Genomic DNA, 288,358 nt, shown 5'->3' on the forward strand with positions numbered 1-288,358 from the left:
AGCGCCACCTTTTGCTGCGATTACAGCTGTAAGTCGCTTGGGGTATGTCTCTATCAGTTTTGCACATCGAGAGACTGAAATTTTTGCCCATTCCTCCTTGCAAAACAGCTCGAGCTCAGTGAGGTTGGATGGAGATCATTTGTGAACAGCAGTGTTCAGTTCTTTCCACAGATTCTCGATTGGATTCAGGTCTGGACTTTGACTTGGCCATTCTAACACCTGGATATGTTTATTTGTGAACCATTCCATTGTAGATTTTGCTTTATGTTTTGGATCATTGTCTTGTTGGAAGACAAATCTCCGTCCCAGTCTCAGGTCTTTTGCAGACTCCATCAGGTTTTCTTCCAGAATGGTCCTGTATTTGGCTCCATCCATCTTCCCATCAATTTTAACCATCTTCCCTGTCCCTGCTGAAGAAAAGCAGGCCCAAACCATGATGCTGCCACCACCATGTTTGACAGTGGGGATGGTGTGTTCAGGGTGATGAGCTGTGTTGCTTTTACGCCAAACATAACGTTTTGCATTGTTGCCAAAAAGTTCGATTTTGGTTTCATCTGACCAGAGCACCTTCTTCCACATGTTTGGTGTGTCTCCCAGGTGGCTTGTGGCAAACTGTAAACGACACTTTTTATGGATATCTTTAAGAAATGGCTTTCTTCTTGCCACTCTTCCATAAAGGCCAGATTTGTGCAGTATACGACTGATTGTTGTCCTATGGACAGAGTCTCCCACCTCAGCTGTAGATCTCTGCAGTTCATCCAGAGTGATCATGGGCCTCTTGGCTGCATCTCTGATCAGTCTTCTCCTTGTATGAGCTGAAAGTTTAGAGGGACGGCCAGGTCTTGGTAGATTTGCAGTGGTCTGATACTCCTTCCATTTCAATATTATCGCTTGCACAGTGCTCCTTGGGATGTTTAAAGCTTGGGAAATCTTTTTGTATCCAAATCCGGCTTTAAACTTCTCCACAACAGTATCTCGGACCTGCCTGGTGTGTTCCTTGTTCTTCATGATGCTCTCTGCGCTTTAAACGGACCTCTGAGACTATCACAGTGCAGGTGCATTTATACGGAGACTTGATTACACACAGGTGGATTCTATTTATCATCATTAGTCATTTAGGTCAACATTGGATCATTCAGAGATCCTCACTGAACTTCTGGAGAGAGTTTGCTGCACTGAAAGTAAAGGGGCTGAATAATTTTGCACGCCCAATTTTTCAGTTTTTTATTTGTTAAAAAAGTTTGAAATATCCAATAAATTTCGTTCCACTTCATGATTGTGTCCCACTTGTTGTTGATTCTTCACAAAAAATTACAGTTTCATATCTTTATGTTTGAAGCCTGAAATGTGGCAAAAGGTCGCAAAGTTCAAGGGAGCCGAATACTTTCGCAAGGCACTGTAACTTCGCTGTATTTCAGCTGGGCATTTAAAGGTAGGTAACATCTGCTAAATATTTTTGCTGAGAAATGTGACAAAATTCTGTTGTAGAAATATCCAAAACTGAAGGAAATGTGCACATTATTCTTATTTATTTTTAAATTTCTTGATTACAAAAATGATTGGTTACATTTAAAAGTGATATGCTCTATAAGTTATAAATGTAATATTTTCATATGACATATATCCATGTATATGCATATACTAAGTGTAAAGCAGTTATATTGGGGCAGTATGTGAGTTTGAAAAAAAAGGAATAAAACAACCAGTCCTCTTCCTTATAGCTGATTCATCAAAGAAGTACTGTATGTCTAGCTGGCTCCAGTCTGTATAAAACTGTTTTTTCTGTCCTATGTCCTTATTGTGATCCCACTAAATATTAAGCTGTCTTCTGGTCCTAGGCTGTGCAGCACTTGGAATTTGGGGAAAGAATTTCAGATAAGCTTGTTTACAATAAGATTGACTATAGGAATTCAAGAGGAATATACCTTGAGTCCCCTAAGACCTCAACCTGCTATAGTGCAACCTGGCAGTGGGGGTTTAAAGGAGGGCCTTCTCAACCATATCTCCTTTTCAATTAAAGAGAAAACTATACTTACATAACCAAAGAAAGGCAGGGTTGTGACAAGCAGCTCAGTTTGTAATTATAATATGTTTTAAATGCAACTGCTTTCATCCTAGAATAATGACTTGGTGTGCTAAAGCACTAGTCTTCAGAGTAAGAACTTTTATTTACACTGCTGTAAGTTATACATTATGGATAGAAGACAAAAAAGGCAAGTCACAAGACAATCTCTCCTAGAAAGCTAGAATGTCAGATATGTTGCTTTGACCACTTCACCAGCTACATGCTTGGATTTAAAAAAAGAATACCTGTCCTTTGTTTAAGAAGGATGAAAGAACATCTCAATAGCTTTCAAAGTATGAACAAAGCAGTAAAAGATATAGGAGGACCTATTTATGTAATACATACGTACAGAATTTTATTATTATTATTATTTGTTTATATAGCAGACGCCTTTATCCAAGGCGACTTACAGAGACTAGGGTGTGTGAACTATGCATCAGCTGCAGAGTCACTTACAACTACGTCTCACCTGAAAGATGGAGCACAAGGAGGTTAAGTGACTTGCTCAGGGTCACACAATGAGTCAGTGGCTGATGTGGGATTTGAACCGGGGACCTCCTGGTTACAAGCCGATTTCTTTAACCACTGGACCACACAGCCTCATGAACACAGAATGTTCATAGTATTACAGTCCCCTCTTTCTTTCATTTATTTTCCTATTTTCCATCTTGATTAAACAACACCCTACAGGCTACTGTAACTTCCAGAGCACTTCACTATGCTATTGCAGCTGGTTCAAAGAATACAATTGCATTGTAACAACGATACACACAATTTCAATGCAGGGAACTGGTTCACATGAACAGCAGCAGGTTGTCTGGTGAAAAAAGGGGTTTAGAGCAAAAGTTTGACTAAGATGTCCTTGATTAACATAAGGGCTGAAGAAATTGGAATATTTATGTGGTATTTGATTGGTCTTAAGTTTTGAGAAAGGGAAGTTTAAGTTAATTAAATATTTAAATGGAAGATATTCCAGTGCCAGCATATATATATATTATTGTTTTGGGGAAGAAGGGAGGTAGGGAAGAGGGGTAAGATGGGCATCCCATTTGATGGCCATGTCTCACAGCTGTCAGCCATGTTTGGTGCAACACTTCGTTCTGTGATCGCAAATATTGTGGAGGATGCAGCAGGCCCCAACAATATCAGGGATATTGAAAGTTTTTTGTTCCGTTCTCTTCAACAGGATCCGCCATCTGCCTTTCAGCTTCCTAGAGGATTGTTCAACAGTAACCCGCACCCGACCCATGGTGTTATTAAGGGCCTCTTTCTCTGGGGTGATGTTATATGTTCGGTAGGGTTTTATGAGCCATCGAAGGAGAGGGTAGGCAGCATCTCCCACAATAAATAGCGGAACCTCTTGATCCCTCACCAGCTGTTGTGCCTTAAAAATAAATTAATAAATAAATAATAATAAAAAGCAAATATTAAACTACTTGTATGTTAAACCATTATATAAAAATAAATAATTATTCAACATCCACGGTCATCTATTCCAGGCTGTAGAATTACTGAGGCACAAAATTTGCAGTTTATAAAGTCATTATAATACCTGTGTGGGGCAGTGATCGAAATGTGTGTAGCATCTATTGCCCCCTTTACCTAAGGCAGACCGTATCTGTCGTATACTCGGCGAGCTATCATTTGAGCCACTCTTTCATCTGTCATGCCAATATAGGTGGAAACGTGCCTGTGAACAAGAGAATGGCAGAACCTCTGTAAGAAGCAATGGACCGTAGAGACTTGTTTCCAACAACTCTGCACTCTACTGCAGAAGCAAGTTTTTAAAGAGCGATACTTCCACACAGGTATGGGGCACAGGTACGTGGACTTGTCTTTCTGACGGCTTCATATCTACTCTGACGAGTTCCAACAGAAGATCAAACATAGCTCTGGTGACCCCAAAAGTTTAAATCCACTGTTTATCAGAGAAAGACGGATGAAGCACAATCTCTTCTCACCAGAAAGAGGGACGATGTTGCGTCCATATTCATATTTCCTGTCTATGTACAGGCCACGAAGACCTGTATGTAAGGACAAACTGGTTGAGGGTGCTTGCAAAATGAAAAGCCCTTGACATGAATACAATAAATACACAATCCCTCTCCTGCAGATGCATCTAACGGGAGTGTAGAACTTGCTCCCACCTGAGACTAATGAGAGCCAGTCTATCATTCTACTCCCTTCATCCATGTTTATATGAGTAAACTAAAGACGAATAATGCTTTTAAATACTGCAGATAACTTTAATAGACTAGTTTGAAAAAAGTGCATGGTTAATGTTACTGTAAAACTTGTTCGAAATGTAAGCAGACAACAACTATGCTTTTTCTACACTCACGTTTGCTGCTGAAATCCTTGTGTACAAGGCCAAACTGGAACATTGACAGAAACTGCCCTTCCATATTTTAATATTAATTAGGTCATTTGCATTTGGAAGGAGAATTTATTTCTTTAAAAAAGAAACTACATGTCAACCCAAATTATCTGAAAGGTACTACCAAAATAACGTGCCAAAATCTTTGTATGTAAACTATACCATAGTAAAAGCCTATTTTTAAACAATGTATTTGTCTGCAGTGGAAACTTTCTTTCTTCCTCACTGATTTGCTGTAATAAAATATTTCATTTAAGTCTGGTAACTTTGGCAATGCCAGGGTATGTCTGAAGTCTTGAAATAAAGATACATCATTCTTATTCTCAAAAACCACGTCACCTAATGGCTTACAGAGGAGCGTGCGTTCTCTGACTGTCAAAATGACTACAGTGAGTGTCCTGAAATCAAAGCATCTGAGTCCCTGTCCTCACAGGAGCCTTTCCCAGGGGGGGATCATTATGAACCTCTTTGAACCTTTCAGACTTCAAACCCTGAAAAATGACAGCAATCGTTCTGAGCCATCCTTCTCTCACCTTCTGAACTTCAAACACTTCTGTAATCAAACCCAGAATTCAGTAAACAAACCAAATGAATTTTTGTTTGTTTATCTTTTTCACTACTGACAATCTGATTACTTCCATGTGAATGGAAAATACTTAAAAAAATATATAAGGGTATATTTTCAAGTTATATATATATAAATGCACTTTTCGTTAATTTATATATTGATTCACATGAAGAATTTATGAACACTATGAATAATTTAATTGTGCACGGATTAAATTCATGTTAGACTTTGTTTGTATCCCAGTTTATGCACTTACCCCAGTTATATAACTATGAACCTGCTTGTCGGACACAAGCACCATGCCTTGCTTGTTAATGAAAAGGCAAACAGTGGCCCAGATGCAACTTTCCATTTTAATAAATCTCTTTCATTGAAGTTATACACATCTTGTCCTTGGAATAAATGGACTTAATATATGCAGCATTATACATTATTCCCTTCTATAACAAAATGTATGTTGGCTTCCTTGTTATTAAAATTTTCAATTTAAAAAATAATAACTGTTTATAGATTTCAATATGAGGTTTAAAAATAAGTGTTATAATGAGCTTCTGTTGCTTCTTTCTATAAGGGATTACAGTTGCTAAACACAGAGAGTGTACATGTATCTTTGTAAGGTCTTCCATTTGCAATCTGCAGCACTAACCCATGAGCGGCATGGCTGGGCTTTGGAATTCCCACATGTCCTGTTATAGTTTGAAAGCATTGTGTTATGAATTTAGTTTAGCAGTGTCATACAAATGAAACAATCTAAAAAGGATTGTAGTTATTATAAGCTTTGGGACTGATGCACCTCTAAGCTGCACTAGTCAACACAGTATAGATTATGAGGGACATCGACTGCAGACTATGTCTTGATTGGTTTCATAACAAGGCAATCACTGTGTACATCAATGGAAGTGTTAGATCAGACCTGTCCGATGCTGTGACAAAATGAAAAAAATGACAGGGGTATTGTAGTCTGTCATTACTCTAGAAAATGAAATTGCCTTACGTGGCGGATATTGATATTGTTTTGAGCATTAACACAAGTGCCAATTTTAGCTTTGTAAATAAAGCCTTGTAGATATATATTGAGTGCATAGCACACATACAGGCTATTACAAGCATTGTAAGTCACAATTTGTGTCAATTCGTTATAAATAAAATATTAATAATAATAATGACTTATGAAAAATATATATATATATATATATATATACAGTATATATTGCACTTTTCGTTAATTTATATATTGATTCACATGAAGAATTTATGAACACTATGAATAATGTAACTGTGCACTGATTAAATTCACTTTAGACTTTGTTTGTATTCCAGTTTATGCACTTACCCCAATATAATTCCCTCATTCACATCTGACCTTTATATATCTCGAATTTGGTTTTGACCTTATTGGGTGTGTCATGCTGCTTCTTTTACTTCTCTTCATTTCCACGGGACCTCCTTAAATACGTTCTTAGAAGAATTACAAAAGGAGCAGCAGAGAGGAGTCAACCACAACCAAAGCCTGGTCAGTGGCACAGAGCAAGCAACATGACGACATATTGTGGAGAGTTTATTTGGTTTTAAGCACAGAACAGTTTTGCCTGAGAGTTTACTATAATCAAATGGTATAGTTGTTTTAAACCATGTTATTAAAAACTGGCACTATTTTATCAAAATCTGCAAAAACACGTGGCAATGTGGCTGGAGACGACAATTGAATAAATGATTAAATTATTAATTAGGCTTCAGCCAGAGGTGTATACCATAGATGTTCATGGGTGTTAGAGGGAATTAGTAGAGTTAATGTTGGTGTGAAGGTCCATGTTTTGTGTTTCTTGTTCCGTGTTTACACTCATGGGTTGTTGTGTAGACCTTTTATTTTGGCCTTTATGCCTTTTATTTTGTTAATGTGTTTTTGTTCGTGTCCGTTCCGTGTTTGTAAATAAAGTGCACATTTGCACTTAAACTGCAGCTTTCTGTGCTCTGAGTCTCGCTCTGAGTCTCTCTCTGCGCCGATAACATCCTGGGCTGTGACGCTACCCTGTCACAAGATATTAGAATAATTTGTGTTTGCTGCTATATTATTTTTACCTGAGAAAAGTAGGCGGGCAGATTTTTCCACTTTCCCTTTATTGATTCAACTGCAAACAGAAATGAGGAGTGTAAATAATGGTTACAGTATGTGCATAATAAATATGAATGGCGGAGTTTCCGTGCAGTTTAGAAACTCCAAATTATCTCTCCATTGTCGTGAGAAAGTGACATAGCCACACATACCACTTTCTCACGCTATAGGAATTGCACAGCCAGCCCATGGTATGGCTTAAAAAGGTAAGGTAAATCACCTCCTCATGTTAAGATCCCACGCAAACTGACAATTTTTTTAGCGTGGAAACATGTCCAAAAGCCATACCTTATGTTCACTGAATTCAGCAGTGGATTCATTGACTATCGTGAAGTTAGTACATGCCTATACACTGTAGGCAGCTCATGGGAGGGTGGGTTGATGAAGGCAGCAATCTATAAAGAACAAAGATTAGATTTTACAGGTATGTTGATTAAAGTAATGAGCCAATGCCTGGATTATTTATACAGGGAAATAGATTGTGGGTTAGGGTGATTAGTCATTGGTCCTGGAGCTTACCTCCTACGCCTATCCACCAGAGCCAACATCTCCCAGCCATGTACTGTACTCAGAGGACATGGATTGCTAGTCATTACCTATTTATAATCGAGTGTTCACTGTGAAGGTCGGAATGGGGGTGTATGCAGGGACTTATTACATTTGATTTGCTAGTATGAGGATTCCCAGCCCTATTACTCTGCACTGCGGTCATTAACTAGGAAACAATAATTTGTGCGAAAGCTAATTTCTACCAGTAGACAAGATGAATACAGTTGAACAGTTACTCGTGAAACCATTCTTGGGACTGAGTAATGAAGATAAACTTCAGGTGAAAAGATTAGGACCTCGTCAGCCTGATTTAATCTTGGAGCAGTCCTCAAAGGACAGGGGCTAGGAGTATGTTTGGAGGTTTACAACGGCCTGGTACGAAAAAAAGAAGTGGCTTGTGGCAGCGCTTCTAGAAAGTCGTTGTTCTGTTTTCCCTGCTTGCTGTTAGGCAGTGAAGTGGTTTGGATGCAAACGGGAGTGAATGACTTAAAACATCTTTCTAAAAAAATTAAGAAACACGAATCATGTAAATGCCACTTTGACAACGCAATAAAGCTGGCAATGTTAGGAAGTGTAAATATTGCAACATGATTGAACGAAATCTATCGTGTTGGGATAAGAAAGCATAACGAGGAAGTTGAAAGGAATCTGTACATTCTGTCTAAATTAATCGATTGTCACATTTTGTGGTGCTTTTGAATTGGCATTACGTGGTCATGATGAAACAGAGTCATTTTGAATCCAGGAGTGTTTAGGGGCCTAGTGGATTTTGTATCCAGTGCAATGGAGAAGCAGGTGAAAACTGCAGCAGTGTTTAAGGGCACTTCAAAAAACATTCCGAACAAACTGCATGCTAGACGTGACTAGGAAGCACATTGTCCAGCAGTTGAGAAGCACCGAATATCTGGCTATACAAGCTGACGATACCACTGATGTGTCGATAGTGTCAGTCAGTACTGGTTTATCGGTATATTGAAGGAAACGGTATATTAAAATTGTTGAAAGATTTCACAGTTTTACACATTTAAAAGACTCTTGTGCAGAATCAATTGCTACAGCTTTGCTTGATCAACTGAATTTGTTAATTGCTCAAGCTATGATGGTGCCAGTGTGATGCGTGGAGAAACTGGCGGGGTTCAAAGGTGAAGGACAGGTACCCTAATGCGTATTATGTTCATTGCTGTGCCCACCAGCTAAACCTAATCATGGAGCAAGCTGTATCTAAAATCTCTTAGAATTTCCTTTTGTGATTTGTCTGGCTTTCCAGCATTCGTTTCCCATTCTCAAAAGAGGAACGAGGTACTAAATACCATAGTAAACAGGAGGCCTAAGAGAGAGGGGCAGCAACGTAATGGAATTCGCTGCCCTGGAATTTGCTGCCCTGAAAGATCGTCTGGCAAAATTCTGAGTTATTTAACCGCTTTACATTATGTAATTAAACAGGGTGTTTACCACATCAACACACCATATCATTGGTGTGGTAAACTTACTTTCTAATCTCCCTGTACATATGATATTTCTACTATGGTTCAAAATATATTTGTATTAATATATATTTTACATAGAGCTAAGGTACATACATTTAACTGATTAAATTGCACAGTAAACAAACAAAAACAATATTTAAATTAACCAATTGCGAATATCTGTCAATGCACAATGCAATAGAGCAAAATCAAAAAGAAAAATGGGCAGGATTTTCAAAAGTTTGTAAATGATAACTCCAGTGTTAATCAACAAATTGTTATGTAGCATTGATTTTGGCATTTTCAAGGAGTCGTTATGCTTATCTCGTTATTAAATAATCATGCTAACGTGATTTTTCCGAAATTATGTTGATTTACAAAATAATGTTAATATCTTAACGACCAGTGCTTCTTGTGACTATTTATTTTGTTTGCATTAGAATTTAAAAGCAAATCAATGTTAATTGTCTTAATTTATCAGGAAATAATATGCACTTGGAAAAGGAGGGTTTTAATTAACAAAAGACTACAACTCACCTTGAAACAGAAATTTAACAGACGGTGGCTGTGACGCTGACGATACAGAGACCACCTAGATAATTCAATATTTGTAGTATGAAAATGTTTTAGACTTTTATATACTTGTGGTTATGAATGAGATTTGTTCACTTGTTTTAACAATTTGTAACCTTAAGCCCTGATCACGGGAAAGGATGCATGGATGCATAAAGTACAGTGGCAATGGGGTGAATCAATAGGCGAAAAGATAAGGCTATTGCTGTAATAAATATCTACAATTTTGGCTAGAACTTAATGCGACATGATCATGAAAACCACATATGACAGGAGACATGCATGTATTCTCTCTCTATTAAACACACACACACACACATACATACATTCCATTGGTTTGTATATAGTGTCCGAGCCGATGTTTTTTGAAAACAAGACATGACAGCCCCACATTGTACTTTTTAACTATTAGGCAAAATATTTACAGAATACTTAAAAACTGCTGCTATAATTATGATTCATTTATTATTAATAGCATTATCATTAAATTATACCAAATCATGTTTTTAATAGTTAAAAAGTACAATATGGGGCTTGCTTTCGAAAGATATTGTCACGGACATAAATGGAATACCTAATGTAATCGAGATCATTGACATGGATTTTATCTAACATATTTGTAATGTTGTCTGACAATTAAGATTTTTAACGAGAAATGCATTCATTAATTACCTCATCAACTCAATTTCAAAGCATTAACACATTTCGTTTGAAAATCACTTGCTACTAAAGCTCTCATTACTATAACACATTGCTGTAGTTCAATACAATAACACTGTTTTTTGAAAATCCTGCCCAATATGTTTTACAAGGCTCACTCTGAAATGATTAGCAATTAATTTTTTGGGGGGTTATAGTGCATCAATATAATTGGCCTGTGAAATTCTATAATGTCAAGTATGTTCAGAAATAAAAACACATTTTCTCACTTGAATGTTTATTTGTTTATTTTTCTTTGTTTATTTATTTATTTTGCACACTTTGTACATGGTGAAATACAATGACAAGGTAACTGGTTTGAGGGAAATAAAGATGGAAACTAAAACAGTATAATTAAAAGGACACTGACTTTGAAAAATAAAAACAAACAAATAATGTTGGCTTCCATCAACATAAAAAATTAAAAGATTTGTAAGTTCCCCTTAAGACTTGTATTGCTTATAACATGTCTTCCCATACAGAGTTTCAGAAAAGAGAATGCTTTGCTAGCTCGTGTCTATGTCATTACCAGAAAGACAATATTTCATTCGCAGGATGAGCGAGAAACATGTTTTGCTTGTCAAGAAGTGAAACAAAAAAAAAAAAAACATGGATCGTTTGCAGCATGACAAAAAGCCCTTGACAGTTTGCTGACATATACTTTGAAGAGAAAAGCGGCATATGATACCACTAGCACCAACAAAAATGATCTGGTGACAGTGTGTGTTTGTTTGTGTTATGTAACAGGGGCTAGGACTTGTTTTGTAACCACCAGCTTTTAGTGAGTCCCTATGTGGGTTGCCCCCAGAGACGGGCTCTAGGACAGGTTAAGTTTAACTGGAATACTGTCCCTTAAAGGACCATCATTTTTGCATGCCTTACACTTGTAGGTTCTACCACTGTGACTTACTTTGAATTAATGTCTGTGGTAATTTGAGGCACCTTAACCTTGCATGACTACAGAGCATACACTACACATTACTACCATCTTATCTTAAACACTAATGCACAACATTTTTTCAAACAAAACAAGGTTTTCTCTTTTAACCTGCCACACTTGTTTTGAATTTCGAATACAGGTATGGTCAGAGAATGACCTGAAATGCTTCCTCTGGATTGTGGTTAGGTTTATAATTAAATAAAATATAAAAAGTATTATTTTTTTATTAAAATGTACATCTGTCCTATAATCATATAACAAAACTGTGGAATCTGTAATTGTACTGATACTGTACTAAAAAGATGTTAAATATCTAATAAATTAGCTCGTCCTAAAGAAGTATCTTCAGATTGTACCCAAATTCAAAAGGCACTGAGAAAGAGTAATCTTAATGGTTAGCTAGTACAGTGTGTATCAGGTTAGAAAGAGGGATTTAACTGTGTCTCTCTCTCTATACCTGTTGTAATATTGCCTGTCTAAACAGACCATTTCAGTTCTTCAACTCAGTGAACTGACAAACGAATGGCACCAAAGCAGTCTTAATTATTGTTTGGAATTGCCTGAAGATTATTTTTCATGTTTGATGCCTAAAATCTAATTATTCATGGCAATGTGTAAAGTAGACATCCATGTGGACATTGGCAAAGACTGTGAATACCATCAGGAAAGGATTATAAATCCAAACAAACACAAACATGTTTCGGTCCTCATGGACCTCCATCAGTGTATGGCTATATATCTCTGTGACAGAGATCGAATGATTCTTGGTGTTGGATCTCCCTCCCGACCTATGAGGGCGCTGTATAAAGGGAACAGAGTACCCTGGACTAAATGCCAGGGTTAGGTGGAAGTCAGCCATCTAGAAAAGGGGCTAAGCTAAGGTACCCAAACTCAATGACCCGGACGGGAAACAGCGTTTGTTTGTTATTTTAGACTACAACTAACACGATCCGGAGCTGTCTCTATTCAGCCAGCATCAAACCCGGACACAAGCACTTTCCCTTTGTTCACGGAGAACTGTCTTTGCACCACAAGCACTTATTTCACTCACTGTAAACTGTGTTTGTGTTTTGTGTTTTGTGTGGGTGTAATACAACTGGACTTTTGGTTGCGGGTCAAACCCGGGGATTACAGACAAAGTGATACATGCTGCTGTATCACTTTTACAACATTATTATTTACAGGTGTTACATTGATTACTCAATAAACACCCTTGCACCTGGATATCGTTGTCTTTCTGTTTTATTCTGCACTGCTGCATTTCATTCACCTGCACTCACTTACCCACTTTGCCACACATGGTTGTCAGAAGAGGGATGGACTACGCAGCATTGTCAGCGCTGCTGGAGCAGCTGGACAGCAGACAGGAGGCAGAGGAAAGACAGAGAGAGGAGAGGTACACTAATCGAGAGGGTCGGGCTAGCGATACCAGCCACGGCATCAACATGACTCGTAATGACTCCATCACTCCAGCTCAATGGAGCAACCAAGTACCACCTCCTCTCTCTGCTACACCACCACCGGGACCAGGTCCACGACCTCCTAGACTGCCTGCCCCAATGGGCAACCTTGCCTCCCCTCCATTGAGACCAAGGTTGACCCCCAGCTGGGGTAGAGGTGCTGCCCCCGCCCTGTTGCCATACCAGCAACGGGACAGATATCTAACCCCTGTTCCCTCCTTCCCCCCTACTTCAGATGCCACCAGCCGGGACATCAGGCCAAGTCATGCCCATCTGGCAGCATGCAATCTGGCATCAGAAGCGGGTAAGCGAAGGGAAAATGGTCGGGAGGGGCCTTGTATTGTCAATGTGATTTGGGGAAATGTGAAAACCCATGTATTAGTGGACACAGGGTGTGGTCAGACCTTAATTTGAACATCTCTCTTGGGCAGTGTTTGTGGCAGCCACAAGGTCAAGTGGCTATCTATATCCATGGAGACATGGCAACATACCCCACAGTCAAAGTATATTTATCGGTCGGAACGATAAAACGTCATCTAGTAGTTGGGGTGGCGGAAAGGCTACCACACCCAGTAATTCTGGGTCGAGACTGGCCAAACTATAAAGAATTGGTGAAATTAATGGCAGTCCCAACCGCACACGTAAACGTAAAAATAATTTCATCCACTGTTTTTCTTGTTCAACAAGGGAAGGAACTGGGGGGGGGACTCGTCTCCATAAGCAAAAACAAACAAGAAACAAACATTCTGGTTCTTAAGACAATGATCCATACCTGAAATATATGATTCTGTGTCTAAGATATTCTCTACTAGTACGTCACAAAGTAACTTTTAAGATATCACATATAAGACATTCTCTAAAAATGACTTAGCCGTGGATACCTTAAGTTACAACAATTACAATGGTAACCCTTTCTTAGTTTCCCATTTAAGATACTTTCTATTTTCACAAAGATATTCTCTAAAATGACTTCACAATGAATACCATAAGTTATCAGAATTACAATTGGAACTCTTTCATAGTTTCCTAAGGACAAATCAATTTGCACTGGATGCAATTGGATTAACAGAAAAAAAATACCTTAATTATTTCTAGAACAACTTTTAAGCTAATATTTACACGATAATATATTTGTTATCTAATCACACACACACACAAGCGATTTTAACTCTGTATCATGGCTCGCCTTTCTTTTTAGGTAACACTAATAAGCATTAATCGTATGTAACACATGCGTGAAGTTTCCGTAGTGTAGTTAACATCTTCTAGGTAAAGCAGTAAGGACTTCTTAAAGCAGTAAGGGTAAGGACCGCTTGACAGACATTTTGTAGGCACATTTGTGTGGCTAAAGCTCTTGTTTTATGTGATTTTGGAACAAAGGAGGCTAGAGGAAGTTTCTGATTAACTCGTTCATATCAAAGATGACACGTCCTAATGTTAATGGTGTTAAGCACTATCTCCTTTGTGTCTGTATGAATTTCAGATCTGATTTCTTTAAATCAGTGCTTATAACTTTTTAAGGTAATAAAATTTGCTATATCACTCCTAATTTATAGTAAGTGTAATTTATATAAAATGTTTCTTTTGGTATGCATGTCAGAGTTCAATTCAGGGCTTTTATTTACTTAATTTTAGTTATTCCTAATGTTATCTTATTTATTACTGATTTTTTTATTTGATCTTTATTTAGTTTTGATGTTTTCTTAATTTCTATAGACTTTCCTTATTACTTATTTTGTTTGAACTCATTTAATATTCCTAAATATCTTTTCTATTTACTATGGTTAATTAGCCCTTCCAGGATCTTTGAGGGGCCATGCAGTCTGGATCACTATCAGGTTTGCAGAGAGACTTTCCTATGAAGCAAAAGTGTTATGGTTTACTGCTTTCACTGGTTTGGTTTTGTTCCTGAATAAATGATCTTGAATATGGAACATAAGGAGCATTTTGTTGGAAGACTAGTCAGCGTGTCTCTGGATGCATCATCTTAAAGGAACTACTTATCTGTCTGTATTGTTAAAATAAGGCAATATGACCTGCAGAGCATATTCCTGTATTCCGGTATGAGATGGATACATCACCAATGGCAACTTTTAGCTTCTTTAAAGTGTTCTGAGCAGTTCTGATAATACCCACAGCATTATTATTCCCCTTTTTAAAGACCTGAGAATTCTATAGTTGTATGTTAAAGTTCTGACTTTGGGCAGAATAGAGTCTGTCAATTCAAGGACCCTTTGGCAAAGCAATATGAAAGAAATGCAGTACTTTCACAGTGCTCAGGATGAGTAATCCTCTTGCTATTTCAAGTCTGAATACAAAACAACACAAAGTATTTAAATGTGATAGCTTGTTAAATTCATCCCACCATGAGGGGCAATTGATGATCACTAACATGGCAGCCATAAACTCAATATAGGCATTTGTAATCCTCCTCACTCTGATACACTTCTCCCAGCTTGATGTGGGGTTGCATATGCCAGTAGCAAATATATCTTAGGGGATCTGTCCAAGAACATCCTGCACTGCCTCCTTGACCTCTTTTTCACTTTTGAAACTAATCTTTCAGGGGACCTAATAAACTGAACTTGCTTGTGGCAGGGTCAGGCTTTTGTGGGGGCAGTCTAGCTTTGCAGTAGTTTGATGTGTTGCATGTACACTGTGTAGCCCAGTGTTGTCATGATGGAACAAAATACCATGCTGTTATTCATTCTTTTATTCCAAAGATGGGTAAAGATGTATTCCCTACATAACATTGTGTCTGGCAGGTGCTTTCGTATGAAGGGGGGTGATGTGTGGGGGGGTTGTAGGTAGATAAATTAAGTATCCTGCTGCTGCTCAGTTCCTTATTCTACCAACTGTATAAAATTAGTCCTCTATGAAAAACTATTGTATCAGTGTCTGCAACCTCGTATACAGTATTAATACTGTATAATATGGTATGTTTACCTACTTTGATACAGGAAAGCAGTGAATAACAATACAATTCTGTTCAGGTGTCGTATGAGAAAAAAGTGACAAAGGTGTCTTTCACATTGGCAAGCTGGCCCTTTCATTCACCTGTTTCCTTTCAATTCGAAGACAACCAACAACAATACTTTTGGGAAATGCCACTGGTAGGTATTCGCTGAGCATTTTATATCAGAGCTGTTGATAGGCAGGTGGCTGGGGTTGGATCTCCCGAAGTAGCCATTCCTCCACCGCACTCACCTCACCTCAACAGTAGACTTCATGTCAGAGGGGGTCTTGTTGTGGGCCCACGTCCCGCAGGTGCCCAAACTTCTCGCAAGCTCCGCACCACGGAGCCCTTTCTTTTTTAGCCACTGCTCCTCCACGCCTTCGTCCCTTTCCATCTTTTTTCTTTATTTTTCTCAAAATAACCTGCAGTTCTTGGTCTGTCTAGGGGTGCTATCCCATCTGACACCATATGTGGCGCAATAGTGTCACAGCCCAGATGGTTTTGGCAGGTAGAGAGACTCAGAAGGCTGCAAGATGGGACAGCACAGCCCGGAACACAAACATGGACCTCCACCTCTATCACCAACATTAATCTGACTAATTCTAAATTATCACCTGTGAAACACCTATTTTATAAACCTGTGGCTTCAATTGTCAGATCCGGCCACATTCCCATGTGTTTTGACAGGGAGGAATTTAACCCCCTCCCTGCCAACCCAATATTCCCCACACCAGCACATACATTAACATTCAATACAGGATTATATAATTTGAATGCTTGTTTTTGTGAAAAAGAAACCCTGTCAAGCTCTTAGTAGAAGACTTAAAAGATTTTTTTTTTTTTATGAGGATCATGACAGCTTCAACTCAACCAAAAGGTTAAAGCGATACATACCAACATACATTAACTTGTGGATTCAGGAAGTAATCTTTATTATTTATTAGACAGAAGTGATAAGGAATGTGAGATCCAAGATCTTGCCTTTGAGCTTGGTAGAAGCCATCCTTCTAAGAGGGATGTAACAGGGCGAGGAGCCCTGTACATTTATTTTGTTTATTTATTTTTAGAACAGGGTCTACCCCTCCACCCCTGTGCAGTTTATTATTTTGTATTTGTTTTGTTTTATTTGTTGTTGTTATTATTATTATTATTGTTATGGTTTATTGTTTTATAAATATAGCGGCAGAGCTGTGTTTTGTTATTGTTTTGACAGTGTAGCTGTGCTTTGTTTTGTTGTTGTATTGTTTAGTAGCGTGGATGGGAAGCCCCATCAACAGTAATTAAAAACCTTGTGCAGAAGGTGACCGTCTCCCGAGTTTAATTAGTTGTGTAATTGTTGCTAATCGGGAGATGGTCACCTGTATAAAAGCCTGCAGCTCTCTGCATTCCGGGTGGGTGTTCAGAGGAGGAACGAGAGTGAGCGAGGCGATTAGAAACTAAACTAAAAAAAACAAAACAGTATAGGATCAGTGAAGGCTGGGTTTTGTTGTATTGTTTGTGTTCGTGATTATTTTGTTTAAACTTTTATTTTGCTATGTGAGCAGTGTTTTTGTTCAAATATTTTATTTATTTTTTTGCTAAAAATAAATGGCGCACGGCGTGTTTGTTTTGCTACTGCAGTATTTTTTTAGTTTGTTTTCTTTCCTGCTTGTGGCCTGACATCACCACTCATCACCCTGTCACAAGGGACAATACATTTGAACTGCTTGCACACTCCATGAAAATCAACAAGCTTTGAAATAAAATGATAGCGATGATAAATTTCACAAAGAATGTGCTCTATCTGAAAGCTAATTGTGTTCCCCCTTACTTACAATTAGTATCAAAATAGTTAGCTAATAATTGCATTAATAATACTGTATATATGGAATAAGCAATTAGTTGTGCATATTGCACTCTACCTTTAGCAATAATATTAACGTTTTAATAAGGGCAGGTGTTGTGAGTTCAGTGGCAGTGCCACCACAGGGTTGAAGGTATTTTTGGTATTAAATTAATGTAATGATTGGCCAGTAGTACATAAAGTTCAGTACAAACCAAGATGTGTTGTGTCTGAGTAGGCTACTATACCTGCACTGGGCCACTGATCTCACAACCTCTGCTCTTTCTAAAAAAAAGAGAAAGAACTTTAAACCTTAACATTCAAAGCGTTGCATAAATGAGCAGCATTACCTGATTATAATTGACCGTTGCCATCATTCATCTTCATCTCGTGTTAAGTAATGCTGGTCATAAATATTCCCTCAGCACCCAGGTGCTGGTACTGGATTATTCTATATGTATTTTCTATGGGTGGTAGTGCACATCTCAAATAATATAATTCATTGTAAACATTTATTTATTTTTTGTTTGGATTCAGGGGAATCTTTAGCAATATCTGTTTTTCGTATTTTATGAAACCTCTACCACTCTTCCTGAATTGTTTTTATTTTCACATTTTTGAATTGTGTCATTTTACTCCACATTATAACATAGCTTGTAACATTATTAATAGTACAAACCTGGGGCATACTGTTCTTTTTAGGACACACATCAACTGTGTGAAAGGCCAACTTCAGAGGCACAAGTGTTTTTTTTTCTGACCTTTCTGGATCACATAGGGTCTTTCTGTTTGTTTTGTGTTCTCATTAATATTTTCCTCTATGATGGGAGAATAATGCTGTACATGATTTGTATTCAAAACTAAGAAACCTTTAAAGGGCAACTGATTCCTCTGTCATTATCTTCATTATTTTATCAGGTGCTTTTCTAAATGCATTAGCATATCATCAGTTTTCTGTGCTCAGCTTTGTAAGTGCTGAGCCAAACCAAATCTTTTACAGTCTGCTTACCTGCATATCAAGCCATTCTGTACTAAAGTAACCTAAATAACTTCTATCATCCAGAATTTAAAATGAGTTATTTTTATCTACAGAATGTATTTGTCCTTTTGGATTGTATTGGTCAACTCCATTGACACGTGGACAAGGGCAGCTAGCCTCCTTCTTTCCGAATGGGCACACCACACTAAACGGATATATCAGATATTTAGGGAACAATTAGGCAATTTTACATTAAGGACCCTTGACTACACTGTAATTACACTGTAGTAACACAGTCATTGTGCATATGGTTGTTTAGTTAAAATGCAACAACATGCTTAATTTCTAAATGAAAAATGTTTATAGTTGCTGTTAAACTACTAGCCTTAGCTAAAGCATTCTTACGAGTGCTTTGTGAGGACCTGGCCTTGAAAGGGTCTGTATAAATTAAATGCTGTTGATATGTAAGGCTAAGATGGGGTCCCTTATACCTGTACTGTGCAGGAAGTGCCAACTAATATTGTTGCTGCAGGGTCAAAGTGAAAATAATGTCTGGAAAACAAATAGGTCAATAGCACAACAATATAATAATGAGATGTAACAATATATATATATATATATATATAGGTATGTAAGGGCAGAACTGCTAACGGGACTCTGCCCTCTCACTGGGTTGTGACCAGAAGGGGGACTACAATTCGCTAAATAGCAACCCCAAAAGACTACAAGCCCCAACAGCCAGTGCAATGTGCCGAGGCGTGGCAGCCACACCCATAACAGTCATGGGGTGTGGCCAGCCAATATAAAAAGGGTCAACACAGATCAAGAAATGAAGAGGGAGAGGAGTAGAAGGTGGTGAGGTATTGGGGAGTGTGCTATTTATTTTTTGCTGATTCTGAATTGATTTACTGAGTATGACCTGGACCGACTGAGAACCCTACTGGCTGTGAACCCGATTTGTGAACTGACCCTTGATATCCCTGACCCTGCGGGTTGTGTGTCCAACATGGCACAAGCACCGTCCTGTTGGAAAGAACTTTATTTGTGATTGTACCTTCTTGTGTGTGTCTCCCATACCGATTTGTGTACAAGGTCGCTTACCAAGCAAGAGCTTTGTGACAATATATATATATATATATATATATATATATATATATATATATATATATATATATATATATATATATATATATATATATATATATATAAATGTATTATATATAGAAAGAGCAAAAAGAATAATATTGATAATCAATAAATCATTAGCACAACTGGTGAAAAATTGCTGCTGGGAGGCGATGAACTTGCTCTGAAATAGATTCAGTAAAGAACTCAGCTTATCATGTTCTTCTCTCAAATGCTGGTTGCTAGGTTTCATGCTCCTTTAGAGCTGTAAACATAAAGAAATCTGTTTTCTCTTGGAACATTCTCTAGGCGAGATACCTAATATGTAAATCCAATTATTTCCCACTCTGTAGCTGTGTAAGGTCAGGGCAAAAAAATGAGACCCCATTAATGAGCTTACTAACAACAGTTCTGGAAAATGGTACATGATGTTCTTTCAACAAGTTAAAAGAATTACCAGGTACACAAAACTTCCAACATCTGTGGTGCAGGTTTCCTATTTGCAATAAAGCTATCATTCCTTAACTTTATAAATGGGTATTTAAATAAATGTAAGGAATCGGATAGTACAGTACTTTACTAACTTTAAGAGCTTGAATGACTATAAGCTTTATAAGTGTGTCAGTAGTAGAACACTGAGCTTAAGAATATGTAATGGAAGAGAAATACTATATAGAATATCTAGTCTAAAACAGTAAGTACACTGTAAACCCCAACAAGTTGAGTTTACTTAAAACAAATTGATGCAACCGATTGCCTAAATAAAAGTAAGTAAAGCCACTCAACAAATACACGTTATCCCAAAAAAATACATCAGGAAAATAACAGCAAGCTCACACACATTTTGTTTTACCAGTTCATGTTTTTTATTGGCATTGTGTGTGTGTGTGTGTGTGAACAATTTATTGTAGAAGAATGATATTTCACATACAATACGCCAGCATTTTTTTTTTTCCAGAAACAATTCAATGGTCAACACCATCTTGCTAAAGTCCTTACAATAGGCCCATACCCAGACTCTGACTGCAGTCATTTAGGGTGGTTTTTCAGTCTCACATAAAGTTTGCATTAGGCCAACAAAAACTAGGGAGTCACCGTTAAGGAAATAGAATTAACAATAAGGATGCTTATACATGTTTAATTTGAACTTTTTTGTAAATGAAACAGGCAAAACAAGGCCTCAATGTGATCACTCCCTCTGACCTGCCAAAAAGAAAAAAAAAAAGTCCTGATAAAAAAAAAAGAAAAATCAAGCCTAAATCAGGAATATGCTCACTTAAAAAGCTGAAAACTGGAACATTTCGGTCACAAAGTCTAAATAATTTCAGTCTCCATTCTCCAACTGGCAAAAAAAAAAAAGGCGGAATGTCCAGAAACCTGTATACATCAGCAACAGGATTATTTAAACAGAAGAAACTGTCTGAATCTGAAAACGCTGTCCAAAAACACCTCTGACAGAAATTCGTTTTGAGAGCAATGGGAAACCAGGACTGCAGGAATGGAAATAAGACTCCCATTGCATAGCAGTTAGAGCCATTTCAGGTTTTATGAGCTGCAGACTCTTATGTTTTCTGCTGCGTTAGTACACTTTATACAAGGGCCTACAGTTAGTAAAACCTGAAATGGACCAAACTGCTATGCATTAGGAGTCTTATTTCTATCTCTGGTAATCTATACAGATATTTTAACACATCACAGTTTCAGAAACAGAGCATTTTTCAGAGCAGCTTTGGCTTAAGCTTGTCATCACCAAGATACAGAAATACTTTCTGGATTACCTCTAATTTGTATGACATACGTTTAGGGTAATTCAGATGTAAAGCATACAGCAGACCAAACAAAACAACCAAAGCCTCTGGCATGCAAGTAAATGTCCGACATGACAATTTTCCCCTCCAGTATGATTGAAATGTGCAATCTCATTTTCATTCACAAGTGTTAGAAGGCCCACAGGTATGTCATTGATTTGCTGGTCTCCTGAATCAATTTTCTGAAAAACAAAAAACAACGAATATAAATTAGTGAACACAGAGCAATAAAAAAAACAAAATTAGTAACACTTATGGTACATCATAAAATCCAATCTGATTATTTAGTATACCTCCCAGAAATAAATAATAATAAAATAAATAATAATAATAATCATTGATTGACCCTATAGAACCATTGTACACTTTGTATTAGCTTAATTCAGGAAGATCCAGTAAAATGATGAAACCTTTAACTATGGATAACATAGAATTATCATTTCTGATATTTTTGGGGGTTTATAGTATGTCTTGGACAATGAAACAAAGACTGCATTACACTGACCAACACATGTCTGGTTTCATAGATCCCAATCAGCACTAATCTAGGACTATCTAATTCTATTTCAGATATTGCAGTCCAAGATTACTGCTAATATGGGACTATGAAATTCAGTATGACCTACCACGCATGTTTTGAAGAAGCCTGTTGCATCCTCACCCAGAAACACTGGAAGCCCTCTAAGCACAGTGGTGCGATTAGCAGTTGTGTGTCTCCTCCCTGGAAAGAAGACAAAATGGAAAGAAGCACTCTGTATTTTTGTAATTTCTTTCAGTACCAGTGTATTTCTATGTTGACAATTATTCTTTATGTGTAAGCAGATGATAGCAGCAACAAATAAATCAGAATATGAAGAAATGGGAGCTGTTATTATGCTGGACATTGACAAAATGTTTTTGGTTTCTTTTTAATCACTCGATCATTCATCCTTGACCATGACACGCTTGAGTGACTATGACTGAAGCAGATGCACTTAATCACCTAATTAGTGAGACAATTGATTGGACACTGGATATGGAGAGATTTCAGCTGTTGAATTGCAAGCTTGAATAAAAGCAATAAAGAAAATCATAGAAAAAAAACACTAATATGCCACATCTGTCAAGAGAGCAGCGTCTTCGTGTAATCGGCATGTTGGAGGCTGGACTAGGGCAGCATACTGTGGCTCACCATCTTGGGTGCTCATAGCCAGCAATTTCAAACCTGGCGAGACGGTATAACCAGACACATTCTATCAATGACAGGCCACAAACTGGGAGATCAAGAGTCACAAAACCTGCCCAAGATCGACACATCATTTTGCAGCATCTTTGTGATGTCAGGTGTTAATCAGCACAATAAAAAGCCACTGCACCTGCTCTAAAACAGTTTGTCATTTTTCGATCACATCTATTGAATTTTATCCAAATATAAGTGATAAGTTTCTTTTGATGCTCAGTATAGATAATTATTAGATCATAATAATTAATAATTTGATTACTTAACTGTTGCTAAAAAAATAAGTTGTCTAAAAAATAAAAATGTATATATAAAGCTGCACTACAATGTGCATAAAGTGTTTTAGTTTTCATTTTAAAATCTGAGTAAAAAATGTCTAATATTAGCTTTCTGTATTACTTAACCAAGCAGTGTGGCGTAGTGGTTAGGGCTCTGGACTCTTGACCGGAGGGTTGTGGGTTCAATCCCTGGTATGGGACACTGCTGCTGTACCCTTGAGCAAGGTACTTTACCTAAATTGCTCCAGTAAAAACCCAACTGTATAAATGGGTAATTGTATGTAAAAATAATGTGATATCTTATAACAATTGTAAGTCGCCCTGGATAAGGGCGTCTGCTAAGAAATAAATAATAATAATAATACAAGGTACTCGAAAAATTAGACACTTTCCTTAAGATGCTATTTAATAGTGAATTGCATTTTAACATATTTATGCCGCGGTATGTATTATATTGTAAAAAATATACAGGTGTTTCATACTGTCAGCGACCTTCTCTCACGTCTTCTAATAATCTCTCGCTAATTATCTCTCCATAAGCCGAATTAAAACTTCAACCTGTGCATCGGCATTTTAAAACACAAACCCGGCAGTTAATGGCGCTATTCTGGCCTGCTTTATGTTTCAAAGAGCAAGCACCCTGAAGCAAACTATTTACCTCCTATACAAACCAAAAATGCAAGATAAAAAAACACAAAGTTATAATTTCCATAATTAATACTGAAACAGAGTATCATTTTACAAAATAAAGACTTGAATAGGAAACTGACCTCTCGCTCTAAAGAAATGGAAAGCTACTAAATCATTAAACAGACTTGCAGCCGAACTACATGTTAACGCTATTGTGTTTAATTTGTTTAGAAATTGAATTGCTAATTATATTCCATGATAATACTTACTTGTTTTCTAGCAACCTGAATACTGTACGCACACCGAATCAACCGAAGCGCCAAACCAATGTTTCAGCGCATGCACAAATTGGCAACTGGCCAAGCTGCTTAGACCAGTTACGTTAGAACAACTAAACTGAGTTCATGTACTTTTTTGCAGTGAAAGTTCAACTTAAAATGCATGACTTCTACTAACACAATTAGAATTGTAAGTTAACTTTACTCGATTTAATTGATTGAGAAAGGCTGTTAGGGTTTACAGTGTATAAATTGCTACAGATGGATATGTTGCCAACTACGCCCTACTTTACTTGTTACCATGTTACTTGTTAATAAATTGTATGAGTATATATTTTATAAAGAACATGTACAAATACCAGTTCTACATCTTCTTTGCTCCCAATACAACACAATTGTCACACATTGATAAAGAGGTCCAGTAAAGATCATGCAGGTGGCGTTTTTTCCAGGCAAAAGAGACAATTAGAGAGGCAAAATAAAACACCTGGAATGACTTGTACCCCATCCACACTGCCTAAATAATGCAGAATCATCATATGTTGAAAATGTGATTATGAATAAAATGTTGCCTCTACTGTTTATGGTGTAGCTGGCAGGAATGTGTGCCTGCAGGAGAGACAATGTTAAAAGCTATATAACTGCTTTTATACAATGGTTAAAAAACTAGTTTTTTTACTTATTATGTCTTTTACACCAATTAGATGTCTTACCAGATCCTGAAGTACTTAATCATGTAATTCAAGCTGTTAAACTTGTGAAATGGCCCTCCAGGACTGGAGCAGCCTCCCCCTGCTGTATTGGTTGTGTTCACATGCTAACTCCACTGCCGATCTACCAGGGCACTGGGACTACATGCCCAGCTTAGCATGCTGTGTCAGTACAGTTCTAATATTCATTGTTAAGCTCTAACCTTAGTTGAAAGGAAGGCATTAATTGTGAGCAATCAACATTTGCTGTGATCAAGGGCAATCAGAAGTCATGCACATGAATGGGTTTTTGGAACGAGCTGAAATGCATTACCTACTGTTTGGCACCCTGAGGGAGGAATTTGAATGACAAATGAACATGACATTTTCTAGTGTTGAAGCCAAGAACCTTTTTGACCTTTCCCTTCCATATGGCTATGAACTATCAAAGCACTTTCTAGATTATGACATTTTATTTTCAGTGCTTGAGTAAATACAGTAGCATCACATTGTGTGGATGCATTTTTAGCAGTCAGCCAAAACACAGGCTGGCACTTCATGCAATATATAGAGTAATGGAGGATGATGGTTAAAGCAAAGCAGCCACATGCTAAAGAAGTTTTAAACATACTGTCCATTATTATGGAAGTCAAGTAACTGAGGGGAAATGTTTTCTATGTGTTCATAGTTTTTAAGGAGTTTTTGTTTAATTATAAGAACAAATATACCTCACCAGATAACAATAGTTCTATTATTAGCAAGTTGTACAAACTACCTACAGCATTTTCCTCCCACAGAATTTAATTTAGGAGAAAACCACATTATTATTATTATTTATTTAGTTAGTTAGTTAGTTAACAGAAATTAATCAGGATTTAGATTGTTTTTCTAGTTTTTAGAATACATGGTTTGTAGTGATATATGTTAATGTGCATTGTGTACATTTTAGTACTTTTTTGGAGTTGCTGCCTGCCAATAGGTATAACAGGTTGCATTTCTGTAGGTAATTTCTGTATGAATATTTCAATAAACTTTGAATAACAGTTTTATATTTTCTAAAAAGCATTTATTCTTATGCATTAAAAAGTGAGTGCCAATAAATAGCTTTATTTGGCTCTTTCCTTTAACAGGTAAAGTAACACAAAATGAGTTTCTATAACGGTTGTGCACGGCAATTAAATATAATGGGTGTTTGCTGAGGCTTCTTTTATAACTAGTTGGGATATTTCCGTATTATTTTTATTTCATTCCATTTTTGTTTTTAAAGTTTTATTTTCACTCTTTGCAAGGTGTTGTGCATGGTCCTTCTGATTAATTTGTGATATTGTGCCAATTGAAATTAACCCTTGGTGTGCCGTAGGTGACACGAGTTGACAGGGCAAAATACGCTGCGCCTGACTGTGGGTGACATTTGTCCCCAGACTTGAATTTCCTGCACTTATTGCATGATGGGAGCAAAATAACCAGCCAAAAGGAATTAAGTGAGATTAGCAGAATGCAATATTCAGTTTGTCTTTTATCAGATGACTAATACGAACCCAGGAGCTGCCGCTTCAAGCCAGCACTAAAACCCGGACTGCACTGCACATGTACTTAAAACCATACTGTTAAATCACTGCACCTGCACCTAGAGCACTCACTGTCTGGAGACGTGCCTGTATCTGTGTTGTGTGTCTGTGTTTTGTATTATTATTTTGGGACTGAAACCCCTTGGTTTAAACACTGGCAATACCCATAGTTGGGTAGAGCCAGCATTATTATTTCAACGGTCAAGCTGACCAAAACGGAAATAAAAGAATTGTTTGAACACACAGTTGTATAAAATGTTTCTATGTAATACGTGTATGTGGGAAAGGTGAAATAAGGGGGGGGGTTATGGTTGGGGGATAAAATAGGAGTTGGTTGTCCGACATCCCACCCCTCTCAAAGTTCACCAGCCACCACTGATTATTATTAGTAGTAGTACCAGTAATTATTCTCAATTATTACTATCCAAATATCCGGCAGTTACATTTTTGTTGGACTCGACTCGGACTCCGTCCTATGAGGTCTCAGTCTTGACTTGGACTCTGACTTCAGGGACTCGGTCTTGGACTGTTTGTTAGAAACGTTGAAATTGTAAAAACTTCTTTGAATTCCTCAAGAAGCTATGATTCTTCTTTGAAAATGGCTGCTTGTATTTCATGGATGATTCGAGATCGGGCAGTAACATTTTGGTTCATCTTTACTCAGCAGCAAGTCATGTTGCTGCTTGTGTATTCGGGCCGTGACTTCTCCGTTCGTCTTTTCTTGGCAGTCAGTCACGTTGCTGTTTGTGTACTCCCGTAGTCAGGTCTTTTTTTAATGCATGCATCACTATACTGTACTCAAATTTAAGATGCAGGCTATTTTTGAGAAGCAAAAAATGGTTAAAAAAGTGCATCTTAAATTTGAAGTAATACGCTATGGTCAAAATGATAAATCATGAAATTAGAAGGAATAAATTAAGAAAGATAACTGAAGGCACAAGATGTTTTATTTATCAATCTACACATCTTTAACACACACACACACTAAATAAATAAATAAATAAATAAATAAATAAATAAATAAATAAACTATGAAAATCATAAGTTTAACAAATGCATCTTATATTCAGAAACAGTTAAAACTCTTAAAGCTGGTGGGGCTTATCCTGGAACTGGGATGGGAAATAGGATTGAATCTGAGGCTGGATGTGGTTTTGTAGCTGATGGGTCAGGAACAGATATGGCTGTTTCTGGTAGATCAGGTGCTGTGACTGTTTTTGTTGTTGTTGTTGCTCTTCCTCCCAAGTTCTCCAGATCTTCAATCACATTTAAAATGCAAATTCGAGCCTGCATCTGTTTCTGTGGCTTGAGTCTGCGCAGAGGTGGCCCTAAGCTCAGAAGGAAGTGGTCCATGCCATCACAAAAAACATTCTTGTTGTCTCCCAAACTAAAGTGTTCATTCACAAAAAGTAATGTGACGATAATATAAAGCCTGATTTAGTGTCATACAGGTGGGAGATTTTGGAAGAACCAGTGATGCTGGCCTTCATTCAAAATCTGTACTAGGGAGAGGGATGGAGGTCAAGACAATGGATCAGATGGTTCTGACAGCTATCTACCAGGTGCATAAGACCTTGGCAAAATGCCATATGTCATTGTGGGGGATGCAGCATTTCCTCTGAAGACTTATTTGATGAGACCATATCTGGGACGCAATCTCCCTCACATTAAGAAAATTTTCAACTGTCGCTTGCTAAGGGCTTGTAAGGTTACTGAAAATGCCTTTGGCATAGTGTGCCACCAGGCAGCAAGTATCTCCAGAAGCCAGGTGAAACGAATCAAATATGTTTCGATTAGGCAGAAGAGAACCAGCATGAAAATCTGCAATCGGTATCCAGGGCCAGATTAGCCTATACTCAAATTACGCTATAGCGTAGGGCCCCCGCAGAATTGGGCCCCCGCAAGGTCACCGTTTGTTTGGGACATTTTACAAAAACTGCATGTGGGTGGGCGGGTCCACACTCACAGGAAGAGAGGTGCACAGAAGCTTTTGGTTAATTTGTTCTTTTATGATGGCTATGCATTTCTTTCTCGATTACACCTAGTCTCTGAGTCTCTCACACAAGCAGCTTCAGATTGGTACTGAAAAAATGCGTAAATTGAATTAGAATTAAACGTATTAAAACACTGCTCATACTGCACCTGCCACCCCTCTTAATTTACATCACAGGCGCTCCAGTTGCTTTTGCAGCCTGCTAATTGAACTGGTCACTTCCTATATCACTCTCAGTGGTTCTCAGTGTCAAAGATGAATAAAAGAAACTGCTCCCTCTCGCACACACCGTCTGCCCTTTTCTGTGTTAGTAAAGTATAACAATTCCATTTGTCTGACTCACAAGGACCAACTCATACTGGATTTAAAAAATCTGGCAATTATGATAAATGTAATTAAATATTAGTCTCCTTGATAACACCATACCCTGCCATGGTAGCAAACAGATGCGTTTAGAAAAGCTATTGTTTAGATAAATGCAGGTGGCTCAGTTTCTAAGAATTAGAGCAAAATACTATGGCTTCTGATTCTGATTTTATTAGTAATCAAGAATGCATGCCTTTCAATTTAGCATTTAGTTCACAGAAGGACAGGTGTGTCACATACTGGAAAACTCATAAAACAACAACAACAAAAAAAACATAAATATAACATTCCCCAGTGCTGCAATGGCTGTTTCTCTTAATTATATTTACAGTGAGAAATAAATTTTAAAAAAAACACAGTATAGCATTGCTCGAACTGGGTGCAATTATGTGTTAAAAGTTGTATGTGTGCACATAACCTTTTATAAAAGTTTATTGTTTTTTCCGCCTATCCCACTGTTAAACATTACACCAAGGTGCCAAGTTCCACATTGTGAGTACGATATAACTGACATTTTGTGTACATTCTCCAAAGGCAGCTGAGTAACACTGATCATATCAGTGAAAACAAAAAACACAAGCTCTTTCACTGACAAGTGAATTCCAAAAGGGAACCAAATTGTAAGTGAATGCAAGTATGTTTTTATCACACATGTCTCCATAGTGCTGCTCATAAATTCAGGTAAAATTACTTTTGATATCCTGAGAGATAAACTTCAATACAAAACCAATCTGAATTTTGATTTGAACAGCTGTTGTGATCTAAGCAGCACCAGCACAAGCTTGTTATATTATATTAATGTGCACCAGTCAGTGCATCCAAAAGAAGAGCATGTTGCAGAAGAAGCAGAATGACTAAACATGGTGAAAACAACAAGCATCCCAAGTGGGCAGAAACTGTGTTATCATTTTTGTGCATCCTGTTGTTCCAGCACACATAATTTATTGCTTAACCTTACACAGCCATCTAGTGGTCATATGATATGCTTAATGGTCGGAGCACAGCATGAGGTTTAAATATTTATGAAGATGGGATCACTTTGTAAATTATACATGAAGTGAGACCCTGCTGTCTTGATGGGATGTACAAATTCTAATGGTGCTTCAACATAATCAAATTAAATAAAAACAACTACTCATTTTTTATTGCATAAATGGTAACCATTTTAATCAATTATGTGGATCATTTGGAGAGCTATCACGAGTAGTACTAACAGTCTTTGACTGCCACAATTCAGGTTGAGTTTGTTTAGTGATAAACCAGGGAAGCAGCTAAGATGGGACAGCTTCATTAGGAATGTGATTTACCAGTAACAAGAACCCACATCACCTGGCTCCTGTAGCTCTCAACTACTACCAGATTAGATTGTCTTCCAGTTTCAGCATTTGTCCACAAGAAAAGGCATAGTATACTTTGGGAAATATGTATATCTTATCCCTAAAAAAAAAGATTAAAAAGAAAAAAACTGTAAAAATCCTCTGACAACACCTTACTGACCTGCTACCTGGATAAGGGCGTCTGCTAAGAAATAAATAAATAAATAATAACATCAACTCCAGGCCCGGGCCCTAATCTCTTTGTAACCCCCTTGCATTGGTTGAAATCACTGGGACTGTAACAGGCTGCTGGCGTGTGAGTGCATGCATTCGCTGCTGAGAGACAGCCATGAGATCGAGACGGAGGTTGAAGTTGATACGCCCTGCAGTTGAACAGGATTTGTACGGCCAGCGTACAAAAAGCAAACTAAACACAGTACAAAAACGATCAAAATAAAGGTGCCGTGAAAACGGCGTGCGCTACTCCCAAAGGCATGGAGGTCCCACATATTCACCTCGCTAAACTTTTAAGGGAATCTAAAATCCATGAACTACTCTTCAATATTTTAACACACCCTGACTCCGACTACTAGCAGGGCCTCTTGCATATTGCTTTCTTTATCTTCTGATCCCGGGTCACTCTCACTGCGATCAGAGGATTACACTGCCAGGTCTCCAAGTCTGGGTAGCATGGACGATATTCAGCCCGTTTTCCTTGGCGTTGCAGCAGCCCTGAGGTGAATAAATGGGACCTTTTTATACCTGGCACCCTGCTGGAACACACCTATCTGCTGATTATACACAGATGGCAATCACAGACATCAGGCAGGCTCTCCCAGGAGTGTCAGGTACTTCATGAATTATTTACAATAATTACAGTAAACACACACTACTTACAATACATTTAGACAAAAACTCCTATTCATGTGCAGGGCTCCTGCCCTGCCACATACCTTGCCCCTTGTGCAAAGCACAGATGGCCACCACCGTCCACCTCCCTCCTTGAATGACGCCTCTCTGCGTGGGTGAGAATTAGGGAAGGTACGTTAGGTCTTTGTGTGGGCCGCTCTTTCCATCTCTGTGCCCCCTTAAAGGGACCGAGAACCGGTGACAGGGGACCAGGGTGGCGTAGATCGGGTGACCAGAGAGGTAGGCTGGTAACCGGGAAGCTGCAGCTGCAGGCAGAGGTGAGAGCCTCTGCAACAGTGTAGCGACGTCTGGTCTACCAAGGGGAGCAAAACAAGAGTCTGGGTGAACGACAGTGTCTGATGGTGCCGCAACCTGGGACCCAGACCCAGCAATGAGAGGTCCAGACACCACGGTGGGGTATCTGGGAGCATGGGCCAAGGGAGCTGACCCTTAGGCGCCGGATTGTTAGGGGCTGTGGTGGTGGTGCTGGTCTCGACTCCTCCGCCATAGAAACCTGTCGCTTCTTTCCTTCCTCGCTCTCTGGGACGGCAGCTCCTCCTCCTCCGGCTGTTGGGACAGTAGCTCCTTCTTTGGCCCTTCAGACAGGCAGGCAGCCACTCACTCCTACTCTGGCCTTTGAGGATGGTAGCTCCTCCTACTTTAGCCTTTGAGGATGGTAACTCCTGCACCTCCGGCTTTCAGTGCTCCAGCTTCTCCCTCTTTGGCTTTTCACCCATGTCTCCGTTGGCTCCCCTCTCTGGCTCCCTCAGCAGCATCTCCGGTGGTTGCTGAGCGTCACCTGCGGGCTTGCCATTGTCCCATCCAAAAAGTTTCAGGGGTTCAGGGTATCACCGCTTTCCCCAGGGGTCCTCCCCCCTGGATTCACGATCTCCTCCTGATCTCCTGCTTTGCCTCGGCAAAACACAGCAAATTCCACCATATGTGACAGGATAGCTGGGTGTCTAAACAAAAACACAGCTCACACAGCCAAAATAAAAAGGTTAAACAAAACAATCACAAACACAGAATGAAACAGAAAATCTCTTACCGAAGTCTCGTACTATTACGGTGAGTTTCTTAAATATATACAGAGAAGCATTTGTCTCTCCATGCAGCTCCGAAAACCTCTCTCCCAATGGAGTTTCTAGCTCCCATTTTATAGAATGTGGCTGTTCCCAAATTAGATAATTGGTGCTAATTGGTGCTAAGTGGGAACAGCCATATGATATGAAAAGGGAGCTAGAAGCTCCATTGGGAGAAAGGTTTTGAGAGCTGCATGGAGAGAGACAAACGCTCCTCTGTATCTATTTAAGAACCTCACCATGATAGTGCGACACTTGGGTGAGGGCAATTCTGTTTCATTTTGTGTTTGTGACTTTTTTTTTAACCTTTTGTTTAACCTTTTTATTTTGGCTCTGTGTTTTTGTTTGTCATTTTTATTTTGTGAAAAATAAACTTTGGCAGTTCTTGAGCTCTGAGTCTCCTTCCTGACTCCTGACCACCTTAGACATCCAGCTATCCTGTCACAGGGACCCATAGATTTTTTTCTATTCCTGTTAAAGACTCTCTTGTTCAAGATGGCTTTTAACTAATGAAGCTCTATACTAGTAACCTACTATATCTCTTTGTGTTGCTTTTCCAAGTATAACACATTTAAAACCGTACATACAACTGCTGAAAAAAAATGTTGCGGGTGTAATACATTATAGACAGGATATGACTCTGTATGTAGTTTATTTCTGAGCCTTGTATTAAAGCTTCCAAAGGGGGAAAAAATCAACAACTACACCTACTGTTCTGGTCTGGATTAAATGGTTAGGGATATACTAAAAAAACCTTACAATACTTTCACTGCTATAATACAGAGCCTGTTACAAGGACTAAAGTGACCCAGAAATGACAAGCGAGGGTAGACTTGACTATGAGTCATGTATGTCTGGACAGGAAAATCTGTTACAAACTTATTATAATGTTTTATTTTTGTGACAAACATTTGCCACAAGGTGATGGTCAAACACAACTGGAAGCAACAATCCTCTCAATGTCCGCATCAAGTCATCCCTTAGCAATGAGGTTGTCACATTCCATTTTCTTTGCATTTTGAGCTCCACATAAAAGCTAATTGATATTGTGTTCCTTAATAGCCTCCACGGCATAACCAAGTGTAGCCGTTTTTTTAAACAAATTAACAGCAAACACAATAGGATATGATGTCGTTACTAAGCTGTTGCTGGTGCCCAGTGATACTCTGCTGGAAGGATGAAAAACTTTTTGTGTTTGTGTTTGTGTTCAATACTGTAGCTGTGGGTGCAAGGATAAAATATATCTTGGAGGTCATTCCTTGTATTCCACAGAGAGATGTATTGAGCAGGGATGGACATGAAAATGTTTCACTATTTACAAAATACCTACTTTGACATGGAAACAGTATTTTCTATTTTAAAATACTTTTTTTAGAATGGAAAATGATTTTGTAAACATTGTAAATAGTTTTAAAAAAAGAAAATAGTTTGTTTATACCAATTTAACTTTTACATCTGAATACAAATATAACACGATTGTGCAAGTATGTTTACTTTCATTGGGGGGGGGGGCTCTGAACAGAAAACCAGTGCGAACCAATATGAGAGAAATAACTGGTTAATAATGGATCAAGTAGTAGCAATAATTCTTTGAATAGGTGTGTAGATAGAATGCAGAACATACTGTGAATAATGTAAGAGGGTTACAATTTACCGTGCTAATTCATTTGTGAAAACATAACAATATATATATATATATATATATTTTTGCTACAAATTCTGCTAGTTAAAAAAAAAAAAGTTAATCAGTGAGTAAACCTTAATGAAAAAATTCAGTATAGAAAAGGTTAAGCAATACATATTACATTGTCACAGATTTAAGGAGGACAAGAGGATTGTGGGATGATACAATTGTTTATATACAGCTGTACAATCGTTCACCATTATGTATACCCTCTCAGCCAACCAGAATGCAGAAATGATCCTTATTGTGTTCTGCTGTACCTGGGTTATGAAATCCTTGCTGACTTCTGTGTATACATGTGGAGTGACACTTTTCCAATTGTCATGAAATTCAGTAAGTTATTGAGTATCAGACAGTATGGAGGTGTCTGGCTGTCTGTCCATCAATCTGACTGATTGTCACACTAACATTCTTATTCTGTACATACAGTTGCTATATGTCATGGCCATCAACTTTTTCAGCATACTGATAATTTTGAGTAGTAACATACACCCGTGGCGAGGATGTATGTTACTAACATACTTGTTGAACGAGGCAGTGCTGACATTTTCGGTTCTTTATTAGCGGAACAAAAAAGAAAAAATTGAGTTGACACTATCTACAACCTGTAGATATATCAAATTTATATTTGCAAAATAGTATTTATTATTTTCTATTTAAAATACATTACTGGCAACCTATTTTTTATTTGTATTTGAAATAGATTTGTGAACCACTATTTTCTATTTTCTACTTAAAAATGTTTCCTTGACTATTTTGCCCCTCCCAGGTATTGAGAAGTTTGTGTTCTCATTTCAGTAGAAGTATCCAGTCATGTGAATGAACTGGTTATCCAGTTGTGGGCTGTTTTACTTAGTTAATTGGTTCACACAGATTGTACTTATTGTATTGTCAGGAGGGATAAACAGCTGAGAACTATATTAGAAAGCTTTTAAAGTTGTGCTATATTGTTCACGATTCAGTATCACCAGCCAATCTGCAATCTGCTTCCAGCTATAGCGGGCATTAATACACAGTAGATGCCCGCTGGAACGTCACTGCATCACCTGTGAATCAAATTGAAAATTAATCCATGCAAGTACCGGCTTTTTCATTTTGACTTACTGTATTTTTAAGCTTAGTTCACATCTATTGGACAGTATAGTAAATACTAAACAAAGACACAATTGGTCCAAATGTATTTTATTATCCACCAAAACCAGCCAATCAATACTTTGCGCCGACGAAAGCAACCAATCTCGTACCCGCAACTGCCGAGCCAGCCAATCACAGCCTGTCAGCTCGACTGGAGCTCACACAGCATCTTTCAAAAACAACAAACCGAGACCCGGACAGTTCAGTAATATTGTTCAATTCAGGAAGGTGGCACTGTTCAGATAAACTGTAAGCAGCTCTGACAAGTACAAAAGTTATTTATGAAGTAATATTTTTTTTCTATAAATATGATGTGTGATCCTTTATGAACACTATTTTCCTTAAACTACTCTCATCGGAAGGCTACCCGACAAATCATTACAAGTTCAAGGTAAATGTAGGTTTTAAAATGTTTTTTAATAGAAAATAATGAGAACAATTGTTTTCATTAGCACCCTCCAGTCACAGTCAACTACCACACGGTACAGCCTTCATCGACGGGCACTATCACTTAAATATATTACACAGCTTTCTTTAACCATACTTTATAATCTTCCCCAATGCAATAACATTCTTCTAAAACTTGTTTGGGACAGTAAACACCACGGTGACATTGAAATTGGAAGTCTTCCCTATAATGAGGCCAGCTATGTGAATCCCTCAAAAAGAAAAAATCAATTTAAAAGCAGATTCCACATTGAATTGACAGATAATTTAATTAAAAAAAGGAAAGGTGAGAACTTCTGTACTAAGTGAGCCTGAAATAGGCTGTTCGTCTCTGTTCCTATGGAGACCATTGTGTTTTGTATGCAGACTGCTGCCTCTCACAGCTTGTTGAATACTGCTGGATGACAGATTACTTACATGTATACATTAACTTCTTGTATAGATTTAAAGGTTGCAATTAGAATAAAGCTACAGTAGCTAAAATATTTTTTATAATAAGAATGAGTACAAGATTTACAGCTTTGTCTAGCCATTAGTATTCATGTACATATAGCTGCTTTCAAGACAACAGATAAGAGATTGCATTTTTCATGGTTAGCAGATAGAATTTGGAATGTACTGACACTGTTCATCTGTTGACCTTGTTAACCTTTTCTGTTGGCAGGTTACATAGAGCATTTCATGTTATCGGCTCTTTTGTACAGCGGTATTGGTGCTATGCTTTAGTGCGAGAGGTCCCGGGTTCGCGCCTGCCCTCCGCCTGTGTGTGGATCACCTTGCCCTGTGTGATGCGCCTGTCTGCGTTAACCAAGATTGCTACTATACATACATATATATATATATATATATATATATATATATATATATATATGTATATATATATTAATATTGGCTCTTTGAGCTAATATATATATATACTGTATATATACCGAGCATCAAAAGAAACTATTATAACACATTTATTCCTACTATAAAGGAAGTAAGTGTTTCAAAAAAATAACAGAATTTGCTAATAATCTAGATTATTTTTGCCATCAGGCTTGCAAAATCTACCTGGACCAAAATGAGATTAACCAACAACATTAATTTCATCAGGAGATGTTTGAAGGAAAACATTATTCCAAGAGGTTTCAGAATCAATTTCAACCCCAACCGTGATAACAGAAGATATTACAGGTCAGTGCAAGATAGTTTATCTTCAAACTGGGAACTTTAGAACCTCTGGGAATAAACATTCTATCATGACACCATCCACAGAATTTTTGTATAATTACAATTCTTGAATAACAACAAATAAATAAATAAATACGTCTCTTAAATGTGAAACCTACTTTTGCATACTACAGGCTCTACATGCATGACTGTAATGCTGCTGACACCTTCCTTCATTATTAGTAGTTAACAGTATTGTAGTCATAATGTAATTTTATTTTACTATTACAATATCCGTATAGGCAGCAGATGCTTCAAATATAGTGACGACATATATATATGTGTATATTATATGCAAACATTATTATTTCAGCAGAAATAAACTGCCAGTACATTCTGGGACTTTCACATGTCTTCCACTATTCCACTTAGTACGATACTAAAATTCTTAGTCCATAGCAAGAGTTAGACTAAGTTAGTCCCGTACTTAGTATCCTCTAGAGGGCAGCAGCAGTTATTTTTTGGGTTTGTTGCAATTGAGACCTTTTTTAGTACGCTGCTGGGGACTAACTTCAGCCGCCAAGTTCGTTGCAGTTGGTATTTAACTTGCGTACTATTTTAGTAAACAGGTGGAAACAGGTGAAGAAACTGGAGTAGAGCACACAAGAGAGGGTACACAGGTTGTGGATTTGTTGTTTTTCTTGATTTATAGCTATTGAATGTTTGAAATACATTTGTTAATCGGGTTCTTACAATATGTTAAAAAATCAAGAGAAGTTAAATTCTTCTGCTCTTTCTTACAAAAAGTCAATCCCCAAAATTCACCATAAATTAGTTGAAATGAGATGTTGTATTATCTGAGCAAATCTAGCCTGAATAAATTTCTCCAGATACAGTGCTGTTATTCCTGTGAATAGGGGAGCACAGGTTGAAATAGGAGGAGACATGATAGGAAACACACATCCGCAGCTCCAGGGCCACTGAGACATATACACACTTCTGACCTTTTATCCTTGAACTTCGAAAAATCTTCACAGACAATTACAGTTTCCAGCTACCTACTGCTATTACGTCCTGAAAAGGTTATGTTACAGTTAACCTTTACAGTTTAGAAAATAAAATATATTGTCATCACCATAGCAACACAATTACCTAACTACTGGAGAACTTCACTAAAATAAACAAATATACAGAAACTGCTCAAACAATGGGGTGTTATTTTTTTTTTTTTTGTTTACAAATTCAATTTAACCCTCTGCTTCTGCCCAATTATGAAATACGTTACCTGCAATTCCATACCAGAAGATCAATGGGCGAGAAGGTAACCAATGTCAAGCCAACTCTTTTAGTCACCAGCAACAGTTGTTGCTAAGCTACTGAACTTCAGAAGCAAGTGCCCAGACTGGGAAGTCTCTGCTTGGACTCGTGGGGTGTCTGACCAGCATGGGTGCGATTGGGACAAAAATGTGGGGGTATGTAAACATACGAAACATTGGGAAGTTGGCTCTTTTGAACAAAAATGTATTTATTTTCATATTTTTATCATTATTTCTATTATTAGAAAATGTTTTGTTTATAAAAATACATTTTAGAAAGCACCAAATTGTATCCTTCGCCACACACTAGCAATAAAGTCTGCCAACAACACAATAATGTTAATTAAAAAATGAAACAATACAAATATTCCATTTCATGTTTGTCCGTGGGTTGCCGTGCAGCTCATACATACAGTAATGATAAAAAAAAAAAACATTACTTGTAGTGTTGGTGCAAGGCCTTGATAGATAGAAGCGCAGAGATTTAATTACTGAAGGATCACGTAACTAAGTAAGCCCATCACTTGTCATTACATTGATTTAGATTATACAGTATTAGAGAAAGAAACTGACTGGAGGGGACTGAGGAAAGCCAGATGATGGGATTGCTCAGCTGGAAGAGTGCCTGAACAGGGACCAGAGGTCTAGTTACTTTCTCATAAAAAGTTAAACAGTGGTCATGTTCATCAGATTGGACATATACAGCTATGGCCAAAAGTTTTGCATTACCTATAATTTTTAGTATTGAGACATAAATAAATAAATAAATAAAAACTACATGAACATAATTTAGATTTTTTTTTAGCATCATGTAATCAAAGAAATTACAAAATGATATCGCAAAAGTCTACCGGAAGCCATAATAGTCTGTTTTTTGTTAAGTATATGGAAAATTACAATGTGGTATGTAATTCAATATGTTAACGTAATATTATTCAACAGGGTTCATTCGACTTTATGAAGCAAAATATGTTAATTCTATAGGGTGATGCAAAACGTTTGGCCATAGCTGTACCGTGTTTCCTGGTTTTTTAAATTAACATTTTGTATGACAATTGTATTTATCAAACTGTCATACAACTACTTTATAGTATAATCTATTATTGAGTGTTTTAAATATTTCAAATTGTATTCTCTCACATTTTAACAGTCAGTTTGGGAAGCATTTTTTCGCAACATAACACAACAACTATTTAAATACAGGACTCTTAGTCTTATAATTACTGACACTGTAGAAAAAAAAATGAAATATCCAACTGTGATCGCTGCCAGTTTGAGATCAAATCATGATGCAGTGGGAATCGCTCTGGTCACAAGAGTTTAAAATGCTAAAGTGTTTTAGTTGATATATGAGATAGGAAATTATTCTAATGTTATTAAAGCATGGACAGCTGCCATCTTCTAAATTAATTGTGACTCTCATTTACGGAAATGAAATCAAGGGCCAGAAATGGGATAAAAAGTATTTTATATAGTGAGAATACATTATTATTATTATTACATTTCTTAGCAGACACCCTTATCCAGGGCGACTTACAATTATTACAAGATGTCACATTATTTTTACATACAATTACCCATTTATACAGCTAGGGTTTTTACTGGAGCAATCTATGTAAAGTACCTTGCTCAAGGGTACAACAGCAGTGGCCTGTCAATATTGGTTATGATAAGGTAACTTAAATAGATAATTTCAGATATTGTAAAGCCGATTATGATATACAAAAGCAGTTGTTGGAAAGTATGTATTCTTAATGTAGCATGATAGAAAAAAATGAATGTTTAATATTGTCAACAGGTAAAAGACAATACAAAAAAACCTGAAAGACAAATAAACTTATTTTAAGACTGCTGTTGAAAACTACACAATTTAGGGGATCAGGTGACATGTAAGACAATCATGGATATTTGAAACTTTAGGCTGACCTTTATACTATGTATGCTTAATCATTTTAGTTGTGGTCACATATAATGAAAAATAATGCGTTTTTATTTCACACTTACTAGTAATCTCACAATAACAGTTTAGATTAGTATTTGGTATCTTTGTCCAAGACATAAAAAAACATATTTTGAATCTTTGAAAATCTCATCTTGTAAATGACAAACGGTTGGTTTCACATATAACGATTAGTTATACCTTAGGTAAGGCAGTACAAACCTAGTGCTATAGCAGTATGTGAAATCGGTCACCAATGTGTGAACACATCCTTTAAAAACACATTGACAGGCATTGCATGTGTGAAATGTAAAACCTCTGACTGGAATGCTTGACTCCTGTCTCTATTTCCTTCTATGCTTTTGTATCAAGTATCAGGTTGTGGTGAAGACACATTTTGAGTGCAGTGACTTCAGTAACATGAAGTTGAAACATAACTATTTTTAAAAAATATTTATTTTAAAAGGCTGTGTGTTTTATTTGGCCTATTTTTTGCATGACAGATATTGACAAAGTAATTTAAAACATACAACTGCTATGCAGCAAGTACTGAGGACATGCCATTTTGTCTCACAAAGTGAAATACAATTATGGGAAGCAGAGGGGATACAGCTTCTTTGGGGGATGTAAACAAATTGGATAATGCAGAGGATAAAAAACCCTAAGCTATGAGGAAGTGTTTCAAATGTGAAATAAATAAGCATTGCATTTAAGCTCCTAAATGAAGAATCAACTAAATGATGCATTTAAGCTGTACAACCTGATGACAAAATTTCAAGCATCTGACAATAACACAATGATTTAAAGGATATTTAGTATCGAATTAGTTTCATGGCAACCAGAGCCAAAAGTAATCATCTCATCCTGTTGTTCATGTTCTTATTCCATAGAGGGCAGTAGATATTTTAAAAAAAGGCAACAAAAAGAGTTTCAACTTCCATTAACTGTTAATGGCAATAATAAGTAATAGAAACATTTGGTAAAATAATATTTTAGCAGAAAAGACAATTTCTACATGATATCATTTGTAAACATTGTATAAGGATTGCTCAATATAAAAACGATCAGCCCTTCAAGGTTGAGCAAAACGTTAAATGCACTTTATTTACCAGGGTAACAGCTGCTGTGGTACCAGTGGTATGGAGAGTAATAACCGTTGTATTCAGCCTTTTGTGCATTGTAATTAAGTGCTTTCTGAAATTCCGCAGATTCATCAGAGGAAATAATGTTCCTGTTTTAGCTCGTGCTGATTTTGCTCCTTGGCCTCACCACCCAGCTAAACCCAGCAGGACAGTGGATGAGGATTTATTTATAGCAGCAGAAACAGGGAGACTGTGACTCATGTTTAAATACTGTCTGCATCCTGGCTCTGGGGGCTTTCTTGAAAAAAACTTTTACTACTTTACTCTCAAACACTACAAAACCACATTAATCCCTACCCCTCTGACCCTTTGAATCAACCTGCAATTACATTTTTTTGTACTGATAAACAAGTGTAAACAACAGTAGTTCCAAGGAGGATCCTGCGATGGTTCTTCCTCTTGTGAATTGGCAGAGACAACAAGAATCCTTGCCTTGTATTAGAGGTTTTTTTTGTGTTAACCAAACCACAAGCAGATTAACTACAGCATCTCATAGGTGCAGGATCAATGTAGTTCAAATGTTATTTTCCCAACAGGCACATTAGGCAATAGTTCACTAGTGCATTCACCATATAATGAATTGAGGGGAACGTGATAGCATTGTGTTTTTTTTGTGTGTTTTTTAAGGGACTTGCACACCTTTGGCATCTGACTTTAAAATGTAAGTCAGAATTAAACAAAGTCATTCTACTATTATTAACTGCCTTTTGGGGCCTTGTGAACAGGATGGCTTGTGGTGACGTCAGACCAGGAAGGATAATGACAACAGTTTTGGTGAGTGAAATGTGCTGGTGCGCAGATGTAATAAACAAACAAACAGCTTTCACAAAACAGAAACAAAACGGCAAGTTGTCCAAAATAAATAGACAAACTAACAAACATTGACTTTTAACATGTATAAGTAGCAATTGTTGTTATTATTATTATTTCTCCCATCTCTCCCGTTCTCCACTCTGAACGCCCAACCCTGTGTGTGTGAAACACTGACTCTTTCATGCAGCTGTGCCGAGACTCGCTTGCTAATCAATCATTCACTTGAATCTCGGCACAGTCTGCACGTGGACTAATTGTGCACTTTCCGTGCCCCCATACAAATACCCATTTTAATCTGCATGTGAAGTGATTGTGCAATCCCTGTGCCTAAATACAAATATACATTTTAAATCAGCTGTGCTACATAAACCACACTCCATGCACCAATACATACACACAACATAAAACATAAAACACAAAAATATGCACAGGGGTGGGACACCCCACATCAGGACTGAATTCAGTGTTAAATACCTCAACCCATCTCTTAGTGCAGACTTCTACAACAAGATACGTTGTCTATTAATCATCACCACCATTAATACCCTACACTTGTTCCTGTGTGTCTGTTTGAAGGGTGATAGGTCAGCAAGTTCTAACCACAAAAGAGCTTGCCTCCCTGACCAAGGTTTATAGAAAGCGGAAGTTAGCTAAATACACCTTGAACAAACTAAAAATTTTTGTTGTGCACCTTTTTTGGCTCAAATTCTGTACCGTGGTATGTAACTGTAAGGGCAAAATAAGTCCTACAAAAGCCCTTTGACATAACCTTCCTGTTCACCCTTCATCCTGATTTTGCTCCTGCCCTCATTGTTTAATCAAATGTGTAAATATACAGTAACTAGACTGTGACAGGTAGAAAGAATTACAATGTCTTAAGGCAAGGTTACATTTACAATGTTTGCCAAAGACAGTTTCCTATGAATAAAACTGGAAAATGTGAGGCACTGTTTTTCCAGAAACCCAAACAACTCAGGGAAAATGTAAGTATTGAAAATGAATTTATGTGTAAGAAAGGAATCAAGGAGCCAAGAATTATTGTTTTCATCATGTACAAAGTATCCAAGGCAACTTTCCAAATCACTCCATGAAACAATAGCTTCTGATAGCAATTTGCTTCTCATTCAATTGCTAAAAGTTTAGATTTCTTAGAGGATTTTGGCTACAGAAGTTTCTAGAGAATGGTACCCTGCCTCTGCTACTATAATATGTTTCAGTAACATGGCATTTTTAAAAGTAAGTTGAAATATTAAGCAGGTTTAATGGACAGCCTCCCTAAGCAGGGCTCTTTTGTTACAAGTTGTTGCTTTTTAAGCAAACACTGCTATTACCCACACAAATTCCTAAACCCAGTACTAATATTATACAAACAATCTGATCATTGATGTTGTTGAAAAGCATATTTTGAAATTTGTATATTACCTTTTGTAATGTATTTCCCATATTGTTGTAGCTTTTAAATAACAATTATCTTTGTTATTAATGGTATTTTGTAGATTGGTCTGTGTAAAGTGGTGTAGCTTTTAGCATTCTTTATGCAGCGGAGTGCTTGAAAAAGGAACATTTTTGGGGAATAGTAAGTACAGTAAGCAAAGTAAACAGTATACTTAGCAGATTGAAAACAGACAATAATAGAGAACACTCATAACAGGATATTAAACAGGTAATATATTACATATTATAAAAAGTGTGATGATATAATATATCCCTTTAAATTCATGTTGACTTGCCAAATGTCTGTGGTTTAGTTAATTGACTAAGTAACATGTGTTGTTCACACTGCACGCCAAACAAAGTGCACACTACCAAAGTCTGCAAAGAATAAAGAACAACAGTTCAATTACAATTTCTAATGCGGGAAACACATGGTTTAACATAAGGAACTGATGTTTTAACTAATGCCTTATGTCTTGATCTGTGGCATGACACGGAATGATAGGGTATTCCATCTGCTGAGTTTTGACTTGCAATCAGAAGGCATAAATACACAGACTGTAAAATAAGCTTAGAGATAAAATACATCATACAGTACAAATTGGAACCGGTATGAAAATAATCTCCTTCAATGATGAGTGTAGTTTGCCACAGATTATTCTGAATGCTTTAGGATTAAAACTGTAACATTGAGATATCATTCTAAATCACAGCAATGCCTGAGGGTGCTATTCCTTGAAGATTCTCCCTTTCAGGTAAATTATATCCTGGGGCTAAATCAGAACATGTAGACAATTTTGTGATTCCCCTTCCCTGAATGTGTAGGGCATTCCTAAATAACCCTTTATCTTCTGTACTGGTACAGTAGGCTCTTCTTATTCAAAGTATTAACACAAAAACAGAATGTTTCATTTCATAATATTAACATAACGATTGTAAGCCCAGTAGTGTATGATGAAGATCCCACATATCTATGCATTGAAACACATTATGCACTTAACTGGTAAAAAAGCATTTTAACTTTGCATCTACTGTATGCACATGCAAAGAACGTTTGAAATACACCCAGATTATGATACAAACAGTGCTGCCGTATACTCACACATTCTGAAATGTAAGAATGTCCTTTTCATGTTTCATCATAGCTGTTTTCTAAGTTTGCATCTGCACTGTAAAGGCTGATACAGAAAGGTAGGAGGAACTGCAAAGACATGATATTTTCTTGATTGCTAGCTGACTCATCTAAATACAGAAGATGATTAAGAGATGTCAATCCCAGTAAAAGACAGAACATTGAAATTGAAGTTTATAACCTGCTTCATCAAAACTTTCAAAAACAAAGTTACACTCTTACACTACGTTGCAAAGTAAGATACCACTGGAGTAATTAAACCACCATGGATTAGCATTATCAATGAGAAATGTGTGTTTGTCATACAAGGGGGCAGTCAGTCTATTAGTAATGACATCAGTTATGACATAGTTAAGCCAAATGTATATACAATTAGTGGTTTTCACAAAATCAAGAATCCATATAGCTAACCCATCTGAAGTAAATCAAACATTGTAAATTACACATTGTGAGACGTAAGTATTAATCTACCAAACAGAGTTTTTATGTTTTATTTCTGGCTTTATAAGCAACACAAAGAAAACAATTTCTTTAAGCTTACAAAAAGTTCACAATAAAACAAACAGTCTAGGCCTGGAGTTTGAAGCGGCGTTTCCTCTTTTGGTATTTTAGGTATATGAACTTTGGCAGTCTTTTTGACAGTTTGGACATTGAATAACAGTAAAGATAGAGCTACAGTATAATCACTCTGAATCTATGTTACTTGGTAGCTTTGCACTATTATACTAAATAATTGTCAACATTTTTAAAAGATTATAGTATAGTGATGGAGAGCTGTCCAACAATAAAGTTGCACATCATCTATATATTTAGGCAAGTCCTGTACAGTTCAATATTTTTATTCCTCCCTATAGATTGTAGGTAGTATGCATTGTACAATTTGAAAAGTGATTATACAGGGCTTCTTTAAAGCCCTTGGCATTATAAAGCAAAGTGTAATAAAGCCCAGTGAAAGCATAGGAAAGCACTGTAAAGCACAGAGAGCTAAAGCATATTAAAAAAATAAACCATGGTGATCTACTGTAAGGCAAATGCATAATATAACCATGGAAAAACTCCAAAAATGCTGTGGCAGACTTTCATAAGGGATTTGACCTACTGTGTGCCATTTATAAGTCAGTTTGTTGATGAAATCAATCAGTGTTGCACTGCAAATGTGTTGTTACACATTCAAGGGACCATAGGCAAATATTGGAATCAAATAGATCAGTGTATAGATTTGTGACTCAGATCCAAGGGGGTAGGTCCAAAGTTAACACTTAACCACAGGTACATATTCGAGATGGATAATTTATTATCCACTTATTAAAAAGTCAATGCTAATGCCATCCAACATTCAGCAATAAGATTGTTGTTCACTAATTATGACTGATATGACATTACTCCCTGTATAGGTACTGAAAATTGTACAGCAGCAAACAAGAACGGAAAATAGTGTGACCAGTAATACCTAATAACACATACATGTGCCAGCACCTCTTAGCCATTCAGAACATATCATTATTTTGTATACAATGTCTGTTAAGAAACATTCTTGCTAAACCAACTAGTATTACAGTGAGTAGTAGTCCTAAAGTTAATGGTACTGTATGTTTACTTATAATTGACCAGATTGAAATAATGGTATTTACAAGTTATGGGTTAAGGAATGTGTTGTGCATGCTTTGACAATGGTTTGCATTTTTGTATCTTGATACGAGACATGTATACTGTAACTTGTCCCCACTTGCCTGACAGGACCCAGTTGAAATGTTTTACAAGTTAACAACAAATAACTAAATACATGAATAAACGGATGCAGTAATTAAACAATAAATGCATTTACTTAAATAGATCGTATTAAGGCGCCATGTACCAAATATGTAAACGTATATACTTACTGCAATAAACTAAACACTTTACTAAAGCATATTAAATACTTAAAAAAAATAATGATTTTTTTTTTTTTTTTTGGCCTACTTTGTGTCTAAATACAAGTACAGTACTGTAATAACCCTATCCTGTTTTCAAAGGAACAATCAAAGCTTCAAAATATCCAGTACAATATTAAATTTACTTTTTTTATTCAGTTATTGATCAATCAACTGGAGTTAATGTGACTAGTGGAAAACGCAAGTACATGGATACTAATAGTTTTGACCAATGCCTTCTTTAATCACTCTTCTTTCCAGGAACTTTACCCACTCTGTCCATCTTCCCAAGCGGGACTCTCCCACACTTTGGAATGTGAGGAGCCACGTGACAGGCTTCTTACAACTTCATTGAGTTGGCTATTTCATCCAATCATTGCTTTCTTCCATAGAGGGTCTTCAGCCCTAAACCAATCCGCTTGAAAGTAGGGGCGGGATAGTTGTCGGCGATGACGTCCACACACTCCCCGTTAGATTCTTGGATCCTTGATATGGCGTAGTACTGGACACGGCTCAAGGAAAACGGAGTACCTTTTCTGCTATTAGGAGCAGGCTTTTACATTTCCATCCAGGAAATAATCAATTCCATCGTTTGATATTCATTTACTCTTTTAGGTAAGTAATGTTCGCTGTATAAACCAGTTACTCTTCTTAGGCTGTATAACTCCCGAGCAACCGAATCAGTATTTCAGATTTAGGAGTTTCATTTTAAAAGTTTATCGACATGCTTTTCCTACTATAAATCAAAACGATTCGTAGCGCGATATTGTGACGTTTAATTTCAAACCTGCGAAACTGTAAAGAGAAATGCAACTGACAAATGATGTAATGTGTAACCAGAGATGTTTGTAACTTTTATTTTAAGCGAGCATTGAGCCAGACGACCTTTCTTGGAAGATATGAAACGTAAAAATAAAAGGGTTCATACTATTATATTATCCCAAGTAGTCTACTATAACATTTACAGAAACTGCGATTCTGTTCTTGCTCTGACTGAGCCTGACTGTCTTTTTCTTTTTGTGATTTTGCTTTTGACTAAACACACTTGCATACAACGATGTACGTGTACTTTAACAATGTACGTCTTGATTTTTGATAGCTCTGTGTAAATGGCTTATCATCGGTTATGTTTCTAGAACGAGAAAATTAGGGAAAAAAGGAAGGTGTGATTTACAAAGGTTTTTGGGAGGGTAACTACTGTGAAGTGTACTTTTGATGAACCGTTTATTGTCAGTATTGTTGCAGTGTTCAATACTACATTCACCTGTAATGCAAACTGTAATGTAGACTTTTCATTCCAAATACTGTATTAAATCAACATTGTTCTATGTACAGTGCCAATATTATTTCAGATACATGTACGGAAGGTATGTGGGGGACACAGCATAACAGATGAGCGGTGAGTGTATGCTCAATTCAGCGGCCTGATGAACAATGTTGAACAAAATGTTTCTACAGTACCATTGACAGGCTGTTTTTGAAGAACCGCAATTTCTTGAGTACTGTACGACCGATTTAAAATAGCATTATCAGTATATGTACAATTATACTGTTTAGCTTTTGTTTCTGTATTAATTTGAATTGGTGGAAGCTTTGCCAATGTCCATTATACAGTACATAAGCTTCCTTCCAACTACAGCTCACTGTATAAACTTGACACAACATATTTTATTACCCTCACAAAATGTTAAGGGATGGGTTGCTGTACAGTCATGATGATTGTAAGAACCATTTTGTACCAATAGCAATGATTGCATGGAACCAAACAGTGACTCAGATGACCCAAAACCACAAATTACAGGTACACTATATTGTTTTATTTAAGCAGTGAACATCAAAGAGTATTATGTAGACTAATTACATCATAATACTAGTAAGAACACTTGAAAATATTTGGTTGGAAAGTATAGGAATTGCCTTATCAACCATCCACTCAAAATTCAATGTGGTACAACCTTCAATGTGGTACCCATCTTGGCGATGGCCACTGCTGCAACTGTGCTTTGGTGGTTGTGGGATGGATTGCTGATTTAAAATGTCATGTGTGTATTTGTTATGTGGATACTAGTTGTCTCTTGAGGGATACAAAGTGAGTAAGTGGGGTAAATGCCCACCCCTTGTAATTCTCAGTTTTTAGGTGGATAAGCTGTTCCAATGATGCTATTTTTAGAGTTTCAATAGGTTTGCCACATAGCAACATTTATTTTTTTCTTCCCATGAAATGATAAATGTCTCAGTGTTAATAGGGCTTGCAGTGCAAATCATTAACAGTGAGGTTTAACCTGAACGTCTGTCATATCTCCATCAGTAAAGTTATTACAGTACTTTTAATATAGCCTACAGTTTGTTGTTGTTACACACTATTCACCAGACGCTTTGATGGAAAGAAATATTAAACCTCTTCCATGATTTTAAACTGTAAAATGCATTTAATCAAAAAAAAAAGATTTACAAACAAAGGACAATCTCTTTGAAGTTCCCTGTCAGCAGATATTTGACCCCTGCAAACACTGAGGGCTCTCGCACGTAGTTACTGTATGTGCACTGAATAAATTATAAGTCATATTGGCTTAAGGCTATAACTGTAGATTCTTTATGATTCAAGAAACCTGATGAAAAGGCAGTCTGTTGAGTTTGGTGGCCTTAGAACCTTTACAAATGAGAGGAAATCATTTAGCCGATCAGGGCTTGCCGGTTCTGGCTCCTCGAAGCTGATTGATCCCAAAACTTTGTCTCTTAAAGGACCCCCAGTGCCCACTTAGGGAGCTGGTCTTAATTGGTACATATCACAAAAGCACCACATAATATGGTACCAAGAATGTATGGTAGAGTAGGGGGATGTTCAGGTCAAGCTTGAGGGGAAGCTTAACTTTAGCCAGCTCGAGATTTTAAAAGAAAGTTATATGGAATTGATACACTATAGCCTAAATAAAAACATCCGTCTTGGCCAGGAATCTCCTGACATTTCCTGGCAGTGGCTCTTATCAGTATGCCAGTTAGTAATACATACAGTTGGCCTACTTTATATTCAGCATTGATTGTTATGACGTAGCCTACCAACTATCCTGACGTCCACAAGTGTGATAATGTTGATTTATAACTGTCAAAGTTTAATGAGCGTGTAGAAAATAAATCGATTCAAAACATTACTACTTCTTCAGAGCTTCAGTGAAAATAGATAAAGGACTGCAAGGGTAGCGTAGCATTGAATTGAAGCGAGAGCAGGAAGCATGCATGAGGGTCTGCTATGTTTCATTAGAGATCCAGAAGAGGCCTTCACATCATCAACTGGAATAACCTCTACTCTTAAACCCCAAGGGATAAATGTAACTCCGGACCACATGCTTCTAATACAAGTGTTGTACTGTAATTGTTTAATGACACAGTGCTACTGTAGAGGACTTCTGAGTCCTTTGTTGATACAATAGCAAGCTGCTTGTGTATCTGCTTGGGTATTTAAATTGACTTCTGTCTTCACATTGAGAACTTTTTTTGCGTGTTTTTAGTATGTTAAACATTTATTTTGGCAACATACTTAGCCTTATCTTTTTTTTTCTTTTTGTAAATGTTTTACTTGTTTGTGTGGTCCCTGCTCAGTATTTCCATTTTAGTGGTGAAGCTGAGTACTTGCACAAGTCTGGAAATGCTTTTTTAAATGGCTAATTAATATATTTAGTAGGCCATTATTTTTATGCCAAATGAGTTAAGGTGTTATATTGTTTGTTCCCATATTATTGAGCATAACAAGATCCCACATACAGTATCTGGTAACAGAATACAAATACAAATGCAATTTATCCAAATAGTGAATGTTTGGAATAGTAATGTAATTGACACACATATAAATGTAGTGATTCACATAGACAGATACTGTATCCCTTTTCTATGTCTGTGAATATTCCAGCATGTGTGTCTGGTGCTGTTTTCTGTTTTGAAATGAATATGACAAGAAGTCTAGCTGGATTACCAGCATTCTATTTTAATCTTTGGCCTTTCTTCTGTATTTTAGGGTGTTCACTAAAGAGAATAATTACACTATTTTTTTGATTATAATCCAAAACTTCAATGCAACTTCAGTTCTGCTACAAGAATACATTGGAGGACATTAGTATGGGGTAACTTGGGCGAGCTTTTCTATAAAAGCAGCTTAGTGGGTTAGTGGCCATGCCTACTAGTTTAAATAATTTTACTTGCATTTACTAAAACTACAGGTAATGTCTGAGTAATTGCTCATCTTTGGTCATGTGGAAGACGTAGTTTTGTTGTTAGAGGTGCCAACTTTAAAGATTAAACCCAAACATGTTCAGTGTCGTGTTCCTAGTCCTTTATTCTCTTTCAACAGTTTTCATTCTGCATAATTGGAAGCAGTTCATCTGTGGTGTGTGCATACAGTAGGTGGTGACATCATCGGTTAAAAGATGCACAATTGCCTTTTTTAGAAGTTCATTCACACAAAGTACAGGATGTGTTCAAATGCATACAAAAGAGAATACGTTGCTGTATTTGCAATTTAGAGTCCTTGTTCTTCTTGTGACTGTCCTCTGTATTCCCATATGGAAAAAATATATATTTCATATATAATAAGAAATGTATGATACTTGTATTTTCCCAACATCATTCTTGAATTAAATAGAATATAATAAAAAATATATTATCAAGATATTTTATACATTTTTAATACACCAAAATTGGCCCCTTTTCTAGATATGAAAAATATGAGCTATATGGTAAATATATCGTTAACGCATTTAAAATATAAAGTAAATATATTGAATATAAAATTCATATGAGAAATGCATTATGTATACATTTGAAATATGATATTTAATATACAGTATGTACTCGTGTGGCACATAATAATAAAAAAAATAACAATATTGTAAGCAGCACACTTAAAATCACCTTCATGGATTAATAAAGGAAACAACTTGGCTCTTTGGCAGAGATTGCGAACAACAGTAACTCACCACTCACTAACACAAACACATGCACACAGGCACCTCCCCACCCTTACGGACGCATACACCTCTCAGGGTGATTTTCGCCAATTAATAACCAATCACAGAAATACTCCCAAATGAACCATAAACATGTAAAACAATAACTAGAACAATTATCACAAAAACAGTCAAATATTTACAATAATCAATAAATAATCTCAGTTTCCACACAATATCTGGCTCCGGCAATATCCATATATGACAAATACATATATAAAACTAGCAAGATGTTAAATTAAAATGAATTAGTAATGTATAAAAAATGCACTGAAAATATTTGGTGCATTTGGAATATATTTTAAATATAATTTAATCTGTGAGCCATATATTTATTTTATATGTTGAAAATATATGGTAAGGTTATAAATATATTATTCATATATTTAACATGTTTCTGTTTAGGAAGTAGGCTATTAGTGATTTTTATTTGCCAAATTAGGAATATTTTGTTACAGCTGTACACGGAGAGCATGACTATAAAGTTTAATATGCAAAACAAGTTCAGACTTCTGATTTCAGTACAGTTCAGCACAGTGCATCATATATAATTATTATTCTAATAAAATTGTTTATAACCCCAGGTAATGAAAAAAATCTCCAGGTTTATTGTGAACTACTGTAACAGTCAAATCAGGTTACAAAGCTGTTCTATGAAGTCTTTCCCTTTTTCCATACAGTACTTGACTGTTAATAGTGTTTGCATTACTGAACAATATAAGATTTAAAAAAAATAAGTTACTTTAATTTGAAATTGAACTAGATGACCTCATTCCCAACAAATGTAGGCATTAATGAACCGTTATTGGTCAATGAATATATAGGCGCTGTATGGTTTGATTTCTTTATACATTATGTCCATTCTTGCATTATATAGCTGTGTTGTTGCTTTTGTAAAGAATGTTTTTTTTTTCTTCCAATATGCACAATGTAATTTGTGGCTAAATTAGTGTGTGTGTGTAAAGGAAACCAAGTCTGCAATTATACTTGTGTGTGTCAATCTGTGATGTGGCACACAGTCACAATTCAGTATCAGCACCTTCTGTGTCGATTTTGTCCAAATGCAGTTCTTTACTTTGACATGTGGGTGACATGTATACGTGTATACACAGATGTACTGTATGAAGCAGGTAGAGTCTCTGCTGCTAAAACCAGAAACTAAGAAACCAATGCCTTTCACACGTGGTGTTTATATATAGCATTTACGTGAAAGAGAAACACACACTAATCTGTTTGTTTATTTTCAAGAATTTGGACAAATAATGTTACACAGTGTGAATTGTATTTATTTTTTTCTTCTGTTTTTAGGTTTGTCTTTTAGGTCGCATTTCCAAAATAGAAATCGTGCATCTAGAAATGTTTTTTGTTGCCTATAAAAAACAAAAAAGATAAGGTGCGTTTCTCATTCAGCTGCCAATTCGAAATATTTAATAATATGCTTTTCATAGCCCTTGGCAAATATACAAAACTAGTTTTTTTTTATTTTTTATAGCGGGCAGTAAAATGAAATTAGCAGTAATTCTATGAAGTTTGAAATGTAGCTCAAGATAAAAGAATATAAATGTGTTTGATGTACTGTAGGTCCCCTTTAAAATGTGTTTTTACCTAAGGTTTGTTCCAAGCGTTCCAGCAGTAGAAAGTGCAGACGGTAATGAGAGCAGGCTGTCTGTAGCTGATGGGCACCAGGTGCATTTATGAGAGAAATATGTCTGTGTTTTGCTGTTGGTGATTCACTGTGTGGTGTCTTTGATAGCGTTTTGTATGCATTCCTGTTGAAGTCCTTTTTTTTTTTTAGTTTTCTGTTCAGAGTTTGGTGTTGAATTTGAGCCTGAAGTTCCTGTTATTGCCCACAATGTACTTTAATAACTACAGCAGTCATTTTGAGAGGCAAAATGATAGTCACAGCAGCTGAAGTAAAGCGACCCAGGGAAATAGAAAAAGCAACAGAGGACGTGGCTTTTTGGATATGCCATTTAAGATTATTATTTCTACAATACCACACATTTTTCAACTTTAAAGCTAATGTTGGACTTGTGCATAAAAAGTACATAAAAAGAGCCCATGCTGATTATGAGAGAAACAAACAAACAAACAAACAAATAGTACTGTTGTAAGAGCAGTACTGTATACTGTACAGTATGAGCAGACATACAAGAAGGGTACCTATTTTGTTATCCTTAAGTTTAAACAGTACACTAGATTCATGACTGAAATGAACTTGGCATGTTTATGTTATAAATATTTAAGTGTTGTGTCTGGAATTGTTGACGACACCTCTAATTGTGTACAGTTGTATCATGGGAAATAACATGCTGCACCTCCCATGCTGTGTATTATTGAAGTTCTGATCTGGCAGCATGTAACACAGACAGCTCTTGTGATTACATGTTAATTTACTTTTCAGTAAACACAAGTTTAAAATGCAGTGAGTTGGTTCTGCTATTTACGATATTAAATACAACATTTGTACAACACTCGAACATGTTTGGTCACCGTCACAACTGTTGCATCAAACTGGGGTTACTGTATTCTGCTGGTGTTAATACAGCACCTATCTGCGCTTACAAGCATTTGTATTCAATGAAATAGTTGTTGTTGTTGTTGTGATTATTATTATTATTATTATTATTATTATTATTTATGAATTTATGTGTTACCGTCCTTCTCGTACTTCAGTTTATTAAAACATGTGATATGTATTTTTCCCCCCTTACAGACCTACGTCGTAGTGCATTCATAAATATTGACACATGCTTTTAAAAGGAGAGGCACCATTTTTGTGTTCAGGCGCCAATCCACCTAACCGCGCATTTGCAACCATTTCAGTCGCAGTGTGGAGCCCTGCAAATGCTGTAAATAATAATATTATTATTATTATTATTATTATTATTATTATTATTTATTTCTTAGCAGACGCCCTTATCCAGGGCGACTTACAATTGTTACAAGATATCACATTATACATTATTTCACATTATACAGATATCACATTATTTTTACATACAATTACCCATTAATACAGTTGGGTTTTTACTGGAGCAATCTATGTAAAGTACCTTGCTCAAGGGTACAACAGCAGTGTCCTCCACTGGGAATTGAACCCACAATCCTCTGGTCAAGAGTCCAGAGCCCTAACCACTACTCCACACTGCTGCCCAATAATAATAATAATAATAATAATAATAATAATAATAATAATAATAATAATAATAATAATAATAATAATAATAATAATAATAATAATAATAATAATAATAATAATAATAATAATAATAATAATAATGTGCACCGTTATTGGAAACCAAACTTTTTCAAAAGTTCTGAATCTGACAGAAAAGAAAAAAATCTGTTCCTAAGTGCAGATTATTTTTAAAACAAATAGAATTATTTTTTATTTTGAGTTTTCTTGAGGAACACTAAGTGATCTACTAGTTCTGGTTTGAGTGCACTTCTCTGTGCTGTTACCACATCTGTAGCAGTGGAAAACACTCCGTCAGCAGAGACTGGTCCCTGGGATGCACAGGCAATGTTTTGCTAACGTGCACAGATGTTGCAGATAGTTTTGAACGATTTAAAGTTTCTAGCGTAGCTTGTTGTGCACATCAAGTTATTATACCTTCACAATCTGACGGCGTCTGTAACTGTGATGGCGATGATGTGCAGTCGATCTGATGGTGTTATGGACGCTCAGATTGGTTGTATTCACTGAATACTTGATTCGAGCCTTACACATTTTACACACAGCATGACTGTTATCAAGCACAATAGGCAGGTCCACACTGGATTTTAAACCGGCCTGAGCAGGTTGAATTTTGCTGTCGCCCTGATGAGATTATCAACATTAATAACCCGCCTCCGCTCAGCTTCTGTTTCGCTCGGCTGCTGGCGGACTTGACAAAAACCCTTAAGACTGGTAGTGAGGCAGCTAGAGTACATGCTCATAAATAATCTCTAATTATCAGTGTAGACACGATTTAATGCATGCTCATGTTTCTTAGCAGATATAATTTTACTAAAACAAACAAACAAACAACAACAACAGTGTATCAATAATCGTATCGTCAAGAAAAATATCACGGTTCACCGTGTGAATCGATGAATCAGCAGGCCCCTAATGCTTTGTATTCTTTCCTTGTCTTTGTTATTGGGCTACTAAAATTAAGAAATCTAGATCTAGAATTTTCTGGGTTTACAGATAAATTTTATTATAGTACAATATATATATATATATATATATATATATATATATATATATATATATATATATATATTTAATTGATTATGATAAATGGGATTTTCAGAATAGTTTCCGAAGTTGATAAATAGATAATTCCATCAGACAGCCACTGTATTACATATTTAAAACACAAACCTACAGTACAATACACCATTGTTTTAAGAAGAGATACAATACAGTACCTTTTTCTAAACTTTTGGCAACAATCCATGTGTTCATTCCAGAATGGGACAATCTTTCAAACAGGCCCTGGCTGCCAGTAATTCAGTGTTCTCCACAAGTAACTTATACAGAAATACGCCCCATACTGTAGTGTCCAGTGATCTTTTTTTCAAATCAAAACTACTGTATGTGAATTTAAATGCTTAAGATTAATCATTACTAAACACTTTCAAGCTCAACTGGACCAAGGGGGATTGCTCGGCCACTTAAGGCAAACTTGATTATTATTTGTTGGATAGCCCTTGAAACAAGCTTTAAAAGGATACTACCTTCATGGAGAAAAGATAGGTCAAAGGTCATCAAAATGGGCCTTTTTACCACCAGAGACATTTCTCATCACTCCTGCTAAGAGATTCCAACACTGCACCTACTGTACAATTCACCACAAAAATCCTTCCAGTTTAAACAAACCTTTCTGACTTTAACGCAAGTGACCTGTGTGTGGGAATAATGCTCCTTAATGAGTATAATCATATTCGTCTATAAATGCCAACCAGTGTCTGATTTTAAAATAACATTTCAAGGGAATACATGTGTACTGTATATAGCTTTTTTCTTTAATACTTTGAATGAGGCTTGGCCTAATTTCCAAACCCTGCTCTGGGATTCTACGGATTACAGGGAACAATTTAGGACATGGTTGAACCAAAGACTTTTCCCATCTTTGCTATTACTGTATCTTTGAGTTTGTTGGTAGAGTAGTCTAATCACTCTCCTCTCTCTCTCTCTCTCTCTCTCTCTCTCTCTCCTCTCGTGGTTAGGAGGATGTGAGTCAACTTTTAATGTGACTACAATGTTTCTATTATTTACATGTAATTTAATTGCAAAATAATGCTGAAAAATAAACTGAAACAGAAAAGGAAACGTCACTCACATTGTCTTTTGCTAGTGGGGGATTGGTGTGCCTTGTTATCCTCTCTAGCCAATCAGTGGTCTTCTTTATTGTTGCTATAGTTAGCAACGGAAAAGAAGACTATCGGCCATGATGCAAGTACTGTACTTACTTACTGTTACATTTTGTGACTGAAGGTTTATTGCTGTTTTGCAAATACTGTAATGGCTGTTCAATTTTGTGAGGAGCTTTTACTGTTATGCAAGTACTTGCAATGAAACACAGTGTATAACGTTTTATTTCAAATGGTGATAAAGAGGGAGTCTTAAGAACTGCTGTTCTGGTTATCTATTTCTGTGTTTTTTTCTTATTGTTTTTGAACAAATTAACAAATATCCATCTTGAAAGCAAGTATACAGTATATACGTGCAAACTGTTTATATTTATGACTGCGCCGAAACCGCAACTTTAATACACAGTAACTGCAACTTCTTGATTTAAAAAAAAAAAATCACAATTTTCTTACAGCCTTATCTATGAGCCTATTGTTTTTTTTTTGATGATGAGATGACTAAAATGTGCAGCAGCACAGCAAGTCCTCTTAATGTTTTGGAAATGTGTTGGTAAGAGGAACACAACTTCAGTTGTTGTTTTTTTTTTTTTTTCTGTGCTTACTGTCTTTTGTTTTTTAGAAACCTAATCCCATTGCATTCTCATTCTACAGTAACACATTCAGTCCTAAGGCTTCTCATTACTCCAACATAATCACAAAAACACAAGCATGGTATTGGACGTTCTGTGGCATGTCTAAACTGAACCATGAAGTAAATGCAGTATTGTAGCTTTTGGCTTCCACCAAAAAAAGCAAATACGAAAGACACATTCTCAGCTTTTCAAAAAAAGGTTATCAGTTAGGCCAATGCCTTCATCAGTGAGAGCCCCGGTTTCTGGAAATGCATCCATTTCTTACTTTAAAAGGTGTTTGTTCACTAAACTACATAGTGTCCCTTACTGTAAATTCCTCTTCTCATGGTATGGCATAGTACAACTACTGTAAACCTGCTCTATTTTTAGTTGTTAAGCTACTGTTGGTTTATAATAAAGTGCATGAATCGATCACGACATTCAGAATTGAAATAAAGAAAATACAGGAATGAATTTGAATGATTTCTGCAAACAGTATTCTTGGCACAAAATGTGTGTTATTCCCACTAAATAGCCATGAATATATTTTTAATTGGTTTTCAGAGGGTTTAATGCAGCTAAAGTACATGTAAAATAATAATTACTTGAACACCTCTTATTTTAAAGGAAATAATATTGTTTGTATTCAATTAAGGATTTCAAATTGAATTTCCTTCAGTTCATTTCCAGTTAAAATGGCACTTTTACAATTAACATTTGTTGCATACAATACTGTATAACAACCTTAAAATACAATCATTCAAGATAACTAATACAAAAAACAAATTATAAACCCTATATATATTAATTAATGAGAAGTATAGTGCAATACAACCCAATGTTGAATTCTGATGTCTCAAAGAACTATGTCTGCAGTATGTAGAATATTTATATCTAGGCAACACTGTTCCTTTTGAAAATGCATTTTGGTATGCTTTTTGTACAGGAGGTACAGTACCATGCTGTATTTTGTTTATTTATGTATGTATGTATGTGTGTGTGTGTGTATTTAACAGGAAAAAAAAAAGTCAAGTTTTATCAGGTCTTGCATGAAAGGTTTGTTTTTCTTTTGAAGATTTCACTTTCAAAGTGTTGTTGTTCAGCTCCAGCATAAATAAACATTTGTGAGAAAAATCGGCTTTATTGCACTTTTTAATTAGAATGGAGAATTCCCAAAACTGTTCAAGGCGAAGTCGTATTTTGTTTACTGCATGTTGAATCAAAGAGCTTTTTTCCCCAGACAGTGGAATTAGAGGGTTGCATTAGAGCACATGAATGCTGAGAGAGAACCACGCCAAGAAAATGCTTTAAGACTGCAGATCATTAACACTCCTTGGAGAAAAGATGGAAGGAAAGCAGAGGAAATGTTACTGCTTCTTAGAACTGCCATGCAGATCAGTGCGTTTTAACTCTTTTTATATGCCACTGTGCAGTATATTGCATTAAAGTGAAAGTGAAAATCCCTTTAAAATTAATCTCTTTTAGAAAGCCTTTCCTTTGCCTGAGGGGGTTGTATATAAAATGTCTGGATCCTCTGGCATTGCTTCATGGAGCCAATTATTTGCTCCTGCTGAAGTACTTTTGCACACTACAGAACAAATGCCACTTGTACTTCGATGAAAAGTTTAAACAGCCCCAGTTATCTTAAGATTACCGGACAGAATTTTAAATTAACTCGACAACGTTCCATTCACATAAGAGATGCGCTGTTCTGAGGTCCAAGCATCTCCTCCAGTGCCATAGAACGTGCAACCAAAGCAGTGCAGGAAACCATTTGGGCTGTTTCTGATTGTAACTGATAACCCACAGTACCATGTAGCCTATTGTGGAAACATCTTGGAAACTTATACTAGGCCAGTCTTTTTTTGTATTTCTATTTGAAACAAAGGACATATGCTATTTTTATCATGTTTAGACAACTGCTTTCACTAAACCTACGCACACATTTTTTTTTTTATTAAACTGTTGTGAAGATGCCATCAACAATATTAAACATTTCGAATGGTACTGGATGTTATTCAAAAAACAAAGGCATTCTTTTAAAGTTAAACGTTTGTGAATAAGAATTTAATGAAATGATCAATTTTTTTTATACTAAATTTGTCATTAATATTAAACCAATGCCATCACAATATACTGTGTATGATCAGCGCTCCAGATAAGCTGTGTACTAGGTGTTTTTACACATTGAAAAAATATGAGTTACATGCGATATTTAAATTTAATACATAAAGAATACGCATAGTTGGTTGGTTCCCAGTGTCTCGGTGGTCAATTTTGAATATACTTCCCGGACTAAGATATTATTAAGGCAGGACTAAATGGCTGCAAAAAATATATATATATATATTTTTTTTTGAGGTGGTAAAATAAATAAAGGTTTTTCTTTTATTGCAAGTCCAAGTTTTTGTACAGTAGTTCAAAGTAACATTACAGTTAATGTAAGGCTGTAGTTACAGTAATGCATGCTCCACAAGTTAGCAAACTTAGCAGTATTTACAGACTTTCTTGGAACATAGTTTGATGAAAACAGTACTTTTTTTTGACAGGAAGTGCTGCATTATTGCTGAAATATTTTAAATTCCAAGAATATTTACTGTGTCCGCAAATGAAGTATAGAATAGTCTGTCTCTCGTTCTCAAGGAGAATGGCTGCATTATTATCATACTCCTATGGCTTTACTGTTCTCTGTTCATGGTTGTTCTGTCACAGAAAATGAACACTAATGCCTTTAAAATATTTGTCTGGGAGTTGAAGGATATTAATTTGTCTTGTTACAAAAAATCTTTTTTTTTTTTTTTTTTAATTTATTGATAATTTGTGGTTTGTAACCTTTGTAAGAAGGATTGTGCATAAAATACATAATATCCATCACAGTAAAAAAAAAGTTGTCTCACCAAAGTTTGGTTTAAAACTTAAACATTTCATGTACAACAGAAATACGACTTGTTTATCTGGGATACAACAGAAATGCTAGAAAATGACCTTGAATCCCCGATTTCCTTATCTCAAAGAACACTTTGTTCCTGAGCATCACAAAAAGACAAATAGGAGTAAATTGGTTACAGTTAACTTGGCAATACATTCTAGAATCTTTTAGGATTGGTTCATGTAAACATCCACAGACTCACAGTACTAAGCATATGCACATTTATCAAAATCTGTTTTATTTTGGGCAGAATGATGTGTACCCTAACACCCTTGACCTATAGTCTGTATTTCTCGAATATTGTTCATTAAAGTGATTTTTACACTGAAAAGTTTTGTTGGCAAATCCATTTCTTTCTTTGTTTAAAATGTTCCCTATGCTTGGAATTATTATTTATTTCTTAGCAGACGCCCTTCCTTATCCAAGGTGACGTACAGTCGTAAACAAAAAATACATTTCAAGAATGATATGCTACAGTACAGTGCGTGTAATCATTAGGTCATGCATTCTTTTGCACATTCTGTTTATAAGCCCATTCCCAGAGCTTGCTGTATTGTGCCTGGCAGAGGGTTTCACCTTGTTTCCAGTAGCCTACATGTGTTTCTCGCTGAATCCATTCAAACTTTTGTAAGGAAATACTGTATACAGTACATCTGCACACCTCTTTTCCAAATTTCTAAACTAACTTTATTTTACACATAAATCATATAGCTAATGTTTTACTTGTCTGAAAGCACAACGGCCTAATTTTTAAAATACATCTAATTTGCCTCAAATGCTTTTTAACAAAACAACTGTGCACTGTACCGCCTTATAATGCACCAGCTATATTGCAAATCAGTTGCCTTATAGTCTATCCCAGCTGATGCAATTTGTTCCACTAGATGAACAATTTCACTATTAAAGCAGGTTCATTTGGATGACATAAAAGAATATGGCTTATAGGTTTTATTGAATCAAAAGGTACTGCAGCGGCTGTTAGTGGCACATGTAATGGGTTTGTCTAAGTGCTTCAGCGTTAACATTGAGGTTCATGTAACAGATACTGTATGCCTTTTTCATGGCAGAAATAAATCTCCTTCACATCCTGCATTTCCATTATTATTTGTGCATTATGTAACCATTGTGCAAACACTGAAAACCAAAGGCTAATGGGCAGTTATGTAAAAGCACTTTCACTTGCTATATTACTTTTTTTTCCCAAAAGAAAAACATAAAATACAGGACGGGGCACCCCACCACTACTACCCACAAGGGTACATGTACCCCTGGTTGAAAGTCCCTGGGCTCAGGGAATAGTCATATGAGAAAAATATGAGAGAGCTTGGTCTGTGTCGCAAGTAGCTCTCTTTATTCCTCATACAGTACAGATGAGGAATCAAGATCCTATCTAATAGTTAATTGAAAGCAAAAGGCTATAGTGCAGTATAATACAAGAGGACTGCCTGTCTAGTAAATGTGTGGTGTGTGTGTGTGTGTTTGTTTGTTTTATTTTATTTTTTTTCTTTTAGTTAGGTATCTAATTTACAACGGTAAGGTTGTTGTGCCAGTGTCCCAATACATTTCCTAGCTGTAAGTACAGTACATACTGTATGGTGCACTTAAGTTATGAAATTACACATTTTTGAGAGAATCGCAACCAAAATTTATAAAGTATAAATTATTTTGGAATACTGTTACTCTAAGCCATAGTGTGCGTGAACAGTATACTGTATGTAATTGGTGTTAGCAGCAGCATGGTACTTCAGACATGATTCTTATAGCTCTTTTGAGGCCTCAGGAGTGCTTCAAACCTCTGAGTTTTTAAAAAGTTACCAAGATACGGGGGGGGAAATGTGATTCAAAACAAGAAGAAACATACATTACTGTAGTTAAATAAACTTATATAGCGATACCAAGTTGGTATTTAAAGGCAATAAACATTTGGCTCAATGTACTACTGTATATTGCTCTCTGTTAGGCTTTGCAGTGGTTACGTCTACGATTTCAAGATGATGTCCGATGCCAGTGACATGTTGGCTGCGGCTTTGGAGCAGATGGATGGAATCATAGCAGGTAGGTCATGCTGTACTGGCATCTACTGTAATTTGGAACTTGACCTTTTGCAGTATTTATTGAACACATCTAGAGCAGCCAGTACTTTACTAAGACTATTCTAGAAAGTCTGCATTACATTCCCGGGATATGTGATTATGAACTGTTTATTCAGGTTTTCAAAACACCAAAGTATTGATCGAGGAAATTTGTATGTAAAAGCTTTTTATAACATTTATTTTAACGCATCAGAAACTAGTATCAGGATTAAGCTTTGGTTTGTTAGGTGGAATATCGCATTTGTCATAAGTGGAGTGTAAGTTTGTTAGAGAACCTTAAAGGGTACTTCAGCACTACATGAAAAATAAAACATAAACTATCCCACATTGCTGTTCCGAATGTATTTGGTCATTGTATAATAATCTGTATGCGCCCAAACATCTGCATAATGCCACACTGGTATGTCCAAAATCACTGTTCTCGAGCATTTCTTCTGAGCCAAAAAACATGACTTCCACCTGTACCATCACATCTGCTCTGAAATGTACCGCCACATGCCCAATGAAGTGTTGTGTAAGCTATATTACCTCCATGTAGAAACGCACTCATCTGTGTGACGAACATGGTCCGTCTAATTTTCCATAAGGAAGGAAGACATCTTTCACACTGTACATGTTTCCTTCGTATGTTGTATTTTGATGTATTATTATGATTAATGTTGCATTCAATAAAAAAAAAAAACTGTGCTGTGCTGTGTAAGTGGTCAACACAGTCACACTGTGTTGCTGAGGAACATTTTAATTTAAACTCTTAATGACACAACTTCGATATGGCAGTAGAACGGTATGTTTTTCTTTCTGTTTGTAGATTTTTGCTTGCGGTTGTAACTGTCTGTTTGGGTGTTTTTGTTATCAGACACCTTGGGGTATACAGAAATTAAAAAAAAAAAAAAAAAAAACAGTTAGTTACAATGGCAAGCAAAAATCTACAAACGGAAAGAAAAACAGGCTGAATTGGAACCATGAATGTTATTATAATGAAACCTTACGCCGTATAGTAAATTATGCATCATGTGCGCTTTCGTTCTTAAATAGCGAAGTTGTGTCATTACTATTTCAATTCAAATTTTCCTCAGCAACACAGTGTGACTGTACACAGGGAACGTCTGAAATAATGCCAGACAGTATTTCAACATCAGGTTGTTCAGAAACTGATAGGGAGATGGAATTTGTGTCCGAATTCGACTTTCCCACTCAAAGTTGTGTAGATGACTGTGCGTGTGTTGTGTCAGGAAATGCAAATGAAAACCAAATACGAAGGATGAAAAAAAATGAAATACTTATTTTTTTAGGTCGGATCATCCTCAAAGACCTCATTCCGAAAGGAAATACAGTTACCAAATCTCATTTGTTAGTTTATTTGATACGTGTCCATTCTGCAAACATTCCAAATCAGCTGGAGCTATATCTAAGACTTTGGGAATGTATATTGAAATAACACAGTGCTGCTATAATTGTGGGTGGGTCCCTTCATTAGCTGGGAATGAGAACAACTCCATCTTGGTTTTCTTTTCCCCGCAACCACTTGCACAGCACAGATTTTTTTTTTTAATTGAATGCAACATTAATCATAATAGATCAAAATACAACATGCAAATGAAACATGTACAATGTAAAATATGTCTACTACACAAAACGAAAGCAGGTACAAGTTCCTTGGAAAATTAGACGGACCATGTTTGTCACACAGACTAGTGTGTTTCCACTAGGGATGGGACTTTTAAACGTATAAACTCTAAAGAAGTGGTTAAACGTTGAGTAATATGCTAGACGTAAAATCGGTCACATGACATTTCACCAAATGCATTTTTCTCTGTATTAATTTCAGTAATTTATCATCATATGCAGTAATCCAACGCTTATCCACCTTCTCTGGTGCCACAGTAAGGGCGGATATTATAAAAAAGATGTTGACTGACATTTATTTAGCCCATACATCCCTGTGAATACGTATAGCAGAAGTGTTTTTTTTTTGTTGTTGTTGTCAATATTCAAAGAACGCATACATTTGATAGATTCTGTAACATATGCAGCTGTATTATTATTATTATTATTATTATTATTGGTTTTGTTTTATTTTTTTATATGAATATAATGTAAACAAAGTTTTTTTTTTTTTTTTTTAAGTTTAGTTTATTTTATTCACTTTGTGCCCACAGGGCCAGCACAGACACATCTTAATAGTGCAGCACTAATATAAAGAGAGACATTTACCAAGGTAAAAATAATAATACAAATGCTTTCAAAAAGACCAAATTTCTGTTGGCTTATATAGGGTTTTTTTGCTTGGACAATACTAACTAGGGCTGTCTGTATATATCATAATGTAATATAAAGAGTGTGTGTGTGTATAGATATGGTTTAAACATTTAAATGCTGACACCTGCGTAGCATTTAAACATTCATAAAAATGTACCAAACGTACATGCCTAGTTTCCACGCGGAGGTAATATAGCTTACACAGCGCTTCATTGGGCATGCGCCGGTACATCTGACAGTACACACGGAAGTCAAGTTTTTTGACTCAGAAGAGATGCTTCAGAAGAATGATTTTGGACATTGGCAGAGCGGCATTATGCAAATGTTTGGACACATACGGATTATTATACAATGGCCAATTACATTCGGAACAGCAAGTTGGGATAGTTTGTTTTATTTTTCATGTAGAGCTGATGTACCCTTTAATTCTGTGCAGGGTTGGAAATGAGACTCCTATTGCAAAGCAGTTTCACCCATAAGGGGTTTACTACAAGCTTGATTAGCCACATTGTATAGGTAACAAGCTCAGATGTGTCTTTTTTCAACTCCTACTAAAACCAGGAATGTATAAAACTGCTATGCAATGGGAGTCTTATTTCCATCCCAAATACTTTTTTTGTGTAATTGGGATTAGAATATGCTTTAGGATGTAGTTGCAGTTGGCGCAGTTTAAAAAATTGTTTGTGGATTTAATGTAAAGAAAGAAAAGTACATATTGTTTGTTTGTTTGTTTTATCATACAGTACAGACTTCTTTTGGGGTTTTTGGGAGATATGGTGTAATTGACTTAAGTAAAATGACATTTGCTTCTTGTAGGTTCCAAGGCTTTAGAGTACTCAAATGGCATCTTCGACTGCCAGTCCCCTACCTCGCCCTTCATGGGCAGCCTGCGAGTACTACACCTGGTTGAAGACCTTCGTGGCTTGTTGGAACTGATGGAAGTAGAAGAAAAAGAAGGATTACGCTGTCAAATCCCAGACTCCACTGCAGAGACTGTGGTTGAATGGCTCCAGGGTCACATGGTACGTTAATCTTACTGGCACAGTAACATTAAGTGCCTCTATTGATTGATTATTTGTTAGTCAGTTTTATTGAAAAAAGTAGGCAAATGATATAGGCTACACTTTTATTGTTAAGCTACGCACTTAGTTCAGTGCCATTTTTTTTTTAACATTTGTGTCCTTAACCAACTGAGCTAATTTATTTTCAATGCTTCGCTGTCCGCTATTTCACATACATATGAATATCCTTCAAATAATGTAGACATATATTTAAAATTCCTTTTTTAATTTACAGCTTAGTTAGTAAAAATATATAGATAGATATTTTATTTTAAAAAGATCTTTATTATCATAAATAATCATACATTAAACAAACAATTTAATAACAATGCAAAGCATATACATATTTAAACAAACAATATTATACATTAAAAGTTATATTTTATTTATTTATTTATTAAAAATCACACCCTCATAATTAAAATTTCTTCTTCTACTACACACACCACATCACCAACAGCCCTGACTGTTTGGAACAACTCCAATTGATGTACTAATTTATGATACATAAAATCAATTTGCAGTCTGCAAGCCACCAGCACTTTAAACACCGATATTACATCAGCAGTACATTGCTCAGTTTGTTTTTTCTGCTTTTTAAAATGGCTAATTTAGCTTGACCAATAAGAAAATTAGCCAATTTAACTCTAGACTTATTCCCTTTAGAAAAATTAACCCCATATATGAAAACAACATGGGAGAAATTCATTCCTAAACGATTAAACAACTCATCTAGTAAATTCATCAGAGACTGCAGCCTTGGACAGAACAAAAAACAATGAAAAACAGTTTCTCTCTGCTGACAAAAAACACACTTATCTGCCTCTGACTGGATAATACTAAGAAACGAGTTCACGGCAACAATGGTGTGCAGAACTCTCCACTTGAGATCACCTACTCTTTTCTGGATTGGTGGTTTATACAGGTTGTTCCAGGCAGGGTTAACAGAAACTTCAACACCCAATCTCTCCCTCCTGTGCGTATCTGGGACATCTTTCAAAATGTTAAAGTTCCTAATCTTAACACATAGCCTGTACAATGCTTTCTTCTCTATTGCTCCAAATTGCAGGCTGTAGAATGCTCCAAACTGTAGAAGGTGTCCTGGGGAGTCAGCAATCTGATCAACAGCAGGTCTAACCTGAAGCTTAAAAACCTCTGGCTCTAAACCCTGAGAACTATCCCCTTTGAAAAACTGACTCGTAACCTTCATGCCCTCGCTAGACAAGGCTGCCCACACCTGTATTAAAAAACCTGTTATGATCCTCACTGATCTCACCCCCAACTCAGATGCTAGGACCTCAGGGCTTTTCCAGATCTACTAACTGTACAATTTTTTATCAATCCTTTAGTAGCTAGTAACTATTTGACTCTAAAATTGGGCATTTCAAATTAGGATTATATACCAACGGCTCTTCTAAGAGCCAATACAACCCCACACACCTAAAATCTCGTTGTACCCAGCAGTCCCCTATAAAAATCAGGTAAAACAGACAAGTCCAATTGTGCAGTATTCAATAAAAACACATACCTGTCTGTCTAAACCCAACTTCCCCACCCGTTGGAGGAAAAAAAAAAAGCCAGTGCTCTACAAGGGAGAGATTCACAAGCATAGAGCCGCCTCTGTAGAGAAAACAGCCTAAATGCTGCCACCCTACTCACAATATCAACCAAGCCCTGCCCTCCCTCTTCAACAGGCAGAAACAGCACACTCTGGTTTATCCAGTGCAATCCATCCCAGAAAAAATCTACTATCACTCTCTGGATCTCTTTTAATAACAACACTGGGGGTCTACACTGTGCCACAACATGGAGGTTACTAAGTTGTTAATCACTAAAACTCTACCTCTATAGGACAGTTTAGTCAGGAGCCATCGCCAGCTCTGCAGTCTACTTTTGACCTTATCTAACATCCCATCCCAGTTCTCTTTAGCCACCCCTTCCCCTCCCAAGAACACTCCCAGGTATCTAAAAAACTGCTTGACTCCACTGTAACCCTGGGGGAAAATCTGGAGGCCTGCTACAGTCCTAATCACCTAATAAAAAACACACTGCTTTTTAACCAGTTTGTCTTGGATAGATAGATAGATGGTTGTGTTTGTTTTTAAATTGGATATTTTTTATACCATTTTATTTTTACAATGGAAAAGTGACCTATATTTTTTTTATTTTTGTAACAATTAGTGTGTGAATCACTCAGAAAACATTGATGTGTGTTTGCTTGAATTAACATTTCATCATAATAGGCTCTCTGTATTTCTTTTTTGTTGTTTTATGAATGAGTATGAAATCACCTTAGTGCCCTTGGGTTGGATTTATATTTTGCATTTTTGCCCCCTAGAACTGCCTTGTTGCCCCTGAATTTTCATGCCCGACGAAGGCAACGTTGCATTGCCCTTCATGCTCTGTAGGTTGTATATTCATCATAGATTTTACAATTGTAGGAGCACTGCACCTTTAAAACCTGCTTTTAGGAAACAAAAGAACTACACATTTGACATTATCAAGATGCATAAGGCATCTTCACATCTGTTTTACTGTGCCAAGTATCCATAGCATCCAGACTGAAGCTGTATCTGTATGGTGTGCTAATACAGTTGCACCATACTCCATTTGGAGAACAGCATCTTCATTTATAAACCAAAACTTAGTATTGGGGTGCTGGTTTTTTATTATTCTATTCCACTAGAAGTCAAAATTATTGCTATAATATATAATCATAATTTGGAGGAATTACTGTTTTGAAAAACAGTACTGTTAAAAGGCTACTGTCTTCCTCGGGGAACGATATTGAGGATGGCAACATTTTGAAGGAGTTTATAAGAGGATTGAGCAAAGTATAAAGGCTTTCTTATCCTTTCCTTTGCATTTCTGTGCTGACAAATATGACCGTATTTCAGTGTGAAGGTCAGAAGGTTTTTTTTGTTTTTTTTATGGTAATACACCTGTAGCTTTTTGTTAGAATTTGGCATCTCTGAAAAAATGGATAAAACATTGGATATCTATAAACATTTTAAAAGGATGAGGAAGGTAAGGTGGTAGGTGATTAACAACAGTCCTGTACACATAGATTTTAGATTTGTTTTTGTTTTTTAGTTGAATAATCATAAAATGAGAATTTGTGATTTTATCGAATAGAAACTTTTAATTTTAGAAATGAAATGCTGGTACCTGATATTAATAGAGGAATACTGTATGTCCGAAGGCAGCCTTATTGAATTGCTGTTGTGTTTCATGTAAAGTGAATAAGTTAAAAACCATGAAGGTAAATAATAATGTAGCAGATAGTATTCATAATACTTTGTGTCGTCTATCATTATTGCTTCACCCATCCGTCACATATGTAATAATTTGGGATTTTGAAACTTATGCATTTTAAACATTACTGTTAAGAACAGCTTTATGAAATAAATACATATGCATTTTCTTTTTATCAAGAAATCCAAAAATAGAAAGGATATTGAATGCTATTGAGCACCATTCATTGAATACCACTTAACTGGCATTAAGAGAATCTGCATCATAATCTTCAACTTTGGACTACGGATGTTTTCAGTTTTTACCATTTTTACTTAAATATTTAACTAAGTATGACCTGTATGCTAACAGACACAACCAGTTTAGCTGTACAGTACTTTCACAGAGTCCTATGATGTAATTTGATACCTTGTTTGATAAACTCAGGGTTGCCAAGGGATACAATTGGTTCAGCTGCCATGGAGATGCTAAATCTGTTAGTCCTAACACAAGCAGCGTTGTGTAAAATTGTATAAACCTATTATCAATTCAGTGAACCTCAGAGACTGAAAAGAAAAAAAAAAAAAAAAATTGCTCCAAAGTTAAGCAGTAACCACTAGGTCCAAGTTGAAGTCAGTTCCTGTTTAAACTCTGCCTGCCAAAAACGGAACTGCTGCCTTTCAAGTCCTGCACTATATGTAGAATGAAAATTATCTGCCAATATAATGAGAAAGACTTAACATTCGAGAGCCATTACTCCTTTAGCATTTGAAAATGTTTAAACTACTACATTTACCCATAGAGATGGATGAGGTCTAACCCCACAATTTAATTTGACATAGAGAGAAGTACGTTAAGAGGGGAAAAAAGAAAAAGGGGGCAAGTCACATTTAATCAATTAAAACAAGATTGAAGATTGTTTTTGTTATAGATCAGCTAAGAATTCTGCAAACTGGGATTTTACTCTTTTTTTTTTTTTCTTCCGTTTAAAACAAGTGTCTGTAAATATTATAGATACAGCTATTGAAAAAAAAGGGATGGATTTCTTGGCTTTATTACCTAACTTTCCGACGGTTTCACTATAACTTCACTTTAATAAATTACATAACTGATATATGCGTGTTGGTATATAATAGGCCTTTGGAGTATTGGTGTTGGGTCACATTATCTATGCATCCTTAAAAGACTATACCAGGAAATGTTGTTGCAAAGCTGCTGTATTAACCCATGCTTATAATATGTGTTTCAGACCAATGGATACATCTCTGCGAGCGGTGATGTTTACCAGGAAAGACTGACTCGTCTTGAGAGTGATAAAGAATCCCTTGTTCTGCAAGTAAGTAGCACTGAGACTATGGTAGCGGGATCACAAGCAATGAAAAAAAACATGTCTACTACATAATAAATTATGAATGCATGCTTCTTATGTGATGTAATGCTTTTATTAGCCTTTTCTTATCACTACTCTATTGACAGTTGTTGTTCTCACAGGGATGTTTAATAACCCCACTCACCTACTGTGGAAATTTGTTTTGCTGCTCTGCAGTACATTGACTGTTAGTTTAAATAGTCCTTACTGATTTTTGAGGAATTTCACTGTCTCTAGTAGTAGAAATTATGAACTCTCCGTAAGTGTTTTTAGTTAGTGACTCGGTTTTCCTGTGGTTCATAAAACAAAATGCATAATATTTTCTTCTAATAACCAGTTTATGCTTTAATAATATTTTCTTATATTTAAAATGTGAGTTGTGTGAGACCTGCTGGACAGGGGTTAACAGCATGATGCTTCATATTTTCAAAGCGTCTCATTCACCCTTTGCTGTCTCAGAGTTTTTCTATATCGTCACTTGAATTGTATTTTCCAGGTGAGTGTGTTAACAGATCAAGTGGAAGCACAAGGAGAGAAGATCCGAGATCTTGACTTTTGCTTGGAGGAGCATAGAGAGAAACTAAATGCTACCGAGGAAATGCTGCAACAGGTAAACTGCTGTGCATTTGGTGTTTTCTTTCATTTTATGGACATTAGTAATTCTGCATACTTGTGCGAGAAATGCTTTCTTTACCAACACCTGTATTTTATCAACACCTGCAGAGTCTGCAGTACTGAAATCAGAGCCACATCAATACAGCCTTGATCAATTTGAATTAAACAATTCAGTAGAGGTTCAAAATTAAGATAAGGACAATATGGAACTGCAACATTTACCTAAAATGTATGATTAGTGCTTGTATTTTTAAAGTAAAAGAAATTGTAAATTGTTCGCAAACAGTAAAGTGTTCAAGTGCAGACTTTTATTATTTTAAAGTAATGCTTTAAGGCATACCCCTGTCCCACCCCAACCAAAGGTAAAACTCAGTTACAGAATGACTCGCCCCCCCCCCCCCTTTTTTTTTTTTTCCAAGCACACTACACACAAATCAACTGTTTCAAATAAAGATGGTTGTGTTCCAATGACCTCAGCAGCTACCAAACAGCATGGAATAATTTTTTTATTGTGAACTGCGCAGTAATGCTGCTGTTTTCCACAGGAACTTTTGAGCAGATCTGCCCTGGAGACTCAGAAATTGGATCTCATGGCTGAGATTTCCAACCTAAAACTAAAGCTGACCGCTCTGGAGAAAGACCGTCTGGATTTTGAGGAGAGGTTCAGGGACAGTGAGGTAGGAGGCAGTTCGAGCAGCTTAGATACATGTACCACTAACCTGTCTGAGTTGGTATTATTGTGCAACCGTTTGTTTTTCATACCGTAAATGCTTCTGGAAATGACGGTTTAACCTTTTAAATTACCCTTAGTCCACTAACTGCAGTGCTTCTTGACTTGGGTAGTTGCTGTTTTGTTTAAATCTCCTTCTGCATTTCAGCTTGAAGATGCTAAGAATCATTTGTGAGGTGGTAGAATTTCTTCATACACCATTGATTTAAAATAAAAATAATTCTGACGAGGCATTCATTTGGGGTTTTGACTTTTTTTTTTTTTAAATATGTTGAAATTTAAAAATGATTTGTATAAAACAATTTGCAAATAAAAAATAAAAATATCAACACTTCTACAAGTTGCAAACATAATTTCTATGTTTTTCCAAACAGATTGTATTGATAGCAGTTTTTGTGAACTCTACTGAAAGTGTGTAAATATCTTCTTGCCTGATTGACATAATGTTGGTTGAGATTAGTGCTTATTGGGCCAGCTTTGACTAGGTGTCGGGTGGATACCAAATAACTTCTTGGTCCTTCATGTACCCTATTGTTAAAACTTGTAAGCCATTTTGTATTTAGGAGGAATTTTGTTTTATTTAGATAGAATAGCATTACTTGTTTGTAGCAGTGGAATTTATTTAATTTCTGTGAGCGTTGCGAAAGGTTTTGTTGAATCAAAACGAAAAATGCTCCTGTTTACAAATTGCAACAGGCTTGTAATTATTGAACTGTGCCTTGGTTGCACGCAGCCAGGAGTTGTTTGCAAAGATGTTTGTATGGAAAGTTGATTTATATTCCATGACACAGTAATATGTGGGTGGTAAAGGATGGGGGACTACAGTAACACGTTGTTTTAACATTTCACAAGAATTTGCAGGTTATCCACTTTCTACTACTGCATGTACAGGATTACTTTTACAGTTCTGAATTCTTCCATATTACCTTTACTTACCCTGTCATAGACACAACATTGTCTTTCCATCTTTTCTTCGTGCTTTTCAATCTTTTGCTTGCTCCATACTCTGTAGTCACTGCATAACTTAATCTATGAGCTCCGAGACCAGATGGAAACACTGGAGCTGGAACTAGTACTTTTCCAGGAAAAGAGGTCACAGTATGGGGATCAAGAGGTGACTTTTAAACACTATGCTTTTCAGCTTTAACATCTGGCCCAAATGTTGGTTGTGCATGATCTCAATTAATTAGAATGGAGCAAATTTCATTTTTTATATAAATGTGCATCATGGATTTAAAGCAAACTACAGACTAATTTAACCCAAACTATTTCATCAGATTTGTTTTTTAAACTGAAAAGCTAAACAGTGTCAACCATAAATCTGTGATCAAAAAAGTTAAACTTCCAGCAGTGTTAGATGCTGATAAGTTCTGCTCTTATAAAAGTGTCGGTATTGTTGTAGCCAGACTTATGCACTACATTCCCCAGTTAATCTGAAATGTGCAGAAAATGTCTATCTAATATATATCAAATTATTTTTAGACTCAGATTATTTTATTATAGTACTCTTTGCTGCTTCCCTCACATTGCAGACGATCTGCCCTTCATTTTGCTTGTCTCATCAATTAAAATATGTAATTCATACCATGCACTAAACATTGGTCTTTGCCTTCTTCCTTTGTTTGTGCTTCCTGTCACTCTTTCTTCATTCTATATATTCTATACTTCTAGTTGGAAGAGAAAAGCATTCAAATTGCTCTGCCTTGTTCTCTGGGTTTAGAATGGCTTTATCAGCTTGCATATCATTTGCTTGAGCTGGCAATTTTCCCTGAAAATAAATATAAACAAGCAACTTAACATTAAGCGGATTGCATTTATAAAGCAAGCTTACATCTGAGCTATAGAGGTGTTGTATAAAGATGCATGGTTAATATTCTGTCTCGGGTGGAAATTAAGTCACATGTTGAACATGCCCTACGAAACATTTGAAAAGGATTGACAACCTGCTGCTGTCCAAATCGTGCCACACGTCATTGTGCAACATTAGCTCAGTTATGGTAGTGGAACGCCATTTTAATTGTACTTTGACTTGATTTACACTGGTGTAAAGAGAAATATGGGATCCCCTTGCGGATCCAAACTACTGTAATATTTGTTTGTTGGTATTTAATGCTACAGCTTTAGTCAATGAGTGAATGAACAGTAAAGGGGTGCTTTTTATTGTGCAGTTTTGCAACCTCTTCTTTCAGCTTTCCAATAGTGGGAAACCTGTTTTCTTAACAAGACTTGAGGATGCACATGCAAACGCTTGTTCTGTTTAATCTGTGTGCATGCGTGCATGCTGAATGTCAAAAGATCAGCCAGTAGATGTGAATAAACACATTCCTATTGAGCTGGCTTAACTTTTTGGACGAGTGGTTTTGACCCTTTGGGTATACTGTACTACATAGATGTGGACCAACATTGTAAGAAGTGGAGTGTACTGTACTATAGATACTGTAGTGGAATACAGTCAGCACTCACATATGAATGAAATCTAAATGTTATCCATGCACAGAACTGCGTAAAACGTAAAAGGCAATGCAATTTAGCAAAACCAAAAGAACCCCCCCCTCCCAAGTCAGGGGCTCCTGAGTGGCGCATCCAGTAAAGGCGGAGTACAGGATGTTCCCTATAGCTATTCCTTTGCCGTCCGAGGACGGGAGCTTCCAGGGGGCGGCGCTCAATTGTCCAAGTGCCGCCCGGGGAGAGGGTGGGTTAGGTCAGCCAGGGTGTCCTCAGCTCACTGCGCACCAGCGACACCTGTAGTCTGGCCGGGCGCCTGCGGCCTTGCCTGTAAGCTGTGCGAGAGCTGTGTTGTCCTCCGACGCTGTAGCGCTTGGGTGGCTGCATGGTGAATCCGCAGTGTGAAAAAAAGCGGTCAGCTGACGGCACGCTTCGGAGGACAGTGTGTGTTCGATTTCGCCCTCTCGAGTCATGGCAGGGGTGGTAGCAGTGAGCAGAGCATAATTGGGAGAAAATAATAAAAAAATAATTGGCAACGACTAAATTTATAAAAAAAAAAAAAAAATAAAAATAAATAAAAACAGTATCCCAAGTCAGTATTCAAAATTGCAGAATATAGTGCTCTATAAGGCCCTAATGTCACAGTTCGTGTGCAAATGAAAATGCACAAAAGCAACTAAAGATCACATATAAAAAATAAAATACATCACAGTATCTAAAACTGTTTAATGATTAAATGTACATTACCCTAGCTTGTCTTGTTTGCTTTGTTTTGGCTGCATTTTTGTCAGGTGAAACTGGAGGAAGCGCTGTGTAACAACTTCACAATATAACACAGACTGATTTGGCATTAGAATTAAAAAAATAATAATAATAAATGAGGGCTGTGACGGATATTCAGATAAATTGTAGCATAGAAGAGAATGGCTTTGTATCAGAAAATTGGTGACGGAGTTGGAAGTTGGATTTGGAATTAATTTGCTACGTATATATAATGGGGATCGATTTTATTTTTAATACAAAGATGGAAAAAATGCGACTGACGTGTATCTGGGTAATGGATATCCGAGTGCTGACTGTAGCTTATTTCGTGTCATTTTCTATATCCAATATGAAATACTCTATTTTAATATGTAAGTCGTAATCCTCTATAAGTAATAATTATGTTGCTACCCTGAGAAGAAAAAATGCCTTTTATGTTGGTATAATGTAGAAAATAGTATAGAAATTGACAGTACACAAGTTTACAATGCATGTTTTATTTTTTGCTATTTTCTGTATTAACCTTGCAAGCCCTAGGTTTATTGTAACAGGATTTGTAACTGCTTCTTGTGTGATCTTTCAAAGGGGTTGATCCAGGAGATAAACGAGCTGAGGTTCACGATAACAGACATGGAAAATGAAAGGCTCCAGTATGAAAAGAAACTGAAATCAACAAAGGTAACATTTTAGTGTTGCTGCAGTACCATGATTCCCAGAATACTGTTCTGTCATTGAACTGGTGTATTATTGACACATACTTAAACTAACGTTTTTATTGTACATGTTGAATGCGACCTGTATCGTTGGGTCTGATCCTTTTTGAAAATTAGAGAAGCATGTATGTCTTTCACTTTAAGCGATGAGTAAAACTTTTATTGGTAGGTAGCTGTACCCATGTTCTCTTATTATACTTCTCTCCATTCCTTTCTTAACCTCTCTCAAATCTTATTGCTGTTCTACTTTTTTCTCCTTCTTCCTCTGTCAAGCTTTTCTTTTCTAATTCTTCTCTTACTAGTCTCTTATGGCCAAACTCTCTAGCCTGAAAATCAAGGTGGGTCAGATGCAATATGAAAAGCAGAGGATGGAACACAAAAGCCAGACACTAAAGGTTTGGTGTTCTATGGGTACTTGATGTTCAGTATTTCTCTTCATATATAGAAATAGATTAAGAAGACAAGATAGCACAAAATATGTTCTTAAAGTTTAATACTAAAGTAAGACTTAAAATAGTGAATGCTTACTCTAAGGTAACATTTCATGTATTGAAATTGGTTGTTATGTTTATAAACATTCTGGATAAATATTTTGTTTATTAGCTTTGCTCTGAGCTTGTGCAGCAGCCTGATGCAACAAGTAAACATCATAAAACATTGCAGTATTGCAGTATAGTACAGTATGTCATTGTTGTTATTAGCATAATCTGTGCTGAGGATGTCAATACCTAGAGCTTCATTATATACTATTTGTGTGAGGATTATCTGGCCCTGCCTGTATTCTACATATGACTTGGTAAACCCTGAGACACCAGTTTATTTTGTACTGTTTTTATACATGTATTTCTTGTTTGGTTGTTTGATTGTTTCTATGAACGTTTGTAAGACTTATAACTTCTGTTCCCTGCCCCTGTAAAAAAAAAAAAAAAAAAAAAAAAAAAAAAAGTTGTAACAGTGCATTGAAATAGTAGATAGATCCATCTGTATTGTGGCATAAAGTTCCCATTTTATTGGTTAAAATTGCTATACTAAAAAAAAATATATATATTATATAAATGACAGTATGTACCCAATATGGCATGTATTGGTACGTACTACTGGAGCCCTTATTCTTGCATTGTATTCTTCTGGACAGGATGAGTTGGTGATATTGAAGGACAAACTAGAGCAGAAAGATGGGGAGGTCAAGAGACTGTGGGATGAGAGCCTCTACAAGATCACAAGTGCAACCGGAGGTTCAGAAAAGGATGAAAAAGGTACAGGGGTATTCTTCCTTCAAATATCCCGCATGTTTTCACTCCTTATGCCTTATTGACTGTTTTTAAATCCCATTTATGGCCCACAAATACAAAAGGTAGAGTTGACCCTAGCATTGAACGTGTTGAAAATATAATTTTTGTATTGGGATATGATTTAGTTATTTTGATTTAACCATACTGAGTTTACAACACAAACACATTTCAAATACATTCTTGCAGTGATACAAATCACAGTGCACTCAGGACATTCACATCACAATTTTGGCTCCAAAGAATGAGGAATGACTGCTATTCTTTATGAATATTTTTAAAGTTTTATTTTGAAGGAATTTTACACACACACAAAAAAGGTTCAAATGTTCGCCATTCAATGTTAATTCTTCATCCTTTTTTTCTTTCTAATGATCCAATATTCCCTTTTTTTTTTACTTACGGTTGTACGTCTAACTCATTATTTCATGCAGATGAACATTTAAAAAGGAAGCTCAAAGAGAAACGTAAGGTTTTTGAGTTGTTGCACCAGTGTGTATTTCCAGTCTGCTTCATTCACAGTCTGCATGTATTGTCAAGGTTTGTTGGAAAATGTTGCTTATTTATAACTCTTGGGTGGTTCAAGGTAAACACTGTTCTCAGATAAACATTTATAGGAAATAAAATTATGTATCTTATGAAGTATTTATATGACATAAATACAGGCCAGTTATAAGCCAATCATTCTAAAATTTGTATTTTTTCCCCACTAAGTGTCTTGCTGCAATTTTATGGTTTGCAGCAGGCTGTTGGTAAATTTATTCTGACACTGCTTCAGTTACAGTAAATACATTGATACAAAGTAGGCAGTACTGTGTGTGTAATAAGTGCTTAACAAAGCACTTCACCTCTTAAGAGGGTATGTAATTTGCTACCTAATGATGTTGAGGTAGAATCACATGGATCTTTTAATATTAGTCTGTGCTTTTAAAGCACATATTTTTTGTTTACCTGTGTGCAAGGAGGGTAAATGGAAATTGAAAAAACCCTGAGGGCTGTAGATGAAGCAACGTGCTTAGTTCCATCAGTGATATCGTAACTGCAATTCTCACTGCAAACATGCCAACATTCAGGCTGCACATCATGTGTTTGCAGGGTACTTGTGCTGTGGCTGCAAAGCAAGAAATATTTCCTGCTACCATCAGAACAATCCATCAGTCTTCCTAGAAACAGTTTTCTAATATTCATTTAATTGGCTAGAAGTATAGTCTTCCTCATGATGTAATAATGCTTTACTCACAAACCTCGCTGTAGTTAAACATTACAGTACAATTGTATATATACACAGGGGTGTGCAATTTTTGAAAAATACTTTTTGTCCAGTCTACTTGTCCTTCTTAAAAATCTACTTGCCCCCTACCCGTCACACAAAAAAGTAGAATTTAACTTGTATAGTTTTTTGGTTTTAATTAACAGTGAACACAGTCAATCAATTAGTGATTATCAGGGTGGATCTAGCCTTGTAGCGTGACTGGTTCACTAAATTCTTCAAGATACACAAAAGGTTCCCTGTGACCTCAACTCAACAAATTTATAACATACTTTAAGGAAATGTCCTTTCAGTGCAGTTTGGAACACTTTGTGCTAGTAAATTTAAGTAACATACTAAGAGTACAACTATAATAAGCAATACTTGGGAGTTCTTCAAATATAAAAATAGCTTCTACCTGTTTTTTTCCCACTTTCTCTATAAGCAGAATCCAACTCTTGATAGATGTTTGTTGCATCACAGATACAAAGTCCTATTTTTCTTGAAGTTTTCAGTTTTGTAACTGCTGAAACACAGATTTTTAAAGGACTTGTGTATAACCTGTCAAGTTTCTCTGCATTTTTTACAGTTTTTCTACCATAATGCATGCAATATTTACAGTAGGCTCCATAAAATTTTGCAAAGACAAAATAGTTTTTTTTTTTTTCTTTTGTTTATTTCTATAATATCCTTTTTTTTTTAAAACAGTACAACATTTTATAGCTATTTTTCCTCATCTAACATCTTATCCCATGATGGCTAACTGGAATACTCCTGTAGCACTGTGATCCTGGTTTCCTACCCTGATGGAATTATTATAATTATTATTTTTATTTATCTTTTGGTTGGGCAACATTCTTTCCCTGCACTACTCTCACTGAAAAATAAATACATTAATTAATACATAAACAGAAACAGTCTCTATTTTATTTATTTATTTTTTAAAATATATATATATATATATATATATATATATATATATATATATATATATATATATATATATATATATATATATATATATATAAAATATGTATGTGATTTTTTTTTTTTTTTTCAACTCCACTAATACCTTAGCCACTATGGTGTGTGTTTTTTTTTTTATTTTTATTGTATTAAACTTTACAAGATTGCAGCATTTAAAGGTCAGGTTCATGTATTAAGAAAGCAGTATCACTTATTTGCTAATTTACAAAAAACGTAAATAATACATTACCTTTAAAAGATTAGTCTTCCGTGGCTGTCTACAAATATACCCGGAGTATCTTTCTAGCAACAGAACGAACATTGGGAAAATAAATAAAAACTACTTGTCTGATGGACAAAGTAAAACGGCAATACTTGTCTGTCACACAAATGTTGTTGTCCCCAGGCGTCGGCCAATACAAATTGCACACCCCTGTATACAATATTTAAAATTTGTTAAAACACAATCGAGTGAGCAAATTTAGCGTATGTTTGTAAAATAAAAATGTAAACCAAGGATTATCAAATTGCAATTTTATATCCTTTATATTATAGTTGTTACTTCAGTATATTTCTGACACTGATTCTGTTACTGTACTAGAAGTTTGTGATAAAATTGTGTAAATTCTTGCTCATTTTACATTTTACTTTCTCACCCCCCTCCCCTCCAGACTTAGAGGTGCAGAAGATGAAAAGGGCAGTTGAATCTTTGATGGCAGCAAATGAGGAGAAAGTAGGATCATTTTAGATTTCTGTGTGAATTTCAAACACTGCTATGCCTAATAATCATAAAAAAGTGTACTCGAATACAGAGTAAGGTTGTGATAGTCCACTTGGATGATTTTTATTTTTTTCATTTATAGAAACAATATTTATTTGATTACTGGTGCTGAACAGTATGATATCGCTTTTATGCAGTAAAATACTGTACTTCCAGATAATTGTGAACAAGAGGCTTACAGTTGTAAGAGTTCAAGTACAGTCAAAATGCATTCTATATATTTACAATATATAGTTTTGTATTTCATTTATTTCTTTTCATCTGCCATTTTCAGGACCGTAAAATTGAGGAACTTAGGCAGTCGCTGAACAGGTACAAGAAGGTTCAAGACATGGTCATGTCAGCTCAGGTTAAAAAAGGTAATTGGAGGCATTGCAGTTACTGTATTTTACTTTATTCATTCATTCATTCATTCATTCATTCATTCATTACTTGACATGTGTGAGCAGAAAGGCTAGAGCAGAGTACAGTCAAACTCCGTATATTAACCAGAGATGACCTTGAGTAACTGAGCCATCCTAAATAGGACACTTCCTCAGGATGTTTGGGGCTTTAAGCCTTTCCCCTTTAACTATTTTTAATGCAGCCAGATAGCAATGCATTATGACAACCTCTGTCAGCCCTTCACTCAAGCCTCTGATTAGTGCACAGGGGCACCTGCTGACATTTCTTTTTATGTTTGATTGATATCTTTTGGTTCAGTTAGATCAACTGGACATCTAGTGATGTCCTGTTGAAGGCAGCTGTGCAAACTATAACCATACCCTGGGACTTACGAATATCCCCTGTGAGGGTATTTTTAGATAACATTTTTTGTTTCATTCCTTTCCTATGTCCTTAGAACCCTTCATCAAATTTATAAAGATTGTATGGCTGCAGGCAACAAAAAAACAGAATTTGAATGTATATATTTAGTTTTCTCTGCTTAACAGTACCTGTATACAAGGAAAAGCCCTTGAGGGCTGCAGAAGAAGCAACATGCTTATTTCTGTCAGTGGTATTTTTAACTGCAGTTCTCTTTGCAAATGTTTCAACATTCAGGTTGCATGTCCTGTGTTTATTGTGAATTTGTATAAGAGTAGGAACGTTATTCTTGGAAAAGCTATGGTTTTTATTTTATTGCAAGGTACACTATTCTGTGCATTATCCCACAAAAAACATAACACGTACGCACACATGACTACTGTATATTTATTTAATTTTTTTCCCCTCAGATAAACTTAAAGAAGGCAGCAGTGAGGAGAGTCAGAGTGATAGCTCTGTGTCGACTGCTATTTCAGTCTCAATTGAATCTGAGAAACCTCCCTCGCCTGTCGCAAGAAATGAAAAAGAGATAGTAAAAACTCCTCATGAGGTACAGTATTCCTGTCTTTTTACTATCATTTTTTTCTCTCTGGTAGCCATTCATACATTTGTGATGTTGAATAGTGTCCACACAACCAAACTGAGACCAGCAAAAACAATGTTACTCTGTCCCTTTATCAGATTTAAACTAGATCTCAAAAGTTAAGACCAATGTCCCAAATTTTGCTGCACAAACCAAGATGGATTGGTTACGAACATTCAAAGTGCCACAACTGTACATGAAAAAACTCCATGAAGTTCAAAACCAATGAAAACTGATGCTGTAGTCTTTTTTAATATATTTTTAGAAATAATTCACAGAATGGAAAAATGCATTTTTCAAGTTTTTATCTTTTCAGTGTAAATTAACTTCCATGTACCTTTCTGTGGTATTGTTTGTATGGAATCAGCCCTTGTTTTGTTTTTGTATTCAAAACAACATACAGGCGAGTCAGTAGTATCCTTTGGTTCAAGTTACCCTAACATAGTAGGGCAAATGTTCTGTTTTCCTCTCTTTAGATACCTGTTCAAATGCAAAAAAGTGTTCTCCAAGTTTCAATCCCAGCTTTGGCATCCTCACCAATGAACTTCAGTGAGACCGAGCAGGCCCAGAGCCAGGAGACCGAGGATTGGGGCCTGTCAGAAATGAGGTACTTTCATAAAAATACAAGCAGGCTGTGTGTTGTACCTTTTGAATACGACACCAAACATTCATGCAATAAGACCCTTTTTTGTTTCATAATGCAGTGGGATGATGACACCAGATATTTCTTCAATAATACAAGAAACAAGTTTGTGTGATAGTCCTGTGTAAGTATATTATTATGAGGCCATCCAACCATTGTTGATAATAAGACACCAACTATTCTGACCATTCCTGTTCACAGAATTCTCTATAATGTAGTCTGCCGTCCATCCAGTTGCTTACCTACAGCCCTTTTTTTTTTTTTTCTTTCCAGAACACCAAGCATTCCCAACTCTAGTATGGACAATTTAAAAAGCAGTGACACAGATAAGGTACGTCATTTACAATGCCTTTTATCATGTTCAGTCTGTAAAGACACACAAATTATAAATTATATTTATTAGAAGAGCATTCCTGAAATAGACATGATTCTTCAGAAGGATATCTATAGTCAGATAGCCTTTTAAACATTTATTTAGCACCTAATTCCTATATAAAATAAATGTAACCTTTCTGTTGCTCCAGAACCCTGTCGTAGAGCCGGTTCATCAGAAGCCAACAGAGGTAATTTAGTGTTTCAGAATTGTGTTCATAGTGGAGAACCTGAAGTGAGGGATGTCAAATGAGTCTCGGGCGCATTTTGTTGTTCTGTGTGGTCTTTCTCATCTTCTTCTCCTTCTCCTTCCCTTCCTTTTACAAATGTCTCCTGTCTAGATGGCTGAAAACTTTTTTTTACTCATTAAAGTTAGCTTCTCTAAATATAATCAATATTTGATTTTCAGTTCATTTTCTTTCTTGTTTAACATTTGTATAACTGAATTACACTAATTATTGGTATTCATAGTGCACTTTTATTCTGTTCTTTTTGCTTTTTGTTCTTTAACTTTTATAATCTCTTTCTATTTATGAAGTGTATTTCCCCTTTTCTTTATGACGGTGTGTTTTTTATTTCACACTTCATTTCATGCTTTTTTTTTTTTTTTTTTTTTTTTTTTTTAAAACTTATTTCAATTTGTGAATGTAGTCCTGAAAAGCACATTCCCTTACTTTCACTACAAGACCAAAAAAGGAAGAATCTTTTTTTTTTTTTTTTAAATCTGATTAGCCCTCTCATCACTTTGAGTTCTGAATAAAATGTATCTCACATCCTACTGTGTAAGGGTTGTCACCTAGTGGTAATATTAAACTAGGTGTTTCACTGGGTTTTTCCTCAAACCATAAATCAGTCCATTTAGAATTGTACTACAGTGAATAAACACATTATAAATAAACCTGCCCACCTTTTTATAAAAAAAAGGTATATTTTATTAATTGAATTTCAGTTATAGTGTATCTGTACTGTATCATTTTGACTTCTGTTTTAGAACAAAGCATATGAAGAGATCAGCACGTTTAGTGCTCTGCCTCCTACACCTCCTGGTCAGTCTGGCTCAGTCGACGATGAAAGCTTCGGTTCTCGGAAAGCGAGGTCCTCGTTTGGTCGCGGCTTCTTCAAGATCAAGGGAAGCAAGAGGACAGCAAGTGCACCCAATCTAGGTGGGTCTTTGTCTGCTATAGAACCAAAGGTTATTGATTTTACAAATTCTAGATTTATTTCATTTATTCATTTTAACAGTGATGAAACAAACTTAAGAGTACAGGAACTTTGCTTGCATAATGTTAAGCCTAAGGTTAAAATGTGCCTAATCACAGGGTGGGAATCTAAATATGTTAAACCGCCTGGTGTGATGAGTAGTTTTAATTATTGTAAAAAACAAAAATCACAATAGAGTATATTTAGAATTGAAATGCAGGATACTGTATGTGCCTCATATAATACATTGGCCTATTGCGCAATGTAGTTGTGCCAATCCTTTGTTTGGCTACTGCACACAAACCTGTTAATTTTGCCCTCTATATTGCGTGATCATGGCTACACAGGGTATAGGTGACTTGGAACAACTTTTGTTATTGTTATAGTAATTGGGTCCTCCAAATCACTCTAGCTAGTTTATTTCCTGGTCTCCGGTGATGCTCTCTTTGTACATCAGCATTGTTTCCTTGTGCTCCCTTGTTTTGGGTTCTGCTTTTTGTGTAATTTGTGCACTTTACCTTGTTGTCCTGCATATGCTCTGCTGCTGCTCTGCGTGTGGTCATAAACATTGTCTGGATATATGAAGATCGCAGTCGAAGTGCAAGTGCACCTACATTAGGTATAGTATGTAGCTGCATGGGGGCCTGCAGACACAGCAGTGCCATGTGGATAAACTGAACAACTGGATGCTATCAAAGTGTTTGTTTGTGTGCTCTACTACTGGTATTGTGCATCCTCCTCTATAACTGGTGTTTATCCAGCTATGGAGCAGTAATGATAAATACTTTTCTATAGCTATGCATTTATCCTGTAGTCTTTTAAAGGTCGTCTTCCAAAACCTGCAATGTAGTTGTTGAAGCCAGAAATAAACATTTATTACTGTACCTAGTGATAGGAAAACTCTTTTTAAACTGTTTTTTTTTTTTTTTTCAGTATGCAAAATGTCAACTATTTTCCTGGTATTGTAGTGTTCTATTGGACAAAACCTTAGAGCTAGACAGCCTTATCTTTTATCAGTTACCTAGAAAATTGCTAATGTTTACTCAGGCAGAATTTCATATCATTGAACATGCTTTTGTCACAGTCATCATTATTTTTTCTTTCTAAAGCTGTTGTGTCAGTGCTAATGCATGTTATTAACAAAACAAAAAAAAATCCAGTTGTTCATTATTCATTGCAAAATGGCATGTGCTGCTGCCCTGTTCCCACTTGACCGTAGATGTGAAACTAAGCAGAAGCTGCTTTGGGATTAGTGGTTCGCAATAGCTTCCATCCTTACAAGTTCCTGGGTAGAAATTACTGTTCATTGCCACATTCCTTGATCCTGGTGTCCTGCAAACTAACAACGGTTACAAACCATTTTAGTTATTAACTGTCATAAGACTGCATTCAGTGCTGGGATTTACCCATAATGGATGTTTCTGAATGTATTTAAGAAACACCATTTTATTCTGTTTAGTACTTGTATGGCATAAATGGTATAGCATTTTAAATTAAGATTTAAAAAATATTTAATTAATTAATTGATTGATTGATTGATTGATTAAGTAGATAGAACAGTACGGGCTAAAGCGTTTGACATTTAGGCTAATCCAATATGCCCAGGTTACTGTGCATCATTTAAACCAGCACTGAATGGGGTCATATAAAAGAGGTAAAAATGATGCCCATTAAGTTTTTGCTGATGGATGTTCTGTCTTTATGTATAGCGGAGACAGAAAAAGAAGGCTCTGAGCACATAGATCTGGCAGGAATGCCTCGTAGGTCTGCAGAGGCTGACGGCTCCCAAACATCACCTTCTTCCCCAGACTCCAAGAAAAAGGCCAGAGGAATCAAGAAATTGTTTGGAAAGTAAGTTTCTGTGAATTTGATGAAAACCTATTCTTAAAACAGCAGTAACCATAATTATAATTAGGGCCACATTATTTTCTGTAGTCTATGGAAATTCTGATTAAAATACAGGAAATAATAAACTTGTCAGATATTAAAATGAAAAAAAATGTCTATTTAATGTAATATGACAGTAAAATATATATATTTTGTAAATGGGGTATTAGCATTGTAGTACTGCTTAATTTCATGTAACAGATATTTACTGCAATTTAAATAATGTGTACTCTTACTGGCCTCTTAGTTGGGGTATATTGGGCAGCAGTGTGTAGTAGTGATTAGGGCTCTGGACTCTTGACCGGAGGGTTGTGGGTTCAATCCCCAGTGGGGGACACTGCTGCTGTACCCATGAGCAAGGTACTTTACCTAGATTGCTCCAGTAAAAACCCAACTGTATAAATGGGTAATTGTATGTAAAAATAATGTGATATCTTGTAACAATTGTAAGTCGCCCTGGATAAGGGCGTCTGCTAAGAAATAAATAATAATAATAATAATATGTTACTACTGGAGGTAGTAATTATTAAAGGATTATTTTTTTCGTTCATTCCCAGGCTTAAAAGAAGCCAGTCTGCAACATTTAACCCTGATGATATGTCTGACACAGAATTTAAAAGAGGTGGCGTGAGAGCAACTGCAGGCCCCAGGCTGGGCTGGTCTCAGGACCTACAGCATGCTAACAGGTACGATACAGTAAATGAGAACGGACACAGGTATTACTGGAGAGAAATATTTCAGTGCTGGTAAAATACAGCAGTCAAACGTTAATATATCTACAATGCTGTTTTTATTGCAGTAAAGTAGAGGTCGTTGTAAAGTTTATGGCACAGTTTGTATTACAGGTGGATTAGTTGTCCAGGTGGTGTAGTGATAACACAGAAAGGAGTGGTGGCAGAATAATGTGACCTTGTTAACAGCTGTGTGTTGTAAAGTTAATGTTTGAATAAGTAGAACAGTATTAAAATAGTGGACTTGTGAAATATGTTTAAGGGTAAGTAGAGTAGCTCCAAATATAATTTCTTATTTATTTTATCTTTCTATTACCTTTTTATGTTTGTTTTTTTGCTCCATTATTTACATTAATAATTGTTCTGTATCTGAATCTACCTTGTATTATTTGTGCCTGCAGAGTCCTAGTGGTCAGTCCCGTTTTGAGTACTTTCTGATTTATAAAAAAAATTACAATATAAAGCCCTTTTAACCCTTAGTAGAGAACAACAAATATAATATTGCACCGAATCACCAAGCAGATTTGTGAAAAGATTGTCAGTATTCATTTTAGGCTTTTGGGGATAAATAACACTTAGTGTGTTTGTTGTTTTTTTTTTTTTTTTGTTTTTTTTCCAAAACAGTGAATTAGATATGCCGTTTGCAAAGTGGACAAAGGAGCAAGTGTGTAACTGGCTACAGGAACAGGGCCTGGGTTTAAATGTGAATTTTGCCAAACGGTGGATCATGTCAGGACAGACTCTACTGCAGGCTTCACAGCAGGACCTTGAGAGGGTGAGTAATGCTGTTGGAGAGGAGGAAACATTTTTGTCTTTGCTCCAAATTACAAGACGATCACCCTTTGGCTTGGATTGCAGCCAGTAAAGGAGGTGGAAGGGCTTCAGTGGGCCCCAGTTAAAGAAAGGGGACAAAACAGTTCTATACAGTTATGCTAAAGTATTTCTGCTTTTTAAATAATCTATTACAAAGGGTTTTCTAACCACAATGCATGTGTGTGTTTTTCAGTATGATGTGCTTCTATGTTCTCTTCCAGTTCCATAGATATTAGATGGCTCAGTAAAATGGTGCAATCCATTTACTTTGGCTGTACTATTTATTTTGACAAATTTACATTTTCACTTGAGCATTTGTTTAAAAAAAAATAATAAAATCATTTAAATATATGCCTGTTTATTTATGTATTAGCAACAGTTGCAATGAAGCACACTAGTCTAATTGATAGCACTAAGGAGCTGTGAAAGTTATTAGAAGCCGGATCTCAGTTTCTTTTTTATTATTAGCTCTGGATATTTCCATTTCAGATTAAGTAAGAAAGATTAAAAAATTGTTTTAAAATAACAAAATAAACTTCCCTTCCTTCATAGGAGCTTGGAATTAAACAGCCTCTTCACAGGAAGAAGCTGCAGTTGGCCTTGCAAGCCCTTGGCTCAGAGGAAGATGACCGCAAAGGAAGACTTGATTACAACTGGGTCACGAGTAAGCCGCTATAATGCATGGGACATGTTTTAACATGTTTATGTATGCTCTTATTCGAAGATGGATTTTTTATTTAATGAAGTTTTCAAAACATTAAATATAGCAGCAAACCTAACTGGTGTTTCAAAACACATTTCCAATGCAAATTTTATAAATTAATACAAATTGTTATCTTATTGTCTCAAGTACCCTTTTCTCTTTTAAACTAATCTTTAGGGTGGTTGGATGATATTGGATTACCCCAGTACAAGACTCAGTTTGATGAAGGAAGAGTAGACGGGAGAATGCTTCATTACATGACTGTTGTAAGTTCCAGTATATAGGGATACAGAGTATAGAAAATGCTATTGGGTAGTTTTGTTTGTCTTTAACCTTTTTTATGCAGTACATTGTTTGCATGACATTTTAAAAAAAAGCAGCTTTGCTAAAAAAGTTGCCTATAATATAAAAAATCCATTGAATTGAAATGTGATCAGTTCCATGTTAAAATTCCTATGTATGCTGAAACACAGAATAGAATCTCTGTAGATCTTTAAAATCACTGAGAAAAAATGGGTTACTTGTCCTTGCCACTGGTACTCCTACCTAAAAGCGCCGAAATGAACTATTGGATATAACTCAAAAGTTTTATTCAAGCATGTCATATCAAACATCTGCACAGCCGAAACACTGTATTTTAAATGAAAAATTAAACATAAAAGGGTTTATTTTCTAACTTGCCACATATAAAGCACTACTTCAAAAAATGAAAAACTATAATAAAATACACATTTCAAAACAAACTAGTGTGTAAACAGGTATATGTACATACAAAACTGTAAAATGAAATAATTTTTTAATTTAAAACGAAAGTAAAATGTTTACTCCTGCATGTGTCAGTCGGTGCAGCACTGAATCCAGGTTGAGCTGCAGCAGCCTGCTGCTTTGCAGTTTTCTGATGGAAATGTTTCTGCCGAAGAGCTGTGGCTAGCTTCAAGATGAAGTGTCTCTAACTGATCTTTTCCCCAGTGCATTACTTGTACAAAACGAAGGAATTGATGGCTGCCAGGTGCAGTAGAGATAACAGGCTTGTATATAAAAATAGACTATTGTAGGCTATAAAAACATGTATTGTAAAAGTATCCTTATTTTTGTGATCCTGCCTTTGAAACGCCATCAGGGTAATTTAATACATGTATTTAGGAAAAGTTATAAACGCACAACCGCATAACTTTCAGACACGTAGAGTAATTTAAATTTGAAAACCTCAAACTGTCAAAATGATTGCTGTGGCGGTTCTAGTGTTAAAGAACACTAAGCTGAACTTATTTGATCATAAATGCTTTAACTGGTGGGGTCACTTTTTACCTTGGAAACCTGTGATTCACCTATTTCTGCAAAAACAAATTGTCATGACTTGACCGATTTTTTTTTTTTTTTTATTTAAATAAAACGATACATTTTATTGAGTTTTTTCCCCTTCCTTCCCAGGATGATTTGCTGTCCCTGAAAGTTGGAAGTGTTCTACATCACCTTAGTATCAAGAGAGCCATTCAGGTTCTGCGCATCAATAACTTTGAGCCCAACTGTTTACGCAGGCGACCCTCAGATGAGGTAGGACTATGTCAGTGATGCTATTGGAATCTGTTCTTTTTAAATATTGAACACATTTGGGTATTCATTTGTTTCCCAGTTCGTTAGAAGTTCACTAACAATAACATTTTTTACTTTCATTTACTTTAAATGATTATTAAATGAGACAACAACAATATGTCCCTGACTTTTTATCAAAGCTTTTCCGTTATCTTTACTCTTACTGCTTCTTTAGAAAGATCTTCTGGATCAACATTTCTTTGTAGACGGCATTTAAACAATTTATTTTGTACCTTTTTACGTAAGGTAACCTCTTCTTTTTATCGCTTCGTTAGAACAACATAACACCAGCAGAGATTGCCCAGTGGACAAATCACCGTGTTATGGAATGGCTGAGATCTGTGGACCTGGCAGAGTACGCTCCCAATTTGAGAGGGAGTGGTGTACATGGAGGCTTAATGGCAAGATATTCTTTAAAGTACAAATAACACCACAAGATGGATTATAATAAGTTTAAAAAGATAATTGCTTATGAATACTTTCTGTTATGTAACATTTAATTATGAAGCAACAATAAAACCTGTAATATTTTAAATTCATTTTTTAGGTGTTGGAACCTCGGTTTAATGTGGAAACAATGGCCCTTCTGTTGAACATTCCTCCAAACAAAACTCTCCTGCGACGACACTTGGCGACCCACTTCAATTTACTGATTGGTCAAGAGGCTCAGCAACAGAAGCAGGAATCTCTGGAGTCTCCTGACTACACCCTTCTCACTGCCACTGCCAAAGTGAAGGTCTGTGCAGTTAAATTTCTCTTCCTTGACTGCAGTTGAAGACTTTTTTTTTTTTTTTTCACCGAAAGTGGTAACAAGGAGAAAGTTAACTGTAGAAATTATAGTATGCAGAAATAAGTACATTTGCCAAATTACCCCCCTTGACATAGATATAGTACAGACTTGCATCTGTCAAACTTAAAGCTATATCTTGAAAATAGCTCATCCAATTGGGATGAAAATTGGACATCATGCAAATCGTCCTGTGTAACAAGTGAAGCGCAGCAAATTATTCTTGTTTTATTTACGAGAGCAAGGAAAGTTTAAAAAGTATAAAGTAACTGATTTCTAATCAATTTTAGAGTGACTACTTAAAATTACGCTAGATAATTTAAAGAAGGATGGTTATGGGGTATTTCAGATATACCTCAGTAAGGCTTAACTCCACATTTTTTTTTTTTTTTACTTCAGCCAAGAAAGCTTGGTTTTGGAACTTTTGGGAGTTTGCGGAAGAAGAAACAGGAAGAAAGCGAGGAATACGTGTGCCCGATGGATGTGGCAATGCCCACAGGAAGTAGTTTTCAGAATGCATATAAGCGTGGAATGGAAATCGGACTGTATGATGACGACCTTGATCGCTTGGAACAGGTAAAGGTTTTGGATATTTACGTGGTTTTGCAAAAAATTTAAAACATAGATATTTGTACATATTTCGGTCTTGCATATCGCTGCGAGCATACAGACCTCTCAGTTGAAAGTGTAAAGTTTGCATGCTTTCATTCCACAAACTTGCATATCAGTCAATGAAATAATCAATAAAATATGCAAAGGCTCTGTACATACAGTAATCCATCAAAGAACCATTCAACAACGAGTGTTTGGTGACTAGTGCTGGGACAAATATCTGTATATTCGAACAAATATTCTTTGACATGTATTCGGATACAAAAATCAGATCTTTGTATTCGCTAGAAATGACAAAAATACCTTCCACTTATTTACCACCTCGTCGGAAGTTGTGAGACAGTTTTAAAAAATGCAAATGAAAAAGATCTCCATGTGATATGTGAGATATGTGAGGGGAGTTTTTTTCCCCTTCGTTTTACAACACCATTGTTTTATTTGAAGTGTTTAAAGTTAAAATTTCAGTTTTTGTTTGCTTGTTCAGCTACAAAAAGGCACAAGTAAACCTCATGTTATTACTTTATGAAAAGTGTCTATGGCCACTGTTTAGTGTGATGAAACAACAATACAAGGAATGAAAAAAAAATGTAAAAAAATAAATAAAATGCGGTTTCAACTTTATGTACTCTTTATTTCGGGAATAAACAAAGCAACGGTTAACTTGAGCTGCTATTTGGCATCCTTTGTTTTGTAGTTAATTCACTGGGGTAAAGTAAGGCCTACACAATGTATTGTTTACTCCTTCGATATTTTTCTGTTTGAATGTGTTACATATTGTAAGGTCTTGCTGTAAAATAAAGGCACACACAAAGGGGCCACACCTCCCTAGCTGCTTTGCTGTCTCTGCCTGCGTTTTGAGCAATATAATGACTTTTATTACTTTTTGAAAATGAACGAATATTTAAATTGAGCAGATATCTGAATATGAAAATCCTGTGTTCGTCCCAGCACAATTGGTGACTGTAAAATTTGCATTGATAAATATGAGAATATAATTCTTATGTAAAATGTCCCAAACCTTCTACGGTATAGTGAAATCTAATGACTTCATGCTCGGTACATGACTGATTCGCAAGGTCAAGTTCCATTACACTAGTTGTACAGCACAGTAAATAAAAAAGTCAAATCAATGAAAAAGACAGTACACTTTGAGGTACTGTCTTCACATTTGGTACAACATTTATTGGTAAAAATTGAACCAATTCATAAAATGTTTGTTAAATGAATTATTATTATTATTATTATTATTATTATTATTATTATTATTATTATTATTATTATTATAACATTTATTATTTTGTTTAATTTCATTGCTTTTAGGCCAGTGGACTGTCTTTTAGATATTTTGGGATCATTGACATCAATTTGTTTTACCTGTAACAAGTAAATGTTACTTCTTTATTCAGATGGAGGACTCCGAGGGAACTGTCAGACAAATTGGCGCTTTTTCTGAGGGCATCAACAACTTGACAGTAGGCTGTTTTTTTTGTTTGGTTTTTTTTTTTTTTTTGTTTATTCTGCAAGGTCTCTTGAAATCTCGGTTAAGGTGGTCTGAATGTACAGCAGTTTTAAACGTCTGTTTATGTTCAATATAAAATATATAATATGAATTACCATCACTTGATAGATGTTTTCCTTTTAAAATGATCCACAAAACATGTTTGATTTTATTTATTTATTTTAAATGGTATGTTTTTTTATGTATTTTTTTGTAGTAGTATTTGGTGAAACAAAACTACTTTTCTACATATTTCTGTCTTGCTCTTTTAGGCTTTTAGTTTAAATGAGAGGCTTCTGACGGAGAAAGTTGCCTTCACCAACTGCTACAAAAAATACCATTAAGAAAATAAAAAATCAAATGCATGACAGTAGTTCATATTTGGTAAAGTTTACTAGAATGATGTATATACCTCCTATGTGCTTTAAGAAGCAAATTTAAAGTCTTCAAGGCTGTTGTAAGATCACAGTGGGGGAAAAATGAGAATGAAGGCGTTTTTGAGTTGCACGTCCCCACGTGTTGCTACAACTGTTTAAATAACGTACCTGTAACTTTTCTTTTCATTGTTATCATCCTGGCACAATTTTACAATTATAACTCTTTCAAAGCTGATAGCGTAAGGATTATTGCCCACATTGTCAAACAGGTAACACAGCATTACCTGTGTTACCTGTTTGACACGGGGGGTGTGGGGGGGTGGAGTGTGAACAATATCCAGAGTAATTTATAACCAACTTGTTTTTGTTTTCTTTTTTCATGCTGCAGGTGGTAAGTTTGCCTGCCTTGGTTTGAACATTTGCATTAAAATAATAAAACATACATAACTATTAACAATTGCTGATCAAAACACAATGATTTCCTGGTAAAGGTTAATACTGTAGTATACATAATTGTGTGTGTGTGTGTGTGTGTGTGTGTGTGTGTGTGTGTGTGTGTGTGTGTGTGTGTGTGTATGTATGTATAAATTTAAACTCTGTTTAGAAAACAAAATCTGTATTCCCCACCCCCCCAAAAAATAAAATAAAAAAAGCACTTTCGTAGCTATGGAAGTCAAATCACATAGAGAATCATAAATCTCAAGTTTAACCCTTGAAATGTTCCCAGTATCTGTCAGTGCAACTGATTGGCCAGCTTTTCTAATACTCTGACTGTCTGACATTGTGTAAGCTGTACAAAACATACAATTAGACACAGTGTGTTGAGGGAAAAGTAGTGTGAAAATTAGTTGCCTGCAGAAAACTCACTGTCAAACAGGTAGGCAATGTATTTTAGTTGTATTATTATTATTATTATTATTATTATGGCATCGGGCAAGTGGTGGTACAAACATTACATTTGAATGTAAAAATGATTTGTTCATTTTGTTTTTAAAAAGTAGTTCTGAAAGTGCAATAAATAGCTTTCTACAAAAAAGGCACATTTTGAATAAATTGCTTTTATTTAGATTGTGCTGCATTTTGGGGTTTTGGTTTTAAAAAGTAATGAATGTAGTTGCAGTGTGTGTCATTGTATTAGCATTTTAGCATAATTCATGATTTTTTTTTTCTATTGTCTTTTTATAGGGGCTGTTATATATTTCTTGCATAAAACTTTGCTTTTCATTACGGCTTTGTATATATTTTTTTATTTTTAGATTAATAGCTGTTTGCATAATTGTTTCTCTTCATCAGTAGTTAAAAATGAATTACAGTATTTGGCACTGCTTGTGGATGAAGAAACACATTGGTTACGCTTCTAGAGGTGTGGTGGTTATTTTGGGAATACTTATTACTGTATTTATCTATTGATATAAGAGGCAGATTTGGCTAGTGACTTATGTTTGTTATAAAGGAGATGGTCAGGCTTTTTTGTTGAACAAGGAGATGAGTTAAAACAATTTTTTCCAATTTTGATCATCATATTCCCCGTCCTAGAAAAATGATTCTGTATTCCAAACGTGTTATAACCTTGTTGTGTTTATTATTTTAGAGCATGTTAAAAGATGAAGAATTCTTCAAAGAACTGTCCACCTGTTCTCCCAGTGCCAGCGTAACAGATGAAGACTCAAATGTGTGACAAAGAAAGTGATCCTCATTTAGATGAACGGATGGGCTGTGAACCATAAAACTGACTGTGTAAATTGTAAAGAATACCTATACATTACCTGTATGCTATATATATATATATATATATATATATATATATATATATATATATATATATATATATATATATATATATATATATATATATATATATATATACTAAAAATGGTGTGGCTCTCATAAGTGTGTCCTGAAAAGTATTACATCTATATTGAAATATATTTAAACCACAACTTAATTTTGAATTGCATACAATTATCGGCGATCTATGGTTCTCAGTAGATTGCTATATTTTAAATAAACTGCATTTCATGTATAGTATATAAAGGTTGCCAAATATCTAGAAGACAAAGTTATTCATGACCACTAATCTTGGACTACCTTTAGAGGTTGTTGAAATGTAACATTACAGTAATTTGGAGGGGGAGGCAGGGGGGGTGTCACTGCAAGTACTTTTTTTTTTTAATATGTAAAAATGTTAAAGTAAGTGGTTAACAAAAAACAATGCATTATAAATCACAAAAGTGAAGATGGGGTTTAGGAATTATTATATAAGAGTTTGTTTGTTTGTTTCTTAAATGTTGAACCACCCCTTACACATCGGGGTCTGTGAAACTAACCAAAAGAGTATTGTTACATTTATAAAGTTAAAATTAAGCGTTGCAGTTCTTACGATGCTCTAATGCAATACTCACCTTTTTTTTTTTAAACTCCCTACTTTGAATTTGTATTTTTTACTTCTGTAATAAATATGTTTTGATATAAGATGATTGCATTTTTGTAGAAAGAACCTAGTTTGTGTACCAGCTGGTTACTGGATTTTTATACTGTTTGGGATTTTTTTGTAATCTTGTGAATATTAAGTTTTGAGGTTTTTTACCTCAAAACAGTCGCTGCAATCTTTTACTCAGTAGTTTAGGTATTACTGCATGGCACATGTTTAATTGTTTCTAATGATAAAACGCATACTAAGCAATACCCCCCCTTTTTTATATAAAGAAACAATAATATTGGTGTAGTTAAGTTACTTTGCAAAACCATTCACCCCTGGGCAGATAAGTCATATTAAACATATCACACTTCAAAATGGGAAGGAATACACCAAAAGCATCTCCTTCATCACTTATCACTCAGAAATGTATGTTTGTATTGTTCATCATATCTTTCATACCGGTGGATTAGAGATGCAGCCATAGCCATCAATGCCTGTAATTCAAAACAAAATTGTTTGATGCTGCTTTGATTGAAAATATGACCTTAAAGGTCTTGAAATCAAATGTAATACAAAATTGTATATTTTAATGAAGAACCAATTCACAATTTAATATTATAAAAGTCTAGAACAGTTTAATGCTGAAATATCTTTTCTTTTACTGCAATCTGTTAAAATATTTTTTTTAGCCCATGAAGCTCTCTGAATAAGCACCTGTATTCATTTTGTTAAACTGTTGTGACCATAAACTGTCCAGGTGCTTACAAATATGGAACTTTTTTTTTTTTTTTTTTGTATGTATTTGTTTTAGGACATTGTTTAGTCTGCATTGTTTAGTTGTTTTTTTGTTTTATGTACCAGTATTATCAGTGATTTGTTGCATGTTATTTATGCTTTTCTAGAATGTCTTTCTGCTATAGTTTTTGGATTTAAAACTGTAAAGAAAGGCAGAACTCCTATTAAAATAAACGATGAAACAACCATTTTAATTTTTTTTTTTTCATCCTGCACCTTTTTATAATTCATCAGTTTATCCAGGAATAGAACATGTTTTGTAGTATGTGGGGTTTTATAAATGTACCTTTTGAAAATAAATAACTTCATGTCAGATCATGGAGTATAAATATGAAAAAAAACTAAATTAAACAGCTAAATTCAGAAAATTACTTAGATCAAGCTTTGCATCTGCTTATGAGTTTCAATAAATATGTGGAAAGCAATTATAGTGAATGGTATGCTTTTTAAAGGAGTTCTGTCTTTCACATGTATTGCAACAGATGACTACATATGGAAAATACTATTATTAAATACATGTCTTAAGAAACCCTGGATAACCATAGTATAAGCAGTGTGTGCATTGTTAATACTGTATATGATTTAATTCATTTTTAAACATTAATAAAATAATTCATTCATATTGTCTTAATTTTAAATTACCAAATGAAACTTGATGCACCAAAGTCAAGATCAATCACTAGTAATATGGTCCCATCGGTGTATCAGTAGCAAGAACATGTTTTTTTATTGTCTACCCAAGCTGAATTCAGCAAACTAATCGCATCCCAAGCTCTGGAGGAGAAAAATAAACAGAGCAATGCTCTGGTTAAATGTTATCGGACACGCCCAACAGGTAGTGATTAGCATTCTTTGAGAACAGGACCACACCCCAGAGCACATATTCAGGAAGGACCTGCATTACAATGCTGTCTTAGCAGGTGAAAGCTGGTTGCATCGGGTGCTGGAGAATCCTTCTGTTTTTTCTCAAATGGTTTTTTGAAGATGTCTACTCTTGCCAGCATGAATTTATGCTGGAGATGCTGAACATTTACTGAAAAAGCACAGATCCTATTTTAAACTATTTCCAAATATGGGACAGGTGCAGTCTCCGGAGCCTGTCCAGGAGAGCAAGCCTGATGTCCTCTGTGATGTTTTCAGCCAAGGTGTAGTGCATGCATCTCAAAGACTGAAAGAGTACTTGGGGTTCGAAGATCCACAGAGCAAACTGCAGCCCAGCACAGACACGCTTAATGAGATTTTCCTTGTCAATTTTATCTCTTTCTGCATGGAGAAAGGTGTGGAGGAACACATTACCACAAGCAAGATGACAAAACAACAGTCTCTGCTGTTTGGAGTGGACTGGATATGGACCATTTTTGGGCCTGACAAAAATATCAGGCTCCAGTTTACTGTTCAAACGTGTCAGCTGTCGGATTCGGCAGCGAATGAGAATTGTCAGTCAGAGCAGCCCTGTAGAAATGGAAAAGAGACCGCCAAGTTGGATGTGCTGTATAAAAACAAGGACAGGTTTGAGAAACTAGAAGAATTTTGTTCACTGGTCGGACAAGACTGTGTGGGACTTTTCATTGTGTTTGGACTGCCAGGAAAGCCAAAGGAAATCAGAGGAGCACTATTGGATAGTGTCCAGACCAAAAAGGGTAAAAAGTCATTGCCTGGGGATAGTTTGGTGAAGGATTATATTATGAATACAGAGTCGTTTCTTTCCACACGAGAGATTCTGGAGCACTGCTTGAGCAAAAAGAATGGTCTCAAGAATGTGGGAAATGTTTACATCAATTTCCTTTAACCAGTTTTTTTCCCCCTTTTTGGTATATTGAAATTTAATTTAGGTAACACTTTTAATCCCTCAAAGTTGGTGTTCTACTTTGATTTGTGACTTTAATTTCAATTTCAATTAAATGGTTTGACTTGTGTGGTATCCAGTTTCACTGCCAAATGATACTTGCATTAATCAGCTATTCAAAAGATATTTCCTTCAAGTATGGTTTTCCCCACAAAAATATTGTGAACATAAAGTATATTACCATGAAAGCAACAATATTAAATCTTTTGTTTAAGTATGTTACCAGGGATTTATGTGCTGCCAAGTGGACACAATTTATACAGATGTAAAAACGAATTAACACTTTGCATGTATATTTGAATAACAAATGAATTGAGGTAAACTGTATTGGTGAACTATTTACTTTTAAACTTGTTTACTGACTGAAAAGGGCCTGTAGAAAGTTTACAATACTTAAGATACAGAAGGTCTTTGACTTGGTTGAAAAAACGCACTTGTTTGTAGAGTAAATGCCGAGGTGAATTATTATTATTATTATTATTATTATTATTATTATTATTATTATTATTGTTATTATTAACAATTAAGAAGCTAAAAGAAACCAAGCAAACCTTGCTGTTGTGAAGTAACGATTTTAGTAGTTGCCACCGCTTGGAACGGGCGCGTTTGTGTTGACGTGATTCACCCGCAGCAAGCGATGGACAGCATAAACTCCCACACAATAACCTGACATTCAAAATGTTCCCTAATCACCAGTACAGTAATCAAAACAAATAAAAATCTTTATTAAGACACTCATTACTCTAATAAAAAAGATGTATTAAAAGCTATGAATGTAATAAAAAGCAAGTGCAAAAAGGTACAGTACAGGTAGGCTACATTACTGCAAATTGTTTCCAGCGAAGAACTCTGTGATACGCATCTGGACGATCTTTTTTTGCAAGTATGGATGGCAAACTTTCAGCGTTTTCTAAAAAATCCCAATTCGGTCTCTATCCGCTATTTCAGGCAGAGCGTCCTGGTCGTTAAGGTTACACAGCTGAGAATTCTTCCTCTGACATCCCCTAAGCGAAAACATAATTCTATGAACATGCTTAACAAATTAATATCCCAAAAGCATGTAATTTTTTTAAAACATTTTTTTACTGTCCGTTAATTAACATTAGAACCACGTGGTTATACTACCTAAATCTCTAAAACCCTGATCTAGACAGCATTCAGAACTGGGCAGACACATGGCAAATTACTTTTAATAAAGAAAAGTGGAAGGTACTGCACACAGACAATAAAAATGTCCATTATAAATACCATATGGGAGATACTGAAATTGAAGAAGGAATCTATGAAAACGATCTAGGAGATTATGTTGACTCAGAAATGTCTTCATCTAGGCAATATGGGGAAGCTACAAAAAAGGCCAACAAAATGCTGGGATATAAAGTGAAAAGTGTTGAATTTAAATCCAGGGAAATAATGCTAAAACTTTACAATAATAAGACCTCATCTACGATACTGTGTTCAGTTCTGGTCACCTCGCTACAAAAAGGATATTGCTGCTCTAGAAAGAGTGCAAAGAAGAGCAACCAGAATTATTCTGGGTTTAAAAGCCATGTTGTATGCAGACAGGCTAAAATAATTTAATCTATTCAGTCTTGAACAAAGAAGACTATGTGGCAATCTGATTCAGGCATATAAAATTCTAAAAGGTATTGACAATGTCGACCCAGGGGACTTTTTAGACCTGGAAAAAGAAACAAGAACCAGGGGTCACAAATGGAGATTAGATAAAGGGGCATTCAGAACAGAAAATAGGAGGCACTTTTGTACACAGGGCGTCCGGAACCAATACCCAGTAATGTTGTTGAAGCTGACACCCAGGGATCCTTCAAGAAGCTGCTTGATGAGATTCTGGGATCAATAAGTCAATAAGCTGCAAACAACCAAACGAGCAAGATGGGCCGAATGGCCTCCTCTTGTTTGTAACCTTTCTTATGTTCTTATATAAAAAAATCTTGCGGCTACATTATTGTATTTTGCCAGTATTGCATGTACAGTTGTGTAATTTACCTATAGAATACAGTGAATTAGCAGTACATATGGTAAAACGTTTTGCATCTCCCTATATAATTTTTTAACAAACGAACGAAGCCTGCTGAATAATGTTACGTTAATATATTGAATTGCAATCGTATTTGCACCCCCCTCCCCCACCTGACGCCTGCCCTGTGTTCGGCAGTGGTGGCCAATACCTGATCTCAAGAAATTTTTGGTGGATCTTGGGGCAAATCTGCCTGGAAATTTGCTGTTATTTTTGGTTCCACGTACCTGGGGAAGACTACATTTTCAGCACTGACCGACCTGCAGTTAAAAAAGCACAAAAAGCTTTCTGATCACATTCTTGAGGCTCAGTTTTGTTGTGCTGTAACATCTTTTGAGCCTGAGCTGGAAAATGGTCAAAACCAAAGCATGCAAAAATTTGCACTAAACTTTAAACAATTGTGCTTTTTTATGCCACCGTGTTTAGTTTTCGCAGAAAACAAAAACGGGACACATTTGTCTACTTGACTAAGATGTTTCTTTAATTTTAATAAATAAAAATGTTCATTGTTACTTTTATGGGATGATTCCTATTGGACAAAACTTTCTTTTCGTCTGATAAAAAAAACAAGTATTTTTATCCTTTCTTAGATGAAAATGCTGATATGTTGGTTAAAACTTTCTTAAAGATAATCCATATAATAAAATAAGACAGATAATCCCAAATGATCAAAAGGGTTTTACTTTATTGTACTCTTTATTGTACTTTATTGTACTCAACCAAAATGGATCTTAATACTTGGTGTATTGGCCACCACTGCTGTACAGTGTAAGTGGTGGATACTGTAATTGCAAACCGTCACAACTGGGCAGGTGTTTCAGCATAAAATGTTCAATATGTACTTACTGAGCATGCATTAATTACAAATACATGCAAGTAGCACCAAATGGCACAACCAGTACCAATGACATCTCTGCACAGTGCTGCACCTAGAATTCCCACCATCCAACTTATTAAAGGAGTGTTAAACAAAGAAAAGCAAGTACTCTAAGGCAGTTCAAAATACTTGCCATGTCAGAAGCATTGGATTACTATATATATTAAAAAATAAACTTAATTCTGAAGCATGTGCCTATATATATATATATATATATATATATATATATATATATATATATATATACATATATGCCTATTCTCAATGAATAGAATTTAAGTTTTCTGGCATCCTCTAAATGCCTTTCTATTTTTTTTAATTTTTTTTTTATTTCATTTTAAACCATTTAAGGCAAAACATAGAATGATAGTGTGTATACACTGAGGAAAACAAGTGCGATGAAAGGGGAGGGGGAGGAGGAGGAGGAGGGGAAGGAGGGGAAGGAGGGGGAGGGGGAGGGGGAGGGGGAGGGGGAGGGGAAGGAGGGGGAGGGGAAGGAGGGGGAGGGGGAGGGGGAGGGGAAGGAGGGGGGGGAGGGTTCGGGGAAGGAGGGGGAGGGGAAGGAGGGGGAGGGGAAGGGAAAGGAGGGGAAGGGGAAGGGGAAGGGGAAGGGGGAGGGGGAGGGGGAGGGGGAGGGGGGGCATGCCCACTCTGCCCTATGGGTTAGCAGGCCACTTTTTATCTCCCCTTCCCCTTGTGGCTGAAGTGGAACAGTCAGATGAATTGCATAAGTTTCATCATGCATTTGCTTGTCCACATCCTTAATCCTGTAAATCTGCCCCTCACGTGTTCTAGGTGAGCAACTGCTCCAGTATAACTCCAGACTAGGGAACATGTTTGTCACTTATTGGTATACTGTATGTATGTATTGCTTCTGTCAGCCTTGTGCCTCACATTCTATAGCACATATACCTTTGTGGATGAATTTTCATTCTTAACTAGTTCAAGGCCTAGTCAATTGTTTTAAATTGTTTGAAAACAAAGGCCACATTCTTGTCTTGAAAATAAGTTAGGTAACAACAAGATATCTAAGTATCAATATGTGTCCAAAATTAAGTTTAAGGTACTGAGGTGCTGAATATTATGGTATTGCTTCAAACTTTACTTCCAACACAAAATCTAGGCCTTGTTTACATCCTTTAATAAACCACACTTGTTGCAGTAAGAATACCTCTGTTAAGAAAGGGGAACAAGACTAAAAGGCTAAAATATGCAAAAGAACACAGAAATTGGACTATGGAACAATGGTCAAAGGTGCTTTGTACTATTGAAGGATATTATCTTCAAGTATTGCTCATCCTTGTTAGACAGCTTTTTGGGTCTTCCAGTCTTGGGTTTGTCAATTACAGATGATGTTTCTCTTTACTTGTTGATTATGCTTCGGATACCACACCTCAAGTGATGCAAGCTATTTCACTCAATGTTTTTCCTTCTTTATGCAAGTCAAGGTTGTTATAATAGTAGAAAACACTAGTGGAGGCTTTGAGTAAATTGCTGATGCTCATAATGCATCAGAGTAGAAAAATACAACATGTCTAAAACTTACAGCAGTGTGTGGATAGATAGATAGATAGATACAGAAAAGGCATACTATATTTCTGGGATATATTCGTTTTTAGAAATGTTCTTACTCCAACATTAACTTGAGTAAATAAGGACAAATAACAATGCAAATCCTTTATTTGCTTAATGGGTGGGCAGGTCACATGGTGGCCAGCTGTTCAGCTCAATAGAGGACAACTGACATTACCAAGCCTGTAAAAGCAGACTGCATTTAACTCTTAATGAAATTCTGCAGTAATATTTCTGAAATTTAACATTTACAGGAAAGGCAACAAAGGCTACAAAAAGATAATTTGCAACTAAAACTGTTAACAAATTAAAATGCAAAGTTATGATTACTATCTTATGAAAGGAATGTTACATGCATTGTAATAATAAGCCACATTATTATATGGTAATACTTGCACTATATTGCATTTTGGATGCTTAGCAAACATATACTAACAGAATACCGATATAATGTTGCAAATAAATGTGCTTCCTGAAGCACGTTAAGCTGTGATGTAGAATTACTGTTTGACATAATAATTGTATTACATAAGAGGCTTACTGTGGCATGCATACAAAAGCATGAGCAGTCTCCCTTTCTGCTTGGTAATATGCAAATGGTCTTAACTGAAAATGCAAAACGATCTGAAACTTTATGCTACTGCTGGTGCATAATATACTGCTGGAGCATAATGCAAGCTTAAATATACTGTAATCTTAGAACTGGAAAATGTTGTTTCCAATGTGGTTTTTGAGCAGGTTCGAATATCTTTACCATCCACAACAGCTGAAACTTGTGGATCAAAATAATGTGTGTTAACAGGTATGTTTTTAAAATATGACAGATTGCACAGTACCCATTGAACATATCTTCTATACATTTGCTTTTTTCATATATTCTGAGGAATATATCACCATTCCAACTAATGTATGGAAAGTCACATGACAAGGGCCTGTGCTTTTTTCTTTTTTTAGAATTGGCGTGTTTGGGGAAATCACTAATCTGTTTAAAAATAAACTTGCCTTTACTATGCAATAGTTTATTGCATACTTATTTTCATTTTTATTAAAATAAGAAAAATGGCTTTAAAATTTTGTACGCCATTATCATCATTTATTTTGGTTTATTTTCTGTGGTCAAATGTCACAAACGATTTAATTTGAACTAATGTGAACGATTCAGACACCAGATAACCATTCAAACAAAGGTAATCAATTTAAATAAATGCATCTTTCTGGTTTTTCTTCATAAGGGCAGGATACTACCTACAGAAATGTGTATTTTTATAACCCTCTCATAAACCACATATTGGTGATTCTCTTTTTAATCACTGACTACAAGGAACTAAGCTTTTTTGTACATATTACTTATGTAGGCACATAATAATACTGCCACCTTCTGATCAACATATGGTACTGTATATAGTAACACTAAAAGTAGCCAGAGAAACCAGACATAATAATACTGACAAATGTTTACAAAGTCATGAAATCACTGTCAGTCTGGGTGTTTGCATGTATTAACTCTCGATTATAAAGGGAAAGGGAGCCATGTCACTGTAGCTTCTTAAAATAACTGCATAGCAAAAAAATAAAATAAATCATCACACTGAGAGTTGCATTAAGTGTGTGTGTTGCATGTCAAAAAGCAATGTCAGAATCAAACTGCATTTTTAAGCACAATATATATTAGCCGTCTCTCATTCACACCAAGCATATCAAGATATACATTCCATTAGTAGTAGAGCAAAGTTACATTCCTGTCTAATTTACAGCTTGATCAGCCATCTTGTATGAAATGGAAGCAGGGAGTAAACCATATATCACGGTTTGTATTTCCATTCATATGGAAAGTTTAAGTCCTTTTGATCAAAACCCTCATATGCCCACAACTCCCAACAATAATTAATTTTGAAAATGTATCTTAGGTTATTATGGGCCCCCAGATTTCAGGTTTGAATTCCACAATGACCTAAAATGTGCAATCCTGCTGAATTACGTAAAACCCTGCTTTAAATACTAATGGAAATTAAAATGTTAAGATCTTGCTATTGTCATAATTTAGTTTCTCCAGGTTAGGCATGCAAGCAAACTGAATCATTGGGTGAGACCCACACAACAGGATAAGGGTGTCATCTCCGGGTGGTGGCATTTGATCTTTGATAATCTCTTCATTGATGAAACCTTGGCTGTACTCCCAGTCTGAAAGGCATTAGACAACAAAAGGATTTAGAGATCTTGGTTTTACGACACAGCTGATATTTTAACTGATACAGGTGCAATTCCACATCGTAATGGAGTTGGACAATCATGTTATTTAAATAACAAAGTCACTTAACCAACACTAGCCTCTAACATCAGGAATTACCAGTGACTTTAAAACAGTTTGCAAACTAATTGTACCAAGCTGGTCTGTATGTGTTTCAGACTAACTGAAAATAAGGCAAGCAAACTATAAGGCAAGTTGCTATAACAACCGATCCAGAAAATGGTTAAACCTAATAAGCAACTAATTTAAGTATTCATCTCACATCTGCAGTGACTCTTAATTCTGACACATTTACATTACAGCTCTATAAACCAGCCAATGGTGTGATGGATTAACCGTATCTACGGATTGACATTACATTTATGAGCCTCTGACTGATGACTTTTTGCTTCTAAAGAACCTTAAACACAAACCATTTCTACTTTGTTGTAACTAGTTTTAGTCCCGCCAGGCTTCAATGAATGGGAACCTTAATTACAATGATCCTGACTCTCTTACCCTCAGGAGCTCGGTCTAGGGTGTACCACAAATGAAATCGTGATGGATATTTTACTGTGATCTCCTCCAGCTCTGGCCGCAGCAAGATATCCTTCTCTGTCTGGAGACAAGTAATAACAAACAAAGTAATCATTAGTCTCCTTTTTTGTTTCCTCTGTTACTGAAAAAAAGATAAAATCATAAAGAAACCTACAGGGATGTGAAGAAAATTCAGATTGGAATTTCCCTTTAAGAGAAACAATGAAATCCTCATCCGCCAAATACAAAAAATACTAAACTTAATAGGGGAATATGTCAGCTATTGCTTGACTAATGAAGAACTAAAACAGAAATATCCATTACTTCCAATTCACCAAAACAATGTTGGTATGAAGTCTCAAAAAAGATCTCCAATGTTCTAGCTTACCTGGTTTGCAAACAGCAAGTAACAGACAGTTTTGTCCTCTGGGTCTTTCATAATTGCCCGGATTACCTGAAGCATGGGTGTAATCCCTAAATAAGAAAAATAAAAAACTGTGAATACATGAGAAATATAACTGCTTATAAATCACACACACCAATATTAGCTTTTTTTTCTAATGCAAATAGTAAGACACTATATTATCCCTTATATTTATTTTATACTGTTGTTGTATAGTTGACTTGTAAGAAGTGACTAATATTAATAACATATACTGTGTGATGGGTCGCTACAGCAAAGCATAAATAAAATGACTTCACACACTACAAAACTTACCCGTCCCACCAGCTATCATTCCAATTTGTTTGGCAGTACTGATCGCTGGATCAGATTTATTATCAAGATGAATGGCAAACTTCCCTAAAATATGAAATGATACAATCGTCAGGCATGCGCATTAGTAATGATCTTTAGGAATGATAAAATCTTGTTTCCTCTCTCTCTCAATTGTTTCACTATTATTTCTCAATATACAATTGTTATTGCTTTAAGGCTGTTGGATACCTCAAATTATAAAAAGCTGAAAATAAAAATAAAGTCATTGAATCCTTAAAAAAGCCCTTCCTGTGCCAAATCCATAGTCAGTAACTCAGGTTATTTTAAGAGGATGAGGCACAGCTCACCTAAAGATATTTATCCCAGAAAAGCAAGAGAAAGAAAACAATACAATATCTTATATTACCAGGGTTCAGATTACATAAACACACACAAAAAGAAATGCATGAAAGAGAATCATACATCTACTTGCTATTACTCCACAGCTCACCTTTCCCCTGGTACACAAGCAGCCCGCTCGGTCCCCTGAAGTCAATGGCGTCTCCAATACGAAGGCTTTCCAGGTATTGGGACATTTCCCCTCCGTCAGGAAATTTGGGGTGGACATTTTTGTAATAAATCTGAAGCAAGAAATAGAATTAAGCAATGAACCTTATGCCAAGTCACAGAATGCGAGTATGCTTTGATAGGTATAATAGTCTAAGCAAAAATAAGTTAGCTGCTTTAGTTATTTTTATTGAGGTATATTCTTATTTCAATATATTTCAGTCAATTACTAAAGAAAACTGTATTCAGACTCACTAATGTGACAGCTATGGCCAAAGGTTTTGCATCACCCCATAGAATTAACTAATTTTGCTTCATAAAGACTAATTAAACCTGCTGAATAATGTTACGGTAACATACTGAATTGCATACCGCTTTGTAGATTTCAATATATATAAAAATGTAAAAATGTGACATTTCATAATCTAACAAGAAATACTTTACTACTATTATGGCTTCTGGTAGGCTTTTGCAATATCATTTTGTAGTTTCTTTATTATTATTATTATTATTTATTTCTTAGCAGACGCCCTTATCCAGGGCGACTTACAATTGTTACAAGATATCACATTATACATTATTTCACATATCACATTATTTTACATACAATTTCCTATTTATACAGTTGGGTTTTTACTGGAGCAATCTAGGTAAAGTACCTTGCTCAAGGGTACAACAGCAGTGTCCCCCACTGGGGATTGAACCCACAACCCTCCGGTCAAGAGTCCAGAGCCCTAACCACTACTCCACACTGCTGTTTCTTTAACTACGTAATGTTAAATAAAAGATCTAAATTACAACAACAACAAAAAAAAAGAGATGTCTCAATCCTAAAATTCTAGGTGATGTAAAACTTTTGGCCATAGCTGTCTTTTGTCAAGAATAAAGTTCAGTCAATTCTGTTTTGAAATAATAAAAACAATCTTGGATTTACTAATTGTGTAACTTAACTTTAACCTTGAACAACCTGCAATACATGACCTGGCATTGACAACTGAAGAAACTCTGCACTCACACAGAATGTAATTTGGTTGTAACTAAACCATCCACTGGGGTGTGGCAATTAATATGGGTTGCTAACAGATGTTTTAGTTGTTTTTCTAATGATAATGGCCAGCTTTTATTTAAAATACATTTCATTATTTTAAGCTGTTTTTTTTTTTGTAATTTCAGATACTGTTCAGCCTAGTATGCAATAGATAACCCTTACTTTCACGACAAGGTCCACGTACCCCTTGTCATCGTCACTTGATACTGGGGTGTAGGGTCTCTCGACAAGATCCCCATTTATCCTGGCAGACAGGTAAATGTGCTGTCCTGGAAACGAAATGGGATTTAAAATGCATTGAACAAGTAATAATAATACTAACAACAACAACAGCAAAGCAATCCTAATAATCATCATCTGGAATGTAAACAGTTGCTATACAATGCTGGCTAGAAAATCATGAAAATAAATCAATATACTCACGTATTCACGTCCAGTCCATTTCAAAGACCTTAAATATTGAATTTTATCAAGTTCCAGGCCTGCTATAGTCACAGGTGTGAAAACCACTGTTTAAAAGCTTTACTCACCAATGGGAAGCCCCAGAACATGATCAGGGGACTTCAGTGCAAAGCGGAATCTTCTTGTGTTATGACTTATAATCTGGAAATTAAATTACATTCCTTTTAACTTTACAAATAACAGAAAAGTAATAATAATCAATTATTTGTGATTTGTAACCAAAAAAAAAGTAAAAACTAGGGCTGTCAATTAATTGCGTTCATTTTTTTTAGATTCATTTTTTGAAGGCATGTTAATTGCCCTCTGTCTTGACCCTCTCAGCATACCGTAAGTCATTTCCTGCTGCACTTTTTTAATATACTTGAGTGCATGCAACACAATAAGTGCAGTTGTCATTTGAATAGAAAGTCACGGAACTGCACAATGGAGCAAAGCACTAAAAGTGAAGGACTTATGAACAGGAAGTTTATTTAAAAAAAAACAAACTTTCATCCTGTATCTGTTAGTTCCAGTAAGTATCACCGAATGCATCTAGTCTGCTGTACCATCTCTGTTTTGTAAACACGCCTTCACTTCTCAATATACACTTTCTATCAGTTCTTCTGCTTCAGGCAGCAACATCAGAACAACAATTGAAACCCGTCAGTTTCAACAGAGTACTTTATTTTTTTTTGTAATTCAGGATCTCTGCAAGCTACATCATGTCAGTACGATACAGGGTGCCCCACTTGAAAGTAGCCCCGTATTTCAGTTAGATGTTGGCATTCAGTCCATGTCCACGCTGGGAGTGACATTTATAAACTGAGTTTGTAATAGTGAGGCTTCCTGTACATGTCTGTGCTGCTCCATCATGTGATTATGTATTTATTATTAAATTTGTATTATACTGTTGCAAAGTGGATAGCTATCGACTTTTCATTTGAATTCAATTACCAAATGTATTTGTCTACAATTAAGAAACATATAACCATTACTCAGTGAATGCTTTGTTTTATTTTGATATTTTCAAGTTATAAAAAAAACAAATGTAACACCATTTTAAAGGAAACTGATAAGAAAATATAGGCCCTACAGTTTAATTTGAAATGCAGTAAGGTGAGTAATAAACTGACTCCGTTGTGATTGAGCAGTTGATTCAAACAATTTAACAGCTAATGCTGAACTTTTTCTGTGTAAGTCTGTAAATAAATATAAAACCATAAAGAGGGGCCAACAAAATAAATCCAGAAATAAGGAATCAAGGTATTTATGATGCACTGTTTTTTGGATGATGTTAATAATACTATTACTAGTAAAAGTAATAATAATGATGATAATAATAATAATAATAATAATAATAATAATAATAATAATAATAATAATAATAATATCAGTAATAAAACACATTTGAATGAGATGGATGCAGTAATTGTATCAATTAAATATGTGATTAAAACCAAGATAAACTGAGATTAATATTTTTAATCGCTTAACAGCCCCAAAATGTTTTATATTAACCTTTTTTATGTTTAAAACGCATGGTTTGCATGTATTTCTTGAATAAATATCCATGCAAAGTTTATTTTAAATTCAGGAAAGCATGCAGCCTTCTGTACCTTACTCTACTCATTAGATTGTCTGAGGGTGGAGGAGACAACCAAAGAGTGTTTGTTGGGAAAATACCTTTACCTCTTTATCAATCAACTTCAAGCTGTACTTCACATTGGGATCCTCAAGGGTTATTGGGGCTCTTTTCTTTGCAAAGAAAAATCTTAAAACAGCAGCAATCACATATTGGATTGAACCAATACCACTTCTAATGAGCTGAAAATGAAAGGAAGGAACAGTACTAACAATAGCAATTGTAAAATCAGAAACTTGGTACATAGCAGACAGTACATTTTCTAGATCAATCCAATACAATATCCATTATTTATTTATTTGTTTAATTTATTTAATTAAATAGAAAACCCGGAGGCATTTACTTTTACTAAATGGTATATGACATTATTAACATTATTGTTATAGTAATATTAACCATACATAAAATACAAGTTTACATTAATTTGTTTTACCCGAGTAAATGTACAAATATGTAAATATGTTTTTTTCTGTTGTTTTTTGTATACAGACATGTATTTTCTATTTTTCATGATGTGCTCCACCCAAGTCCTTCGCATTCAATGCCCAGATAGGAAACTGCGGCATTTTGGCATGACAACACAAACTATGTAAGTTGAAGGAGAGTGGGAGTGCAGATACGCCTTGTTTTTTTCCTCAATGTTTTTCAGTTGGCACTCTTTACGTAAATAACTCTGTCTGCAGCTCTAGGAACGGGCACAATCATTAGGAAGTATATGGAGCTGTATAGTTATTTTTAATGTAAATTCCACTACTGCAGGACACATTTGTCCGTATACTCCCCGGTCTGTGCAATTTCAGCGAATAACGATATTATTTTGAGTTACTATGCTGCAGTTGTACAAATGTACGTGGTGTACTATAACATTATTTGAATACTTGCAGGTTGAAATACAAAATTATGGAAAACAAAAAGACAACGAAATAATTACAGTAACTCAACCCACTAATGTTGTACAATAAACTCCACAGCGCAGCTTTAAATGAGGCAAGTAAATTACTGAACATAGGCGTTTAAAACAGTCAGAAAATGCTCACTAGCGAAATGTCGATATATTTCTGTTATTTTATCTGGTTGAGAAAAATGCAGACGCTGGCTGCTAAAAAGTAAAATTAGCACATCATGAAATTACAATAATAATAATAATAATAATAATAATAATAATAATAATAATAATACTTACGCCACTTATAAAAGACCACATTTGCAATCCTCTTGCTTCAAAAATGCACACAACAATTTACAAAAACACAAACAGAAATTGAACAGCAATGTTTACTTTCCAACTTCTCTTCCAGGCCCCACCCACGTTGTTAATATTTGTATAGTGATTGGCTAAACTGCTTACTACTCTTGCCAAAAAAATAGCAAACATTTCTGCAAAGCTACAAAATTAAGAAACCAGCAACAAGCAGCCACACCCTATGAGGTGCCTCCTAATGCCTTTTACGAGGAAATGTTGACAGTTTAGGACAAACCGAGGTCGTACTTGTTTTGTGATTGGATCAAATTTGCCAACAAATCTGATAGACATTATCTTGCAGCTGCAGGGATCCTTGCCACAGTTGAGAATCGTGGGTTGTGTGACTGACTGGTGTCATATATGCACGTCATTAGAATTTTAGAATCATCCTATCCCCACAAACTAGAACTACTAAAAATAATTTGAATAAACACCCCCACTCCCCTCCCTCTGAAATGGGTTGGGCTCGTTTTGAAAGACAGTGCCGCTTTTCTTTCTCGTGAGACTTGACAACACAGATCCTCAAGAGAAAGCTACAGTACATCCAAATAAAACGTAACGCAAGGCGAGATAGAAATTGGCTGGGTTACAGAATGGCTAAAGGGTATGCTTTTCATAATTTCTTGATATATTGTTTTTGTGTTATCTAAACTACGAGTTAAGAAATGTTATTATCTGACAGACATGTATCATTTTTAGTACAGTTACATCTGTACAGTTAACTTTCTGGGGTGTTATATTGAACATTTGCATCTTTACTATACGAATTTAGATCCATGTTGTTATTACTTTATATATATATATATAATGGGACGGTGAACTTTTAGTTTTGTGTGTGCGTGTGATGTGAAGTATTCTGGATAAGAATTTAGGTTTTCGGTTTCAACAACTCTCAGATTTCGTGAACGGCCGTTATTAGTTATTAAAGCTAGCTTTAGGCAAATTGCATTTTGTATCTGGCCGCACCCATCACGTGTCTCTTTTGTTTATTCAAAAACTTGTTGAATAAAAGATACTAGACTTCGAGTCGCAGTTCAGTATGTACTCTATAGATTTTTAAAGTTATTTTTGCTGTACGCCAAAGTGAATGAGCAGGGGAACCATCTTTAGAACATCAGATCAAATCAGATGTGCGAGACAAGCGTCCTGTCAACAGTGTATTCAAGTTATTACATGTATGCCTTGTGTCTGTTGTTAGTTAAACTTTCCATTATCATTACAATCAATGTAACCTCCTTCCATGTCTCAATCAGATAATCATGAATTGATATTTCTAAAACCTGGAGGATTTTGCCAGAGCAGATGTAAATACTCGCACTGTTTCGATCATTAAAACGGTGCACCTTCTGAGGTATGAAAATTAAACTAGAGTGCATATGAGGCTTGTAGTAAGGGGCCTAGATTAATTATTTAGACAGCAGTGCCACATAACTGCAGTTGTTGCTGGGTTGTGACATGTATTTACTGTGAAATTACTTGACTTAAAAGCCCCAATAGTATTAACCTGCACGAAGTTAACAGCGAATTTGCAACAAGGCTGCCAGTCAGGTGGAGATTAGGGTTGAAAGGCATGTACAGGACATCAAAAACCACATCCGGTGGTTAAGTTTAGTTTCGTGAAAAACTGCTTTCATAAGTTTTTGACTTCTCGTGATTTCTCTGGCTTCCAGACCATGTCAATTTCACAATGGCGTCTGTGTGCCACTTCCAGAGTTAAACGTTTTTAAAGAATGCAAGAATATGTTTCCTATGCTTTCTTCCAATAAGGCAATTTATTAAGGACAAAAGCAAATATTAAGAGATCCTTGTCTAAAGCCTTATTCCCACAGAAAATGCAGGGTCAGTACCGGCACTGATGCCACAATTTGTTTTCTAAATTCTATTTTTGCATAACAACAATATTGCCAGTTACGTGTCGGCAATTTGGCGGCTTACCCCCATTTACACAGAAGGCGGATATTCTTGCGTTAACGTAATTTGCTAGTGTTCAGTACCGTGATCAAAACAATGATGCCTTTGGTACTTGTCGTGGTATGCGTGATATTTTTCACTATACTTTCTGAAATACACAATAGACTAATAAAAAGATTGGAAGACATACAGAGAGAATTTAGCCATCACTTGCTTTTTATTGTCATTAACTTTATTACTATTGTGGAATACACATTAACGTCTCGCACAGTTCCATCAAATTGTGCATGTATCTCTTCTTTTGCTCTGATGGTCAAAAGCTCCCTTACTTCTTTTTTGGACCAATTAGTGCCAGGGTGACTTGCCATCAGAGTTGCCAACTATTTTTACAAAAATCCGCCCACTTCTTCCTGAAAACCTGCCCAAAACCGGTCCAATCAGGAGCGTAAGTTGTGACATCAAAATCAACTCTGATGTTCCATATTGTAATAAATAGCAACTACTCTGTTTTCAATTGCAACTTTTTTGAGTTTTATGTGTTTAATTACCAGGCATCCTAGGAATCCATTTGCTGCGGAAAAACACAGATTTTCTATGCTGTCTGAGAATTTTCATTTTTACACTTGCAAAAACCATGCAAGGATTTTTTTGTTTGTTTGGTAACCAAATCAATACACTTCTCATATATAATTATTGACATGGGCAATTTTGCTTTAAATTTAGTAAACATACTTGTTCAATAAATCTGCTTGTGGTGAAGGAGGCACACTGTCAGTGTCACATTCATGCTGAAATCTCCAGTTTACTTCAGTGTCCAGTGCGTTTTTATTACTCAACAAGATGTTTAAAGATGCTGAAGACTATAGAAATCGCACCTAAATATCAGGTCAGTGAGATTGGCAATAACCATCCAGGTGACAAAGACTAACTCAAGATAAACTAATATAAATACAGTTTTTTTGTTTTTTATTGTTAGTACACCGACGTATTTGTAAAATAGGTACCCGCCAAAGCCATTTTTTCAATCACAAAAAATACAAGCCCAGTTGGGTGTGAACCCGCCCAATCTGGCAACACTGCTTGCCATTTTGTTGGATTCTTCAATCAACACATGGCAGGAAAAAAAATAAAAAAAACACAAAATACGGTGGCTGTGACGGCATTGCAGTTTATTCTGAAAGTAATGCACTTCAGTATCTGCACTGTGCTGCCACTGAACCCCCTCACGAGATGGTTCAGTGGCGGAATAAAGTGTGGCTGAATTTTACTGGCATTTTATAGGACGCTGTGTGGTCCAGTGGTTAAAGAAAAGGGCTTGTAACCAGGAGGTCTCCGGTTCAAATCCCACCTCAGCCACTGACTCATTGTGTGACCCTGAGCAAGTCACTTAACCTCCTTGTGCTCTGTCTTTCGGGTGAGATGTAATTGTAATTGACTCTGCAGCTGATCCATAGTTCACACACCCTAATGTAGATAATGTAGATTTATATATTTTTCAACAGACAAGGTGTGAACCAGGAACTGTCTGCGATCCTGAACCAGCTATGGGCAGCTGATGAGAATCGCCTGAAGCCTGGGAAAGATTACACAATCCGCCTGCAGGTGTGGCTCTGCGAGTGGAAATTATTCAAAGGAATTATAATGCATGGTTTTAAGTAATTGCTCTTGCTTCTCATTATCATCATGGGGCCATAAGCTTTAACTGATGAGTCATTTCAAGAATGATCTTTTAAAGTCTGTTTTGGTGGAATAAGTACAGTTTTGTAGGCATGAAACTTCTGTAAACCGCTGTTAAAGAAACCGTCTAGAATGGCTTCACGTTTAATCCATAAACAACAACTTCAAAAACATTATCTCTTAACCATGCATACACTAACTCAGTTGACAGTCTAGTTTGTAAGCCTTGCTGTTTCATTTGACTTTAATTAGGAATGCTTTTTTTCACATTCTGCTTTACACTGTGAACCCTTTTATTTGTGTGCCATTTATTTGAGCTAATTTTTCTATATCAGTTTAAATTCAAATAAATGGATTCCTGTTGTACTGTATAATACACAACAATACTGTTTATCCTTCGTCTCTTTATGACATCCCGTTTTTAGTTGTAATATGTACTGTAGATTAGGACGTTCAGACTGCTGCTCCCTCGTACTTTGCTCAAAGGAGTTACATTTTACATCTATGCATATAAATATAAGCGCAGTGTTTACACATCAAAGAAATCACAGAAAAACTCCATGAAAACACAATAGTAAGATTACTGTATACTTTCTGTTCAGAACGGAACCATTTACTGTTAATACCATACAGTTAGTCCATATTAAACAACAGACAAAAAGTAAAATACACACTTAAAGAAACACGTTATTAGCAACTTATTACCACTTCTGAAGCATGTCTCTATGTCACATTTAACTTAATGGAAAAACCTAGTTTCTGGTGTCTGTACATTTAAGTGTTGTGTACACCGATAACAATGATTGTAATTTTCTTTTATCTTTTAGGGGAAAGCGGGGTATGTTGCTCCAGGCAGTAACAATGCCAGAGACAGAGCTTCATTGCCTCTGTTCACCTACGTGAATGAGGAGCGGCTGAAAAGCATAAAGACTTATGAAAGTACGTTTTTTCCCTTTTAATGAATAATAAAATAAACTCTGGATGGCCTTAGAGTATTTACTGATACACTTGTATTGCTAGTAATCTAATTGCAATTTGGAGGCTTCTATTGCAGAATACAGCTTCTAAACGCTTTGAGATGGGATCAAATCATATTGGAAGTGAATCCAATTCCATCCAATCAGATTACACTGGCTTCTAACCAGTTGTGGATGTTTTTAGGTACAGGAAGTGGACAAAAAAATGGAAACACGTGGGTAAATGAGGGACACCAAGTATATTGAAAGCAAGGACTTCCACACGGCATGCGTTAATTAAGCAAATAATATCCCAGCATGCTTAGGATCATGTATAAAAATGCTGGGCAGGCCTGGTTGCCTATAATTATGGCTAGCATGGCTGCAAGAGGAGACCTCAGTGACTTTGAAAGAGGGGTATGTGTTGGGGCATGTTTGGCAGGAGCTTCAGTGACCAAGACAGCTCAACTTGCTGATGTTTCACGAGCAACGGTGCCTAAGGTGATGTCGGCATGGAACTCCGAGGGAAAGACATCATCAGCAAAGGGCAACAGTGGGCGGAAGCACATACTCCAGGATCATGATATCCATGCATTAATTCGAAGTGCAAGGCAAAACAGGCGAACAACTGCAGATCAATTGACTGTAAATTTCAACGTGAGGCGCGAGCAGCTAGTTTCATCAAAACGGTCCGCCGAGAACTCCACAGAGCGGGACACCAGTGGCCCAACGCCCTATTAAGTGACTTTACATTAGTGTTTACATTTTTTGGTGCACTACCTATAGTTTATACGCAATAAGATAAACTACAGCCCTAGCTTTGATTTTGCAGAACTAACTGAAAAGCAGAATTTTTACATGAAACCCCCATGTGCATCATGAATTAGAACATCTCAGTAACTCTTGTATAGGCTACATTATGAAAATAAAAGCTATATATGAACATTTTATTGAAATCAAATTGTTCAATACCTATACTACTATTTTCTTCCTTTTTTTCTAAATTGCGGAAAGGGAACAGGCAGCTTATATAAGGAACCTCTGCCTTGAATTGTGGTTGGAAATCTGTTTACTGCTATTGATTCAGAAAAATAATATATACGGGTGCAGGCTGCCATTTTTATAAATGTAATTGACATGACAAAATATCCACAGTATAGTCTTAAATTCTTCTCTTGAGGTTTAAGGGGAAGTAGGTTCCTCTTTTTCTGATCTTAAAATAATTTAATTGCAACACATCTGATGTACTGATTCATTAGGAAAACATGACCACTGTTTAAATTCTGTTCCCAGACAGTTGTGTGTGTTCCATAACTACAAGTGATTGTTGAATGTTGTTGCTCAAAATAAATTGTGTTATTTATCAAATTATGTTTTATTTATTCAATTTTTATACTTGACCCAATCCTGCATGTATTTAATACAAGACAAAAATATATGTCTTGGATAAATAGGAGAAATGCATATTTCAAGTAATGTAAACCGTTGTTTACAAAATTCCTGGCGACCAATAATTTGTGTTTCTTATTTAGCGTTTATATCCCTGCTGGACAACTATGAGATGTCAACTGGGGTTTCGGAGACTGTAACACCTGAAGAAGTCGCCGAGAACAACCGCTTTCTTGATGCTGTTTTAGGGACTAAAGTTATGAAGGTACAGTATGTACATGTACTCAGGTGAACTAACCGTCAATTGAGTTAACTTTGCAGTATTTAATGCTTACCTTTACTGGAAATGTTGAAATACACATATAACATACTGAATAGATTGAGAAAGCTTACTTAATATAAGTAATGTATACTCTTGCGATACCAGGGTCCTATCAAATTCATCTTTACAGTAGTACAGTAATGGGCAAGAGGAACATTGTACAGTAAATGCAACACAAAATAAGATCATAAACCTTTATTTTATCCATGCAATACAGCATTAAGATAGAAAAGCTAGTCTATTATATTTTTTTAACATTGACTTGCATTGAAAAAATTCGGCATGCATAACAAAAGATTGTTTGAGAGAGTTATAACAAAACGCTGTTGTACTGTATCATTTAATTAACTTGAAGTTACACTACTGTTTTCATATTGTTAAAATGTCGTATTATAGTTGTTATTTTTGTTTTTCATGCAGCTTGCTCACCAGTATCTGGTTGGTAAAAAACAGGCCAGGCCAGACCCCAAGGAATTTAAGACCCAGCTGTATGACATCTGGTTTCAGCTTTACAACAGGGACAGAAGCAGCGGGTATGTGTCGTAATCTGAAACCGTGGCTGCGAGAGCTTGATTCCTGTTTAACAACTTTTGCCAGGATAGGGCGAGTGGTGGTGCAATTTATAAAAACAAACACAGTTCAACATCAAAAGAAAACAAAAGAACAGGTTTATTATTTCAAGAACCTACCAGGAGTAGAGCAACATGCTCTCTTTTGTACAGCAAACTCGCCCCTGTAGTCTGTGGAATACCAGTCACGCTGTAACAAGTATTCTTAAAGCACGTGACTCGAGTGATGTGGCTGCCGTACTCATGCTGCCCTCTTTTATCAAGATGGCGCCCCCTACAAAAATGACTCGTGTCATGGTCACATGATCTTGGTAAAAGAATCCTTAAGTTAGCTCAGCTCCCTCTACCTGTCGGGAGGCTGAATTCCAGGCCGAAAACCCCTTGACTGATCGCACAACTACATTTTTAGATCATTTTCGTGTTTCAATTACCGAATTGTGTGGGTCAACATAATAAATATTGGGAACATGAAAGGTTTAAGTTACAAAGCCTTACACACCCTGAACTGTAGTAAAATAGTAAAACCAGATGTAATTTCTTGTAGTAAACCCCAACACACCCAGACACTGCCAGTTGACATTAACAAAAGGGAACACCGGGATAGACAGAGGTGAAGCTCCTCTCCTGAAAAGGAGTGTGTCTTCATTAGGAGTGTGCCAGTATTTTAGGCATGTTTAATTGCCTGACTGTTACTTGCTGTCTGACAGCATTGTAGACTGTTGAGCTGCACTGGACTGTACTGGACTTTCCAATGTGTTTGTTTGTTTTTTTTTCGGCCTGCTTGCGAATAAAGCTTTGTGTTGGGTTCAGCGAGCAGAATGTGTGGCCTCTCCTTATAAGGTCTAGAGAAAAACTGTGAAAGGACTGAGTGGTCAGTTGGGCAGGAAAGACACTCCCACGCAAAAAGCTTATAGTTTTTAAGTGCACAAAAGCGGGGACAGTTCACCCTGCTGTTCTACTCCAGGCTAGGGACACTTTTACACTGACTATCCATCAGTTCATGCAGCTTTAAATATATATACATATTCTTTATAGAGCGGACTCCTGTGGATTTGAGCATGTTTTTGTTGGAGAGACCAAATATGGCAAAGAAATCATGGGGCTCCATAATTGGATTCAGTTCTACCTGCAGGAAAAACATAACCATGTTGATTACAAAGGTTATAAGGCAAGAGACAACAAAGACACGGTAAGAAGGTATTTCCTCTAAGGTATAAGAATAATGCATGCATATCTTAGCCATGTTTTATTTGTACTACAGTAAATATTTATGTCTCACTACTAGTGAGGAAGGCTAATATAATAACACTTGGGCATGAAGGCCACCATTTTGTTGGGGAAAACTATGAAGAAATAAACCCAAAGAATTTTGTCCAGTTTTACTGGGGGGAAAAAAAGTAAATAAGGATGGAGAGGCAGATGTATGCCAGATACTAGGGATGGGAATTTTAAGCATTTAAACATATAAACTCTAAATAAGTGGTTAAACGCTGAATATTATGCTAGATGTATAACTGGTCATGTGATTTTTGTATGTATTTATTTGAGTAATTTATCATCATACACAGCATTCCGTCGCTGTGGTGCCATATACCTCGTTTCCCTGATTACTATTTCCATACCGTGTCAGTATGGTACTTAAACAGCACAGTAATGAAAGCATGCCAGTGTCCCCAAGAAATATATAAATCTGTGTAGATAACAGAAATGAAGCAATATGTACAATGGTAACCATGGTAACACGTGGTATTAAAAACACTTGTAGGGGGAAAAAATCGTGAAAGACAACGTAATGCCCGCTATAGAAGATTTACATTATAACTGAACAATATTAAGTTATGTAAAGTTATATTGTAAATACACATTGGTTTTGCATAAAAACTCTTTGACAATAATGTTTTAAGTTTAATTATTGATTTTATTTACAGAAAAGTTATGAATTATTGAACTATTGTACTTCATGAACAAAAAATGAAAATGACCAAAAGCAGAATAAAAATATCAATGAACTATTTACATAGAAGGCAGCAATCTCACGGACAGTATTGCATGATAGCAAACTTTTCTGCTACAAGCAAATCTACAAATCGCTGTTTTTCAGCTGCTGCAAATCTGTGACTTTTCCTCTATCTCGCTTCCGTTTCAATATGAGCCTTGTGAATGGCCAAAATGCTTTTCATTTTTCTTCTTCACAGCACCAGGAAACATTTATTTCTATTCCGGTAGGCTAGTGAGATAAAGTGACACTTATGTTCCTAACAGCAGTATTCAGTTGCTGTTTATATCAACATTTTAATTTAAAATCCTCCCACGGAGTTCTTTGTTTGTTTACCAACATTTTTTCAGTTTCGTTACATTGGTGCACTGTGTTCATCCTGTAGTGGGCGCAGTATGGTTCAGTCCACACAGGGTAAACTCTTTTTTTAAATATTACATGCAGGACAGCCGCTATAAGATCGTTACCTTTATTAAAAATTTGCACGGATGAATCGGATTTAATCTATGGTTAATCAACTAAGCCCATAAATTAACTGATCAAAAATTTGAATAGAGACAGTCCTAATTTCAATATTTACCTTGGTGTGCACGTGTTGTTGTTGTTGTTGTTTTTTTTTTTTCTTTGCAGTTAAGTCTTTGCAATGTTAAAACGTTATTTGCTTATTTAAGGGTTCTTTATTTCGACAGTACTAACCAGGACTGTCAGTGTACATCATGTAATATAAAGAGTGTGTGTGTATGTAGATATGGTACATAACATTTAAACGTTCATAAAAATGTACCAAAAGCACTTCCCTACCAGATCAGTTTCTCCTCATCGCTCTACAGTGAACCCTGCTGGCCAGGCACCCAGTGAGCTCAGAGCTTACCTGCAGGGCTGGCCTTAGTCCTCCAGACATGATCGTAATGTTAGCTGTATCGAATTTTATGAGTAATAATAAGTATAAAATTAGATCAAAGCCCTTGTAAAAAAGTTTGACGCCCCTGGTTTAAAGCTTGTTTTACTTGTTTTCCAGCCCGATGAAGACGATCATGTTTTAAGCCTTCAGTTCAGCTGGAAGGGATTGGTGAAGCCAGTCGGCAGCAGTTTCATCGGGGTGAGCCCCGAGTTTGAGTTTGCAGTCTACACCATTGTTTTCATGATGTCCCAGGATAAAGTCACCAGTGCAATCGTGAGAGTGGATGAGTATCAGCTGGAGGTGGTTGTGTGCCGTCATGGGAGGTGCATTGGAACGTCCTATCCAAAACTTCTGAGCAGCAACAACAGGCAGTGAAATGAAGAACACTGCAGATGGTATAGAAGATTAATAAACCTATAGTGGTATAGAAGATTAATAAACCTATAGTGGCATGTGTAAATGTTGTTATTTTTTAAAATATAAGTTCTATATGTTTTAAACTGTTTGCAAACAAAGTGTATTCAGAAGTACATGTCTGGGTCATTCATTTCAATAAATGAAGTATGCTTTAAAGTGTTATATGCTGCAGCTTTGTGTTCTAAAGTGCCTTGTATGTATTTTTTCATTTTGTGATTTTAAATGAACATTTTTTTTATTATTATTTATTTATTTATTTTAAAATTTAGTCGTTGCCAATTTTATTTTATTACTATTTTCTCCCAATTTGGAATGGCCAATTATTTATTTTTTTAGGCTCAGCTCACCGCTACCACCCCTGCACTGACTCGGGGGGGGGGGGGACAACGCAGCTCTCGGGCAGCTTACAGGCAAGCCCGCAGGCGCCCGGCCAGACTACAGGGGTCTCTGGTGCGCAGTGAGCTGAGGACACCCTGGCCGACCTAACCCTCCCTCCCCCTAGGCAACGGCGCCCCCTGGGAGCTCCCGTCCACGGTCGGCCGTGGAATAGCCTGGGCTCGAAACGGCGACGTCCAGGCTATAGAGAGCATCCTGCACTCCACGCGGAATGCCTTTACTGGATGCTCCACTCGGGAGCCAGCCTTAAATGAACATTTTGACTAAATACATTTAATTTATTTTATATCTGTGTAATTCAAAGTATTGGAAACCCTCTAACACACCACGTTTCTTAACAACACACAGAAATGTATGTAACACCTATTAAAGTTCACAGGGAAATTGAGAAATAAAGGTCACCAGTGTTTCTCCATCAAGCATGACTATCCTGACATAGCCACAAGGTGGGGTACTTTCTGTATACTATGAAGCTCTAGTGTGTTATATACTCATGGTGTTTCTCATTGTGTTCATCTGACTTGTACTATGAAAGAGCTTGTCTATACAGTACACTGTATTGTACATGATTTGAAAATGAAACAGAATACATATCATCTGAGACCTAGCTTGAACCTGTTTCACTGTTACAATCAGCTCACATTTTGTTTTGTTTGTTCTATCAGGAACATTTTGAACACACAAAATTACACATTTCAAATAAAAACATAATGTGATTATTTTTAAGCAATATATATATATATATATATATATATATATATATATATATATATATATATATGTGTGTGTGTGTGTAAATATATATATATATATATATATATATATATATATATATATATATATATATATATATATATATATATATATATAAACATTACCACTGATTAAATATGCAGCTTCCGGTAACCAATGCCCCATTTAACTTGTTTCCGTTGGGAATAATGTGTACGTAACACCATCTATTTTAATGTGTAAAATTGAGGCTTAGTTTAATAACATGATTCAAATACACGTATTGTTTATGTTGGTTAGTTTCTGAAATCGTATTTATCTGTTGTTTAGGTTGGTAAGTAAAAAAAAACAATGAATGTCCTCGCAGAGGAATTTGGGGACATGCGCCCCGAGCAGTTTGCAGCTCCAGTAAATACAGTTGAGGTAGGTGGGCTTGTGAATACGAAATAGAAGTAAACACGCGGGTTAGCACGGTTATAAAAAGGGAACTTGTTCAAAGTATATAATGTATTAAACAATGAAAACTGAACGTGTTTGATAGTCTCCACAACTGGATTGCAGTATAAAGTAATTATACTAGTAGTGCAATACATTATAAAGTTAACCATGTTCCCGTTTATCAGTTTACTTTAATAAAAAACACACACACACACCCCCTTCATACATCAGGACGAAATGCACTACAGAAAAGACATCATTAGTATTACCCTAAGGAGTGGCCTTTCCAGATGTGCTGAACACAATACAAACATAGCCACTGTATGGAAGTAGTCTGATCTGCAGCAAGCATAGCCACTGTATAGAAGTAGTCTGAGCTGCAGCAAGCAAGCTGGGAAGTGCGCATTATGTTGCCTGGCATCTTGCACCACTGGCCCAGACTACTTTATTATGAACAACACGTTAAAAAGTCAAACATTTTAAAATGCATACTTTGCAGAGGTTGCAAGAAATATAATGTTGACACTAATACCCCAATTGTAAATTATATTGTGTTACAGTTATTTTATGTATCTTCATAGCCAGTGTAGTGCTTGCATCCAAATATGAAAAATAATATTTTTTTTTGTTTTTGTTCTCCTCACAGGAGAAATGGAAGTTGTTACCAGCCTTCCTGAAGGTACATATCTTTGTTGTTGTTATGTTTTCTGAAATGTATTAAATATGCATTTTGGTGTTTAATGTTTTACTGAATAGCAACTTCACTTAAAAAAAAAAAAAAGAAAGTGTACAATTACTGTACACATTTAGTGTTGCTGTTGTATCAGACTGGCTGAAATAGAGCCAGAGAATTGTTTAACTTCCTTTGCATTTGTCACTTATAGGTGAAAGGACTTGTGAAACAGCACATTGACTCCTTCAACTATTTTATTAATGTGGAGGTAGGAATTCTTTATGATGATGTCCTAACAGTAATATATTTCTTTAATTTACACCATTCTGATTCCTTTTAATTTGTGTTTTCATGCAGATAAAGAAAATCATGAATGCTAATGAAAAGGTGATGCAGATCCAATGTGGTATTTAAAGTAGGTGTTTTCTATATGTAGAGAATTTTTGAAAATTGTGTTTGTTTTTATATATTAAAAAGTGTATTTGATCTGGCCGTATGACTGTGATTTTGCTTTATGCTTTTCTTGGAAACAAAGTGATATCTCTCAAGAGACCTCCCTAGAAATTAAACTAAAATGCAGCATTCCCAATCTGCATTTCCATTATTTTGCTATCTGCCAAGATACAGTGCCTTGCGAAAGTATTCGGCCCCCTTGAACTTTGCGACCTTTTGCCACATTTCAGGCTTCAAACATAAAGATATGAAACTGTAATTTTTTGTGAAGAATCAACAACAAGTGGGACACAATCATGAAGTGGAACGAAATTTATTGGATATTTCAAACTTGTTTAACAAATAAAAAACTGAAAAATTGGGCGTGCAAAATTATTCAGCCCCTTTACTTTCAGTGCAGCAAACTCTCTCCAGAAGTTCAGTGAGGATCTCTGAATGATCCAATGTTGACCTAAATGACTAATGATGATAAATAGAATCCACCTGTGTGTAATCAAGTCTCCGTATAAATGCACCTGCACTGTGATAGTCTCAGAGGTCCGTTTAAAGCGCAGAGAGCATCATGAAGAACAAGGAACACACCAGGCAGGTCCGAGATACTGTTGTGGAGAAGTTTAAAGCCGGATTTGGATACAAAAAGATTTCCCAAGCTTTAAACATCCCAAGGAGCACTGTGCAAGCGATAATATTGAAATGGAAGGAGTATCAGACCACTGCAAATCTACCAAGACCTGGCCGTCCCTCTAAACTTTCAGCTCATACAAGGAGAAGACTGATCAGAGATGCAGCCAAGAGGCCCATGATCACTCTGGATGAACTGCAGAGATCTACAGCTGAGGTGGGAGACACTGTCCATAGGACAACAATCAGTCGTATACTGCACAAATCTGGCCTTTATGGAAGAGTGGCAAGAAGAAAGCCATTTCTTAAAGATATCCATAAAAAGTGTCGTTTACAGTTTGCCACAAGCCACCTGGGAGACACACCAAACATGTGGAAGAAGGTGCTCTGGTCAGATGAAACCAAAATCGAACTTTTTGGCAACAATGCAAAACGTTATGTTTGGCGTAAAAGCAACACAGCTCATCACCCTGAACACACCATCCCCACTGTCAAACATGGTGGTGGCAGCATCATGGTTTGGGCCTGCTTTTCTTCAGCAGGGACAGGGAAGATGGTTAAAATTGATGGGAAGATGGATGGAGCCAAATACAGGACCATTCTGGTAGAAAACCTGATGGAGTCTGCAAAAGACCTGAGACTGGGACGGAGATTTGTCTTCCAACAAGACAATGATCCAAAACATAAAGCAAAATCTACAATGGAATGGTTCACAAATAAACATATCCAGGTGTTAGAATGGCCAAGTCAAAGTCCAGACCTGAATCCAATCGAGAATCTGTGGAAAGAACTGAAAACTGCTGTTCACAAATGCTCTCCATCCAACCTCACTGAGCTCGAGCTGTTTTGCAAGGAGGAATGGGCAAAAATTTCAGTCTCTCGATGTGCAAAACTGATAGAGACATACCCCAAGTGACTTACAGCTGTAATTGCAGCAAAAGGTGGCGCTACAAAGTATTAACTTAAGGGGGCTGAATAATTTTGCACGCCCAATTTTTCAGTTTTTTATTTGTTAAAAAAGTTTGAAATATCCAATAAATTTCGTTCCACTTCATGATTGTGTCCCACTTGTTGTTGATTCTTCACAACAAATTACAGTTTCATATCTTTATGTTTGAAGCCTGAAATGTGGCAAAAGGTCGCAAAGTTCAAGGGGGCCGAATACTTTCGCAAGGCACTGTATCTGATCCTATTGACATCAGCACCCTGTGTACTGTGGTAAAGCAATACAAAAGCTACCTACATAATTAGATTTTTTACAGGTACCTCAATATTTATGTGGGAATGCCCGATGTAGAGGAAAGCTTCAATGTAACAAGACCAGTATCTCCACATGAGGTAGGGGAAATATTTTCAGATAGACTAGTGGTGTGAGAACATGTTGATTGCTGCCTGTATGTTCTGTATAATCATATTTTCATTATTATTATTTATTTCTTAGCAGACGCCCTTATCCAGGGCGACTTACAGTATCTGTGTAAACAAATCCAAACCACTACCTTTCATTTAAACTAGTGTGATAGACAACTCCATTCCTTTATGCCGTTACCCATAATGCCTTGTGTCTAACTATGGAGGAATTCCAGAAGTCCCTTCTTTTTCAGAGGTCAAAATTCAAAATCAAGTGGTTATTGTCCATTCCTTTCACGTGTTCCGTTCCTGAGCACCCCTCCCTAGTTTTTTCAGAGTGATAATATCAAGATCAGCTATTTTACATGACACCAGAATCTCGCAAGGTATTATGGGCAACTCCAAAAAGTTAGTCTTTTACAAATGGTTTTCCTTTTTGTTATCTTTAAAAATATAATGACCTGAATGGCTTTGTGCAATATGGTAGTTCTCATACACAGTTAACAAAATATACTGACTTTCTTGATTTAATTCTCATAAATTCAAAATGCTGTACTCTTAAATGATCTTTTCATGCTGTGTGGTCCAGTGGTTAAAGAAAAGGGCTTGTAACCAGGAGGTCCCCGGTTCAAATCCCACCTCAGCCACTGACTCATTGTGTGACCCTGAGCAAGTCACTTAACCTCCTTGTGCTCCGTCTTTCGGGTGAGACGTAATTGTAAGTGACTCTGCAGCTGATGCATAGTTCACACACCCTAGTCTCTGTAAGTCGCCTTGGATAAAGGTGTCTGCTAAATAAACAAATAATAATAATAATAATAATAATAATAATAATAAATTGATACATTCTCTGAAAATGATGTACCTTCACTAGAGAAACCTTTCATTTGTTTTCCTTTTTAGTGTCGCCTGAGAGACATGACCTACTCTGCCCCAGTTACAGTGGATATTGAGTATACCCGAGGGAGTCAGAGGATCATTCGCAATGCCTTACCCATTGGCAGGTTGGACATCAGTGGTCTTGACTTTGAAGTGTAGAGCCCAAAGTTTAGGTGCTTGTTACCATTTAATATCTAGACCCTTAGCTTTAGCATATCCATTTTACTTTCAGACTACCAGAACATGAAAATTCATCAACGTGTTCATGTAACTGAAATTTAGCAGTTGATACCTTTATTTTTTCTTAGAATGCCAATCATGCTACGTAGCTCCAACTGTGTTCTCATGGGGAAAACTCCAGCTGAGTTTTCTAAGCTGAACGAATGCCCTCTTGATCCAGGTAACTTCTTGCTTTTCCCCACTGAAACATTTGTTGTTTTATTATTATAAATAGTTGTTTAGGTTAATATTAGGTTTATCAACAATTTGTCAGGAAAATTTTAATTTAGTACGTTTTGTTATTGGAATAATACAACTTGTTTACAAATAAGGATTAAACAGATGTACCGGACTGAAGAGCTTTTCAGCAATAATGTAATAGCTCAAATGATTGTGGTTTTAACTATCGTTTTTTATGCTGAATAATTATTTTTAAATTGGAGAATAAGTATGCAGTAGTTTACTCTTTTGAATTAGATCCTGTGTGCTGCCTTTTCATGTATAAAACAGCAGGAAAGTGTGTGTGGTGTGGCCTATTATCCTCTACCAGCCATGCAGACCACTAGTAGAAACGGGTGAGTTTATGGTTAAATGTGTAGGTAAAAAGTCCATGTGCATGCAGTGCCTGAAAGGACCTTGCTATGTCTGTTTTTTTGCAGGAGGTTACTTTATTGTGAAGGGGCAGGAAAAGGTTATTCTAATTCAGGAGCAGCTCTCCAAAAACCGAATTATTGTTGACGTTGACAGGAAAGGAACAGTGGGGGCTTCTGTGACCAGGTAAAAAAGTTGTCAGAAGAATGTTATATATTTTGTTTATGTTGTATATTTATAAGACTGCATTTGGCCACAATCATGTTCATTTTTCCAAGGGAAAAAAAAAAGAGTACAGTCAATGTGTGTAGTAAAACTAAAAGGGTCTTTAACAAATGTTTCAACTGGAAGCTTTTCGCAATGTCTTCAAATCAAACCGGTTGTCAAAGAATTATTATTATTTTTTTTTTAGTTTTAGTACATTTAATTCATTCATATTTAGACTTATTAACTCGTACATTTCCTAGTATCCCATATGTTTTAGTTTTTATGCTAAGATGTGATGTTTTACAGCTCCACCCATGAGACGAAAAGCAGAACCAATATAACTGTAAAGCAAGGAAGGTTCTACATGAAACACAACACCCTGTCCGAGGACGCCCCTATTGCAGTCATCTTGAAGGTACATTCTTTCTGTAACTATACTTAATGCAAAGCTGCTCCTGTAACCATAGATGGACAGATAAGAATTATACTATTGTAAGATTCTGATTACCTTGGTATTGTAGACTTTGTAAAAATAGAGCCTATCCTTAACATTGTATGTACTAAAGGAAGTTGTTTCAGTTATTGCCCACAAGAGGGCAGCAATGTTATTTTATTTCAGAAGCACTTGCTTTGTGGGGCAAAACAGAATTAGGATTGCTCAAGTAGTACCCTATAATTTAGCAATTTCTAACTGGCAAAAAAACAAACATTGGTGTTCTCATCAGATACAAAAAGACTAAACCTATATGCTTACTTAAATGTAGCTTTGTGCCAGTTGAACATTCTGTTGTGATAAAAAAATAAGTAAGTTTCATTTCTGAAATTCATTGTTCAGTTCCTTGCCTTGTGATGCTGCCAGGCTTTTACCACACATCTGGAATAGTATCAGTATAATATGATTAATTGTATCTAGGCAGAAACCTATTCGTATTGCAGCAACATTATTGTGGTTTCTAGCTTGTTATATATTTTTCTAAGTGAATCACTTCCTTTTATTTTATTAGGTTTATTTTTGTCAAGTAATTAGATTCGATTAGGACAACATCCTTTGTGTGTGTGTGTGTTACAAGAGCTGGACTGGTAGATTTTTATTTTTAATGTCTAATTCTGAAAGCTAAAATACTCTGATAGTAAGAGAGTTAAGCCATTTTATCCATAAAAGCCTCCAATTAAGTCTGTAGACTATTTTTCTTGTGCTTTTTTGGAGCACAGGCTGGGACTTGTGTTAATGCCAATTTAAAAGTTGTATGCCTAGTTATGGTTAGAAGGAAATGCTCTAATACTGAATGAATGCAGCCCATAAGATACCTACAGGGCTGCCAGATCTCATGGAGTTTTCATACTGTGCTGGACTCAGCCCCAGTACTTAGCACAGAATGGCTTTTGTGTCAAAAGAGATTATAATTTCAGTGCATTGTCATGCCACTATCCACTAGCTTTTAATATTTTTTTTCAACGTCTAGCTTGAACCAGGACTTTAAAGGTTTTATCTTCAGTAAGCAAAAGGTTCAGGATTGTCTTAATTATTCCCCATGGATTGTGAAATCCCTAGAAACAAAGTGTTGATGCGCATGTCCGTCCATCCACACGTACACTGAACTTTTTGTTGTATCTTCCAACTGTGGTCAAACGTAGTACTGACACAAAGTATGTGCAGTAGCATAAGCATTCTAGATATGCAAATGTTGACATAGGCACCTCATTTTGCAGAAGTTCTGTCCTCTGATTAAAAGCTCTTGGAGGGATTATCATATCATATCAATACTGCCTGAAGGAGAACTTTGGCACAGATAAAAAAAAAACAATTTTCAATCCTACCAAGATGAGATTTGAATATCTTGAAATGTTATAAAGAACCTATAACAAGTGAAAATGCAACTTGAAGTAAAAACTTCTCTGCTTGGATGAGATTAATATCATCCCAGCCGTCAGGCTAGGTGTGGGTAAAGACCTGAGCGCCATCTGGAAGCCACAATGGGCCGCACTGCTGGCTGCCACCTTACCCCAGCGGTTTGATCTGCAAATTCACAAAATCTGTTTAGCACTTGCTTAACTTCAAGCTGGCTTCAAAAGCCTGGGCTCAGTGGGGATGTGTGAAATACTGCCTGAAGGAGAACTTTGGCACAGATAAAAAAATGTTGTCAAAATAGTGCAATCTTACTGTTGAAGGAAAAAAAAAAATCACTGCACGCATTGATTAAAGTGCTAAAGCAGATGTTTCGCCACAAGCCAAACAAAGTCTTAATTAGCCTCAGTGTTTGTGTGTGTGTGTGTGTATATATATATATATATATATATATATATATATATATATATATATATATATATATATATACAGTGCTCCCTCGCTATAACGCGGGTCTCAGAACATTATAAGAGGGGGAGGGGGAGGGGGAGGGGGGCGCCGCTGCTGCTGCGGGACACATAACAACACACATCTGACTAAAATACAAAATAAAATAACTCCCTCTCTATAATGCACATATAGTGAAGCAAAAATGTAACTTTCCGTGAATTAACCATGCAATAACGCACCATGTAATCAACGCTGTATTCGTTACAACAAAAAAAAAGGTAACATTCCCACTCGTAGATCATTTTAATTAGCAGTTTTTAAACTATATATGACCTGGCTAAACGGAGTTCGGGAGTTAAGTTTGAAGCAACAGACAAGCAAACCAAGTGTGAGAAGGAGAGCGGGTCGGGACAGGGGAAGAGGGAATGGGCTTGCTCCAGGTTCGGCTGCCGGTGCAGGGCTGAAGCGAAGCTGAAACGTCTCGTCTCCCGGAGAAAGCTGCAGCTCCTCTGTATTTACTGTAGAAATAATGCATGAATCACTAGTATAGGGAATTGGGGGACACGCTGTAGGAGCGTTATATTCAAGGCGTGTTATAACCGAGAGCCTTATAGCGAGGGAGCACTGTATACAGAGTCAGGATTTATGCAAATATCAGAATTACAAGAGCCAATCAAATCGTGTGAAAGTCGCCAAAAGGCTTCTACATTCACAGCATTTTAAGTCAAAGTACAGTATAAAACGCTGTGAATGTAGAAGCCGTTTGGTGTCTTTCACACGATTTGATTGGCTCTTGTAATTCTGATATTTGCATAAATCCTGACTACCCACAGTTCTATAGTTACTGTTTTCTTTCACCTTAACTTGAAAGCTACTTGTGTTTATTTAGCACATTCTGATTTTTCTGCATGTTTTTATTTATCCCAGTACCCAATAATTACATTTGTTGAAGGTAGTGTAACAGGTCACTGTTCTATCCTGTCTTTTTTACAAATCATCTTTCATCTGTAGCGGGACATAAAACTTAGGAAACATTAAAGAACACTTTTTTAATGCACTTGATAAGAAATACACTGGATATGAGTGATTAGAAACAGTGCTTCACAAGTTTATTTGTCTTACACTTGTGTATGTAGAATTCATTTCAAAGCTTTCCTGTAGCTGCCAAAGCCAGATGGCACAGGATCCGAGAGTAGGACCAGCTTTGGCGGCAATGACGTACTGGCAAACAATGCTTGATTAGCATAAGCAAATGTCAATGAGCAAACACTAATGTTTCTCCTATCCATCGCAGGCCATGGGGGTGGAGAGTGACCAGGAGATTGTCCAGATGATTGGGACTGAGGAGCACGTGATGGCGGCCTTCGCCCCCAGTCTGGAGGAGTGTCAGAAAGCCCAGATCTTCACACAGACACAGGTAGACCTGCCAAGCTTCAAATACCCCATTTACAAAACAACACAATTTTATTTAAGTCAGTTTTGACAGCAAAAAAAATGGTTTGGCATGCATGAAACTTTAGTAGCCGACAACAGTCATGTGATGATTATGAAACTTTTATTTAATTTTTTAAATATATATATATATATATATATATATATATATATATATATATATATATATATATATATATATATATACACACATACATACATACATACACGCAGTGTAAGTGTTTTTTTTTATTTATATATATATATATATATATATATATATATATATATGTATTTACAATTTTTGTTTTGAGATTTGAGAGTCATCTTTTATTAGGGAGCTCCACTAAATCCCTTGTTTAGAAAGATACAGGGTATTAATGCTTGTGACAGGGTAACTGTCTGCCATGTGGATGCGTGCATTCGCTACTGAGTGACAGGCAGGAGACAGGAGGTTGAAGTTGATACGCCCCATAGGCAAACAGGATTTATTTACATATCAACACACTGAACAGCTCATGTGACACTAACAGCAATGGTAGCGCACAGAGTACATACACGACATTGTACAAAAACTTTGGTAGGATCTACACTCTGAACTAATCTTCTTTGTTCAATAACAAACTAATGTTGCTGAAGAGCTTGATCATGGTGGATAAATGGATATGTAACGAGCGGATACACAACGGATTACTGTATATGGTTTTTGAATGTCATGTTTATACTATTTATAATAAAATAAAATAAAAAAAGTATTTGAATAGTACAAGTTATATATACTGTTCCACCAGCCTAATTTTTTGTGCTTTTTTTGACATCAAATACATCAGCCTAAGCTGAAAGATGATCGTGACTGCCCTCTAGCAGTTGATGTTGGAATAACCTGAGCTCTTACAATTGGAAACATTGTACTGTATATGAAATGCAAAGCTCTCTAATGGCACCAGACCCTTTTTAAGTTGTAGGCTACTGTGAGTAACAAGTTTGTATCCTTACTACTCCAGGTCAGTTGTTAGCTAACCCTAATCTTTTCAGCTGACCTTAGTCAGGGTATGGTTCTGACAGTATGTGTGTTTTGCAAGTTTTATAAGCCACTCAAACTGAGATGCCATCTACATATGAATAGAGTAAGATACCTGAAAAGTGAAAGAAAAAACTCCTTAGTTTTGATATGTATTCATTTCAATAGTTATTTACTTAATTTGTTATTACCATGCTTGCAGTTTACACTGTGAAAAGCACTGGAGCCAGTCATTTACCTGCTACTGGTATTTCCTGAAGCATCCAGATCCCTCCTCCAGAAGCAAGAGGCTCTGCTTTGATGCAAGCGGAAAAGCAAAGGCAAATTGTCTGGGAGGAATAATACAATATTATAATAGTATAATAGTATACTAGTTGAACCAGTTGGTAGTAATCTGGATTATGTTATGCTATCTCTCTCTCTAGTATGTCCAATAGGAATGCATGGGCGGGGTCATGTATTTATTTCCAGTTTTTTTGATCATTTCCAAGTCACGTCTGGTGTGGATTGACATTCGCTCACGTCCAGTGTGGATTCAGTTTAACACATTATTTTTTTTTGCGATTTTAATTATTTAACACGCGTTAATCGCATTACTGTGTCTTGAGCCTTTCGGCACACCGTACTTCAATCCCGACCGCGGCAACATTGGATTGAGTGTCTGAGAGCAGTTAATGTTTAAATAGAAAGTTAGTCATTGAACTGCGTAATGGAGCAAAGCACTAAAAATGACTTTTTTTTTCTAAAACGTTCTGACGGCGTATTGGACAGAAAGATGCTTACTTGTCTGCTGTTAAAGTGAGTTCCAGTATCACACATATGAGTACATCTAGTATGCTGCGTGCAGAACACCCCTTCACTTCTCAAAATACACTAGCAGCTCTTCTGCTACAGCCAACAACAATACAATAACACATTAACCCACCAGTTTTGACAGAAATTCAGGATCGCTGCAAGCCCATGAATCAAGCTAAATATGATAATAAGACTTTTTTGCACGTAGTATGTAAAGCCTACCAATTTTTTTGTTAGTTTGCAGTTTTTGGATATGATGACATATGTTTTATGTTCTCTTCACAATGAACAGTTCATAAGTGCTTACCGTACCTACATATTTATAATTTTGTTTAAAAAAAACTTATTTATTTCAGTCCACAATCGCATTTAAAAATATATATCCTATTTATTGTGTTTTCTGATCTCTATATGCTGATCAAGCTTGAACCGCACGTTTTATTGTGTTGGTTGTATTTGTAATTTCTAAGTCATTGCCTGCCCGTAGTAACTTTTGGTGACGGTCTCAATGGTACATTTCCTGGTTAAATAAACTAGACACCACACGGTTCATATTACGTCATAAGAATATTCTTGGTTCCCGCATAAACAAAAATGGCTACGTGTGCAGGTAGACATTAATAGTTAAAACATGAACAAAATACTACTTGTCAGACACACCGACAAAAACTAGAAAAAGTACTGCACTCAGAATCTTCTCAGCGTAAACAGGGTGTATGGAGACCTGTTGGATGACCTTAAAAAAAAAAAAAAAAAAAAAAAAAAAAAAAACTGCCACAAGTTGAAGTGTGCCCAAACAAGCTAGCATTCTGCAGTTCTTCCTTGGTAAAACAAAAACACGATACTGAGGTAGTTTGTAAATCATTTCCAGTGATTAAAAATTGAAAAGGCTAATCCTAGTGTTTGATTTTTTTTTTTTTTTGTCAAGTTAGGATTGCCTGCTTGTTCTCTTGAGTTTGTTTCAACGAGTTATTTACAGTTTTCAAAACGTTTACGTGAATACATCTTTTTTTTTTTTTTTTTTTTTTGTATAAATAAGTTGTGTTGAAACTTTCTAACGGCATTCTTTCGAACAAGTGGGCAAATCTGTCTATATGTCGCACATACATTTTAACATACAGTATACCCAGAAAATCGCTAATCCAAGTGTGCTGAAACATTTCATGTGTCGTGAACTGGGCAGTGTGTTCGTTGATTGATGATGGGTAGCCACTGAATCTGCCTTGTCGGGGCAATGAAGGAATAAAGACAGTTTGACCTATGAACCAGTGTACAAAAATTCTTGATGCTGACTCAGGTGTGGTCAATAATGACATACACTAGCAGCAGAGGAACAATCCTACCAGTAATAAAATGGTTCCTTTTTGAATGAGAGCCATTGTAGTATTGTGACTAGAGCATTGTGACCTGTTCAGAGCTATTTATGGAAAGAATACAAAATAGGAAGAAACCCTTGTTGTGCACCCATCTTTAATAATACCACAGAAAGACTTGGGCCTTCTCAGATTTCTCAACTTGTGATGCCTTTCCAACAACCCGCAATTCTCATACTGTACTTCAGAGCATTTAAGTGTTTTGTCCCCCCGGATAAGGAGGTACTAAATTAAGAGTGTCTGCATCAAATCCAGCTATTTAAGTTTTCACCATTTTACAGTCGAAAAACAAAATGTGGTCAATGTGTACATGCTTTAGGTTTGTGCATTACCAATCACATTTAGCCATGTCACTAAACATTTAAATTAAATATCAGACAAATATTAATTTATAATTTACACCTTTTTAGTTTGTTGTATGTTTGGAACTTATACTACTGTATACATAAAAGTGGCCGTTAGACTTGTTACCATGTGTTACAGGCTTTAAAGTATATTGGAAACAAGATTCGAAGGCAGCGCATGTGGGGCGGACCACAGAAAACTAAAATGGAAGAGGCACGAGAGCTTCTGGCTTCAACCGTTCTTAGCCATGTACCTGTAAGTAGTGTTTCGGATGGCTGAGAAGAACTATTACTGACATTGTGGCATCAACGCTTTGTGTCCATGCATGCCCTCTATTAAAAGTATTCTTATTTTTAGGTGAAAGAATTTAACTTCCATGCAAAATGTATTTACATGGCTGTGATGGTCCGTAGGATCATTTTGGCTCAAGGTGAACACAAGGTGGATGACAGGGACTATTATGGAAACAAATGTTTGGAATTAGCAGGACAAGTGGGTATATTTTTCTTTTTGGACAGTTTACATAATTGCAATGTTGTGTTTGGTCTCAATCTGTCACAGTATTTGGCCTTGCTGTGATGCATGCCCTGAAACAGGTAGACACAATTAGCACTCAGTTGGAAGTGCAGGGACCATATTAAAAAAAAAAAAAAAAAATACAACAAAGTGAAAAGCAGTTTAGATAAACAGTGGTTTTGGATATGTGTCTGGCTGTTTTTCCCATGCTGTTCCTAATTAATTTAAGCATGATTGACAGCGTTTAATTATTCTGGATTAAAACATACTAAAACAAAAGGGGGCCATTTCAGTGGTTCACAACCAGCTATAAAATGCATCTTTAAATGGCCATGGTTTTGCTTGGTAGCTTAACGGGCAGTGTTTTCGAAGACTCAGCATTAGCTAATCCCGTCAGTGAGTAAAGAGCCCAATACTCATTGTTGGTCAAAGAAGAAAAGGCATATTGAAAAAGATAAACAATGCTGAAACAATAAGAGTGCTGTTTTTGGACCCCATGGGGTGATGTGAGGGGAACAGAATGTACCTCACCTTTAGATAATGAAGCTGTATCTAGAAGCCTAGCCTGGTTTTATCACAGGCCTTCTCCAAAGCTGTTTTCCCACTAGAGACTTGATCAGGGCCCAATGCCATTGGAGGTGTTAGAAAAACCTGTCTTCTTTTCACTTAATCTCTCACCTTCCTTTTTGTTTTAGTCTTCTATTAATGTGTTCATTATTTGAGGAGCATTTTCCTATTCTTCGTTCTTTTTTTATATTCCTAATGTGGCTCCCTTTGTCAGGGAGAGATATGGAACGGTACCAAAATCCGACACCCTGGATGGCGAGGGATTTCCACCACATGACAAAAGAAATCCGCCTTGACTTCAGAGATTGCCTAATCCCTGCCCTGCTCTGATAATGTAATTACAGCTGCCTAAAGTCTTTTAATTTCCCCAAACTGGCTTGCTTGTGAAAGGGATGAGTTTGGACACTCTCAATAGGCTTAAATGCTAAAAACGGCAATCTCAAGGCACGCTAATTAGAATTCCCTGACATTCAGCTAATTGGCGCAATTGTATTGCAGTAGCTTAATTTCTTTAATAATTTTGCTGCTGCTTATTTTGATGTATGTCAATGCTATTGATTGGGCTGTCAAGGAAAGACTTCCTGTTCGCGGAAAAGCATTTCTGGCTTGAAGTAGGCCTTCAGTAAAGAGAGAATATGAATGTTATCATGAACTTCCCATCCCTTTTTATTAAATATTTGCTCATTACCAGAACAAAACAGAAGAATGCTGAAGCCTTTAGTGTAATCCAGAAGAAGGTATGATTTAAGGGTTATAGATTTAATACATTGTGTTATTTTACATTGTAATGGCATAGGTGTTCATCATTGCTAATCGTCTTGATTGTGCAATTAGAGTGACATTGGTATGCACAGTATTGATTTATCTAAAATGTGTTTGACAACAAAATGCTTCAAATAAACTCCACAACTGACGGATAGCTGAAGGTTTCATCTAATGATGGTGTTTCTTCAATTATTATTATTATTATTATTATTATTATTATTATTATTATTATTATTATTATTATTATTAATAATAATAACAATAATAATAGTTGATGGACCATTTAAAGTATTCACTTTAAAACTATTGTACAATTAATGGATTACACTTGGCAATCTTAATTTAGTAGATATTATTACAAGGTATCGACACATAGTGACATCAAGTATACTGTATTTTATATTTTTGCATACATATACTTTGATTATAAACTTAATTTAACACAAGTTTTTAAATACACAAGTTTTTAAATAGCAACTACGAGGTACAATGACTACACATTACATGTGCAATTATAGTTAATTGCAGTTCAAATAGTTAGCTTTCATTTTAATCCAACACAGCCAAAACCCAGTAAACCATATTTAATTTGTTTTCAGCTGAAGTTTTCTATTGTAACACAAAACATAATGTTTACATTTGAATTTCTGTAAGTATAAAAACATTACTAAGCACTAAGAACTGTCCCCAATAATAGTTCATTTGGTAAAGAATAACTATTTAATAACATTTTTTTTTTTTTAACTCCATAGTTGCTCTCCCTCTTGTTTGAAGATCTGTTTAAAAAGTTCAACTCTGAACTAAAGAAGATTTCAGACCAGATTATTCCCAAGCAGAGAGCAGCTCAGTTTGATGTAGTGAAGCACATGCGACAGGATCAGATCACCAATGGCATGGTCACAGCAATCTCTTCTGTAAGTGAACAGTACATTTATTTTTGTTGACGCTAAATTTAAACAAAAGTTACACAAACAGTAATGTTCACTGTCTTCTGTTTATTATCCTACATCCTATGACACTGTACTGTGTTTATAATTCCTAATTATTCTTCTTTTGGTGATTATAACAGACAGCCTTCATGACTGTTGGTATGTTTTTCTTGTTATTCAGGGAGTGACCCAGGTGCTGTCTCGGCTGTCTTACATCTCAGCACTAGGCATGATGACTAGAATCTCATCCCAGTTTGAAAAGACCAGGAAAGTGAGTGGCCCTCGCTCCCTGCAGCCATCGCAGTGGGGAATGCTGTGTCCGTCTGACACTCCTGAAGGAGAGGTACATTTTTATATTACCATCCTAGGCTTACAAGCCGTGACAGAACACATTTAATGAATAAGCACTACGATGTACCAACATAGTCTCCATACCAATTGCTCCATAACTGAAGTTGAAAAAATAACCATTATATTTAGAATGCAAAATGCATGAGAATACATATGAATCCGATAAATTAATTTATAAAAATATGGTTGTCAGCAGTTGTCAGTTTGTTAGGCCCCAGCATTTGATGTTTTATATGATATTTTTCAGGCTTGCGGTCTAGTAAAAAACCTTGCTTTGATGACCCATATCACTACTGACATGGAAGATGGGCCTATTATTAAATTAGCTTTTAACCTCGGGGTGGAAGATGTGAATCTACTGTGTGGTGAAGAGTTGTCCTATCCCAACGTGTTCCTTGTCTTTCTGAATGATATTATTTATTTATTTTTAGACATACTGCTGAATTAAATTGTTTTTACAATCAGTTTAGCATTGAAACTTATATAGCAGACCACTCAATAGTGACAGATTCATTTTAGGTCTGTCATGTTCATTGACCAGAGGGTCTACTCTGAAGGTTCTTGTTTTACATAAAATCCACCCACTGCAATGCTGAAAATATTTGCAGCATTTATATTCAATTTAGTAAACTTTATGGCTGAGGTATATTTTGGGAACCACTTGTTGCTTGTTTTGATTGAATTACATTATGCATGTCTATTTTCTATTCTATACATGGAATATTATTTTGTAGACGTAGGCCATACCATAGTATGCTACTTTTGTCTTTTTATGGAAGAATTGTACTGGTACTTTGTAACATACACCATCAACTTCTATATGCTGTACGTTTTAGGCAATATTCTTGGGGCAATCCGGGATCACCAGAAGCTAGTGTCCACCTTCCGACTGATGAGGCGAGCTGGTTTCATTAACGAGTTTGTGTCTATCTCCACAAACCTCACTGATCGCTGTGTTTACATCTCCTCTGATGGAGGGAGACTGTGCAGGTAATGATTCCCTGGGGAGTTTAATATTAGTGCTGGGACAAAGATCTGAATTTCCCAGCTTTTTTTTTTTTTTTTTTAAATATATATATATATTTTTACATGTATTCGAAGGCCAAAAAAATGCCTGTCTCAAGAGTTTATTTTATCTATGTGAGATTTTATATACAGACGTGCTCAAATTTGTTGGTACTCCTCCACAAAAAACGAAGAATGCACAATTTTCTCTGAAATAACTTGAAACTGACAAAAGTAATTGGCATCCACCATTGTTTATTCCATATTTAATAGAAATCAGACTTTGCTTTTGATTTTTTATTCAACATAATATTGTAAATAAGAAAACAAATGAAAATGGCATGGACAAAAATGATGGGACCGCTAACCTAATATTTTGTTGCACAACCTTTAGAGGCAATCACTGCAATCAAACGTTTTCTGTAGCTCTCAATGAGACTTCTGCACCTGTTAACAGGTAGTTTGGCCCACTCTTCCTGAGCAAACTGCTCCAGCTGTCTCAGGTTTGATGGGTGCCTTCTCCAGACTGCAAGTTTCAGCTCTTTCCATAGATGTTCGATAGGATTCAGATCAGGACTCATAGAAGGCCACTTCAGAATAGTCCAATGTTTTGTTCTTATCCATTCTTGGGTGCTTTTAGCTGTGTGTTTTGGGTCATTATCCTGTTGGAGGACCCATGACATGCGACTGAGACAGAGCTTTCTGACACTGGGCAGTACGTTTCGCTCCAGAATGCCTTGATAGTCTTGAGATTTCATTGTTCCCTGCACAGATTCAAGGCACCCTGTGCCAGGCGCAGCAAAGCAGCCCCAAAACATAACCGAGCCTCCTCCATGTTTCACTGTAGGTATGGTGTTCTTTTCTTTGAAAGCTTCATTTTTTCGTCTGTGAACATAGAGCTGATGTGACTTGCCAAAAAGCTCCAGTTTTGACTCATCTGTCCAAAGGACATTCTCCCAGAAGGATTGTGGCTTGTCAATATGCATTTTAGCAAATTCTAGTCTGGCTTTTTTACGTTTTTCTTTCAAAAGTGGAGTCCTCCTGGGTCTTCTTCCATGGAGCCCACTTTCGCTCAAAAAGCGACGGATGGTGCGATCAGAAACTGACGTACCTTCACCTTGGAGTTCAGCATGTATCTCTTTGGCAGTTATCCTTGGTTCTTTTTCTACCATTCGCACTATCCTTCTGTTCACTCTGGGGTCGATTTTCCTCTTGCGGCCGCACCCAGGGAGGTTGGCTAAAGTTCCATGGACCTTAAACTTCTCAATAGTATTTGCAACTGTTGTCACAGGAAAATCAAGCTGCTTGGAGATGGTCTTGTAGCCTTTACCTTTACCATGCTTGTCTATTATTTTCTTTCTGATCTCCTCAGACAACTCTCTCCTTTGCTTTCTCTGGTCCATGTTCAGTGTGGTGCACACAATGATACCAAACAGCACAGTGACTACTTTTCTCCATTTAAGTAGGCTGAATGACTGATTACAAGATTGGAGACATGTGTGATACTAATTAAAGAAACTAATTAGTTTGAAATATCACTATAATCCAATTATTTATTATCTTTTCTAAGGGGTACCAACAAATGTGTCCAGGCCATTTTAGAATATCTTTGTAGAATAAGCAGTAATTCATCTCTTTTCACAGCTTCTTTGCTTTATTCTATGACATACCAAAGGCATGCAAGTATACATGATAAAATAGCTTTTAATTTCATCACTTTTCAGGAGGAATGAAGCATTATTTCAATGAGCTGTAAGGGTACCAACAAATGTTGAGCACGTCTGTATATTGTCGCGGAGGCCGGCGGTGGGATTTATTCTGCAGGAGCCGCTGCTCACTTTCCCTTGCTTGTCACCTACTTGCCATCGTCACTGCTGCTGCTGTGAGTCAGGGGCGTGTCCTGCCGGCGCCCCATTGGCAGGTGCGGAGCAGTGGGGGGCTTTCTCCTGGGACGCCCTGACTGTCAGCTAAGATCAGCCCCGTGTGCTGGTGAGTGGTGCAGTTCACTCTATTTGCTAAATAAGAGTTATCTATTTTGAAAGATAAAAGTTGTATTTGTTAAGTGGAATGCAAAAAAATGAGAAATAAAACTGAGTAAATATATATATTTTCTTCATTGTACAACACCCCCTTTTTCACATTTTCTTTTATTTGAACATTAAAAACTAATGTTATTACTTTATGAAAGTGTGTCTGGCCACTTTGTTTATTGCGAAGACATAAAAAGGGCAGGGATTATTTAAAAAAATACTTTTTACTTAAAATGCACACAAGATTTAACTCCTGCATTGCTTTATTTGTTTTGTAGCTAATTCACAAGGTTGAAGTAAGGCCTGCCTTTCTTCTGGGATATTTTTCAACTTTTAATACAGTGTTACATATAATGGCTTTGATAACGTTTTTAAAATGAAAGAATATCAGAACAAATATATAAATATTGCACTTGCAGACCTAATCCTCTCATGAAACCAGACCCCTTTTCTTGTTTCCATAGTAACGCGCACCAGCTAGTCAAGGCAGGGTAGAACAGTGGGCAGTTCAGAAGAGACGGCTATTGCCAACTTAAAGAAAATTAAGAGACTTTAAAAACAAGGAGATTCCCCTCACCCCCAACAACAAGAAGGGACGAAAAGAGTGAGATGGCTTTGCTTTCCTTACGGCACAGACAGGGGTGGTTAAAATAACTACACAGCTTTAAAAACATTCTCCGTGTTACATTAGTGCTGTAGTGCTACAGGCCATTGAGTTTCCCCAACTCGCTCGGTTGATCAGCTTAGACGGAACGGGAAATAACAAAAAAAACATTTTTCTCAAACTATCACTTACCATTAACCTTTGAAGGTCACTGCGTCATGATTGCAAGAGGCTTGAAGGAAAAATGACACAGGTCTGTGACCGCAGTGCTTTTATGTCCTGGGGGGCGGTCTTTCAAAGGTAAACACCCAGACAGGTTACATTTATAGTTCAGGGAACCAGTTTTATTAAAACTTTTAAATTGTACATTGTTGTTTTGATTTTGACTCCCAATTTCCTTGAATGGGTTTAGTCTAGAAATGCCAGCAGCTACCGATCTGCCTGCAACTCACTTATCCGAACAGCCTGTAGCCCCTTCATTAACACTGGTAATGGTAGGAAACAACAGAGAGGCTGCAAACTGACAGACTGAGCTTAAGATTCTATCTAATAAGACAATCGAATAAGACAGTAAGTTGCAAGGAGGCCAGAAACAGGGTTCGTAAAATCATCCGCAACAAAGCAGTCTGTTGACCGTGAAATTAATGATCTGTCAGGTAAAATAATCCCTCAATGAACTGATTTAATATAAAAAAAACGTACAAATTGTATTGCTATTTATTTTAAATAAATGTGGTATAAACAGAATACTGAATCATCGTGACCATAGGGGCTCGTGATTTACTGGGACATCCTCCTGCGGCAAATCAAAACTATCCACGAATTGTGTTTTTTTTTTTATATATATATACATGTGTAAAAAAAAATAAAAATACCTGTAAATTATGACAGTAAAATAATTGTTTTCCACATTCTTTTTTTTTTTTTTTTTTTTGCAAGTCAAAATAGTAGGCCATTACGCTAAACGGGCCATAGAATACTCATGTGAACTTTTCACAAAACTGAATGGTGAAAATATATATCATAAAAAGACCAGGAACACAGCAGTGTGGAGTAGTGGTTAGGGCTCTGAACTCTTGGCCGGAGGGTTGTGGGTTCAATCCCCAGTGGGGGACACTGCTGTTGTACCCGTGAGCAAGGTACTTTACCTAGATTGCTCCAGTAAAAACCCAACTGTATAAATGGGTAATTGTATGTAAAAATAATGTGATATCTGTATAATGTGAAATAATGTATAATGTGATATCTTGTAACAATTGCCCTGGATAAGGGCGTCTGCTAAGAAATAAATAATAATAAATAATAGTAATAATAATAATAATTGATATATTCCAGCACTAGAAGAATTATGATACATAATGTGGTATTGATATAAATCATGCTAAATTAGGAGTTAGATATAAGCAGTAATTAGACATTAAAGGAAGGCTGTATATTCTTGCTCAAAAAAAGTTTCAAAAGTGATATTGGTTTCCATAGCAAGTTGACAAGCCTCAGTCTTATTCCTCTTTAGTGTATTATTCAGGTGCACTACTTAAGTGGTTAAGAGGTGCTCATTAGCCTTTAACAATTAGCAGGACTTTTTTTAGCTCAGAGCAGGCAAGTATCTTGTGTTTGTTTTCTCCACACTCTGGGGGCTGCTTCTTCAAATAGCGCCAGCTCTTGACGTTTGCATCCTGCATACCATCCTTTGTGTCTCTGTTTCCTCTTGGGGATAGTAGGTGGAGCATGCTGGGATACAGGATCCCAGAGGCAGTTAAAGATCACCATGATAATAGGGCGAATCTCCCCCCACCCACACGCATGCACTTCTGTTTATTGGAGTGCTCGGAATGCTGATTTAAGATTTTTAAAGCTGGTGAGTTCTGCTGTTGCTGTGACAGCTTCTTGTCATGCGGTTGTCAGAAATTTGGGGTATTCCTCATCTCTTTTAAAAAAATTATATCTACGATTTCAAATATTTCCAAAGATATTTCCAAAAAAACATGGGTCCCGTCGTGGTTGTGCTAGATAAAGAGTGTCACACTCTGAGGTTGACTTTGCTTTTGAAGTGAGTAATCCAGGTAGCCTAAGGGAGTTTTCCCTAATGATGGGTGTTTTTGTGACAGAACCCCCCAAAATGTGGAACCACTGGCCAATCTTTTGATTCTTTGCTTTAGCAGGATTGGCAGGTTTTTCGTATACAGCGTTTAATATAAACGGCTCCATCCTTGTACCTTTGCTGTAGGCCACCAGGTCTGATTGCAGTTAGAGAACTGGACCACTGTACATGTTCGTACCTTCGGGGGTAATTGGACATGTTTGTTTTATAAGCATATTAAAATGTATAAAAGCATATTTGATCGATGTAATCCATCTCGTGTGATACAGTCTGTGGAGTCTTTAGGGATTAACAAATCGGAGACATCTTTAGGATATTTATACAGTAGAACTCCAAACTAGGGCTGGAACGGTACCCTAATGCCACAATACAATACATTTTGCCATGTGCGGCTCACAATACTGTATGTATGATGATCAAGGCCCTGTGTAAGTCGCGATTTCACAGACTTGGCGGAAATCATGAAATTAGCCAAATACCACGATGTATTTTATTTCCAATATTCTTAATAAATAAAAATAAATTATTTCATAATTATTTGTATTTCACACACAAAAAAAATCACATTAATTAAACTGTACAGCTCTGCTGTTATGTGCCTCAGTGTACTATTCGTCATGCACATAGTGCTGTGCAGTGATTACATGCAACTATATGCAATCTAGGCAGGAAATTAAAATACTACACACTGTAAACAAGAAAATGGATGTCTCAAAATGTGTCTGCAGCAGATAGCGTAAAGCAGTATCCAGCAGGAGTTTTACACAGCGACGGAGGTAAGCTCTTCTGTACGTCCTGTAACGTTACTGTAGATCACTACCGAAAATCGTCTGTTGACAGGCATTTAGATTCAAGTATTCACCGAAAGAGAAAGGCGGAAATCCAGAGCAGTACTGCGACTGCTTTACTTGCAAAGAAACAAAAAACGATGACTTCCATGTTCCAAAAGTCCACTGAAAACCGTGAAGCACGAAACACATTCAATTTTGACCTGACAGGTGTTTGTTTGCCCAAATATCCCTCTTGAAAAATTGGACAACCAAAAGTTACGTAAATTCTTCCGACTGAGTGTTGCAATTAGTGGAGCGATTCCTTCATCAACCCAGCTGAGACGCAAATATTTACCTAAAGTTGCCGAGTATCACAAGCAGGAGATTATGGAATTGGTAAAACAGTCACTGACGAGTCGACTGATGCCTAAGATCAGTATGTGTTACACATTTTATTTGTTTTGCAAGACCTAAATGGTAAACATGCATCTGACGTAGAACTGAAAGCTGTCCTCGCAGATACACTTTACCTACAGGCTGTTAATTACAACACCGTTTCACAAACTATTGTAAAGTGCTTGAATAACTTTGACGTTGATTTTGATTATGTCAGTGCATTTATCTCTGACGATGCATCCTACATGTCAAAAGCTTATAATCAAGTGCTTAAGGGACTACTCCCTAACTCCGTTTCATCTTATGTGCAAATCTCACATATTAGCCCTTGTAGTGATATCCAATTTTCCAGAAGTTGACAAGCTAATAGCAACAGTCAAAAAGGGTTTCAGACATTGTCAGAGCAGAAAACGGCTTTTTAAAGAGCATCTGCAAAGTGCACTCCAGGCTGCGGGTTCAAATCTTCCTGTAAAATTGCCCCCTGAACCAGTTCAGATGAGATGGGGAAGCTGGTATGCTGCTGTTGAATACCATTCACAGTACCTTGCGTTTTACTTAAGCTTTGTGGAGGATGAAATGGAAATGATACCAAACACAGAAGTGTTAAAGGAGCTGAAACACCTGCTGGACAATTCGGAAATGTTACAGATGGAACTTGACTTAATCACAAGGTATGGCAAAAAACTTGCTGATTTAATCAAATGGTTTGAAAGCCATGAGATTCAGGTTCATCAAACCTACAGTAAAGTTGCTGACTTACTTAACACATACCAAGCACTTAAAGGTGAGCAACACTGCAGTGACGCAGGGATTCAAAGCCAATGTATTAAAACATTTACTGAAATTATAGATAAGCTTACAAGCTCCTACAACCCCGATCACAGTGGAAGAAAGCCCTGTTTCACCCACCCAGCCAGCACACCAGTTCCTTAAAGCGGTAAGGGTTTTTGACCCCTGCAAGCACTTGCGATAAACTTGGATGCTCTCCCCCTGGATTCCATACCTAGTTTCAACAGGAGCTGCAATACTGAATTAGAAGGCTACCGGCGTCATGCAAAGGAATGCAGTCATGACCTTCCACAGACTACTTTTTTGGAGGTCTGCAGAACCACGTTTTCCTAACATTGCAAAACTGGCCAAGTGATATTTGTCTGTTGTCCCTAATTCTGTGGCTGCCGAGCGAAGCGTTTCGGCATATAGACAGGTTTTTACTGCGCAAAGGCAATCCATGACAGAGGAAAGCGTGGACCATCTAACAATGCTGAATTTTAATTAAAAAATATAAACAGAAATAAATGATTTAGTTGAATGGAATATATGCTTGTGTTTACTGCAGAGTTTAGCTGCAAAATGTTCACGCTTTAAAATAAAACCGTTTAATGTTAGTTTTGAATCAACAAGTAATTTTGTTATTTTTTAATTTTGGCCACTGGACATGTATACTTGGCGATCAGCACAATCAAGGTAAGAATTCGAATGACTCGTCTTGCTGCTTAAAATATATATATATATATATATATATATATATATATATATATATATATATATATATATATATATATTAAAGTACACAATTTATAAAATAGTTCTGTGCACATTCTTTACCCGTGACACTGCCGTGAATTAAAACAAAAAAATCTGCAATTTTCACAGTGCCTTCATTGTGATGCATGTGATGATGAGCTAGCTGCATGATGCATTGTGGCAATGCAGTAATAGTGTATGTGTGTGTTGTGGCAGGCAGTGTGGAGTAGTGGTTAGGGCTCTGGACTCTTGACCGGAGGGTCGTGGGTTCAATCCCAGGTGAGGGACCCTGCTGCTGTACCCTTGAGCAAGGTACTTTACCTAGATTGCTCCAGTAAAAACCCAGCTGTATAAATGGGTAATTGTATGTAAAAATAATGTGTAAAAAAATAATGTAATTGTATATAAAATAATGTGATGTCTTGTAAGAATTGTAAGTCGCCCTGGATAAGGGCGTCTGCTAAGAAATAAATAATAATAATAATGTGAGAATGTGGCTGGAGCCTTAATTTAACAATTGATTAATACAGGCCACATGGTATATAAAAAAAGGAGAAATCCTTTGTGTGAGAGTTTGGTTAGTGTGTTGCAGGTAAATGTTTAGTAACTTGGTCAGTGAAGGCGAATGCCCAGCCTGACAACAGAATTGTTTTGTTTAAACCTTTCATTTTGGCCCGCGTGCCTTGTTAATTTGTTCCTGTGTTTTGTGGGTTTGTTAAATAAATGTGCGCATACGCGCTTTAACTGCAGTTTCTATCCTCTGAGTCTCCTTCCGGTAACTGTGGGCTGACACTATCCTGTTGTATAATAAGATCAAATTATAATTTAATGATGGACTGTTTTGTTAAAAAACTAAAATAAAGTGAATTAGGGAGAGTATTCATTCCAACTGTAAAACACACTTGCTCTTCAGTCAAGAACCACATCCCCTACCCCAAACTTTGTATGACAGTGAAGCTCAGTAACACTTAGAGAATCCTAATTGAGTCAGTCCCCCCCCCCCCCCCCCCCCCTCCTTGATTTGCTTTAGTGCCAATAAATTATTAATTGTATTTATCATCTGCTATATGTACAAGGCTTTAGAGGTTTATGTGTTAACTGCTGAGAAATATGATGTGTAACACTATTGTCACATTCAACATCATGTTTTGTATTTTCAGGCCTTACATAATTGTAAAGAAAGGAAACCCTGCAGTTACAAACAAACACATTGAAGAGCTCACGCAGGGGTACAGGTGAGACGAGAGATACTTTATAACAATTTGATATGGTAATGAGAGGTGCAGAATGTGTTAATTGTATGTGACTATGCTGCTGTGGGACACACTAATTGTTTTTAGTATTAAGAACTTCGGAATATATAAAGTGCATCGCTCAGTATTGTTTTTTTTTTCTTCTGCAGGAATTTTGAAGATTTTCTTCATGAAAGCTTGGTTGAATACCTAGATGTCAATGAAGAGAATGATTGCAGCATAGCACTGTATGAACACATGATTACCAAGTCAGTATTTAACATAAAGATTACCTGTTCACATATTCACTTTTTATTTATCGCATGTCATTACCCAAAATATAGCTATTTGACTCTGTTTTGAAAGTTTATTTTTAATTGACCTCCCTGTTTTCACAGATATACGACTCACTTAGAGATCGAGCCATTCACACTACTTGGTGTTTGTGCTGGGCTCATTCCATACCCTCATCACAACCAGTCCCCAAGAAACACATACCAGTGTGCTATGGGGAAACAAGCTATGGGTAAGATACTTAAAAATGCATGCCTTCTAAAGTACTGTTAATTGCAGTTTGCTACTGCATATTTTAGGTCTCTAGAAATGATAATTAGTCCAGTAATTTTTTACAATAGAAGTAAGAAGTTATAGAAAATATCTTGAAGGGCATAATTTGCCTTCCACTGATTTTATCTTGGTTTGATTTTGTTCTGTAACTACAGTACAGTAAGACTCATTTAAATGCTTTAAAAAGCTGATCTTAAACTGTAACTGTATCTTTGTAGGTCCCCCAATAAAAAGCATTATAAAATAAATGCATGGTTTAAATGAGAAGTATAATTCGAATAAAGGTTTTTCTTATTTGTCATAACAAAGCAATGGGAAAAAAATATATTAAAATAAAATGATTATTAAATAACGTCAGTTTAGCAACAAACGAGTAACTGCTATTAAGAGAAAACAGGACTTGCTGTAAACCATTTCTTGATCTAATTTATTTAAATTCTCAACATTAATCAAAATATTTTGACAGCAAACAGTCTGCGGACTATGCAAAGGAACAGAAACACCAAGGAAAAACTACACATCTGAATGTTTTAGAATTATAAATAATAACTGCATATACAAGGAAACTGATTATGATAATCTGTTTTGAAGACCAATGTCTTGAACAATGGTCCTTTTTTGTACTAAGTCTTTAAATCGGTATTTACCATATTCATGGTGCTAAGTTTGTTGCCACACACACAGAGCAAAAGCAGGATCAGTTTGTACAGACTAAGCTTCAGCCCAATAATTGTGCTGGGTTCTTTTGTAGGTTTGTATGTAAAGGCCTTTTTGTGTTTCTTTTTTTGAGTGTCATTAGCAATTCATTGTCTGTGTTTTCGGAGGTCAGTGTATTCAGCTGCTTGTACTCCTGAGCTTGCACAGCGAGTTCCCTGGAAACGAAACTCCCAACATCACTCCTGACATTACAAGAGGGTATCGCCCCCATTCCTATAACCTTGAGAGACTGGAACTATATTTGTCCCGATTTCCATTGCCTGTTTTTGTGTTGGCTTACTATACATGTGCAAACCATGCTGTGTGGCCATTAGCGAGGCAGTATTTTTGTAAACTGCTTGTCATGTGAGAACAGCGGACAAATGTAATGTCATATCCTCATGAGGGGAGGGGAGGGGAGGCTGGGGCAACCTTTGAGGAAAGGCTGCAAACTCTCACTTTTAGGAAACATTACAATAAAGTAAAAATATATCCTGAAGTATTACATTTAAGTATGCATTCTGTTTTCACAAAAAAATTCTGTTCAAAACTTTTTTGGAATTTTTAAATAAGATAAAGTGGAATGTTTGGCACTCTCCATACTAATGATGATTCCCTTAAGGGGATCTTGGAAGCTGCAGGCAGTGTTTAACCACTTTCTGCACAGGATTTAACAAATGAAGGAACAATGTGGGACACTTTTGTCTTGTTACCATTTCTTTGTCTCTAGAAGAACACTAGTTAACTTTCCCTAACTTTCAATCCCAAATTGGAGTGCATCTGTTTCCTTTGTGACTCCCCCTAGGGTTCTTACTGACATGGGAGGAGAGGCATTGAAGAGTTTAAAAACGGCAGTTAATCCCTAATATACATTTACTGGTGCTTTTAGTGGTATACATTTAGTGGTGTAATTTAGAAAGGTGCTTTTTGAAAAATATGTTGGTTTAAACGAAAGCACACTTTGTTTAAATACTGTAAAATCCACCATTTTATGACAGAATCCAGCTTGGCTAAATTCGATTTTTTTCATTTTTTTATTTTTTTTATTTCCCTCCCCCACAGGCACAATCGCCTACAACCAGAGAAACCGAATTGACACCCTCATGAACCTGTTAGCCTATCCACAAAAACCCATGGTTAAGACAAGAACCATTGAACTCATTGATTTTGAGAAGCTTCCAGCAGGACAGAATGCTACTGTGGCAGTGATGAGCTACAGTGGTTATGATATTGAAGACGCACTTGTTCTGAATAAAGCCTCTTTGGATAGAGGTACATATCTTCATGTTTTGGGTTTTTTTTTGAGGTTACACTTGTCTGTGGCTCTGTCCCATCAGCTTAATAATTGTGAAGAAAAGCGGGGTGGGGGTAGGGGAGGTAGGTTACTGAATTAGTGTTTCATCACTTGGGTCAAAACGTAGTATGAACTTAGCAGTCATTGGAGAGGAGCTAACATGACAAAAGCACAACATAGTGACACTGGCTACCTTTGCAAGTAGCCGAATTAGATAGGCATGGGTCTGCGAAAAAATAATGTACTTTGGCTTTCAATCTGTACCAAAATAATCATGTAGGTAAAAGTCAAAATTGTTAAACTGCTCTCTTACCTGTGGTACACACATGTATATGAACTAAACTGAAAGTGTAGCACAACAGTTTTGAGATTTATAACTTTATAACTTAAAGGAACGTTTTAAAAACATATTTGATTTTGTTAATGTGAACAGGGGCTTATGTTTTTGATTCTAGGTTTTGGAAGATGCCTTGTGTACAGGAATGCCAAGTGTGTTCTTAAATGGTACACCAACCAGACCTTTGATAAGGTAATGGGCCCAATGTTGGATGCAGCTACGCGAAAACCAATCTGGCGTCATGGGATCCTTGATGCAGATGGAATCTGCTCTCCAGGCAAGTGTCAAAACTACTTTATAAAACAACCCCCTGGTGGGAGGTTGTTATGATTTAAATGTTTGTTTTATTTATTATTATTTGTTTTATTTAGCAGACGCCTTTATCCAAGGCGACTTTCAGAGACAAGGGTGTGTGAACTATGCATCAGCTGCAGAGTCACTTACAATTACGTCTCACCTGAAAGACGGAGCACAAGGAGGTTAAGTGACTTACTCAGGGTCACACAATGAGTCAGTGGCTGAGGTGGGATTTGAACCGGGGACCTCCTGGTTACAAGCCCTTTTCTTTAACCACTGGACCACAAAGCCTCCTATAGATAATAATTACAATGTTTGCTGTAATTATTATCTAGACCTTCTTTAACATATTTGGGTGGTTACTGGGTGTATCATATATGTACTGTGTTTGTCTGTCTGTCCGACAGTTTGCATGTCATTCATTTTTACATATATCCAGAGAACCACTTGTTTCTCTAAAAACATAACTTGGGGTGTATGAAGGTTGTTAGTCTGTGAAAGTGTCAGTGGATTTACTTGTTGCACACAGGTGAGAAGGTGGAGAATAAGCAGGTCCTTGTTAATAAGTCTATGCCCACTGTTACCCAGACCCCTCTGGAGGGCAGTGCCCAGCCCCAGCACGCACAGTTCAGAGATGTGCCCATCACGTAAGTTAAATCAAGGCCTTATGTAGTACCTTTTTTTAAACATATTTAAAACAGACCATCTTTGCAAAGTCGCTATATGTTTTAGCAACCTCTGTTTTGTTTTGCCTTTTTCCAGATACAAGGGATCAACAGACTCCTATATTGAAAAGGTGATGATTTCCTCAAATGCAGAAGATGCCTTCTTGATTAAAATCTTGCTAAGGCAAATCAGACGGCCAGAAATTGGTGATAAATTCAGCAGTTGTCACGGCCAGAAAGGTAACATGAAGTAATTTTGTGATTAAACAAATACCACAAGGTGCAAGTTAGTATGTGACTGTAGCGCAAGCCAGATATCGGCCGGAAATGAAGTGATTTCATGCGAGACTTCAAACAACTTAAAAACATCAACCATAACAAAATGAATGTTTGTGTTTCAGATATACTATTGGAGTAGTATGCATTTCTATACAGAACGCCTTGTTGTGATCACAAAGCTTTTTTGGTTTCAGGATGATCAAGACCAAATTCTTTGAGCTTCATTTTTCGGTATACAATTGTATTTCATGATTCTCCAGGCCAAGTTTCACTTTAAAAGCACTACGTTTTTTTATTTTTACGAATGTACTTTTTACAAATCGTTTGGCTCAGAGGTGCAATTCCACATACTGTGTACATAGTCAATAAAGTATTGTTTTACTGTGCATGTGTTTAAGGTTGCAGGCTTACCACAGACCAATGCCTCTGACAAGTAAATGTTTAATCCCAAATTGACTGGGAAGGTATAAAAACTCAAACTTGAACCATTGACCAGGATTACATATTTAAATGTAGGCTGGTTAGCATTTTTATGCAACCATAAAACCGTGCTGCCTTGGAAATGCTTATGGATTGTGTGTTTAGTCAAGTTCCTCTGCTGATTGTTTTACAATAGCCCCTCTCACAAACATTCTAGGGCTGTTTTTCAATTAATCGGTTCTTTTGTGTGCTCCAGACTATGCAAATTTAATACATCCAAGTATTCTACAGCCCATGGGAAAGCGGTGTACAACCCCTGTTGTCTTTCAGTGCCTCCCAAAAGTGATGTTTTAATCAGAAAGCTAACTGGCTCCATGAATTAGTCACTAACTTAGCTAAACGTTGGCACTTTTGAGAGTTGTTCTGAAAAAAAGAAAGTCCATGAAACAAATGTATAGTGAATAGGCAAGCACATTTTATACACATAGATATATTTGTGGTGCAATTGTGTGTAGTTTATGTACAGTGTATTTAGGCAGCACATGGTTTAAACAAAAAAAAAATACAGAACAGCACCCTCACTTTCCATACACGCAGGATATCAATTCGTCCGATGCTAAACGCTCTGGGAATGTCCAAACTTTGAAAAGCATCTATTGTAATATAGTATTGTTGCCCTGAGGGATTGAATAGAAAACTTGTAATCTCATAGTGACTCTTAAGCTTAAGATAAATGTTTAGGGTAAAAATCTTATTTTAACTGGAGATTTAAGATGCTCTTGTTCCTGAGCATTTGGCACCAAACAAATCTTACAATGTGCACTGTACACAGGACTGTGCTCTTGTGACACCTGTGAAAACTGACTTGATTACACTGGGATCCTGGTATTGACTGCAGAGTTTACTGTAAATATACATTTGAAAAATTTAGAATTGAAGTTTTATAACAACCTTTTAAATTTTGGAATCCCAAGGAAACAACGTGTTTTTTTATTTTATTTTAATGAGTAAATATTATTATTGTTATTATTATTATTATTATTATTATTATTATTATTATTATTATTATTATTATTATTATTATTATTATTATTTATTTATTTATTTATTTCTTATCCAGGGCGACTTACAATCGTAAGCAAATACATTTCAAGTATCACAGTACAAGTAATAATACAATTAAGAGCAAGATAATTACAATGACTTGGTTCAAGCCAGTACAAGTGTGACAAAATAATTCAATAATACAGCAGACAACAGTGTCAGTGATAGTTACATCAGGATATGATTAAATAAAAAAATAAAAAATACTACAGATTAAACACTTGGCAGATTACAGTACTCTGAAGTACAGGATTAAATGCAGTAAAATAGAGGGCAGAGTAAAGCGCATTTAAGGAAGGGTGATAAGTGCCCCAGGGGAAAGTTCTACAGGTGCTGTCTGAAGAGGTGAGTCATGAGGAGGCGCCGGAATGTGGTCAGGGACAAAAGCACAATTAATAAAATATCAAATAAGGAATACTATAAAGTCTTCATTGATTCAGCAAGAGAATGTACATTGTAAAATATACTTGTCATTTTATGGATGTAAATAAGATGTTTCAAACATTTTGGGGTCTAAAGGGTTAACGCCTGTCGTAGTTTGTCCATAGCCGCCTATTTAACGGCAGTTGTTATTCATAAGAGAATGCAGATGTGTCATTAAGCTCCAACAATTTTCATCTGTGATGGCATGTTTTTAACAAATTGAGAGAGAGGTTAATGATTACCTCATTAGCATAACGTTTTCATCAGTCCTGAGCGTCAACCTGCTATTCATAAGAATGAATGACAGCAAAATGCTGTCGATAACTAGGAGTTATTATTATTATTATTATTATTATTATTATTATTACATTTCTTAGCAGATGCCCTTATCCAGGGCGACTTACAATTGTTACATACAATTAACCATTTATACAGCTGGGTTTTTACTGGAGCAATCTAGGTAAAGTACCTTGCTCAAGGGTACAACAGCAGTGTCCCCCACTGGGGATTGAACCCACGACCCTCCGGTCAGGCGTCCAGAGCCCTAACCACTACTCCACACTGCTTTCTAGTCAAGTCTAAACTAACGACAGCCTTGGCAGACTTAATATAAATATATACTCACACAAGAACATATTCTCTGGTATAATCATTTTGAAACAGCGCTTGAAGCCGAGAGCAAGTGAGAGACTGAGAGTAGACAGTTATTTTATTGTTATTATTTCTTTGCCGTGATCCGCGGCTGACAGCGTTCCTTTTTCTTTTTATTTCTTTTACCTGTGTTCACAATAAACAGTTTGGAAGAATACTGCCTGTGTGAACCTGTTTATTTTCATGGAGCGTTACAATATACACTACCAGTGCTGCTGATGCAGTCGGTGGGAAATTTGGGCACGCTTGGTATTGCAAAAAACACTGATCAAGCCTCAGTGCAAGGCTCGAGGCTGATGTGATAGAGGCATCGAAATCAGGTTTTGCAAACTGCCCGTGACTGGCAGCTTCAGACTCGGGTTTTGGTAGTACTGTCGGTGGATTGCGTTTTTCTTTTTGCAACAGCCACCCAGGGAACATTAATAATGCTGATGATGTCATAAAAAAGAGGTGGTTTTTTGTTCTTGAATGACTGTATACCCGTTCATAAAGTCCTTTGCGATGAGTCGCCCGTATTCTCGGATCATTTTACGAATAGCAATATGGACGACTTTCGTTAGTTTTAGGGCTGTGTTCGAAGGTTTGAAGTTTCATTCACTAGCCAGGGATTTGAAAATTGTTTTAAACCTTCGAAGGTTCGTCAGACGCCATTGACTCACTGTTTTTTTTTTTTGTTTGTTTGTTTTTTTCCTGGTAACACAAACTGTTTGACAATATATGAGTACTATAAATCACACGTTAAATGTCACTCACATGCAAAATTCGATCTTTTGATTTGTATAATGCATATTACGTAAAAAAAAGTTGTTGTATTAAAATCTGCTACCAAATCGTTATATGTAGCAACTGTATATGGTGCTGCTGCCGTGTATGGAGTAGGGTATAGTATCCAAAGCACTGGGGCGGTACCTATAGCGGTTGTAGTGCTTCAGTAAAATATGTACTGAATACCTAGTGTACAAGACAGTGTAAGAGAAGTGCTATGGTAGAATATGTTTGAAACATACAAAATATACGATAACACAAGTAATTTTAATTAAGAAAAACTGAGCACCGTAAATTATGCAAATGAGTAACGTTGAAGGTAATGTGTTCTGAACCTTAGAAGGTCAAAATTTACACTTCGTTGCAGCCCTAGTTAGTTTTAAATGAATTTTGTTTTATTACGGCAATTGGCATGTACTTTTATGAATAGGGCCCTTTATGTCTTAAGTGGGCTAATGTCTTTCTTAGTAAAACCAGGAATGTCCCAGTTTAATAATACTAAAATAAACTTACTTAATTAAATTACTGACTTTCAACTAGGAGTCTTTCTCAATGTCTTTGTGAGAGACTTCTAGTCAAAATGTATTTAAATGTAGCACTGTTGAGTGTTTTAATAGTTATGCATAAGGAATCCCATTGTTCTTAACAAGACAGGGTAATGCTTAATGTTCTGTTTTTTCGATTAGGTTATAAACACTGAGGAAAGGCTATTGGTCAAAGTCCAGAAAAACTGTTCTATTTTTTATGCAACCTGATATGAACACCTTCTGGAAGCCCAAACATCTGTAAGCTAGACTACCCACGTGACCATCACACATTTTAGATGATGGCACCTATTCAGCAACTAGGCGGTGCCCCAAACAAATTGGTGGAATAGTTTTTAAAACTACTTATTACGGATATATGCCTTGATTAATTATATAATTAACTAAATTAAGTAGACTGATGTTTGTTGTGTTTGTGATATTATCATGGCAAACTTTTTGGCTAGTGCCTTCAGTGTAAAATGTCAACTTGACAGCTGTTTTATGGACATTTTATATAATTATAGTTTTGTGCGTCTTATATGCCAGGTAAACCAATGTCTACCATGCTCCTATTTAGCACTACAAGTTGTATCTTATAATCAACTAAGTGTTTTAAATGGTCTTTGAGTTACAGAATGAATGAGATTTTATGTATGACCAAATTTAAGATGTAATGGTAAGAACAACTAAAACAAAATAAGAAACTCCATTATCATTTTCAGTGCTCTGTCTGTGCCTATTGTCCAACATGCAAGGAAACCTTTGAGATATCCAGCTGCATGTTTGTCACTTTAATGTTAAGCTAATTTGACAGGTTTTTGTGTGAATTTTATTACATTCTCTCAGCTATGACTTGTCTCATAAGCACACTCAGCAGACCAGAATAAGTTAATTATTTGCTTGTGTCACTAGTTTCCCCTCTATCTAATCGAATGTACAGCTGTGTTGGATCTGCAGTTGGGTGTGTGGATTCCATTGTTCCCCAAGTCAGCAGAGGGGAGAGTCGGCTGTCATGGAGAGCTCCGGGTACTCTCTGTTGTTCTGCTTTTCTCTGCCGATTTCATGGCTCCTTTATCATTCACTTTCACACAAAACAAACAACACAGTGACTGACTGCTATGGGAACCTTTATTTATTTATTTTTTCCCCTGTTAAAAAAAAAAAAAAAAAAAAAAACGCCATTGGACCAGAAGTTTTTAGTGAAGTTTTGTTTAGTTTTTTTTTTTCTCATTGTAAATAATGTAGTATGATTTAAGTGTCTCTCTATGCATAAGATTAGAATCTAACTTAAAAAAATAATAACTTATTGTAGCAGGGCATGGCCCTGCCTGTAAATAATATTGTTGTGTGGTGATTTGGTGGTGGTTGGCAGGGATGGGGTTAATTTCCTATCCCTGCCAAAATACATGTGAGAATGTGGCTGGAGCTAATTGAATCATTGATAATTAGGCTCCAGCCACATGCTATAAAAAAGGGGAAAATCCTTTGTTTGGTGGAGGTGTTTTGGGTGAGTGGTTGTTTGTTTGTTTGTTTGTTTGTTTGTTTGTTTGTTTGTTTGTTTGTTTGTTTGTTTGTTTGTTTGTTTGTTTGTTTGTGCGTGCTGTGTTTATTTTTGGGAAAAAAAAGAAGTGTAGTGAAGGCTAATGCCCAGCCTACCTTTTTGTATTTTGTTTAAACCTTTTGTTTTGGCCCTTGCGCCAGTTATTTTGTAATTGGTTTATTGTGTGCAAGATTTTTGTTTGACCTTTTATTTTTGCTCTGTGAGCAGTGTTTTGTTTGACTTTTTGATTTCTTTTTGTGATTAAACAGCGCAGAAGCGCGTTAACTGCAGTTCCTTGCCTCTGAGTCTCTTTGCCTGCCGAATACCATCTGGGCCCACGACGCTACCCTGTCACACTTATATAAAGTATGGTCTGTTGAACCATGCAGCTAAGCCTGGTCTCTATCTATATATAATTAAGTACTGGTAAACAGATCAAATGAACCCACACTCTGGACAGATGGCAGAGCTGTCAATGATACCCATTTTCACAAATACCCAATTCAATCCCTGACTTTGTGTGAATGCACACTCCTTGCTATATATTTGCATATACTGAAGACAGACAATATATACATTTAGTAATCTTTGTTAAAGATAAATAAATTAGACTGTAAAAAGTTTTCTTTTTTGCTGTCCTTGTCTTGGAAGGTGAACAAAGATTTGAATAATGTTGGTTTAAACATCATGAACAACAGCATCTGTATTTTAATTTTCCACTAAAGTTTATCTTCACAAATCAGTTGACATTAAACTATAATACTGCTTTGACTAAAAACCATTTGTAAACGTTCTGCTCATCTTTCTTTACTTGCAAATTGTCTTAATTTGTTTATTCTGGTTTGAGCGTAATGCAGGGCTACTTCAGCAAATATTTACACAAACACTTGATGCTGTCGGCATCTGTTACTGAAAACGAAGGCATTATAACTTTGTTTTGTTGTGCTTTGTGAATCTTTACTATTCCTTTTAAAGTTTATATTTAATATACTAGTGAGATCTGTCCCCTAAATCACTGCATGAGTGATTTAAAAAAAAAAAAACGTGCTCTGGCTTTTCTGTTCCGTACCAGATCATGGATCATTATTGCTGTGTTACCTGTTTGACAATGTGGGCAATAATCCTTACACTATCAGTGCACTAGAGCGGCCATTTTAAAAATAACTTTGAAACAGACTTTAAAGTTATAAGTGTAAAAAGTTGTTGGGATGTTAACAATGAAAAGTGAAATTACAGGTACGTTATTTAAACAGTTGTAGCAACACGTGGGGACGTGTAACGTTATATTTTTTTGGAACCCTGCTACTTATTCTTTAACAGCAATTGCTTACTTTAACTTCGTGGTGTGTTGCTTCATAATATAACCTTGTTCTATTTATTTTATGATTCCATCATCCACCTCAAACCCGTAATGTTTCCATACTTCACTGTGCACAGACTTCAGGGTTGTTTATGTTCGAGCCATTCTGGAAGTAATTCAGTCTTAAGCTGCTCTGCGATATGCTGACTCACGACAGCTCTAAATATTAAGCACAGTGTCTTGCCGAATTTTGATATTTTGATATCTAAAAGGTACATCTCGTTTATAATACAGAAAGTTCACATTTAAACAGTGGTGATTAATATATTAATAATAGTGTAAGTAATCTCACAAACAAAATTCAATGAAATGCTGATGCATTTGCATATCTCAAAATAATGCAAAATTCGGCACGACGCCAGCAACACTTGACGGATGGCCAATAGTGCCAAACTTAGTGCAGTATGCAAATAGCGTTTGGTAGCTAAACGCCAATCCATGAAATAAAGTGGTTAAATAATAGTTTAGTTTGTGGTGTTTCTTTGCCTATGAGACTGCCAATGATTGTTTTAATAATAGGGTTTATTGTATCTTAAAATGTAAAACAAACTTGATTATACTGCATTTGTATTTAGCAATATTAGCAATAAAAAGTATGTCTGCTAGTGTATAAGAATTATTTTTAAGTCCCACGATATCGCGGTATGGAAACTATCGATATCGAACAATATCAATATCATATCAAAATATCAATATTGGTGCCCATCAATTATAACCTGTTTTTGAGAAAATATAGAAATGGAATTTAGTGCGTCAGGTGTTTCTTATGCCTACTTCTACCCTGTATTATAACTGTGTTACAATCTGCAACGCTACAGTAGGAGAAACCTTTATGTGGTGCCGTTTCATTATTGAAAAACCAGGTGACACTGTCAGGTTACATTTTGCAAAGTGAAAGTCCCATCCCGCATGACGGTGAGCATATTGTAAAATTGTAAAATCCTTAGCTTATAAGCAGATAGATGGCCAGATATTTCCTATTACATTACAATATTAATAAATACATTGCCTTTTTTTAACACAATATTTTTTAGGGGGGAAGTAAAAATTGAGTTTAAATCCCTTAATAAATATATATATATATATATATATATATATATATATATATATGTATAATATAATAATTTTTTTATTATTATTTTTTGTGTTAGGTTGGGAAACTGATTGAATTGCTGGCTGGAAAGGCTGGTGTTTTGGACGGCAGGTTTCATTATGGAACAGCCTTTGGTGGCAGTAAAGTTAAGGATGTTTGTGAGGATCTTGTACGCTATGGATACAACTATTTGGGAAAAGACTATGTGACATCGGGTATCACAGGGTAAGAGGATAATTCTCCTACAATTCTTTGATTTAGCTATATATAATCATATTTTCCATTTGAGAGGGGCATTATAGTGTATGCCTGATTTGTAACAGAATGTGATGTTCAGCACATGAAGTGATTTAGTTAACAGGAAGTAGCAGTTACTTTATTTATCCCAAATTAAAGGTATTTTTTTACAGTGAAAAAGGGGCACAGGTAAAGTCTGTAAAGCCTTGGTTATAAGTGCTGTAAAAAATGATTACTTGCATAGCAGTCAGAGAAATGCCAGAGCTGAGACACCTGTGCTTGTGCCTACTTCTGTTTGTCTAATAAGTTGAGGTGTAACTAAACTCATAATAAAACCAGTAATGGCTGTAACTGCTATGCAGTAAGAGTTATTTCCAGCAAGGTCTATGTACATCTGATTGCTGTAAGGTGTCAATCAATACGCACACCTGAATACAGGTAATGCCTGTGAGCAAGCTGAATAAACCAAATATTGATGCACTATTTTTAATTGTATTGATTATTATAGATGGATATTACAAATATAAACTCTCAAACAAATATAATCATCACTTTAAGCATTTATTTAAGAGAACCATTGGAAGCATACATCTACTTTGGCCCTGTTTACTACCAAAAGCTGAAACACATGGTGCTGGACAAGATGCATGCCAGAGCTCGGGGACCCAGAGCAGTCCTCACCAGGTAAGATTTACAAGGGAGTCATGCTGTTCTTGCCTGAGACGAATACCAAGTCTTTTAGGGATGGTCCAATTTAATGGGGGGGAAAAAGAGAATACGGCCTCATGACTGAAGTTGGTTTCCTTTCAAGTAGGGAATATTAACCATTACAAAACAGGTGTTTCCCTTTAAGACACCCGAACTGAAAACTCTATACCAAAGATTCTCGCTAGAACAGGGTGGCGCTGCTGAGGCTCCGCCCCACAACCACAAAACAGTAGCGTGTAAATAGTCTTCTGTAAACTTCAGAGCCCCACAAGTCCGTGTGTCTTATTGACTGTCATTTTTTCTGAAGAGGACTTCTTCAGTCCTAGAACCTAGAACTACATGAGGAATATGACCCTGTTTTCTTTCATACAAACTGTACTTTTTTCTTTTTTTTTTACATTTTTGTGTTTTAATTAATTTTATGTGTTTTAATTGCATGACTAGACTCTAACTTCTCTGAAACCCAAACACTTAAAATTACTTGTTGATCCAAGTGCAATTGACTGGTGACATATTCTGAGTTCAACGAAGTAAGCTAACCTTGTTTAGCAACAATAGAGTTTCTGGAGTGAAAGGTCATTAATTGGAGAAGTAGTTTGAGAAGTGAGAATAAAGAATGAAGTATAAAGGATAAAGAGATTCCTGACTGGCAGGAGCCCTCTTGGCCAGAAGAGAGAGAGCGGCCTCGAAGGCCGGCTGTACAGTAACCCCAGGAATCTGAAAACACATAAGATTGACTCGCTGAGCCCACGACAGGCTCTGTGGAGCAGCAGATGTGTAGGGGGAACAGGTTCTTGCGCTGAAGGACCTAGAGAAGGAGTGGCAGAAGAGGGAGCTGGAGACACAGTCTCAGTTAGAGCAAGAGCAGGAGCTGCTAAAGAATAGTGTGTGTGGCCGGGGTCCCCTCTGACTCACGCGGTGAGAACCCCTCCTCAGTGGAGGCACGGATGGCGGCGGCCATAGAGGTCGGGGAAGTGAGCCTCACTTAACCCCAAAGGTTGGACCCCCGGCTCCCCGCATAACCCAGTAGAGCACAAACAATAAATCACGTGCCCTAGCATGATGGGCTGAATGGCCTCCTCTCGTTTGTAAACTTTCTTATGTTCTTATGACATATGTAAGGGGATGAAAAAATGTACAAGACAAACAAAGGGGGTTAGGCATTTATAATGATTTTACTGGACTGAATAGGTAAGGATACTTTATTTATATTAATTCTTTAACCCTTTGCGGTCCATTTATTCAGCGCCTGTCAGGCGCGTTAGGTCCAATTTATTTTCTCACGCGCTGTTTATTTTACACACAATGTTTAAAAGTAATTTTAATCAAAGTAAAACAGGTTTAAAAGGCACTGCATATCAACAGGACACTCAGTACTGCATCTCCAGTCCTGCCCCACCCCACCCCTTGTTTGCTGTATTTATCACATACCTCTTCATAGTCGGGCATACTGATAAATCATCTCCTGATCACTTGTTTTATCACCAACCTCCTCAATAATGTGATTAAAGTCATTATTTTATTACTATAACATCTCAAAAAGCTTGGCAAATGTCCATGATATTCTTTGAGCGCTGGATGCGGAAGCAGCTATCTTATCTGTTTATGTCCGTGTTAGGTCTGTGGTGCATGTGTATTGCTCAGATCCGCCTCTTTTTTTTCGGCTTCTCTCGGCTCCTATCGGTCTCACTCAGCCATTGAAAGGTTTTCTCGGCTTTTCTGGCGAAAAAAATGACTATAGACCTGTGGTTGAAGTGTTTTTGATGACGGACCGGAAAGGGAAAATTGTAATGTCGAACCTGGTCCAACATAGGACTGCAAAGGGTTAAACATATACCTGCTGCACAGTGGAGAGGTGGGGGAGGTGGGGGTGGGGGTGGGGGGGCTCTGGTGGACCCGACGGATCAAGTAGCCCCCACTCCGGGCATGCTAACAATTTTTTGGTGAGCTGTAGCTATATCGGAAACGGAAGTGCAAATGTAGGATTCTACTGCTGAGGAGGACCTAGGCTCTAGGCTCTTGATAAGATGCTGGTTAATATTGGCTTTTGCTGCTGTGGTGGCTGCTCCAATTCTGAAGGAGTGAGGGGTGTAGAACTGAGGAGAGAGGCCTGTTTTGGAGATGAGGGTGGCAAGATGAGTTGAAAACCAATGTCTTGTAACTACTGCACGGAATGAGCTGATGGATCGAGGATCTGTCCTGAGGGAAGGCTTCTTGCTGAGGATGTATCTGGATATAGAGGTGTAGGGGTGTAGTGGAGAATTCATCTTCGAGAGTTGCATGAATTGACCCTGACGGAGCTGGTCTGTCTTAGAGATTCAGAGCATGATTAGGAAATGGGAATCTGGAACTAAGGATATGTTGCTAGAACAGATGCCGAGAGAAGGGAAGCTGGAAAGAGATGGGACTGTATATTCGGAGCATCTGAGGTATCCAAAGAATGCAGTTAAACACATGGTTTCCATGAGGAGATCGTCAAAGGGGTTAAAGCAGCCTTTTCGCAAGATGGACATGAGAGAGAGAGAATATCTGAAGAAATGGGAAGTCGGGTTGGGGAAGTAGGAGCGGAACTCTTGGATATGCCGCAGAGCGTCAGGCGGACTGCTGGAATGGCCAGAAGAATCGGAGAAGATACTGACATGAGACGGTAGTAGAACTGGATTCCGGAGATATAGGATTTGATTGTGGAGGCTGAGAGATGTAAATAAAAAAGGCTAGGATCCAATTTTGATTGAATGGAATTGGCAGAATTTGGTTTTTTGAACAGAAAGAAGACCAGCCTGTAGAATAAGAAGATCTTGTTGATGGGGCTAGAGCAGCAGACATGTAATCTTTGTCCGATTTGGAAGAGGTTGAAGAGAGGAGAGTTCACGGGAACACCAGGAGCTGGTATTGCGGAACTTGGATAGGTGCTGGAGCTGCTGCAGGAACCAACTGTTGAAATCTGGCGACCTGTAGGCGAGAAAGAACATCAGCCACATTATTGTGTGAACCAGGAATGTAGCGGGCTTGAATGAAGAAGTTAAACGACACTGAGATCCAAATAAGGCGACGTAGCAACTGCATAATGAGGGGGGAGGAAGATCTTCCTTTATTGATGATATGGACTGTAGATTTATTGTCGCTAAAAGAACATGATGGATTTTCATAACCATTGGTGGCCCCAGATTTGAGCGGCTGCGACGATAGAGTATAGTTCCATGAGAGCTGTAGCTTTAAGGAGGGGAGACAGATTCTGAATTTCTGGGGGGCATTCACTGGAAAACCATTCAGTCCCCAGGCAGCGTCTGAATCCTAATACTAAAGCATCGGTGAAGAGATTCAAACCGTGAGGCGCTGAAATCAGGTCTTTGTAAAATAAGGACAGCCCGTTCCAGTGACTTATTAAAGTAGCCCACATTTTGATATCCTTTTTTACTTCAGCTGTTATATTGATTTGGGAGCCAAGATGTTTTGCTGTGGTTGATAGCTGCAGGAGACAGCTATGAAAGACCTGCCCTGTGGAATGATGCAAATGGCGTAGTTAAAGTGGCTGAGCAGGGATAGAAGGTTGCTCTTCATGATGGAGGAAGAAACTTGAAAGTGTTGATTGGAGGCGAATGCGGTCTAGTTTGGATGGAGGAAGATGAGCTTCGAATTTGAGAGTGTCTAGTGTAATGCCGAGGAATTCGATGGCGTTGACTGGACTGATGATTTTATCCTCAGAAAGCAGGACACCGATTGATGAAAATAAGGATTTTAGATTGGAAATTGCTTGAGCTGGAGGGTCTGAGGGAGGACATATTAGCAGGAAATCGTTGAGGAGATGCAGAATACATGGAATGCGATGAGAGTTAAGCAGTAGCCAGCAGAGAGCCTCGGAGATGCTCTCTGCTGGCTACTGTTTGGGCTACTGCGGCAGCCGAAGGTGAGTTGTGTTGTGAAGTAGAAGTTGTTTTGCCAGCTGATCCCGAACAGGTGACAGAGAAGGATGGATGTGCATTACTTTAAAAGCATCTGAGATATCAGCTTTGGCTAGCCAAGAGCCTCGGCCAGCTATCTTAATGCATTTAATGACGTCCGAAATTGTAATATAACAGAAAGAAAACTGGTGGTGAGGTATAAGTGTATTTATACTGCTTGTTGACTTGCCACGGGGAGGAGAAAGATCAATAATCAATCTCTTCTTGCCTGAAACCTTTCGAGTAGTGATGCCGATAGGGTTGTTTCGATAGTTAGCGAAAGGGGGGGGCAGAAAAAGGACCGACCATAAAGCCTTTACCCACTTCTGCTTGGATTAGCGAACTGACAATGGAGTGTTAGTTGATGGCAGAACGGAGGTTATTCGAGATGAAAGGTTGAGCTGGCAGCGTGAAATCACCGGTATGAAAACTGTTAGTCAAGCCGTCGATCAGATAGGAGATGAACTGTTGATCTGGGTGGTTACTTAGGGCTTGAGCCAGCACAGGTATGTTGATTAGGGTGAATACTGTGAGCAGTGTTGAATCTCCTATACTATTGCGGCGAATCTGGGTAGAAAGAGAATGACGGTGAATGGAAGTGGAGGCTTGAGAGCCGGCCGCTAATGCAGAAGCCAGGTTGTATACCGGAAGATCCACTGTAGGGACTGAGGCTAGAAGCTCGGGGGGGAGGTGGGGCTAAAGCTGCAGTGCAATCTTTATACTGGAGTTGTAATGGATTAAGCAAGCGGGTCCGCTTGGACCGGCGAAGCTGCTGGCTTTGCGGAGTTGCTGTAGACGCTACCGGGTCGGGATAGCGAGATGTTGAAGGGCCTGCGAGATCGTCTGAGCAGGTAAGAAAAGTGGGGAGCACGAAGTTTAGACCTTGCATAGCAATGGAGTCAAATGGTTTGCAGAAAACGAACTGAAACGCTAGACAGCGAGCTGTGTGTGATTGAGACTTGAAATAGGAGATGATTGACATGGAGAGCAAGGTGGAGCCCCGGCTCTCCTCCTGTACTGTACTGTTGAGCTTTGCTGTCTTTTTACTAAACAGACTGTATAGTAAAGACAGCAAAGCTCAACAAGGAATGAAGATAAAGCAGACATGAGACCACCCCCATCTATTTCTTCAGTGAACTTTCTCCCCATGCCAGACAATGAAGATCAATGAAGAGAGAAGACTATTTGTGTTAGTTTCAAAATAATTATACAATGTGCCTCACAACTAGAGAGAGGTTATTGTGATACAGTTACTGTTCACACTGTACTGTTAATTAAATATTTTACATATTTAAAATGCCAGAATGTATAGTGCATAACAGGGTATTTTTGTTTCATTACTTTATTGTAAAGGGATATGATTTTTTTCAATTTCAGTAGTTCATTTAGATGTGATAAATGAACTGATGTGATAAATGAGACCGAATACAAACCAGTGTAACAGATGGTTTCTGTGACAGGCAGTATCAATAGGGGGTTTCTTATGTTTTTGTTTATCTTATGTTGCTTATTTGTTTTGTTTTGTATAAAAAAATGTTTTTTTAAAAAGTGCAACCAATTTAATAAAGTTTCCCCACACTCCTCTATCCCTGTTGGTCCTTTATTTATATATATATATATATATATATATATATATATATATATATATATATATATATATATATATATATTAATATTAAAACATGTCTGTGACTTTGCCCTTTTGATCTTTTGATTCATTTTACTGATCTTTGAAGAGGACTGTAGGGCAGATATATTGTTGATTAACGAATCCATAGTTTGGGCTACGAATCCACAGGAAACTGTTGATTCTTCAATGAAATCAAAACACAACAGTCGGAACGCAACAATCATTTCAATACTTAGTTAATTATAGTATTACACCTTTCAGATGTAACACTGAGAAAAGGACTTGCGAGTTTAGCATTTCACATTTTGTCAAAAGTAATACAATTACACATTAACAATGTAAAAAAAAATCATAATTACAAATTCTGACAAAGCTTTATTTACAGTATAACCGAACACACTTTTGGGTTTCTACCACTGTCTTTGGTAGATAAAGCACTCGGACAAGAAAAAAAATAGGTTTAAATAGGACGGTACCTGTACCTTTTCCAGTGGGAGCATGGCTTCATTTAACAAACACAAAACAATAGCTCCTGTTTTGGAGCATTAACTAAACTTAACAGGATACTTAAGTTTAAGTTAGACCACTACCTACTGACTTTATATTGTTCACAAATCACAGATTTAATATACTTCGTTTTAATGTACACTGTGTTGAGGTCTTTGCACAGGTCCTTACCTTCACACAGACAGCTACTGTCTTTGAAACCTGCCCTTTTATACCTGCCTGGCTTGTTAAATTACGAGCAGGTGTATTAGCTTAACTGATTCCTGGTCAATCAGTGTACTTGGAAAGCTATGACATTCTGGGAGATGTAGTTTTTCATTCTATGTTTTTGGTAAGAAATAATAGATTTATTGGATTAATCAAATACCCAAAAAATCTTGTTTCAATTTGTATTGGTTCAAGTTGGTAGAAAGCAAGGCAGCTTCATCTCTTCCTTAGTCTGAAAATGTTAACAGATCTAGTGTTTAATGGGCATGCTGAATACTGTATGTATGCTTACAGTATGTTATATTAAAATCTAAAAACAAATAGAGTATTAATTAAACTGTAAAATAATACAAATAATGAGGGGTTTCACAGAATATTCAACTTGAAATGAAGGAATAATTCCTATACATATTTTGCATTGCATATAGATGTTCAAGAAATCCCATAGCATATGGGTTTGTACAAAGAAATAAAAAATGGGGGTCAATTAACTGTGTTTTGTTTCAGGTGGAGGTATTACAGGGCTTTCCACAGATCACCAAATGCATATGCATGCCACTGGGCTTATGGGCATAAATAACAGGAACAAAAAAGTTGTGCATGACAACGACTACTTTCATGTCCAGTGTTCTGCAATGAATCTTACATCGTTCATTTCCTGTTAGCACTATTGAGTATACTATTGGTAGCATGCACCTGCCTTTCCTAATGAGATCCTAATAAGCTCTGCTGGTTTAGCAGCACTTCAACACCAAGTCAACAGAATGGAAGATAATTAAAGAGCAGTGGCATATCCAGTTGAAATCACTAACAACAGAAACTGACTAACAGCCATTTTTTTGTGTTTGTGTAATTGAAGGTCGCTTTATACCGCTGTTTTGCTTATGAGCTGTTTGTGGTGTGTAATCTTCTAAAGACATTGGTCTAGACGGAAACATTGGTTACGTCCCCGATTCCTGCTTGAGAAATGTTTAATTTCAGTAGTATAAAATAACAAATGAAAAACTTTATTATACCATGTCGTCTAAACAATATTATAGAACTTGAATTCTATGAAAACAAACTCTTGAGGTACTTTCACTTAAACACCTGCGAATGTCTGAAACGATTTTATAGTTAACACGATACATAAATAATTATTAGGCCTACTGGCTTTAATATAAAACCTTATACAAAATAAGCTGCTAAGTAACCCAGTATCTTCGCTATGATTAATTATTTATCTATAGTTCTGAGACGTTACTCCAAATTAAACAGATCTCAGCAGTTGGGAAACAAAATTGAGTTTATATAGGTAGTTAGCTCCGATATTAAATAAGTGGTTTCAGTAGCCTATAGTTGCCATGACAGGAACAACACATTTTACATTTTAAAATGTAATTACCTTGTTAGTCGGTCTATTGTTAACATGAATAATAAATCACATTTAGTGTATTTAAATGCCTTAATATTATTTTCATAATCCAAAACATTATTAAACATTAAAACAATATTTCAGTTATACAAAATGTATTTTTTTTTTACCAAAAAAATATCTAAATGTTGACAAACCTATAAATAAATAGACGTGTTAGGTTAATTTATGACTTTTGCTATTTCTGATTAATTATATAACATTTGTAGTTTGCTTGTTTTTTTTATTTTATTTTTCATTATTTTATTTACAAATGCTTTGTTATATGACTCGTACTGTGTTCTAAGTGCATATCTTTTATGTATTTATTCTTTTTTTATCAAATCATTTTGCACAACAGGTACTGAGGTAGTGCTATAGTTCTTATTTTGTTTCATTTCCACATGTTCAAATGGCAAAATAATTAACAGCGATGTTCCCACTTTTCGCGATTAAAATAAAAATGTCTTTAAAAAAACTTATTTGAAGGACCTGATTTTAAGTATTGGGGGCCTGTAGTTCAGCATAAGTGTTCTTATTTTTACTCAGTGTTTAGTTGAAAACAGTAATACTTAATGTGCAAACTTATTTACAGCCTGTGCTAAGATCTTCAAATAAAGTATTTCTGTCCAGTAAATTGAGGCATCCTTACAGAATATAGACCAAATTTGGCCTTATCAACCCTACTGTACACATTAGAGAATGTAATTCATGTCTGATAAAGGACAGCCATGTGTTGCCAGCACCAGTTTTGCTGAGTCTCTTGCAATGGAAAGTGCTGCTGCTGTCCATGGTCAAAGTAGTTCAGCTCTAATCCTCCTTTCTCCTTCTCTCCTGGAGCTCCATTCATATTCTAATCACAGCTTTTCCTTCCCCAAAAAATAGCCACTTTATCACAGCCTTCACAGCCACTGGCTTTGCACTTTTACTTCCCTTGTGTAGCGCACACAGTTTTTCAGGCACTTTACAGTCAAGTTTCTTTTTAAAAAGTGTACTTTTGCCTTATCATAAAAAACTGGAAAGTCCACATTTTTGCTTTTATTCAAGACAATAAAACACACAATTACATGGATGATGGAAGTGATTCAACTTCAAGTCAATAAAAAGAAACATGGCACCAACAAGTAACAGCTAACTTGCTGAACATTTCTGTATTTTTCATTTACTAAGCCTTTCTACCATAGAAAACAACCTTTTAAAAATTGTATTATCTTAAGTTAGTGAGCAGATCCATGCAGTATTTAAGAGAGAATAATTCTATCAACTGAAATTAAGCGAATCCAACAAATTTAATTAACAGTAATGTTAGTAGTGTCAGGTAGTGTATAATGGAAGAGGGGAGGCTAAAGTTCGGGATTGCATAGATCTAAGCCCTTCTTTTCTGGGCAGGGAGCTTTTCTTATTCAAAATAGCATCACAATGGACTTCACAGTGAGTCTTGCCACATCCCCATCTGACTAGCAGCCATTCATCAGACTGCCTGGCCTATCAATGACATTTCTCCCATCGGGGCTCATATAAAATGATGCTTTTTCCCATGAAACATCAGCAAACATTTTGACGGGTCAGGCTTTTCCCCTGCTGGATTACTGGTCCCCCAGTCTCTCAGATCACTAGAGCATTACTTTTTTTTGGAGCTTGTACACTGTTGATGGGAAGAGCATGCATTGTGGGTTATTGGAGGAACCTGACATGGATTCCACAGGTTTGTCCAAAATTCATCCATTACATTAAAAAGTTGCTTGGTTGTAAAAAATAAATAAAAAACAGATTAGTGCAAGTCAAATGTTGCTACCTTACATTGTGTCAATTGTTATTTGTGTTATTGTTAAGCATTAAGGTAACCTGTTGTTGCTGGATGTAAGTTGGTTATATATTGGTCAAGTTAAAAACGAGGATATAAAGTGAATCTTGAGAGCTCCACCACAAGTTCATGTTTCAAGAAGTCTAGTTCTAGCTAGTATTACAAAAATTAACCTAAATAAGAAAGCGGGGTGAAAAGAATGTGAGTAAATCACTTTCACGCGTTGAACAGCAAATAGAAAGCAGTGCACATTGCTGCTGCATTATAATTTAGAAACAGTTCTAAAAAATAATAACACATCTTCGTGTTCAATGTATTTGTTATACCGGTCTTTTAAAATAAGGTAAGTTGTTTTCAAATAAATTGTGAAAACGTTTCTTTGTGTTGCACCTGCTGGTAAACAACCCTGCATCAACGTTTTCTTCTGAAATCAGAACTATAAATATTTGCACATTGTCGTCGTTATCGTTTGTAATCTCAACAAGTTACCGTTGCAAATAAGCCTCTTTCATATTAATTATGTATCAAGGCCTATAGTGGGTTTTTTTTTTGTGTTTTTTTTTAACAATTATACCACTATATATAGTAACTTTTGTTACATACAAAATACAATTGTTTTTATTTTTGCATCTTGAAAATCTTTATAGATTAAAGCATAAACAGATTTAAGTACGAGTATTTTTTTTAATACAGACATTTACATTTTCTTGATTAAAGATGTTTATGAAAAATAATGCTACTTTTGAGAAATAGTCAACAAGGGAATGTCGTTTAAAATAAAATCATCATTCAAGACATTCACCCTTTAACTTTAAGATTGCTAGATATAACTTAATCCAATTACCTTGGTCCTCTCAAATAACTGGGAATAGCCCATGGGATTCCTACACGTGTGTGTGTGTGTGTGTGTGTGTGTGTGTGTATAAACGAATTGTTTAATTTGCCATGTTTATAAGAGACTGACGTTTTTAAAATCTATTTCTTGTATAATTGAATCTTCTAATTTTATTAAAGACACAACTCAATTGTAGTTTACATAAGCAAGAATTGTATAAGAATTGCTTCTTTACAATGTCTATATTAATCTACCGAATGGTTGGCGCATTTCTTGAAATAGTTAACTCTTGTTTATTTATTTTACACATCAACATATTTGACCATAGTGCACCAGTAAGTGGGGAAACAAAATCATAAAAAAATCATACAGAACAAAAGAAAACAAAATTAATTTTTCTTTTGGTTCAGCCTCGTTTAAAAGTTATCTGCAGCTCAGTTAATTTATTATATATATATATATATATATATATATATATATATATATATATATATATATATATATATATAAATTAACTGAGCTGCAGATAACTTTTAAACGAGGCTGAACCAAAAGAAGTATATATAAACACGTATACAAATGAAAGTATGTAAAATTAGAAATACAATGAAATTGTATTTTTAAAGTAAGTTAAAGCGCAAATAAACCGCGGTGATTTTTTCTTTCTTTCTAAAATCCATAGAAAACTTTTTAAACTATTAAACTTATTTTTCACAAATGTTGTCCATCTGGCACAATCTCGTATTAAATTCGTTAAATCAGAATGTTTATTACTCTATTTTGAGGCCTTAAATATATCTTGCTAGTAAACATAATTATTAATGTATATGGGAATGAATTTTGATCAATTTGAGTCCATATTCATATTTACATTACCAATTAAAATGTATTTACTTCTGTTTATATATAATTTATTATTATTATTATTATTATTATTATTATTATTATTATTATTATTATTATTATATAATTGTCTAGTGTAATACTAATAATGTTATGTTGAATATTATTATTAAAAGAAAAGATAAGGTTTTGCTTTAAGATTTACGTTTCCTCAGAAAACAAACGTTTAATTTCCACTGAAATTATTTAAACGGTACAATTGAATTAGAATTGTTTTTAATAGGGGTTTTTGTGCATATAAATAAAAATATAGGCGTATTTGTTTCAAAGAACACGGTCTGCATTTGTATAGTGTTTCATACTTGTTGCAGCCTTTATCCAAATAACACCTGGAAGTTCAGGGTTAATTTGTGTTTGTTTTGCTGATGCTTTTCATTAAATTATTTAACTGTGTAACTTAAGCTCTTGGGGTTAAAATGGTGATAAGAATGACACACTTTGATTTTCCATTTTGCTAATCTCTCTTCAGTCATTAAATGCGCAGTTTATAGGTGTAATTCCATTATTTAGAGGCGGTGAATAAATCCCAAAGGGAATACAGTAATTTGAAATAAAAATGTGCTGGCCTATACCCCCCACCGTCACCGCCACAAGATATATGCCATTCAATGCTCACGATGGCGTTTTCAAGACAAGTTTAGACTGTTAGTCAAGAAGAGTGTACCAGAAGTTTGTCAAAAACTTTCTTTCCTTTAATGCAACATGTTGCCACGACAACTGCCCTAGGTGACAACGGCTGCTATAGTGACCGTTGCTATGACCCGTGCGGGAAACAAGATCTGTACAAGAATAAGAAAGAATATTGTGAGTTTGCAATTCTACCACCAGAAAACAACTAGTTGTGCTTTTTCTTAAAATAAATTAGAAATCAATAAAAAGAAGTGGTGTGCTGAAGTTAGTCATGCAAGGTTAAGAACACCATTGAGCATGTGTGTAAGTGCTTTATGTCTCAACAAACAATAGAAGATTCCCGCAGTTTTAGTTGACAATATTTTAAATAAGAAACTCAGCTGAACAAAGCCCAGACCATCAATTATTGTTTAGCAGCTGTTGCAAAAGCAGGGAGAGTGGGGAAAGTCAATTAAAGCTGCCCCGTCCTTTTTTTTTTTTTTTTTTGTAAATTACGGCATACTCGGATACATTTTTACATGAAATGTACGATCATCTTATTATTATTATTATTATTATTATTATTATTATTATTATTATTATTATTATTATTATTATTATTATTTAATAAATATAGCTTATTTTAAGTTAATGTAGCCTATATCATCTTGAAGCATTCTTATTTAATTACTGAAGTTTTGAAGCTGTCATGTGGGTCTACTGTCGACACTATTTCAATACCAACTGCAGCGCTCTAACTTGAAAATAAACGCTGTCTCGTTAGAAGACCAGTTTTGTGACATGAAACTTTCATAAGGTACTGTGCATTATGAGTGCAGATTTTCTTTGGTTTGATTTTTGTTTTTTAATTAAAGTTTAAAATGTTACATACATTAAAAAAAAAAAAAGCAAAATAAACAAATAATAAAAAACAACCAAACAAACAAACAAAAACAACACTCAACTTGTATTTTAACACGTGTAATACCAGAAGTATTATTGTCAATGATCTATGCTTGAACATTTTATCAAGGTCGCAAGTGAAGTTTAATATTTAATGTGTCATGCTCAGAGCATCAGGTTGTTGTGGTACTGGTGAGACCAGTACAACCAGAACTAAAAACTCCTGTCAAAGACCTCTGGTGTTTTTGTTTAGCATGTTAATTAATGCACGACTCCGACAACTAAAATGTTGATTCATTTTCCAGAGAGCTGGATTGAGAGATGTCTCAGCGAAAGCGACAGTAAACGGTACTCAAGTCACACATCACTGGGCAATATGTCTAATGATGAAAGTAAGTAACTTCAAATTGATAATGGTCTGTTTGTTAGTTTGTTTTCTCTTGCCCTTTGTTGCAGCCTTGTCGATGGAGATATATATTTTTAAAACGTATATTCTGTTGATTGTAAATTGTGTTAAACTGCAGTTTTGCAGAAGGAATCTTCCATGCCTTGGTACATTCTTTATGTAGCTAGGAAAGTAGTGTATGATGGTGTATAATGTTAAATATGTATCTTTCAGATGAGGAAAAGGAAAACAACAGAGCTTCCAAACCACACTCAACACCAGCTACTTTACAATGGTATGTAAATATATTATACTTAAGTTTCCATAAGGTAGATGCCAACATTTTTTTTTATCACTGTTCAGTATAAAAGTATAACGTTAAGTGATTTTGTAAGGAATTTTTGTTTTAGTTCCATTAATATGTTATTTATGACACACTGGAAATTACGAAAACACATGTGTAATGTGCATTTTTCAGGTGACTCATTGTAGTACGAAAGAATAAGGCCATGTTTTAACTGAATGTGAGATACAGGGTTTTGTATTTTGTATCAACATGGGCTCTTTATCCCTCTGAGTTTGCCAAAGTGCAGTTTACCATTGACTTTTATAATTAATTAGAAACTTGACCCTGTGTTGCATCTTGATAAACCCCCATCTTACTTATTATAAGACACGTGGAATATACATGACTTGTTGCAGGTTGGGTCACAGGAGAGCTTATTTTTTGTTTGGAAAAAACTACAGAGCTGGTCTTTTAAACGCTCTTAAAACAAACTACAAATTACAGTATACAATATAATAAAACCTTGCTCGCTTGTATAGAGATGCAAACCCGTAGATGGACAACAACATAAGAAGAGGAGAAAGAATTGCTAGGTCTGAGATGTAGTAAGTGTAGTGTGGTCCAGTGGTTAAAGAAAAGGGCTTGTAACCAGGAGGTCCCCGGTTCAAATCCCACCTCAGCCACTGACTCATTGTGTGACACTGAGCAAGTCACTTAACCTCATTGTGCTCCGTCTTTTGGGTGAGACGTAGTTGTAAGTGACTCTGCAGCTGATGCATAGTTCACACACCCTAGTCTCTGTAAGTCGCCTTGGATAAAGGCGTCTGCTAAATAAACAAATAATAGTGTGCACTGCAATATGTTGAACAGGGGACTTTCTTAAATTTATTCTGTGTACTCAAAGCAGCTTGTAATCAGATTTAAATAAGCCACGTAGAGGAACAGAGAACATTACAAAATGCATTTGTAGCTTATTTATTAAAAAAAAAAAAAAAGCTTAATGATGTTGCATTAGTATTGTGTGACAGAAAATAAAGTGCCTGTGCAGGGTGTTTTTTTGCATTTGGCTTTCGGCTGGTTTGTGGAATACGGGAAGCAAGGAAGGCAAGCAGCTCGATTTAAACCATTTGGAACCCCATGTTTATGGTAAAACAAATGAGTGAATACATTGTTACTAAATAATGTCATTAACTAAGCCCTGGGCTGAATTTAGGGTTTACATTTCTTTCTTTTTCTATGTATTTTGATACTTTATGATTGAAACTTTTAGACAAAGCAATGTTGAGGTGCACAGCATCATTATCAGTTCCTAATGTGTGGGTAACATGAAAACTAAGATGTTTTTACTTATTTAGTGGATTTGTTGTCCACTGCATTTTAATTTAAAACCTTTACCAATGTTTAACCAGATCATTTTCTCCGAATATGGTATTTTATTATGTTTACACCATTAATTATTTTTGGTCAATACCACTGAATACAAAGTCAAAATACAGTAGAAAGTATGCCATTTAGGTAGAAATTTGAATAGTAGGGTTGTTGCCGAATTATTACTCAGGTTCAGTCTTTTTTCACCCAACTAATGATACATTTTTGTCTGAAGGAAAAATACAACAGACAAAGGTAGAAATAATAAGGCACAATTCTATTTGCCCCACCTGTGGTAAGTCAGGATGTCATTCCAATTAGGAGCGCTGTTCTACAAATGAGGCTTCGTTGGTGTTAATAGAGGTGTCTGAAAGAGCTTGTGAATCTATTAATGTGGGGATGAGCCGATGGTGCTTCTTTGCAAGACCACAAAAGCATTACTAGCACTATACCTTTTATAAAGGCAGATTCCAATTGTATAATTGATTTAGAACTGGATTGACACGAAACAGCAATGACACTGCAATGCCTAGTATTTCACAATACACCAAAGGGCCATCTGTAGCCAATCAGTACTCTTTTTAATAAATATTCCAATACTGGAGACGTTTCTGGAATCATACCATTAATAAGCAGCCTTCATTTTGATTTCTTGTTTTGTTGTGCTTATTGGTGTCCAAACAACAATATGTTGTGTATTTGGTATTGTGTTACTGTACCTACATACACAGCGAGTTGACAAAGGTTATTTAAGCTGCTGTTATTGTCAGACTGTTAGGACTGTTAAGCAACTGTAACTTCAGATTTACAAGACAGCCTTAAATATACTTCGTGGGCACTATGTCAATGTGGCACATTAGTTTATTCAATCAGCAACCCTTCTAAAACCCCCTTCATATAATCCATTGGTCACTACAAACAAACAAGCGTTAAATAGTTGGGCAACTATAGTCTATTTCTCAATACTGTTTTTATCTCTCTACACTTTTTTTTTTAAACTCATTTTGAATATCAGCAAATCAAAACACCAAGATCCTTGCATAGTATCATCAATGTGACTGGTTTTCAAATGCCTAGGCATTGTAGGTGAGAATGAGTGATAAAGGGACACAATTCCCATTTTAACTGATGAAGTGTGATTACATGACCCCTTTCGAACAGCTACAACAAAAGGAGTCTTTCCTATAGAAATAACAGCTGTTTACAGTCACATGACAGCAGAGAACATTCAGAAATCGCCTTTGTGATGCAGTCAGGAGTAATTGTGAGGCGTTCCAATGAATTGTCATTAATCATTGATTGATACCAGGTAGTGTCATAGTTAAGGAGTACAGGGTCAAACAGATGCAAATGCAATTGCCCTGGATCTCATGTAGCTTCTTATCCATACACAACTGCAAGTGGTAATCCCTGCTGGAAAAAGTTGATAATAGAAAGCAGGTTGCCGGTCAGTTGTAAACTCTGGACTGAGATAAGATTACCTTAATCATTCAACTAACTTTGTTTAGCTTCATCAATAACTATTCAATCAAACTAAATCCATACTGACCCCTTTTCTCTCTCTCTTTTTTTTGCAAGAATTAAAATTGCCCTCCAATACTCAAAACTCCTTTCATATTATGAATGCATTATAGAAGCATTTGTACATTGACATGGGCTGAGAGGGCTGTTCACTTTTCATACTGTATATCTAAAGCACATAATTCCACTTTCAAACAGGCTCTCCCCTTTGAGCAAAACATAAACAGACATCTGAAGAAAATCCAAGCACTTATAGTGTAGGCTTACAGGATTATGAGGCATTTGCAAATCTAATGACATCCTAATCTCTTTTGAAGGCTTGAGGAAAATTATGAAATTGCAGAGGGGGTATGTATCCCACGAAGTGCTTTGTACATGCATTACCTGGACTTCTGCGAAAAGAACGACACACAGCCTGTCAACGCTGCAAGCTTTGGAAAGGTAAGACCTGGTATTAATAGAGAACCTATTTCTGTTGCGTTTGCTGTTTTTTTTTTCTTTTAACTGTTAAATGATGTTGCTCCTGTGAGACAGAACTTGGCCAAGATGAAATTGGCATGTTTGGAATGCTTGTAAGTATTTTGCTGCGTAAAGCTTCTTACCCTGTTTACATGGTTTGGCCTCAGCAGAGCTTCAAGAAATGGTTTCTTTGGCATGATTGTTAAGTTTGGGTTTAGATGAGTTTGAATAAAAGGGTTCTTTGGCATGTTTGTAAGAATTTGGGCCGAGGAACTTCTTGGCATGTTCATGTTTTGAGAGAGCTTGGTCATAAGAGCCTCAAAGCACGTTTCAGGTGCTTGCTCTTGAATGAGCTTGGCTAAGGAAACGGTTTTTGAGACTGGTCTTGACTGAGAAGCACTTCTTGACCTTGACATGTTCGGTAACCTTGCTTTGTTAAAGGAGCTTTGCCACACAAGTCTAGAACCATGTTTGGGGCAGCCCATTTTTCAGCATATCACAACACCCTGTCGTACCATAATTCTTAATTATAAAATGGCTATATGTTAAGACATTGTAAAAAGTCAAGGAAACAAAAAACTAAAGAAACAATATGGCCTTGGAAATTATATATATAATTTTATATATACTGTGTGTATATATATATATATATATATATATATATATATATATATATATATATATATAACACCCCTATTTCTAGACAATCCGATCGCTGGAAGATACTATGGTGGACTGTGCTATACTATGAAATGAAATGACAGCATCATAATGCAGTGGCAGCATTGCATGGTATGTCTGCATTGTATGTCCTTGGGATATCCTTGAAACCACTTGTCTTGTTTTGCTGAAACTGTGCATGAGTAATGTGCATGAGTAATGTAGATGGTATTCTACATTATATGGATGTAGCCCATGATACTGACAGCCTGTACTGTTATTTATATTGTTGGCAGATAATGTGTGTCACACTAACTTACTATGTTAGGTTAGCAAGAGCAGAAATAGTGTTACAACACTGTACATAACAGTACATGAGTACAGTATTGTTTACTACATTAAAACCACAAAGTGTATTTCTGGTAACTACCTAAATTAAAGAAACCACCTTTTTCTATTAACATTGTATATTTGTTTCTTTTTTAATGCAATACAATATTTTTTTTATATGTTTACATATTTATTTAAACTTTAAAATAGGTGCTGGGGGGTATCATTAGGGTTAAAACATATTTTGAATGCCCACACTCTTCAGCCCTCATAAAGAAAACCTTTTTTTTCTCTACCTGCGAATATAAAGCCAGCTATCATCCACTTGGAAATTTGAATCCTGATGAGCTGTGATCTTGTTTTTGAAATCAAGCCGAAGGGATAATATTAAAAAATGTAAAGTGCAATTTCCAATAAAAACAGGGGCTGAGCTCCATTGGCTGCTGTTCCTTTTCCCACAGTCCCACGAAGCCCCCCCCCCCCCCCCCCAGCCTCCTGTCTGAGGATATTGAAAGAGAGAGGGGCTGGATTAATGTCTAATTAAAGAGAATTTGGAAGGCCAAGATGTTGCGGAATGTTAGATCAGTAGCTGGAACAGCATGGGGTGTCCTTTAGGAAAGCTTCATTGATTCTGAACAAAAACTAAGGGGGCTGCCTCCCTGTCTGCTCATTTATCAAACAGCCGGAATGAAACTTCACAGCTCTCTCCTTTTTTTTTAACAATAGAAAGCTTGACTGTTTGCTAATGTTTTGCACTAGGAATTAAAGCATAAACTGATAAACACTGCTCAAACTTGCCAGGATTTCACAGGCAAAGAGGGGGGAATTCTTAAAACTGTCCAAAAACATTACTGGTCATGTCTCTGAAGCAGATTTGTTACTAAATCAGGGTCAACCCCAGCGATTTCCATTGCTTCCCAATGTCCCTCGGAATAACACAACCAGGCACCTTGCAAAAACAGTGGTGCACTAACCTGACAGCATGTCTATTACTCAGACAACAAGTAATAACATTAAGAGCGCATACAAAGTGATAGAAATTCCATTTTCAAATTTACTGAAAATAATTGCCTTCTATTCATGATTTCAGGGCAACACAACAAACTTGATTTACATAAAAAATAGATATATTGACCAGTATATATAATCTAACTATTTGTTTCCCTTTTTAGATAATTAGACAGCAGTTTCCACAGTTAACTACAAGAAGACTAGGCACAAGAGGCCAGTCAAAGTAAGTAAAACTAAATATCTTGTGTATAGAGATCCCACAGGAAATGGGACACCTCCACGATTACACTCCTAGTAAAGTGTTAATTCTCTATAAATAACAATGCTTCTATAAAATAAATAACAATGCTGCTGAACAACTGAAGATACTGCTAATAGCTTTAACATGAAACCAAATGGTTCTAAATGAAAGAGGTTCCATATAATGCTTTATATATGCAACTCCTAATTAAGAGTCCCAGGAATCTTCTTTTCTAGGAATCTACAATAAATCCATATTCCAAAAGTATATTTGTGAATTAAAACCTAATGGTTTGAAGTACAGTAACTGGTCCTGTATACAATGTGTATAATAGTGGAGGCTGTGTGGTCCAGTGGTTAAAGAAAAGGGCTTGTAACCAGGAGGTCCCCGGTTCAAATCCCAATTCAGCCCCTGACTCATTGTGTGACTCTGAGCAAGTCACTTAACCTCCTTGTGCTCCGTCTTTCGGGTGAGACGTAGTTGTAAGTGACTCTCCAGCTGATGCATAGTTCACACACCCTAGTATCTGTAAGTCGCCTTGGATAAAGGCGTCTGCTAAATAAACAAATAATAATAATAATAATAATAATAATAATAATAATAATAATAATAATAATAATAATAATATCCACTCATCTGCTGTATACTGCGTGTAATTTGTCACCTGGCTTCATATACTCAGACAGCTATAAAAACACAAACATCTTTGTACCAGGTACCATTACTATGGAATCGCAGTAAAGGAGAGCTCCCAGTATTACGATGTGATGTACTCCAAGAAAGGGGCGGCCTGGGTAAACGAGACAGGAAAGAAGGAGGCAGTCAAGCAGACAGTGGCATATTCACCACGCTCCAAACTGGGAACGCTTCTGCCAGAGTTTCCAAATGTCAAAGATCTAAATCTGCCAGCAAGTCTGCCAGAGGAGAAGGTAAACAGACTTTTAAACATCCAGCTGGCCTCTTTTTCTTTGCTTCCTTTCTTCTGTGCGGGAGTCCAAGTCTGTAAGATTTAGTATTAGACTTGCTTAATTTATGCACCAGTTTTCCTTTTTTTTGTCTTGCAATTTTTCCTAGATTCTGCTTAGAATGCAGCGACTCAAACACCATCTGATGGTTCAGAAAAGTAAAAAATGAAATCTCCAGTTCCTTTGAGTTGAATACCATGACAGAAATGAGAAATACATCTATGGCCTATTGCATGCTAATTTTATGAGATTTTCAATATGTTAATAATTACTCTGATGCTCTTTATATCAGTAACAATGTCATGCTGTATTTCTGAACAGGTTTCTACATTTATTATGATGTACAGAACTCATTGTCAGAGGATTCTGGATACAGTAATAAGAGCAAATTTCGATGAGGTAGGTTTTGATTTTTTCTTTCTTTTCAACATCATTAATTTCTGTCATAGTTCAAATAGTTTAAATACATGCTAATTTCACTTTTAAGAATGTCCAATCCCTGTAACTGGTAACTATATATATATATATATATATATATATATATATATATATATATATATATATATATATATATATATTTTTTTTTTTTATGTGGATTTTAATACAAAAATGTCTCAGAAACATCAAGGATAATTCTTCTGACAAGCCTACCATATTTAAAGTAAAAGTTTCGGTTTTACTTGCTAATGATTTGACTTAATTATCTATCACCAGAAATATTTGTTACTTTAACACAATATTTTACCTTCTAAATACTAAATTATACTGCTGTTACATTTTGAAGGGGTCTCTTGAACACCTTGTTACTTTGTTTTCCATACCAGGTACAAAGTTTTCTTTTGCACTTTTGGCAAGGCATGCCACCTCACATGCTTCCAGTCCTTGGTTCCTCTACAGTTGTCAGTATAGTTGGTGTTTGTGATTCTATACTCTACAAAGCGATTTCCGGAGTCCTTATGCCAACCGTCTTGCAGGCATTACCAGACAGGTTGGTTTTCTTCCAACTCCCTTTGGCAATGTGTCAAGTCAAATATTTTCCCTTAAAAAAAAAAAGGGAAATTAATAACTATCAGCTAACAAAATGTTTGTTATCTGGTGTTATTTATATCTATATTATACTTTTACAAAATCTAAATAATAGGTGTAACTCATGGATTTACCATTACATTTTTTTTCCGACATGAGAAGCAGGCACCAGATTTGACAAAGAAAAGCAATTTGCTGTTTTTGGGGTGGGGGAAGGGATGGGACTGTTCTGGTCTTTTCATGGAATCATGTTTGCCACTGTAATACTTTTTTAATTTGATGTAATACATGTTTTAACAGCTTCTCAGCACAGTGGAACAAGCACTAAAATAATTATATTTGCTGAACACAATCACAGTGTGCATTGGCTTGTTGCTGTGGAGTGGGTGTGAACAATGTTGGATCCTGTTAGGTTTATTTCTTTATTTAGCTTTAACAACCCACAAATGCTGTTTTATGTTTTTATATAGTGTTGAAATAAATAAAAATTGATTTTGTGTTGTTGCTGAGTAAACCGTCCTGTTTTATCAGAAAACGGCACTGTACTTGAATCTCATTAAGCTGTTATTTTTTTTTTTTTTTAATGTCAGCTTGACTCAGGTGATACGGAAGTTTGCCAAGCAGCTGGATGAGTGGTTAAAGGTGGCTCTGCATGATCTGCCAGAAAACTTACGAAACATCAAGTTTGAATGTACGTAGAGAAGTAACCTTCTGTCTGTTCTAATATTTCTGTACAAGAACATGTACTTCTCTATCTTACATACAGACATTTCCCCAGCATTGACACCCTGAGTAGAATGCAATACATTTTGCTTGTGGTTAAATGTTTTAGTGCTGTGCTGGAAACATCAATGTTCTTGGTCCATAGACTAGACTACTTCCAGGTCTGAATCCAGTTGAGCATTGCTGAATAGAGGGGGAGGTGGGTGAAAAGACGACAGTCTTCAAGTATTGAGCAGTTGCAAGTTATAAGTTATACATGCTAGTCTGAGAAAAATCCAAGGGGATCTCTCTCTCTCTCTCTCTCTCTCTCTCTCTCTCTCTCTCTCTCTCTCTCTCTCTCTCTCTCTCTCTCTCTCTCTCTCTCTCTCTCTGTCTTTCTCTCTGTCTTTGTCTATCTATCTATCTATCTATCTATCTATCTATCATTTTTATGCATCACAAATAAGTAAGCAGGAGACATTTTAAGATTATGAACAATGGAAATGATTTGATAAAATAAAGGCAAAGCATCTTGCACAGTGTTGTACATTTTGACATGATTTGGATTCCTGAATGTTGTGCTCCTTCTGTTTCTAGTGTCAAGAAGATTTTCACAAATTCTTAGAAGGCAAACATCTTTAAACCACCTCTGCCAGGTAAATACATGCTGTTCTTGTGAATATTCAGAAGGGGCAACGCGAAGCAAGTCACAGATGTCAAGTCACAGATTTCTTCCAGTAAAATATGTAGTTTTGACCTATTTGATCTTTACTACACATTATTTATTTGTTTATGTCAGTAATGTAACCTGGAGGCACAGACATTCCATTTTATTTCTTGCTGGTAATATCTATCTATCTATCTATCTATCTATCTATCTATCTATCTATCTATCTATCTATCTATCTATCTATCTATCTATATATATATATATATATATATATATATATATATATATAGGACTGTCACTCGATTAAAACTGTCAGTCACATACCTGGAAACACAAGACAGCTGAGCTGCGTTTCCCATTACAGCTACGTACTTGGCTTCCTGTACTTCTCCTTTTTATTGCGTCTAGCAAAACTTGAGACACTGAAGAGATGAAGTCGTTCTGAATCTTGTTAGAGGTACCAGAGAATACTGTGGCTATTGACAAGTGATTGCTTAACATGCTGTCTTAGAAAATATCAGAGAAAGTAATTCCACATAATTACCTCTATTTGAAGAATTGGTGCCTTCATCGTGTCCTCTGAAAGCAAGTTCTTGCTTGCTCATTGTGATGTATTATATCCCTACACTTCTGCTTATCCATTTGAACATCAATCCGGGTTTGTCCAAAAGTTTTGAGTGTAACTGACTCGCAAGTGACTGGGAATGCTCGTGTTTTTGTGTTGACTTCGTAGATTGCTGTAGCCAACACTGTTCCATATCGCCTTTTCTGTACTGTTCCAGCAGTATAATTTTTTTAATTGACAGCTACTGGTAAGCCACGGATACCTTTATGAATTTAAATTTTGGAAGTGGCAAGTATATCCCTTCCCTACCTGTGTCGGTTCGGGTATTTGTGGTGTATTTCTCCCTTAACAATCTCCAATTTTTTCTGAGAAAGTTCTTCTTGGAAATTGATTCGTAACCAGATCAACTATGATGCCTCCATTGTCTGATTACATTTTGTTTTATTTGTAAAAAGTAAATCGAAATATTACTTCAACGTTCTCAATATAATTCTCAATAACGCTCTGTAATATGCAATGTTGCGCAAAATTCAGCTACTGTTACACCGCTTAGAGCCTAGCATATTTATGTCCCGCCTCTGCTCACTCTTGATTGGACAGCTGCAAAGCCAGGGCAGATCTTTGACTCTCCCATTGGTTAAATGTACTCAAGACTGTCAGCCGAGGCAGAAAATACCTTCAACTTTTTATGGCCTGCCTCAGCTCACTTGTGATTGGACTGCCACAGAGAAAATGCAGATCTTCTATTGGTTGGTTTTATTTTATATACAAAAAGAAAATTATGCACGATTTAAATCAATCCGATTAATCTGTTAATCAGATACTGTATATGAACTGCAAATGTGGTATTTTATAAATAAACATGACATATTTTTATTTCATTGAGATCCAATAATTTGAATGTATTATTTCTGAAGGCCTCCAGAACAGTAATCCATAGTGCGGACATAACATTCCAAATGTTGGAGGACTGGAGAAATGTGGATCTGAATAGCATTACCAAGCAGACTCTGTATACAATGGAGGATTCAAGGGAGGAACACAGAAAACTCATCATACAATGTAAGTACACATTCTTCAATGAGTACAGTTTGAATATAGATAAGTTTCAATCTTATTTTCAATAATGTATAATATATGTAATACTGTAGATGTAATTATTGTCCTTTTTGGAACTATAAATGAATTCCCACGGCCGCCAAAGTCAACCTTTAGTCCCATTGAGATAAAGGTTAAACAACTTTATTCTCTTGTATTTTTCAACACCCCAGGGAGCATCTCAAATTAATTTCAAGCTTTACTTTTGTATTGATCACTTGGGGTCAGAGTGCAATAATTTGCAGTGTGACTTGCTGACACATCTGAACCTGGACATTGAACACCAGACCTTGAGCCAGAAAAAGGACTAAATAATATTTATAGAACAATCAGAATGTAGTATTTTCCTTTACATTCTTCTTCTTCTTCTTCTTCTTCTTCTTCATCTTCTTCTTCTTCTTCTTCTTCTTCTTCTTCTTCTTCTTCTTCTTCTTCTAATTCTTCAGAATACTCCAGACTGTAGATGATCTCTGTTTAAATGAGATCACATGAATTTGGAATAGCAGGTAGAGCCTGTCACTGATTGTAGCTTACTGATCCAATTACTACCACCAGTGTTAACTCCTTTGTGGTGTTCTATTTTTTTCATCAGTGTATCAGGAATTTGACCATCTTTTGGAAGAGCAGTCACCCATTGAATCCTACATAGAATGGTTGGATTCCATGGTGGACAGTTGCGTTGTCAAGGTCAGTACACAGTCACTATAGAGGCGTTCTGTATTTGTTCGAAAGTATTGAAGCTTATTGATGTAGGGTTTTGGTATAAATATATACACAAAATTAGCAGTTCACACTTTATGGCATCATTATTTCTGAACATTTCTTACCCAGTATACTGTAGCACTTGACCATAGCCAGGTTTTTCCATAGAAACCTTTGTAGACCATACAAATAAATGAAAAAAAGCTGTACAAGGGCAAATTAAAAAAGTAAGTAGTGGGGTTCCAAAAAATATAGCGTTGCATGTCCCCACGTGTTGCTAGGACGGGTGTTTAAAGTCTGTTTCAAAGCCCTTTTCAAAATGTCCGCTCTAGTGCACTGATAATGTAAGTATTATTATTATTATTATTATTATTATTATTATTATTATTATTATTATTATTATTATTATTATTTATTTCTTAGCAGACGCCCTTATCCAGGGCGACTTACAATCGTAAGCAACTACGTTTCAAGTGTTACAATACAAGTAATACAATAAGAGCAAGAAATACAATAACTTTTGTTCAAGCAAAGTACAAGTGTGACAAACCACAATTCAATAATACAGCAGATAATAGTGATAGTTACATCAGGATATGATAAAATACAAAGTACTACAGGTTAAACACTTGGCAGATTACAGTATTCTGAAGTACAGGATTAAATGCAGTAAAATAGGGGGCAGATAAGAGCAAAATAAAGCACATTTACATGAAGGGTGATAGTGTCCCAGGATACAAACAGAGGAGTTCTACAGGTGCTGTTTGAAGAGGTGAGTCTTAAGGAGGCGCCGGAATGTGGTCAGGGACTGGGCAGTCCTGACATCCACATTGTCAAACAGGTAACACAGCAATAATGATCCATGATGTGGTACGGAACAGAAAAGCCAGAGCACTTTTTTTTTTTAATTGCTCTTCCTGCAGTGAGTGGACATACTGAAAAGAGCTTTGAAACAGACTTTTAAAGTTTTAAGTGTAAAAAGTAGTCAGGATGTTAACAATGAAAAGAAAAATTATAGGTACGTTTTTTAAACAGTTGTAGCAACACGTGGCGACGTATAACACTATTTTTCCGAACCCCGCTACTTACTCTTCACGTTTCTTAATGTTTTTTTTTTTTTTGTTTTCTGATGTAAATGCTTATGTGTTTTATGCCATTTAGGTAGCTGGAAAAATACCTGGCTCCCTAAAGAAGGTTGCCCAGCAGTTCCTTTTAATGTGGTCCTGCTTTGGAACAAGAGTCATCAGGGATATGACTTTGCACAGCGCTCCTAGCTTTGGTAAGTGATGTTCATTTATTACAGTATGGGACTGATCCCTCACTGCAAACTGATGAATATCTTCTCTTGTATACTTTTTTGAGGTTTCTAGCCCTCTCATTTTGCAGAGTGAAACTATGTTAAAGTGTCAGGACATTCCTCACACTCAATGACATGCACACTCAATGACCTGTGGTGTATAACATTTAATGAACTGTATTCTCAAATAGAAAAGTAACCTCCTTAGTACGGTACACGCTATATAGCATCCTGTGATCTATGCAGAGAGGAGTAGGGGCAGAAATAAAAAGGTTGATTCCAGCTCAAAATGTTCAATCATCTGATTATGGTATAGACCTTTAATGTCCAGTAAGACTTCCTGAGCGGCGAGTTTCATCCTTTGCAGTGTTTGTAAGCAGGGTATGACAGAAAAGCTGAAAGAGGTACTGGTGGACAAAAGCTGCGGCCCCCTTACTCCGTCTGTGCTTATCAAAGACACAGCTGGTGGTGTGTTTTGATAAAGCAGACCCCCTATATGAAAAGGGCTAATTAACAATAGGCAGCCCCCCAACCACCCCTTTCCAGTCTGTATATTTTAGCGTTTTATGATACTTGTGTATCAGTCTGCTCTTTGTGAATAGCCATTGGTGGAGTGACCATTACAATATGGTGATTGTATTATTCCCCTTAACAGCACACAGTCTCTTTCAAAGCCAATTTAGTCCTGCGGTCAGCTGGGGGAATGTGCTATTTTCAGCTGCAGTACTTCTTTATTTTCAATAGGCAAATGCTGCCCCACTGAAACAGAATCTACAACAGAGATGAGTTTTGCTAAATTGGTAGTTCTAACCTGAAAATGCCCCCCACCAATTCCCTGATGATCTAAAGTCTTAAAGTTTTGCCTGTTAAACCTGAAATGTAAAATGCTACTGATCTAAGGAGAAACAACAGTAACAGTAAATTCTACAATTATGCTGTAGATGAATTGCATTCATACACATACTGTATACTCCATAACATGTTACTATTATGTATTCCTGCAATAGAATACCACATGCAGTTAATAACGTGCAGAACAGTTTTTGTTTCATATTATGAACATGAGTCTCAGAATATTCAAACACCTGTTAACATATATAATAATGAATTCCTTCTAATCTTAGCAGATCTGTGGGTCTGGTTGGGAATCCAAACCTATTCAGGCTTCTATTGCTGTTCCCTGAAAAATTCACACCTGCTACTATTCAGGCTCCCTGTGATCCCTCTGGCAAATCTTTGATTGCATTAATCCTCTGCCCTTGAAATCCCTATAATACAGCTCTGTTCTAGCAAGTTTTATTTCTTGTGTGCTGTTAAATCCTTTCAGAGCTGAGCTACACAGCACACATTCGTCCGAAATAGTTTTGAAGTTTCAGCAGCTCATAAAGCTTTCTTTTTTTCTTTTTGGACAGGTTCCTTTCACCTTATCCACTTAATGTTCGATGACTATGTTCTTTATGTGCTGGAGTCTCTCCATTGTCAGGAAAGAGCGAACGAACTTATGAGAGCGATGAAGGCAGAAGGAAGTACAGGTGAGAAAAACATGTAATGTGCAGCCCGTATTTTCATGAAAAGTAAAATACTTTTAATGAAAATTATTTATTGATTTGCTTTTGAAGACTAGTTTTGAGTGAATATTATTTTATAGGTTTATGTAGGCTGTCCTCTTACCGCTAAATGTATGATTCCTCACTTTTTTTTTTTACAGTGCGTTTGTAAAGTAGGATAAGCTGATCCATGTACAAGGATAAGCTGATCCATGTACAACAACAAAAGGTTAATCCGTTTATACTGTATACATAGTGTTCCGCATTTCCGGTTCATTCCGAATTTTACCAAACAATTACAGTAACGTTTGGGCAACAGGATTTATATCCGATTTTTTGTCTACTATTCAGTATTTTCCCAGTACTGTCTTTTAGGAAATACACAATACTTGGATTAAAATGCTTTTATTTTGACTCCGACATTGTAATAAGCAGCTCTACATTATATCTTAGGATACAGCACGTACGTTTAGACAGAGGATCAAGTAACGTTCAAACGTTGCACATGATTGGTACTCTGTTGCTTTACAAACACATTATCACCTGATTCTGTTGGCCAATGGACAATCAAAGTCAGATTATTGTGGCAAGTGCTGGGTGTAGTAACTAGGTAGATCAAAAACTAAATTGAAATACTTACATAAAAATATAATATTTTGAGTGGATGAGGAATGGGGAGAAAACATAAATCTGTTAATGAATATTCAAAAGAAACGATGCTTCAAAGTACACAAAAAGCCACATAAGGCAGAGGATGCATTGTGTTGCAAATACGGTTGCATTGAGGTACATGTTCGTGTTGACAATAAAAGAACATACTGAAAAATAAGCGGCACATTAAACTAAAACAATAAAGTGAACTGAGAGACAAGCAATCCATTTCTGCGGCTTTTACACGCGCTAAAAAGAGAGCACAGAATGTGTTAATGGGTTTTTCAGAGCTTTGTGCTTTGCTGGACAGCCACTGTTTATTGCAGAGGTGTATGTATTGGTGACTTTGTGCGACAGTACTGTCCATCAGCTAAACACTGCCTAACGCCGACAATCATAATCGTAAATATTTGACAGAAAATGAGGATGCTTTAGTTGGTACTTGGTAAACTTGTGGAACGCATTGATGGAAATGTCCTTGTCTCCCGATGCCTTGGACCATCCAGTTCTGTCAATTTTCTTTTCTTTTTATGATTTTATCCCTGTTTTAATATATGTAAAATAAACTCGCTGGAAAAATTTGTTACGATAAAAACCGAAAATGCAGAACATTTATGTATACTATACATTTTTCGTATATACAAATCATTAATGCAATATACAAGTTGATATACATATCTCCAGACTGGATGAAATCTCAGCATCTGTTAACATTCAGTTTGGTTAGTTAATGCCCACTAAAGTGTGTGTGTATTACAACTGCACTAACACAACTGCAGTTGGTACTCAGTGGATTTCTACGCAACTAATGATTGTTTTGGCACTCCAGGAAATGTCTCAGTACATGACAAAGACGCATATACGACTCCTTAGACATGTACATTTTAATCCAGTCATTTGGAAACCACTCAAGTCGTTTTCACCAGCCTTCTGGTCGGAAGATCACCCAAATGTTTCGATCTACCGTCATGGTACTGGAGATCATCGCCACTGTATTTAGCACTGCAGGAAAAGCAAAACGGCGTCTCTGCTGGTTTTGCAGAAAAGAGCAGAGCTGTGCTTGATGAGCTCTCGATCGATTTACATACAGTCCTTCCAAAAGCATAAACAAAAACACGGCCTCCATGTTGTCACACAAAACCTCACCATCGGTATGTAATGATGGCCCGAGTTCTGTGGTTTGTTTAAGCAGGGAGTCACTCACTTCAGTAATGAAAGGTGTGTGTGTGTACAACAAACAACCGCAGAGTGCCGTTTGAAGTACGGTTGTGGAGCCAACCGCAGAGTATGTGTACGTAGCCTTAGTTTACCAAAATAAACTTAATTTAATTAGTAGTAGTGGTAGCATGTTGGCACAACTTTAGCAAAACACATTAAAGAGTAAGTATGGGCTCCGAAAAATATAAGGTACCTGTCATTTTTCTTTTCATTGTTAACATCCTGACAGCTTTTTGCACTTACAACTTTAAAGTCTGTTTCAAAGCTCTTTTCAAAATGTCTGCTCTAGTGCACTAATAGTGTAAGGCATTGGTGGCCAATACATCAAACACTACGATCCATTTTGGTAGATCTCAATGGGTTCTGCGATCCACCAGTAAGCTATGACCAACAATTATTAGCGGGATTTAATATAACAGTGTCCAATACGTAATAGCAATAATAAAACAAAACAACCACAACAACAAAAACGTAACAAACGCTCTACGCTAGCTTTTTTAGGCACATGTGCGCCTAAGTTTAAAAAAAAAAAAAAAAAAGATAGACGCGCACTGGAAAATTTAGGGGCACACACAAAATAATAATAATAATAATAATAATAATAATAATAATAATAATAATAATAATAATAATAATAACAGGTAACACAGCAATAATGATCCATGATCTGGTACGGAACAGAAAAGCCAGAGCACTTGTTGTTATGTTCCTGCAGTGATTTAGAGGACAGATCTCAAACCCCAGAGCACTAGAGCGGCCATTTTGAAACAGGCTTTAAAGTGATAAGTGTAAAAAGTAGTGAAGATGTTTACAATGAAAAGAAAAATGACAGCTATGTTATTTAAACAGTTGTAGCAACACATGCGGCCATGTAATGCTATATTTTTTGGAACCCCACTACTTACTCTTTAAGGAATACATGTTGTGCTATGAGAGAATCTTAACAGAAACATTAAATAAATAATTACATGGCACCATGGGTATATATAAAATAGAAAAAAAAAACAGAGATGACCAGTAAACCCAGATCGCCACGATTTGATAGGTAAAATTGGAACATTTCTGTAGTATCATTCTGAAATCTTACAGAGTTATAACACCCTTTTTAATGCAATGCACATTTAATTATGAGTACATTATTATGATACATGCTATAAGAAATATTACCATAACCCCTCCTTAATTACCATTAAATAACACCCATTGGCATGGCACATAGAATATGTTGTAAACCCATGTAAAAATAAAAAAGGACAGGATCAATGGATTATTTTTTTCAGGACTAATAGCGCGACAATCATAGAGTGCTACTGAAATGTAGCCATTTTGTACAAGATAAATATATAAACAATTATTGTTGACACTGAGATAAAACTGTTAGCAAAAATATTAATATAGGATTAATGGGGATGTGAGAGATAATATTTTATGAAAATTGTTGTGATGTACTACCAAAAAGATATAATTTATCAAAGTTGACCATTGTATATATGTTTTGTTTCCAGCAGACAGAGGGGAAGAAATAATGTTAACAGAACCTACCCCTCCTTCTCCTTCACCGGGGCCCTACTCTCCTGCTAAATCTGTCACATCTGCAGAAATCACCTCGGCTCCATCTCCTGGGGACAGTCACTCCCCAGAATATACAGTCGCGACAACTACATCAGGTAAGAAGGTTTGAAAAATATATATACCCTTTTACTAATTTACGTTTATTCTTTGGAGGCAGTATGTGTTGAAAAAGTATCCAGGCTTTCAAAATGACAGAATGTTATGCCTGAAAGTCACCCATCCTTCCAGCTTGCGTGTTTGCTACTAATTTTGGTGCAGTATTTGTAAAACATGCACCCATCTGATTGATTCTGTGTTGGTGGGAATTGACTGATGATAAGTCTGCCGCATTTTAGAAAAGTGACTGATACACCACTGACTCAACCATCAGTATTTACTATAAAAATATATCAAACCAAGCCACTCTCTCTTGTTGCATAATGATTGATCTGCTAGTTATGGTCGAGCTCATTATCCCACCTAACAGAACTGATAATGGGTTAAGGAATGGATGGATGTCCAGGGCTGGTGACAGATAAGATTTCTTGTCTCAGTCAGGATGTAAAAAGGAAAAGATTTGTCATTAGGTGTTATAGAGCACCATTGCTTTAGAAATATTGAACCTATTTTATAGGTATTGTCACCTAAGCATGCTATAACCTTCAGGAAGGATAAAATATGTGCATTACTTAGGTTAAATCATTTCTTGTTAAAGAACTGGATATTAATATTCAAATAATTATTTCCCTGGCTAAGGACAGACTGATGCAATTATAAAATGTATCTTTAATATGCTACATTTTTTTACTAAAAGGTATAAAGCTAAAGCCATGTGGTACTCTTTTTAAAATAAAGTATTTTTTATTAGGTGCTGTTCAATCATATACATGGTCCCTTACGTATACAGTGACAACAGCAGGAAATAACCCATCAGATGCTGGCCAGCAGCTACCCTGTATGAGAAGCAGTCAGTTACCTCCATCTTCCAGCACACACAGGATGCCAGTCTACCCACAAAGGGAAGAACACGGGTATGTACGGTAATTAAAATGTTCCTGCTTAGGAAATGGAGTTACATTTATTCATATTTTAATCACAGAGACTAAGGTGTCAAAAGTAGCTTAAATGCTGTTTATAGCATATGATATAATAAACTGAATAAATTTGGCGTAACATTAGGCTACGTATTAAGTTATTGGGTGCCTATGATTACATAGTAATAATGTAGTTGCAATGTGCTGTAGTTATATAACTAAATAATTATGCTTGGCTTTTGCCCCTCACCCAAACGTATATAATAAGAGACATCCTGCATACAATGTATTCAGAGGTTGCAACGATTTATTGGTTAGGTTTTAAGAGAACGGATTGGGGCTAGTTATTATTTATGAACATATAAGTAAAGTTGATGACTTTATATCCCCATTGTATTTACTGAGTTATTACTATGTAATACTTGTATGTAGTAATATGTACCAACATTTATTTATTTTTATGTAATTACCACATAATTGAGGACGGGGTCCAAATCTCATCAACTGAAACATTGGAAGAATTAGGCTCCATTTTTTTTGTGGGGGGGGGGGGAGGGGGGCGAGGCTCCAGGTTTGGTTTTACTGCGTGATCTTAACAACTGTATCCTGTCTGATTTTTTTTAAATTATTATTTTGGGTATTTTTTTAAATTATTATTATATTTCAGGTATACAAGTGGATACAACTATGGAAGCTACAGCAACCAGCACCACCATCCAATCCAGAGCCAGTACACAGGTCTTCCACATGAACCTGGCATCACAGCACCTCTGCACTACCCAGCATACCACAGGAGCACCTCACAGGTGAGTCTTCTAGTAACTGTGAACATTGAGAAGTGTTACATGGATTTGCTGCACATTACAGAAAAGTACAGTAAAAAATGTAAACATGAAACCACTTTATTAAAAAAAGCCCTAGCGAAAAATTGTGAAGGGACACCACTCAACAAAACCCCTCTGGCAGCTTAGTAGATCCCATACTGAGTCCAATTAAAGACAATGTGGTTAATGTGTTAAGCGTTTAGTAATGCCTAACACAGACCACTGATTTCATTCACACGTAAGCACTTTCATAGTGCTGATTCCAGTTAGGCACCTTGATAGGACAGTCTATCCATTACAAAAATATTTAGATGCTGTAAGTTCTAAAGGATGTTATATACATACACACAGCGCTCCAGATAAGGTTTTGCGTAATTGAGTAATTTACTCTCCAATTTAGACTAAAATGTATTTTGGGCAAGTAAAATGCAACATTGCCTTGAAGTCATAAGTACTTTCAGTAAATACTGTACATACTTTAAAACAAACTTATGAGGTATGCATTACCTACAGCCTTGCATTTTAATGGTAATGTTACTTTAAATTACTGTACAAAAACTTGGTCTTGCAATAAAAACGAAAACAACAAGTATTTGTATTTGCTTTATTGACTACAAACAATATGGCTGTGAAGCAAATAAACATATTAACAGATTTTTGGCTGCAGAATATACTATAAAGGCCTGTTTATCTGGAGCGCTGTATAGATACATTTTCTTAATCTGCTTTTTTTATGCCTCTCCTGCATGTTCTCCAAATCACGAGCTCAGAAAACAAAGTTCTGAAATGTAAAAGCTGATTATTTATTCACAGGGTGGTGTTACTACAGTCTGAATTCCATACTCGCTCTTGAAGGTTGAATTTTACGCACCCTGTAAATCAGGAAGGGATTTGAATGCAGACGTTGGCTAAAGCAAGCCTATTAACATGCAAATTCTGCTTTTAAATTAACAATGAATTGCACCCTCAGCTGCAGGGATATTGTAAAGCATTTAAAACACAGTAGTCACAGAAATCAAACTTTTATGTAGCTGGAATGCTGTGAAATATTTGTCTTGATAAATAACCATTCTTTTGTGAGTCCGTGGGCCACTGGAATGGGCATGGAAGGTTTATAGAAAAGGCATTTCCTGAACAAAAATTGAAATCATATGGAAATTGAATGTAACATATTGCCTATATATAACATTATTGCAACGTATGGAAAAAAATATGCTTAAACCATAATCTACCAGCTGTATTTGGGGAATTTCCTAACTTTCCTAATTTGGGTTTGAATGAATGCAAGATAGATTACAAAAACATTATGCAACACTAGAACTGTCAACGCTTGTTGTATTTCATCAGTAGTGCTTAGTCATAAAATGAGGACACATTTTAAATCTGATTTAGAATATTGGTCTGCATCTACAACTAGAAAGCCAAAAAACTAAAACCCAGATGCAGCCAGCCAGAGAGAGGGAGGGAGGGAAGAGGGAAGAGGGAAGAGGGAAGAGGATCAGGGGGTTTTGTCTACTGTTAGCAAGAGCGAGTGTGAGTTGACCCTTATAATGGTAATTTCCTGTCAAGGGCTCTCCAACAAACATTGCCTTTGTGCTCAGAAAAGATCAGTAGGCCTCAGTGTTTTGAGTCCAACGTGCTTAAGCACTCTTCATAAACCGGATGCGTAGTGTGAAAGGTGATTGTGCCAGTATGGGCAAGCATCCGTGCAGATGGCTGTACTTTGGATTGCTTTTCCCAGACTCAATAGATGTTTCATTGGCTGAGTTGATTGTCAGGAACAGGGCAAGGGGGCGATTATTAAAATATTGTTTTTCAATGGTTTCTTCACTGCTCACGAACAAGGAGTCACTGGCTTGCTGTGCAATTATCTGACCCAGACTGACGTTTTTTTCCATGATTCGCTCACTCACAATAGAATTTACTGTAGAACTGTTTATATTTAGAAGGTTTTTTTCTACATATACTGTATATTTGGTACAAAGTGTCTAGTTAAAGCTAAAAAGAACTTGAATTAGGGAAAAGGTGGAAAAGATCTGAAGTTTAAGATTACAAGTATGTTCTCTGTTTTAGCTGTATATTGCCCTGACCAAAATACATACTGAGTACTTACTAGATTATTTAATGTTATTGTCTGTATTTGTTACAATTTTGCAGGTCAGAATTGCTATACTTCAGAAAATAAAACAAATGCTAAAGCAAGCACATCTAGTACATTGCAACAGTTATAAAAGAAGATATTTTTGAACAAGACTGGTCAGGACAGGTGGGTGTTTAGGACACACGATGGTTTCAGTCAAACTTTTCAAAGGGATAGTGGGATACAGTTTGTTCATTCTTCACCACTAGTAAAATCCAGATAGATTAATGTAATATTTTGTATACTGAAGTATACGACACTAATGTAGATTAATGTGGTTATTTTAACAGTACCCCCTCAATAGTCAGATGTCTCGGATGGAGCCTTGCCTAATGAGTGGTACCCCAAGGCTGCACCCCACACCAGTGACCCCACGGTGGCCTGACGTCCCATCAGCAAACAACTGCTACACCAGCCCGCCAATGCACTCCTCCAGATACGTCAGCTCCAGTGATATGTACACGCCCCTGGCGCCCCGCAGGAACTCTGAATACGAGCATGTGCAACACTTCCCGGGCTTTGCTTACATAAATGGAGAGGCCACGACAGGATGGGCAAAATAAACCTTTCTTGATATGGACTTCAGTGCACACCTGCTCATTCCAGAACACTCCCATTGAATGACAACGGATGTCGAGGACATAAAAACTATATTTTATAAAGTGCTGTCCATATAAAGCCTGCTGGAACCTCTAATACTGTTTTATACTGGATATCCTTTGCAACTTTGTGAAGACCAGCATTGTCATTAATCTGACCCTGATCACAGAAAAACAAATGAATGCAAACATATAACTTGAAATAGCAAATCTCTGCCATGGACCAATACAGAGAACTCCAGCATTCACTGTTTAAACCACTTAACCCTTTGACAGTAGCAAGAATAGGGCTTACACGGAAGGCGGAAAAGGGTGCAAAGGCACCCCACATAGATAAACGTGGTTAACTTATAATTTAATGCAAGAAAACATGAAACTGTTTTTTATTATTATTTAATAATTCCTTCATTAAAAAAATGTTGTTTTGAAATGCTAAGCATATATTTTATTTATTTATTTTTGAAAAACAAATTGTGCTATCAACACTCAATGTCTTTAAAATTTCACAAACACAAATATAAACTACAAAAATAAATATTATATTGTACATGGAAACTCAGCATGTACAAAATCTAGTAAATACCAAACAAACAATTTGTTTACAAATACCTGTGCTTCAAAAAGGCAAAAAAAAAAAAAAAACATAGTCCACAAAGAGAACTTGGATACACAACAGGAAAGGCTGCAACCCTCGAAGAAAAAAAAAAAAAAAAAAGAATTCCAATCCAAGTAGCACCGTTATCAAAGTTGTGTAGATGGGGGTGCAGTCACTCCGAAAACCCTGTTGTTTCTCTCAGGCATCAGTGGTATTGTCTTTTTTTTGGATCTCATAGAATAAAATCATATTTTGTAATACTGTATTGTAGCAGGTAATCAGAAGTATACTGTAAATAATGCAGTTATAAAATAAAGTGCTGGAAATTAATGTATTATACACATATTGATGCACAGTTTCATGAAAATTTCTATTTACTGGACTAAATCAGTAATTTTAGAAGTGATACACCTTTATACATCTCCCCAGCACCCCTACAACTCTCAACAATCTATTATGCCAGTAAGCAGGAGTTGTGATTGTGTATCTGAAACATGTATATTTTTGGCAACCAGCAGAAGACAGAAAGGGGTGCAAATGCACCCCAAACATTGACCATGTGCACTTTGATGAAGCATTACTCCAGTTTGGACAAAGATGAGCTTGGTATCAAAATGAAGGTAATCGATTAACGTTTAATCACTTCAAAGACATGAGATATGTTCATTTTAGAGATGCTGAGGTGCATTTCAACCCATTGCCTCTGACAAAGGGTTAACTACTCTTTCCTGATGTGTTTTTGGAATGTCCTCTGGGATCTAAACATAATTTTCTAAGTAAAGCATGGATTATGTTGTGGTCCCTTTGATGATGACACTTTTACCACTGTAGAGCACTAAATCTGGGCCAAAGTGTGCCTTTTTCATTGACTAAGCATTACAAGAGCCAATACTGAATGTTGTACATATTCAAAATGTGCCATGTCTTTACATTCTTAAGGAGAAAACTCTACTCAAGGAATACCCAGTTTACACCTAATTGAATCACAACAGCCAGGTTTACAAGAAGAAATGGCTGAACACTTGGCTTTCCTGTTGCTACCAGTGAACACATTTGTGCTTCTCCACACAACGCCAGTATTTGCTTTCTTCACTGCCACCTGTTGTTTGCACAAGCGGCGCGCTTTGGCTTACATCTGACTTGCTGTGCATATCACTGCACCTTTTGTTGCTGTTTTGTTTTTGTTTTTCTTGGTATCTCTCCCATCAAGAATCTGAGAAAGTGTGTCTGTTACAAGGATTGATGTACTGCCTTAATACTTCTCAGACCTTGTTGAACTTTGTACAATCCACTATGTGACAGTGCTGCAGCCAATCTTATTTGTCTCAAGGGGAAAAGGACTAATCTTGAAGAGGTCTTAATGCCTCATAGAAGGTTATATACTCAGATTGGACATTGGGCACCTAAATCTTATTATAATTACAGTATTGTAACTGCTCCTTTACAGATTCTTAAAAAATATATGTATATATATATATATGTACAACATATCGAAACGTTGGGCAGCTGGCTCTTTGAGCTAATATATATATCTCAAAGCTGTGCCTTTGAAAATATATTGTGTTACATGTCAAAAGTTGTATTGTTGTATTTCTGAGAGAACTTACTGTAGACATATTTTTCTGTCACCTTTGTAACATTGTGTGTTATTGTTTGTTTTGTTTGCTTTGATGTTAGGAAAAGAAAATTAACCTAGAGTTTGTGTATTATAAAATGCACTCAGCAATTATTGTGGACCTATTACCCTATGGGTAAGAATTAAAAAGGAATTGGAAATATAACATTAAGAATATTAGTCACTTTTTATGTAAATAAAAGCACTCATAGCAACCACTGTGATGACCATGGTCATGGATTAAATTGAGATATGTGGTACTATTTGTACAGGTTGATACATAAAGATACTTTTAAATTTAAATAAATGTTAAAATTAAAATACTTTGCCTTGTTTTGTGGGTTACTGAGTGACCGAAGTCATACCAATATACTATGTAAATCAAATTCTAAGTGTAGATGCATTTTTGAATAATGATAGAGATCAAATAACTACATCATTGGGTGCATTTTATGTTGTAGGTGAAAGATGCACACAGTATGTATCTGGAAATGTACCAACAAAATTGCATTGATTAAAGTAAGAATATTACCCATCACTAACATTTATTACAGATACAGAAAGTTATCTTTAATTTCTGCTTATATATCCCAGGTAATGTAAAATGTGAACAACATTTCCATTTACATACAGTATTACATCACAGGAAAGGCCACAATTAGAAAACATGTAGTTTCAGTGAAGTGGTCTGCAGTTGATATAAACTGTATTTAATTACATTTCACTATGAATAATTACACTATGTAACACAATTTTTGTTCCTGGGTAGTAAGTGTTATTTCCTAATTGCTTATGCCTCAAAAGTATAGAAAATGGCTATTATTCCCCACAAACTTTGCTTTTGTGACCAGGACAGTGATATTTTGAAATTTACCTATTTCCAATGAGAAAACGGGCGAATTTGTGTCTTTTCGTTCACGTAAAGTCAGAAAAAAACAACATATGAATCCAAATTAACATGTATTTATACTAAAGTAATACAAAAATGACTACAAAAGATTTAGAAGTGAGTAGTTTTTCGAGATTTACGATTATACTGTAAATCACTTTCACGAATCAGCCCCCAAATGTAGTCTCCCATCATGTTCTCGTTATACTGTCCTTGGTAGCGGCGTTCAAAGTCCAGTATATCCTGGTGGAAGCGCTCGCCTTGCTCCTCCGAGTACGTTCCCATGTTCAATTTATCAAGATGAGCATCAAGGATATAGACTTTGAGGGACATCCTACAGCCCATTGTGCCGTAGTTCTTCACCAGAGTCTCAACCAGCTCCACATAGTTTTCGGCCTTGTGATTGCCCAGGAAGCCCCGAACCAGTGCGACAAAGCTGTTCCAAGCCGCTTTCTCCTTACTAGTGAACTTCTTGGGGAATTCATTGCACTCCAGGATCTTCTTTATCTGTGGTTCGACGAAGACACCGGCTTTGACCTTTGCCTCAGACAGCTTAGGGAAGAAGTCTTGAAGGTACTTGAAGGCTGCCAACTCCTTATCTAAAGCTCTGACAAATTGTTTCATAAGGCCCAATTTGATGTGCAGTGGTGGCATCAGCACCTTCCGGGGGTCCACCAGTGGCTCCCACTTGACGTTGTTCCTCCCCACAGAGAACTCGATCCGCTGTAGCCAGTCCCGCCTGTGGTAGTGCGCCTTGGTGTCCCTGCTGTCCCAAAGGCAAAGATAGCAGGGAAACTTGGTAAAACCGCCTTGGAGACCCATCAGGAATGCCACCATTTTGAAGTCTCCTATGACCTTGATGCCATCTCAGAAAAATGCAGATATGTATCCACTTAGGCAGCTGGAACTAAACTGAACTGGTGGGCTTAAGGCCCCTGTATTTATACTACTATTTATATTACTGGAAAGTTCTAGAAAGTTCTAGAAAGTTACTCCAAGTTTACTCAGCACTGAATCTACCTGGAATGTTCTGGAAAATAGGTAAATTTCAAAATATCACTGTCCTGGTCACAAAAGCAAAGTTTGTGGGGAATAATAGCCATTTTCTATACTTTTGAGGCATAAGCAATTAGGAAATAACACTTACTACCCAGGAACCAAAAAAATAAATAAAAAATTGTTACACTGTGTTATTAGTTAATCAAGATTTAAGGTGCCTTAAGATTTTTTTAAAGATTTAATACATTTTTCATGGATAATTATTTTTCATCAGTACTGTGGGGTACTTAATAGGCATTTATTAAAATATGAAAAAGGGCTGCAACATATTTTATCTTGTTGCTGTCGAGATTCAAGAAATTGGTCTCGTTTGAATCATTGAACCTCGCTCTAATGATCTCCGTTGTTTAATTTAATGACTGTTAGCACCTTGTTTTATAAAGTGCTTTTGTTATATATTCTTAATAAAAAAAACAGTCAATGAATTCTTAATGTGACAGTTTCATTACTGACAACTTTGATCATAAATAGTCAACGACCAATCCATAATTTCAAGATTTATGTAAATTAAAAATTAAATTTGTTCAGATAAAGAATACAACTTCTGTAACTTCTACAAGATGTAATGCAGGCTTTAAAAATTAAACTTTACAGTTGACGCTTTTTTCTCTTTCCATTTTTGCTTTTTTTTACATGGTTTATTTAGATTCATACTGTAGAGAACCCCAGACACAGTGCTGAAATTCCCGATTTAAAAGTTTATATAAGCTATTAAACCATCTTCAGCATATAAAGATATGTATTCTTGATAAAAACAGAATGCTGACTACGTTTCAACATTTTCCAGCATTATACAGTTGCAAATTGGATTGGTTAAATCCCATTGTTAAATCCTAGTTTGTATAATGTTCTTATAAAGCTGACTTCTCAGATGTTAGTGTCATTTAGAAAGAACCTATCCTTCAGATATCAGTTCCCTCGACATGGAGACAGGAAAATCAGTTTCTTTCACTTCTTTTTCAAGCTCTTTTAATTTTTTTTTTTTTATTACCCGTAGCTCAATTGTAGAAAGGCTCAGTGGGGTATACATATTAAGACAGGCATAGTGTGGAAATAATTACTTTTCTAAGGGAAATCTTTCCCACTGTTAGGGTCAGTGCCCTTCAGCACAATGACCTTTGACCTTATAACCCCATAGTTTTCATAGAGGCTGACCCCTTACCCAAAACCTCACATACAACAGTTCTATAAAGTTCACCACCAAGGGCTGCTCACAGGGCTTGGATAAACTTTTGAACATGGGAAAAGTACACAATCTTATGGATTATATCATTTTTCAATACGGTATAGTACTTTTTTCATTAGCATAACATCCATGTTATTGCAGTCCAAACTTTTCTTTAAATGATCTGTCCCCTGGTATTTATTCTGCAATATATAAAAACTGTATCTCCCTGTTAAAAAGTCACAATGACCAACACAGGAAATCTGACAGATTGCTTCCAGATACATATCAATAATGGTGATGCTGTAGCTTTGAACCTCCAACTTCAAGAGGAATCAGAGCCAGAGGTTACCACTGAGCATTGTATTGTATCTCTCTAGAACAATTTAAACACCTTGCAGACTCACATCAAATTACGCCTGCTCAGTTACTGTGGTAAGTTGTGTGATACCTACAGTATATGGCATCTATAGCAGATCATACTGGATGTAATTCATTCATATGCAACACAGAAAATGTATACTGATTTAACAAAAATGACTAATAAATAGAGAATTGGAGGCTACAAGTATTTCGATCATTTGAAGACCTACAAGAAAAAGGGTTTAGTCGAAACTTTTGTGATAAATTGTTAGCTTATTTTAGTATTTCAATATCAAATCTCCTGTATTGTACTTTATTACTATTTACATTATCAGTGAAACATATCCCTTATTTAAGATGGGCGTTGGATAAACAGAGTTAACTGCCTTTACATTTTATTACTTTTAAAAATAAACAACTTAATTTTATTATTTTACACATATTTTACACACACGAACACACAAAATACCCAGAACACTCTCGTACCCAACATGCAACACACAATAAAAAATATATATATATTGCGATTGAAAAAAATGTTAATGGAGTAAACAATACAGAAATGCCATAAAGTTTGCTAGCTGTCCTTTAAAATACTAGCAGCACAGCATTTCCCGAAAGACACATGGAGTGTACGACTGTTGTCAGGGAGATCCGTGACATCACACGGTGAAAGGTGAAGGGTTGAAGTGGGTGGTGTGTGTTGTGGAGATTTATTTTTCTGATTTGTATATTTCAGAGTGCCTTGGCATTATTTATTCCGTTAAATTGTATTTATTGCAGTTCGTTAAAACATGGATTTAAATATTGTTTTATCAAAGGTGGAGAGTAGAATTAGCAATGAAGAAGAAATTGAAAGTGTCTTGCGGGAATACAACAGAGAGGTAGGACTGTGATATTCATCACGTAAACAATGCAACATGTTTTATAAACTATTTTAATTCAACACGTATTATTATTATTATTATTATTATTATTATTATTATTATTATTATTATTAATCCGAGAAATAACATATTAAGCCTCGTAATGCATTTTTTTTCTTTGAAGTACGTAGAACTCAGACTGCGGAAATGCTTCTTTTCCAGTGCAGTTCAGCAGGAAATAGGGGAAGCCGACTTTATTTGCTGGTTGTGAAAATCTGCAGCTGGATTCATTTTTTGCAACAATCGCGATTAATTTTTTTTAGATCAGAAGTCTTGTCAAATTCTGTTGTGTAACCACTAGTCTGTACTTGACAATACCACGTCAACAACTAGTCCGCGGCCGTTCTACTGTCCAACGCACTTGGCTATAATAATAATAATAATAATAATAATAATAATAATAATAATAATAATAATAAAATTCGAGCCAAACAGACATCATCCTGCAGCAGTAAGAAGTTATTATTGACGTCTATAACCGGTAATCATTCTGGGGCACAACAGCATTTTAAAGAACAGTATTTACAAGTATAGTTTACAAATATTTAAGATTTTTTTTTAAAATATAGTTCTTTTTGTTTAATGTATTTATTGTTACAAAATTAGAAATAAGCAAGCAATGTAGCCATATTAAGTAATCAGGTACGTGAGTGCGTGGAGCAAAAGCTTAATTATTCTGTATCGAGGAAGTTACTATTGCAGGCAATATTCAGTAAGGTCCAATAGTCTTTATAAATTATTAACAGAGCTGTCAATGCAGAATGTACCGTAAGTATGGAGCAAGATTGTTGGTTCTGTTCAACCAAGGCTTTAAAATCCATTACATTTTTTATTTTGATTACCCTTATTGTGGTGCTCAATATGTTTTTGTTCTTTGCTTCTTTTTGTTTTTTTTATGGGGAACATACTTATTTGTACAGAACCAATACCTTCAAAACATTTACAGGTCCTTCACACTCTTACCACCATGTCACTTTCTATATTATTTCCCCATGGTCAGGCCAAAGGGCCTCACTCTTATAAACAGTCATGCAAATAACAACAACAACATGATAAAACAGGGAGACTAGTTACAGTGGTATCACTAGTACTAAGAGGAAATAATACTGATTTAAAAACCTGGGCTATTGCATAATTTCTTTTCAGCTGAACTGTCAAACATATGAGGTGAAAAGGTTTGGCCCTGAAGCTGATCCAACAACCACAGCCCTTTGTGATTTTCAATTTTGCCCACTGTATTTATGTAAATAACATGAATTTACATTTTTCCTTTTTTTAGAACAGTCGAACATTCAGTTTTGACCTAAAAGAAGAAGAAAAGCGAAAGGCAAGTTGTTTAAAAAATATATACAAATTATAATATATACTGTATATAAAGATGATGGCCATTTTAGTCTAGTGCACTGTTTATAGTAGAATTCCTCATTGAGGCTAAATCTCCCAAACTGCACAGTGTTATTATACAGCCTGTTATTTATCTAAACACTGCACCTGTATTCTGAAGTCTCCTTTTCTTGTGTTTATTACAGAAACTTTGCGAGGAACTGATCAGAATCTTAGGGAAGGATGTGCAGGCTTCTTGCCAAACCATGTGCCTGGAGACATTGCGTATTCTTTCACGGGACAAGAAAGTACTGGGACCTGTGGCAACCAAACAAGGCATGTTAGTCTTGGCTCAGTTGGCCGCTCTTCAAGTCACAGGAGAATCGGTTCCAGAGATTTTAGAGGTGGGGCTGGTGGTCGAGGCGTTGAAATGCCTCTGTAACGTGATTTTCAACAGTGTGGCAGCACAGCAGCTGAGTGCTGAGATCAATCTTGCTTTGGGGCTGTGTGCCCGCCTGAGGATGTACACAGGCCAGGGACTAAGTCATGAGGTAGCACTGTTCTCACTGCGCCTCCTTTTCCTGCTGTCAGCACTGCGTACAGATGTGCGATCATGCTTGAGGCAAGAGCTGAAGGCAGTAGACCTATTGATTGAAATCTTGGAGCACATCCTCAGTATAAAGTGGGTAGGGAAATACGAAGTTGCAGTAGATCTGGAGGCTCCACCCTTACCCCTAGAAGACAACGAGCGTGCAATGGAGGCTCTGAAAACTCTCTTTAACCTCACTCTGTCAGATTTCAATGATGAGGTAAGCCATTTTCTAGACCTTTCCTAACAGATGTAAGTTGTTTTTTGAGGTAGTTTTTTTTTTAAAGGGAAAGGGATGAACGCAACATGAATTGAGTAACTATTTCCAGTGTTTTTCCAGTGTTTATTGGCTATACACCGATTTCATTTGTATTGTATGGTTTTTTTAGCGGCTAAAACCAAAAATCAGAAGCCCTACTTATAATTAATTAAGCAGAAAATGAAAGAAAATAGTTATAACAATTTGTTTTCAAAAGCTGTCAAAATATTTTCTTATTTCTTAACATTCATAATTTCAAATTCAAATATTTTACGCAGTAGTTCATGGTGTAACTGAAAATTACAGGTATGATATCAGCTTGAATTAAAGCATGTTCTGATAAGATAGATAAACTTACATAAGACTAGACTGACAGACCTATTGCACTATATGCTTTTAACGAACACGCAAGACACAGTCAATCAGAGTCATGGATGAAAACGAAATAAACAAATCCTCCCCTCCAGGAGGAATGAAAGGAGGGGGCGTGGATTGAATTGGCCTATCGGTGACTTGCTTTGTTAACAAGCATGTGCTAAGACAGGAACTGCTGAATCACTCACTCATTTGATTGCCTGTGCCTTTAAGGGTGTAGAGGCTCACTAGAGGCACACTTATTCGCTCTTGTTAGTGACAGTCGATGTTTCTAGCTGCCCATCACAGACCTTTGCTGCCAGTCTGACTGACGGACGGCTTCAGTCTCTGCCCGTCAACTAGCTTTTGAAACCACCTCTGACAGGTATTTTCCAGTTAACGGAAACCCAACCGGCACACAAGTAGGCCTACTTCACTGAATCCAATACATTTGACATCAGCTTTTTTTTGGTGATCAATGCTGAACTTTATGGATCTGCACCACTGTAAAATGTTTAAATGTTGTCTTCTTTTTTAGCAACAATACACTAAACCTGCAACATTATATAAAAACCAGGGGTATAATGGGGTCAGAGTGAACTGGAGCATCAAGGTTGCATAGCTACTACTATCACTCGCTGTCAGACTGCTCGCAGTATATACGACACAGCACAGGCTAGCATTTACTTTTGTACACATGCTGGATTATAAATGTATTCTTTATGTGTGGGGTATATACCTGCTTTTTGTTTTTAGTCACACTTCCAGAAGCTTTCAGCCTCTTCTATTCAAACCTACAGGGGGCTGTACAGAAAATATGCAATATATTTGATAATTTCTATTTGAAAATGTGGGGTTGAGTATCATTACTGGAATATTCTGATGTTTTCAGAAAACTGTTTTACATGACTTGAAATCGAAATTGCTTTCCAGAATTGTTGCGGGCATGTCATTTAACACTCATTTCCAGATGATACTAAACCACACTGTACTTGTGTGTGTATATGCTTGCATTCAAGGGAATACACATAGAATTACAGTGTGCCACAAGGAATGCTTTGTTATTGTTCATAAACACTAATATCATGTTTTCCTGGAAAACAAAATGTACACTTCATCCAACAACTGCAACTTGAATCACGGTACCACAGCCAAGTGCTTGTTCTAATTTAAGTCTGTCCCCACTCGGACACTTTCCGTTAGTCCGGTTCCAAACAGATTGTTGTTTTATTAATAGACAAATTTGCAATAATAGACATGGTTCATTTCAGTTCCTTAGTCATTTTACCTCAACAGTGTGTTTGCATGTCAGGCAATAGGGGAAGATGCTGGTTAGTTAACTACTTGAGAGAAGGTGTTGAATGGGTCGAGTCAATTCCATTCTCTAGATGACCAGGAAATTGTAATGCTGGCAACCAGAGATTTCTTTAACCTAGTATAGTCCCAGATATCTTTTTTTTTTCCCCAGCAATGTTTTTGAACTGTTTAAAGAGTTACTGAACAGGTTGTAGGGTTTAAAACCCAACATATTACTTTCCCTAGGTTTCTGCTTTGTTCTCCTGCAGTATCTTTTTAAGCATAATCGCGATTTTTGTGAGAGGAGTTGGAAACAGACCTAGGGTCAATTACAGTTGTAATTATGTAATTTGTAATTGCAATTAAAATGTAATTAAAATTGTAGTTGAACCTTGGCACACCTGCATTGTATTGGTAATTACCACATAATTAAGGCTACGATTTTGTCACGGAGGTCACGGAAATCATGAAAATCGTGAATTTAAACAAGTCCGTGAAATCTTGGAAATAGATGTAAAATCACATTTGGTTAAGCACTTCCTTTATTTCCTTTAAAAAAAAAGTCGGCTTGCACCTTCAAAAGATATTAATTAATACTAACATTTTATTTCTTGAAACCTTTTTTCATACAATGTAGTGTACCCTGTTGGAAATAAATCCTAATTTTCTCTAAAAGTAAACATTGCTAAACAAAAATACTTCAGACTGCAGTTGAATATTTTTTGTATTTCCTGCAAACTGTAGATAAAACGAGAGGTTTATCTGTTTTGTCTTTTTTTCTGATCTGCATCGTACAGTATTCTAAAAAAAACAAAACCAACAAACAAAAAAAGTTACGTTGGTGTTAAAGTACCTTTAAGTTTTTTACTCTAAAGTAACATTTAAACTTGTCAGCAGTCAAAAGCAAGTCTTTATATTATTGGTTTTTGTTTACTATTTAAAAGCTCTTGTGTATGTTGATGTAACTAAGCCTACATTATTTGGTGACCTTTCCGTGAATTCTTGTTTTTTTCCCACAACTCGTCTGTGAAATGTACTAAAAATCAGTGCTAAAATCGTAGCCTTACATATAATTAGTGTTCCGCATTTTTGTTTTGTTTTTTATCTTTAATACATATATTAAAATAGGGATAAAATCGGTAATAAATAGTTTTTAAGTGAAATTGGTAAAAATGGGGGGGGGGGAGAATCTCAGTATACACACTTTAACTACTGTGATGCGTAGCAATTCTGGTTTCTGATTAAGTTTAATGTCCCTAGCATGTATGATGAAGCAGAATCTGTGCAAGTCGAGGCCACATTTTCCCATGTAGCTGGTACTTTGCGAACGTTTGGGCAATCGCTGTGCTGATGGCAATAGTATCTACAGAAGGTATGAACATGACATCAGCACAAAACAAGCCAGGTTTATTCGCCTTGAAATCATAAAAATAAAAGATGACAGAACTGGGCGGTGCAAGCCATCAGGAGATGTGTCAAAAAATCACACTGGACATTTCCATCAATGCGTTCCATAAGTTTACCAAAGCATCACCATTTTCTGTCAAATATTTACGATTAAGATTGGCAGTGGGACAGTGTTTTAGCTGATGGACAGTACCGTCGCACGAGGTCACCAATACATACCTCTCTGCAGTCTGCAATAAACAGTGGCTGTCCAGCAAGCTCTGACAAACTCATCTGCGCTCTCTTTATTAAAGCGTGTGTAAAAGCTTCATAAATGGATTGCGTGTCTCTCTGTTCACTTTATTGTTTTAGTTTAATGTGTTGCTTATTTTTCTGTATGTTCTTTTATTGTCAGCGCGAACATCTACCTCGGTGCAGCAGTATTTGCAGCGCTATGCGTCCTCTGCCTCATCTGACCCACTTTCTCCCCATTCCTCATCCACTAAAAATATTATATTTTCGTGTATTTCAATTTAGTTTTTGATCATGCTAGTAGTTACCACGCCCAGCAAATGCCACAATAATCAGACTTTGATTGGCCAACATAATCAGATGATAATGTGTTTGTGAAGTGACAGATAACAAGGGGTGCGTTCACGGAGATCATTCTGTGCAGAATATGACTGGTTTAGCCAATGATCTTATAAGACTGATCTCTGTGAACGCACCCATTGACTAAATTGGTCAGATTCTGCGTAGAATGATCGCCGTGAACACACCCCACGTTTGAACGTTGTTTCATCCTCTGTCGTCTAAACGTCTGCTGCGTCCTAGGATACAGTGTAGGGCTGCTTATTACATTTTAATCAAAATATTGTGTATTTCCTAGAAAATAGTACCAGGAAAATATTGAATAATAGAAAAAAATTGGGTATAAATCAGTAAAAAACCAACATCCTGTAATTAAAAAAAAAAAAAAAAATCCTGTAATTTTTTGGTAAAATTCGGAATAAACCGGAAACGCGGAACACTACATATAATTGAAAGATTACGTAAATCGTACGAAATCGTATTTTTCAACCACGTTTAGTGACATAATATGTTTGAAAAAAACGTTATAGTATGTTTCTGTATTTGTACCTGTGATTACTGCTTGGTAGACTAAACAGAGTAAACATGTTAATATGCGTAGCTGTTTATGTAGCTTTGTAGTGTAATTGTAATTAATTACAGCAGAATTGTAATTGAACAAAGTAGCATTGTCATTGTAATTGCAATTTCAGTGACCAATTCTGCTGTAAATTGTAATTAGAATTATAATTGACCCCAGGTCTGGTCGGGAACCAATGAAATGTTTCTGATTGAACAGGTTGGATTGAAGCTACCAATGTTGTGAATTTAGAAGGTATTTTTTCCGGAAAGACCTGATGATTTAACCAATGTAAAACAAAAGTAATCAGTCAAAACTGATTTGACAAGGGATATGCTAATAAAATATCCAAATAATCCCGATTTTATGTTGACAAAGATATTGTAGAAATACTGTACATACAACAAAGTAGAAAGCTAGGGAAAGTAGTGCATTGTGTTTTAAACCCTACAGCCTGTATAGTAACACTCTAATGGCTATTTCTATACATGGATCATTTGTTTACATTATCTTATGTTGTTGTACTGCAAATGTCTTGCTCTGTTGAGGATTATAGCTGGTAGAGCTTGTTCTTCAGCTTGAGATCAGAAGCAATTTCTTCCTTGATGACTCATTTTGAGCTCAAGCCTTTATTCCCTAATGAACTGTTAATAGTTTAGGACATTATTTCTTCCTTGTCTATAAAACAATCAATTGTAAGTAGAAAAAGTACTAAAAAGAAACTGACAAAAAAATGTTGTCAAAGGGTTGATTTTGATTTTGAGTATTTTTTTGTGCACTGTAATTACAGTTGGTAGTCTTTATTATATTTATTTTGAACATTAACTGTTAATAGCCAGTAGCGTCCACTCCTTCACTCCTGTTCCATCACAAGTCTTCTGTCAACATCCCATCAGTTTGTGTCTGGTGTCTTAGGCCCTGTCCACACTATGCCTTTAAACCATATTGGTTGCCTTTAAACCAACTTAAAAGAGCTAAATACGGTTAGCATCTGCACTACGCAGTGTTTAATACTGTACTTGAGAACCGGACTCGAGACCACCTCGGGGTAGTCTCAGGTCTGGTTCTAAATTAAATTGCATCAGGTAGTGCGGTTTATCAGAAGTGTGGATGCTGTAATACTGAACTACATTTTTTGTGTCTCCTCCAATATCCCAAAATGCTTTCTGATATGTTTTGGCGCATGGACATAACAAATACAGTACTCAGACCAGACGTCTAAAAGAGTTGAGAACCACTATCAATACTGCTGTTGTTGTAAAATGGTGGATCGTGGAGCGACGTGGTCATATTTCTGGCATGTTGACGGAGCCTATGCAAAGCTTGCCTATGGTGAAACCATTGCTGCCTTCTCCATCGCTGATACCTTGTGTTTCAGAAACAATCCCATAATGTTCATGCTAAGCAGCGCTATGTCTTCTGTGTGCGTGGGCTCTATATTTGCAAGGTTGTAAACACTGCATGGTGGGATACTGTCGTATTAAGTCTCACAGTCCATTGTGCTGCTAGAAACAGTAACTCAACTATTTTAAGTGTTTGTACGCTTTAAGCCTGACTAAACAGAAAATGGTACTTTAGCGTGGACGCTTTGAGCTGGCTTAATTAAAACGTTTTGAGTACGGGTCACAAGATTGGTTATGTAGTGTGGACAGGGCCTTAGTGTAAGGTTGGGGATCATGTTGTTGTTCATCCTTCATTTGATAGGACGGTGCCCACCAGCTTCGCCTCATCACTGCCATCATGCGCCATGTTTTGATGATAAAGACTCAGACGGAGGACAAAACAGAGGAATTGCACAGGTTAGCATGATTTTTGGTGTAATACAGCTTGAGAGATATGCATGTGTGTCACAATGTTAGTGTTTTCAAATAAATTAATCTAATAAAATAGTAAAACGTCTTATTCACTTGACAATAAAATATAAGGTGTAGCTTTACTTTGGTTGGTGACATCTTTGAGTTTTCACAAATGTTTGAATAATAAAAATAATGGGTGTAATGCTTGTATTTTTTTTGCTATTTGCACTTTCATCTTCATGATCGAATGCACCAATTCGTGTTGATATACAGGTATCTGTTTTGAATTTTCTCAAAGTCTAGTCTGAATTCCAAATTCGATTTTTTTTCTGTTTATGGTGATGGATCAGCATTGAATATTAAAACTAACATAAATGATTTTACTAAGGCAAGAAACTACACTGGGTGCTGTATTGTCTCTGAGGTCAAAGATCAGTGCCTACTGTGCCACCCAGCTCCCCTGCAGAGTTCTGAGCACTGTTTCCAAATTAGATGAATGTTAAGAATTGAGACACTGGTGAAGGTATTGGGATGGCAGAAAAATCTAATCAGGTTCTGTATTGAGCAGAACAAACCAGGCTTACCAGGCAATTCACTTTAACTGCACCAATCTGACTGGGAGAGAGGGGGAACCTATAGTCCATTCATTTATATATTTATTGTTGTATGTTTACTTAATAGATACAGAACTGGCACTACCAATATAAACAAGACCTGCATAATCTTATAACTACAGACCTGTGACCTACTTCTGTTTAGGAATTAAAAAAAAAAAATCTTGTCTGTGTTTCCTTGTCCTTCTTATGGATTAGAAACTATATAAGGCCCTGTGCACAAAACTTTGAAAAAACATTGTTTAAATAACATTGTGCATAAGGACCATGACAAAGTGGCTCCAGTTTCTAAATTACACCTAAAGATAAAAATTCCATATTTCTTAACTTGGTCAATTTCAAATTGAAGCTTCAAATAAATTGCAAGTAAAATAAATTATACCAACATTTACAAATTATTGATTATGACAACACTCATTTATATTATTACATTTTAATTAAAAAATGTAGTTGTACCCACTGGATATTTCATACATATTCTACTGTTAGTTTTAAAAAAAAAAATGATGCAGGAAATGTAAATAAAAGACCATGCCGAACACTTCTCAGTTCTGACTTCTGGCTAATTTTGTTTTTCAGTAATAAGTATTTCATTCACAAAGCATGTTTAGGTCACTGAGTTTAATTAATGCAAAGGGCTCTTTTATTAAAAAAAAATTTGAACAGTCAAAAGTTTTGCTTATGTGCTTTTCGACAACTAGTTTGCCCCCTTAAAAGCGTTTTAGGTGCCCTGATTCAGCACATCGGGAGGGGTCTGGGAGCCAAGAGGGTGGGTGTCATCTGTGGATGATTAATGATCTCCAGAGATGGGTAAATAGTGCCTAATATATTCTGTATTTTCACCCCCTGTGGAAGTCATGCTAATGCCATTGTGTAGACCTGGCTATAGTCTCAGGCTCTTTGGTAGCTCAAGAATTTCATACGCTCCCCTGGCACAAATAAAACTGTCAGCCGGGGGAGTTGGATCAGAAAGCCAAGCCTCTTGCACTGAAAGGAATAGCTCAAACACACTGATCCAGAAAATTCATTTTGAAGGTTTTAAGATCAGAACACTGTTCCAACCACCACCCCCCCCCCCCAAAAAATGTTTTACCAACAAACAAGTATTTCTAATTTTAAAATTTAAAAATAAAATAATAATAATAATTGATTTTCGAAACTGTACTATGAGAGCAATGCAGGCACCATTGCAATAATATAATCAGTCAAATAAATAAGGGAAGTTGAAATATACCTGATCTATCTATACTGTTGTGTAAAGCTTTATAATCAGAATGTGCACTGTAAAATAAGTTGTGTATTATTATCAAGGCCTTGGTCTCCATGAGGCTTCACCTGTTTGCAGCACTCTATGGGACCCATTAGTTTACTCTACCCCCCATTTTTCATTTTTCTAACTGCTGGATTTAACTACTGTACCCACCAGACTGCCTCCAATTACTTATTTAACAATGTCATATACAATATAGCTCACTAATCAGATTTTTGCTCTTCCCACACTTTGCCACTTTTGTCACCATTTGCTGCACTCTTTAAGTTAATCAAAATTCAAAAACGTATAATAATTCATTCAAATTGAAATGTTAGAATTCTTTTCTTCATCGTTTCACTGACACGTTACAGTGATTTTGGTTAATTGTCATGTTTGAAGGGCATATGGCTTATCATTCATATATGTTGCTTTGAGACTTATTTTATAAGTCAGATAACTTGTTGCTACATTTACAAACATTGTTATTTTTTTGTGTAATTCTTGTGTTGGACTATTGTAACTTGTGTTCATCTGTTATCACCTTTGGATAGCTCCCTATGACAGTAATACAGTCTGGATCTCTATTCAATGTATAAAATTCCTTCACCTTTAATTTTAATTTCTTTTGCCTGTCGTGCTCAGGTGTGATTTGTGCGGAATGTGTAATTTTTACACTGTAAGATATGCTTACTATCAGTAGAGTGAATTTCATATTATGGTGGCAGGATGTATTTAACAGGTCTGAAATTTTATCACATGGGAGCCTAATATAAAAATGAAATTTGTTCCAATGCTTTTTTCTTTTTTAGCCACGCCATCAATCTGCTAAGCAACATTCCTGTTTTGTTCCTGGACGTGATGATCAGTGTTCAAAGCCAGGGAGGAATCGAGGAATACAGTGGGAAGAACATGGATGTCATCCAGATCTTATTGGATTTTATGGTAAAGAGGATAGACAAGGTAAGAGGGGAGAAAATAATCAGTGACTTCTTAATAAAGTGTCTAATACAGCGTCCACTTCATTGGTATTTTGTTTGCCTATTTTTCAAAAAGGGCTCCAATTTTAAGGAAGGACTTACCCCCGTGTTTAGCCTAATGACCGAAAGCTCCAGACATCACAGAGATATCAGGAAATACATTAAAGCTCAGGTAAGAGCCTTTTTCAAACTAACTTAAGAATTGTATTTTTAATGTATTAAAAGTATATTTCATCCTAGGGTTTGTATGTTTTACAAATACTTTGACAGGACATATTTTTATATATGATTTTGCCAAAATAATTTGTAAGTCAGAATTTAATTGACCATAGCCTATGTACTTACATAATAAACTGAAGCTCCTGAGTATCTCTACAGTTATAGTTCTGCTAATCTATTTTGTTTGCCTCTAATCTGTTACAGATGAGTCTACTTGAGGGCATTGTGTAATGTACAGTGGTAAACATCCTTTTAAATCTTTATTTTCTTCAATATTTTCAGGTTCTGCCTCCACTAAAAGATGTAAAGAACCGTCCGGAAGTGGGAACAACTATCCGAAACAAACTTGTGCGTCTCATGACACACGTGGACACTGGCGTGAAGCAAAGTGCTGCTGAATTCCTCTTTGTGCTCTGCAAAGAAAGTGGTGTGTATTAATAAGTTGTGTGTGTGTGTGTGTGTGTGTGTGTGTGTATGTATGTATGTATGTATGTGTATGTATATATATATATATATATATATATATATATATATATATATATATATATATATATATATATATATATATATATATAATGATCAAATTAGCATTTCACTTAATTTACTGTACAATGAAAGAATTGAGCTTTTTAAAAGATTAGATCACAATTAGCACCAATCTTGCACTTCCTTACAATAGGTAAAATGAGGTGACCCAAGATTAGTGCTACAGTAATAGGCAGGGAAACCAGACAATTAGTTCAAGATCAATCCCTCAATAACCGATAATATGAAAAATGAGTGTGATGATTCAGATTATTTCTTCCTTTGGTTATCCTTTGGTTATTGGTGTACATATATGAGTTTTATATTATGTTGTGCAGATGACCTAATCTTACCTGCTTATTGCACCAGCCTTAAAAGTATGTTATTTCATTGTGGGAGTGTTAAACCTCAAACATCTATGAGAAAAAAAAGATATATATATATGGATGAAGGCTATATTTGCATCCTGAGCTATTCTAAAAAAAAAAAAAAAAAGCATAATACCACAATAGTGACGTCAAAAAGTGATAATTCCTCTAGAGGAAAATAAACTTGAACTTTGACCCATTCGACTTCTCGAGACCATCACTATCAATTCAAACACAAAATGTCTCGTTTTCAATCACTCGACAACACCCACAGTACAAAAATGTTCATTAATGATCAACAAATTGAGAAATCGGAGAGGAACGGGAAATTAAAACAAGGTAAAGGCAATCATCCAAATAAAGCTGAAGCACTAACGGATAATGACATATAACGTCTGTACAGCACTGAAACACTACATTTAAAAAAAATTAAAAAAAAACTTTACTGCTGAACCTTGTCTTCTTTAATATTAGCAACACAAGGGTAGCCATGTATTATACAAAATAATAGATGGGCCTCTTCAGTTTATAAATTACTTGACCTTCGGTCTCGTAATTTATGATGTCACAGAAACCCTAGATGGTATTATTTTCCTGTAATTCACTGAAGCCCATCTATTATTCTCTGTCTGTCTCTATCAATCTATCTATCTGTCTATCCATTCTAAAAAAAAAAATGTATTTTGTGGGCTAATTGTGTTGTAGTTGACAACTTGTTAAAGTACACTGGCTATGGCAATGCAGCGGGGCTCCTGGCTGCTCGAGGGCTGTTGGCAGGAGGAAGAGGAGGAGGCCAGTACTCCGAAGATGAAGATTCAGATACAGAGGAGTACAAATCATTAAAACCTTTGTAAGTACTCAAGACATCTCAAACCATCTACAGTATCTGTCTGACAATCATGTAAGGTACCAAAAATAAAACCTGTTGGGTCAATTGTAAGGTACTAAATTAAACCGGTTTAAATGATATGACAGGATGGCAGAGGATACTGACGTTCTCAACACTCAGAGAACTGGGTATTTTAGCAAATAGGGGGTTTATTTTAATAAACCAAAACATAAATAAAACAAAGAAATGCCACACGGCAAAATAAAGGGCACAGTGGCCAAAACAAAGATTTAAACAAAACAACAACATTTCTTAAACAAAACTCAAAGTCAGTCAGGAAGGCAGCAAACACACAGCCCCCCCCAGAGCCAGAATTACTGCCAATCACGTGACCCCTTCCCTTAAAGGGGCAGAACAACTTTGCCCTGCCACATTGAGGTTTAAACCTCAAAACAAGTCTTAAAAAAGGCCGGTCTGAGAGCTCAATTGCAATGTACCAATTTAGACCACAAGGTGTCAGAAGGTATTTTCAACTTCAACATACCAGCAGTGGTTTAATTTAAGACCATTTTGTGGTCTATTTTAGACCATGTAGCAGCAGGATTAATTGTGGGGTTTCTACCTTTTGAAGGGACATCAGAAATAAACTTACTGATTATACTAAAATATTACAACTTCAGGTAAGATGTTCATAAAACAAATCCATGTGCCATTTTTATTTGAACAATATGTAACATTCTATAGGGGCAGATATAGCTAAATGGTGGTGTTGTCACTATGCATGCATGCAACACGACTAGGATCTGCTTTGCTGCTACATTCTGCAATGCAACTTGTGGTCAGCTAAAAATGATCTTCTTTCAGTGCCAAGAACAAAACTATGAACTATGGGAGATCGGGCCTTTTGTTCTTTGGCCCCTCGTCTCTGGAACTTTCTTCCAAGGTCTATCAGGGATTTTTATACGCTGGCTTACTGCACTCTATAGTTTTTATTGTATTGTTTTATGTATATTTATGTAATTTTTGTTGTATATTTATGTATCTTTTTAAAAAATGTAAAGCGTTTTGGGATTTCTTTTAATGAAAGGCACTATACAAAATAAATGTATTATTATTATTATTATGCTAACCACAAAATAGCATATTTCAGTAAATTAAATACCAAGAATAAAAGTTAATGTGTAAAACATATTGGAAAAAACTAAATATTTAAAAACAGGATTTCACCATAGATACCATGTATAGTTATACTTCCAACCTAATCCATAGGGTGTACATGAAAAGACAGTGGGTTAAGTGAGCCGCTCAGAGCAGCTCAATAAAAGAATGCACTTCACAGTGTGCTCAGTTCTGCTCCTCCTGAGCAGCTCAGAGCACTGCAGAACAAATTTCATGATCCGAGTGAGCGGACAAATTCTCCCTCTGAGCCGCTCAATTACTTAACGCACCCACTATAAAAATACCAGGAACCCTTTCATAACATACATCCTCAACTAATTCCAAATTAGGTACCGTTTGTCAAAAGTTAACAAGTAAAATTGCTTGGTGCTGTAGGTCCCCACTCATTTCCTAGACATTGCTGCTAAACTGTGTAAAAATGTAAAATATTGCAATTTAAACGCTATATTACATTTTATTTTCGGTGTCATTTAGGCATATTCAATATAACAAGATACAACGTACTTACTGTGTAGATGAATTCACAAGAAAAGGTTAATTTGCGGCATTTCGTCTTTTAAATAGTTAAAACAGATCTAAAATAAACCATTAAATTGGTCTTGCTAAACCAATTAATTGGTTTAAGTGTTTGGTATGTTGGAGTAGGGTTTAAGTTATACCAATGTAATGGTGTAACAGGGGTTGAACCAAACACAAATTTAGTCCAAGATAATGGGACATTGCAGTTGACCCGCTATATCCATATCCCTCTTGTGTGGATTCTGGAGAGAACTATTGTCGTAGTATAATGTGTTTTCAGATCAAGTTGATAAGGTACTTTACAAAGTGAATAATGTTCAGCTTTGGTTCTTGCCTTGTTCTTAGTTTATATATTTTCTTTGTTGGTGTATTTATTTATTCAATGCATGTTTTTATTTATTTTAGTATTAATCCTATCACTGGCCATGTTGAAGAACCAATGCCAAACCCCATTGAGGAAATGACTGAAGAACAGAAAGAATATGAAGCCCTCAAACTAGTCAACATGTTTGATCAGCTTTCCAGGTACTGCATATTTTTTACTAGGTCTGTTGTCTAGGGAATGGTTGTCTGCAAAATGAAGTAAGGTTGATAGTATGTTAGAAACAACTGCTGTATAAGTGGGTATAAATGGGTACTGTATATCCAAGAAACAAGGGGTGCATGATTTTTTCCCCAGTGCACTTCATACATAAAAAAAAAAAGATGGCAGGTTGGGAATTGCATAATAATTACTGAATTACACTATAATGTACAAAAAAAATTGAATTCAGATAGGGCAGTGGTATAGCGAATCTCTGTATACTGTAAAGAGTATACTTTGGTTTGACCTCTGTTCTACCAAAATGAAAAATAAATCATCCAGTGCTTTAACCAAGAACAATATCATTTTTCTTCAGTGCATTCCTTTTATTTTTTGAAATACCAGTTCGAACGTATCTTCTTTTGTCCTATGCTGCCCTTTATGGAAAAACGTGTTTGTGTGTTTAGTTGATTAGTTAAGGATTAATTGAAGGCCAGATGACCGTTTTCCTTGCCAACCTGTTCATTAAACCAAGAATTTGCGTCTGTGTTGGCTGGCTCCAATTACCGCAGCCTGAGTATTATAACATATTGAACAAAAGTCAATGAATTGAGTAAGTAAAAGAACCCGACAGTACACTGGCTGCTCATTAAAACCACAGAATTAATTATTGGGTAATTGGTACAAGCAGTGGGAGCACTGACTTTTTTTTTTTTTTCTTCCCCCTCTACATCCCCTTTCTCTTTTTATTTATTTTTTTTGAACCGTGTAACAAAACATTGGTACATGAAAGGATCAGAACTGATTATAGCTGCTCAATTAGAGCGAGGTGAATGAGTCTTGGAGAACAACCTGCCAAGAAGCAATAATTCTCATCCTGTGACCGTTATTTCTTTATAGACAACATAATGAATTACGCGTGTCAATATGGGCCCACTGTACAGCAAAGGAGATAAAGAGATTCTCGAACAACAGCAGAAGGTGTTTTTTCTTTTATTTGGAGTAGTGATCAAGCTAAATGGCAGCGTGTAGTTAAGGCTCGTATAGCTGGTTCTGAAGTAACTCTCGGGTGACCTGCAAGTGGAGACAGGAATGCACTTTACCAACTCCTTAATTGTGACTCCATTCCAGCTGAGGGTCCTTCAGCAGACTGCCTTGTTTGTGATGGGATCATTTCTAATACAAATTGGAACAGGATGTTATATTGGGTGTCACTGTGCAAAATGAATACAGACATGTTGTTCTTCTATTTAAGAGATCTGTCATCAGTTTGCTTACTATGCAGATCACTGTATGTGAGAATTTAATGACTATTATTGTAGTGAAACTCTATTAGAAAACACTTAGCAGTTATAGTGAATTGATGAAAGACTAATTTACCATAAACACCTACAGTGTTAAAAATATTTATTTTATATAACTTTCCAATATAAATGTCTCGGTTTCTTTGATGTATAATACAGCGTATTAAATACACATGACTGGCGGAGCAAATGTTACAAACTATTGTGGAACATTTTGCAAAGTATTCAGAGTTGCTGTTTTCTCCCAAAAAGTGTCTGAATATGCAATCACAGAAAATAGACATTTCACATTAGAAGTAATAGATTAAGTAAAACAATAAAACACTGATAAACTGTATTGAAAATGTGGTCCAGATAAACCTTGAATATATATTTGCTGTTTCATATATATATATTTTAGCTCAAAGAGCCAGCTGCCCTACATACATACATACATACATACATACATACATACATACATACATACATACATACATACATACATACATACATACATACAGTGGTTTGTAGAAGTATTCACCCCCTACCAATAATGTCACATTTTGTTGAATTACAAATAATGTGTGCACAGTTTTTCAAACAAACTTTTTTTTATTCAAAGCTGTAGTGGTTAAACTGAACACTGTTATATGAGGAGGAGGTTAAAGCAAAACTTGCAAAGAAAATGTACAAAATGAAATGTACTGGTTGCATAAGTATTCAGCCCCTTAAGTCAGTACTTGGTAGAAGCACCTTTTGCAGCAATTACTGCTATGAGTCTTTTTGGATAGGTCTCTACTAGCTTTGCACAGTAGGATGGTGAAATTTTTGCCCATTCTTCACAGGAAAATTGCTGCAGTTCTGATAAGTTTGTTGGGGATCGCCGATGAACTGCAATCTTCTCGCCATAAATTTTCGATTGGATTCAAGTCAGGGCTTTGACTGGGCCACTCAAGAACATTAATTCTCTTCTTGTTCAACCACTCCAGTGTGGCTTTGGCTTTGTGCTTCGGGTCATTGTCCTGCTGAAATATGAATTTCCTCCCCAGTTTCAGAGTCGTGGCTGAACAGGTTTTCCTCATGGATTTGCCTGTACTTTGCACCATCCATTCTCCCCTCTGTCCTGACAAGCTTCCCAGTCCCTGCTGAAGAGAAGCATCCCCGTAACATGATGCTGCCACCACCATGCTTGGCAGTTGGGATGGTGTTGATTGGGTGATGTGCAGTGTTGGGCTTGCGCCAGACGTAACGCTTGGAATTTAACCAAAAAGTTAAATTTTTGTCTCGTCTGACCACAAAACCTTTTTCCTCATGTCTGCGGTATCATCTACGTGCTTTTTTGCAAACTCCATACATGCTTTAAAATGAGGCTTTTTGAGTAATGGCTGCTTTCTTGCCACTCGTCAATATATGGCCAGCTTTGTGTAGGGACTGGCTTATTGTTGATTTGTGAACACTGACTCCTATTTCCGACACAGAACTTTGCAGATCTCTCAAGGTCATTGTTGGCTTCAGAGTGACATCCCGAACCAGTTTGCTGCTTGCCCGGCTGCTCAGTTTGGGAGGGTGATCTGATCTGGGTAGTGTCTGGGTGGTATGATGCATCTTCCACTTCTTAATGATGGACTTCACTGTGCTGAGAGGGATAATCAGCGCCTTTTGAAATTTTCTTGTACCCTTCTCTTAAGTGGTGCCTCTCTACCACTTTATCCCTGACTTGTTTCGAAAGCTCCTTGGTCTTCATGGTTGCTTTGCTGGATCACTATGTGAGTTGCAGCTTGAAAGTCTTTATATACCTGAGGGAAATTGTCTACAAGTTAAACCACTTTGAGTACACAAGACTGAAATCATTTCACTAATTTTCACTAATAATTTGCACCTGAGCTGATTTAGGGCTGCAGTAGCAAAGGGGTTGAATACTTATGCAACTGAGATTAATCTGTTTTTCTCTGTAAATCTTACTTATTTATATTCTATATGCATTTTTTAACTTTATTAATGTGGAGTAGTTTGTGTAGATTCTACATGTAAAGTCTAATTTGAAAGTGTCGTGGAGTACGCTCAGGTGCTAGCAAAATGTGAAAACTTTGCAGGGGGGTGAATACTTCTACAAACCACTGTGTGTGTGTGTGTGTGTGTGTGTGTGTGTGTGTATATATATATATATATATATGGGCAGCTGGCTCTTTGAGCTAAATATATATATATATATATATATATATATATATATATATATATATATATATATATATATATATATATATATATATATATATAATCTAGATAAAAATATACTAGATATAAATTAAGGGGCACATGTTAAACAATGTAAATCTTTTATAAAAACTTTCATTGGTTAAATCACTGATTTAATCATCTTTAGGTCAGTGGCTCGCAGAGCAGATATAATTGGTTTAGCTGTAGAGGGATAGCAAGAGCTTTGAAGAGATTAAAATGACCAGTGATCCTGTAATTAAACTGCTGTGAACAATAGTGACAGTAGGGGAAGGGACAGCCAGTTAGAAGTGAATCGACGTCTTAGAGCACCACTAAAGTGAGGGAGGAAAAAAGATGATTTCTCACAAATAGATTTCTTTAGGATAAAATGGACAAAAAAAGCTGGAAGGGCAGGTAGGAATAAAATAGCAACCAATTTGTTAGTAGAAAAAGAATAGCAACCCTTTCATCTAATACAATGGGTCTACATCCGGTCCAGGACTCAGTAAGGTTTCACTTGGCTATCAGTTGGCTCAGGTGATTTACTGTTACTTTGTAATTTGTTTTTAGTATCTATTCTTTTAGTCATTCAGTAGCTTGAAAAGTGGTTCAGGTTTGTTTTGCCATTATGGAATAACTGAATATATTTTTTTCATTTTGGTTTTTCTTTTCATCCACAGGCAGCAGATTATTCAGCCAATGGGAGTGAAGCAGGATGGCACAATAGCCCCTTTGGCAGAGGCGATAAGCCAGTGTAACATGGAAAGTTGTAGCTCTGACTCGGATTAATGTGCCACCTGCTTGACTGGTCAGCATGGCTAATGCCCAGGTACTTCTGCTATTTCTCCACATATCAGTCTCCTTGTTCTGGAGACCCTGGGCATGCATCTTAACCATTAGGTTTAATGTATACAGATTCTTCTGGTGGGTCCCTAATTCTTTTGTATGTGTAGCTTCAAAAAAGGTAAAAAATAATTGTAAGGGGGAGAGGTAATATAAAATTCATATTTCTAAATTGGATGGTGTAAGTTATTTGCCTTTTTATTTTCAGCATGTACATTTTTTCCTTAGATGAAAGAATGTTTGTAATTAAAGTGGTAGGGCTGTGTCTGTACATTGTCTATGTAACAGAGAACTGTAGTAATAAAGCTTGGTATTTTCATACAGTGTGGTCACCAAAATTGAATATGTATGTAATGAAAATATAGCTATTTTTATATTTGTTTCTGCCTGAAAATATTTAAAAACTGAAACACTTAATTCCATGAGGTAGGATTGGACTAGAACTACTATACAGAATATATTGGTGATTTTCAATATATAAAAATCCATACAGCAAAAAAGAAACTTAAAATATTTAGAATTAGCAAATTAGTTACAGCAGTAAAAAAAACAACAACAAAAAAAAACATGTTTATTAATCTCTCAAAAAATAGATTTTATTAATGGATCATCCTGTTAATGGTGTGTGGTGTTTTTTTTGTTTGTTTGGTTTTTTTTTTACATTTATGTAGCCACCTGCTGGTCAGTCTGTCTTACCACATTTGAGTTATTTATTTGTTTTACCTCGCCACTTATTCATATGTAGTGTTCCACATTTTTGTTTTTTATCTTTAAAAAACAATTCTGGGAATTTTTCGGGGTTTATTTTACATATGTTTTAAAATAGGGATAAAATCAGTAAAAATTGTTTTTAATTGAAATGTCGGTAAACATTGGGGGGGGGGGATCAGTATACACACTTTACATGTGAAGTATGATGTGTAGCAGTTCGGGTTTAATTCAGTTAAGTTTAATGTCCCTGGCATGTATGATGAAGCAGAATCTGTGCAAGGTTCCCATAAAATTTTTCCAAGTTAGCTGGTACTTTGTGAATGTTTGGGCAATTGCTGTGCTGACAGAAATAATATCTACAGAAGGTATGAACATGACATCAGCACAAAACAAGCCGGGTTAATTCGCATTGAAATCATAAAAAAAAAAATTGACAGAACTGGGCAGTGCAAGCCATCAGGAGGCGTGTCAAAAATCACACTGGACATTTCCATCAATGCGTTCCATAAGTTTACCAACTAAAGCATCACCATTTTCTTGTCAAATATTTACGATTTAAGATTGTCGGTGTTAAGTAGTGTTTTAGCTGATGGACAGTACTGTCGCACAAAGTCCCCAATGCATACCTCTTTGCAGTAAACAGTGGCTGTCCAGCAAAGCACAAAGCTCTGACAAACTCATTAACACATTCTGCGCTCTCTTTTATTAAAGTGTGCGTAAAGGCCACATAAGAGCAGCCGAGTACTTTACAGATGGCATAACTTGTATTCAGCTTTATGCTGGGAATCTGTTTATTTCATGTAGCTTCTGTAGTACGACTCAGCAGCCTTAAGTCTTGAGTAATTCAACTTGCATTTTACAAGTCAACAAACAACCAGTGATTTTAAGAACTGGTTTTACACTTTCTCAAGAATTGCCTTTGACTGCCACCACTATCAATTCTGAAAGTATTTTATATTTGTTTGTTTTTTAATTTTCATTTACACTGTACTCTTAACACAATAGTATATTTTTTGTTTTGTTTTTGCTGTATAGAAAGTTAAGATTTTCGGGTTTCAGTAACAATTTACTGTATAAAAGATGAGTCTTTTGTAATTTTCTATGAAGATGTCTATTGTTAACAGTACTTCTGTTTAAAGTCTGCCAATTAAATATGCATTTTCCTCAGTTTGGCTAAAAAAAATGATTGAGTAAAAAAAAAAAAAGTTTCAGTGTGTCTAACAAAGGATTTTAAGTTGGTCTCAGACTTTTATTTTTAAATGATGCTAATAAAACACAGTTTTATACACATAGTATTTTATAGGAAATGATCCGTTTTCAGCATGGTGTTAGTGAGGCCAGGTCAGGTCACCACTGTTGCTTTTGTCTTTATTATATTTTTTGATTCTTGCAGTGTTTTAAATCAGTATCACGCTGGAACTTTGACCAACATATTTCACTTTGGGCATGTTGGACCAGGATAGAGGTGCACTGCTGTTTCGTCTTTTGTTTGTGTCACACCGCAATACAGTAAACTTTTGTATTCTGTTTAGGCTTAAACTCAGACTTTACTCTACAGTGTATTGTAAAAATGACCAACTTTTTAGTAAAGCCTTATTTCTGCTTAATTGTAGTTTTGAGACTCCATTATAACTTGCTTTTAATTTGTGTGATTATATATATATATATATATATATATATATATATATATATATATATATATATATATAAAGGGTTTCCAAAATTATTTGACACTATACAGTATGAAATGTAATTTTGAACATTAACTTAATTATGTTTATCTAAGGCCAGATCCGCAAGCCCCAATGGTTTGGTTTCTCTAAAAGTAAACCGTTGGTTGCCTCTCAGCACGAGTTTGCCAACATCACCAGGATATTTAAAGCTTTATTCTAGAACAGCAACATTCATTACAATCGGGGGGGAAAAACCCACCCTCTGTGTGTAGAGGTCCTGTGAAAATAGACACAGCGTGAACTGCACACTCGGGCGGTCATGCCTTCCATGCTAATTTACAGTTGCCCATTGAGAGACAGGCCTGTACTTGGAGCCTCACAGTCTTTCATTTTGCCTCCAATCTTTTTCACTAAATTTGAATCTCTCTACTGTGCTTGAAACCTCTGTACTTTACAACCAGTAGTCTTGTTTAAACAGTGATAACATACAGCCACTGGACATCTGGTATTGCTGCACATAATACCTAAATAGATAGAACTGCAGATCAGTTAACATACTTACTAGATTATATCTATTCTGCTGTGGATATGTAATTGTTATTGTGTAGGACAATGGATGTATTGATAGTATATTTTATGATTGTAACCTTTGGATAAATTTACCAATGACATTGAAAGATCCTAAGCAAAACAGACATCACTTTTAGTTCAAAAAATATTTTGTTTCTTTCCTCAGTGTGAGGCAACAAACAGGTGTAATTCATACTGTCACCCTTACCCTCACCAACTACAAATCCAGGATAAAAGGGTTAAGGGCTACCTGGTTGCCCTTATTTCTGGCACTTGAAAGGTAACTCGGATAAATCAGAAAGACTTCATGTGTCTTAGTGCATGATGTAACTTAAAAAAGAGGATGGTGAGTAAGTAGATTCAAGAAACTGCACAGAGTCCTTTTCTTCAGTCAGTTGTTAGGTTTATTGAAATATGCAGGGAGTCTGGTCCCAGGTACAGGACACAGAATACTCTTCTTACAATTGTTGCATGACATTAAATACCCTTCTGCATAGGTGTCTCACTCCTCCTCTTTCTCTGACACTTAACCAATAGAAAAGGTACAACTCATTATCATTATGTGTGTGTGTGTGTGTGTGTGTGTGTGTGTGTGTGTGTGTGATCTAGTGTGAAGATCTCTGAACTCAGTGCTTTCTTCAGACCCTGGTGTCACAAAGGTCCATACATCTGGTTTTTGTCATCTTCCTTGTTCCTATCTCTCCGATTTGCCTAAGACCCTTTGATCCCAGTATTATCTCTTTTGGGCTCTTCGGTCCCCCTTGAAAACTAGCTTTATGACCCCGTCATAAACCAGCTGTATTTTCTAAGCAAAAACCTGTTAACTAGTTTTATAACCCAGTGGACTCCCGAAGGCAAACTTCTTTCATGTCAGGGCTGGAGATCAAAGGACTTGTTTGTACAGCCGTGTGCTGCTGGCCAGCCATTTGCTTTGACACAAAATAATCTTAACTTCTCTACCATATTGCAGCTTTCATCTATCACAGCAGTGCTTGCATTTTTGGAACTAACAGTTTTTTCTATCCAATGTTAAATCACTTTTCAGAAAAATAACATGAATACAGCCGTCATTCCTCATGCGTAGCAAACTGCTATTCAATACTTGTTCCATGTTTTCCAACAGTGCATATGTAATATTATATGTACAAGTTCTTATTTACTTAATGAAGGAAACTGAAATTTAAAAAAATATATTTATTAATAAGACAAACATTACACCTAAAAAAAGTACACAACTGCAGGGCAACAAGGGTTGACAACAGAGGTAGCATGAATATAAAGTATTTTAAAATAAAAAGGTTCCAACAAGCACAAGCTCACATTTTTTAACATAAGCAGCCCAAGCCAGTTGGTATTTAATTTCTGAAACTTAAACAGCCTACATACAGTTTATGGAAACCTTTAAAAAGGATTCCCATACTAGATTAGTTACTGTGCTCTGAAGAAGCCGTACTGTCAGTTTCTGATTCAGATACATTGCTATCCCCACTACTGCTATCAGTGTCCGCAGCATTGGTTTTCTGAGGAGCCTTAGTTGACCTCCTTCTTCCTGGGGAGTTAAGGATCTTCACATTTCCACCTCTCGGGCCCCTCTGTTTCACTTCACCTTTTACTACAGTTGGAGAAACCTCTGTCACAGTTTCCACCTACATTTACAGTTCGTTAAAAAATAACATTACAGAAGTTACAATGTACCCAATCCCCACCACACACTATGCCTTACTGAAACAATATGACTGAGTTTATTAAAATCTTGCTTTTAAAAAAGAACATACATTCTCTGTAACACATATTTCTACTTCAGTAGTTCCACAGTTGTCTAAATCTGGCCACATGTAGGACACAAAACCGCATTGGAGTTACATTTTCATTTCAGAAACGTGTAATGGTCTGTAACTTGCCCCTTTGCTGTTTAAATACAGCCCTCTGATTTAACATTACAATCACATCCTTACCGGATTGTCATGCTGCTTGATCAGTTCATTGATTTCTTCCTGCCATCCCAGAATGTGGGCAAACTTCTTCACACTGTCCACCAGATCCCCGAGTTTAACCACATCAGTGCTCTTTAAAGGAATTCTTTTGAAGGGACCAACAAGATCTCGGTTTAGCAGCAGACGAGCTGCAATGGGCCGCACCGAATTCACAATGCTGGCAAAAGGTTCAATCTACAGTAATGGGCAAACGGTTTTACAGATACAGTTATACCAATAATACCATCTTTATTTGGCAGTGTTTACCAGTATGTTCAAACCCTGTCCTTCTTAATTGTCATCTTTCAGTAATGGTTTAATAAAAAATAACAGGTGTTTATGTAGGAAGGAAGAAACAAGCGTGTGCAAAGTGTTTTTTGAATTAGGTCATTCAAGAGTTAGGTGAGCTCACTCCTTGATTTTCTGCTGGTGTGAAGACCAACGGTAGAGTATGGCACAAGTGTGTCTTCACTACAGAATTAAAGCATAGTGTAAAAACAGTATTTCATAGGTTAAACAATCTAGATATTAGATTAACTTCTAAAGGTTTTCCCAAAGAAAATAATGGAATAAAAGCAGGGCAACTGGAACAAAAAAGTAATAGCTTGTGTGTTAAAAGAAACTTCTGGCAAATGTGCAGAACACAATGCTGGCAGGAGACTCAAACGCCTCAGTCCTTTCTCGATAGACAGCCTACACAAACACAACTGCAACCACTACTCCTTACCTGCAGAGACGTTCCCATTACAATGAGCAAATCAGCCTTTGGAAAATCTTTGGAGTGCAAAAAGAAACTTTTTGGAAGGTCCTCTCCAAAAAACACAATATCCGGTTTTACTATTCCTTGACAGATTTTACATCTTGGGATCTTACCACTCATTATAATAGTCTACAACAAACAAAAGAAAATGGCACATTAATTACATTTACAAAAGCAGCAACACAATATAATAATGAAAATGTAATCTAAATCTTGATTATGCCAGCCTATTTCCTTACGGTAACAATTCTAGCTAACCTTAAGCCTAATTTGTGACAGTGGTACCATATATCAAGATACTGTACAAACAGGATTGTGGTTACCTCTGCTTCCTTTGGTGGAAATGAGGTGTAACACAAGTGGCAGGATGCGGTTGAGAATGTGCCGTGAGCCTCTACCAGTTTCTCTGCTGGGATTCCAGCCACTATTGTGGGGATAATGAATAAAAGTCATTAAAAAAGGACCTTACTTAGTCTGCAGACTACTGGGAAAAGGACTCTGTTTCAATTGTATCAATATAAAATGAACCACCTTATACACCCCTAATAAGCTTAAGCATTCTAACAGCAGCAAGAACACTGGTCAGTAATATTCTATAACCCCAGCTTCACACCATAACCCCTAAACATTTTTGGGTATCTATTTAAATTTTAATAGAATGTTTCCAGTGGTGATTCTCACTTCTTTCCAAACCATCAATATTCTGGGTGTACATTCTCAGCAGCAGCCCCTTTTCATGCAACATCCTCACAAAGTGGTGAATGTAGTTGGGCTGGTAGTTCCCAGGATAGAGCTCCATGGCAAGAGAGAAGAAAGCCTTGGGGTTACAGGTGAAGTAGTCGATGTCAAAAATGGCCTCTGGATAGGGGATGTTATACTTCTGCAAGTTAGCATACAGCCCAGTCCCTGGGGTTCTGTTTGTAGATACAGAGTATTAGAAACACTGCTCTTTAATGTTTCGCAACACTACCACACTCGAGGTCTGTAATGTTATCTGAACCTGACACGATGTGACCAAAATCTTGGAGAGAGATATATCCCCTTCTGTCATGATTTTTAAATTACATTTTTAGAAATTTTAAAACAGTTTGTGCGAGTTCGAGAAGTTGCCCTGCCAAAACTTAGAAAAAAATGTATGTACTATAAAACAGATACATAGATAGGAAACTTAATGTGGTACAATCAGAGTGACTAAAGGAGATATACAGTTACACACTCGCATTAGATATATATAAAAAAAGACTGAATATTAAAACATAAACTAATAATAAGGGTGCACAAAGTACAAACATAAATACAACAGGAGTCCTTCATCAGCTAAAATGCCATAGAGTCACTGGGGGGTTTAAATATACTGTCTTTTCCATACATTGTACTTGTTACACAGTATAAACAGAATAATACATGAACATTCAGTGGTTACTATGGAGTATCCTCTGCATGCAATAGCATATACTCCTATTCAAGCAATGAGTTTATTCTGTGAGGGTCAATATATCCCCAGTGTAAAGCACTAATAACAGTTACCATAAAACAGTGGCATGCTGTAGGAGGAATGCCATCACCTCACTACTAATGAAGGATAACAACTTTTACAGAATCACAAAAACAAAAGTTAATTTAACAGAGACAATGCAAGACAATAAATAATTGTGATACATACAGTACTACTTCTGGTATTAAGCAATGCAATATTTTCACATGGACACTTAACATATAACCTTATTTACTGAAACAAATCCCTGTACCTACTGACCTGAAGTCTGGGATGCCACTGGCAGTGCTAATTCCAGCCCCAGCCACAACTATAATATTTTTGCAGCATTTCTGCTGTATCAGGCCAGCAATGTCCCTCAGGCTTGTTAGAGGACTGTGTCCTCTGGGGGGGTTGGAACTTGGTGTGGTTTTAGCTTGGGAAACAGTTCTGCCCGTTGGTGTGCTTCCTCTCCTGAAAGCACAGTTTCCATACACTTGTGAATTTGCTGGTGGCTAAAATGCTGTGCATCCAATAGATCAGCATACTCTGGAACAAGATGCTGCATCAAGGAGATAGCAGACCTATTCTACCATGTAAGCAGTGAATCTAAACTAAGGGGGCTGAACGAATATGTTAGCACAGAAATGCATGGATAAACACCTAAAATGAGGGAGGGATTTTAGCTATGTCTTGAGGACAGAAGTGGTACTTGGCAGTCTTATAAGGAATATACTAGATGTGTAGAGAAAGGGAAAATGGGAAAAGCAAGATGGGCTGAATGGCCTCCTCTCATTTGTAAACTTTCTTATTCTCTTATGTTACCCCTAATTGGCATTTAGCAATAAACAGCCATTAATATTGACTTAAATAAGTCTAGACCTGTGTCATAAATGCAACAAAGAGACTTCCACATATTAAATAAAATCACCTACTGGTGTCTGTACTCTTCATCAGTAACTTCATCCGCAGGGGGCGTTACCCTCTCCAGTCACACACAGTTTATCCACAGAAGGTTTTACCTTCTCCAGTCACACACAGTTTTTAAAGGGTAACATTATTTTCAACTGAATGCTTTATCTAGCTAATAGGGCACAGATCAATGATTAGGGCCTTCCTAGAAAGCACTAGACCAATTGCTACAGATCCTTCATTTCATGTGCCAATTTAAAACAAAAATACCCACCCAAAACCTGGAAAACATTTGAACACCTCCCAAGGGACTTGTGAGGTATGAACACTTAAGATTAGACATCATAATTTTAAATGATATTCATTTTTCAAAACATACCCACCTTGAGTCCATGGGACGCTGTTCACTAACTGCCAGCTGGCCGAGTTTCTTGGCCAAGGATGCTTCTGATGGCTTTATTTGTTCAGGTACATGTCTGCTACGACGACTACCACTTTGTCCCGTCTTATCTTCAGTCGTCTTCAGAGGTACTGCCTTCTTACCAGGTCCTTGCTTATTTTGGTTGGCTGGCACAGACTGTTTCCTTGCATTTTTGTCAGAACCTTGTTTAGGCACCTGAACACTCATACCTGTTTGAGAAACAATGATTTTAATGTACCAAGTATCAAACCATAACTACAGTACTTCAGTATTTATGTTACTTATGCAGATCAAATTGGATGGCATATGATTACATTTATTGGTAGTGTGTAGTAATGGGGAAGATAAGAAGAGCCACAAACTTTCCAAAGGCTTCATTCTGTAATGCTAGCTCAAGGAGATATGTTGTCTATATATGACCAAATACTTGGATAAAAATCACATTAAATGTATTAATCCCTTTTAAAATGTATTGCAGCAAATCTGAACAATACTTCCAACCCCAACTGGCAATATAACCGTAATTTACCACCCACAGAGTTCTGCAACAGCCAGGTCTGAATTTCCAATCCAGTTAGCAAGTTTTCTTTCATCTTTGGTGCTTCACACACTGTTTCAGGCCTTGAACTTTTCCACTCTATCTCCCAACAGCTATCTGACCCATATTTAAAAAGCATTTATAATGAAATTATAGCCTTGCGCTTTGTTTCGCTCCCTTTAGCCTGTGAAAGGCTGAAATGTTTTAAAACTGTCACCTACTCACAAAAGGTAATGGGTGTAATATATTTAGTCTCCCCTTAGCTGCTTTCAGAATGGCTATGTTAATACAAACCCCAGCTGTAGATGCTTTATGGCCAGGGAGGGGGCGAAAGAAGAGGGTGGTGGATGGAGAAAAAAACAAACTGTTTTTAGGATTAACTGTGTCAACAAATGCAGCTGGGAAAGAAAGAAATCGCCCCTCAAAGGCCTCAGTGAGCTGAAAAAAAAAAAAAAAAAAAACTCTCAACACTCCGAAAGATAAATGATGTGGAGGCGGAATTCAATAAAGGCAGACTAAGAAAAAGAGGGAGGGCATTGCTTACACCAAGAAGCCTTTCTCTGCATCCAGACAGCTTCCAGGAGAAATGAGCAAAACTGGCACAGAGATAAAAGGTACAGCAGCCATAAACAGAGCACAAAAGGCAACATCATCTCTTAAAGAAAGGATATCGACCAGAGAACGAAAAAGATAATTAACCGAGTCTCAACTAATATATATATATATATATATATATATATATATATATATATATATATATATATATATATAAAATATAAACCATATTTATTTATTTATTTTTAAAGCCAGAGAAATGTGCCACTTTTCTTTAAAAGGTACTGGAAAAATGTGCTGATAGTTATGTAAATTGAAACCAACAAGGGACTGCAATGTTAAACTTGGAAACCAGGCATAAAAACTAGTTACGAGTAAGCTTACCCTGTCTTCTGGTTCAATCACAAATTCTTTCATTGGCATCCAAACACAACTTTGGGTGGAATTTATTAAGACTCGATTCCCTGAATCACTGTATTCAGTGCACTCTCTTCACTGTGCTATGTGTTTAATTTCTGTCCCACGAAAATGTTTCAATACAAAGGGATGTCCGAATACGTTAATGAATGTGGATGAATTCTAGGAAACAGTTCTTTGCACATCATAACAATTTAGGCAGAACCGTTTCAATTTCCCCCTAACTAAGCCATCAAATCCATCCCTAGAATTAAATTTGAATTATGGCGCAGCTATCCTAAAAACTATGACAACTGCTTGCAATTATTTAATGATATACAGTAGACTCCCGTTAATCCATGTTTCAATAATTCGTGTTTCGATAATCCATGCGGTTTAATACAGTACATTATCAAAATGTATTAGCGCAGAAATCATCTGATCGATGCGAAAGCGGGTACTTGCACGCTGTATTAGTTCAGAAATCAGCGTGCAATTCAATTAAATTGAGTACAGTATACTGCAAGCCAACAGAGAGTACTGTATTGTAGTTACTGAAACCAGTTACAAGCGAGCAGAAAGCAGATTTAAGACTCTTAGTCTTAAATTATGTACAGTATATATTTTGACCATTGTTAGAACATTACATTTTATTTGTATTATTGCATTTTTCAAGTTTTCAATTAACAGCGCAGGGATTTCCCAAACAATAAACTCAATTTCGGCTAATCCGTGTTTTTCACTAATTCAGCCTCAAATTGGTCCCAATCTGCATGGATTAAGGGGGGTCTACTATACAGTGCCTAAAATACTCCAAACTATGATACATTTTTTCTGCATTATAGTTAGTTTTGTCATTTGTTTTTGATTTTTTTAAACCCACAGCAGCAGCAGCATAATTAAAATGTAATCCTAGGGTAGGTGTCATTTTCACTCCTGCTCCTGTCCGGTTCCATATCACTAGAGGAGGTAGGTGAACTTGGATAGCACTCCTGTAAGTAATCATTGAAGAATGTTCTTGTTATTTAAAAAAAAAAAAGTAATGCAAGATAAAATTCTTAGATACTTTGTTAAATGGTTAGATCAAACATATCACTGCAATCCAGCTGCACCTACTTTTGAACCATGGTTTGTAGCTACACAATGTCATTTTCAGTATTAGTGATCATCACTTGTTTCCAAAGGCAAAAACTTATCAGGAAAAAAGGGTTCTGGTCTCAAGCCATACAGTTGTGTTTCTTTGTATTTAACACTCAGAACAGGGGTCAAACCTGTAAGAAAAGTCAATAGTTCAAATGAAATACTCATTTGGTGACATGTTAGAGTTGATTGTTTACAGTAGGTAGTAAAGAACTTACTGAAGATTTAAAATATGTCTGGTTAAACAGACCTGATTAGCTTTACAGTGGAACTACCATAACCCAAGATAAGTGCTGTTTGGTGCCTCTGAAACAAATCAATTAAACATACATTTAAAGCCTTACAGAGAATATATTTCAGAGTACAGAGATGTTTGTCAAATGGAGAATTTGTATAAACTATCCAAAATTAATGAAAATAAATCATTTCTTTGGGACTCATAGATGGAATAAATACAGTACATTATCTTTCCATTGTCATTGATGGACAAACCTATTGAAATCTACAAGTCATGGTTGACAGGTTTATTGAACAGCAGGTGATAAGGAGGATAAAGGCCAAAGACTTGGTGCTTCGAGTGTTAAATCTGGCCTGACCCTGCAGTCTCATCTCACCCCCTTTTGGTTTTCACTGACCAAAACAATGAAAGTGAAAAGCAATCCCATCCAATTAGAGGAGAACAAATGGCTCATTCTGGCTGAACTGGTCTTTGAATAACAAAGAGCCAACAAGAGAGCAATATACTAAAGGAACAGAACCCAGAACCCAGCATTGCAAATCACTGTGTTCTCGTCAGGAAGAACGGATGAAAAAACAAGACAACAATTAGTGAAAGATCAACATACATGATGAAAACTAAAAGACTTCCTAAGTGTGTTTCAACATAGTCTGCCTAACCGTTAATAATGGTGGTATTCCTAACTGTTAATAATGGTGATTCCTAACCATTAATAATGGTGGTATTATGATTATTCTCAACATATAATTTATGTTATTTTATCTGAAACCTTTTGCTGCTTTTTATTCAAGGTGATAAATGAGACTTGGGTCCAATTCACTTTTTAGATGGAGCTGAACACGTTTACTTCAGTTGCAACTGATCAAAAGCAAGACCCTTGCAGAAAAAATGATATCATTTAAAAATGTTGCCAGGAAATTTTAGCCTGTTAGCACACATTCTTCACAGAGAAACATGCAATTCTCTTAAATAGTTCAACTGAAATACTCACCCATTGGGTTTGCGTCAACATATAATTTACCTCAGAGATCTACCAGCAGATATTTCTTTGTTATTTTCAACTTTTTGTTATTACCCAACAGGTACAGTTAATGTACCTTGTTTTGTTTTTTTAAACTAAGAACAGCAAAATTATAATTAACAGGATATGCATAAAACATTGGTTAACATTTGCACTAAACTTTTATACTTTTCTTAAGCCTTGAGGAAGAAAAAGAAAGATTAGCAAGGGGAAACCATGTATGCTAATGTCCACCCACGCCATTTTTAAAAGGTCAGGCTTACAGCTGAAAGTTGTATAGAAGCTGTCCTCTCTAAAGAAAGACTTAACTAGCCAGGCACAGGCTTAACTTGGGAGAGGAAAAACCAACACCGTCACTAGGATATAGAGAAACCATGGTGAAGAACGAGCAACAGCCAGGCCATGGTGGAATGAGCAGCCGGCAGCTGCTCTGTGGGCTTTTATCCTGCAACGTTGTATATGCAACTCGAGATGCACTGAACAATTGTTGAAATGATGTAGACAAATTGACTCAAATTAGTTTAGCCTGGGCCATGCAAAGTTGAAGTGTTCAGTGTCCTGATGCACAGCAACAACCCAGAGCACATGACCTTTCAGAGACAGTAAGCTAGGAGACCACAAAAGAATGACGCAGAGTCAACCTCAAATATTGCTATAGACTAACAGCAACAAAATGTACTACAAAATTTAAACAACGTTTTTCTAAAGTTATAGATTGTTGTACTCCAAAAAGATCAACATAACACCAGTCTGTTTTTGTGTTTATCATCATCATCATAAAATACTTATGGTATGTATTACTGCTGTTTGATGCTTCCCTAATCCCTAGATTGTTATTTAATGACAAATAAATCCCCAAAGAATTGAGAAAAGATTAAAAGGATTTTGTGGTCTGTCTCCCCCCTCCCTTTTTCATTCAGTCAAACTGGTACCCCCTCCTCCTTTCTAAATCCAACCAGTACAATCCCCCTGTGGCTTGTGACACCTTCAGACCACCGGGAGTGAGCGTCTCATTTTAGTTACAGTAATCTAATTATATTGGGCCTTCAAGTCACAGCCAACTTTGGCAGTGAGGCTTTGGCAAGACCCTTACCCTTGGTCTCAAATGGAGTCGCTAATCCTTTTAGACAAGTGCTTGAGAAGAAAAAAAAATAAAACTAGCTACTCTTTTTGTGTGTGTGTAACCTTTCTGACCAAAACTACGATAATCAATAATTTTCTGTTTGTAATATTCTCATATGAATATAATGTAAATTCTACTATTCTGAAAAACAGTTTGTACTGGTATTTGTGACCCTTTTCACAACCAGATGCAAATTAAACAGTATTTTTTTTTTTTTTTTTTTTTTTTTTTTTTATAAATTATTATAATTCTGTATCGTTTACATTTTCTACCACAACACAACCCTATGAATGTTGTCACATCCAATGTGTTCCCTCTGAGTTCTAATTTGAAATACTGTACAGCTGGCAAATTACCCTGGAGGCCCATTTTCTAACTTTTCTAGGCAGGTTTCAAATGCACATCATAACTACTTCAGCTAAGGCAACACAAAACTCACTTATTTACTTGCTATTACTTTCTTAATCAGTCTGTTTTTTATAGGTCATTTGCAGTTTGTTTGTTAAAATAATGAGGAATTTAAAGACGATCTCCATGATGAATTGTTTATGTTCAAAGAAAAATACATACCTTTTATTTCTGTTGAAATTCTACTTTGTTTCCATATACCTTGTTTTAACATGGTAAGTAAACATGTTAATATTTTGTACAATCTCCAATGTTAATCTTTTGAAGGCTCTTTTGTGATGTTTGGGCTGTGAATAAAGTTTGTTTGGGGAAATGAATAAAAGAAAAAGCACCTGTCAATCTCAGCTCCAGCTTTGATAGGCAAACAACATTTAATACAGCACCAGGCTCCCAATGCAGTCCCAATAATGATGTGTACCCACAAGTCATAATGATAAAATGCAATAAATAAAATTAATTCAATTTAAAAAAATAACCTTCTAGGCAAGAAATATTGATTTTGATAACAGTTGCACATAAATCAGAACACAAGGTAAATGTTACAATGCAAGGATAAAATTCAGCTTACTGTATATGGAAATACACTTAATAACTTCGGAAATAAAAATCATGACTTACTGCAAAAGGCACTAGATACTGTAATTACACAAAAGAAAGTCCCCCCTCTCCCCTCAGATGCACAAACATAAAAATTCCCCTTCACATTCTCCAGCACATTTTAGCCTCACAGAATAAATTAATCATTGGTTAAAAAAAAAAAAAAAAAAAAAAAAAAAAGAATGTGGAATGTTATTTCAGTACCCATGGAACGCAGTTGCCAGCTGTTTGATTTTGGGGTAATCTTGGTGTTCTAAAGGCGTGGCCATTTAGACACTGCTTGACACCATCCTCAGTTAACAGGATGCATTATTTGTGTAATTAAATGAAAAAGCTCATATACCAAAACACCATTGCCACATCATACCTTATACTTGCTGTCCAATATAGAATTCTAAGCAGAATGTTAATCACATATTCAGGGGGAATCTGCTTCAGGCCAATACTGATTAGTCTTTCAGTTTAGAAATACAATGGTTATTACTATCTGGTTTGTTAAAAAATGACACTATGATACCTTTCATCGTATTAGCCAACAGAGAGATTTTACTGCCATCTTCTGCATTTCTATAGCATTACACTCCAGATCAACACTGAAATTGTTAGTCAGCTGTATGCGCTTCTTGGTTTTATAAAAAGGTTAAAGTCATTAAACATAAATATTCTAGTTTACAAATAATGAAGACAAGTAATTAATAGAACCATCCATCTTCCAAAGTTAAAGAACACCATTAGTCCTCCTAGTTACTGAGAACCTAATTCCAAGTATGCAAATCACCAGGCAGAAACTAATTAGAGCTAATTAAACAATGTTATCTGTTTAATTAGATTTCTTAGTCTAGACCTACTTTACTTTTTTTTTTAAATCAAATTTTTATCCCTATTTTTTGTACCCAATATTAATGTCTCCTTGTGGCTGCAAAACTTATTGATAGAAAGGATCGAACATCAACAGGCAATTATCTGTTTTCCCTGCTGAACCTAGGGAAGAAACAGCGGTTATCAAGCTACTGAACCCTGGAGACAGGGATCCAGCCTGGGAAATATCTGCCTGGACTTGAGGGGCACCAGAGAACTTGGGGTAACTGATGTGCGATGAGATGAACTATGATCTCCAAGCACCAGTAATGTGTGAGTCACGGAGGAACCATGGAAATTATCTTTTGATTATAGACATCGAGATTATACAAGCAAATACATTACTTCAAAAAAGTTTTGATGTTGCATGGTCAATATGCAAAGATGAAAAAGTCTTTGCTGCCATCTAGCGAGAAAGAAGAAATTGCATTCTGTCACTATCTGAGGCAGTGGTACTCATTTTCAATCCAGAACGATGCAACTAGATTGATATTTATTTAATTGTACACCTAGGCCAACCTATCAATTGAAGACTTGTTTGGAACAGGGCTATTAACTGTTCAATTACATAGTTAAGGGCATGGTTGAAACAAAATCCTAAACTGGATGGATTTAAAGTGTTTGTACTATGTACAAATAACCGTTTGCAGTAAAAACTTTTTTATTTTATTTATTTATTTATTTATTTTTTTAAATCACTTGTGTTGAAATGTACTTTGCGTAGCTGCCATCAGCAACAACACTAGATCACGATGAAGTGGATGCAATGGTTGGCACCCTGCATCTGTGGCTACCAAATACAGGGATTGCAAGCATTTCATGGCTAACATGTGGCATCATGAAAGTCAGTTTTCAACAACCCTGTATAGTTTACAGTATGTATTTTGAAATCTGCTGTATATTTACAATGGTAGCGGTAGCTGTTCTACTTCTCTGCAGTCCTGTCTTTAAATTTGCATTTGGCCAAGCAACAACAACTACAGTCCAGTACAACAGGATATACTCTAACCAGTGCTAGACCCAAGCAGAAGATGCAAGGTTTTCCTACACACCTAACTTCAGAAGACTGTGAACTGTTCTTCGTGGCACGCTATGCACAATGTTTACATTGTCAGAGGTGTTGCATCTTTTAGCTTGTAAATAATAGTAGAATTAAAGGCAGAGCAAGTAAATTACTAAGGAAAACCTTGTGTCTTTTTTTGTATGTTGCTATGCTTTGTCAGTGTATTGACTTAAATTCAATGTAAAAAGCAAGCTGGTGGAAAGTGACATTCCTTATTTGGGCATGATATATTGTCAGAGTCTGGTACACCTATGTTGTAGTCTGTGTGTGTGTGTCAAATACAGGAATTGTGAAAATGTTTATGAAGGTGCAAAATGATACCACAGCTGTAATGGAAATTAATTGTGTGTTTATTAGAATGACAGAAAGGATATCACGCTATACTGTAAAACTATTACACAACTCACCAAAGCAGCAAGCGACCGCAATATACCGACCCACGTTCTTCATTTACAAGAACGCAATGCATTCGCTTATAACAATCCTAACTGTGGAGGTTTCACTGCCAGCCTAGAAGAATTTTTAACAAATACACTATTAGTTTAACTTCTGCTTCACCTTACCTCCAGCCCTTGTTCTTGTGGACATCATAGCTGCAGCTTTTTCTTAGTTTTTGGAAAATGTATTATTTTGAAGACAGAACAGGAGCTGTGTTAAAGTAAACCAATAACCCAATTTACTGAGTTACGAACGGTACGGCATTAGTCTGCACAGCTTGCTTCCTCCTGTTTCACCTGTTTCTTTTTCCATCTCCACAGCAACACAATTTAGCGTCTGTCAATCGGAAACGCGTCATTTTCCGCTATGCAGAGTCTTTTTGTAAAAAACAATGTTTGAAAAAAACGTATCTAGTAGCAATTATAATAATTATTGTAATGTGACATTTTTACTTTTATTCACCACATTATGTGCACTTTATTTTACTTACTGCTTTTAACGTTAGGAGGTTGTCTATGATTAGTGCCAACAGGGTCTGGAAACCAAATGGGAGGATTACTGCGCCGGTATATTTGAAGATCACATTATTTAAAGGGTTGGTTCGGAGTTATTTTGCTCTACTACATGACTTCATGACTTTACCGTGAGAATCTTTGTTTTCTTTTTTTTGGACAACCTGTTCTCCTGTGGCTGCTCAGTACTGGACTCTGTTCATCAAAGTGTGTGTCCCAAAAGTTCTTATTACGAGGCGTTGCACGCCTGTTTTTTCAATATTTGTGAGGCATCAACCCTGTCGTAGTGCTTTCCATAGGGAGATGGTATAAAAGCAGCAGAACAATGTTAAATAGTAAGTAGCGTCAAACATACAATTTATCGTCATTTTTGTTGTTATATTTTCCTCAGTAATGGTGCTTCCAATCATTCTGCGTGGTTCTGGAATATGTTGCTCCAATACAGTATAACGTGACAGAGTAAGGGCAGGAAAGATGTAGTCCTGGAGGGTAATAGGACTACATCACCCAGAATGCCACGGGGTGACCATTAAGCCAGAAGTGGAATCACCTGGCTCTACTTTAATCAGGGACACCTGTCTGGGATTAAACAGGCAGGTCAAAATCTTAGTGTTTACTGCAGAATGGGTGGCAATTCTTATGGCCATAGACAAAGTACAGGAATTTAAAGAAAAGGATATTGTGATTTTTACTGATTCTCTAAGCTCGATACAGGCATTAGAATTGGAAACAGGAGATAGGACAGATATTGTATATGAAATTATTCATAATTCTAGCTATAAAAATGGTAAAAAAATATATTCTGATAGCCTGGATTCCAAGTCACTTGGGTATTTTAGGAAATGAAATTGTGGATTTTGAAGCAAAAGAGGAAACTCTAAATAAACAAACAGGCATAATAATACATTTCAGTTCTTCAGAGGTGAATGCTGTGGCCGAAGCAAAGATAATGTTTAAACAGTGGAAAGGGAAGATTTTATTATAATCTGCCCCAAATCCTGTGACTGTGTGATCTTTCAACTCTACCTCCTTCATTTAAAAAAAAAATGCATTATAAAAAATGGAAAGCTGGAACTGGAAGTTGAGTTTAAAAAAGTTCACAACTGTTAGGTACTGTGCGTAGACATACAATACTGTGAATGACCGACTGGAGTAATGTATACAAACACACACAAAATTACCTGGATATATATTGTACCTACTCCTGCAGTCTGTGCAAATATCTGTTGGCTTCTTCAGTTGCTTCTGTGGTCAGGCCAGTCCATTTTCAAGCAAGGTATGTTTCATTTACTGTATACTGAAGACCTAAAATTCATTTCATTGGCTTGCTTACTTTGTTGCTTATTTCTATCACTACATTTATTGAATTCAAGTATAAGGCTATTATTCATTAGTCATAGTGAAATATGAGTCATGGTAAAAGGCCACTTGGTAATAACCCTGAATATATGTTTGTGTATATGTTTTTTGGAGGGTTGGTGGGAGGCCTTATTTATTATTATTATTATTATTATTATTATTATTATTATTATTATTAGTTCCTTAAGATTTCACTAATTCACTTGACTGTCTGGAGATGCTTGCCTTAGTGGTTGACACTGACTTCAATTTGTATTATTATTTTTTTTTAAATGAACAATTTAACCTTGCATCTTGTGGTATTGACATTTATGGTGAAATTCTGTAGACTCCCCCAAGATTCAGGATTATCCTAAACCGAGGAGAAAAATTAGGCCTGCCCCATCTCAACAATCTTCCTATAGTTTTATATAATTAATAAATAATTCAGAGACTTGACAACCATACATTTGTTGGTTATTTGATCACATCTGTGATCCAAGTGTACACATAGGTTCTCGGGATGTATAGTTGCATCTCCAACAAATTATCATGCTTAATGTCATCAAAATCTGACAAGTGGTCCTGAAACTATAGCCTTCAACAGCTAAACCATGTCAGAGTGGCATTATTGCTTGGTATTCCATGTTGTCAGAATGATGTGACATCATAATAAAGAATTCTCATACCTACGTTTCATCATAATTGGAAGAACTTTCTCAAAATAAAGTGTACCTTCACTGTTTCACCTTCCTGCCCTGTGGATATTGGTAAGTCTCACTTTGTTCTTTTATACAACAACCTTCAACACCGTTCACTGTTAGTGTTAAATGTAACACCGGCCATGTAACACTGTGTTTTATTTTACAACTGTGTATTTTTCTTAATTAAATACATTTTGTCTTATTGTCACACACCTAATTTTAAAATTTGGATATACAAACACAAACAATATCAGTCAGTAGTCGGTCAATGGAAGAGTACCAGTGGTTTAGTCCACTTCAAGCATACCAACTTCAGGGACTAGAAAATCTAAATTAAATTAATTAGTCCCAATTGCAGCATACTAATAATCAGAATTTCTAGTGAATTAGTTTAGCTGATCTGATCAGAGGAGCCAACCCATCGACCAGTACTGTATATAGACAATATAAACCAAGATTTGAAGAATCATTTTTTGTGCACTGTAGACATCATTATTTTTCTCCTCTTTATAAAGTTATAGATACTGGTGATAAAACAAAACATCATTTCTGTCCAGAATGAGCTATATCATTAACAGTTCTGTCCAGGATGAGTTATTTGATGAACATTTCTGTTCAGAATGAAACTTTCGTTTGAGTAGCTCAGCGCCATGTCTGTAGGATATGAAGACCTTGGAGTCCCTGAGTTATTTCCAATATTACACGCATCCCAATTTCTTTCAGGTGCTTCTCCAGGGAGTTTCGCTGTGTACACTTGCATATTCCATGCATAGTTAGATTTAGCATCACAGGTTGCCCATATTTTTATGCAATAAATAGCAGGCGTGTTAGGCATATACTGCGTAAAGTGACAGTGTCCTCTAAAGATGTTCATCCACTGGAACAGTTTGTCCTGAGTTGTAAAGCAAATGCAAAAATTCGACCCATTTATCCCACACTTCCCTGATAGCAGCTAATTTGTCTCTTTCTCGTTGGTTGGCTCTGGTATCCTGATTATCAAAGTAAATCACTAGCAATAATGTGGCATGTGTCTAGTGACATTGTGGCTGGAAATAATGTGTGGTATTCCACAAACTAGCTTATGCTTCTCCTATGGATCTGTACCCTCCAGCTAAAAAAGTAACTCAGTGTTTGCATGCATATCAACATGACCAAGTTCTTTTCGCTTTTCACCAAATACACACCTGCCTTCTAAGTTGTAGTCATTTCCAGTATTATATTTTCGATTGCTGCTGGTATGAAAATATCAAATACTGCTGCTATATTATGAATGTGAGAAACGGCATATCTAGGCCCTGATTCATATGCAGAGATGCTGCTCATGTTATAAAAGACCAAGTGAAAGCATTTTATTTTATTTTATTTTGTTCACCTGAGGCATTATGTTTGTAAAAGATAAATAAATAAACATCTCAAAGTTCTGTTTATAAGTTGATGACTCCAACCCAGGAAAGGTGATAAAATATTAAAGTGGGAAAATGGTAACATAGTGTTGGGTCAAATAGACACCAAACATAATAGGAAGTTTAAAGAAAGGGCTTTTGGATGAAAGAATCACACATTTACTAAAAACAAACAAACAAACAAAACACTATTCTGGCGCTCTATATGTCATATAAACACTCCCTATACAAAAGTGGCAGCTGTTGCTGACAGTTAATGCAGGTGTTTCCTCATTGTGCGAAGGTGCTTGAGTATACTTTAATGCAGCAGCTTCAAGCAGTTTTCATTGTTCGGTCGATTCAGTTATTTGACACTGAATCGTACCGGCCGAGTAGCGTAACATGGAACAAATAAACAAGCAAACCAGAGAGTTGAAAGGTCACAGCGCACAGGCAGGTACCTACTGTCCAAGAAACATTTTAGAAAACAGACATATCTCTCATTTATCAATTGGCAAACTTAGACAGAAGTATGCCATCGAGCAATGTTTCATTTCAGAGAAAATTAGCATTTGGGATCAGGTGCGATCGGGCACAAGTTCAGACAGTAATGTTCAGAAATGAAAACCCTACATTTTGCACATACCGTTGAATGTACTAAATATCATACAAAGTAATTTTTTTAAGTACAAGAAAACAATATTTACAGAGCGTCTATCTCGCACGATCGTTATGACTAGAAACCTGTTCTTTTAAGGGAGAGAGTTACAGTAGATTAAGCTGGTAGCAAAATAAAGAACGGCGCTTATTTTAAATTGATGAGGTTCAGGACAGTACTTCTTATCTTCTAAGCAATTTTGTTGTCACCTTTTCCTTTAAAACAATAAAAAGCATACTTATGTGCAGCTCGGAGTTTCTAGAATTTCACCCCAGTCGGTACCTGCAGCGTAAAGGAATATCTGCTAGAAAGTGTCCTGAGGGCATCAGATGAATATAGGGCATTTGTCAAGCACTCCCACCTTTCACTTCCAGAGCTCGGAAACTCTACGAAATCGAACGCAACCCCAAACTCAACCTCAACCTCAACCCTAAAACCTAACCCTAACCCAATACCTAATTCTAAACCTAACCATTAAAAATCATCTGATACCCTCAGGACAGTTTGTAGTGGATATTCCTTTGTGCTGCATCGGTCCCCACCTCACCCCCAAGTGGCAGTGTTAAAGTTAACATTCACGTCACTTCCCTAATGCTTCATTTGGCACGGCTGTGTGGACTGTGAAGGGAGAAGGTTAAGCAAGAAATGTGGCGCCACGTATGCAGCAATTAAATTGACAGAATGAGAAAGAATCTTAGTTTAGTACAGTATTACTAATGTATAGGTGTAGGAATGATCAGTGCATTTAGATTACCACCACTAGCGACATTTCGTTGGGTGTAAGGCTTCGATAGTTAAAACAAAAACAATTGCTAAGTTGGTCGTGGTTCTAAGGGAAGTTAACTACGGTTCGCTCAAAATCAAACCAAGGTAGTCAACAAGTTTGCAAAACGGTGGTAAGTTGGCTTTGAAATGAAAACGAAACCATTTATTTTTGAAGATATTTGTTTATATATGTTTGAAAACTTGTGTCATGGCATTTGCGATAGTAGCCACTCTTCCACTTGTAAAGTTTTGTAATTCGTTGTTATGTTTTTGTTGTTCTCCATATGTGGAATGCATGTAACTGTTTGTAACGTTAATGTATTTTTCTGTTTCTTATGAAAGTAGCGTGCAACTGTAGATTTTGAAATATACTTAAAGCGATATAGTCGCCCCCCCCCCCCCCCCAAAAAAAAATAAATACATAAATAAACTAATTCATTATTTTAGCAAACGTGTAGGGTGTTTTTAAGTTCCGTTTATTTTTTAAAAAAATTGTTTAATCTTGTGTAAGTCAATTGCCCTTCTGATAAATAGGCTAACTTATTTTTATGTTTTGCATATACCGCAAAAATTCAAACAGATGCGATAAACTAGGCCTTAAATATTTCCGTTATGTCGTAGATACATAATTTAAGCTTTCACTGTTTGTCGAATTTGATGTGACAATGTTGTGGGTTATTTAGAATATTGTGTTCATTTGTAACATAGTAAAGTCACGTTAGCATCCTCCGATTAGAGTACTAAATCATGCCACGTAAATCCAGTTTGTTTCTTCTAGCTGTTTGTTCACTGGCCTTAATAAATCCAAAGTTCAACGACAATATCTTAGATAAAAAAATAAAAAAAGTGGTTATTTTCAACGGACTAATAACGTCAATCTTTTTTCAGACCATTCAAAGCCCTGTGTCTGCTTTAAACCGAAATTAAACTGAGAGCAGTGTCCCCTGCAATAATGTTTAATTTTGAACTAAACTATGCTTTTTGGGTGATAGGTTTTACTATTCCACAGTTTACCCTTCTGTGCGCTGTCCTCCATCAGAAACCAGATCTTATTGACTCTTCAGTTTGTTTACATATGCTCCTGCTCATCTGCAAGCACTAACTGAGAAGGAAAGTATTTTTCACATATGCCTCAACAACATATATTTTCATTGTGGTAAAAGCAATTGCTTTATGCTGTTTTGTGAATGTGGGTCTCATGAATAGATGATGAACTCCACACTTGCACCACTGCACCAAAACTACCAGTAATGAAACAATTAATTTTGAAACATGATTTATTAAAACATGACATTTCGATGTTATTGTATTGCTTTTATCAGTTGTAGAGGTGAGCGGATAATAGTAATCTTCCAAAATACAAATGGAGATGAATAAATCATATTTATCCATGCATAAGATAGTTGAATACATTTAGACTAAATATAAAAGGTATATTGCATGTAGAAGCTTGGCCCATGTATGATACTAGTGCAGCCTGATCTCCATTGTAGGAGCACATCACAGATTTAGATGGTAATCAGTAGCAGCATCCCAAAAAAGTGAGATTTGTACAGCAGGGAATGCCAGTTAATGTCTATACTGTATGTTGGGAGTTGAGGCTAGTTAAAGTTATCAATGTGGTCATATTGTTTTAGTAATAGCCCTCTAGTCACTAGATTGGTGGCTGCTACGCTTTTTTCTTCAAGAAAACAGTACATATACTAATTACAACTCTGGGGCAGGGAATGCGCTTTGTTACCCTAGATTGTGACCTAAAGTAATTAATGTATTGCATGAGTTTTTTTTTTTTTGTTTTTTTTTTAAAAGACTTGTATATAATATCCTTGTTTAGTTATACTGGTTTATAATCTTGAGTTTTGACCTTTTATTTACAAAGGAGTTACTTACATTTAGCTCAGTCATGGAATAAGCACTACATTCATTATTTGTCCAGGAAAAAGGAATGATATGATAACTGGGACTTGCACTAAAACAAGATTGGGTGCAGTTTTTAAACCAACAGATTTTTTTTGTTTTTTTTAAAGGTAGGCTTACTTGTTGACAGGTAAGGGTGGAGTGTTTGTTTTTCTTTTTTAAAATAATAAAAAAGCTGCAACATAGGAGTGTGGTTTAAAAAGCTGCAATACTGGTGACTGTAGGGTTTTGCTGGAAGCAAAAGTACCATAAAACAGCAACTCTGCAATTCTGCCCTCCCACGGTAAGTGTACAGTTTTACCCTTTTAAAATAGACAACAAGGCTTAAGGGTGTAATCCAAAGAGGCTCCTCTTGATTTTTGTACACTTTCTTGTTTTTTATTTTTTATGTTGAATAGTATATAGTGCACTGCTTTGGACCTACCTAAAAAGCTTGAAATGAGAACAGTATTTTGTTTTAGTTTAAGGATATGCACCCACGTGATGTCATCCCTTTAGCATTGAGATTCAGTCTGTTTCAGTTTAACGCATTATTTTGAAATACTGTATCCAATCAAAACAATGGAATACATATCCACAATGGCTACATTACAAAGAAAATAGGTGTTGCGCTCTTATTCCTAAAAAAAAAATCCCATGATCTTTTTTTTTTTTATTTTGGTAAGGGTTTACAACAAATGTGCAAGTGCCATGCCAATGGGTGGCATGGTATCGTAATTAAGGAGTCACTATACAAATATTTCAAATACAGTAGCATGCATAGTAAGGAAGTACCAAGAATTAAATGCATTAAAAAGGCTGTTCACCACAACTTTGTAAGGTTTTAGAATGATATTGCAGAAGAAACATTTGCTATAGTTGTCAGCATGCTACTGCAACTACTAATTAAATTTGTATTTATTTATTTTTTAACTTCGTAAGTTAATACAGTAGTCTTTGCGTATAGGAACACCTCCTAAGAGAACACTGCAGCTGAGTGAACACCCTTGTGGTGAAATGCGCCTGTGCTGTCTGCCTTTTACAACTTCACAGGGCTAAAATAATAATTTTACTACATGATTTTTGTGGACATTTGTTTATACTTAACAATAATATAAACTGGTTATAAACATACTGTTTCAGCCAGACCGTGTATTTTGTTTGAAAACAGGTAGATATTTAAATACCAGACCCTACCCTTTACTTGCATATAAACAGTATTTAACATGCACTATAACTCTGATTCCCATTTAATCAATGCCAAACTTGTCCCATGTGAAAAAATGTGATTGCAGTTTTTAAAAAAAAATAAATTATTTTTTTTGTTGTTTTCTCCCCAATTTAGTAGTGTCCAATTATTTTCTTTAGCTCAGCTCACCGCTACCACCCCGCGCTGACGAGCACATGCTGTCCTCTGAAGCATGTGCCGTCAGCCGACCGCTTTTTTACACACTGCAGACTCACCATGCAGCCACCCAGAGCTACAGCATCGGAGGACAATGCAGCTTTGGGCAGCTTACAGGCAAACCCGCAGGTGCCTGGCCAGACCAGGAGTGGTGAGCCGAGGACAGCCTGGCCGATCTAACCTCCCCCTGGGTGGCGCTCGGCCAATTGTGCACCGCTCCCTGGGAGATCCCGTCCTCTGTTGGCAAAGGAATAGCCTGGACTCGAACCGGCGACCTCCTGACTATAGGGCGCATCCTGCACTCTACGCAAGTGCTTTTACTGGATGTGCCACTCGGGAGCCCCCAGATTGCAGAGTTCTTAAATTCTGAATTGGTTTGCAGAGATATTTATGTGCTGCACCTATACATTATTTTGACGTTGTTGCGGTTTTCTTTCCACTGCAGAACGGTAAATGGAAACTGCCAGTAGATGGTGCTAGGGCTCCTGATTTTCCATTCTGGGAATGGCAAATTCCGTTTTTCAACATGACCAATTTTTTTCAGTTTTTACTAATTTTATTAAATATTAACAATGTAATTTGAACATAAATAATATTACATTAAAAATCTATTCAATTCATTTAAGTCCCCGAGATACTGTAGTTAAGAAAAAAATCTTTCTTAATGCAGACCACTCGTAACAATGTACTGTATGTCAGTCAACAAATAAAGGTGTTTTGAAAAAACAGCTTATTGCTGGCATTACAATACACAGTCAAACGAGGGGCATTATTACAAAAATATACAGTACTGTGCAAAAGTTTTAGGCAGGTGTGAAAAAATGCTGTAAAGTAAGAATGCTTTCAAAAATAGACATGTTAATAGTTTATATTTATTAATTAACAAAATGCAAAGTGAGTGAACAGAAGAAAAATCTACATCAAATCAATATTTGGTGTGACCACCCTTTGCCTTCAAAACAGAATCAATTCTTCTAGGTACACTTGCACACAGTTTTTGGAGGAACTCGGCAGGTAGGTTGGCCCAAACATCTTGGAGAACTAACCACAGTTCTTCTGTGGATTTAGGCAGCCTCGGTTGCTTCTCTCTCTTCATGTAATCCCAGACAGACTCGATGATGTTGAGATCAGGGCTCTGTGGGGGCCATACCATCACTTCCAGGACTCCTTGTTCTTCTTTACGCTGAAGATAGTTCTTAATGACTTTCGCTGTATGTTTGGGGTCGTTGTCATGCTGCAGAATAAATTTTGGGGCCAATCAGATGCCTCCCTGATGGTATTGCATGATGGATAAGTATCTGCCTGTACTTCTCAGCATTGAGGAGACCATTAATTCTGACCAAATCCCCAACTCCATTTGCAGAAATGCAGCCCCAAACTTGCAAGGAACCTCCACCATGCTTCACTGTTGCCTGCAGACACTCATTTGTGTGCCGCTCTCCAGCCCTTTGGCGAACAAACTGCTTTCTGCTACAGCCAAATATTTCAAATTTTGACTCATCAGTCCAGAGCACCTGCTGCCATTTTTCTGCACCCCAGTTCCTGTGTTTTCGTGCATAGTTGAGTCGCTTGGCCTTGTTTCCACGTCGGAGGTATGGCTTTTTGGCTGCAGGTCTTCCATGAAGGCCACTTCTGACCAGACTTCTCCGGACAGTAGATGGGTGTACCAGGGTCCCACTGTTTTCTGCCAATTCTGAGCTGATGGCACTGCTGGACATCTTCCGATTGCGAAGGGAACTAAGCATGATGTGTCTTTCATCTGCTGCAGTAAGTTTCCTTGGCCGACCACTACGTCTACGGTCCTCAACGTTGCCCGTTTCTTTGTGTTTCTTCAAAAGAGCTTGGACAGCACATCTGGAAACCCCTGTCTGCCTTGAAATTTCTGCCTGGGAGAGACCTTGCTGATGCAGTATAACTACCTTGTGTCTTGTTGCTGTGCTCAGTCTTGCCATGGTGTATGACTTTTGACAGTAAACTGTCTTCAGCAACCTCACCTTGTTAGCGGAGGTTGGCTGTTCCTCACCCAGTTTTATTCCTCCTACACAGCTGTTTCTGTTTCAGTTAATGATTGTGTTTCAACCTACATATTGAATTGATGATCATTAGCACCTGTTTAGTATAATTGTTTAATCATACACCTGACTATATGCCTACAAAATCCCTGACTTTGTGCAAGTGTACCTAGAAGAATTGATGCTGTTTTGAAGGCAAAGGGTGGTCACACCAAATATGGATTTGATTTAGATTTTTCTTCTGTTCACTCACTTTGCATTTAGTTAATTGATAAATATAATCTATTAACATGTCTATTTTTGAAAGCATTCTTACTTTACAGCATTTTTTCACACCTGCCTAAAACTTTTGCACAGTACTGTACAATTTTCATAAAATTACAAATTAAATACAATGCTCAGGACACTTCTTTCCCATCTGTAGTTTCATCTGCAACAACGCAGACTGGTTTATACTGTACATGCTGTAAAACTGCTTGCATGTGTTTCTTTATACCCAGGACAGAGAGTTGCCTTAGTTGCAAAGCAGAATTCCATTCCCAAAATGCCAATATTGTTCCCAATGCCTAATTCCGCGATCATGGAAAATCAGTAGCCCTATTTAAGTGTATGTTAATGTAAATGCCTCCCTGACCAGCCACAGCTCTAGTTACACAAGCTTGTAATATTAAGTAGGATTGTACAGGCACAACTGCGTGTTTTTAAAAAAAAACAAAAAAACAACAAAAAAAAAAAAAAAACCTGCGGACTACTGACAGTAATATTGCACCGATGTTGACATTAAAACAATACATCGTAGTGAGACGAGTCCTTCCTTTTTAAAGTAATACATGTGTTTATTCTTTTATTAATTGTTCCTTTCTGAGTTTTGTTGGAACCATTCTATTACTGTTTCCAAACTATTTCAGCATATTTTAAAAGAGATAGAAAACCACGACTGACTTTCGCAGTCATATTTTTGTTTCTAATCAGAACCTCTGTCCCGCCAAACACAACTTTGTAGGAGTAGGGTTTTTTCTTGATTTTGGGACTGGATTGTTTCAAAGTCAAATTTCTCTCGGGTCTCTAAAGGAAACATAGGTAACCTATATACTGGTTTTTTTTCAGTGCAATCTGAACTTTTTAATGGTAGAATGTTCTTGGGCATGTCTACTCAACTGATTGAGATATTGCAGATTAAATGGGGAAAAAAATGAAGAATTACAATTTCTGCGCCACTTTAAAGCCCTAAAACATTAAGTTCCTAACATGGTAATTAGGTAAGTTTGTATGTGTCTTGCATTGCTAATATGTTAACTGTCTATGGAGAAAAAAAAGGAGTTGGTATGTTTCTGTCATGGCTTAAATAATAATAATAAACATTTAAAACAGAACATCGTCAGGTCAATATGTAAACTATACATATTTTTAAATGTAGACAAACAAAATTCAAAATATAATTTCAATAGACTAAATCCCCCTGCACATGTCCTAAAATTTTGTAAGCGATTACTCACTCGCAGCCTTTAGGGCACCGACATATTTTATAATATTATTACTGCGGATTGTGCAGCATAGCCTGGGATAGTATACAACAATCAATAATGATTGATTAGTTCTGAAAATAACTGTTGAAAATAAAATAAAATTTGACAAATATCTCCTGTGGGTCTGCTAAATGTTGTAGCCATCAGGCTTTTCTCAAACCAAACCACGGTCCAAAATATAAAACTCTTCAGATTGTTTATTTGACTTCCTGGATTCCAGACTGAACAACACAGAGTCCTATAGGCCAGTTTAGGCATCAATCATTCACCATTTGATTGACGTGATCAATCCACCATTCACGTTTTGAGAGACTAAACCCTCCCACACATATCCTAAAATGTCGGAAGCGATTGGTCAAAACACAGCGTGCCCAAGCACGCTGTGTTACTACCGCATATGCCACGGTGCAACAGAGACAGCATACAGTAATCAATAGTGATCGATCAGTTCTGAAAATAAATATTGAAAGTAAGATTGTGTGCTAAAAATAGGTCCTTAGATCCCCTAAATGTTGTATCCATCAAAAATTGCACCAATCAAAGCACTATAAAAAATATAATGCAGACCTTTTTGTTTGCTTGTTTGACTTCTGCATCTGACCTTGAATAACACAGAGAAATCATTTACAGGGCAGTTTACACATCAATCATGCACTTTTTAAATGACATGCCCGATATACCATTCACATATTTTGAGAGCTTAAACCCTTCTACACACTAAAAAAAAAAAAAAAAATGGAAATAATCAGTGCATGGGGCATAGTAAGCAGGTGCTCAGCACCCTCATATCTATCTGTTCCCATGGCGTTGCTATTGAAAAAAAGGGTAGTAGCATACATGGAAGAGAATTTCCTTTAAATGGAAGGGTAGGCAGTTTGTTTTATTGAACTGTCTGCATACAAGCAGTGATGTGCAAAACTCAATATGCCTAATAGTATACAACTCTACAGAGACACATACAGTTCGATTCTCTTAATGGCAGATTCGCCACACAAGAAAACAAATGCTTCCAGGTAACGTTAGCAATTTTTTTTTGTTATATTAATACATTTGGTGGCACTTTTTTATAAACAAATGTTTTAAAATAAGAAATAGATATATTTTATAGGAAAACTACATCATTTATTAATATACAAATTACAATAGGTGTATTTTTATACTCGTGTTTGTTCTGGACACCCACCAGAAATGGACTTCTAAACTTGGACTTAAGGCTGGCGATTGTCATGCAGCTCAAGTACAAGAATCTTATGTATTTTATTTATTTGGCCGATAATCACAATTATGATGATACTTAGACACTAATCGATAGCTGAAAATGTCATTATCATCTAACCCTACTGTACAATAAAAAATTTGCCGTGGTACAGCGGTGTGTTATTCAGACAGTTCAGTGGGAACACTTTAATACTGGACATAGCATCCACTTATTTCCAAAACACCCCTCACAAGGTGTCTGTGGGTCAAGTTTGTACAAATAAAGTGAAAAGACTTCAATGAAGCTACTAGTTCTTCATTTATTTCTTTGTGGAGAGCATTTCTCGCCCGACAGTGTTAAAAATGACTTTCAATTTTCAATGGGGTTACTGCAAGAAAGGTGGGGTTGTCCCCACTATTCAACCGATCCCTATGGAGGACCAGCTGAGCTCTGGGAATAAGAGAGACAAACCGGTGAGGCACTGGTCTATTACTATTTCTTCCATCTTCAGACATTTGGGAATCTTTGTCCTGCGTCACTTTCATTTTCGCTGTCGCTGTTGTACCAATTACTGTAATCCTGGCGCTGGTATCGCTATCAGTTTCTGTACTGGACTCCATTTGTCCATCTGTCAGGTACTCAAACTGACGTCACTGAAACTTTGTAAGTGTTCGAAGCGTGCTCAGCAGGTTCCGGAATTACTGATAAATTTCGGGCATTTTCGTTCTATATTGGTTAGTGAAAATGTCATATTGAGTGCTTGCAACACAAAAGTTATAATATAGAGAAACTTATGTAACTTGTGTAGTGAAACTTACCCTTTAAGCAACAATATCAATATCTCCAAGGTCTAACACGTAATTAACGGATTCAGTTTAGGGGCAACTTTAAAAAACCTATTCAAGTTAGTTACAGTATATACAGTGCCGTGAAAAAGTATTTGCCCCCTGTCTGATTTTCTGCATTTTTGCATATTTTTGACACTGAATGTTATCAGATCTTCAACCAAAACCTAATATTAGATAAAATGGACCCTGAGTGAACAAATAACACAACAATTTGATACATATTTCATTTTTTTATTAAAGAAAGTTATGCAACACCCAATGCCCCCGTGTGAAAAACTAATCACCCCCTTAGACTCAATAACTGGTTACGCCACCTTTAGCAGCAATAACTGCTACCGAACGCTTCCATTAGTTCTTGATTAGTCTCTCACAGCGCCATGGAGGAATTTTGGCCCACTCCTCCATGCAGAACTGCTTCAACTTGGTGACATTTGTGGGTTTTCGAGCATGAACTGCTCGTTTCAGGTCCTGCCACAACATCTCAATGGGGTTTAGGTCTGGACTTTGACTAGGCCATTCCAAAACTTTAAATTTCTTGTTCTTCAACCATTCTGATGTAGACTTGCTTGTGTGTTTCGGATCATTGTCTTGCTGCATGATCCAGCTGCGCTTCAGCTTCAGCTCCCGGACGGATGGCCTGACATTCTCCTGTAGAATTCTCTGATACAGAGCAGAATTCATGGTTCCTTCAATGATGGCAAGGCGTCCAGGTCCTGATGCAGCAAAGCATTCCCAAACCATGACACTACCGCCACCATGCTTGACCATTGGTATGAGGTTCTTACTATGGAATGCAGTGTTTGGTTTTCGCCAGACATAACAGGACCCATGTCCCAAAAAATTCCACTTTTGACTCATCTGTCCATAGAACATTGTTCCAGAACTCTTGAGGATCATCCAGGTGCTTTTTGGCAAACTTGAGACAAGCATTCGTGTTCTTCTTAGTAAGCAGTGGTTTCCGCCTTGCTACTCTGCCATAGCAGGGCTGGCCCAAATCAGGCCTGGTTGTTAACCAAAGTACTCAAACAGCTGACCTTAATTATCCCTTTAATTGTGTTGAGTTAACTGGGGGGGGGGGGGATAACTTTTTCACACCTGAAGATTCCATGTTTGATTACCTTGCACACCAAACAAATTAAAGAAGCACCAACTTTGGTATCATTTTCTTCTCTGAGACTCTCTCTCTATACTACTACAACCCACAAAAAATCTGACCAAATACAATGTGAAAAATTTGCAAAAATGCAGAAAATCAGACGGGGCAAATACTTTTTCACGACACTGTATGTGTGTGTGTGTAATATATATAATTGTTTACGACTGTAAGTCGCCCTGGATAAGGGCGTCCGCTAAGAAATAAATAATATATATATATATATATATATAATATAAAATTTAAACCTGAAAGAGAACCACTTGTTAGTATTTCAGGTACTGCTGACCTGAAAAATGATCAAGTTTTGCACATTTCTTTTCTGGATTCTTATGAGATGGCGCTGTTACGCTCAGTAGAAATCCATGTGCTTGAAAGGGTCTTGTTGGTTGTTCCCCCCCCCCCCCCCCCATATTTTTCATCCCTTTTATCTTTTTTGTTAATATAAGTAACATACCAAAGAAAAATTGTTTGTTTTTTAGGAGAAGATGAGTCAAACAGATAAAGATCAACAAGAAGTCTCTTCATATCTTGGAGATGAACCATCGGAAGGTAACGATCACATTAAAAAAGGACTGTCAGTAGAATATTAACTGAAGATTTCAGTTCTACGGTATGTTTCTGTACAATTTAACATTGTACTTTATGAGTTTACACCTTTTACAGTTTTAAATCGAATAGCTCTTGAAAGTCGGCACACAACCTTCAGGGTGTAACTTTTGGTCTTGTTAGATTTTGCTTAAACAAATAAGACGACCTAACTCTTGAAGATTTTTTTGTTTTTGTTTTTTCGGGGGGGGGGGGGGGGGGGAGAGGGAGAGAACCACAATTTGAGTGACTTAACCTTTCCAGGTATACTTTTGTTAAAATAAATATACATTTGTTTCAAATGGGGAAATGCAACAGTAACAGGCCCAACGCAACAAGTACGACTGTGCAGTCAGTATATGTTGAACTTCCTTATTATGAAGGTCATGTGACAAATCTGTTTTTGTTATTTTTATATTTTTACGTGTCGCATGATTCATTAGGTGATTGCATTGCACCCACTGGTATTCTGTTTAAATGTCATACATGTAGCTCAGTGCTGCTTTAAATTTGAGATTGCTTTGATATCAGATACAATGGGGAGGAATCAATTGCAAACCAGGAATTCTGACCTTATTGCATTTACATAAATAAACTATCTGCAATCAATAGTAAATTGGTTTTATGATTGCTGCAACTTCTAAATCTGATCTCCATGGGATTTGTTTCAGAGAAAACAGGGGGGGGTGACCTGATGTATGTCAGCACTAATTTGTCACCCACAATGCAATTTAGGAATAAGTATGGACAATCAGTGCAGAGTGGTTCACTTGCTGTATGTAGCAGCGCAGTAAATGCATTAGATTTATATAGTGAAATCGCAGGCAGGTGGATTGAGATGAATTCCAGAGGCTTTACATTACAGATAACAGAGAAGATTGGTTCAGAAAATAATCCTTTTGAGAGGACTTTAATGAAACCAATCTGATAACAAAAACAAATAAATTGCCTGTGTAATCTGATTTAAGTCAAATTCATCTTTTTCACTGGTGTGACGGTTTGGGACCAGGACAAATTACATCATTCTCTGTCTGAGCTTGGATATTGCATTTCACATTTACCAATCTTGTGTCACTCGCAAGCTATTGTAAATGATAAACAGGTTTTTAGAATTTGAGTGAGTGTTGTGGATAGCAGTTTAGCCATCAGCAATTAATATGGGCTGAAGATAAAATGTCCTGTAAGAATTAGCTCTGTTGCAGAATCCTTAGTTGCCTGTAATTTGTGACCTGGAACAACATTTTTTGTGGAGCCATATGCATTTTAAATTGTAGGACTACCATTGTGAGTGATAAGCTGAGCGTGAGAGAAGCAGAGTCCTCTAATGCTTCTTATGAGTGGCTGATCCGCAAACAAGACTCCTCATCAACTACTTTTATTCGGAAAACAGCAATTGAAAATGACATCTCATAAGGACACTCCACCAATCTTCATTAGTTTTCCTGCAGCACTGATGAATTGACTTTATTATCAGGAAGCAACTTCCCAGAGAGCTTTTATGTTCACCTCCTAGGTAGTTGGAACAGTAATCAATTATACTATTGCTGATTTAGGGAGAAATTCAGAATAAATGGTAGTTAAAACATAATTTAACATTAATCATGATTATCAGGGTCATTTTGTTGAGCTGTAACTGAATTTTGTTGTCAAATTGAGTTTGATTGCTGCCAAGTGCCATTTAAGTATTATTATTATTATTATTATTATTATTATTATTATTATTATTATTATTATTATTATTATTATTATTTATTATTTATTTAATAAATAATAATAATAATTATTATTTATTAAATTTCTTAGCAGGCTAACTTACAGTTCTAACAAAATATCACATTACAGATAAGGGCAGTTATGAAATACAATAGTCGGTAGTAAATAAATAAGAGCAAAATCAAATAAGAAAATATAAATACAGTAGAGCGATATTGACTAAGAGCAGTTAAACTTATAGTAAAAATATTTGCTTATAAGGGGAAATTCCATTAAGAGCAAATAGTAAGTACAGTAAATGAATAAGAACGATTTCAAATAAGATCAGTTACAAAAAATAAAATAAATCTAGTTACCTATAGGAGTAAAATCAAGTACAAGATACCGAAAATATAATTATAATTGAGAGCAGTAGTAGAATACTTCAGTGGAGCAGTGAAGTGCAGAATATTTATCATTGATTGCATATAAATGTAGATGAACCATTAAAACTTCATATACTAGTTTAATATTTGTATAGCTTTGTTGAACAAAAAAAACATTGGAGTTCTGTAACATTCAATGTGGTTCCTGTTTAGAAGCCATATTTTCTTTCACCACCAGGTGGCTCTGTTGAATAACTTAACCTAAACACACTCTTCCAGGATTGACAGATCTTGCAGAATTTAAGAAGTTTTAAAGATCTAAATCACATACGTTTACTTCCAAAAGTTCCCAAACTTTTTTCCTAAAACTATTAGTCACAGTGGCCCATAATGTTCAATGTCCATTTAAAACATCTGTCAACATTATGTAATGTAATTCCCTTAGATTCAATTTAGATTTAACTGCATACATTGTTTAATTTATAGCCTTGTTAAAACAAAGTTGTTGCAGCCCACCTCTTGGGAGCCACTGTTTTAAAGCATTCTAGAATCTGTCTTTCATCCTGTTTTGTGATCTGAACTTCTTGTGTCTGCTTCACTGAGATGCCAGTCTAATGAACATGGAAGGTGGAACTACCACATCTATGGTGAAAGAGGAGATTGAGTCCTTTTGAGGTGGCATTATTTCTCCCACAACCTCTGCAGTTTTTTTTGATCTACTCAAATAGTAGTTTGATCTACTCATTGTATTTTAGGTTTTTCATGTCAATCAAACCTTTAAAGCTGAAAGTAGAACACATAATATTATTAATTTGTAGATGGCTCTCCCCCCCCCCCCACACACACAGAGAATAGAGTAGAACTGATTCAGCATCTCACTAGTGGCTCTTTTAGATCAACAGACTTGATTCAAGTGTCTTTAAGTAAAGAGTCTGCACAGTGCACCTGTGCTAGTGAAAATCCCATAACTCCAGAAGCAATCCTGCCGGTATGCTCTTTACCACGTGAAGAGGTTTTTAATGTAGTTTGGATATCAAAGCAACAAAAACCTCAGATTTAGAACTCTGTCAAACAATGGGCATTGGCTTTCTAAGCAACTCTCTGCTAAGGGTTCCTCATTTCTGAAAACCAATCCCTCATGGAGACAGGGAGCAAACATGTTTCTATGATTTTAAAAAAGTGGCCGCCTGTATTAATAGGGAAAAGATTGAGATAGCCAGAGTTGGGATAAATGTAACAAGCTTTCATATTTCATAGTTTTCACCTTTTAATATTCTCTATCGGCATGTTCACACACTGAGTGGAGAGATTTTATTTTCACTGCTTAATTTTTCAATAATGTGTGGGTTATCTGCAGCATTAATTTAGAGGTTTGGCAGCTAAGAGTAAAAGGCTGTTACTAAACATCTCAAACTGTATTCCTTTTTAACACATCTCCTTCAAAGCTTCAGATATGTGTCTGATTTGCATTTTTGCTGATTGGGGAATACTGTCAAACAAAACATTGAACATTGACCAAGCCATTTGTCTAATTTCATTCGACATTACTGCTGCAATGAATGCTAGTCTTCTCTGAAAGGGTATTGATATTTTCAACCTATTTACAAGGCAAACAGATGTGTTTTAATTAGATTTATTAACATGACCCTTGGGGCAGGTTAGGCCTTTGTAATTTGTCTTTTTGAAAATGTTATTGGCTGCTCTTAAATCAGTTTTTTACCTTGATCTCTGCCATTTCAGTCTGCAAAGAAAGCTGTTCTGATTTAACTCTTACTGTGCTGCAAGCTGTTTGAAAATTACATCCACAAACCTTGAAATGTCAAGTCTTGGTAAACCATTTACTTTGGGTATTTGAACTGATTCCTGGATCCCTTTTGAATTTCTTTTTTCAGATTCTAATAAAGATCATCCACAACCTCAGCCAGGAATGTTTTCCCGTGTGACAGGGGGGATCTTCAGTGTGACAAAGGGAGCTGTTGGGGCCACAATAGGAGGTGTTGCTTGGATTGGGGGCAAGAGCTTTGAGGTGACCAAGACAGCCGTGACATCAGTGACATCGGTGCCGGCCATGGGAGTCGGGCTTGTGAAAGGGGGTGTCTCTGCAGTGGCTAGTGGGGTGTCAGCAGTGGGCTCTGCTGTGGCTAGTAAAGCACATTTAACTAGCAAGAAGAAAGACAAGTCTGACTAAAGGAGGAACAGCATGAAACTGATGCAACAACATTTTTCAGGGCCTTTGGGGAGGCCAGATTTTTTTTTTTTAACAGAACAGCTGTGGCAAAAACTGTCAGAAGAAATTGGAAAAAAAAAACAAAGCCATATGTTTCAGGACACTTTAAACATACAGAATGGCTGTGCTAAGATAAACCAGCCGTTTGGCTTTCAACTCACGGGAGGCCAAGTGACTGTGTCATTTCCAGATAGTGCTTTTCTGTTAAGGGCAGAATCTTAAAGATGTGTATTTTTATGATAAAATGATACTATTGCAGTTGTCGGATCATTTGTTTAAGAAATGGTAAAACATTTATAGTGTCATCTGTGTATTTGCTTAACACGTGCCCGATTTTTTTGCTGTCCCAGAAAAAAATGAATAGGAAAGAAAAAATATAGCATTATAGTGTAAATGTACATACTTTCATATATCTATGCAAAGTGGTTCAAAGTTTTCATGCAACTAGAAGAGTGTTTGCCTAACTCCATGCTTGCAAATCATCATGCTCATTAATTCATAGTCAGCGTATGTTTTCAAGGAACAGTGTGATATAAAAATCTGTAACTGCTTTTTGTTCCTGCACCATCATGAAGCTGAAAACTAAATTTCAGATCAATTCAGTAAGTTATTGGGAAGTCATAAGCCACGTGTTTTCATAGCAACATATTTAGTATAATAAATCAAAATGGCCTGGTGATTAGAGCTGAAGGACTGGGAGCTTGTTTTTATTCATTTCCTTACTTTGTGACCTTAAGAGTCACATAACTTTATTTTTTTCAACTCCTAGATGATGATAAACTAAGGTCAGACATGTACTAATTTGTTTTTCTTGAAGCACTCTTATTCTGTACTTCTTTCTTTTTATTATTATTCTGAAGGTGGATTTAAAACTACTTGCCTGATGGCCTACACTGTACAATATCAGTGACATTGAAGAAATGCCACCCTCCCCACTTTGAAGATACAGTACAAATCACAATATCAGTACATACCATAGTTTTGACAGTGTAAAGACAAATGTCAAATTACCCACTGCTTCAGTAGCTGTGAATATCAATGAGTGTTTTCTTGCAATTTAGTATTGATATTCCATTCCATAGGGTCTAATATCTATATCTATATCAAGAGAGATCAATCATACTTTATTTTTCCTTATGATGTATGAATGAATTGCATGTATTCCTTTTTCTAAAGCCTTTTTTTTTAAGTAAGTGTTTCATGGCACTGGTATGCATTTTGAGATACTGAAGAAGTGTAAGACATTGGCTACTGTAGTGTGATAGGGAGCCACATATGTTAATCTTCAAGTACCTCCTGTTTCTCGGACCAAGAACCTTGAAATGCAAGTTTTGGTGAACATTAATTGGGGCAAATTACATTTTATGATTGAGCAATAAAGCATTTTGTCGGTTAACATGCAAGTTATAAAGACAAAATCAATGTGAATAATGGCCATTTTTTTGTTTGTGTATACGATGCAATCCTTTTTTATATGTCTTAATGTTTTAATGGAAAACTTGGTTGTAGTTCTGGAAGGAGAATCCACCCCTAATCAACACGTCATCTCCGAGCACTAAAAATGCTTTCATTCATATCGCTTCTGGCCTCTGTCACGCGCGGCAGGGGCTAAACAGGGAGCCGGATATCTTTAGAGCCATGGATTCCCTAAGGTTTCCTCCTACCAGTGTGTAGGGATTTCTTCCTTACCTGAGTGCAGAGCGGTTCGTATTTAGATTCTGCAGGGTGTGTGGCAGGCTGTTGAGGCTGGGCTCTCCCTCAGTGCATTCATGCTCTGGGGGGTGGGCCGTGTCTCGGCTGCTTACTTCATTAATCATTTTCCTATCTTTTGGGGGTAGGTGGCATGCACCACTGCAGTTGTTGCGTTAACCATTCATCATTTTATCTAGTCATGGTTTGGTGGCTTTGTCTTTTGGGAGAGGTGGCCCTTCAAGCCACTTCCTATCTGTGGCACTAGACTACACAATGCTCGTGTATTCGCTAGTCGGCCAGCATTGAGGGTAGCTGTCGAGCACCCAGGGACAAGGTCATCGGCCATATTCATCATCCATTATTAATTTGTCAGTCAATTGTAATTTAAATTATCTATATTGTGGATTCTCCATCCTGAATACCTTAATATTAGAGATGAGAGATCTCATGAATCCTACTATTTCAAATAAGACCACAGTATGGTATAGAAAGGAATGTGAAATATGAGATGAAAAGTGCAGAGACCAAATTGTTTTACTCCTTGGCAAACTACTCCATGATTTGTGAATCTGGCAATGGTCTATTTGAATTGGAACTGAAGATTTTGTGTACCAGAAATAGTTTAATAAACTGTGAAAGTTGGAACCAATCCTTTATATATTGTTTTGTATTTTTATGATAATACCTGTTCAATTTTAAAACTAAAATCTTATACTACAGTATCATACCACTTCCAAAATCTACCAGGAACATTCATATTAAAAGACAGTTTAATATGAATTCTCAGGTTTGAGGTTTGAATTGGATTCAGAGGTGGGAACAACCATTATCCTTTTCCTAAATTTCAGCCTTGGCTTAATTCTGGTGAGTCAAGCATTGAGAATTGTACAGCACTACACTGTGTGGTCACTTCAGTTAATAAATAGCAACCATTATCTGTAAACAATGTAAAGAGAGGTGATTGTGAGTCCCAGTCTGCAAAGTCAAAAGCTTGAGAGACTTCATATGTAGATTTATAATTGATATTGATGAAGCATTTGCCCTTTAATAAGTTATTCACTTGTCAAAGCAACAAACACAGCTGTTCATCATGGCAAGAGTTTAAAACTGTAATGATTTATTTTTGTGAAATGGATATTCTATAGAAAACATTGTGCATGTTATGTAGCTTGTACAGTATTTTAGTACTCTTCCAAAGTTTGAAATAGAAATTGAGAACAATAACTTGTAGCAATGGTTGTAAGTGGCATCCTTTTTAATTTCAAGGAATATGTCTTCTGTATAAGAAATAACAATTCCAGTATGTATGTATGTATGTATGAGTGTATTATAATTTTTTGTACTGCTTATATAACAAGCTGTTATGATTGCTATGAACTACGAAATGTAACTTTTGATTAATCACGTAGTCATTCATTTAATTGAATACACATTTGAATCTGTCTTTGTAGCAAAGAGAAGACCTGAATAGACAGTGTTGGAATCTCTTCCGCCGTAAATTTGGTTCTCCAGTTAACTTTTGTTTGTTGGCATTCAGCATCTGGCTATCCCCCAAAAAAGAAATTGACCTGCTCTTTTAACCTATTATAGAGGGTCCCTCTGGGTCAATGCGGGGAAGCTCACATTACCAATGCTTGTGCTATTCTTACTCTGTAAATAAATAGAGGACTCGAGTCTCCCATGCTGACAAAAAAAGAACACCAGAAATCCTAGTAAAAAAAAATAAATAAAGATAATTCCAAAGTTAATACGGATCCTGTTTTAATGAACGGAAAGTTAACAATTCAGCTACAATTATAATCATGTTCATTTGGGACCAATTAAATTCTAAATTCTTTGAAGCAGATTCTGGAATGTTAATATCCAATGATTGAAGGGCTGGATCCTAATCACATAGTTGGATATTACAGTGGGAGGGCAGTCTCACCATTTACAGCTAAATAATTTACAGCTATTGCATTGCTGTTCTGATTCATTCCTGAATTCATCTTTTATAATAAATCAATGAATATCAAGTAAGTACACATTAAAGACCTGTGATACAGTCTCTACCATTACAGAGCATCATATTGATTTCTTTGGCTGTCCTTGACATCAACTTTCTTTGCTATTTGCAGCTCCAGTGCAATCAATGGCCTGGACTTTCTGGAAACGCAGTTAACTCACAAAGCTCGCTGTCCTGATTTCCTAACTGCGTGGGTCTTGGGGTATCACTCAGTACATACCTGCCTTATCAGTTGTCCAACTCAGACCCCTGATGGAAATTCCAGCACTGGTGGTAGTGCTAGTTTTCTCATGCAGCTTCAAGAGACAGCAATGCTGGTTCAGTCAATTTAAAATCTTTTTACTGGAACATTTGAATTAATTGTTCTCTACACCCCTAAATCAAAAATAGTATATTGCTGTTTCTGGAAGGGAACTAAAATATGTTACAACCAATCAGAATTCAACATACACTATTTATTCTTTCCTGACCCCCCTCCCCTTTCTCCACCTTGCAGCAGGTTAAGCCTTCAGGAGTGCCCTTGGTGCATCTAAATCTCTATTGACGAGTGAGACCAATGGGATGACATGCTTTCTATCTTGTTATGCCTAGTTTTGTTTCCAATCCAATTGGCGTAAATCTCTTTTGGGGTTTTGTAACACCAGCAGCTGCTGGAATTTGTAACTTGAAATTTAAATCACGCACAATTTTCTTACTAGTTATTTGATTTTTACCTTAACAGTATAGATAGGTTTGTATCCTTTTCAAAGCAGGGGTACAGCTATTATGAGGTAACAGTTCAAAGGAATTACTGTTTGGTGAAAAATAGTAATATGAAAATGCTGTACTGCATATAACCAGACATTAAATCACAATCGTAGCACTAGAATCTTATTTGGTTTTATCAATGAATTATCATCCACATACATGAATCCTAGAAGTGTTTGCACTTGCACTGTATGCCCTATTCACAAATTTTAAGTACTTTTTTTTGTTAAGGACTGCTGTTTTAAAGCCCATTTTGATTAATCCAATCAAGTTTGCAGATCATGATACCATGATAACTGCTTTAGTGAGGCTTAAAAGTGTATTCAAGTTTTTTAAAGACCAGTTTAATACAAGTGTTTAAAAACATCCCTAAAAAAAGAGAAAAAAATTACCCATCTGTAAAAACATTTGTATAGATGGGTAATAATTTATAAAAATGTTTCTGTAAATAAAAATGAACTACACTCCAAACTTGCAATGAACACAAAATCACCCTATTAAGAACCACTGTGTTTCACCTCACAACCCTATTTAGAAACACTACACCTCTGCAGTTATCAAACATACCAATTAAATAACAGAAAGAATAACCTACCTTATCTAATGTTTATATCCCCAAGTCCATCCTCCTGTTTTTCATTGCAAACTTATCGAGTACTTACAGGTCTTGGTTTTACAACAGCCATTTAAAGCATGATTCACAGGGGACTAAAAAACAGGTGTCCTCAGAGTTGGTCAAAAGCAGAAGACGTCTAATAATTTCCCAGACGTGGATTTTTATCAACAAAAGTCGGTAAATTCAAAATTAAATGCGATGTTGTGGCCAGAGAAGGCGCTTGTGTGTATGATTTGTAAACAATGAACCAGTGTTGTGTTATAAAGTGGTGCATTGTCACAATGTGGTACACTTACCAAAACTTGACCAGTGTAATGTTAGAACGTGGTACACTGTGAGATTTTGGTACAGCTGCAATCAATTGCGATGTGATGTGTTTTCCTATTGTCAAACAGTTACATTTTACCATTAGTTATACATATATTTTTTGCAAACTTAAACTGGAAACAGACAATCAATTTCTCTAAAAAGAAAAGAAGAAAATTCACAATGAACAAGACAAAATGAGAAGTCCACTGCAAAGTTGCAGAAGTAAAAAAAATGTACAAGACCCAATGAATTGCATATGATAAATATTTGCATACTATTCTCTTAATGATGGAGAAATATGATAAATTCAATTTAAAAAGATGAAGAAGACCAAAAACAGCATAACATACCAGATTTGAAACGTGCTTTCTAAGCGGAAGTTGTTTACAAGTTTTTTAGGCATTGCTGTTCTCCTGATTCATTCCTGAATTCATCTTTATAATAAATCAATGAATACCAAGTAAGAACACGTTAAAGACCTGTGATACAGTCTCTACCATTACAGAGCATCATATTGATTTATTTGGCTGTCCTTGACATCAGCTTTCACGGTATCTGCAGCTGCAGTGCAATCAATGGCCAGGACTTTCTGAAAACACAGTTTTAGGCATGCGCAAGCAAGAGCAGTGCGCTGCGTTCCACTTTTTATCCACGTAAATAACACTACACCGGGTTTAAATAACTAATTTCATTGTACCTTCTTTTCCAAAGGCTACAATAACCATTTCGTCCTTTGAGTGATTTCAATTTTTAAGTCGGCAATTATGTTTTGTATTTTCGCCCGTCCCTAATTTGGTTATCGCCAATCATTGTGTTTTACTGAACTGTAGAATCTCAGGACAGATCGTACCAATTTTAATATTATATTATGGTTTCCTGTGAAGGCTGGTATTGCTTTGAGGCGAATACCCCGAAAATGCTATACCAATTCTAACATAACACTGACACGGTCCATTCACACGGGAGTAAAAAGACACAGGACGTACAAGTTTTACAGTTTACAGAAGGTGCCAGTGTCCTGTAAAATAATCAGAGGACCTCTGACAAAATTATCTGGAATAAAAATGAGAAAAGGAAAAAAGAACAAAAAAAAAAAATCATCATTTTTTTTCATTTGTCCTACTGCCTTTAAAACAGTAGTTTTCAACCTTTTTGCAAGTACCAATAACTGTGCAATCTAAAGCCTGATTCGCACGGGACTAAATTTCACAGATGTTGGTAAAATTTCCGAAACCACCTGTTTATGTGGTGATTTTTAGTCCTGTGTGAATCTGGTGTAAAAATGCCAGGAATCACAACTAGATATGTGTCAGATTTTTTGGATGTTTAAGTGGTAGCGAAGCAAACCACTCACGGGTCAGAGCTTACGTTGGTTGGGACGGGGTTACAGTGTAGCAGGTGGCTAGGCTTGCTGGAATTACTAGGCACATTGAAGTAGCATCCCCTGGGCCCATGCTGTTCAGTACCATACCGGGCTGCCACATGTTATTGTTAGTATTCTCAGTGCTATGTCTGTTGTTTTGTTGATTCCTGTCATTTAATACTCCTCTGGGCCGATGCCCGGCAGTTTACTGCTATACTAGTTCTGTTTACCCATCTGGAACTATAGCAGCAATTCAGCATGAGAATCATTTTAATGAATTTCAAATAACGGGAACTTTACATGTGACATGAAAAAATAAACCTGTTAAATCTATACTTTCTAAATATTACATTTTGCTTGTTTCATATCATATTATGAGTGTTTATGCATAAATCTCGATTTACCATACTCACTGGCTATTCCAGCAAAAATTGCTTGTCAAAACACTCCTATGGGCTAATAGTGGAGAAGTGATGTGGGTAGGATGTTTGTGTTGAGTCGCTGTGTGCACTGAAGCCTGTGCAACCATAATATGCTTCCCTGCCATACATTTTAAGCAGTCTTTTTTTGTTGTTGTTGATGAAAATAGTTTGTAAGCAAGGTGAATAGTAATATAAGCAAAAAAAAAAAAACGAATAAGAATCATGCAGAACATACATTATAGGATATTAAACTGTTTCTAAACTAAATGTTAAGAAATGTAATCTAATGCATCATTTTAAACACTCTCAGATCTTTCATAAAGACAGACCATTCCCATTTAGAGGGTAGCATATTAAACTCAAACTCCAACACAAAAGTTTTTATTAAAATATTAACATAATATAAATGATAAAAAGACAAGACAATTCAGTTTAAGTTAATAACCTTTTTATAAAGTATTCAAACACAAATGACAGCAACTGAACAGCACAATAAACCATTTTTTTTACTGCATTCTTTACACTTAATGCAGGCTTTTTGTTACAAATGTTACAATTTTTTTTTCTGTACAGACTATAACTTCAGCTTATGTATACAGCATCAATTGTTTTTAAATGACTGGTGTCTTATATTATAAAGGTTGAAATCTAGTTTCTAAATTGCGGTTTCACACAGGACATTGCTAGGCCTAACATAACGACAGTGGAACTTGAGTGGTCTCTGAACCTCTTCTTTGTTGCTTGACAGCAGTGGTATGCTTCTGGCTCCACCATGGAACATTATGGATCTCCAAGCATGTTTACTTCCACTGGCCGCCCACTTTCCCTTTCGCCCCGCGGGACCCTTTGGTATTTTTTACCTTCTGGTGGTCACTGACTCGATTTCTCAGAACATGAATATCATATTTTTGTTTCTTCAACTTTTCTTGTTCATCAAACTTCTCCATATGCAGCTGGTACATCCACTGCCACAGCTCCTTAGCTTTCTCTATTAGTTTTTCTTTGCTTAGATGGTCGATATTGAGAGGTTTGCGTCGGTCGTTGAGGATCTTTTTCTTCTTTTCCCTCTCAGTTTGTTTCTTTCCGGTCCTCTTTTCCACTTTTTGCAGGTATCCCCCGAAGGACAGGTTGGAGAAAGCCTTCTTTTTCTTGGCATCTTCCTCGGCTTTCCTCCTGGCATCCTCCTCCTCCTTCCTGACTCTCTCCTCCATCAGTCTTGCCTGGCGTTCCTTTTCCCGCTCTGTATGGATACGATGTTGTTCAGCTCTGTCTGATCGGCGGTTCTCGATTCTCATTTTCAGTGCTATCAGTTCCTCCTCCTCTTTCTGGCGGCTTTCAAAGTGAAGCTCGATCAATGACTGCAGCTCATTCAGATCCTTCCCCATTCGCTTCCTCTGAAAGCCATCAAAGTCCACTTTTTCACCATCAGGAAGCTTGGGTGGTGCAAGGTTAGGCAGAATCAGTTTTGGTTTGGGTTTTGAGCCCTCTTCAACTACTTTTACATGCTCCTCTTCCTCAGTTTCCTCCTCAGCCTCTTCCTCCTCCTCTGCTACCTCTTCCTCCTCTCCCTCCACTGCCAGCAATTCCTCCTCCTCCTCTTCATCACAAATCTCTTCCCCCTCTTGCTCTTCGTACTCTTCCATCACCTCCTCTGTGTCAGACATACTCAGTACTATGTACCTTGAGAAGCAAAAGAAAAAAATTTAAAGGTTCCTTCAGCGTGTTGAGCGTGACAGCAATGTGAAACCTCACTCCACCTTCAGAATTTAAAGGGAACCCTTGAAACATGTGACAATGGTCTGAAACTCAATTTGGTGGGGAGTCTAACAGAGACAAGTGTCTCTATTTTTAACCGAGGGGCCAGATCCTACATCCAGCCCTGCCACCCCTCTTGACTCTCCCATAAAAGCCCATTCCTTTGTAAGGCCTGATAAGAGATTGCTATTTTGGAGCTGTTCTTAACAGATGCATGCACACTTGTGCAGTCTGTTCCTGACAAAACACAGGCATGTGTCAGCTCACACCAAGGCAAAGGAAAAAGATCAACATTGCTTTGTAGTTCTTTGTTTTCTTTGCAGTAAATGAGACAGGCCGCATAGATCTAAATGAGAAGTGCTGCTTATTTTAACTTTAGATATAATTACATGGCAAAATCATTTATGATTTTATTTTCCATTAAGTACCAGTCCTCTTATGCTATTATTATGTTTTATTATGTAAAAACTATTCAACCATTAAATTAAAGATTAGAGCAAAGGCTGAACTTTTCTTACAAATCTCAGTAATCTGGGAAGTGAAATTACATACATTATATATTTGTATCCAGTTTATGAAATAATTCATCATCATTCACAAAGCATATAGCATTGCCAAGCGTGTTAACATTCAGCTTAAGGAAGTGTATCCATGATTTTATGTCAGATAATTAGACACTATTAACTATTTCAGTAACTTTACAGAAAGATGATGCTTTGTTTTATTATGAAAAAGGAAATCAGCTTTGAATGCACTGTACATTTAAGATTAATGGTCTGCTGTTTTGAGTGGTGTTTTTTCCTACACTACAATAACGTTGTACATTTTGAATGGAGTTATCATTCTTGGACGTGAATACATTTATGGAGTTTTGAAAGAGTTAATACTATCCTTGAGGGCTTAAATAGAAACATGTATAAATTCACAACATAAGATAATGAGTTTGTAGTTGCAGACATATACTGAAGCTAGTGGGTAAACATGCCCTTGAGGTCCTTGGACTGAAAGCAAGTTAGAAACTGTGAGATAACTAGGAGAACTGGATTGAGCGTACACTTTTTGAGATGGGGGAAGGGAATGATCATACAGTTTGGAAAGGGTGAGGAACAAACCCCAGAGTTAATGAGAAGTTTCTGATGGTACTAAGAATGTGTCCTTCATTGCCTAATTTGGCCAACCAATGTTTTGCCAGCAACAGGTACATAAGGCATGTCATACTGTATATCACATACGTTGTTTGTAGATATGTTTGTTAAGAGATAAAAGAGATGGAAAGCAACTGAGAGCCTAGTTGTTCACATCATTGGGAACAAGGTAACAGAGGTAATCAGATCTGCCTTCAAGCCCACATTCTTTCACTGCAGCTGATCAGTTAGCAGTGATCTTGTTGACATTAATGTACTTCTCCCATTTGGTATGGGATGTAATGCCAAAAAAGGAACTATCAGTGGACAGCTGATGGTGGCAAACAGGTGCTAAGATTTCCACCAAGTGATACAGGAATGACCATTCATCTTGGCAGGGTCCTGGTAATGGAATTGGCTGTCCTTTCCACTTTAAAATGTGTTCTTCAATGTACTTGTATCTACATTTTCCTAACATTTAATTTATTACCTGTTTAATATCTTATATGTGTGTTCTCATATGCTTCCCGCACTGTTGGGAAGAATATTGTCATTGTACTGTGCACTGAGGCCCATAGGTGAATCATTGTGCACAGAAACCTCTGCCTACACCTCACTTCTCTACAGTCAACCTTAAGGAGCCTCTTCAGAAGCTGGAATAGTTAGTAAGTACAGCAAATAATTGTCTAAGCAGAAAAGAAGAGAATCATACAGACGATACACATAAGATATTAAGTAAGAAATTAAATGAAAATGTAGATGATATATATATATATATAGGAATCACTGTGTTGGTTATTTGCTTTACTATATAACGGGTGATGCTTGGAAGACAACATTATATTTATATGTTTATAAATAATAAACACTAAGGTCACTGATTTAATCAAATTTGAACAACATGTGCACTCTTTAAAATCAACCAAATACAAGTGAAAGGGATTTGAAAGAATATCCTGTAAAAAAAAAAACTAAAAAACCAAAAAACCCATAAAACTACAGTTTGCTTATCATTAGCAAGACAGAATGCAGGTGCATCAAGTCTCTGCTATTGCTGCAGGGTTTTTAATTACAGTTGCTCAGTGGTTTTTATAGAGAAATTATGATCAGGCTAAAAATAACAGAAATATAAAACATGTTTTGAACAAGAAACATAACAATGGATGAACTGATGAGTTCTTTATGAATGTAATATTCCATTATCCCAAATACAGCTTTATTTTTATTGTAGTACTTTCAAAACATTAAGAAATATTAAGGTTCCCTTTTGAATAAATAAATACACAGGCTTCCATTTTGACCATTGGTAGTTTGATGTAGAGTATTTCTTGGTTTTAATATAATGCTTGGGGGTATGAAGAGTTATAACATTTGCTAAAAAATAAAACATACAGAACACATTGCAATTGACCTCAATTGGTCTACCACTGTAGAGTCTTGCTGCTGTTGAGAAAACAATTTATTTGATAAAGCCTATAATTTAATGAGAGAAACACTAGGGGAATAATACAGCTGGCACTGTCTCTTATGGTTTTCCACGGCTGCGTTTTAATGTTTGCCTCAAGGTTAAAAAAATATATTGATTTTCAATAAACAGATTTTATTATGTTCTGACCAAATTGCTGAAAACCTTCAGGTGAAGGAGTATGTTTCTTTAAAGATAACTTTTATCCAGCGAGAGAGAAAAAAGATAGATGCAGTTTTGCATATATTTCAGCTAATTCCCTTCAGTATAATGAGCATTTCCAACATTCTCTGTGATCAGTTGGTCTTGATTTAATTAAACTGTAGAATTCCTCAGGCACTCCACTGAGAAGACAATTGCTGAGCAAGAAACTTGGCCAAACCTAAGACAATGTGACTGAAAATAGAATCAGCTTTAATGAAGCCGTGGCTCAGCAGTCAATAATTAGTCTAAAATGTGTTTGGGAGGTATTAAGATTAGAAAAGAGAACTGGCTGCAGCCATTAGCTGTGTGTTTTATTACCTCCTTTAAGGTATACTTTGTCGTTCAAAAGGAATTATCTCCTAATTAACTCCTGCAAACCATATATTACCTATCACAGGCATGTAGGCTTTTTTTTTAAATTCTTGGCAAAATAGAGTGGAAATCTATGGCAATTACATATGCAACAGATCTAAATTATTCTCTTTAAATATTTAAAAGGTACAGCATATCTTGAAAGTCACAGTATTATAGAGAGATCACTTTTCCCCCCTCTTTTTATGTCAGGCCAAAGTCCAATATTTCTTTAAAAACAGCTTTCAGCGCATACAAAAATATCTTCTCTAAGACGACTAGTTAGGGCAACTACCAGACCCCAGGCAATGTGCTCTTGGAAGGGCCATCTTTCAGATAAGGTGTAGAACTGAGGCCCCATCTACTATGCAATTGTTAATAATAAAGCTTGTATGCATGCAGTTAAATAATCTGCAGGTACACCGCAGGAAATTATGCAAGCAATATATATATATATATATATATATATTTCAATAAAGTATAATATAATGTAGCCTTTTTATAAGAATAAGGCCAGTGTTCTTGAATTTTGTATTTATAGGGCACATTTTACCACAAAAGTTATCAAAGTGCTTTATTATCACTTAAAAAATGATGCAGCATGTGTGGTTTGTAAAACTAAAAATAGTTGTTAAATAATGACTACTTAAATGAAGACTACTTTTTACAATTAATTAGTACCAAAAAAAACCCAAAAAACTTTTATCTACAGTGAAACTGGTGGTCCAAAAAACAATTAAACAACGGAATATTAAGTCCTTGCAATACCTCTGTACAAATATATGCAACAAGGTACTTACATTACTATGCAGATATAGACTGCCTTTTCATACCAGATATCAAAACGTTTATAACTTTTTTTAAATAACTGAACAAGAAGTAAAAACCAAAAAACTTTTCTTCAGAAACTTTACATTTGCTCTAGACGGAACCAGATGTGCCTCTCTTACAAAACAAAATGCTAAACCCAATCGTAGACAAAAGAATAAATAGCCACACAAATACAAAAAGAATCTATTACATACACAACGTAACACGTTTTGCAAAATAGTTATTTTTCTGATATATTTGCAAGGTGAGATCTTTGTCGTGGTGTTTTTTTGGCAAACTTGTTTAATGCTAGCTCTGTTCTCAGTGTGATCCCTCATTTTACTATCTCCTTAAGGTTAACAGCCATATTATGCAATATTACATGTCAATGCGTAGTAAAAAGTAAATTACGCGGGCTCATAATTGTGTGATTCGCTGGGGTGTATACAGTATAGGAAATCTAAACAAAACTAGATGATCAGTGATGATCTAAACCAAGGTGGGACAATTCGCTAGAAAAGGAGGCTGTGTGGTCCAGTGGTTAAAGAACAGGGCTTGTAACCATCAGGTCCCCGGTTCAAATCCCACCTCAGCCACTGACTCAGTGTGACCCTGAGCAAGTCACTTAACCTCCTTGTGCTCTGTCTTTCGGGTGAGACGTAATTGTAAGTGACTCTGTAGCTGATGCATTGTTCACACACCCTAGTCTCTGTACGTCGCCCTGGATAAAGGCGTCTGCTAAATAAACAAATAATAATAAAAAGAAACAAAGCACTTTTATTTTACTGTAAAAATGTTGGTGCTTTAATAGAAGTTAATGAAATTGACTTCATTTAATTTAAAGTAGCATTGGTTTTAGTTAACACCAAAACCCCTCAACTGACCTTTATCAGTATGTAATTACTCAGCTTGATGCGTCCAAATGGATAAAGCATAAGAGCTAAACATTTCCATTCCATCAGCAAACCACTTTGTAGCAGTGCATATCGGTATGTGATAATGGGAGACATTGACCTTAAAAGCATTCCTTGCTGATGTGTCACCTTAAAGAATGGTAAACTTGCTCAGTGGCATAGTGGATAGCACATTGTTCTTATAATTCAGAGACAGCATGGTTCTTCTATTGCATAGTTTTTTCATCAGTGTATAGACAGAACACTGGAAAACCTGTCTGAGGGATAGAACACTGAATGAATGCCCAACAGCTGCTGTAAAAGCCCAATGAAACTATGATGGTGAAGAGTTGCTTTCTACCAGGCCTTTAAATCTGGATGGCTGTGGGAAAGAATTGTACTTCTTTGTTAAATTGAATAGAAATTGAACAAGAAACCTTGCATTACCTAACTACCTTATTTCAATTGTGGCACAGGTCTATTTGAAATGTATTTTAGGTCTGAGTTACAAAATGTCAGGCTCTGTTTTTCTCTTTGAAGATAATATAACTAGTACAATTACATTTTTGAAAGCAGTGTCTGTAAAACATATACAGTTATATAGAGTTTGAGACTGTGATACGTGATTTTTTTAAAAAAAATGTATGTTTGCAAAGAATTCACCTTATAGGCATACTGCAGGGAGTAATGTTACTTTATCTTAATTTATTCTATTATATGATAGGCTAGTGTACATTGTTTGTGTTTGCTGACCCTGTAATGCATGACGGTATTAAATGCATTAAAAGTAATTCGCCAGATAGGGCCCCGCTTAAATTAGGATAGAAAGAGATCCCGACCAATGAGTTCTCCTTTTGCCGTGGATGGAGCTTGGTCGAAGGTAGCGTTCCTGAGGATCTGAAAACATATAAAAGTTGCTCTGCTCGGCAGAGGCACCTCTCGGGGTGATAGGAATAGCCTGATCGTAGGGCTGAAAGGAGAATAGAAAAGGGTTCCTTGACTGGTGTGGTGCTGCCCTTGCATGAGGTGAGGCTTGGCCCTCCAAAACCGGGAATAAGCTCCCGCAAGGAATCTGCAACAGAAAGATAGGTTAGTCTGGGACTGGGCACTGAGAGCGTAAAGCAGGCCATGTCCCTAGCGATGGAAGGACAGCGCCTCACATGGTGAGGTAGAAAAGCGCATGAGCTGTGTAAGAAAAGTGTGGCCGGCGGTCCCCTCTGACTCACTCTGTGAGAACCCCCCTAGAGCAAGGTCAAGGTATCGTAGCAACCTGAGTTTGGGGGAGTGAATTCGCACTCACCCCCACAAAGGATGGACCCCCAGCTCCCTGCAGACCCTCACCGTGAGACAAACAATAGAGTCACGCCAGTGCATAACATAAAAGAAACAGCTGGAAAAGATAGGAAAGGAAGGGACATACCTGACAAACTGGAGAGGTTAAAATAGTGTTAGTGTGGTATGGTTATGTGATTACCTGCCGCTCAGTGGAGAGGAAAAAACCCTTTCCTAGAAGGGGAAAACCTCTGGTGGCCCCGACTGTCAGGTAGCCCCCACTCCGGGCATGCTAGCTAGTCATTGATGGCTATTGCTATGTCGATAGGGGATGAACGGGTGTATGAGTCGACTGCTACAGAGGACTGGCGCCCCATGCTCCTCGACCGGATGGAGGTTGATGTTGGCTCTGGCTGCAAAAGTAGCTGCTTGATCCGAAAAGATTGGGGAGGCAGCTGGTTCTGGAGACGAGAGTGGCGAGACCATCCTATGTGTTAGTTAATACAGGATCGATCAGCGGTTTGCTACTATCATGTCTGCTTGGAATGGACAAGGTGAACTCACATTCAGAGATTTGGGTTTCACAACTCCAGCCATTCTCCTAATAGTGGAACTCCTTAACTCATAATCAAGACAGATTTCCAGTCTCGTACCACATCTCTCACCATGTATTAATATTTGTAGTATTTGAAAGGATGAGTAGACATACGACTAGATTGCTGTGGAAGTCAAATGAAATGGCTGCCACGATCTGAGTATTGGAGGAAAGCTGGAGCGTTGGAAGCTCTGGAGGATGGCAGTTGTAGATTTAAGTGGTAAACTAAAGCAACATTTGCCTGCTGCTGAGCAGTGCAGAGTTCTGAGGAAGTAAACGATGGAGTGCTGTCAGTAGCATGCAGTGGCCCAGCTGTAGAAAGCAGAGATCTGCTGAAGCAGTTGTATGTACTGGTGAATGGTGGACTGCCATCGGTAATGTGCAGTGGCCTGCTGAATGTGGATATTGATCTTTGAGTATTAATGCGGTTTAGCTGGAGCTGAAGATAGGGCTGTCTTCGGGTAGAGATGAAGAATGCCAAGATCTGGGTCCGCTGCATAACCTGAAGATGAAGAATATATTGCTCTGAGGCTGCTGTGAAACCCATTCATTTGATTAGGAGCAGTCTATGAGTGTATTGACCATTGCAGGGTAGGAGGGCGCCATGACTGAAACGTTGATAATAGTAGGACATGGTTTCTGTATCCGACATGTGTCTCACATTGAATTAAATTTTAACTTCTTAAGTAAAATTGACACTGTTTTGAAAATACATGACTTACGCAGTGAAAGAGGACCCGCTAAAATGTATAGAACTTGTGGTGTTATACTGCCCTCTAGAGGTTATGATTAGAATAAAACCGTTGACTTTAGAAAGTGATGCAGGGTAGAATATTTGATTATTGTGATTAATAGCCTTTGTGATTGGAATGTTTATCCCAAATGCTCTGATGCTGTATCATGATTGTATTTTTGGACAGAGGGAGGTAGAATGGGCTGTGAATGCACTGACGCCTGCGAACTCTGCTCGCGAACCACTGAAATTGCAGTTAAAAGATGACTACATCAGGAGAAGACTGATCGACAAAATGGTCATCTGCTGCTGAGAAGGCGGTGGCTTTAGCAGAGAATGTTTTATAGTACTCATAGAATATAGTACCCCCGTATCTAACAGAGCTTGATGATGTAGAATAAATATTGATCCTGTTCTTGACGACAGTGTGGAATTTAATGTCGCGTGACTTGGTTGTAACACTGATATCTTTACCATTGATTATTTATTTGGTAAAAGACCTGAAAGTTAATGTTTAAACTATGTTGCTGCTGCCTGTCCTGAAGCTCTGGGAGCATGGTTGCGGAAGTGCGCTTGAGAAGCAGGAACATGGTGTAGTGGATATAAAAGGTACAATACATATTGAACAACATAATATTGCTTCTAGACAGAATGTGGATATTGTTGTCGTGTAGGGTTTTTTAAAAGTTAGGCGAGAGGCCAATCCTAAAATAGCTGCTCCGGAGGCTGAGCCTGCTGGCGGGGGCGTTTTGATCTCCGTAATGCCGGGGCAGCAGGTCTGGTTGCTGGGAGAAGTCTGCATTAGAAATAGACAGTACTGAGTTTCCAACGAAGAATGAATGAAATATTTTTGAGGAGAATCCAGCAGGGAGATTTCCTGATCTGAATTGGAGTCGGTTCATGCTGAAAATTAAGAGTTTTAAATTTTGCGCAGACAACGGATCGCAGCGTATGCAAGAAAGTGAAACGCTAGACAGAGGAGGACTGTGAGATTGGGGTTTAAATAGGAGGTTAATGATGATAGACATTAATTAATTAATCAGCCCAGCTACCACCGTCCAAATTTCGCCCTAAGGCTAACATAAAAAAAGAAAAAATGAAAATAGCAGACTTTATGTTTTCCCATATTATGTTAAGTAGTATGCAGGGGGAAAAAAGAATGTATTTTTGTTTTCAGCACTTCACTCAAACAATGGCTGTGGTCTACTTTGGTATGATATAATACCCAGTTTATATTTAATGTATATGTTGTGTTGTTGTTTTTTAAAGTGAATCTTGAGGCGTGCTGTCCTCAGACCCAAGGGTCCTCTGTTATTTATTTTCTTTAAATAAATGGCATTTTCTTGACCTTAGGGTGAATTAAGAGATAAGTGTCAATAAATTTCAAATTTCTACATTCACTTTTCTGGGTCAGGATATCCATTTAAATGGATAAGTTGGTCACACTTTCGTGTTTCCAATGATTAATAAAAACACTGGCAACCAATAAGTGGCATCACCACAAGTGCATCCCTGGTTGAGTGGAATACATAGTGCTTTTTATTTAGTTAGTTTAACATCCATCTATCAGTATGTAGGTTCAGTCCACAGGAAGCTGTGTCACAGATCTATTGCACTTTGGTCCAAAACATTTCATCCACATTATCACTTTTGTAAGGCAAAGAAAAACATTACATGTACAGCTATGGCCAAAAGTTTTGCATCACCCTATAGAAGGAACTTATTTTGCTTCATAAAGTTGAATGAAACCTGCTGAATAATGCTACGTTAACATATTGAATTACATTCAGCTTCGTATTTTTGTATATATACTTAACGAAAAACTGACAAAAATTGACATTTCAAAATCTAACATGAAATACTGTAGTACTACTATGACTTCCAGTAGACTTTGGCGATATCATTTTTTTGTTTCTTTGATTACATGATGCTAAATAAAATATCTAAATTATGTTTATGTAGTTTTTTTTTTTTAAATGGTGTCTCAATCAGAACGTTTGGCCATAGCTGTAGTCCAGCAGACCTTTGTTTTTTTCTTGCAACCAAGATTTAGACAACATGCAGCGTTCTTTATTCCTGCCATTTCAGGCCCTTTAGACTAAACACCTTTGCAGGCAATGGTGTGATCTTCTTTTTTGGCAGCTGGTCCTCATTTTAATCATTACTGGACTGGCTTGCTGTCTGTCTTTTGGTCCCGTTTGCATCTCTGCTTTTTACACTCACAGAAGGAGTTCAGTGAAAATAACAATAAAAAAAAAAACGATGAATAGGATGAACATTGTACTGACTGAGACCAATCTAAAGCAGATTATTGACACCAGCCCCCTGTGTGCCCCAGGTGTTTAGCTTCCTGCTTCCCACAGAACAAAATATTGATTTCACATATTGTTATTTACAAAATGACTACATTTTGCTTTTAGAAGCTTCATGTTAAAAACATTTTCTACCATCTGCCACCAATCTTACTGGTTCAAAGTGTAAAAGTCGTAAAATGTTGTTTTGAAGACCCTCAGAATTGCTAACAATTGCACTTCCTGTTTTTGATCCTTAGGCAGTTGACACCTATGATGGTGTATCCCTGCATGACTGTTTGTGCAATTCTATCATAGGCTCTCAGTTTGCTATTTGGGGATTTGCCTGCCAGCACGTGCTCTACAAGTAGAATTTATGGCCAACAAAATTAACCTCTGCCCACACCCTGTATATGGGATTTCAATAGACTCTTCAGTCTGACACATTTCCAAAATAGACATGTGTTCTTGTGCCTTTAATACAAAGATTTTGTTTAAGTTTACACTACTTGTTTAAACGTAGACTGGGTAAGAAAATTGATTCCAAAGCCTTGGTTATAACTCCTTTAAGAACATGTAACACATAACTGCATACAAGGAAAACCCTGATCTGAAGAAGGGTGTGTGGTGAACTGTTAAGGAGTAAAACCTAAATCATTACCCTCCAAATCACAAGTTTACGCTTTGCATCTTAATTTCATTTTACCCAAGGATTACATTTTAATGATGGTGCTGCTATCTTTAAGGCAGCTTTTAAATAGCGCCAAATAAAAATATCCAGTCACTGCCAGTTATCTTTGCTGTTTTGTTTGGTATTTTATTTTTTATTTTTTTTTATTTTTTGAAAAGGTTCTATAGGGATAGCAACTCAATCATTACAGTTTAATCCAATGGTTAGGCACTAACAAGTTACTTATAGTTAACTGACTTCATACAAAAGGTTTAATGTATTTATCCATTTGTCTTTATCTAAAAACCTCCAGGTGGGTACCACAAGAGAATGAAAGGCACAGCTGATGCAGCTTCTGTGCTTCATAACACCCCTCAGGGCTGGGGTGGTAGGTAACTCTTATCCTCTCACACTTCATGGTTTATCACTACAACAAAAAACAATAACACATACCAGTCATAAAAGATCAGTCTGGAAAAAAAAAAAAAACAACCTTGAAATAAACTATGTGTAAATGCAATGTTTAAAATAGCATCTGTAGTTAAGTTTAGATGATACTAGTGCCAAAATAATGCCCTTCTTGTCTGCAAAATTATACATGATGCTTTCTTTAAAAGACATACATGCTGACAGTGCTTAGATTGGTATTCTGTTAAGTTTCTTAATGTATGAAGAGGTCAGAAGGTTGTTTTTGATGAAAACTGACCTTTCATTTTGATGCCCAGCAAGATGTAAATGAGATTGCTGACCCGGGCTGAACAGTCGATTCATTACTGTGGCAGGCAACAGAAAAGCCTATTCACCTTGGAATCATTTGAAATTGAGATCAACACTTTTTTTATCCTTTGCTGTACACTAATTCATAAAAAACCATTAAAAAAATATTTAAAAATGTGATCAGAGTAGGTTACCAGCATGAAATGGGTTTGGTCCCCCAACACCTGAGGTCCACAGGGCATTGCTGACTTAAATAATTTCGAGGTACATCATTTTCAGGCAAACAGATTTTTAATTTATTTTTTCCTCTTGAATTAATTATAATTGATCGATCCAAAGTAGCAAGCCAAATGCATGCCTCACTAAAATGTAAATACTACATTCCATGGAGCTTAAACCAATTAGGAGAAAGTAGCTTTTTTTTTGTACTCTCCCTTTGCTTTTTATGATCTTTGCAATCATTCTGGGTGGTTCATGTTGCCTGAATTCAGGAGCTGTTCTAGATTAAATTGCCTGTCATAGACATATACAGAATTACATAGATTAGATTGCCAGTGTCGTTCGTAAGCACCAGCACCATCTAGTGCTCAGATGTGTAATGCAAGCAACACAATAGGCTCTTCTCAAAACACACCTTGGCTTGAGACTTTTGTTACATACTGTATCTGTATGTCTATGGCAGGCAACTAGAACTGCATTCAGAATGACTGTAAACATCATAAAAGAAAATGTAATTTGAAGCCTTGTTCTTTAAAGGGTAGACATGTATAGCTCTAGTATACTGCACCTACAACAGTGATTGTAACGGTGATACTGTATGTCAGTGGGGCATCTGAGAGATTTCCAGTTTATGATTCAAATCCAGACTTGGGAATATATGAGATTCAATAGCCAAAGGGTTGTTCAACTCTCTTATGCTGAAAATATAAAGTTGTTCATTATAGACCCTAATAAACAATGGTGCCTTAAGAATCCTTTTGGTTCAGTACGAAATGTGTATTTTTTCATTTGTAAAACGTCTTTACGGTATGCCTAGTTACAGTACATGGTTATTGTCTGCACGTTCAAGGCATTACGTATTTGTGGGCATTGCTTGAGGCTGGATCTGAAGGGGACAGTTGCACCTATTTAACCACCACAGCAGCTTTTCTCCCATCCAAATACTAACCTGTGTCTATCCTGCTTAGCTTCTGCAAACTAACATGAACACAATCCAAGGTGGTATGACATGCAAATCTACTGTATTGTATACCAGTGTATAAGATTTCTATGTATACCGACCATCAACAAAAGTAGTGCACCACAATTACCATTATTGCACAAGAGCAAATATAATGAATCTAATAACTCTACACAGCTAAAAACGACTAAAAACACTGTACAATTCGGCAGTCAGTTGACATGCCAGGAATGAGGTGGTTTGGCAGACATGGGGATTAAAACCTTGCTACATTTTTGTGAACGGAAATTAAAACTTTAAATAAAAATAAAATATACTATTTTTAATTTTAGCAAGATTACATTATAGCGAGTTATAAATTCACTGTATATATTTTTCAAGAACACCTTTACGTATTTGTACCAAATAAAAACTGTACAACAGATGTCCAGCAGTGTGTGTTGGGTTTTATGACATCAAATGTATCCATAATGCCTTTGCACATTCACTGCATCCAATGAATGTAGTTATCTGTTCAAGACAGCCAAGATATTTGTCACTGTTATTTGACAAGACCAGTTTCAGTTGTTGCGAAGGGTAGAGGTAATGTGATCTTGTTTGATTTTGTGTGACAATTGCATTCAGTGTGTGACCGATTCATATCACACTGCTCTGGTTCTTACAGAAAATTCAAATTTACAATTTTCCCTGTATTTAACAAAAGTAATGTTTTGCTCCAAAAATACTGACATATCCACACATTTATATTGAATATATATATACATTAATGGATTTTTTTTTTGTTTAGTGCATATGAGGCTGTCTGTCCTTTTTTAAAAATACAAATTGTTTTAATATATTTTATATATGTATCATTGTGGCAAAGTGGTTTATTGGGCACAGGTGCAGGAGTGATGCAGTGTGTAATTAAGCAGACAGAGAGGTTTATAATGCAGTTTGGAAAAAGGTTATATCCAGATCTGGTGACCAAATAATGATCCCCGCCAATACACAACAACATGTAGTGCACGGAGTAAACAACAACAGGTTGCAGTCCAAAATAATAAACACAAATATACGTCCCACAATATACTAACATGGTCACCAGTCCTGGGTGCGTGCAGTAATGCTCGTGGTGAGTGATACAGGTTTATCAGTGACAGTAGTGCAGTGCTGTTCCGGGTTTTGTGCTGGCCCTTGGCGACAGCTCCGGAATGTGTTAGCCATCTAATAATAACTAAACAAGACAATTATAGACAAACAACCAAAACACTCACGATACGTCTTATCACTGGGTCTCTCACAGGTCCTTTCAGGTTCAATAACAAAAAACAAAAACAGATTGCGTCTCTCCATCCCCTTTTATGCCGTCGCACATGACCCCTTGGTAAACGAGTGCAGCCGCCCCTCCAATCTGCGACTGCCACATCGTTTCCTTTCCGGGTCGATGAATTCATGCACCGGAGTTCCGCCCCCTATCTAGCTGGCCTACTTCCCTTGAACCCTGGGAAAGAACTGTCAGGTCAGCCCGTCCAAGGAACTCTGTTCTCACTACTTAGCACCCTCACAGGTCTGGAGGGAGATTTACTACCAAGAATCATTGTATTTCTGTCACAATCATAGACTTTTATCAGTATACTACATAGTATAGTAGTTCATAAGCGAGCGAGCTCAGCGCCAGTCTTATGGCAGTGGCCGTGCAGTAGCCTAGAACTGTGGCGCAGTTCATTTTTTAACTCTGTGCAGCATCTCCAGGCACGCCCCCCCAGCCAATCCGGACCTCCTGATCCTCTCAGCGCTGGCGAGCCTAACTGCCCAATCGGTTGCCCAGCGCAGGAACCAGCGACAGGGCTCCCTGTCACATGAAGATATTGCAAAAATGGCCTGAGTCTTTGTGTTATAAGACATGTAATCAGATTTAAATACCATAATCTCCCAAGCAGAAAATAGCTGCAGTGGAGCAGGTGATTCCCTAAAGAATGGATAGATACAGTACATTAACCTTTCCCCTCTTAGAATCTAACTGCAACAAAAATAGTTTCCCCATAGAGACATCTGGAAAGACCGTTTCAGACTATTCAGCCCTCAAGAGTAATTTTTTTGTTCAATATGTAGGTCTTTAATGTTCTCTTGAGGGTCCCTACGTGGTAGTTTCAAAAGCTGTCAATAAAAAGGAAAGAACTAGAAATCTGGTGCATGCATCTGAACATGGAGCTGATATATCCAACCTGTTGCAGATGCTTATAGCTATTAAAGTCTTAAGGCCTGGTTACATGGGCAACTTTTGTCAATGGCAACAAGAGGAACACATTTTTTGCCTGTGTGTTGCCTTGCAGTTTGAGGTGGTCACACGGGAGCCAAGCCTGTGATCGATAAGCTGGCAACAACGTAATGCAAACCAATCATAATGCAAGTTTTTGTCACGAGTCGTAAACGTGCTGTGAAGGAAGACTACAATATAAAAATGTACTAATTACATTATAACAAATGAAATAAATAAATACATAAATAAAAAAAAAACTAAATAAATAAATAAATATCAAAATAAATTACATTTATTATTTATGTATTTATTTTTTAATTTTGGCACAAATTATCCTCCATAACTGATACACGGCAAATTCATTTTAATAATAAATACATTTGGACTTTATAAAGAAAATGTTCCCCAAAGGCATCTCAACACACAGTCATCGACTACTCTGTTTGCATCTTGTCAGAATGGTCATGTGATAGGGTAGCCGAGGGTTGATGACGTACCCAGACCAGATCAGGACAGACAACACACAGGCAGGTACTCGGGTTAAAGGCGTGTTATTGCGCCTTTTTTATTGATAAAGAATAAAGAAAAAGTTTGAACAAAAAAAACACTCCTCACAGAGCAAAGTAAAAGTGTAAACAAAAACAAATCCCGCACACAAAACTGACACCAACTAAACAAGTACAGGCTTCTAAACCCATCCACAAAATAACAAAAGATTGTTGTATTTTTTTAAATAAACAAAATACATTAAAATCATATACACTAACATCCCCCATTAAAATAACCCACCAGACAATACATTCTTTTAAATAATAATACACCCATACATTTTTTAATCATAGCAATACATTTCACCCGTGATAAGTGCACACATTTAAACAGCAGGGCTTTGCCCTGCCCCCTCTCATTATGTGCAAGGCTCTCTCCTGCCCTGCTACAGGTCAAAATAAAGTTAATAATGTTCCCTAGTTAGGACTCAACTGTGTCCTAACCTCATGACAAGACACCGTCATTTACATATCAATTTGAAGCAGGTTTTCACCCTGGAACCATACATTATCTACAACAGTAAATGGTAGAAAACATATCTTGTTTGAAATATACGCTTTCTCATTTTTAGAACTGAACAATTTAAAATTCCAGTTCTTGCAAACCCATTGAGATTACAGTACTTGTTATATACCTCAGAGACGAATGTATTTTTGCTGCAGGCATACAGCCTGAGCTGCAAGAAAGGTGAATCATGTTCCAAGCCTCTTGTTTTGAGAAAATGTGAAGCTCTGAGCTTGCTCATGTTGGAAGATATCCAAACGTCTTTCTTCGTGATTGATTGACCTTACATTTCAGCGCGTGGGGGACATTATTTTATTCCTGAAAAATTGTCTATTGTACTATAAATCTTTTTATTGTGTTGATAATATACTGGCATTAGTTTTAAAGTAATAGAAAACCCAGGGTCAATAATTTATCCTACTGTATATATATATTGTTAGTTTAACTTTTTACCTCACTCCACAACAAAAAGCTTGTTTTTGTATTAATTTAGGTTTTAATAAGACCAGACTTCCCGTTAATTACAGTTGCTATGCAACATTGTTACTTACATGTGCCAAAATAACTGCTACACAATGTTTAATCTGTCCCAGTAAACCAGCATAAACATGATGTCTCCATCCATGAATGACAATATCTCTCAGGAGGACCTGCCTTAGTTTAAATGAATATCGACAGAATGAAGTCTCTAACAATTAACGGGCTGGCTAGGAGAAAACCTTCCCAATGAATTCCTCTTACACCTCAACATCTCAGGTCAGTGGTTTCTTATTTGGGGGAAAAATGCAGACTGTCATTCTTGTTGAGATGTTTTTCAATACTCCAGCTGATGTGTGCATATTAAGTTTCCTTGGGCTATTTGGGAAATGCCTGGCGGGATTGCAAATGTTAACTAACTTGATTAAGAATCTCTCACTCTCTATAGTGTCTCTGTGTCACTAGCCTCAATTTTTCACTTTCAATGACACATATAACATTGACATTTCACTGAATTCATTTTGCCATCCATGTTTACGCTTTAATGATATCCGGTTACAATGCGCTGTACAGGCTACCAGCATTAAGTCAGTGAGGGACGCAATTACAGTACAATGGAATGCAAAGATCAAAGCCAATGTATCACTCATTTTCTAGAACCTATTACCCAGACAAGAATGACATAACACATAACATATAACATATAATAGTTTTACTACTTACTATTTCTGCATCTTGTACACTTCATACTCTTGATTTTATTTCAGCTGGGGGATTGCTTCCCAAAAATTGTCTCAGTTCTGAACTGCCTTCAGACAAAATTTCCAATACATAACCTCTCTTCCCTAACTTGCTGTTTTCTCTGTTTCAAAGCAGTGATTGAGACTTTTAATACTTATACTGCAATATGACATTACATTTATAAGCGAGTGGTGTGCAGTGAATTTATTAGGGCAGCAATGTTTATTAATGACCTACAGAAGATCATTCCGATAAAAATATAGCAAATAGCCTGAATGTTTCACACCTTCAGGCAAGTACCAGAGGTGGTATTTCTATACAAATAAAATGTTGTTCTTACTGGGATAATATACAAAAACTTTGGAGACAAAGAATCCCTGGTTATGTGAATGAGTAGACTCACCTGGGTGAGGGAGATACTCAGGCCCAAATTTATAAAGCAGAAAAACCGACCACAAAAAGCCACGTAATGTGTGTGTTCAGTACGGCTGCACTCAGCGTCAAAATAACAACCTATTTTATAAGACTGATTAGGTAAAGCAGACGATCAAACTATTTAAATACCCCTCATCGCAATTAGCGGTGGAGAATTACACACCTCTCACAATAAATAGCAGGTTTGGGTCAACCCTGTGTGTGTAGGCTACACATTCCAAAAGAAAATGAATGGCACACAAAGACCTCAGCCTGGTACTAGCCATGGTGATGAGGATACTCGGAAGCGAAAACTGAAATTTACCAATATGGAAGTGGAGATTTTGGTACAAGCAGTACTTGTAACACATGAAGATGTGTTAAAAGCTTGAAATACATCACCAGGACAAATGAATAAAATATAGAATGTGTGGTGGCTTCTTAATAAACAAATGTACCACTTCAGAGTTTGTAGTAGGTTGCTTATACATTATGACGCATCATCCATTTACTGTGCTTCTCATATTAGTTCAACTTCTTATTTCATATAAAATAATTCCAGGCGTTTAGACTTTTCAAACTTCAGAAACAATAAGTTTTATTTACGTACATCCATGGCAGTGAAATTGGTGGATAATCCTTCCATTGTTGTACAGCAATATGTTCAGAAACAATACAGCTGCATACGAACCGTCTTCAGTTTAACTATGACTTATATCTTATTAAAGTCTTATGCAGTTACAACTCTCTTATTTCTTATTGTTAAATACCAGAATGCCATATTACAAAAAATAAATTCCGTAGGCATTACTAAAATAACGATGGAGGATGAGCCCTCATTGTATATGAGACTTTTTCTTTTGTGCTCCTCAGAATAGCGTTCCATCTTTTCTTAATCTCCTCCACCGTTCTTTTAATAATGCCTACACTCTAATAAGTAAAGGCTCTCGTTAGAACCTTGCTCTGCCACTGTGGGGAGATCTTTTTAGGTGCTTCTAAGAACATTTTTTACATGGATTTAAATATTCTCTATTTGCAGACTTTCTGTTTTGTCATATAAGCTATAAAACATGTATTGAAAATTGGAGTTTGCAAAACAACACTGTACCAGTATTATAAACTGTAATTTACAAACTGACTTGATCAGAAGGATTAAAAAAATTAACTCTATGCAAAATGTTATTAAATGTTTCTTTGTCCTTGAAAACGATGTCTCCTTCTTGCTGCAGACAACTCTCCCACATCACCTTGCCTTGTATATAGCCTACTTATAACACCTGCTTTTCAGAGTTCTTAAAATAATCAAGCAATTACGAGGCCCGCAATTACCGTCAGCTTTAGTAAATTAGACGGAATATTTAATAGACCTCATTTGCAAAATCCCCTCCCAGAAACGCCCCAGAATTACATATGCATCAAGGGATAAAGGGCACAGAGACATTGCCCCCGCAAATCACGTAATAATTGCGTGTTTATGCCATAGTGTGTGTTTTATAAATCCCATCCAAGAATTCAGTAGTAAAACATGCGCAATCCTTTTATAAATCTGGGCCTCAGTATTTATGGGGTTCGCTTAGGAGGTGTTGTCCAGCCAAAATAATAATAAATGCATGCACATGAGCTGAATAAATGAATGTGCGCACCAAAATCTCTTTAATTCTATATGAATATAATTTTGGACAGGACTTTTTGAGGTGAAACAGTTACTAAGAAGTAACCCTTCCCTGGCTCATCCTCAACAAGTAAATATTTGAACAGTTCCAGTTTTTTAAAATTAGTTTTAACAGGTGTTTTTACATCCCCAGATCATGAGTTGCTTTCAATTTTCTTATTGCCTCAAGTAAGATACGTTTCAGAGTCAGTTGACAGTTTCAGGGGATGAACTCACTCCACCAAGTGCATTAGACTCCACCAGAGTGCATTCTGCTTCATTTTAAAATGATCTTCTCAGAATCTTTAGGCTATTGATTGCATTGCATGAACCACTAAATAATTAAGCTAATTATTGCAGAACCAACCACTGATTGTTGATCCCTTGTGAGAAACTTCTCCTGACCTTGAATTACGTACATAAGGCTAAATACTTCATATAAAATAAGAGAATCAGATCATTTCATTACCAGCAGCAAAACCAATCTTACAATTTAAAGCAAGCTACAGTTGAATACTTACACAATCTTTATAAAGACACTGTGAAAACAGGTGGAATCATCATGAAATCCCAAATTCAAGAATATACATCATTATAAACACCAGTGGACTCACTAATTCTAACAAATTGGGCGCAGACCCTGTTTGGATTCGTAATTTATTTGTAGTATTAATCATAATCTGTACTACAAATGCCTTTTTCTAATCCTTGTTTTGTGTTTTTAATACTTGTATTTTAACAAAAAACAGTAGTAACCCCTTGAATAAAAATAGAAACACAGATGTAAATGTTTTACATGTTTATCATAGCATTATGAAGATGATGATTGGTTTTTTCTACAACTGCAATCAGCATGCATTTCATTATGATAACATGGTTCGGATTATTAGTCAGTTCGCAAGAGTCTACTGTTAATCTTGGGAGTTAACATTACAATCCTATTTGTTTAGAAAGTTATAATGCTTTTGGTCCTGATTTCAGTAAATTCAACTAATTCAACCATCATGACAGTCATTGTAGCATGCAAAACACAGGGCTCCCCAGAGGAGTCCTATGCAATGTTTGGTGTGAATTAGGGATTCTGCATATTAAACCCCTTTGGTTCATTGCCTGGAAGGGGATACGGTAACTTTGTTATTTATGCAGTTTTTGATACTTAGCCTATATAGCAGGATGCAATCAAAGTAATAATATAGCTTTAATCTAAGCAAGACAGACCATTATACTCAAAAATAATTTGAAACGATGAAATGACTTCCCTCAGTCCTAACATTGCCCCATGGTAAACGTTCTGAATAAGTACTATATACTTACAGTTCAATGTCATTCCAGCCGTAAAAAAAACCAAAAACATTTAGAGTTAAAGTAAATGGTAATAAAGAAACAATACACATTTATTTTCTTATACTTGTTGTTATATTATGCAAATAAACCAATTAAGTCAAAGTGACATAATGACATTTTAATTTATATGCAAAAACCTTTTGTTTAAGGATAACTTAGTAAACACATTAAAGTGTTATTTAAGTACTCTTACTGTAAATATGTATTAGCAGTGGTTAGAGTGCTACATTTATAAACTACGTTTCTGTCAATAAATTATTGTTCAATGCAGCAGTTATTACCTGTTAGACAATTGAACTCAGAGACAGTAAGGTCCCCCAAACCGAAAGACTACTTAAAGAAAGGCAATTATCTACAGTACAAATAATTAATGCTTTTACCAAAGAACATTCTAAAGCCTCCTTAGCTTTCAATTTAGAGCATATTTGCATGAGGTAGTGTGGTCCAGTGATTAAAGTCCAGGGCTTGTAACCAGAAGGTCACCGGTTCAAATCCCACCTCTGCCACTGACTGACTCACTGTAAGACCCTGAGCAAGTCACTTAACCTCTTTGTGGTCCATCCTGCAGATGAGATGTTAAATCAATGTCCTATTGTAAGTGACTGCATATAATGCAACGTTCACTCTGTAAAGTGCTTTGTGATGGTGGTCCACTATGAAAGGCGCTATATAAAAATAAAGATATTATATTATTATTATATGATAAT

General features: G+C 36.4%; 8 protein-coding genes, 1 long non-coding RNA gene and 1 pseudogene across 26 annotated transcripts; 6 read left to right on the plus strand and 4 right to left on the minus strand.

The window, feature by feature from the left end:
* Positions 1-30,370: 30,370 nt before the first annotated feature.
* Positions 30,371-31,855, minus strand: LOC131737644 (uncharacterized). The gene is made up of 3 exons (XR_009329290.1): positions 31,795-31,855; positions 30,791-30,854; positions 30,371-30,569 (listed from the first exon to the last, which is right to left on the minus strand). It is a non-coding gene; the product is annotated as an uncharacterized LOC131737644 (long non-coding RNA).
* Positions 31,856-46,336: 14,481 nt separating this feature from the next.
* Positions 46,337-95,835, plus strand: LOC117415456 (liprin-beta-1-like). 6 transcript variants are annotated; one of them, XM_034025827.3, is made up of 29 exons: positions 46,337-46,546; positions 61,793-61,887; positions 65,001-65,206; positions 69,729-69,815; positions 70,345-70,458; positions 71,009-71,140; positions 74,986-75,078; positions 76,249-76,369; positions 76,837-76,869; positions 79,289-79,350; positions 79,673-79,757; positions 80,613-80,752; positions 81,262-81,392; positions 81,490-81,552; positions 81,702-81,759; positions 81,953-81,991; positions 82,792-82,963; positions 83,587-83,619; positions 84,710-84,851; positions 85,445-85,573; positions 86,243-86,393; positions 86,984-87,095; positions 87,312-87,400; positions 88,566-88,688; positions 89,003-89,128; positions 89,275-89,463; positions 89,914-90,090; positions 91,533-91,598; positions 93,593-95,835. In XM_034025827.3, the coding sequence occupies exons 2-29, from the start codon at positions 61,824-61,826 to the stop codon at positions 93,677-93,679; spliced, it is 3,024 nt and encodes a 1,007-aa protein (XP_033881718.1). In that variant the 5' UTR covers positions 46,337-46,546; positions 61,793-61,823; the 3' UTR covers positions 93,680-95,835. The 6 variants fall into 6 exon arrangements, with proteins under 6 accessions (XP_033881718.1, XP_058883028.1, XP_058883029.1 ...); XM_059027045.1 differs by lacking the exon at positions 83,587-83,619 and having other exon boundaries at positions 46,338-46,546; XM_059027046.1 differs by lacking the exon at positions 76,837-76,869 and having other exon boundaries at positions 46,338-46,546.
* A 141-nt stretch (positions 95,836-95,976) lies between these two features.
* Positions 95,977-99,577, plus strand: LOC117415458 (rab15 effector protein). Its single transcript, XM_034025829.3, has one exon. The coding sequence runs from the start codon at positions 96,288-96,290 to the stop codon at positions 97,002-97,004; it is 717 nt and encodes a 238-aa protein (XP_033881720.1). The 5' UTR covers positions 95,977-96,287; the 3' UTR covers positions 97,005-99,577.
* Positions 99,578-101,638: 2,061 nt separating this feature from the next.
* LOC117415994 (NADH-cytochrome b5 reductase 3-like) lies at positions 101,639-110,285 on the minus strand. 2 transcript variants are annotated; one of them, XM_034026995.3, is made up of 9 exons: positions 109,891-110,285; positions 108,755-108,889; positions 107,155-107,227; positions 106,787-106,893; positions 105,521-105,650; positions 105,031-105,114; positions 104,701-104,786; positions 104,295-104,394; positions 101,639-103,729 (listed from the first exon to the last, which is right to left on the minus strand). In XM_034026995.3, exons 1-9 carry the CDS (start codon positions 109,909-109,911, stop codon positions 103,557-103,559), a joined length of 909 nt encoding a protein of 302 aa, XP_033882886.1. In that variant the 5' UTR covers positions 109,912-110,285; the 3' UTR covers positions 101,639-103,556. The 2 variants fall into 2 exon arrangements, with proteins under 2 accessions (XP_033882886.1, XP_033882887.1); XM_034026996.3 differs by lacking the exon at positions 108,755-108,889.
* Positions 110,286-110,405: 120 nt separating this feature from the next.
* Positions 110,406-120,250, plus strand: LOC117415996 (poly(U)-specific endoribonuclease-like). The gene is made up of 7 exons (XM_034026997.1): positions 110,406-110,554; positions 113,364-113,463; positions 114,366-114,477; positions 116,027-116,148; positions 116,626-116,738; positions 117,810-117,963; positions 119,789-120,250. The coding sequence occupies exons 1-7, from the start codon at positions 110,544-110,546 to the stop codon at positions 120,044-120,046; spliced, it is 870 nt and encodes a 289-aa protein (XP_033882888.1). The 5' UTR covers positions 110,406-110,543; the 3' UTR covers positions 120,047-120,250.
* A 1,194-nt stretch (positions 120,251-121,444) lies between these two features.
* On the plus strand, positions 121,445-198,219 carry LOC117415997 (DNA-directed RNA polymerase III subunit RPC2-like; annotated as a pseudogene).
* A 3,315-nt stretch (positions 198,220-201,534) lies between these two features.
* ric8b (RIC8 guanine nucleotide exchange factor B) lies at positions 201,535-222,501 on the plus strand. 5 transcript variants are annotated; one of them, XM_059027052.1, is made up of 10 exons: positions 201,535-201,605; positions 203,135-203,182; positions 203,385-203,987; positions 209,917-210,011; positions 212,684-212,834; positions 212,928-213,023; positions 213,353-213,497; positions 214,669-214,813; positions 216,896-217,015; positions 221,194-222,501. In XM_059027052.1, exons 3-10 carry the CDS (start codon positions 203,445-203,447, stop codon positions 221,300-221,302), a joined length of 1,404 nt encoding a protein of 467 aa, XP_058883035.1. In that variant the 5' UTR covers positions 201,535-201,605; positions 203,135-203,182; positions 203,385-203,444; the 3' UTR covers positions 221,303-222,501. The 5 variants fall into 5 exon arrangements, with proteins under 5 accessions (XP_058883035.1, XP_033880483.1, XP_058883034.1 ...); XM_034024592.2 differs by lacking the exon at positions 201,535-201,605 and adding an exon at positions 201,612-201,813; XM_059027051.1 differs by lacking the exons at positions 201,535-201,605; positions 221,194-222,501 and adding exons at positions 201,612-201,813; positions 217,914-220,413.
* Positions 222,502-225,489: 2,988 nt separating this feature from the next.
* Positions 225,490-239,140, minus strand: si:dkey-103i16.6 (uncharacterized protein LOC557125 homolog). Of its 8 annotated transcripts, none has more exons than XM_034025255.3 (9): positions 238,351-238,607; positions 235,432-235,556; positions 229,813-230,059; positions 228,800-228,991; positions 227,725-227,957; positions 227,367-227,467; positions 227,011-227,172; positions 226,266-226,478; positions 225,490-225,956 (listed from the first exon to the last, which is right to left on the minus strand). In XM_034025255.3, the coding sequence occupies exons 2-9, from the start codon at positions 235,481-235,483 to the stop codon at positions 225,735-225,737; spliced, it is 1,422 nt and encodes a 473-aa protein (XP_033881146.1). In that variant the 5' UTR covers positions 235,484-235,556; positions 238,351-238,607; the 3' UTR covers positions 225,490-225,734. The 8 variants fall into 8 exon arrangements, with proteins under 8 accessions (XP_033881146.1, XP_058883039.1, XP_058883040.1 ...); XM_059027056.1 differs by lacking the exon at positions 235,432-235,556 and adding an exon at positions 230,683-230,826 and having other exon boundaries at positions 238,351-238,604; XM_059027057.1 differs by lacking the exon at positions 238,351-238,607 and adding an exon at positions 230,683-230,826 and having other exon boundaries at positions 235,432-235,527.
* A 4,194-nt stretch (positions 239,141-243,334) lies between these two features.
* On the plus strand, positions 243,335-261,955 carry LOC117416211 (transmembrane protein 263-like). The gene is made up of 3 exons (XM_034027290.3): positions 243,335-243,715; positions 254,105-254,174; positions 258,181-261,955. Exons 2-3 carry the CDS (start codon positions 254,111-254,113, stop codon positions 258,474-258,476), a joined length of 360 nt encoding a protein of 119 aa, XP_033883181.1. The 5' UTR covers positions 243,335-243,715; positions 254,105-254,110; the 3' UTR covers positions 258,477-261,955.
* A 4,145-nt stretch (positions 261,956-266,100) lies between these two features.
* LOC117416062 (troponin T, cardiac muscle isoforms-like) lies at positions 266,101-267,457 on the minus strand. The gene has a single exon (XM_034027095.3). It carries the CDS (start codon positions 267,331-267,333, stop codon positions 266,470-266,472), a length of 864 nt encoding a protein of 287 aa, XP_033882986.3. The 5' UTR covers positions 267,334-267,457; the 3' UTR covers positions 266,101-266,469.
* Between the last annotated feature and the right edge of the window lie 20,901 nt (positions 267,458-288,358).

The sequence above is a fragment of the Acipenser ruthenus genome, chromosome 7, assembly GCF_902713425.1.
Source record: "Acipenser ruthenus chromosome 7, fAciRut3.2 maternal haplotype, whole genome shotgun sequence".
NCBI lineage: Eukaryota > Metazoa > Chordata > Actinopteri > Acipenseriformes > Acipenseridae > Acipenser > Acipenser ruthenus.

Excerpts from the sequence above, each read along its gene's own strand:
- LOC117415456 (XM_034025827.3), top strand. The coding sequence starts at position 61,824 with ATGATGTCCGATGCCAGTGACATGTTGGCTGCGGCTTTGGAGCAGATG. Across the intron at positions 82,964-83,586 it reads AGCAAGTGCACCCAATCTAG|ATCGCAGTCGAAGTGCAAGT; the intron begins GTGGGTCTTTGT and ends GGATATATGAAG. Across the intron at positions 86,394-86,983 it reads CACAGCAGGACCTTGAGAGG|GAGCTTGGAATTAAACAGCC; the intron begins GTGAGTAATGCT and ends CTTCCTTCATAG.
- LOC117415458 (XM_034025829.3), top strand. The coding sequence starts at position 96,288 with ATGGGACAGGTGCAGTCTCCGGAGCCTGTCCAGGAGAGCAAGCCTGAT.
- LOC117415994 (XM_034026995.3), bottom strand. The coding sequence starts at position 109,911 with ATGTGGTCTTTTATAAGTGGC. Across the intron at positions 108,890-109,890 it reads TGTGGTCTTTTATAAGTGGC|CTCATTAGAAGTGGTATTGG; the intron begins GTAAGTATTATT and ends TTTCATTTTCAG. Across the intron at positions 104,395-104,700 it reads ACTTGCTGTTTGCAAACCAG|ACAGAGAAGGATATCTTGCT; the intron begins GTAAGCTAGAAC and ends ACTTGTCTCCAG.
- LOC117415996 (XM_034026997.1), top strand. Across the intron at positions 113,464-114,365 it reads ATTACACAATCCGCCTGCAG|GGGAAAGCGGGGTATGTTGC; the intron begins GTGTGGCTCTGC and ends TTTATCTTTTAG. Across the intron at positions 116,739-117,809 it reads AACAGGGACAGAAGCAGCGG|AGCGGACTCCTGTGGATTTG; the intron begins GTATGTGTCGTA and ends TATTCTTTATAG.
- ric8b (XM_034024592.2), top strand. The coding sequence starts at position 201,724 with ATGGATTTAAATATTGTTTTATCAAAGGTGGAGAGTAGAATTAGCAAT. Across the intron at positions 203,988-209,916 it reads TGTCAGATTTCAATGATGAG|GACGGTGCCCACCAGCTTCG; the intron begins GTAAGCCATTTT and ends TTCATTTGATAG. Across the intron at positions 213,498-214,668 it reads TGTGCTCTGCAAAGAAAGTG|TTGACAACTTGTTAAAGTAC; the intron begins GTGTGTATTAAT and ends ATTGTGTTGTAG.
- si:dkey-103i16.6 (XM_034025255.3), bottom strand. The coding sequence starts at position 235,483 with ATGTTAAAACAAGGTATATGGAAACAAAGTAGAATTTCAACAGAAATA. Across the intron at positions 228,992-229,812 it reads CAGCGTCCCATGGACTCAAG|GAGAGGAAGCACACCAACGG; the intron begins GTGGGTATGTTT and ends CTGTGCTTTCAG. Across the intron at positions 225,957-226,265 it reads TCAAGCAGCATGACAATCCG|GTGGAAACTGTGACAGAGGT; the intron begins GTAAGGATGTGA and ends CTGTAAATGTAG.
- LOC117416211 (XM_034027290.3), top strand. The coding sequence starts at position 254,111 with ATGAGTCAAACAGATAAAGATCAACAAGAAGTCTCTTCATATCTTGGA. Across the intron at positions 254,175-258,180 it reads TGGAGATGAACCATCGGAAG|ATTCTAATAAAGATCATCCA; the intron begins GTAACGATCACA and ends TTCTTTTTTCAG.
- LOC117416062 (XM_034027095.3), bottom strand. The coding sequence starts at position 267,333 with ATGTCTGACACAGAGGAGGTGATGGAAGAGTACGAAGAGCAAGAGGGG.